Source organism: Ammodytes marinus (assembly GCF_949987685.1).
Source record: "Ammodytes marinus genome assembly, chromosome: 4".
In the NCBI taxonomy this organism is placed as follows: domain Eukaryota; kingdom Metazoa; phylum Chordata; class Actinopteri; order Uranoscopiformes; family Ammodytidae; genus Ammodytes; species Ammodytes marinus.
The window spans coordinates 34,847,425-35,072,087 of NC_137233.1; the positions used below are offsets into that span (position 1 = coordinate 34,847,425).

Consider the following 224,663-nt stretch of genomic DNA (forward strand, 5'->3'; position numbering starts at 1 on the left):
ATCATCAAGTGTCTTTACTCAACAAAAAGAATGATACATGTTTTAAACAATGTACCAAAGCCCCTGCCTAGTGTGATTTTATTTGACCTTGTATTTCCTTCTTCATTTAAAAATATCTTTGTATTTTTATACACAACACAGGCAACTCTTTGAATGCCAGATGCATCAATGTCTCTGCCTACATATTTGACCCTTGCGTGGTCTTGTTAGCTTCAAAGGCTCCTTTTGCCCGTGTGCTTTGTTTTATAGCGCGGCGAAGCCTTAACTCACAGCGGTCCGTCTACCCACAGCTCGTCCCTCTCCACTCAACCCATTCTCACAGGACAGTTTCCTGGGTCAGATTGCATGGTACGGCTGCCTCGTTCACAGATGATAGGCTTCAGTCAAGCAGGAAGGCGGTAATAGAACACTGAAAGAGAGAAAGACAGGGAAAGACATTCCTCTGTTCCACCACACCTCCCACTGCAACCAAAGGATTTACCTCACCCTTGTGCAGAGCATATCAGTATCCATGTTCAAAGAGAGTCTGCAGAGAGTGTCATGTCATTAAGTGTTACCTACAGCACTGGCACAACAGGAGCATTTTTCTTTTTGTAACCATATAAAAGGATCCCTGAAGGGACTGGGTAGATGATTATCAGACTGAAACACATCTAAAGAAGGGAATATCTCGACAACTACTGTAGATGGCACTTGAACTTTCTGGCATCCTTTTGGGAAAACTGCAATATTCAGTGGTGCCCTGCACACTGGAAAATGCCCAGAGCCGGAGTCAAACCCAGGTGTGCTGAGATAAGGACTGAGCCTCAATGCTACCCACTACACCACAGGAGCAAGCCCACAACGTGTTGTTTTCATTGACTGATTTGATCAGATTCACTATTCATTATGAATTGATAATTAATTCACAATTCACTAGATTCATTATTTTTATTACACAGTAAACTGAGTATAGTGCAACTAAACGTAGGTGGGTCAATCAGAGTGCAAACAGCTGTGATATATATATATATATATACAGTCATATGAAAAAGTTTGGGAACCCCTCTCAGCCGGCATTATAATTGACTCTGCTTTCACAAAAAAAATATAAAAGTGGTATGTCTTTAATTTACCAGGAACAGCTAAGTACTGGGATGTTTTCCAAACAAAGATTTTTTGAAAAGCAGTATTTGGTTGTATGAAATAAAATAGAATGTGAAAAACTGGCTGTGCAAAAATATGGGAACCCTTGTGGTTTTGTTGATTTTAATGCCTGTAACAGCATGTAAAACTGATGATTTTAAACACAAAGTTGGTTGGATTATGTTGTTAAGCCTTGAACCTCATAGAATTGTCTGTTTAATCATGAGAAAATGTATTTTAGGTGCCTAAATGCAAGTTGCACTTCTCTTTGACTCTCTGCTGAAGTGAGACAGAATGGGATCATCTCCCAAAAGATCTTAAAAACAAAGATTATTCGTTGTCATGGTTTAGGGGAAGGCTACAAGAAGCTTTCCCAAAGGTTTCAATTGTAAATTTCCACTGTAAGGAACGTTGTCAGGGAATGGAAGGACACAGGCACAGTTGCAGTTAAACCCAGGTCTAGCAGACCAAGAAAAGTACAAGAGCGGCATATGCGGCGGATTGTGAGAATGGTTGCACACAACCCAAAGATCCCCTCCAAAGACCTGCAAGAACATCTGGCTGCAGATTGTGTATCTGTACATGGTTCAACAATTCAGTGCAATTTGCACCAAAACATCTGTATGGCCGGGTGATGAGAAGGAAGCCCTTTCTGCGCCCACGCCACAGATACAGTTGCATGGAGTATGCAAAAGCTCATTTAGACAAGCCAGCTTCATATTGGAAGAAAATGCTTTGGACTGATGAGACAAAAATTAAGTTATTTGGTCTTTATAAAAAGCAGATGTTTTGGTGCAAATTGCGCTGAATTGTTGAACGATGTACCGATACACAACCTGCAGCCAGATGTTCTTGCAGGTCTTTGGAGGTGATCTGTGGGTTGTGTGCAACCATTCTCACAATCCTCCACCTATGCCGCTCCTGTTTTTTTCTTGGTCTGCCATGCCTGGGTTTAACTGCCACTATGCCTGTGTCCTTCCATTTCCTGACAACGTTCCCTACAGTCGAAATTGACAATTGAAACCTTTGGGAAAGCTTCTTGTAGCCTTCCCCTAAACCATGACAATGAACAATCTTTGTTTTTCAGATCTTTTGGGAGCTATTTTGATGATCCCATTCTGTCTCACTTCAGCAGAGAGTCAAAGAGAAGTGCAACTTGCATTTAGGCACCTAAAATACATTTTCTCATGATTGAACAGACAATTATATGAGGTTCAAGGCTTAACAACATAATCCAACCAACTTTGTGTTTAAAGTCATCAGTTTTACATGCTGTTACAGGCATTAAAATCAACAAAACCACAAGGGTACCCATATTTTTGCACAGCCAGTTTTTCACATTTTATTTTATTTCATACAACCAAATACTGCTTTTCAAAAAATCTTTGTTTGGAAAACATCCCAGTATTTAACTGTTCCTGGTAAATTAAAGACATACCACTTTTATATTTTTTTTGTGAAAGCAGAGTCAATTATAATGCCGGCTGAGAGGGGTTCCCAAACTTTTTCATATGACTGTATATATATAACAATACAATTTAGCTCTAATAAGGAAAAACATTGTGTGTGTGTGTGTGTGTGTGTGTGTGTGTGTGCGTGTGTGTGTGTGTGTGTGTGTGTGTGTGTGTGTGTGTGTGTGTGTGTGTGTGTGTGTGTGTGTGCGTGTGTGTGTGTGCGTGTGTGATGTATGCACTTTGGTGTATATTGTTGAGATAGGCAAGAATATTGCAACTTTTCATTGCACATATCTTGTTCTTAGGAGAATGTGAAATGTATATTTCTTGTTTTCATAGGGAAAAGTATGATATTTTTAATAAGACAGGCAAGGTAACAAGTGACCTTTAATATTAAGGTAGAATCACTAAAAGTGTTGTATTCAAGTTTTTATCCTGAAACATATACATAATTGTGAATTCCTAAGGCCTCTCTGAAAAGGCATGCCTGGGCTTGTCCTGGGACAGGTCAGGGGTGAGAGAGACAAGGGGGGCAGTGGGTCCTTGAGCTGGACACACACACACCCTCATCTTCCCCCCACCCTCTCCCCTCCTAATACACACACCCACTCTCTCTGTCTTCAGACTATTTAAGGCCAGGGTTTTGAGCAAGAGAGTAGGGTTTTTGGGGAAGTCTTGACTGTTCCACTTTTTTGTTCTTTTAGCATGGACGAAAGACTTAGAAGAAAAACTCGAAAGAAACACTCTGAATCTTTTTGAGTGCAAAATACTTAGAAAAATTGAGGGGTATTGGTATTAGTTATTTTTTCTTTTCAAGAAGGGGAAGAGGCTCGGAACCAATTCTTCCTTTTCTATTCTGAGAAGTTTGGTAAGGGACCATTTGGGTGATTGATAATAACTAATTGATGAACCAGGTTGTAAAATAGCATGGAGTTGAGGTTGTAAAACTGTTGAACCAACTTTTCCTGACTGTTGTGTCGCAAAATCAAACTTGTCATAGCATTTGAAGATATTCAAATATATATGACATGATTGAAAGTTCGGCCAACACCCAGAACTATTGAAGTTGTGTAGACAGTGGACAAACTTTTACTCCTGATCTCTTGTGGATCAACCAAATAAACTGTTGAACCAACTTTTCCTGATTGTTGTGTCGCAAAATCAAGCTTGTCATAGCATTTGAAGATATTCAAATATATATGACATGATTGAAAGTTCGGCCAACACCCAGAACTATTGAAGTTGTGTAGACAGTAGAGCTTTAAAAAACCTGAAGATGAGAATACTCCTGATCTCTCGTGGATTGAAAATGGGAGAACTCATGAACTAAATTCAATGTGAACAAAAGACATACAACACATAAGTTAAGTCTTATACTTCTCTACATATATTAACCACATTAATGGGAGTGTAGGTACTTATTTTCCTTCCTTTCATTTTATTTTATCTTTTCTTTCTATATTATGAACGTATAATCTTTTTATATTGGTTAAATAAAATTTCTTGAAAACGCTATAAATCTTTGGTCTGAATTTTTAGTTTAGTGTTGGGAACAAGGACCTAATTAGGGTTTTTCTTTAAAGAGATCGCGGCGCCTCTGAGGTAAGCAATTCAAACCTACACTACGGCTACACTACTGATAACAAAGAATACACATCCCATAAACACACTCCTTGAATTAGGAGGGAATTGCATTTATCTATTGGCCTAAGCTCATCCAGGTGTATGAACTTAGTGAGGACTTAACGGTAGTCTTTTGAAGCTAGGGGTAAATGTGAGGTATTCATCCACCAGAATAATTAAAAACCTATTATCTAATCTCCTCCTTTCTAAAAACTTATCAAGGATAAAGGTCTGAAATATGGACTTAACCTAGGATAAAATTAGAAGAGACAATTATAAGGGTCATTAGGGGATCAACACAGGGGGAGATCTGGAGATAGGCAGGGGTCAAAGGGTAACATGCTTTAAAACCAGAGCCTTTAAGGTAATATATGGTGTGAAGGTTTTTGGTGAAAAGTAAAACCTTTTGGGAATTGTGTAAATCGGCTTTTGGTCTTTTTTTGCCATATAAAAGTGCAGGGGTCGATGAACACATAAACTTTATAGTGGAACAGGTTTAAACAAGGAACAAATGAACTTGGCAGGCTATATATACACACAAACGTCCTGATATTAATTTAGGGGTGTTTAAATCTGGTGAAGGGAATACCGGCATAATCATTAATATGTGTATTGGTGGGACGTTGATTGCCCATCATTTTTCTGTGTGTGTTTGTGTCTGATGTATGCACTTTGGTGACTATGTGAAGTTGTTGGGGCATTTATTTCCCATTAGTATGTGTTAATAATATCCCTGAAGAGCATGGTGTAAGTCTGACATTCACATATTTAAGAGAGCTTGATTCTTACAATTAATATGTCAACCTTTCAATATTTACTATCTCCACCTTGCTTGTACATTTATTATGTATGGGTCGTCATGTGGGTAACTCCCATTCATTTACAATACGCCAAGGAGCTCTATGACAAAAACTCCATTGTTGAATATGACGCACATTTTTTTCCTTCTGGCCACCAGTTTTTTTCAGTTCTCATCCATGCGTGGCATGTTAGGCTACATTTCAACTTTATGTCCGTCTAGCTGAAAGTCAAGTCAATACCGCTTAAGGTAAGTGTTCACCATTTCATTGGGCTGGTTTTGAGGGGGCTTAAACAAATGAAATAAATAAGCTAATTATGTTTAGTGTAGCCCACAGAGTTCATGTGAGCAGTTCAGGCCAGGATCTCAGTTATATATGACTTTGCTGTCAGATATCCCTCGAACCACAGACCTGAAGAGATACTATAAGTCAGCATGTGCTAGGAGGTAGCAGCAGCTCAGACAGATACTCTCCATACAATCCAATATCATTAGCATAAGGCATCCAAGAAACCCACCATATCCAATCCGATACAAATGCACACACCCACACAATTGCTGTAATTGCACCTTTATTAGCCTCCCAATTCACACTTTTTACAACCTGGCGCAAAGAGCAGGTTGCCCCTCTCTGGAAAATGGCCTCTAAAAGTGCAGGCGGCTATAAACAAGACCCTTCAGTGCCATTAGATGGAGTGGCTGGGGGAAATAAAGTCAATTAGTGTACTTCATTAGAGTGCAGTAAACATTCAGAAAGGCCATGACCTGATGAATACAGGTAATGCTTCTTATTTTGATATGAACATAAAAGAGATTTACATTTAGTCTCTGCAGGGATAAAAACGTAACTCATCTTCTGGAGTATAATGCAGGAATATTACACTGTTACTTCAGCTGTCAGAAAACAATAACTAGCGTATGTTAAAACTATTGTTATTCTATGTATATTGTCACCATTACCAGAAGGGGATCACAATACAATTTAGAGATAACGTGATGCTTCAAAAATAATGTCCAATCGATTTTGATGATGACATTTAACTGGAAAAGTGAAAAATGTGACCCACTGGTGACATGAGAGGAAAAGTCAGCCAATTACCAAAGTCATTCTGATTCATCTCATGGGCTCCATGGCTATGTATTAAACATTTCATGACAGTTCATCCACTGAGTGTGGGGACATTTGGTTTGGACCAAAGTGATGCATCAATATAACGCCATGCGGCTGAAACATACGTATCTAGCTCTGTAAATGAGCATGTAAACAAAGAACAAAGGGGGCCCACCGTAGCAACATGTCAGTTTACAGAGTCTATAGGCTGTGTATTAACACAGTTTCTTTTCTAGTGTGGATAGTGAAGAGATATTCACTGATTTTGACAACCATTATTCTCCAGAATCCCTGACACCACCATGACTAAAATATTTACTTCTTGCCTTTAAAGCCCCACATGACCTGTCTCCTCCAACCTGCAGATATTTGACAGAAATCTGCTGTCATCTTGCATCTGGTTGTTCCGAGGGGTTATTCTTAACGTAGGTGAAGATGATTTTGTTTTATGGTCCTAGCTGTTGGAATACCTTGTCAGTATATCTGTGTGTGACTGCATTTCTTAAAATCGCGCTACACACTACGCCACGGAGAGCCCCCCTTCGCACTTTTTATCTTTTTTTAACACTGACCATATTTCCCTGGCCAGGCTTACAGCTGGCAGTGTGTTGCCCACTATGGACGTCACCACTTTATATAATGTGTCATGTCTTAAAACTTCCAAACTTGGCATTTTTGACAGGTCTGGAAGCTGATATGAAAGAGCGAGCTGATGGGCGATGACACAAATAGACAGACGGAATCAAAGCAGTCTACCATTTAGGCTACCGTCTCTCCATCTCTCTCTCTCTCTTTGTGTGTGTGTGTTTGTGTGTGTGATGATGATGCCATTCTGACAGAGAAGTGTAAATTAAAATAGCAGCCACCCCCCCACACCAAGCGGCAGCATTTAAATCCACTCCCCAAACCCAATGGAACCTGGACATCAGTATAATTCAATGTCCGCCATTTCCACTGACCACTTCAGAACACTGGCTAGTATTTCTCACTGTCCTCTCTTTGCTAAGCGCTGCTTTGAAGCCTGTCCGGAGGGCCTCCTGTGGTGGCTCCATTTTGAGACGTTGTTTGTGTTCTTAAAGTGGGGGTGGGGGAAATAAATGTTTTTCTCACAGACTCCTCAAGTCTGCCAGCACACTGAAAAGCGTCCCACCACCCACTGCATTTTGTCAGAGTAGTTCATAATGTTTGACCGTGCTGTGGGCCAAATAATGGAACTTGACATCGACTCCAACAAACCCCCCAGCCATACCACTGACTAGATCCTGGGACCTTGTGCCCGCTAACAGACCTAGGCAATGTAGATATCGTTTCCCCGCCCTTGTTTGTTTTTATCAGACAAAGTGGTGTGACTTAGAATTGACCACATGATGAGAAGCTAGTATTAACAAGCAGCAGTACTGTAGATGGGGCTGATAAATAACTTATTTTTTTTCCTCCCGTGAGAAACAAGAAATGTTGGAGTCGATCTTAAGTCTGTGGTTTTTTGGGAGAGGCGTGATGGATGTGTCACACGTTACAGAAAGATAACCAACACTATCTGGCACTTTGACAATTATTAAGAAAAAAAGGTGGCTGTGTCATCTCATATTCATTATTGTATTAGTCTGTCAGAGAAGCCACATTTGACAGGGTTCATGATGGGGACAGTGCCAAAGTATATGTTTGTGCTTTTTCAGGCGATTCAAGGCAGTGTTATCAGGAGAAGAGCATGCCTAACTGGCTGTCACTGGCTGTCTCTGCATTCACATTTTTAGGGGCAGGCTAAGCATGGTTGGTCTGGCTTGGAAAACTAAACAGTACCCTCTATTGGATAGCACAGAGATTGCATGTGCATTCCATCACCTCACCTCCTCAGAGAGAGGACACTCGACTTGTGTGGGAAAGAGGCAGCCACCTCTGTGACCTCTCCATAGGCATATAGGTTCCGTTTTAACATGGGGAGACAGACACATTAAAGCTTTAGTGGGTAACTTTTTTAAATATAAAATGAATGTCAGTTAGTCAGTTACCAGTTGTAATTACTCAGAATTCCTCCTTTTGGGGCAACAGAAGTTACGCACTATAGCTTTAAGCAAGGGGTCTCCGGTCTCCTGAAAATGTTGTGTCAAACACTTAATTTCCTGCATTGAGGTGAATTTTCCTGCACCAATTTGTGCCTTTTCTTCATCAATTTATGGTGGAAATGTATTTACTATGTTCTTCAGTTGAACTGTGCAATAGAATGTTTACTTTAAAATAAACGGCAATCAAGATGTGTTTGAAATTTCAAAACACATTCTCATGTTAGGTGACTGGTTAGATTTTTACATATGACTTATGAAATATTATCAAAATAATATAAATCTGTCTGAGCTGACACAGATCTGAAGGAGTTGACAAGTATATCTTAAGGATTTGACATATCTGACAGTGGTGACAAAAACCCAGATGTAGTCATTTTAACCATCAATAATCAATAACAGTGATTTTATAACAGCATATTATTGGCTGAGCGTTAATTCAAGATTCACATTACAGTCTTTCAATCAGACTAGCTCTAACAGACTCATATCAAATCGCCTTTTGTATATCATCCTGTACTTTTTTTTTTTTTTTTTTTAAGATATTTTTTGGGCATTTTTATGCTTTATTGATAGTGCAGAGAGACAGAGGTGAAATGGGGCAGAGAGGGGAGTGACATGCAGAGAACGACCGCGGGTGGGAATCGAACCCGGGTCTGCTGCTGGGCCCGGCCCGGGAGGGGGACGCCCTACCAACTGAGCTAAAGGCGCCCCCATCATCCTGTACTTTTTAAAGAATCATCCATGACAAAGGAAGATTGTGAGAGTTTCCATAAATACAGTATTAGAAAAACTAAACCCTATTTCTATATTTAATATAATTATAATAACTTGAAAACCACCAAAATATGATGCCTTCACATTGAATGTCAACTCCGTCATTGGCCTGTCACCACCGTCAGACAGGAAATCTGACGGAGTTGACATCTGACGGTGTTGACATATTTAACGTTTCTTAAACATAACAAATGGAGTTTATCTTGTAGCCATTTGGTTTTTCTGTTGATGATTGGTGCTAGTATGAACTGCTTCAGGAAAATAAAATTATCGAAACATTTCAAATAACTTCTTCAGAAATTGTAAGTCGGTGTTGACATACAGTATCATGGATGTGACGCAGGACTTTCAAGATTTGAAATGTAAAATATTCTAAAACTACAACACTCATCAGAGCCTGTCTGACTCTAATGTACTCTGCAGAGGTAGAATGTGACAAGAGGTCCTTCATAGTGACAGCTGCCCCTTATATTGGCTGATTTTATTACATTTTAATGGATTGTCTGACGGTGGTGACAAAAAGTGTCCCACCACTTAGAAACCTTATAAAACATGAATGTGTTGTAGAAAAACAGTTTTTATTGATATGAGAGATTATTTAATACTATTTAATCATTCAAGTACATTTTAATAGGTTTTATTGCATATGAATGATTGAACCCTTCTCTGTGGACACACTGTTTTGGACGTCGTGAGAAGATAACAAGTAGGGGAGAACGGGGTAATTTGTCACATGGGTTGGATGTCACATTCGTTATATCTCGCCACCAGAGCGCGCTAGCTCTGAAATGTTGATATAAAAAAGGTCCAGAATTGGGATCAGAGGTCACATACATAGACTTCCTTTGAGGAAGACAGCTGCATTTCAGGTGAGAGGATGTTTTGTGTTTTTCATGTCAAATTCCAAATATTTTGCTTCTCAGTATTTTTCTTCTAGGCTTTTACACAATGGGTTTATAACAAAACACTTGTTACCCTCAGAAAGTGTGAAGGGTAAAGTATAGTTTAGATTGTGCTTAGCAAGCTAATTAGTTGTCAGATGGTTGTTGGCCTTGATGCTAGCAAGAAATTCAAGTTGGGGTTGGTCGTCAAATTTTTTGGGGGGTTGGTTGTCACATGTTATCTCAAGGCTGCAGCCAGAAAAGGAACCCAATAACGAAAGAAATTGTCAAGCTGTATCCTCACTGACACCCCAGAGAAGGAAAGAATAGAGCAGGAAAAGGCAGCTAGCAAGCAAAAGAAAAAAGGGCAACAAAATCAAAACAACCCAGTGCATCCCAAACTAGACCAGCTGCCAAGGCTACAGAACGTTATGTATGCCTATTTGTCAACTTGACAATGCAATTAAACTTTCAAATTTAGTTCTACTTTCTTGCCTTCTTTTTAAGATTTTTCCCATTAAGATAACATTGTGACAAACAACCCCATAGTGTGTGACAACCGACCCCTTGATGGGGTTGGTTGTCACAATGTGTCAGAGTGTCTTTGATGGTAAATGACTTCTTCATTACAATAAGTTGGAAAAAAAGAGAGACACACATTTCTAGCCAACACCTTAAGCTTCAATTTAATGTAGGAATGGCTATTGACAGATGTTTTGGTGATGAGCAATTCTCACTAGAGTAAAAAGTGTGCCTACTTACCCCGTTCTCCCCTATCATATATTTGACATAATAATGATAAAATTTAATTTAAGGGATAATTGTGCTCCAGACATTTTATTGTTAATCCCTAATAACATCTACAATTTTAAATATTTTTACTTTTTAACATAACAGCAGTTAATATTGGAAGACGGCCTTTTCGTCCCGCTTCTCAAGAATCATTGATATATCTCCTTTGTTTTTTTAGGGGGACAAATTTACCTCTTCTTCTTTTTTTTTAAATTCTTTTTTTTAAGATATTTTTATGCTTTATTTGATAGTGCAGAGAGACAGAGGTGAAATGGGGCAGAGAGGGGAGTGACATGCAGAGTACGACCGCGGGTGGGAATCGAACCCGGGTCTGCTGCTGGGCCCGGCCCGGGAGGGGGACGCCTTACCAACTGAGCTAAAGGCGCCTCCAAATTTACCTCTTCTTAATATTGAGGTGGGCTGGGCATAATCCCCTGAATCCCCCGAAATCTTAAAAGACCTTCGTAAGACTTGAATTTGAATTTCTTCTTTTAATCCAAACGATGTCACCAAGTGTTTCAGACACTTGTTCAACATGATGACTCCAGACAATTACTTAGATTTGGTATGCACTGCTAGCCTGCTACTGACCACAGAAAGTGGGTCTCTTGAGGAAGGCAGTGAAGCATGAAACTGAAATCTAACTCCATGCAGCAGCCCAGTAGGGTTAATATAAGTGAGGGGCACACAGGGCCCCAGGCTCCATCATTTCATAGTTATTAACACTGACTTGTTTGATCGTATACTTCCTTTATACTCACAGCAGCTAACACTTTCATAACTACAGGGGTTTTAACCTTCAGTGCATCCTTAAAAATAAATCACACTTGTATAAAAGGCTTTGACTTTTTACTCCGGGAATTAAGTTTGTGACAATAAACTGGATGACAATATCGAGTAAAGTGAAATAAACTGCTGTTTTCTCTTAATTGATCTAGCCCTTCTTCATTACCTCTAAAACAACACTACTTCGTCACATTTATGGTCCTTTAGGATTGCTAGGAATAAACAAAATAATAAGAATATAAATAAAATAATTGTATTGATTTTAACCCTTTAAATGCCAGCTGGTTTACATGACGTGTAAATTAAAAAACACATTTAATTAAAAAAAATACTTGGTGCAAATTTAATTTTTTTTGAGGGGGATTTTTTAATGATTTTCCAGATGTGTCATGAATTGTATCCTTGCCTACTAGTAACAATAAAATATTGATCACATTTTCCTCGTTTCCACTAGGGTATCTTCGCTCTTCAGGCCTATTAGGATGAAATTCACCAGACATCTGTAAAATAGTAAACATTTAAAATGTCAAGGTATAAGAGGCTGAAAAACACAAAAAATTTAACATTTCAAGACATTAGTGCAAGGAAATAAACAAACAAAAAAAATCTTGTTCTATCATCTATTGGCAGCGGGGTCAAAAAGTGTTGTTATAATGGAAGTCAATGGGACCAAAAATGAGCGAAGGAAGCAGAGTGTAAGATAAATGAATATACAGTGCATTATAGTGTTACTATATAGACTGAGGTTATATTCATACATTGGTCAGAAAAAAAGGCCTTCATCAAATATGAAGCCATTACCATGAACACAGCCTCAACAGTTGTAATATGAAAACCCCAAATGACCATACATGATCCCGGGGTGCACAGAGAGATAGTTGTGTGAGTAAAAATAACATCCATTGTTTCTTTGACATTTTTGGAATAATTCTAAAAAAGAAAGGAATGTAAGGAAAAGGGATAATGCCCTAAATGTGTTTTCTTTATTTTTCAAAGGTAGAGTCAGTGATTCTGGAGAACGCTTGTAGTCAAAATTAAAACCACGTTTTGTCAAAATCATAGAATATCTCCTCATGATCTGCTACCTGTCCGTACTGTGTGTGCCCTGAATAAAATCTGGTACACAGTATAGACTCTGTAAAATAGTAATCAAAGGGGGCCCACCGTAGCTAGAAATACAGTGCATATGGAAAGTATTCAAGCGCTTCCCTTTTTCCACATTTCGTTATGTGGAATAAGGCAGGATTCATTTTTTTTTCGTCTTAAAATTCTACACATAATACCCCATGATGACAACATGAAACAAGTTTATTTGGGATTTTTGCAAATGTATTAAAAATAAAGAACGAACATATAATACAGTATGCCTCTTTACAGAGCCTAGGCTGTGTATCAACACTAGATTTTTTTCAGCACACAAACAGTACAGACGGGTAGTGGATCATGAGGCTATATTCAAGGATTTTGACAAATGGTGACTTTGACAAGAATTATTCCCCAGAATCAGCTGGCTCTACTTTTAAGTTAATTAGATTTTTCAACTTTTTGTACTTTGGACTTCTTAAGGCAGCTTTTCTCATTGTGAATTTGACAACAGCCTGGTGTATTTACCTTGCTGAAAATGTGATCCCCTGTTAACAGAGTAGGCCTACCATTCCACATTGGCTTCACACAAAGACGACAAGCAAATATATAACTTGGGTCTCAAATGTGCTGTGAGGGCATTATCGACATGGGAGTAAGATACAGACTATAAACTGCAAGTGTGATGATGAATCAACGACGGGACATTTTTGCAGGCTGCTGGTGTCTCAAAGTGTGTGAAACCTTCAAGCAGCCAACCTGTCCTCCACATCATGTGCCGTTCTTAAAGTGAGGGCTCACATTAAAAATAATTTGGTGTGGAGCTGCTTTGTAATATTCCTCCTGACCTGGATCTGTAGACAACAATGCTTAACCACAATTTAGCTGGAAAAATGTGACTGTTTTTTTGGACTCAAGCGCAAAAGATGAATTATTCCAATCAGACCACCTGCTGGAGGTCCTACGGGAATGCATTTGCCAATCACTTTCACATCTGGAATTGCCATTCTGTGGCTCTATTTTGGAGAAGTGTCCTATTTAAATTTCAAAATAAAGTATCTGGGAGATTTGGAAGGACTTTGCTTAGCCAAGTGTTATAAATACCTGGGTTTTGTTGGTGGCATGCACCAGGAAATGGCTAAAGAAAGACACACCAACCATTAAAGAGTGGATTGACTTGGTCTACAATATATTTACAATGGAGAAAATCATGTTTAATCACTTCATCAAACATATTTTCATTTATTTCACTTTTTTTCTGTATTCCTTGTCTGTGTATGTGAGGGAGGGGGGAGGGGAGAGGGGGCTGGGTGTTGTGTATACTGTATGTGTTTACTTATTCTGTTTTTTTTTGTCCATATGTAAAAAAACATAAAACCACTCAAATAAAAGTTAAAAAAAAAAATATATATTTTTTCGATGAAAATTGGTCAAAATGGCTTTTGTGTCAACTTTACGGTTGGATTTTACACATCCTAACAATACAGTATGACGTATCTTTCAGTTAAACATAATGTTCCTGTCAAAGAGCAGGGTTATTTTATGGTTACATCTAGGATACAAATACGTGTGTTATACAGTATCTCACAAAAGTGAGTACACCCCTCATATTTCTTCAAATATTTCATTATATCTTTCCATGGGACAACACTGAAGAAATTACACTTTGATATAATGTAAAGTAGTCAGTGTACAGCTTATATAACAGTGTAAATTTACTGTCGCCTCAAAATAACTCGACACACAACCATTAATGTCTAAACTGAAGGCAACAAAAGTGAGTACACCCCTAAGAAAAAAATTCCAAATTGGGCCCAAAGTGTCAATATTTTGTGTGGCCACCATTATTTTCCAGCACTACCTTAACCCTCTTGGGCATGGAGTTCACCAGAGCTTCACAGGTTCCCACTGGAATCCTCTTGCACTCATTCATGACAACATCACGGAGCTGGTCGATATTAGAGACCTTGCGCTCCTCCATCTCCCGTTTTAAGAACCCCCAAAGATGCTCGATAGGGTTTAGGTCTGGGGACATGCTTGGCCAGTCCATCACCTTTACCCTCAGCTTCTTTAGCAAGCCACTGGTCGTCTTGGAGGTGTGTTTGGGGTCGTTATCATGTTGCAATACTGCCCTGCAGCCCAGTTTAAGAAGGTTGAGTGCACGTTTTCAGCGTCATACCAAGAGGTTGGCTTTGGAAAATTGACGTATGAGTGCTGCCAGCATTGCTGCAGGGCTTGAAGGGGTGGGGGGTCAACCTGTCAGTGCTCAGACCATACGCCACACTCTGCATCATACTGGTCTGCATGGCTGTCGTCCGAGAAGGAAGCCTCTTCTAAAGATGATGCAAAATAAAGCCCACAAATAGTTTGCTGAAGACAAGCAGACTACGGACATGGATCACTGCAACCATGTCCTGTGGTCTGATGAGACCAAGATAAACTTATTTGGTTCAGATGGTGTTAAGAGTGTGTGGTAGCAACCAGGTGAGGAGTACAAAGACAAGTGTGTATTGCCTATAGTCAAGCATGGTGGTTGGAGTGTCATGGTCTGGGGCTGCATGAGTGCTGCCAGCACTGGGGAGCTACAGTTCATTGAATACCAACATGTACTGTGCCATACTGAAGCAGAGCATGATCCCCTCCCTTCGTAAACTGGGCCGCAGGGCAGTACTGCAACATGATAACGACCCCAAACACACCTCCTAACGACCACTGGCTTGCTAAAGAAGCTGAGGGTAAAGGTTATGGACTGGCCAAGCATGTCCCCAGACCTAAACCCTATTGAGCATCTTTGGGGCTTCTTAAAACAGGAGATGGAGGAGCGCAAGGTCTCCAGTATCCACCAGCTCCGTGATGTTGTCATGAATGAGGGGAAGAGGATTCCAGTGGCAACCTGTGAAGCTCTGGTGAACACCATGCCCATGAGGGTTAAGGTAGTGCTGGAAAATAATGGTGGCCACACAAAATATTGACACTTTGGGCCCAATTTGGACATTTTAACTCAGGGGTGTACTCACTTTTGTAACCGGCAGTTTAGACATTAATGGCTGTGTGTCGAGTTATTTTGAGGGGACAGTAAATTTACACTGTTATATAAGCTGTACACACGCTACTTTACATTGTATCAAAGTGTCATTTATTCAGTGTTGTCCCATGAAAAGATATAATGAAATATTTGAAGAAATGTGAGGGGTGTACTCACTTTTGTGAGATACTGTATGTATGGTTGTTAAGGGAAATATACAGTATGCATGAGTAAGTATGTACAAGAACGGCCATTTGTACTTATGTGTGTATACTGTGTGAATATAAGCGTAACAAATGTCTTCCCGACTTTTGCTTTGGGTTGGAAATGGGTCCTCTCCCTAATGTTTATTTATTTTAGTTGGTTTTGATGTCTTACGGACATATGTATCACTTTTTTAATGTTATGTAAAAGAAAGCTCAATAAAAATTAGATGACAAAATAAAAGATATCCCTCCTGACCTGGCATTTGTTTCCCTGGAGACTTGTCTTCAAAGCCGAGTGTTGAGACAACACCGCATGGATAAAGGCAGCCCACTTTTTGATTTCCTCAGAGAGCCTGGGTATATTTCAGACAGCAGAGATAGCATGTGTTGTGAATTGGCCCATCGGACGTATCAGAGCTTAGCTGAAAAAATGTACATGAAGTCTTTATTTAACTGCCAACGGTCGGTCCTCAGTTTATTTTATGAGAAGAGCCTCTACAGAAGACAATTAAAATGATCCTACAATATCCTTTACAAAGTCAAATGGGGCTGCCTTCATCATTTTTACCTAGAGCTGCTAGGTGTAAACATTTTCTTTATTGGGTTGTTGAATGCTGGCTAAATAGCCAAATGGCTTGGCTTACTGAGATTTTAAAGCAGCTCCGAGTAACATTTAAATATCTTTTAAACAGCCTCATGCTTCCTCACATAATCATAAATTACCTTTAACAGCAAACGAGACCATCAGTGCAAAGAAAGACGTTTTTATATAGTTTTTATTACTGCATTTGGTCTGGTCGCACACCCAGTCCGATTTTTGGTTCGCTCGTGCAGGCTCTATGGTCACATATCCGTATTGGTCGCATATTTCAGTGTGGCGCAGCAACAACGCGATTTGAGAAGCCTATCCCTCCAGGTGAGGGAAGGGGAGCGGGAGCCTTGTTTGAGACAGTCGTCATAATGACTGATAACGGGGCTGAACCATCAAAGAAAAAAAAGAAAATGCAATGAAGAAAAGCTAAAAGGGAGAGATAGGCGGGCGGGAGGGCATTGCCAAGCAACGTATACACAATTTCACGGGAGCGAACTAGACTCCTAAATGAATGAGCGTTAGCCTACTAAAACAAAGTTTACTTTGCCTCACCAGCATCATCAGATGACCATTATTCACAACATAAACACATTACCTCATCGTGATCCATACTAACTGCCGTCTCTCGTTCATTCGCTTTCTGTGAGGACACGTAATCTTTCAGCTCCGTGAGGTGACACTGCATCAACTCATTGCAATCAGGTGTGTGTAGCACTGACTGGCATTATTTGATGCTGTGTCACTAACCACTCTTACGGAGTCGAAAAGAGTCCGGTGCCCTCACACTTTCAACACACGGACATGCACTATATTGCTTCCTGATCATTTGAATCTCGCACGCCCGGCAAGAGCTAGAAAACAGCTTCACGACAGCTGGCGTCGTAAAAATACTACCGCTTTGGCCCAAAGGGGACGCCAACGTGCCATGTTACTCGTAGTGGCTTTAAATGGGCATGAGCCATCGATAATGATATTAGTTAGACCTTTGCTCCAGGCATAATGTCTGTGAGAAACAGCTTCCTCTGCCAGATACCCAACGGCCAGATAATCAAACACCAATATACACTTAGGTTGCGTTCCGAATCGCATACTTTCTACTATATAGTATGTAGAAAAAAGATTTAGGATGTCCCGATTCTTGTGGCCAGATTTAGGATGGTTAGAAGTACCCGGATGTCCTACTTCATGCGGCCAAGATTGTTAGTGTTGAAAAGTGCATCCTATTTGGGCGATTCTGACCCACAATCCAGTGCGCACGTGAAGTGACGTAACATCGACGAAGCCTCCATATGAAAACAAACGGGGATGCGACGGATATAAAAGCAAGAGGCAAGATCAAGGCGCAATGTTATGATGAAAGTATGTCCCAATAGTATGCCTACTGCATCCTAACTAGATTCTTTTTATCGTCGGATGTAGTATGTAGAATAGAAAAAAGAAAAGAGTATGCGATTCGGAACGCAACCCTAATATAGCCTGGCTCTGCCCGCCCACCTACTTCTGCCCAAATTTAATTTTCCCTTCAGTAGTCTGTCTGGGGATGGGGCGTATTAGTGGGATTTTGCTCTAACAAATTTCTGAGTGTCCAATCAGCGAACAGAGGAAGTGGCTGAGAACGATGACGTCGAAGTCGCGCTCCAGTTTCAGTTGAATGCTGCGTTCCTTTATACTTGGAACTCGGAAATTTCCGACTTGGTAGTTCCGAGTTCCGACCTGTTTGTGTTCCAGTGCATGTGCTCGGGAAAGTATGGATGCCTACAACCTTTCTCATCCAAATAACCCAAGTTATTGCCAGGTACCAGTAGATCCATAGACGGAAGTCGGAAATCTCCGAGTTCCCTGTACAACTGGAACGCACCGTCAGAAGCCGACCAAACGTTATGCGATTGGTTGGCTGATCCAGAGTGGCACTGAGCAGATCCAATAGTTTGAAACTTCAACAGACACCCGCCTCCAAGTGAGTGAACGTTTGCCAATTACAGCAGTTCCAGACCTTCTGTACAAATGAAATTAAGTACGATGGTCTGGTAGCACCAGGCTACACCTAATATGGAATTAACCGCAAATAACAAACACTGGAGTCTGGATGTCTCTATTTGATACCACATAACATACTAAACAGGGTTGTTAGTGGGTATTGTGTCATGGAAAAACACACTCCAGAAGTCAGTGCATACAAAACAACACTGTAAAAAGTCAAGTGGTTGAACCCGTTCTCCTGTTTTTTCAAAAAATTCAAAATGTCTCCTGTGAAAAGGGTCTGTTGGTTGGACCACTTCATCCAGAACGTTTGCAGGGGAACATCACATACAGCAGTAATGCACAGTGAAGAGAACACATGGAAATGCTGTGTCAAAGTAAAGCAAGACCACCACGCATAAAAATGTTAACATTTATTGCTGTTTCTGAATACCGCAATGAACGCAAATGCATTCAGAGTATACACAGAAATGATACAATAATATATGGTTTCACAAAGGCAGTGAACACATACCGTATTACAATCTACAAAAATCTACTTTACAGAAATTTAAAATTCTAAATATCAAAAAGTACAGCTGCAGAAACAGGTGTAGAACTGGAACCAGAGACTGTTTCTGGATATCGGTCGGTCGGTTGAGACAACATGGTGACATCACGATACAAAGAAAAGCGGAAGTCATCTTTGTACTTACAGCTGGTTTTGGAGACTACAACTGGCAGACGAAAAAAAACAAAAACATACTCAGAAATAACCAATTGAATTGAAATGATCATATAAATTATGGTGGGTTTTTATGCATCCAAAATATATCATTTTACGCCTCTCTACAAAAGGTAGCATGACATTGTTCAGTGGGATTGGTAGTGTATCATTTCAAAAAATATGGTTAAGATAATATAAGGACACAATGGAACAAAAAAAATGGTCTCCAATCTCACAAGGATGGAGACATTTTTATTTTAAAACAATTAATGTTCTCAATAGCCTGGTGTAACTTGGTAGACATAGTGGTGGTGGGGGTGTTACTTCCAGGTCATTGCTTGACTAAAGAGCAATTTGACACAAGCTTTCAGTCAGGAACAGAAACGGTGGTGCCAGCCAGTATATCATGAACATTTCATAAACAACGGGGCTGGTATGGCTCTGTTCTGACCCTGGTAGTAGGGTACACTGGGGCTTTTAAAGGGCACAACACAATAGACTATCAATCTTGTCGCAATGTCCAAATGGCTGAAGTGAGTGGCATGAGAAAAGAACCAAAACACCCCAGCCTACAAACACAAAAAATTTAAATAATTCAGCCAATAAATTCAAGGCAGCTGAAATCAAGGGAAAGGGGGGTTGATAAAATATCCCTGTAAAAAAAAAAAAAAAAAATTATTTGTATGCCCACATCGATGCCAGGTAGCCATTTTGGTGAGTGTCCAAAAAAGCGGGACGAGGTGGTTTCGTCTTGTGTGTACGAGGTGCAGTTCTCCTCAGTCCCAAGTGACAAGTCAAGCTGGATTTTCAAAAGGACAAGCTGGTTTTAATGGTCACACAAGGCTGCTGCTGAGGGGCGGCCTTCAGCTTCAGTCTAGTCCTGCTCCATTGGCTCCTCAGTGGTGGTCCCAGTGTTCAAGGTGGTGGCACTTTCCATGGCGGCGCCCTCTGTAGGAGGTTCCGTTGTACTGCTGGAGGGAGCGAGAGAGATGTCGTCTCTGGATGCGTCTGCACTGCTCTCCTCTATGCTACAGCTGCTATTACCACTGCTGCTGCTGCTGCTGCTGCTGCTGCTGACTGGGTCACTAGTGCTCTCCTGGCTGCTGTCCCTGCTGGACTTGGGGCTCTGCAGGGCCCCCGTGGGGGTCTGCTGCTCCGTCTGGTCCATGTCGCTGCCTTCCTCCTGGGATCCACGCGGGACCTCCCTCTCAGCCTGCTCCGCCTCCTGACCTGAGCCTGGCCCCGCACACACCTCCGTGTGCTGCGTGCTGCTGGTTGGTTCTATAGTAGAAAGAGTGGAAAAAAGCATTAAAATACGGAAGGTGTTTTGTGTTTTAGCACCTCTTCAGACTGAAATGACCCAAATCTTTCTGTGTCATTTGGCAAATACCATTCTCCAGGCTTGGGAATACTTGTTGGGTTTATCCGAGCGAGTATCCGAATACTACCTTGGTAAAACTGCTTTTAGCCACAGTGCCCCTGACTCCTGGAACAGCCTACAACATCAAATTAAAATAAATACACTCATAACTGTTAACCAATTTAAAGTTATTATTTTGAATCAGCCCCACTCCACTTGTAACTGTTTTAATTAGGCTATTGTTCTGTTTTATTCAATTGATCTGAATGTTTTAATTGTTGTCTCTTTGTAAGCTTGTTGTGTATTCTCATTGTATATTGTGTATCTGTCTCGATGTCATTGTAAAAGAGGGTAACCCTCAATTGATCTTTCGAGAATAAATAAAGGAAAATGAAATGAATGACTAAAATCCGAATACTAAAAAAACACATCAATCAAAACCAACATTAACTAGAACTGCAAGCAGTTATGACCGGGGGCTAAGCCTCTGACGCAACTCGGGACCCAAGCGTCGCAGACCGCTGCGCCGGCCGCTCACTTCACAGAATCCGGGGGTGTAAAGTTTTCCGATGTGGGATGTTCGGTTTGGGAGTTATAGACCAAAACGCAAAAAAAAAAAATCGCATAGAAATAGGCTAAAGTGGATGAGGAGATATATACTTTTTGTGTTTTTGGTGCCCCCTTATGGCGACATTTTCAGATTTCTTTTTTTAATGAACGTTACTAAGGATAGCACCAACATATGTCAAAATTGGACTTGATACGATGTACGGTTTTATGAATATTTACGAACAAGGTAGTACAAGTTAGCTAATTTTCATATATTCAAAGCGCTACCGTTTCGTCATCGATGGTCGTATCGAAATTCTTTTTAATATTTTTTTCCGTGTGCCTCGGTAGATGTTCTGTGCATGTACTGGACCAGGAGTTCATCAGTGGCAAAAAGTGGAAGGTTTTAGACTGGCAAAGTCAATCTCCAGACTTAAACCCTATAGAGCATGCATGTTACCTGCTAAAAAGGAGACCGAAGGGAGTAACCCCCCAAAACAAACAGCAACTGAATGAGGCTGCGGTGAAAGCCTGGAAAAGCATCACAAAAGAAGAATGCAAAAGTTTGGTGATGTCCATGGTATCTGCCAATTTTTAAAGTTCAAATTTAAAGACATTTAAGACCTTTTTAAGACCTCTAAAATGAAAAAATAATACCAATACCGCGGTAACAGAAATCGACAAACTACACTATACTCCGTAAAGGGTTACATTAAATCTGACTACCAAATATTCAATGCACTTTAGCTAACAACTGCTGTCTAATTACAGAAAATAAAAAACGAAAAGGTCCAACTAGCTGATCTTTTGAGGGAACTATTAGTATCTTTAAAGATGAGCTAGTTGGACCTTTTCGGGTTGAAGATGGCCTCAAAATCAACTCCCAAACCTACTGCCAGTTTCTAGAAGATACTTTCTTCTTGGTACAGTAAAAGGTCTGCATCTTTCAAGAAGACCATGATTTTTATGCAGGACAATGCTCGATCACATGCATCGAAGTACTCAACTGCATGGCTAGCCAGTAAAGGCCTTAAGGATGAAAAAATAATGACATGACCCCCTTCCTCTCCTGACCTAAACCCTATTGAGAACCTGTGGGCCCTGCTTAAACGGGATATTTACAGTGAAGGAAATCAGTACACCTCTCGGAACAGTGTCTGGGAGGCTGTGGTTGCTGCTGCACAAAAAGTTGATCGTCAACAGATCAAGAAACTGACAGACTCCATGAATGGAAGGCTTGTGACAGTTATTGAAAAGAAGGGTGGCTATATTGGTCACTGATTTTTTTTTTTTGACATGTCGGACATTTTTATTTGTAAATGTTGAGTTGTTTTATTATTCTCACTTTAACAGATGAAAATAAACAAGTGAGATGGGAACATTTTCGTTTTTTAATTTAGTTGCAGAATAATTCTGCACACTAATAGTTACCTAATAATAGCAAAACATATATATATTCTCGTAAGAAAGACAAAACCTCACCTTTACTTTCGTAAACATTCAGGTTTAGGTTCTTTAACATTTTGGATTGACCGAGAGCACTGTAGTTGTTCAATAATAAAATGAATCCTCAAAAATACAACTTGCCTAAAAAATTTGCACACACAGTGTAAGAGATCACTGTAAAGGCAACCTGAAAACCCATCATTACCACCTTTTCAACCAATTACAGAACTGTATCAATTGGTTTACATTTTCTGATTAATCGAGTAACAAGAACAGTTTAATCAATTTAGAAAATATGTGTTAGGTGCAGCATACAATATTTTAATTAGGCTAAATTAAAAATGGGATATTTTTGGGAGAAGAATAATCCGAATGTTCTTCATATTTTAATTCCTTATTCAATAAATAACAAACTTAGTCCATTAACTTTATTTTTCAGAACTTATGGCAGAAACTATTTAAAAATTGGTTCCACAGGTCAAGGGAGGTTTTTGCAATTTCAAAATCGTATGTATGTTGGCCCACTGTAGATTTACATCCATGCTCACGAGACCTGCGGTAATTTGCGCAAAGTAATTTTTTCTTCATACAGTATTGTTGCAGGCGTTCAGGTTAAAGGCCTACTTCACCGGTTTGAATATGAAGGTGTATTGAATTCTGAGATCCTATGTAGTATAAATGTGCGAACATTTTTTAAATCGGTTCATCCTAGCCTGAGAAAAGGCAGAAAGAGTGTTTTTTTTAACCCTATATTTCTCTTTCTCGTGACATCACAGAAAGAGAAATATAGGGTTAAAAAAAACTTACTTTGTAAATATTACTGTGATATCTTTTACTGTGACATCACAGTAATATTTACAAAGTACATTTTTTTTAACCCTATATTTCTCTTTCTGTGATGTCACGAGAAAGAGAAATATAGGGTTAAAAAAAACACTCTTTCTGCCTTTTCTCAGGCTAGGATGAACCGATTTCAATTTTTTTTGCACATTTATACTACATAGGATCTCAGAATTCAATACACCTTCATATACAAACCGGTGAAGTAGGCCTTTAATAAACCGCGGGTATTAGAGTTGTACCGATTGGCAAAGGAAACGTAGGCTACTATCTGCGATTGATGGGAGGATCGGCAATAGTTTTTATCTAGCTGTCAGAAAGGGAGTGCAGTGTGGAGAGAAAGAAAGTGACAGAAAGAGACCCGCGTCTCACTCCATGAGCTCACGCCAAGTCAACGCGACCTGAATGAGCTGAATGAACGTCTGATGAGCAGCTATTTATAAATATAGATACATAAACATTGTTTACTAAACACAATCAACGTGTTGTGTGATTTGCGACAGTAGCCTACCTATATCATCAGCGGACGGGTGGTTGCGCACCTACAAGCAGCGGCAGTGTGTGGTCGCGGTCGCGGGGTGAAAAAAGCCAGCCAGTCGTCCTCCCTCCACCTCTCACTGAATGTATAATAGCTGCGCATGCATTTCGCTGGGTCGTTCTCTCCTTTTTTGCTCTACCGCGGCCGACTTCAAATTCGAAAGCAGGGAACACACATTCTTCTTCTACGTTTTAAATGCGGTACTCAGCCTCACACGGCCGTACTGCCTCTAGCGTAGGTGTCGGACTTGCCGGATATCTTTGAAGTATATAAAACACCGATAAAATAAAAACATAGAAATCTAACAATTAAACTAGAAAACTAGAATGAAACAAATAAGGCAAGCTCATTAATTCTGCCCCCGAGTAAATTTAATGCCGCCCACCCAATAATTCCAGACTTTTTAAGACATTTAAGGCCTTGAATATCGAAACTTAAATTTAATGACTTTTAATGCTTTTCAAGATCCGCGGCAACCCTGGTGATGTCAATGGGTCACAGGCTTGATGCGGTTATTACAAGCAAAGTATTTGCGACAAAATATTACGGTTTATTCACTTTAATTTATTTTAAGTGCATCTGTTCCAATACTTTTGCTTGCCTAAAAATTTGGCGTTCCTTTTAAAAAAATGCTATCTTCTAAGTTGTGTATCAGATCCAGATGTTAATACCTGGAAATGAAAGCTGAAATGTTGAGCTATTGTCTCATATTCATCGTTTGGTGTCAAACCCAAATGTTTCCAGTGTACAGCAAAAATAAAGGAATTGGCCTCACCGTTCCAATACTATTGGAGGGGACTGTATATAGTTGAACAGTATCGCACAAAAGTGAGTACACCCCTCACATTTCTTCATATATTTCATTACATCTTTTCATGGGACAACACTGAAGAAATGACACTTTAATACAAAGTAAGGTCGTCAGTGTAAAGCGTACATAACAGTGTAAATTTACTGTCCCCTCAAAATAACTCAACACACAGCCATTAATGTCTAAAGTGCTGGCAACAAAAGTTGCCAAAAGTGAAAATTTTCAAATTGGGCCCAACGCGTCAATATTTTGTGTGACCACCATTATTTTCCAGCACTGCCTTAACCCTTTAGGCGACAAAGTCGCAAAATTGACGCTTTACTGAATCAAACAGCAGTTTTCTCTAAATAGAGTGTTATATTTTGTTCAAACTCCCCTCCACTAGTTGGCAGACATCCCATACCTAGACCTTAGCTCAGAAAAACGTCATCCTTCAATGCAAAATATTCGCGGAAATCCGGAAATCCCATCAAAAAAAAAAAAAAAAATCCCATCAAAACTTTTTTTTTCATATCCTCCTAGCAATTTTTTCTGGTTTTATTGAAAACTTTTGTGGTGTTTGGAGACTCTGACGTGAAAGGACGTTTCACTCTGCAGTTACTGTGCTCATTGCTCAACGAGCAGCGGGTGTTGCCGAGAGCCCCTCCCCGTCTCAAAGCACTACGAGGCGGTCAGTCTCGGAGCAGCCCCTCGGAGCGAGTCCCAGCCTGCTGGCAGAGCAGAGGAGAAACATCTCCGCGTCAGGGCTGTACAGTGCGACAGTTTTGATCGCATTTGCTACTGAAATTGATCACGTGCGATGATGAATACGAATCCATTCGCAACTCGTGCGACAGGTTGATAATGAGGAGAGGCTGTCTTTGAAACACAGAGGAGCGCTGCACAACACTGCTTAGAGGGCTCTACATTAACACTGCGGGTAAATGAGTCTTAGGCAAGTAAGTTACTGAGTCCACCCTCCACTTTGGCTGGCGAAAGATATGTGCTCGGGATACCGCAGTTAAGTTAGCGAGTCTACAAACAGAGCATTTCCTGTGCGCCTTCACATTAAAAGCCTGTTAGTAGCCAAACGTGAGTTGACTTTTATTTTGAAGCCGGTAAGAACAGGAAGTTAGCGCTTTTTTCTAGCTTGAAAGGCAACTCCTTCAGCTGCAGAGAGCAGTCAACAGTAGTCTATTTAAACAAAGTTTTAAATAAGCCACTGAAAAGCTACTCCCAACACATTCACAACAACCTATTTAATTTATCCTAAATTGTACCAATATGTATACTTATTTATTTAATAGGCTATGTTTAATGTTTTAAAGTTTGGTTTTAATTAACAGAAGGACATTATAATAATAATTCTGAATCAGCAAAAAATTGCAATTGGCAGGTTAGATTCTTTTTTCTAAATTACAATCAGTGCAACCCTATTCATGTTTCTACAATTATTACTGCACACACTAGGATATCATATTAATTGTGAATCTCAAATGAGACCAGGATGACATGCTCAAATGTAATTAGAGCAAAATGCAAGGGTTAAGGTTATGCAAGTTTTCAATCATAGCCTACTTTGTGTGCTACCAAATTTATTTTTGTGCTACTGAATTTTTTTGCTTGCTAGCACCAGTGCTACCACCTAAAAAAATAAGCGTACAGCCCTGCTCCGCGTCCAGGCTGCAAATGAATCGCGCTGTTGTTAGGTGCGAAATCGGAGATAGTGTGCCACGAAGCTATTTATGCTGCAGCTGTATTGCTGGATTTAGGAATTATTGAGAGATATGGCAAGCAAAAAGTTGACGAGTAGGGAGTTTAGTGTTCACTCTTTCTACGGCCCCGGTGCGTCCATGCGCAGCAGTGGTGCAGCCATGCGACGCAGCATTATATATATATATATCAATATTATCATATTATAATGATAATAATAATAATCATCATCATAATAATAATGAAGAATAGTAGAAAAAAGGAAATAAAAATGGTGGTGGGTAATAAAAAAAAAATCATAAATAACGCCTACTGTTTACATGAGTTTTGTGGTGTAGTTCTAGTTCTAGTTTACAACTGTTGGCTTACAACAAAGTGGACATCATTACAAATGGATGGAGGGGTGAATCTGATTAAATAAATTCAACTCTCTTTCAAAATATCAGGTATTTCATGGAAATTACATAATCCAACATGGCCGCCACCATATGACGTCATAATATGCTAATTAGATCAGAAAATGTACTCCCCAGATATACTTCAGGTCATTCTCAATATTTGTCTCATTTACACTGTCTCTATCTCAAACCACTTTCAATCCAGAGCCTTCTGAAATTTAAGTGTCAAAAAGGGTTAACCCTTAACAGGTTTGAAGTAATGTTCAGTTTGACGCGGCAATTACAAATGTGTCTTTTTTTTATCCGATTCATCGATTAATGAAAACAATTATCGACCGATTAATCGATTATTAAAATAATCGTTAGTTGCAGCCCTAATAATTATAGGCAATTAAAGCAATAATACCAGTTCAGTGTTTCCCCTAGAATTTTTTTTAGGCCCGGTGGTAAGAGCTGATAAAGAGTTCTAGGAGAAATTGACCAAAACGAACCCCATTTGGGATGAGCCTCTTTTGACAGCCCGTTAAAAATGAGGGCATAGGGTTATACTTTCACATTCATCAGTACGTTTGTACATGTGGTGTTTCTCACAGGATTTAGATCAGGATAGATGCTGCTGGGTGAGAATGGACCTTCTAGGAGGGTCTGGGGGCATCCCCCTACAGAAGAAACCTTATCCTTTTAAAGTTAAATACATCAATCTGGTGCACTTTGAAAGGCGAAATCTGTTTAATTCTGTGCTCTGTATACAACTGCCTATAACTATTTTCTGTAATAATTTGGAGACACAAGCCACGTAAACTATTGAAGAAAAACACGTGGATTTCAATAAAGAAAACAATAAACGCTAAGATCTAATATAGACAGGTCCTGTCTAGTACTCATTTCTGGAATAATCTGAATCACCTCACCTTGAAGCTAGCCTACTGAAAAAAATGTTTTATTTATTTTTTATGCAAATAGCCTTGTTGAAAATTTATTAATTAACATAGGCTACACACCATGATTAGCCTATCAACATGTGTGCTACATAAGGCAACTTCCCTATTCCGACCATTATATTTCATCTAGCCTATTTCTCAATTTAAAACATAAAAATAAAGTAGGCCTAGCATTGAAAATACAAAGAAATAAAGCTTGTAGGCCTACTATGGCCTGCTGTTCAAGATAACAGTTAAAACAATAAATAAATTAATATTTCCCCTGAAAATAAATGAATGCTTTTCTGAGAATGCCAAAGGCAGTAGCAGTGAGGCACTTCTGTAAACTTACTGAAACGAGTGCATGCCGTTTTTTTCAGCGCTGTCTCTGCTGTTGATACAGATTGGTTGTGTTGCCACGGCGACGTAGCGATTTTAACTTTCTAAGTTTTGCTCAGCACTTTTTCCTGTTCAACGTCCCTGTTACTGAGTCCTTAATATCTCCATAGAGCAGGCGCTGGTTTTATTTTCGCCACTAGTTCTACGTTTGCTTGCTAGTCATGCTCCTGCTCATTGGCTTCCGTGTCTAAGGCTGTTACATACTCCGCGAGAAGAAAGAACAAAGTTATTGGTGACAGAGCTGCGAGAAGTTCTTTCTGGTCTGACATTACATACTTCACGAGAACTCAACTGCCGAACTCCTCACCGCGGCGCATTGTTACCATAATTTACTCAGTAGCGCCAGCTGATTTCACTTGGCTTTCCTCATCGACTTCAGACTGACCAATCACACAATAGTTCTCGGACAAGCTGAGAGTAGAAAGTTCGGCCCGGGTGATGTGTCGAGAACAAGCTGCGAGAACAGCTAAACAAGAGCTGAGAGAAGAAAATGACGTCATTTTCTTCTCGCAGCTCTGTCACCGAGAACTTTGTTCTTTCTTCTCGCGGAGTAAGTGCGCACCGAATGCACACGCGCATCGCGCCACGCGCAGAACACACACACACACGCAGATCACCTGATGGGATGATCAAACGAGAGGTTGTAAAGACAGGCGCACACGAGGGGTAGACCGACAGTGCCGCGCAGACGCTCGCAAATGATTATTACGGAATCAATGATTCCGTAATAATCAGGCCAACGTATAATGGTAGGGGAAACACTGCAGTTGTCTTTCAACAAAATAATAGAAAAGTATCGATAGTGGTATCGATGAAGACTCGGATCGTTAAGGAGACTTGATAAATGGTATCAATATCAGGGATAACAATCCCCATCCCTAACTATCACTGACTATTACATTTGATTTTAATTATTTTTTGTATTTATTTTTTGAAATAATGAAATACGGATTTTATCTACCTGAGCGGGTCTATATCTACCTGGTGGGGCCACCCAAGTTGAGCCTATGTGTGGGAAACACTGGTGTGACCTATAATAGAATAGATACACTTAGATCAGGGGTTCTCAAACTTTTGATAGCTGAGGGCCAATTTAGGAACCCAACATTGGACCGAGGGCCGCCAAAGGAAAAAAAATTATAAAACTGAAATAATTTCAATGGCCAGCGTCTTTGCGTCTTTACATGTATTGGTCAGCATCCAATACTGTGTAATTAACACATTTAAAGTAATAAATGAAGGGCTAGGTCTCATTTCAACATTGGGGAACACACATTAAAAGCGGGGGTCTGGGGGTTGTCCCCCAGAAAAATTTGAGGTTCGAACACTTCATTTTGTGCATTTTGGTTAATTTTTATGCAGTAATTTGTGTCTTCTGTATTTATTTATGGTGGAAATGTTAAGGAAAAGACAACTAGCTCCCATTGACACACATCTAATGGAATATAAATCAGTAAGGCACTGAGGCATTCTGTATTGCATGAAAATATTTATTCAACTTTATTGTTCAAAACTTTCTACACATTGAAAACGTATCACCTTTTGGAGTGTTTTTTTGTAGGACTCACTACTCATGATGCAGCAGCAGTGTTAACTATTATGACACTATACATTGGAAATAAACAGGGTGGGCTATCAGCAGTCAACTAGGCAGATAGTTCCATGGCTATCAGCAGCTAGCTAACGTTAGTTTGTTAGCTAAACTTTAGGCAAAAGAGTTAGAAACCAGATAATGTTAGCATCCATCCTTAGACACTTGACCTAATCTAATTCACCTTGAATGTGAGAAAGTGCATCGTATTGGGCTTAACAAGCTCACTATCTAACAACTTACATTGGGACCACTACACTGCCTGCTGCACTGCGGGAGGCTGACCAGCCGTCTGCAACGAGAGGCAGAGGCCAGCCGAACGTCGCAAGTTTAATAAGTGGGGAATGAATACAAACAATTAGGAGGGATATTTAAGTGTTTCGACCCCTGTACTGTTTTTACTGTTACGGGGGACGCATCCCCTCCGTGCGTTTCAATAAAAAATAAATAAATAAATAAAATAAATATAGGGGAAGGTGGGGTGATTTGTGCAACTTTTTACTCAAAGTGATTTTAAAGTGAGGCCTTGACAGTTATGTCTCCAACTCAAATATGTACATATATTTCAGGATGTTGTGCATCCCTGGCAATAAAAACTTTGGATCTGGAATAAACTGTTTAAGAAATATAGCTTTCGGAAAAAAAGTTGTACGTGGGGTGATTTGTGCGTCATTGTGTCACAATGACAAAGTCACCATCATCATCTTTCTGGCCATCTGAACTCTCATCAGTGGTGTCGTTAAGTGGAATTGAGATGTCACTCTCTTCTGAGCTACTGTAGACAATCACTTTCTTTTGGTGACCAGCGTATACAGCCATGCCACTGGCACAACTCTCAGAAATGTACTTTGCACTAGTTGCTCCGTGCTTGTGGAACCAACTGCCACCTGACAAATGTGATTCCCCCTACATTTCTGCCTTTAAATCAAGGCTCAAAACCCATCTGTACACCCTGGTGTTTCCTCCCCATTAACCTCTGCACTACTTACTTACCTCTGCACTACTATCTGTGTTTATGTGGATGTATGGGCTTTACGTCTTTTATTTTGGTTATTGTTATTTTACCTTCATTGTTTACCTACTGAATGCACTATGTACAGCACTTTGGACAGTGCAAACTGTCATAAATGTGCTTTTATAAATACATTTTACTTACTTACTTACTTATAACTCACCCAGGCCCTTGCGCACAAATCACCCCATCCCAGAATTTTGGATAATAGGCATGATGCAGCAATTTAGGGTTGACATTGTGCTAACTATATAGACTCAAAGTGTAGCATACCAAAGCACTAAAACATGTGTCAAATGTTTTCAAACGTGTCTATAATTGTTCAGACACAATAATCAAAAAACCTTGATCATGGAAATTTTACTTTGAAAGGCAAAACACAGTTTTTTGAGCTTAAATGTGCTTATATCTTATTCCTTGTGTCTCCCTTCTTTACAGGATGAGTCAAATGGATGGCTCTTCTTAAATATGTGGTCACATTTCCAATTTCTTCCACGGTTTTCTAGAAACAAGGGGTTTTGCAACTTCAAAATGCACAAATCACCCACCTTCCCTATATATATTTATATATATTTTTTTTAATAATTCATAATTCAATGCGGGCCGCGGGCCGCCAGATATGCTTCCGCGGGCCGCCATTGGCCCGCGGGCCGCACTTTGAGAACCACTGACTTAGATGAAACTTATGCTTAAAAAAAAACCCTACCTTGATCTTCAGAGACAGCAGCACTGCTGGAGGCTTCATTCTCCTTCTCCTCTTCCTCATGGTGGTCCTCTTGCACCATGGCTTCTGCCTCTTTAGACTGACAGCTGGCGTGTAAAGGCCTCATAGTGTCCACCTCCTGCTCTTCCTCCTCACTTTCATCATCCTCATCTTCATCGTCGTCCTTGCTGAACTTAAGTCTCTTCACCTCCTGCTCGGCCTCCATGTCCTCCTCTTCGTCTGGGTGTTTGTTTTTCACTGAGCTGCCCAAGCAACCTTCTGACGCTGAAACCTCACTGACAAGCAAAGAAGTAGCAAGATTTGTGTTTAAAGCTATAGTACGTTCCTTTTTTTGTATGAATTAATGTAGGTTACATTCGAGCCATCGCCAAACGAGTTGACAGTTTGATTAAGCCTATCAGCTCCACACAACTCTCTCTGTATTTCAGTAGCCTATGGCAAGGTTTACAAATAGGTGTTTCCCCCCCAGACACTGCTCAGAGGAGCCCAATAAATGTTTAAGTTGTTAATTCTACTGCTTATAAAAAACCTGGACGTACAGCAGAAGGTATAAAATCCCTTTGCGATCACCAAAGGCTTACCTAATGTTGACGCAATAAACAGTGTTGTTGCAATTACTCAGGATTTCTCATGGGGGGACAGAAGTTACACAATATGGCTTTACCTGTGTGTCTGAGCTTCTACATACCTAGAGTCTTTGTCTTCTTCATGCTCTGTGTTGAGGTCTTTGTTGTCTGTGCTATCTGGCAAGCCGTTAGCTGCTAGGGAGTGGGCCAGAGACAGCTTCGGTCGGTTCAGCGGGCGGGGAGTTCCGGGACCGTTTACTTTCCTAATAAAACACGACAAAGGGAACGAAAAAAGCCTTTTAACAATTCAGAAAAAATAAATGCTGTTTTTTTATATGTTTAAGCCGAGAGAGAGAGAGAGAGAGAGAGAGAGAGAGAGAGAGAGAGAGAGAGAGAGAGAGAGAGAGAGAGAGAGAGAGAGAGAGAGAGAGAGAGAGAGAGAGAGAGAGAGAGAGAGAGAGAGAGAGAGAGAGAGAGAGAGAGAGAGAGAGAGGAGAGAGAGAGAGAGAGAGAGAGAGAGATCAATCAGTCAAAACACAACCTCTCTGTAAACGCAGATGTGTTCCCAGGAAGCATCACTCCATTCATTCTATTGATGGCACTGCATCCATTTTTCCTGCATAGGCAAGTTCAGAAAAACACAAATCTCAATCCAGTGAATAAAAAAACAAAACTGTTCCCAAATCTTCATATTGGGATTATATTTTAGTTATTCTAAAGTTTTCTCATTTCGATGTGACGCTTACTCTGAGGTTGGGTGAACACAGCTTACCACCATTACATTCTAGAGGGAAACAAGAATTACTGAATGAGTGAAAGCAGGTAAACCACTTAAAGTATAAAATAAAATAAATGCCCACGCAGCACAGAACGTACCTTCTCCACCCCCCGAAGAAACTTATCTGTTCCTGTATAGTTCCTCTTAGGTTCTGTGAGCAGCTCGCACAAGCGCTGGATCGTAAATGGAATTCTAAAATTAAGGAGAAAAGGCAAAGGACTTGAAAAACATTGTGGCATTATGGTGGTCTTCAATAAAAATGTGCACTGAAATTCGGTTTAATTTATTTCCTTTATTTAGAGCTTTGGTATGCCTTTAACATTACACCCAAAGATTTCTGTTACTTAATGCCACTACGAGTAACTTTGTCCGTTGGCGGCCCCTTTAAGGCAAGGACACACCGGTCCGACTACCGACCGTCGCCCGAAAATGGAGAATGCCGTTTCAGGCGGCGCTAATCTGTATCGTGGCCCAAAAAAATAAGGAAACCGGAAATGATGGGACAGCTCTCTAGACCATAAACATAGATATAAATACGTATTTATATATATGTACCATAAAGAGCACCATTTTTAGCAGAGAGTGTCGAGCATGGTGTCGAGCAGTCAACAAGGGTTGATGCATGCGAGTACTCGCTGAACGAAACAAACAAACACATTAAAACAATGGCTAGCGACGCGATACTGTCGTCAGCTGTTTGTGCTACCCGCCTCACTTCCGGGCTTCACTGATTCGCTAGCCCTCCACCAATCAAATCCGACTGAAAGACTGCCCGACGCCGAAAAGAAGCCCGATGACATCTACGGCGCAATATAGTGCATGTCCGTGTTGAAAGCCGTGAGGGCACGGACTCTTTTCGGCTCTGTGATAGTGGTTAGTGACACTGCATCAACTAATGCCAGTCAGTGCCACACACACCTGATTGCAATGAGTTGATGCAGCAGTGTCACCTAACTGGCTACTCTCACGGAGCTGAAAGATTACGTGTCCTCACAGAAAGCGAGAGACGGCAGTTAGTATGGATCACGATGAGGTAATGTGTTTATGTTGTAAATAATGACTATTTCAGATGAATAATGGTCATCTGATGATGCTGGTGAGGCAAAGTAAACTTTGTTTTAGTAGGCTACCGCTCATTCATTTAGGAGTAAATGCTGCAGTCTTCACTCCTGTGAAATTATGTACACAACGTTGCTTGGCAACGCCCTCGCCTTCTCCCGCCCGTCTATCACTCTCCCTTTTAGCTTTTCTTCATTGCATTTTCTTTTTTTTTTCCTTTGATGGTTCAGCCCCGTTATCAGTCATTATGACGACAAATAACGGTCTCAAACAAGGCTCCCGCTCCCCTTCCCTCACCTGGAGGGATAGGCTTCTCAAATTGCGTTGCAGCGCTACACTGAAATCTGCAACCAATACGGATATGTGACCATAGAGCCTGCATGAGCGAACCGAAAATCGGACTGGGTGTGCGACCAGACCAAACGCAGTAATAAAAACTATATAAAAAAAGTATTTCTTTGCACTGATGGTCTCGTTTTCTGTTAAAGGTAATTTATGATTATCAGAGGAAACATGAGGATGTTTAAAATATATTTAAATGTTACTCGTAGCTGCTTTAATGCCTTGTTTCCACTGAACAGCACAGTTCGGTTCGGCATGCTAACCCTAGATCTGGTTTGCGTTTCCTATGCCGACAGCACCCTAACTTGGTAGGAAAGTTTTATGCCGGACGGCAATAGCCGAGTTTATTCAGTGTATGGGTCAGAGAACCAGTGTGACCAAATGTAGGACACGTAATCTTTCAGCTCCGTGAGAGTAGTTAGGTGACACTGCATCAACTCATTGCAATCAGGTGTGTGTGGCACTGACTGGCATTAGTTGATGCCTTGTCACTAACCACTCTCACGGAGCCGAAAAGAGTCCGTGCCCTCACGGCTTTCAACACACGACATGCACTACAGGTCCTTCTCATATAATTAGCATATTGTGATAAAGTTCAATATTTTCTGTAATGTACTGATAAACATTAGACTTTCATATATTTTAGATTCATTACACACAACTGAAGTAGTTCAAGCCTTTTATTGTTTTAATATTGATGATTTTGGCAAAAAAAATTAAGAAAAACCAAAAATCCCTATCTCAAAAAATTAGCATGTTTCATCCGACCAATAAAAGAAAAGTGTTTTTAATACAAAAAAGTCAACCTTCAAATAATTATGTTCAGTTATGCACTCAATACTTGGTCGGGAATCCTTTCACAGAAATGACTGCTTCAATGCGGCGTGGAATGGAGGCAATCAGCCTGTGGCACTGCTGAGGTGTTATGGAGGCCCAGGATGCTTCGATAGCGGCCTTAAGCTCATCCACAGTGTTGGGTCTGGTGTCTCTCAACTTCCTCTTCACAATATCCCACAGATTCTCTATGGGGTTCAGGTCAGGAGAGTTGGCAGGCCAATTGAGCACAGTAATATGATGGTCAATAAACCATTTACCAGTGGTTTTGGCACTGTGAGCAGGTACCAGGTCTTGTTGAAAAATTAAATCTTCATCTCCATAAAGCTTTTCAGCAGATGGAAGCATGAAGTGCTCCAAAATCTCCTAGCTAGCTGCATTGACCCTGCCTTTGATAAAACACAGTAGACCAACACCAGCAGCTGACATGGCACCCCAGACCATCACTGACTGTGGGTACTTGACACTGGACTTCAGGCATTTTGGCATTTCTTTCTCCCCAGTCTTCCTCCAGACTCTGGCACCTTGATTTCCGAAAGACATGCAACATTTGCTTTCATCCGAAAAAAGTACTTTGGACCACTGAGCAACAGTCCAGTGCTGCTTCTCTGTAGCCCAGGTCAGGCGCTTCTGCCGTTGTTTCTGGTTCAAAAGTGGCTTGACCTGGGGAATGCGGCACCTGTAGCCCATTTCCTGCACACGCCTGTGCACGGTGGCTCTGGATGTTTCTACTCCAGACTCAGTCCACTGCTTCCGCAGGTCCCCCAAGGTCTGGAATCGGCCCTTCTCCACAATCCTCCTCAGGGTCCGGTCACCTCTTTATGGTTGTGCAGCGTTTTCTGCCACACTTTTTCCTTCCTACAGACTTCCCACTGAGGTGCCTTGATACAGCACTCTGGGAACAGCCTATTCGCTCAGAAATGTCTTTCTGTGTCTTACCCTCTTGCTTGAGGGTGTCAATGATGGCCTTCTGGACAGCAGTCAGGTCGGCAGTCTTACCCATGATTGCGGTTTTGAGTAATGAACCAGGCTGGGAGTTTTTAAAAGCCTGAGGAATCTTTTGCAGGTGTTTAGAGTTAATTAGTTGATTCAGATGATTAGGTTAAGAGCTTGTTTAGAGTACCTTTTCATGATATGCTAATTTTTTGAGATAGGAATTTGGGGTTTTCATGAGCTGTATGCCAAAATCAACAGTATTAAAACAACAAAAGACCTGAAATATTTCAGTTGGTGTGCAATGAATCTAAAATATATGAAAGATCAATTATTATCATTACATTGTGGAAAATAATCAACTTTATCACAATATGCTAATTATATGAGAAGGACCTGTATATTGCGCCCTAACCATTTGACACTCGCACGCCCGGCACGAGCTAGAAAACAGCTTTACGACAGCGGGCGTTGTAAAAATACTACCGCTTTTGTCCAAAGGGGCCGCCAACGGACAAAGTTACTCGTAGTGGCTTTAAGGCTCACTAAAGTGAACCCTGCAGGTCAGACATGCCAAAAGGGAAAGAAAATCTCAGAGGATCTCAGGAATAGAGTTGTGATGTTGCACACCTGTCTGGGGACATCTATACATTTATTTTAAAAAAGGTTAAGTTCCATCGGTCCACCGTGAGGCAAATCATCTACAAATGGAGAGCTCTAAGAGTGACTGAACATCTGCCTAGAAGTGGACTTCCTTCAAAAATATCCACAAGCGCCACAAGAAAAGTGATTTTTCAGGTAAAAGCCATACCAAACATTACATCTGGAGATTTGCAGACCATTTGCCACCACCATTACTTACTTGGGAGAAGGTTCTTTTGGTGGTAGGCAAGAGTTGCGTTTTCGCCCAAACATGGCGGTTTTGATTATCATCAAACAGTTCAATTTTGGACTAATCTGTCCACAGAATAGACTTCCAGAAGACTTCAGGCATCTCCAGGTGCTCTCTGATAAAGTAGTGACAAGCAGTTCTTTTTTGAGAGCAGAGGCTTCTTCAACAACCCTCCCATGAAAGCCATGTTGACTGAGTTTCCTTCTTATTGTGGAACCATGCACATCTGTCCCAGATGCTGCAAGAGAGGTCTGCAAACCCTAGATGTAAGGTTTGAGTTGGCTTTTAACTGAAAAATCACTTTTCTTTTGGCGCTTGTGGATATTTTTGAAGGAAGTCCACTTCTAGGCAGATGTTCAGTCACTCTTAGAGCTCTCTATTTGTAGATAATTTGCCTCATGGTGAACCCATGGAACTCAAACTTTTTTAAATTAATTTATAGCTGTCCCCAGACAATTTGCTTTCCTTTTGGCATGTGTGGCCTGTATGGGTTCACTTTGGTGAGCCTAAACCGACCTGGTTTGATCTCTGTTTTATCTAGTGCGGCCCAATTTCTAGGGGTGGGAAAAAAAAATCGATTTCCCGATTAATCGCGATTCTCCCTCGAACGATTCCGAATCGATTCATACATTTTCTTTTCTTTTACTAGTATTTAATATTAGTATTTCCTGCGCCACTGCGCATGCACACCACACAAGTGCGAGTTGTTAAAAGTGGCGACAAAAGGGCAGAGAGCAGCAAACCCATATGACCTGCACTGGCTTGGTGTCTGTTTACGTTTTTGTATGAGAGCTGAATTTCCAAGCCATACTTTTTGCACAATGTGTTGAAATGACATAGAAAATAATAGAATAGAAATCCTATAGAAACATGATTCACAAGAGTAGAAAGAAAATTAAACTGAATCGGTTTAGTTTTTACATACTCCCATATTGTGTTGAAAGCTGCATTGATTATTGCACTGGTCATAGAAAGTCATATCTGTGACAAGAAAAGGTTTTTCTCTAATACAATATTAGAGAAGGTAATTCATCTGTTGATTGTATTTAATGATCATCACACAAGTAGGAAGTGATTAGCAAACTCTGAGGAGCAAACTCAGATGTGTATATAAATATGTTTTTGAAAATCACACATAGGTATGTACGTAAAAAAAAAATGCATTGAGATGCATTGAGAATCGATTTTGAATCGAATCGTTGACCTCGGAATCGAAATCGTGAGGTGCCAAGAGATTCCCACCCCTACCAATTTCTTCCCTAAAGATATCTCATAACATTGTTCCATTTTATCACTCAATTTGGCCCACCTGATTGTGTTTAACTGCTCGATTTAAGCAATGCAGCTCAGGGTTCACTTACTTTTGCACATAAGAAAGTTGGCAAATAATTTGTTTTATTTGAGTCTTTTGACTACACAATTGATTTCCGAAAAAGATTTTTTTTTAATTGATAAACAAACACATGTTATTTAATATAAAAAATACTGGTATTGATAAAAATGAAATACAATTCCAAAAGGTTCAAGGGGTTCACATACTTTCAAGCAGGACTGTACATCACTGAAAATTCACATCAGGTCCAAGAAAACATTTCTACTTTACACCTCCTATTATAGGCCACAAAGTAAGCTACATCACTGTCAAGGTACATTATCACCACCTTACTAGCATCTTATTGTACACATGGGACTTAAATACACTCACTCTTTTTTTAAAGTTAGTGAGATGCCTGACACTGCATGGAGTCCACCATAGTGGTGTTTGCTGGAGTGTATGCACTCAGGTTCACTCTAATACAGTCATTTAAATGTTAATCTGTCAATCTTGTTCTGAATTTCGATTGAATGACATTCATGTCAGAAAAAGCAGCTTCACAAAGGTATGTCGAGCCAAATTAATCAGACATTTTTAGTGCTGCTTGGTGAATGTTCTTATAGTTGTCTGGGTCTACAAGGCGCCAGAAATGTTGCTGAGACTTAAACTGAACATGATTCTGGAGATTTGTAACCTCCATCTCCGTCTCCACAGGAGTGACTGACTCCCGCTGTCGGCTTGGGCTGAAAAACTAAACTGAAACTTAACTATCCTGACCTGTATCCCGAGCAAAATGAATGAATAAATATGGTTACTTAAGACAATTAATGTGTTGTGCGATTTGCGTCAGTAGCCTACAGTAGCCCAGTTATTTCGCTCTGCTCGGCACTAACTGTTCCGTATGTGCCGATCACAGCCTTTTTTTTAAATAATGGAATACAGGTTTTATCTACCTGGGCGGGCCGCCCAAGTAGAGCATATGTGTGGGAAACACTGACTTCAGCACGCCACCTACCCATTGTATCCTGTCACAATCTTCAGGATTCTCTCCTTCATATCTTCAAATGGAATTGACTCCACGTTGGGATTAGCAACCCCTCTTTGGTCAGGTGCCGAGGCTCTGAAGTCATCCATCACCGTCTCCAATTTAAACAGGAAGTAGTTCTTAAATTGAGACCACTGAACCCTAGAGGGGAAACATGAAGCAGAATGGCCATGTTTACACGACACTGGTCTTGCTAAAAACGGAAACATTTTCCTTTACGTTTTCAAAAATGTAACACGTTCAGACGCAATGTTTTGAAAACTTCAACCCTTCCTGTCCCTTTCAGATTTAAGATAAAAGTCCAGTGTTTCCCCCAGCGCTTTATAGCTAAGGCGGCCGCCTTAGCAACGCCAGCCCCCCGCCTTGACTACCAACCGACCAAAAAAAAATATATATATATAGGGGAGAATGGCCTAAGTTGTGCATTTTGGAAGTTGTGCCACCCCTTGTTTCTAGAAAACCGTGGAAGAAATTGGAAATGTGACCACATATTTAAGAAGAGCCATCCATTTGACTCATCTTGTAAAGGGAGACACAAGGAATAAGATATAAGCACATTTAAGCTCAAAAAACTGTTTTTTGCCTTTCAAAGTAAAATTTCCATGATCAAGGTTTTTTGATTATTGTGTCTGAACAATTATAGAGAAGTTTGAAAACATATGACACATGTTTTAGTGCTTTGGTATGCTACACTTTGAGTCTATATAGTTAGCACGATGTCAGCCCTAAATTGCTGCATCATGCCTATTATCCAAATGTCTGGGGATGGGGTGATTTGTGCAAAAGGGCCTAGGTGAGTTATAAGTAAGTAAGTAAGTAAGTAAAATGTATTTATAAAAGCACATTTATGACAGTTTGCACTGTCCAAAGTGCTGTACATAGTGCATTCAGTAGATAAACAATGAAGTAGGGCTGGGCGATATATCGAATATATTCGATGTATCGCGAGATGTGCTCCAGGGGATGTATAAAATTACCCTATCGCGACCATCGAATACAAATTGGCACGTAATGTGTTTTTTTTAGCCGCCGCCGCCACCGGCAAACTCGCTGGTGTTCGCTTCTCTCGCTCTTTCCTGTGGCTCTCTGCCTCAGACTACATGCATTGGCAACTCACTCACTCACTCACTCACCCCTCCCAACCAGAGTCTCCTGGGCGTGCACCTGTGACGTAGTCTGTGCCTTGTGAGTGTTTACTTTAATCGCCATGTGAAAACAACGACGAGAGGGGGAGAAAAAAAGACGAGGGCTCTTGTGCTCTTATGACAGCCGAACGAGCGGGTGGAGGGGGCGCGAAAGACGGCGATGGTGGCCGTCGTTCATAGCATGGACCTTTTTTGTAGGTCCATGCTTTATGAGAAGAAGCACACAGGCGAACGACAGGGGGAGGCGGGCGCAGATGACAGCATTAGCGGCCGCTGTACACAGCACAGCCTGCCCTGGTCCTTATGAGAGGAAGGCTAGTGGCTACACTTTATATACTATCTATGGTGGCTACTAGGGGTGTGAACGTTTACAAAAATGCCTAACCGTGTACACGATGAATTTTTTTTCATGTACACGGTTAACCGTAACGTCATTGTCCTCGTGCCCCCGCCGTCTTGTAGGCGCGCGCAGCGCGCGCACACACACGCGCGCGCGTTCGTTCGCCTGTAAACACACAATTGACATGAACTACGCTCGTTTACACACCTCTTATAATAGGTCCATGGTGTGTACACACACACACACACACACACACACTCGCCGTCATAATCGCGCTTCATTCATTTCCTGATTAATATAGCCTATCGCTTTCTACATGTCCACGTTAAATGCATGTTGAACAGGTGTTATAAAGTTCGGGCTACTTACGAGCGTAGTTCACGTCAACCGGGTAACTTTAATCTTTAGGTTATCTTTCATCACTCTTCCATGGCTGTGAGTCGAGTCCCAGCACGGCGACTCCCCGTGTGTGTGTGTGCGCCGATACACACACTCACTCACTCACACACACTCGCCGAGGGACAGACAGATTCTCGGCAGACTAGCTTTTATCCTCCCCAATTAGTTTATTAGTGATGTAAAATCAATAAACGCGTGTCTCCAGAACATATTTAAAAACTTTGAAATTTGAATTAAAAAATAAATAAAATAAAACGGTTTTCGTTTATTGATTTTTCCTAAACGGTTATGATTTACTAAACGGTTACACGTGTACACGTGCACACCCCTAGTGGCTACACATGCGAAAGAACGGGGGAGGCGGCCGCTTGACAGCATAAGCGGCCGCTGTACAGCCTGGTCCTTATGAGAGGAAGGTGAACGAGCGCCGGGGGGCGGATTACTCCGACTTCACAGAGTTTTTGGTCCAACGTCAAACGGCATCACATTTATTACGGGCAGCCTCTTATAATAGGTCCATGTCAGCACCAAGGGAGGTGCACACCGTTTATTAACTAAAAGTCTATGTAAAGTAGGCTACATTTGCGAGTATTTTTTATAAACAAAACATAGTGTTTTAGTGAAAATGCAGGAGGGCTAATTAAACAAAAAGGCAGGTAACAGAGGGACGATGAGCCACCAGCTGGTGGGCGCTCGCATGAATGTCTCTCTCGGACTAACAGGCAGAAAACGAAACTTAACTTATACACTACAGACTGGGAGCAACTGCTCTTAAAGCGACAGTAACCATTATAAATGTCAGAGCCTTTTATACACATAGACTAGGCCTACTATTATGGAGCAAAACCTGTTCTACATTTAAAGTGTGGCTGCTATCTTCAGCGGGTTAGTGGTGATAAACAATTAGAAAGTGGTTGTAATGAGTCATAATTAGTGTTCTCAGTTTACAGATTAACAGAAAATGGAAAAAACAGTTTCCAAATAAAATAATGCTGGATCCATTGTATGGGAGTGGAAGGATGTGGAATAATCAATACAATGTGCAAACTCTTTGCCATGTGCAAGTTTCAAATTGTTCCAATAGAAAGCACTAAAGAATATAAACATGTTTAATGTAGCCTAATGCATTGTTAGTGCAGACACATTTTGCAGGGACTATTTAAATCATATTACTGGTGTGATGTTATGCAAAAAATTAATTTAATTGAGCATTTAGGATGTGCTCTAGAGGAGATTTGAAATATATCGAGATATATATCGTGTATCGAGATATGGTAAAAAAATATCGAGATATTGATTTTTGCCCATATCGCCCAGCCCTACAATGAAGGTAAAATAACAATACAGGGTTTTTCCTGCATTCAAAAAATGTTGGCGCCCGCCAAAGGAATTTTAGCACCCGCCAAAGGAAAATCCTCAGCGCCAAAGTGTTTTTTTTTTATATATAGATAAATAAATAAAAATCTACTTAAAACGGCTCCAAATGTGTTTCCATTTCCGCGCCATTCCAGTCATATTACTTGCAATCTCAGTTGTAAAAAAATAAATCAGGTCGGGGATAATCGTTATTAAACTATCATTGTTCCGCTCGCCGGGGCATGCAGGCTTATAAATGCAGCGCACCCTTTCAGCCGTGAGCTCCGCTCGGCCCCTCCCTCACCTGATAGTTTCGCTAACGGCTAGTCCAGAGAGTAGCTACGAGGGAGATGTTGCGCATTGCCGGGTGTTTTGAAAAACTTCTAGATGACGAGAATAAAGGTAAAACTAATTGTGTTGTCTGAAAACACTTCAGACTCACAACAAACTAAAATAATGTGCAAGATTTGTCACGCGCGGACACGCGAGAAACATGACATACGCGACCGAGAGACAGAGAGAGAGAGAAAGAAAAGTGATATACGACCTGATCTGCACCTTTAAACATCCCGACCAATTTGTTTATTCACTTTAAGTCGAGTCATAGTGGTCTATGACCAAGCAATCAATGAATAAAAACACAGGAAGTTTAAAGCTCCTTAACTCCTGCCACCACAACTGTCAACACTACAATGCAACTGCCTATCCAGCCAGCTCCATGACATAAATAAATCATGCCCTTACATTTAATGCTAGCAAAAGACGTGCCCTATCAACACCATTTACAACTGGTTATTTTCATTTTGACATTTTTATTAAATTATTAAAAATATGTTTCACTTATTTAGCCTATTTCTATTCTCCCTGTTTTCAGTTCAATTAGGCCTTTGTTTAAAGTCCAAAGTCATGGTGTTTTTAGAAAAAAACCTTGTTAAAAGTAAAATAAATGCATAATGTTCTTAAATCAATGATTAACTGTCTTTAATAATCGTGATAACACAATGTGATTACTCAAAATAATCATGATTATGATTTTTTCGTAATTGAGCAGCCCTACCTTCTTCCATGGTTTAGATCAATTAGAAACAATTAAAGTATTAAACAGTTAGGCCTAGTCATTATTAGTATTTTGACTTCATATCTACAGGTTGTTTATTGTGATTTCATAAGCGTCAGTGAGCTCCATGGTAACGCAGTGATTGAACAGGCTGACTGAAATGCTCTTGAGCTGGACAGAAACTCCCCTCTTCCAACCCAACACCCCTCTTAAAATACACAAACCGTTTGCCTTTACTGTCGCGATCCCAAAAAAAATCGGTCGCGTACTGACCCCCCAAAGGCCCATTCTGAGCCAGGAAAAACCCTGCAATAACCAAAAAAAAGACGTAAAGCCCATACATCCACATAAACAAAGATAGTAGTGCAGAGGTAAGATAGTTAATGGGGAGGAAACACCAGGGTGTACATATGGGTTTTGAGCCTTGATTTAAAGGCAGAAATGTAGGGGGAATCACATTTGTCAGGTGGCAGTTGGTTCCACAAGCACGGAGCAACTAGTGCAAAGTTCTGAGAGTTGTGCCAGTGGCATGGCTGTATACGCTGGTCACCAAAAGAAAGTGATTGTCTACAGTAGCTCAGAAGAGAGTGACATCTCAATTCCACTTAACGACACCACTGATGAGAGTTCAGATGGCCAGAAAGATGATGATGGTGACTTTGTCATTGTGAGCTTTGCAGGCATAACCACCTAGATCTGCTAGGCCTTGTTTGGCTCTTTGTCAACTATTTACTTTAAATACACCTTAAATAAGTAATTGTCTAATGGATTTGTCTTGCATTACAGTTTATGAGATATATATCAGTGTTTCCCCCAGTGCTTTATAGTTAAGGCGGCCGCCTTAGCAAAACCAGCCCCCCGCCTTGACTGCTGACCGACCAAAAAAATAAACATTTAAAAATTAAATCTTTAATTTTTTTATTTTTAGTGCTGCACAATTAATGTACTAGCAAGCGCGATGTGTGATTTTTCATGGTCAGAAATGCGCGAAAGGCCGTGATTTACGGTAAATAAATGTGCACGTCTCCAAGCGTTTCTCTCTGCTCAGACTATCAGCTGCTCTGTGTCGGGGGCTCTGCGCGCGCGACCGTGCCGCGCTGCGCGTGACTACGGCATGTACGCGGGAGAGTAAACGAGCAGCAGCAAACCGACATTTAACCGGTGGCGATAATAAACGCAGTGCAGTTCTATGGGGATATTTAGCTGAACAGAAAGAAGTCCTCTGCAAAGCTAGACTAGTTTAAGACTCCACATCACCGTGGCAATAGGGATGGGCATCGGAACCGGTGCTAAATTTAGAACCGGTTCCAAACTTCCAATTCCACAGGAATTGTTAAGGAATGAAAATTTCGATTCTTTTGATCGATTCCTGCGCATGCGCAAAAGGACGTGCCCACGTCATGCGACGTCACCGCGCAGGCATGTCTGTGTTTTGATTAGAGCTAACGGTTAGCATACAATAGCATTGCTGTCATGGACCTATTCAGAAAGATTGCTGTAACCTGAGCGAATTAAATGGTCAAAGCAGGCGACCAGGGATAAATCTTGCTACTTTTACTGGTCATTTGAGGAATAACTGTTTCCGCAAAAGCATCTCACATATCAAGTCGCGCGGTCGCATTACAACCGAGCGCCTGAGAGCCGAGTAGCGAGCGCTGCCGTGCCGTCTCCTTCTCCTCACACTAGAGCTGCAGGGCTCATAACCTAAGCAGTGCACAGCGGCACAGCAACGCGACTTACTACACTGGCCCATAGACTGTATATAAAGCACAAGCAACGTCTGTATCGCGGCTGGTGCTGTCGGGAGTAGGCTACTCTCACACGGCCAGAAGCAGCCCCCAGCCTGCTGCTGCAGAAAGCAGACAGAACGCACCGTGATCACTGCCTCGTGAGCTGCCTCAGTTTGTAAATATAGCAGGCTACGTGAATAGTTATAGAATAATAGAAAGAAGAAACGAAGCCACTATGTTGATTTCAGGTAGAATATATCAGAGATTCCCCTTCTGATTATCTAAAATATGACTTATTAAAGAGCCTGATTAAAGACAATATTTCCCATTGGTTATGTTTCCAAAAGCTCTGAGAGGAGTTGTGATTGTGGGTTTCATTTATTTTATGTAGCCTGTTTATAAGAACAAGATTGAGAGAGAAAAAAAAAACATAAATAGATGTTTTTTACATAAACATTTGATTTCTTTTATCTTATTGGAATCGGAATTGGGAACCGTTAAGAACCGGAATCGATAGTCAGAATCGGAATTGGAACCGGAATTGGTCAAAACTCAAACGATACCCATCCCTACGTGGCAACACAACTTATCGGCTCATACAGCGCAGAGAAAAGTCTGATACATGCATGAGAGTGATGGCCCAGGCACCTTTCAGTAAGTTTACAGAAGTGCACACTGTAACTGTCTTTGAAATGCATTAGTCATTTTAAGGGGAAAATACATTGTATTATTTCAATAATTGAATTATTTTTCAAACAGCATGCTTGTGTAGGCCGACAAGATTAATTTTTCTGAATTTTAAATGCTGCTTTATTTTTATGTTTTAAATTTGGAAATACATGTTCCAAAACAACCAATAACCTCTGTATTTAAAAAGAAATCAAGCAAGTAGGCTAATAATAACCATATATGAATTAATCGCATCACAGTATGCCCATTGTCCACAATAATCTCACAACAGCCCCCCATCCAAAAAGGAACTTTAAAAAGCACTTTGATGTGCATACACATGTTAAGTGTATGGTCCATTATTTTTATTTAGTGTGTCTGCATGGTATTGCACCAAAACAGTAGAATTTCTTTAATTGTATTTTTTTTGTCTGCATGTTTGCACAAAATGTGCACATAGCAAACAAAATTGCACAACTGTAAGGTCAGTGTCATTCAAATAAACAGAACTATTTATTTAGTGCGCATTGGCATCTTTGAGCAAAATACCCCCAAAATTTTCGCCTCCTGTACGGCTAGACAGTGACCACCTCGACTAAGACATTTCCTGGGGGAAACACTGTATATCAATGGCACAATTCACCCCATGGTATTCTCTCCAACCGCACAACTTACACCACACCGGGGGCAAGTTGTGCATCAAGACAACTTTTTTTCCGAAAGCTATAATTCTTCTACAGTTTATTCCAGATCCAAAGTTTTTATTGCCACCCTGAAATATATGTAAATATTTGAGTTGGAGACTGTACTGTCAAGGCCTTACTTTAAAGTCGGCCAAGAAGATTTATTTTGAGAATTTTCAATGCTGCTTTATTTTTATGTTTTAAATTGGGAAATACATGTTCCATAACGACCAATAACCTCTGTATTTAAAAAGAAATCAAGCAAGTAGGCTCAAAATAACCATTAATGAATTATAGGCTATCGCATCACAGTAGGCCTATTGTCCACAATAATCGCACAACAGCCCCCATCCAAAAAGAAACTTTAAAAAGTTGAATTCTCACTTTGATGTGCATACACATGTTAAGAGTATGGTCCATTATTTGTATTTAGTGTGTCTGCATAGTATTGCACAAAAACAGTAGAAGTGTTCTTTAATTGTGCTTTGTACTGTCTGCATGTTTGCACATCATTTGTACCTGCACATAGCAAACAAAATTGCACAACTGTAAGGTCAGTGTCTGCTGTATTTTTGGATTCAAATTAACAGTTGTTTATTTATTTACTGCGCGTTGGCATCTTTGAGCAAAATACTCCCCAAATTTTCCCCGGGGCAGTGACCACTTTGACTAAGACATTTTCTGGGGGAAACACTGAAGTCAATTAACGTTTGGCTAGTGAAATGCTTTTCATTCAAAGCCTCAGCAGGCAATGCTCTGCATTCACAGTAACTGCTACGCGCTGATCTATAGATAGTGTTTTTTTAATGTAGAAAGCTGTGTCCCTGGCATTACCGGTGGTGACATGAGTTTATTAGTCCCTAGAAAAGCTGGCAGAGCACAAATCTTTCACCAGCCAAAGTGGCGGGTGGTGTCAATATTAACTTACTACTCACTTAGACTAAATGTACCTGCATTTGGCGAGTATTATATTTGAGCCCTGCACAAGACTCTCCGCTGATCACACTCAGTGCGTTTACATGCAGACTCATAATCGGGTAACTAAACGAATAACACTTCAACAGGACTTTTAAACTGCATGTAAACACCTTTATTCGATTTACTTCGTACACAAATCGGCACAATAACGGACAAGAGAAGTCGGATAAGAACACCTAGATAACTCGTTCATTGTCGGCATTCTCTCTGCATGTATACAGGGATCGGATATCGCATATCGGACTTCTCGTTCTGTGCTTGTGTGCCTGCGCGTTATAGGCTACACCATGGGTTATTGCCGGAAGGGAACCGGACGTGGCTCTTTTACCACTTGTTGAAAGCATGGTTGAAAGGGCTACAGCGCCACTTAGCTTAGTGGAGACAGCCATGCATCGGACATTTATCCGATTCCTGAAAGGCCATGTATACTCAGACAAGTGACACGGACCGTTCGAGTGTCTAGTTCGATATATGTCTTAATCCATTCTAGTTGTGCCATGGAAACGCACTGAGTGATGGTGCAGCGGAGACACAGTGCATGTTGTCTTCTAACTTCTAAATCTTGTGTAGCTATTTGACAGCAAATGTAACAGACCTCTGCATGAGCGGAGTGGAGCCGTGACATCATCGTTATCACAGGGAACGTCATTGCTATTCACATGGTGACGCTGGAGTTGAGTTTTGATAAAAGATTCCACTCTGGAACCTGGTTTCAAAAGTTTACGTTTTCAAGACTGCGTTTGCTGTTATGTAAACGATTGGCCGCAAACGTAAACATACTTTTGCGTTTGTGTCATAATTGTTTGGTATAAACATGCCCTAAGGCTAACCACATTTGGTGTAACACACAAGAATACAGTCAGCAATGTTACATTTGGACAAAAACAAAAAGTTAAAATACAGTGACACTGATATAATTGTACAACACAATCTGTATAAATGCTATTCCTGGGGATGGGACACCTACAAAAGGTATAACACATTTAGAAGTCCTAAACGTTATCAGTGTGTGTGTGTGTGTGTGTGTGTGTGTGTGTGTGTGTGTGTGTGTGTGTGTGTGTGTGTGTGTGTGTAGGTGTGTAGGTGTGTAGGTGTGTAGGTGTGTGTGTGTGTGTGTGTGTGTGTGTGTGTGTAAAGAGGGGTTGATTTATCAGGCGTGCAATGTTCACTTACATGGTCTCTCCAGTCTTGGCAATGTGACATAGAAACTGTTCCAGAAGAGGACAGGCCTCTTTCTTTGCATTCTTATCGAAATCTGAAGTGACAAAATAAAACACACTGACATTACGTTGTGCATTAGCCTGATCAGAGATGTACGGGCTTTGATTTAGCCTAGCTTAACCTACAGCTCTGATAACTCTGTTGCAACGAATGGAGTAATTATCTAACTTGGCAAACTCAGCGAACCTCGTAAGTCTCTGCCGACACTTTGTCTTAATAACTTTAGCTAATGACATAACGTAGCGAGCTAGTGGATGCTATCTGTCTAGTTAGCACGCCAGCTAGCCACGAATAGCTTAAGTTTAGCGCACTGGCTAACATGTTAAGTTAGCTGCAGCAGCGTAGCCGGCAAACAGTAGAATACAATGTCCAGTTACATCATGTCAACCACAAAAACATGTGTACAAATAGGCAAATATCTAGTTAAATTCATGTTAGTTTGGAAGTAAAGATAGAGAAAATCATCATATTTTGGTAAGCTTTATTGACTGGCTAATGAATAAGACAGACAGCTAACCATTTCCGTGAGGGCGCTTGTAATGTTAGCGTAAGCTAGTCTACAGCAGCAGCTAGTTAGCCAATTTAGCTCGTGAGCTACAACCCGTTTATATTGTATAACACAACCATTACGCGGGCAGCCGTATAGCACATCGTCTCAATCAACACAACACCTAGCGTAATAAAGTGAAGTGACCTCTGAGCGCCTCTTGAAGCGAGTCAATTTCCATCACGTCGTTGCCCTCTGTCAGTCTTGTGGGTGAAAAAAAGAGAAGCAGACTGGAGGCTAGCTGCTGCTGCTAAAGCTACGATCTCACAGCAGGCAGAGAGGAGGGAGCATTTTAATATGGCGCCGTGAGGTCACTGCACGCTCACAGATAGCCAGGAAGAGCCATGTTGAAGAAGAATTGCTTATGAAATATTAGAAAATAATAACCAAATAAAATAAAATACACCATAATGTAGAAACACATTAAGAGGTATGATGAAATGCTGTGCTCCTACCACGTCTGGCTGATATCGAGAAAATACACACAAACACACACACTCAAACTTTAAGAACATTTATACAATCACACATCTTTAAGTAGCCTAATTCAGGTGACATACTTTAAAACAGGACTAATTGTATTGTCTCAGTAGTTTTGAAACATTGTCAATTAACTATACAGGCTAGCCTATTATAGCCTGCTGTATTATCTTAGATGACATTTTTCATAAAAACAAAAGCACTACAAACGTAGCCTACTAATTTAATTAAACAAAAGATAACCTTTTGAAAATGACTGCAACTCAACAAATGTGCTGTGACAACATTGCCTGATGCTGTGTGTGACCTAAACCTTAAGAGAGATAATCAGAAACTGTTATTTTTGAAGGACTACATGTGTTTGAAAGTTGGAGAGAATCCCTAACATGTTATCACTTTCCTTAAACATTAACATTTCTAAAATAGGCTACTTGAAAGGAAAAAAACACTACCAGGCTTGCGATTGTTGAAACACATGCAATGGTCATTTCAGTTAAATCTCAGCGTCAAAACAACTAGAATTTTATTTTATAAAATTAAGGGTGGAGTCAGTGATTCTAGAGAATGCTTGTATGTTGACAAAATGACTTTTTGTGAAAATCATTGAATATCTTCTCACGATCCACTACCTCCTGTACTGATGCGCGCAGAAAAAAAATCTGGTGTGAATATACACAGCCTAGGGCTCTGTAAACCGGTATACAAAAGGTATGTAAACAAAGGGGAGCCACCGTAACTAGCAACATGCCCATTGACAGAGTCTAGGCTGTGTATTAACACTCACCCCCACCCCCCAAGCGTACCCATAGTACGGACACGTATCGGATCCAGAGGAAATATTCAGGGATTTTGACAACAAACATTCTCCACCATTAAGTGTCAAACCAAACTTAAAAATATATAGGGGAGAGTGGGGTGAGATGTGCCACTTTTTACTCAAAGTGACTTTAAAGTGAGGCCTTCCTTGACAGTAAAGTCTCCAACTCAAATATATACATATATTTCAGGGTGTTGTGCATACCCGCCAACAATAATTTTGGATCTGAAATAAACTGTTTAAGAAATATAGCTTTCGGGAAAAAAGTTGTCTTGTGGCGCAACTTGCCCCCGGTGCGGTGTAAATTGTGCCTTTTGAGAGAATACCATGGGGTAAATTGTGCCATTGATATATCTCATAAACTGTAATGCAAGACAAATCCATTAGACAGTCACTTATTAAAGGTTTATTTAAAGTAAATAAAGTAAATATTTTACAAAGATTGAAGGACACTTTTCTTAAACAAGGCCTAGCAGATCTAGTGGTTTTACCTGCAAAGCTCACAATGACATATTCACCATCATCATCTTTCTGGCCATCTGAACTCTCATCAGTGGTGTCGTTAAGTGGAATGGAGATGTCACTCTCTTCTGAGCTACTGTAGACCATAACTTTCTTTTGGTGACCAGCGTATACAGCCATACCAATGGCACAACTCTCAGAAATTTACTTTGCAGTAGCTGCTCCGCCCTTGTAGAACCAACTGCCACCTGGCATATGCGATTCCCCCCTCCATTTCTGCCTTTAAATCAAGGCACAAAACCCAGCTGTACACCCTGGTTTTTCCTCCCCATTAATCTTACCTCTGCACTACTATCTTTGTTTATATGTGGATGTCTGAGGCCTGTTTCAGGTAGCTGGTTTTACATACTCTGAGTTAAATCCTGTGCTCTGAGTTGGTCAACTCAGAGCGCAGGGTTGATGAGCAACTCTGGGTTTTCGGTTTCAGAACAGTGGATCAGCGTTGGGTCAATCAACTCTGAGCGTGTTCACTCTGGGTGGAGCATGTGTGTAAAAGCCATCGTCAATGGATCGATGATAACATGATTCACCATGGAAACAGAAGAAACAAATTATTGATCCTCCCACTTCTCCACTTCTCAAAAAAGAAAAGACTCGCTCTTTTCGCTGATTGGACGACTGTAGATTCTCCGGAGAATCTGGGAAATGCGCTGTACACCCAGACTGACTACTGAAGGGAAAATGAAATTTGGCCGGAAGTAGGCGGGCGGGCGGAGCCAGGCTAAACGAGACCATCAGTGCAAAGAAAGACGTTTTTATATAGTTTTTATTACTGCATTTGGTCTGGTCGTACACCCAGTCCGATTTTCGGTTCGCTCGTGCATGCTCTATGGTCACATATCCGTATTGGTCGCAGATTTCAGTGAGGCGCAGCAACGCGATTTGAGAAGCCTATCATTCCAGGTGAGGGAAGGGGAGCGGGAGCCTTGTTTGATACAGTTATTTGTCGTCATAATGACTGATAACGGGGCTGAACCATCAAAGAAAAAAAAGAGAATGCAATGAAGAAAAGCTAAAAGGGAGAGTGATATACTGTCTACGGGCGGGACGAGGGCGTTACCAAGCAACGTGTATACAATTTCACGAGAGCAAACTAGACTGCAGTGTTTACTCCTAAATGAATGAGCGGTTGGTACTAACACAACATTTGCTTTGCTTCACCATCATCAGATAACCATTATCTGAAATAGTCATTATTTACATCAACAACACAAACACATTACCTCATCGTGATCCATACTAACTGCCGTCTCTCGTTCATTCGCTTTCTGTGAGGACACGTAATCTTTCAGCTCCGTGAGAGAGAGTAGTTAGGTGACACTGCTGCATCAACTCATTGCAATCAGGTGTGTGTAGCACTGACTGGCATTAGTTGATGCAGTGTCAAAACCACTCTCACAGAGCCGAAAAGAGTCCTCACACTTTCAACACACGGACATGCACTATATTGCGCCCTTCTCAGTTCACACTTGCACGCCTGGCACGAGCTAGAAAACAGCTTTGCGACAGCGGGCGTCGTAAAAATACTACCGCTTTTGTCCAAAGGGGCCGCCAACGTGCAATGTTACTCGTAGTGGCTTTAAATACAGAAATGTCGGCCCTCTAGAAATTATAATCATGCATATGTACTAAGTACTTGGTTTGGGCCCCTTTTGCATGAATTCTTGCCTCAATGCGGCGTGGCATGGATGCTATCATTCTGTGGCACTGCTGAGGTGTTATGGAAGCCCATGTTGCTTTGATAGAGGCCTTCAGCTCGTCTGTATTGTTGGGTCTGGTGTGTATCATCTTCCTCTTGACAATAGTCCATAGTTTCTCTATGGAGTTCAGGTCAGGGGAGTTGTCTGGCCATTCATGCACAGTAATACCATGGTCAGTCAACCAGTTACCAGTGGTTTATGGTACTGTGGGCAGGTGCCAAGTCTAGCTGGAAATGGAAATTGTCATCACCATAAAGCTTGTCAACAGACAGAAGCATGAAGTGCTCTAAAATCTTCTGGTATATGGCTGTGGTCACTTTGGACTTGATAACACAGTGGACTAACAGCAGCAGATGACATGATACCTCAAATCATCACTGATCCAAATTAAATGTTGCGTTTCATTTGGAAATCAAGGTTGAAATTCAAAAAACTGTATAATAGCACACCCCGTGGGGTGGGGACGCACGTTGTGTGAAATTTTTGCGTTTCTACGTGCAACGGTGTGGGAGGAGAAGCAGCTAGAAATTTGAGGCAGAATAAAAAGAAGAAGACTAGAAATCCCGCGGAGATTTTGAAAGTACGGGCCGCCCGCGTAAATCGGGGAAGGAAAAAAATCACGGCCGACCCCTGCGATCCGAGAGACTTTACCGTAGAGCGACGTGAGCCGTACATGTCTGACAAATGATAAGTCGATCGGAGTCAGGGGGAAAGGGGCGTGGCCTGGCAAACATTGCATTTTTGAATGACGTTTTTCGCATTTGTGGCGCCCCCTATGGGTTAACCCCGACAAGCTTAGAGGGCCACGCTAGCACATGTCTTCTGCACATATCCTGCAAGTTTCATGATGATAGGACCTACGGTCAACGAGTTAAGGCCAATTTGTAATTAAGCCCCGCCCCTGCGTAAACATTTTAGTCAATGGCGGCCATGTTTTCCAAGCTATCCTACTGATATTTTTCGGAGACGTGCGTCATAGTCCCCCGGGGCTTCGTGAGACATTTGGTGTTGATAGAGTAAAACTTGAAAAAGTTGTGGTTAAAATCCTGTTTTTCAGTTTATGCTAATTAGCCGAAAATATTTCCAGGTTAACTTTTATGGTCCAAGAGGCTTTTTTGTAGAGCACCCTATCATACAGCTGTGTGAGAAATGTCAAGTCAATCGGACTTACGGTGTGCGGGGCGCGGCCTCTCAAACTTTCTTCAGTCTGGGTTTAATTATAGCGCCCCCTAGCGGAAATTTAAAAAAAATTCTGAGAGGCTATATTGTAGAGCACCATGAGCTGTACAAGTGTAATCAATTTCAAGTGAATCGGAGTCGGGTGACATTTGTGGCGCCCCCTATGGGTTAATCTCGATAAGCTTAGAGGGACATGCTACCACATGACTTCTGCACATACCCAGCAAGTTTGATGATGATAGGACCTATGGTTAAGGAGTTATGGCCAATTTGTGTATAGGCCCCGCCCCTTCGTAAACTTTTTGGGCAATGGCGGCGAAAAAAATAATCATGGCTGACCCCTATTGTCCGAGAGGCTATATTGTAGAGCACCATGAGCTGTACAAGTGTAATCAATTTCAAGTCAATCGGAGTCGGGTGACATTTGTGGCGCCCCCTATGGGTTAACCTCGATAAGCTTCTATGGACATGCTACCACATGACTTCCGCACATACCCAGCAAGTTTGATGATGATAGGACCTATGGTTAAGGAGTTATGGCCAACGTGTTATTAAGCCCCGCCCCTGCGTAAACTTTTTGGTCAATGGCGGCCATGTTTTTCAAGTTGTCCTACTAATCTTTTACGGGTATGTTTATTGTAGTCCCCCGGGGCTTCACGAGAAATTTGGTGTTGATACAGTCAAATTGCAGAAAGTTGTGGATAACACGCTGTTTTTCACTTTATGCTAATTAGCGGGAAATATTCCCTGAAGAAATTTTATGGTTCTGCACATACCCAGCAAGTTTGATGATGATAGGACCTATGGTTAAGGAGTTATGGCCAATTTGCTAATAAGCCCCGCCCCTGTGTGTAAACGTTTTGGTCAATGGCTTTCTTACTAATCTTTTACGGGCATGTGTGTCATAGTCCCCCGAGGCTCCATGAGAAATTTGGTGTTGATAAAGAAAAATTTGAGAAAGTTGTGGTTAAAACCATGTTTTTCAGTTTACGCTAATTAGCGGAAAATATTCCCAGGCGGATTTATATGGTCCCAGAGGCTTTTTTGTAGAGCACCCTAACATACACCTGTGTGAGAAATTTCAAGTGAATCAGATTTACGGTGTGAGGGGCGTGGCCTCTCAAACTTTCTTCAGTTGGGGCTTAATAACAGCGCCCCCTAGCGGAAATTCCAAAAAACTGTCCGAGAGGCTATATTGTAGAGTACCATGAGCTGTACAAGTGTAATACAGGGCAATCAGAGTCAGGGGGCATTTGTGGCGCCCCCTATGGGTTAATCTCGATAAGCTTCGAGGGACATGCTACCACATGACTTCTGCACATACCCAGCAAGTTTGATGATGATGAGGATCTATGGTTAAGGAGTTATGGCCAATTTGATAATAAGCCCCGCCCCTGCGTAAACATTTTGGGCAATGGCGGCGAAAAAAATAATCATGGCTGACCCCTATGGTCCGAGAGGCTATAAAGGTAAAGGGGAGGAGCCTAACGCGGTAAAGGGGAGGAGCTTAGGGAGGAGCCTAACACTGTAAAGGGGAGGAGCCTAATGTGGTAAGGGGGGGAGCCTAACACTGCAAGGGGAGGAGCCTAATGCTGTAAAGAGGAGGAGCCTAACGGGGTAAGGGGAGGAGTATAACGGGGTAAATGGGAGGAGCCTAATGATGTAAAGGGGAGGAGTCTAACGTGGTAAAGGGGAGGAGCCTAACGGGGTAAGGGGAGGAGTCTAACGGGGTAAATGGGAGGAGCCTAATGATGTAAAGGGGAGGAGCCTAAAGTGGTAAAGGGGAGGAGTCAAATTATGTAAAGGGGAGGAGCCTAATGTGGTAAAGGGGAGGAGCCTAATGATGTAAAGGGGAGGAGTCTAATGTGGTAAAGGGGCGGAGCCTAACATTGTAAAGGGGAGGAGTCTAACGGGGTAAATGGGAGGAGCCTAATGATGTAGAGGGGAGGAGCCTAAAGTGGTAAAGGGGAGGAGTCAAATGATGTAAAGGGGAGGAGCCTAATGATGTAAAGGGGAGGAGCCTAACGTGGTAAATGGGAGGAGCCTAACACGGTAAAGGGGAGGAGTCTAACTGGGTAAATGGGAGGAGCCAAATTATGTAAAGGGGAGGGGCCTAATGATGTAAAGGGGAGGAGTCAAATGATGTAAAGGGGAGGAGCCTGACACGGTAAAGGGGAGGAGTCAAATGATGTAAAGGGGAGGAGTCTAATGTGGTAAAGGGGCGGAGCCTAACGTGGTAAAGGGGAGGAGCCTAACAGGGTAATGGGAGGAGCCTAGTTATGTAAAGGGGAGGAGTCTAACATGGTGAAGGGGCGGGGTCTGACGGGGTGAATGGGAGGAGCCTAATTATGTAAAGGGGAGGAGCCTAAAGTGGTAAAGGGGAGGAGTCACATGATGTAAAGGGGAGGAGCCTAATTATGTTAAGGGGAGGAGCCTAATGATGTGAAGGGGAGGAGTCTAACATGGCAAAGGGGCGGAGCCTAACGGGGTAAATGGGAGGAGCCTAATGATGTAAAGGGGAGGAGTCTAACATGGTAAAGGGGCGGAGCCTAATGATGTAAAGGGGAGGAGCCTAAAGTGGTAAAGGGGAGGGGCCTAACGTGGTAAATGGGAGGAGCCTAAGGGGATAAGGGGAGGAGTCTAAATGGGGAAAATGGGAGGGCCCAATGATGTAAAGAGGAGGGGCCTAAATTGGTAAAGGGGAGGAGTCAAATGATGTAAAGGGGAGGAGCCTAACGTGGTGAAGGGGAGGAGTCTAACGCGGTGAATGGGAGGAGCCTAACGTGGTAAAGGGGAGGAGCCTAACACGGTAAAGGGGAGGAGTCTAATGCTGTAACGGGGAGGGGCCTAACGTGGTAAAGGGGAGGAGCCTAACGGGGTAAGGGGAGGAGTCTAACGGGGTAAATGGGAGGAGCCTAACGGGGTAAAGGGGAGGAGCCTAACGTGGTAAAGGGGGGGAGTCTAACGGGATAAATGGGAGGAGCCTAATGATGTAAAGGGGAGGAGTCTAACGTGGTAAAGGGGAGGAGCATAATGCGGTAAAGGGGAGGCGCCTATTGTGGTAAATGGGAGGAGCCTAATGTGGTAAAGGGGAGGAGCCTAATGGTGTAAAGGGGAGGAGCCTAATGTTGTAAAGGGGAGGAGTCTAACGTGGTAAAGGGGATAACACCCTGTTTTTCAGTTTATGCTAATTAGCGGGAAATATTCCCTGGCGGACTTATATGCTCCCAGAGGCTTTTTTGTAGAGCACCCTAACATACACCTGTGTGAGAAATTTCAAGTCAATCGGAGTTACGGTGTGAGGGGCGTGGCCTCTCAAACTTTCTTCAGTCGGGGCTTAATAACAGCTCCCCCTAGCGGAAATTCAAAAAACTGTATAATAGCACACCATTCGGGGTAGGGACGGACGTTCTGTGAAATTTTTGCGTTTCTAAGTGAAACGGTGTGGGAGGAGTAGCAGCTCGAAATTTGCGGCAGAAGTAAGAAGAATAAGTATGGTGGAGAGTAATAACTAGAAATCCCGCGGAGATTTTGAAAGTACGGGCCGCCCTGCGCAGGCCGCCAATCCCCGCGTCGGCGGCGCCCCGCCCGTCGGCCGGGCCCGAAAGCTTCTACGAACCTCCGGTGTGCGGGGCGTGGCCTCTTAAACTTTCTTCAGTCGGGGCTTAATAACAGCGGCCCCTAGCGGAAATTAAAAAAACTGTCCGGGAGGCTATATTGTAGAGCACCATGAGCTGTACAAGTGTAATCAATTTCAAGTCAATCGGAGTCGGGTGACTTTTGTGGCGCCCCCTATGGGTTAATCGCGATAAGCTTCGAGGGACATGCTACCACATGACTTCTGCACATACCCAGAAAGTTTGATGATGATAGGACCTATGGTTAAGGAGTTATGGCCAATTTGTTAATAAGCCCCGCCCCTGCGTAAACGTTTTGGGCAATGGCGGCGAAAAAAAAAAATCATGGCTGACCCCTATGGTCCGAGAGGCTATATTGTAGAGCACCATGAGCTGTACATGTGTAAGAAATTTGAAGTCTATCGGAGTCAGGGTGCATTTGTGGCGCCCCCTATGGGTTAATCTCGATAAGCTACCATGTTTTTCAGTTTTTGCTAATTATCGGGAAATATTCCCTAAAGAATTTTTATGGTCCCAGAGGCTTTTTTGTAGAGCACCCTATCATACAGCTGTGTGAGAAATTTCAAGTCAATCGGAGTTACGGTGTGCGGGGCGTGGCCTCTCAAAGTTCTTTCAGTCGGGACTTCATAACAGCAGTTATGAGAGTTTATGCATAAATACTTAGCTCAAATTATGTTATTGACTGTGACATAATTAAACAGTATTTACCTGAGGATAATGTCAGGGAAATCAGAAATCTTGATGCCATTTTCACAGTTTTCAGCTCAGACTCCTGTCTGAACAGGTTCAGTTGTACATCTTTTAGTTTAGAACTGGTTAGTGTGCCGATATTTGTGGTAGAAATGAAGCTAAACATGTTTACATTGGTCTCCATGCTGCATTGGCCAAAAGTAAACAAAACTGACAGCTGGGCGTGTGCCATGCCCATGTAGGTAGGTATAGATTAAATGAGCAGGGCGGTGCATGCACGCCCATGTAGATCTGACCAGTCAGAGCAGACTAGTATTTTTGCGAAGGGGGGTAAGATGTCAAAACCAACCTTTTGAGATAGAGGGCAGAGAAGGCTGGAAAAGGCGATGAAGAAATAGGAAATGGTAGAAAACTATTGGGTTTTTTGAACAATAAACCATGAAAACCTTTTCTAGTAGACCTTGGAAATACACCTTTAAAACCGAGATTTAGCATATGTCCCCTTTAAATATGTGGTCAAATTTCCAATTTCTTCTATGGTTTTCTAGAAACAAGGGGTGGCACAACTTCCCCACTGGCACAACTCATCCCACTCTCCCCTATGTAGATTCTAATGATAACACCATTTTTTAGTGTTGAGATGAAAGAGTTGCCCATAGGTCAGGCATCCACAGAGGATACCTTAAACATGGCTTACCTCACTGCGTCATTTTCATACATCTCCTGAGAAGAATGCATTTCATCCATTGGTATTGCTTTGTTTTATGTCAATCCCCATAGCACAAATATGTAAAGGACACCCATTGCATTGCATTGATTTATTTAGAAACACATGTCGACTATACAGCCATTTTCAGTTTAAATGATATATATATATATATATATATATATATATATATATATATATATATATATATATCTACCCCCAAGCTATCAGGTATCTAAATGGCACTGATTAAAGCACTTTGAGCGACTGCACTTATATATATATTTATATACATATATATATATTTATTTAAGTACCCCAACCCCCCCCCCCCCCCCGCTCTTTAGACTTTGTGCAATAACCCTCTGACATATTGAATGTATTAACTGTTTTGTTATGTTTGTTTATGCGTATATTTAGCATGGAGCCGACTGTGTACATTTCACTGTGCATTTGTGTATGCGACAAATAAAATCTGAATCTGAATATATTTAGATCATTATGCCACATTGAAAGTAATGCTGCTACCTTCAATTCTCATGGTCTGTGTAGCTTCTAGCGTGGCCATGTGGTGTACACACAACCATTCAACACTGATATCATTCTAAAAGTGCATTTCTTAACATTCTGTGTGTAACGTCAAAAGTCCACACTTCCTCTGCTGTGCTGTATTTTAATACTGTCAGTGGCATTTGGCAAGTGCACAACAGGCTGCCAACTGGCCACTATTCGCGGAGTTATTTGCTGGTAAAACATTCACATGATTTCGGAGGAGTGGTTTATGGCTGTACTACCGGTACTTCAAGTAGTAAAACCTTTTCTAGTCCAAAAAGTCCAAAGTTGCCTTTCACTTTAGTGTAAATATCATATCCACAAAGCAAAATAAAAAAGTTACATACTGACACATAAAAATGCCTTAAACGCAGCTTTAAGCCTACACTTGAGATGAAGAGCTGATACTTTCATAATTCTTAACAAAACATTTTTTTTTTTGCATGTCTTCTGTTTTTCACTGTAGCATTCCCACACTTTCACACATTTGATCACCAAACAGAACAGCGGGGGTGTAAAGTTTCAGACGGCAACAAGGCAATGCCTATCCTTAGGCATCACAGACTAGCACTGTTTGCTTCTCTGTATTACATTATTTTTACCCATCCCATCACTACAGGATGGTAATGTTCATAAGTCCATTCCAGGAACAGAGCCGACGGTTCAGCCTGGGAGATGCTGGTGCGACAATCTTTCCACAGCAAGAAGGCGGTTCTTGGTTTCAGCAGATAAAACTGCAGTCACTTTCCGCGATAGTTATTTGTGGGGCCTGATGTGCCGGACTACTTTGTCCTCAAAAACCTTCTTCATGGTCTTTTCTATCTGCTTGAGGAAGACTTGAGGAATGCGACCACACAGCGTGTTGACCGTGTCCAGGAACTTGGTCTGGATGGGGTAGAACAGCGACTGGAACATGTTGTCCTCAAAGGGGTACTGCAGGAAACAAGAAACACAAATATTCTGATTAAGGTCCATGCTCAGGTTAAGACAATAATCCATATAAGGTGTTTCCATATGCAGCAGCTAGTCCTGTTTACAAGTCCATCAGCAAATTCTGAATGAAGCAGTGACTTGGTAGAAGCTGCATTGTGTCAGCGTGTTCTTTATTGAGAATAATTCCCGTCCCATCCAAGGAAAATGAACACTCTTTATATCATTATCGTTGTCATGCATCGTTGTTTTGTCAGCTCAAAGGAGGTTAACACCATGGTTTACACACTTAGGTTTAACAGGAGTAAACCATGGCATGCGTTGCAACCTGCCGGAAAATGCAGGGCATACTCTGGTGGGATTATTTAGTTCGATTTAGGTGTTAACATGCCACAATAATGTGATTAAGATCGGAATAGTCCAGTTGTCTTAAAGCGACATTGACTACGTTTACTGTACATGCACAGCATATTCTGATTAGGGTCCAAATGCCAGTTAAGACAATATTCCAAACAAGGCTCCTTGAAAGAAGCTGTGTCATTTTTGGCTGACAAAACAATGCAGGACAACGATAATGACATAAAGAATGTTCATTTTCCTTGGATAGGACGAGAAGTTTTACCGGACTGTGTTTTGCTGACGTCAGACATCATGACGTTTCTACCACAGAATATTCAGAATATGCTGATTGACATGTAAACAGGAATACCCCCGTAGCTGCTGAACATGTAAACACCTTATTTGGAATATTGTCTTAACTGAAGTATGGACCTTAATCAGAATATGCTGTGCATGTAAGCGTAGTCTACGGCTAATCCCCAAATATGACCTTACTCTGATTAAGGCGAGCACAAACCGCTGTTTACATGACATGTCTTAGTCAGAATATGATCTTAACCAGGTTAACATCAGAGTATTGGTGTGCGTGTAAACGTGGTCATTCTCCTGTGTCAGCTCTGATCCCAAAGCAATTTCCCTTTGAACACATCACAGTGTACTAAGTGGTATTCACAAATTTCATCAGCATGTGTTGGGTGGGTTGGGGTTGGGGGTGCTCTGTATTAATCATAAATTATGACCCGGCTCGTCTTTAAGAGGCTTATCTCAGCAGAGCAGGGGGAAACCGTCTCTGCCCCCGGAGAAAAAAACTAATTCTACATTTAAAAACTGACCCAGATTGTTAAATGCAAAAATAAAATAAAAATAAAAATAAAAAAAGCTAAAAGCTGCTCTTTTCTGCGTTGAAGTATCTATAGGAACAGTCCAAAAATCTTTGGAAAAAATATGCTTCTTTGCAGATGAAAGGCTTATTATTGACAGCTTTTCAGTTGTTCAGTATCGTGTTGGTTTTTGATAGGGTTAGGCTAGAATGATCTCCCTTGTCTCCAGTCTTTTTGCTAAGCTAGGCTATATGTGTCAGACTTTATAAGGAAGCACAGAGCTGGAATTTATATTCAGCTTTTTACCTGACTGGTTAAAAAAGGTGTAATCACAGGGTTGTGTATTTTCTCCTCCACAATACACAACCTTGGTAGACCAAGTTCATGGCTGAATTTGATATGTTGATGTGCCATAACAGGAAAAGAACAGGCTGTCATGCCTAAATAGAATGCAGCTATTGTTAGTATGGCGAGATACACCATTGTTTTAAAAACTTTTTTATCCCACTTGTATCTTTATGTAGGCCAGGGGTGTCCAAACATTTTTCACTGAAAAATCTACGAAGGGCCGGGCCACTTGGCAAAAATAACAATTTTTTATCCATATGAAATAGGGCCGGGCGATATAGGCTAAAACTATATCTCGAATTGTATTTGAAACTTGCACATGGCAAAGAGTTTGCGCATTTTATTGATTATTCCACATCCTTCACCACTCCCATACAATGGATCCAGCACTATTTTAATCGGAACAAATTTGTCTTTTTCCATCTTCTGTTAAAGCCACTACGAGTAACTTGTCAGTTGGCGGCCCCTTTGGACAAAAGCGGTAGCTGTCGTAAAGCTGTTTTCTAGCGCGTGCCGGCCGGACTGCACTAAAAACAGACTGTAACTCGCTCAATTCTGAACCGATTTTCATTAAATTTAGTTTGTTATGAAGATAGAACAATTAATCATGCTACTGATTACGTGTTGGAATTAAATTCAGTTACGGGGGCGCTGACCCACGGAATTTGTGTGAGTGTGTTTGTGCTCACGGGGAACTTTAGGAGGGGGCGGGGGTGAGGACGCTGACGTGCGTTGCCTAGGCGACTGCGGGCTTTCCAAGATGGCGGCCGTTCTGCGCCTGCGGTCCTCATATCGTGCAGGCTCCTCAGATCGTGTAGTGACAAGGCTCCTTCATATGCGGCTGAGAAATGCAGCCTTCGTTTCACGGTTTTGAAGGCTGCAACAGATGGATTCTTCGCGGCCCAACATATCCCAAGATTCATTGCGTTTTTTTTCCAAAATAAAATAAAAAATAACAAAACAGCAACGTGTTGCTCCATCTTCTTAACTTTTATCTTCCTTCCTTTCTTTTTTTCTAGTTCTTTTTTTTTCTTTTCGTCTGGTAGGCAACTTCTTTTTCTTTTTTCCTCCGTTGACAAGGCAATTTCCGTTGGCAGCAATCAGGGTTGCTAAGGCAGCACAGGAGCGGCGAGTCGTCACGCAAGGTAACGGCTTGTTACGCAAACCGGAAACGCTCGTAAACGGAGACCTGCGGAGACCGTCTCGTTTAACAACGCTCGATCGGCCTTCGAATCGGCCTTCACAGGCTATAGCCTTCATAGACCGCGTAGACCGCGTCCTTCCAAGGATGCGGTCTCTGTAATGGGATACAGTGAGTGAGGCAAAGAGGAAAGAGCGAGAGAAGCGAACACCAGCGAGTTTGCCGGTGGTGGCGGCAAAAAGAAACACATTACGTGCCAATTTGTATTCGATGATCGCGATAGGGTCATTTAAAATACATCAATCAATCAGGTTTGACACCCTGCACTAGTGGGTTAACTAAGAAATGCAATAAAGTCAAGCAAAAAATTTAAATTAAAAAAATTTAAAAGTTAAATATTACATTATTTTAAATGTACCGCGGGCCAATCAAAAGTGGGCCGCAGTTGGCCCGTGGGCCGTAGTTTGGACACCCCTGATGTAGGCCTACACGTAGCTTTTTGCTGTATAAAATACAAACAGTGTCATATGGTTTATGACTTAATGACTTAATGTACTAATTTAAAAGAACCGGTATGTATTGTGACCAGGGAACATAGGACCCCTTTTGGGAAAAACTAGGAACATAGGACCCGGGGAACATAGGGATGACCCCCGAAAAAGGGGATTGATTCACCGCAGCCTCTGTCAGTTGCTGTTTGTTTTGGGGGGTTACTCTCTTCAGGCTCCCCTTTAGCAGGTAAAATGCCTGCTCTATAGGGTTTAAGTCTGGAGATTGACTTGGCCCGTCTAAAACCTTCCATTTCTTGCCCCTGAATAACTCCTTTGTTGTTTTTGCAGTGTGTTTTGGGTCATTATCTTGCTGCAAGATGAAGGATCTTCCAATCAGTTTGGTTGCATCTTTCTTTACATTGGCAGACAAAATGTTTCTGTAGACTTCTGAGTTCATTTTGATATTGCCATCATGTGTTACATCATCAATGCCCATCCGAGAAGAAGCCAAGCAAGACAAAGCCATGACATTGCCTCCACCGTGTTTCACAGATGAGCTTGTATGTTTGGGCTCATGAGCAGATAATTTATTTCTCCAAACTTTAGCCTTTCCTTCACATGATAGCAGAATGGAGGAGACTGAAGAGAGTAACCCCCCAAAACAAACAGCAACTGAAAGAGGCTGCGGTGAAAGCCTGGAAAAGCATCACAAAAGAAGAATGCAAAAGTTTGGTGATGTCAATCGGTTACAGGCTTGATGCAGTTATTGCGAGCGAAGGATTTGCAACAAAATATTAAGTCTTATTCACTTTAATATTTTAAGTCTATCTGTTACAATATTTATGCTCACCTAAAAATGTGGTGTTGCTTTTCAAATAATGCTATCTTCTCTGTTGTGTATCAGATCCAGATGTTTCCAGTCTACAGCAAAAACAAAGGAATTGGCCCTATGGTTCCAATACTTTTGGAGGGCACTGTAGCTTGCATTTGAAAACACGTATCCTGAAACAAGCACTTAATAGTAAACTTTGTGATGCCCGTGTTTACGTGCATAGGTTCAAGGTTCAAGGTATCTTTATTATCCCCGAGGGGCAATTTGTTGTACAGCCAGCAGTAGAGAAAGATGGCAAACATATAACATATAAGACAACAAATAACACAAACAGATCACATATTTACATGTGGTCATTGACCAGACTGATGGCAGCAGGCATAAATGATTTGTACGTGATGCATCCCTACAGCTGACTGAGTGGCAGAGTCACACATCGGGACACCAATCCTCCCTTTTAATGGCCCGTCACAATATTCTTCTACTTCTTTTGGCAAACAGATAGGGGGGTAATTCCCTAAACATTTTCCATCCGTATTTTTGGCAGCAAACTGCTCGTAATTTCTGCTTTGCTACTTGGCTCTGGAAGAAAACAATGGACAAGAGTCGGCTTTCTGCCCCTTTGTATGACGACCCCGCCCACGTTCATGAGGTACTATTTGCAGTGAAAAACGACCGTGTCTGCAACCTAAACCGAGTTGAGCTGAGTCGAGTCGAGCTACTGTGCGATGGAAAAGCACCATATGAGACCTAGCCATGGACTGTAAATAAAGGTCCCAGCTAGCGCTAGCTAGCCCGCTAAAGCTACAGGCAGCCAAATGGCGTTGCATTGTCCTGCATTGAGCAGCATCTCAAATGGGCGCTTTTGGAATGAGTCCACAGTGAAGTCTGAATAAGCTGTGGTGGAACAACTACTCCCAAAACATTGACAACAACCTATTTAATTTAGCCTAAGTTGTACAAATACTTATAGGCTACTAAATATAAAAGGTAATTTGATTTTTACGATATGTTTTAGATAGTATGATTTTCAATAAAAAAAATAAAAGTTCCAATATGTTTCTATGCCAATTGTAGTGATGGACAAGATTAACTGTATTATAGGCTATGCTGTGTAAAATGGATATAGGCTACACATGTTGTGTAATAAATCAATACCAGCTCATTATACTTTACATGATGCCCATCATCTTCAAAAACAGAACTGATCAGGTATTATGATTTTAACCATTCCAAAAATGGAACTTGCAATATTTCTCTTTTTACCTCTAACAAAGTAAAGAAACATTATATCATCAAACAGCATGAGTTTACCATGCAAACACTGTGCAACAATTCAATGTCAAACTAAAAGCATGCCAATAATATACAACATAGTAAGCCCAAATAATTAAATGCACTTTATAAACAAGCCCGAAGTTGTTTGTAAAAAAATCTGACATGGTAACACTGGCAGGCACTGCCCAAGTTGATGCCCTTTTTGCATTTCAACTTGAGCAGTGCCCAAGTTGAAATGCAAAGCAGCCCTAACTAGGGGGTTTAGTTACCCTTTAAAACAAATGATATACCTTCAACAGAGGGCGCTAAGCATCGATACCATATTATGTCCATTCCATTATACTTACATCACATATTGCATCATAGATTACTTTGAATGCTGGCTGCTTGTCGTCATGGTACACTCCGCGGTTGCCATGGAGGATGGACACTCCCTCCTCTTCAGCCCCTTTACAGTTGCTCCCGTACATGCAGTGATCTGGCCTGTAGTTCCACTGGCAGGGAAAGATGAAGAGACACTCTAGGGGAACAAACACACACACACACACACACACACGATTATGACCCTATTCTTAATGTAGGCGGGGTTTATGACCCATCCTTTAGGTAGGCGGGGTTTATGATCCTATCCTTTAGATAGGCAGGGTTTAGGCTGGACGGCGATAGCTGCCGCCAGAATATGGGTGTTAAGTATCGGGTCGTGGAACGACTGCAGTCAAGCCAGTGGTCTCTCGTTTTTGCTTGGTCAAACCAGCCGCTTCTTTATTTATTCCCCCCGTGTTGTGAGCGTATTTACGCCGGTAAATTCACAGAGACGGCTCGCGGCGAGCCGACAGAGACAGTGAGCAAACAGCGCTGGCTGCGGCAGCTACGTCACTATGGCAACATCGTAGCAGGGGGACATAGTGTAGCCCACTGATTGATTTAATGAAGAGAAAAACACCACACAATAAGCAGAGTGCTGCGCCGACATTGTTTGCTAAATACAAGACTCTCTTCACTCCAAGTCCTGCCTGGTCCTGCAGAGGTGACTACACACGGCGGTTTAATGCAAAAATTATTCTTTCGACCAATCAATGGACAGCAGTGTGTAGCTCCACCTTTTCGGCACCCTTTCCGGCGGCCGGTACCCTAACGGAGGAATATCAAAAATAGGAGTGGCTCGAGCTGCTCAGCTCGCTTATTTTGGGACCCTACCCAACTTTTGGCAATGGAAACGTCAAAATAAGCGAACTGAGCCACACAGAACCAAGCTGCTCTGCTTGCTGGAAACGAGGCAATCGACAGCAGAGAGCTCAGAGCTGTACCATGTCAAATGAACACTTCGTTGGCTTGTGTTTTCAGGCAAACACCAGCGATTTCGCTCTTGTTGCTATTGTTGGCGCTCGGAGCAATGTATGCCCACATCTGTCAGCTGCAGCTGGAACTCTGTGGGCTGCTGAAGCCTGCTGTTGCCTACAGCCACAGCCTCATGTGTTCACTGATGCAGTTTCATAATGTAGACTGGTTTATACACAGTGAAATAAGACACTATTGATGCCATGTTGATAGTGTGAATCTGCCCTAGTGAAAGTGTGCAGACTAGGGGTGTGAACGTTTACAAACATTTCTAAACGGTTACACGGCTGCAAATGTTTTGTGTACACGTTTAACCATTTGATATGGGGGGTGGGGGGGGGCATTTTTTTTGCCGATGCTGTTGGAGTGACAGTGTGCAGTGAGAAAGACAGATAGGCAGAGAGGCCATTATTTCATAATTTTGCTTTTTGACTTCGAAGTGATCATAGTGATCATCTGTCATTAGACTGACTGCCGCTGTCGGGGCCGTTGTCGGCTCGCGAGCCGACCAGCTGATCAGACCAGCTGTTTGAGACGGAGATGAAAAGGAAAGTGAAACTGAAGGTGGAGTAGTTAAATAGTTCAATGAATAAATATTGTAACCAAACACAATAATGTGTTGTGTTATCTGCTTTAGTAGCCTACAGTAGCTCACATCGCCAACCACTCCTTGAAAAAATTATAATTTTCCAAACTTATAAAAAAAATAAAAAATAAACGGTTTTCGTTTATTGATTTTTCCTAAACGGTTATGATTTACCAAACGGTTACACGTGTATAGACTAGGAAAAAAAATGTGTGGACCTCGGGATAGCATTTTAAAGCCTCTCTCTGTGTCGTGGCACTGACAATCAGCTCGTCTAGTTCAGATGAGAGTTGGCAATTAAATACCAGATGACACAATGTTCGAATTCCCTTAATTAGATCTTTATTGTTTGCAAACAAGAATCAGCGTCTACGTTCTCTGAAAGAGCAGAAACTGACTGAAGAGAGAGATGCAGCCTCTTCAGCCGTATATAGAAATCATTATCATACAAACATCATTCTCTGGTGCCACCTTAGTCAAAACATACATACTCTGACGCAGTCTTAGTATCTCAATCCATAACAACCTTCACAATGACATGGGTCAGAACTCTTTATCAATTCGATTACTTGTATTTAGATTCACAATGACTTCTGGCTACATAAACAAATATACATGATTATTATATTATGATTATTATATTCATTTACATAACAGTACATCATGTGTTTTCAGTGTGATAATGATGATATAAGCACACCGGTTAAATGGACTGTACCTGGGTTGAAGTGGAAAATAATGTTGAGCAGGTCCTGGTCTCCCCAAGTGATGTGGTTCTTGTACTTCTGATAGAGCGGATGTAGAAGATCCTCCCATGAAAGGCCAGTGGGGATTATACTGTTCTGCAAATAACAACAACATTTTCACTTGCAAACAGCTCAATAGCAGCCTATTTTCTTTTTTCCCCCTTAATATTCTTTTCCCAAGAACACATCTTAAAAGGAGGAGCACATTAACATTACAACTCCCATTTGCAATTTGCTGGCAGTGATAAAAGCTGGAGCTGCTGAATTGAGATTTGAGGGCAGGGGGGTCTGTGTTATGATGCTAGTGTGATAATCAAAGCGCCTCAATCACGGCCCACTCAAAGCACTTGAGTGGGCACAGTTTGCAAAAGAGAAATCAGTGCCCACTACTGATGGCAGCATGGTAGTTCTGACGAAACAGAAACGTCTGTTGTTTTATTTACTGCAATATTTGTTTTATTTCGTTATGTGGCAAATCTCACTCTTTATGACAAACTATACATGAAGCTCGCAGTTAAGTTACTGTTCATTCAAACTGAACATTTCCTACAGGTTAGCGTTACATTAAAAGCATTTAACTGGCGAAACGTGAGCAATGAAAGTCAACTTTGACTTTAAGCCATGGAGGAACAATCACAAAACATTCACAACAACAAGTTTCATTTAGCCTAAGTTGTACAAATACTTCCTACCAAACACTAATTTGTATTATATATGTTTTATAGTTTGGTTTTAGATAAAAAAGGAAGTTCAAATTATTTTTGTGTAGCCTATGCTGTTCTCGGGTGCGGGGCATCTAGATTTCGGGCTATATGCACTGAATTGGAAATTATGATATTTTAGAAAAGATACAATGAATTACAAGGGTGAAGAGAACAGTGCGCTAATGCAGACTAACATACTATGGTTGTAATTAGGCCTACATTATTTAATTGGTTGGTCATGAATTAAAGTGAGCATTTTCTATTTTTTTGCATGCTTGAAAATGTTCAAAATGTTATAAGAGAGAGGCCTTTCCATGTGTCATTTATATGAAATATTCATTAATTGAATTTACAGAAAATATGCTATATCGTCAAATGTTTCGTTAAATTAAATGACCTATATCGGGATATGAGATTTAGGTCATTTCGCCCAGCCCGAGATTAGATACTCACTTTCAAAAGTATCGATACCTACAGTGCTGTCTTCGCCTTGTCGAGTTGACACACAACTTCACAGCACACAGCAAATAGACAGATACAGAGGCGACCTACCCTACCAACTCCACTTCATCAGCAACAAAAATATGTCACAGGTGTAGTTCAATTTTGCACTACGTTCTAAACACCCCCTTTCCCCCTGCGTGCGCACGGTATCAAAAATGGTTTTGAGTATCAAGTTTTGGTATTGGTTTGGAGTATTGGTATCGAGTTTGAAATGTTAGTGTGTGAGTGAGTTAATATGGCTCTGTTCTGACCTTGAACACCGTGCTGCGTATCCTAGTGAGATTCATCAGCATGACACCAGAGTTGACCCCCGTCAAGCCGTAGAATGGGTGGCGTGCGAAGCGGCTGTACCACCCAATCTTTGGGACCTCGTGCTCGGGGGCCATCGCTGCCAGCTGGGTGCTGTTAAAAGACTTCAGCAGACTCCAGATGTCGTCCATGGGCCGCAGGAACAGCACGTCAGTGTCTACGTACAGCAACGAGTCTACGTCTTTCAGGATAACCTAGGAGGACACAATCCTCATCATTAGAATATTAAGGACCGTGATCTTTCATAGAGACAAGTACAATGGGCATGATTGCACCACGTCAATAGGAAAATCAATTATTGTTATGGATTCGATGATGGAATTTCAGCCGATAATTACGTCTGATAATAAGCACGAAACCCACTCAGAGCCGGGTGTCTAGTACAGACAGACAGACAGACAGACACAATGGAGATCAGAGGAGATGAAGAATGATGCCCCCCTAACTTGACAAATGACTCTCTCTTTCTCTCTCTGTCTCTCTTCAAAGTTTGTGAGCTTTCAATGATATTAAATTGATATTGAGTTATATAATGGGGGAAAACTCCAGGCGTGGGTGAGTGGGTTGTGTACTTATATAATATTTTGTAATAAAAAAAAAACAGTTCTGAAGGAGCTCTAGATTTTTCGACAAGGGCTGCTTTATCACAAACATTTGAACCATATAAACCTGTGATCTGTGTGTAACAGCCGGCATGTGTGGATGTGAAGCAGATGATAGAACATTGATCACCATCAAATCCTCACCCATTGTCTTAATGAAGAATCTATATGGATATAAAAACTGTCTCTGATTTTGAAATATGAGATCTGAATATTTTGCCTCTGAATATAACTCTTAACATTTTCAACAACTAATTTTAAACTTTATTTTCCAATGTTCACAAATTCAGAATCAAATGTCAAATTAAAAAAAAATTAAAAATACAAATTAAAGCTGCAAAATTCAATGTATAAAATTCAACAACTATATTTTCAACGTCCACTAATTCAACAGGCCAAATTCAGCTGCAAAAATCAATGTATAAGAATTCAGTGTTAACATCCACTGACCCAAGGAAGATCCTAGATTCTAGATTGGGAGTGTGCGGTCAAGCGAGGAGAGCGAGCAGGAGTAGTAATGTATTGGAGTGAGAGCGGCTGTGTGTGGAAGAACCATAGAGGAACAGAGAAGAGAAAAGAGATAGCAGAAGTTAGGCCTGGGCGATTGATTCTAACTTAACTCAATATATATATATATATATATATATATATATATATATATATAGGAACTTTTTATTATTTATTTTTTACCATATATATATATATATGGTAAAAAATAAATAATAAAAAGTTCCTAAATAAATTAATTAATTGAGTGAAAAACTTGCTGACACTTTTTGTAAAATAAATAAAGGTGCATGAGTGCCTCTTGGGGGGAAAAAAGTATTTGCATCCCTGAAGAAAACACTTCACCTCCAGTGAATGAACCCAGCCTTCTGTATAGGGCACAATGTCTTTGGCAATATAAATCACCACCGCATCTGTAATGTATTTCCACTTGGATGCTTTCCTGTGTATGGGATACTGTGTGAGAATTAAGTGCTAACGTTACCTGCTATGTAGTTGGTGTGTCTGTGCAGCAGCAGCTGACAGTGCATCACACTTCCTGACTAGTGGGTGTGTCAGAGATGGAAAGCGAGTAGGGGAGGGGACGAGAGCCTGGAGCAGAGGAGCAAGAGACAACTGCGGTCATGTAAGCCAACCGCATCTAGATATTTATTGCGCATTTTATTACGGTAAGTTTGAGGCTCACTTGACCGCAGTGAGAGCAAGTTCCGTATTTACCCTAGTTAAAAGGGAAAATCGATTTTCGGGATTTTAATAAAAAAAAAAATCCAAACAAATTAATCGATTGATCTTCCTTGGGTGTGTGGATGTTAACACTGAATTTTATACATTGAATTTTGCTGTTGAATTTGTGGACGTTAAAAATATATTTGTTGAATTTTATACATTGAATTTTGGAGCTTAAAGATCCATATTATGCTATTTTTTTTGGTTCAGATTTTTATTTTGTGGTTTTAATAATGTAGTGTGTCCAAAAACCTTTTTATGTCACATGTTGTACACGTTACACAATCCAGGAAGCCACGGACGGATTCTGAATTTTTGAACATTGAAAAATAAAGTTGAAAATTTGTTGTAGAAAATGTTAAGAGTTTAATTCGGAGGCAAATTTTCAGATACGTTATTTCAATGCATAAATATTCAGTGCTAGAAATTAAATGGCTTTTTAATTTCAAATCCGATGAGACAGATTTACTTCCATACATCCACAGCTCAGTGTGAAAAAGCAAACGGGCCGCCTTGAACACTGGCAAATATGCTTACTCACTTAAACACACAAAAGGTGGAAATAGGATCAGCTGCCAAACTTGCAAAGTGCCTGCATGTAAGTACAAATTATTTTGTGAATAAAGTTTTAAAAATGGGGCACATTCCGGGTGCTATTTATCCTCAAATCATGGAGATATTAGTAGGCCACAATCCATTCTTTGTGGATCTGGCCCTAATGTTGAGTACTTCAACATTAAACACATTTCCCATGTTCCAGGATTTCAGAAAAAGTCTGTATGGACTCCCCTCTACAGTGGGAGAAGAAACTTGCATGGCAGACACATTACAGGACGAGTTCAGCTAAGAGATAAGATTTGGGCTTTTTACTCTTCAGCAACAGCCAGACATCTACACTCAGAAGCTTTACAAGTTTAAACTATATCTCAGTAAAGCCAAAGTGACTTCCCAGAACAAAGTTTCAGGACAGAGTATGTAATGGATAACTCCACTGCTTAACACATGCTGTCACAGAGTGTTACTTGTTCCACTGCCAGCAACAGTATACATCACAGATGGACAGAGGTTCCGGAGTTACAACACTGCTGACTGGTGATAAAGCCTAATGCTGGGCTTACACTAGAGGACTTTTAAAAGACTTTGAAAAGACTGAAACCCTCTCACATCTAAAGACAATCAACTCACACCTGAAGACAATTAGTCATTAGTTTTCAGTCACAGACTGAGATTGCGTTCCGAATCGCATACTCTTTCTTTTTTCTATTCTACATACTACATCTGACGATAAAAAGAATCTAGTTAGGATGCAGTAGGCATACTATTGGGACATACTTTTCTCTCTTATTTCATCATAACATTGCGCCTTGATCTTGCCTCTTGCTTTTATATCCGTCGCATCCCCGTTTGTTTTCATATGGAGGCTTCGTCGATGTTACGTCACTTCACGTGCGCACTGGATTGTGGGTCAGAATCACCCAAATAGGATGCACTTTTCAACACTAACAATCTTGGCCGCATGAAGTAGGACATCCGGGTACTTCTAACCATCCTAAATCTGGCCACAAGAATCGGGACATCCTAAATCTTTTTTCTACAGTAGAAAGTATGCAATTCGGAACGCAACCTGAGATTTTGAAAAGACAGGGGGTCTCATATGGCAAGACTACAACTAGATTCCTTTTGAAATTAATATTATTTCCAATCCTGCTACCGGGGATTAAAAGTGATTTCAGTCAAATAAAAGTTTTTTTTAGCAGGTAAAATGGACTGGGTGTATAAACAACTATATGCCCTTATCACATAGGCTATATGTCTTTGTGATTATATTTAATACAAAAAAAGTTAATTCAATATCCCGAGCGGGGGACATCCTGTAGTTATTTGACCAAATGTATTTGCTGATCTCGTCCCCAAATAACTCTCACTCCTAACCCTGTATTTATATATATATATATATATATATATATATTTATATATATATATATATATATATATATATATATATATATATCAAATTCAAATTATTTACAAGGCTTCAAAAAAAAGCCTTCCTAACAGTTTACAAGTAATGTTAGACGAAAGAGGAGTCTCACTAGCCTGGCATTCCCAGACCTGCCACTAGGCGCTGGCAAATTAAATTTGCTGCGCGTGTTGGTCTGGACACGCTCCGTTGAAGCTTTATCAAGAAGACCAGAAATCTGGGCTCACGTTTCAATTGGTTCTATCTAATATGGGCGCGCCAGAGCCCTTTATATGGTGCTCTGGGGAGGACGTAACCGGATGACGACAGTGACGTGCATGCGACGTCGAAGCCGTGATAGTAAACATCAAATATGGCTGCGGATATGTTGTGTGAGTTTGAGACTGCTTTGGCCTCGACCCTTTACGATTTGGAAGACGGCACTCAAATCTTTCATTAGCAAGTAAGTGGAATGTTCTATTTTGCCGACCGACAACGGCAAACGTTTAATTTAACAGTTTAACAGCTGTTCGCTAAACGAAAGGGGCTTACGTCACCTTGTGCATCGCTCTGATTGGTTGTAGTGCTATCCAACTGCGTGCAGTGGCATTTGAAATGCACGAGTAGGAGCCGCCCCTTGAGTTGGAAATTACTAATGATCGTGGCCAGACCCTCTATCGTTCAAGATATCAGGGTCTGGATTTCCAGGCTAGAGTTTCACATGATTTAAGAAGAAAAGGAAAATTCACTGAGAAAAATATACGGACCACACTTTTCGATTTCTGTAAAGGGTATTAAGCTGTGGAATGAACTTGATGAAGATGTCAAAGGGAGTTGCAGTTTGCGCAATTTCAAAACAAATTATGTTTCAAAATTGAAAATTACAGACTAATAAGCTGAGCACAATGTGAATGTCACTATCATAACAATATTGTAACGAATAATAGAGGCCAGCAGACAGACTTGTATGTTTTTGAATACTTTTGCAGATGTGTTTAGACTGCCAGATAAGAAATTGAACAGGACACATACAAGGCCACTTCACACTTTGCATTGACACAGACAAACTGAACTGAGCTGAGAACTGCTAAGTTGGTCTCTAAATGCCATTGACCGCATGTTTTCAACACGCGTCTGTTTGTTTGTTTTTTTCTTATTTTTTTTATTGTTTGTTTTATTTTTTATTTTTATAATTTTCTGAAACAATAACTGTGTATCTGTGTATCTAAATCCGAATCTGATGAAAATGGGGGCGGGACCTGATAAGCCTTTGGCCGTGTCTGAACTGCCATACTAGCGTCCTACATCCTACATACTCACCATCTATATACTGCATACTCTCTACTCAAAGATCGATTGTGTATGCGAGCTGCGTCTAAAACGTTCTCAGTTGAAGTATACTCAAGCAATGAAGAATTTCTTCTTCTTCTTATAAGATTCAGGCAGTTTAGACACTGTTAAGCTTATAACCGCCCTCTACAGGTTAGATATTGAACTAGATTTTTACAGTCCTGTGTTCATCATCTGTGTTTTAGACCTCTTGTTTTATAATAATGATGTTTTGAGGCGGAGGATCCCTCCGACGCTCTCTGTCCGGCTCATCAGCACTCAGCTGTCTGTGAGTTGAGCTGGACGAGCCGCGGTGTGTGGGACAGCGATCTGTTCTGATCTCTCTCCACTATCAGACTCACAACACTCATTTCACTTAGTGACTCTAATGTTGTTAGGTATTTATCTTCATCTCTTATCTATTGTAAGAGTGTATGAATGACTGCACGTACAGTTGTCAGATCGCGGAACCCCAAACAATGTTGTTGCCTAGCAACTTGCTCGAAAATATTTCATTTTCCTGGGACCCAGTGCATTGTGGGGCGGTTGAGTAGGAAAAGTATACGATCGATTCATACCCAAAATCTTCCCGGAAGTTAGTACTCATCCGGGAATTTCTCACATACCCAAACTCGCATACCCAACCGTCACATACTCAAATTGAAGTCAAAATGAGTATGAGTAGGACGTTAGTATGGCAGTTCAGACACGGCCTTTGGCTTCTTCCGTCACCCTTCGGACAACACAAAGTAAGATTTATGAAGATATGAAAGAGAAAATTGTGTATTGGTGGAATTGTCCGAAAGAAAGAAAGAAAGAAAGAAAGAAAGAAAGAAAGAAAGAAAGAAAGAAAGAAAGAAAGAAAGAAAGAAAGAAAGAAAGAAAGAAAAATAAATTAATAAATCAATATATATATATATATATATATACAGTATCTCACAAAAGTGAGTACACCCCTCACATTTCTTCACATTTTTCTTTATATCTTTCCATGGGACAACACTGAAGACATGACACTTTGATACAATGTAAAGTAGTCAGTGTACAGCTTATATAACAGTGTAAATTTACTGTCGCCTCAAAATAAATCGACACACAGCCATTAATGTCTAAACCGAAGGCAACAAAAGTGAGTACACCCCTAAGAAAAAATGTCCAAATTGGGCCCGAAGTGTCAATATTTTGTGTGGCCACCATTATTTTCCAGCACTACCTTAACCCTCTAGGGCATGGAGTTCACCAGAGCTTCACAGGTTCCCACTGGAATCCTCTTCCACTCATTCATGACAACATCACGGAGCTGGTCGATATTAGAGACCTTGCGCTCCTCCATCTCCCGTTTTAAGAAGCCCCAAAGATGCTCAATAGGGTTTAGGTCTGGAGACATGCTTGGCCAGTCCATCACCTTTACCCTCAGCTTCTTTAGCAAGGCAGTGATCGTTAGGAGGTGTGTTTGGGGTCGTTATCATGTTGCAATACTGCCCTGCAGCCCAGTTTAAGAAGGTTGAGTGCACGTTTTCAGCGTCATACACAGAGGTTGGCTTTGGAAAATAGACGTATGAGTGCTGCCAGCATTGCTGAAGGGCTTGAAGGGGTGTGGGGTCAACATGTCAGTGCTCAGACCATACGCCGCACTCTGCATCATACTGGTCTGCATGGCTGTCATCCCAGAAGGAAACCTATTCTAAAGATGATGCACAAGAAACCCCACAAACAGTTTGCTGAAGACAAGCAGACTACGGACATGGATCACTGCAACCATGTCCTGTGGTCTGATGAGACCAAAATACATTTATTTGGTTCAGATGGTGTTAAGAGTGTGGAGCGGCAACCAGGTGAGGAGTACAAAGACAAGTGTGTATTGCCTATAGTCAAGCATGGTGGTTGGAGTGTCATGGTCTGGGGCTGCATGAGTGCTGCCAGCACTGGGGATCTACAGTTCATTGAATTCTAACATGTACTGTGACATACTGAAGCAGAGCATGATCCCCTCCCTTCATAAACTGGGCCGCAGGGCAGTACTGCAACATGATAACGACCCCAAACAAACCTCCTAACGACCAGTGGCTTGCTAAAGAAGCTGAGGGTAAAGGTTATGGACTGGCCAAGCATGTCCCCAGACCTAAACCCTATTGAGCATCTTTGGGGCTTCTTAAAACAGGAGATGGAGAAGCGCAAGGTCTCCAGTATCCACCAGCTCCGTGATGTTGTCATGAATGAGTGGAAGAGGATTCCAGTGGCAACCTGTGAAGCTCTGGTGAACTCCATGCCCTAGAGGGTTAAGGTAGTGCTGGAAAATAATGGTGGCCACACAAAATATTGACACTTTGGGCCCAATTTGGACATTTTAACTCAGGGGTGTACTCACTTTTGTAACCGGCAGTTTAGACATTAATGGCTGTGTGTCGAGTTATTTTGAGGGGACAGTAAATTTACACTGTTATATAAGCTGTACACACGCTACTTTACATTGTATCAAAGTGTCATTTATTCAGTGTTGTCCCATGAAAAGATATAATGAAATATTTGAAGAAATGTGAGGGGTGTACTCACTTTTGTGAGATACTGTATATATATATATATTAGAGGTGGGCATAGATTAATTTTTTTAATCTAGATTAATCTAGATTAATTTTGGAATTAATCTAGATTAATCTAGATTAAAATGGCTCATTTGAATTCATTCATAATATGTGTGTGCTGCTGTGCTCCCTAAATAATGACTCAAAGTAAGTCTCTGAGAACGTGTTTCTCAAGCCAGGTGGCGCATCAGACCAGGGGCTCATCTGCTTGAGGAAGCTGTTCTACTATGATAATTGGTGATGAAAATAAATAATGTTCAACAAGATGTTACTTAGTAACGCGTTACCGGCATCGGACCTCTTTTTTCAGTAACGAGTAATCTAACGCGTTACTATCTCCAAACCAGTAATCAGATTAAAGTTACTCATCAAAGTCACTGTGCGTTACTTTTTCTGTAATTTTCCTTAGTGAAACATTTTACATAACTGCACAAATGACTGCGATTGCGATTTTATGTAAATAAATGTGCACGCATGTGTCTCTAAACGCTCCAACTGCTCCAACCGCTCCTCTCGTCTTTTTGGTAGCGCCCCTCTCTGACATGCAGCGTGTGTGTGTGCGCCTGTGTCTGTGTCTGTGTGTGTGTGTGTGCAGCAGCATTACGGCCGAACTGTGGCGCAAAACAAAGTTTTCCCCCCGATGAAATATAGCGTCTGCTAAGGGGATATTTAGGATTCGGGTACGGTGACGTTGAAGAGATGGAAGTGTTTAAAACTTGGAAACTTATAGTCACGTGGCGACCGGTGGCCACACACACCCACCCTGCGTTCCAATACCCGATTGTGTCGTGGGCAAGTGATGGAGAGAGAGAGCGGCGGGTGTGTGAGAGAATAAAGGCTCCTCAAGTGTCAACAACGGCCCCCGGCTATTATTATCTCCCCTGAGCCGAACAGGAGGTGGAATAAGAGATTAACGGCGATATTTTTTTTATCGCCGATAAGAGTCTTGCGTTAACGCAGCACGTTAACGCCGATAACGGCCCACCACTAATATATATATATATATATATATATATATAAATTGACTGGCTCCTGATTTGGGGTGGGGGCGTCCGGGCATCTGGGCCTATCATGCGTTACATTTTTTAAATGTTTTAAATAAAGGCCTATGAAGATCAGGGGCCTGTATTGAGCCAAACAAATTAATAAAAAAAAGAAGACTTCAAAGAAAGAAGGATTTTTCTTTCTGCTTTTTGGTGTCTCCAAATTAGTCCAGAAAATAGAACTAAATAGCTCACATAGGACACAATTGATTTACCAGATTGATGAATTTAACTTTAAAAAGGTAACATTTTTCTTCCGGGGGAGCATTCCCCCAGACCCCCCTAGAAGGTCCAGAGTCCCCAACCCAGTTTGCAAAATTCTTGTGAGAAAAACTGTTATATGTGTGTTTGGTTATTAGAAGTCATTAGACCATGGGGGTTTTGTAAATGTACAGTTAAACCTTAAAACCATTAGGTCATCCATCAATAGAAATATTGTGTTATTTGGCTCAGAGATTCCCAATTGCCTGCAGAAAAAGTAGCCTTTTGACTTGTTGTTATGCTGCACAAAATGCCCTTATTTTGCACTGAGCACCTGCCCCCCAAAATGTCTGTGCACGCCACTGATACCTCTCATAAGGTCCATACTGTATACGGCTGCCAGCCGCTATCGCCGTCATGTCCGCCCCCCCCTCCCCCGCTCGTTCGCCTGTCATAAGAGGCTGTCTTGTCTTTTTTTTCCCTTCTCGTTGTTTTCACATAGCAGTAAAGGTAAACACACATACAGCGCGCACTGCATACTACATCACACTCGCTCGCCCGAACCTTCTAGGAAATGTACTTAAACCAGTGTAGTCTCTAACACAATCTAAAGTTTACATGGATGAATAAATAACAAGGCAGGAAGAGAATTCTCAATCTGTACATATTCTGAATAGTGAAGCACTCGATAGCAGGGCTTTTGAATGTAACACACCACTTTATAAACAGGCCTATTTGTGTTTCTTCAGCATTAACTGCCAACACACCTGAATTATGACCCTTAAATAATTCAGATTATTGCATAGGCAGAAAGACTCCTATGAGGTGCTTAACAGCTATAACTAATATAATCAATATGTCCACCTTTTGCCTTGCAGCAATAGAGAGCCCCTATGGATGTGTCTGATAAGCAATATGTTCATTACATGCTAACTAAGCTGCCTGTTATTTCAATGAAGAGGAAAAATCAATAGCCGAGCACAGCCTCCTTCACTTGATGATATTACTGGATCGGGTCTCTAGAGAACTGCTTATTTCAGTCAGTGCTGCAGAAAAGGTGTGAAATCATCACTAAGCACGCAATCAGCAGTTATTCATTAAACAATGCAGTGAAATGAAATAATGGGTTGGAAAATGCTGTCTAAGTAGAAATGAAATCGATGAATGACTTTGTTTCTTAACAGAGTTTAAAGGTGCACTATGTAACTTTAGGCGTGTCAGAGAAGTGAACATTTTCTAAGGTACTGTACATTTTCTAAGGTACTGTATATTCTCATATCTTAATAAACAAACTCCCCTCGCAAGAAAATGTGATCCCTGGAACACTGTTTGAAGTTAGAAAGCTTCCTGAAAAGTTACTGTTTCACTGTTGTTGTTTACAGCAGCAGGGCCCACAGCTTTGTCTACAAATACAGTGCCTTGAAAAAGTATTCATACCACATGTTGTCACGTTACAACCACACAGGTCAATTAAATAAATGTATCATAAATAAAAAAAATTAAAAGTGTGGTGTGCAAAAGTATTCAGCCGCCTGAATCAATACTTTGTAGAACCATCTATCGCTGCAATTACAGCTGCAAGTCTTTTGGGGTATGTCTCAACCAGCTTTGCACATCTAGAGTATGATATTTTTGCCCATTCTTCTTTGCAAAATAGCTCAAGCTTCAGATTCAGCATCAGATTGGATGGAGAGCGTCTGTGAACAGCAATTTTCAAGTCTTTCCAGAGATTCTCAATTGTATTTAGGACTGAACTTTGACTAGGCCATTCTAACACATGACTATGCTTTGATCTAAACCATTCCATTGTATATACAGTCCCCTCCAATAGTATTGGAACGGTGAGGCCAATTCCTTTATTTTTGCTGTAGACTGGAAACATTTGGGTTTGAAACCAAAAGATGAATATGAGACAATAGCTCAACATTTCAGCTTTCATTTCCAGGTATTAACATCTGGATCCGATACACAACTTAGAAGATAGCATTTTTTGAAAAGGAAGGCAACATTTTTAGGCAAGCAAAATTATTGGAACAGATAGACTTTAAATAAATTAAAGTGAATAAACCGTAATATTTTGTCGCAAATACTTAGCTTGCAATAACCGCATCAAGCCTGTGACACATTGACATCACCAAACTTTTGCATTCTTCTTTTGTGATGCTTTTCCAGGCTTTCACCGCAGCCTCATTCAGTTGCTGTTTGTTTTGGGGGGTTACTCCCTTCGGTCTCCTTTTTAGCAGGTAACATGCATGCTCTATTGGGTTTAAGTCTGGAGATTGACTTGGCCCGTCTAAAACCTTCCAGTTCTTGCCCCTGATGAACTCCTTTGTTGTTTTTGCAGTTTTTTTGGATCATTATCTTGCTGCATGATGAAGGATCTTCCAATCAGTTTGGTTGCACCTTTCTTTAAATTGGCAGACAAAATGTTCCTGTAGACTTCTGAGTTCATTTAGCTGTTGCCATCATGTGTTACTGTGTTGTTGTCAAGATGCACCTTTACCAAAGTGATGGAAAGGCTAAAGTTTAGAGAAAGAAAGAATCTGCTCATGATCCCAAACATACAAGCTCATCTGTGAAACACGGTGGAGGCAATGTCATGGCTTGGGCTTGCATGGCTTCTTCTGGGACGGGCTCATTAATCTTCATTGATGATGTAACATGATGGCAACAGCTAAATTAACTCTAAGTCTACAGAAACATTTTGTCTGCCAATTTAAGGAAAGATGCAACCAAACTGATTGGAAGGTCCTTCATCATGCAGCAAGATAATGACCCAAAACACAACAAAGGAGTTAATTAGGGGCAGAAGTGGAAGGTTATAGACTGGCCAAGTCAATCTCCAGACTTAAACCCTATAGAGCAGGGGTTTTCAAAGTTTGAGAGAGTGAGCCCCCCCTCAGAGAACAATTTTCAGCGGAGCCCCCCCCCAAAAAAAAGTATTTTAATTATTTTACAAATGTAAACATATTTTTTAAAACATTCTAAACATTTTTGTGCGTTTTTAAACACATATTTTAATATATTTTAACATCTTTATCTAAGTAGGGGAAGGTGGGGTGATTTGTGCATTTTGGAAGTTGCAAAACCCCTTGTTTCTAGAAAACCGTGGAAGAAATTGGAAATGTGACCACATATTTAAGAAGAGCCATCCATTTGACTCATCCTGTAAAGAAGGGAGACACAAGGAATAAGATATAAGCACATTTAAGCTCAAAAAACTGTGTTTTGCCTTTCAAAGTAAAATTTCCATGATCAAGGTTTTTTGATTATTGTGTCTGAACAATTATAGACACGTTTGAAAACATTTGACACATGTTTTAGTGCTTTGGTATGCTACACTTTGAGTCTATATAGTTAGCACAATGTCAACCCTAAATTGCTGCATCATGCCTATTATCCAAAATTCTGGGGATGGGGTGATTTGTGCGCAAGGGCCTGGGTGAGTTATAAGTAAGTAAGTAAGTAAAATGTATTTAGAAAAGCACATTTATGACAGTTTGCACTGTCCAAAGTGCTGTACATAGTGCATTCAGTAGGTAAACAATGAAGGTACAATAACAATAACCAAAATAAAAGACGTAAAGCCCATACATCCACATAAACACAGATAGTAGTGCAGAGGTAAGATAGTTAATGGGGAGGAAAAGCCAGGGTGTACATATGGGTTTTGAGCCTTGATTTAAAGGCAGAAATGTAGGGGGAATCACATTTGTCAGGTGGCAGTTGGTTCCACAAGCACGGAGCAACTAGTGCAAAGTACATTTCTGAGAGTTGTGCCAGTGGCATGGCTGTATACGCTGGTCACCAAAAGAAAGTGATTGTCTACAGTAGCTCAGAAGAGAGTGACATCTCAACTCCACTTAACGACACCACTGATGAGAGTTCAGATGGCCAGAAAGATGATGATGGTGACTACGTGGGGTGATTTGTGCGACAAGACAACTTTTTTTCCGAAAGCTATATTTCTTAAACAGTTTATTCCAGATCCAAAGTTTTTATTGCCAGGGATGCACAACATCCTGAAATATATGTACATATTTGAGTTGGAGACATAACTGTCAAGGCCTCACTTTAAAATCACTTTGAGTAAAAAGTTGCACAAATCACCCCACCTTCCCCTATGTTTTTGTTTATTTTTTTTAAATACATTTGAACATCTTAACCCAGTGTTTTAATCCTGCTTCCTTTAAGCATGGACTGAGTGTGCAAATGTCAATGTCATTCACACACCCAGGGCCAATCCGAATAGTCCAATCTCCTAACCTATAAGCCTCCTTTCCTATACCTTAACCCTTAAACGTCATAGGGGTTAAGGAGAGATGAAAGGTGCTTCCTATCGAACATAGGAAAAGACAGCACTGTTTCAAATGAATTCGACTCCACTTTTCCTAACCGACGTCATTGCGCGACGGCGAGTATTGCTGACGTGAGTCACTAGCGTGAAACTACACTATAGCCTATTCTCCGAAAATTGACTACAACAAGCGCTCGTTTGATCCATGCGTTCTTTTCATATTGATTTTAATCAGGTTGTCGCCAACAGAGTGAGAATCACTTAGATCGGACTTGGCCAAGGGGAATATTTAAGGCCACTTGAATCCCAATTCACATGTGGAATAAAAAGAGGCTACACTTATGTTGATGTTGAAATGAACTGCCCCCAGTAACTTCATTAAATGTGAAGTTGGTATTTTATTTTCTTATGGTGTAAATTATGTGCTACGAAAATAACAAAATTATGTTGGTCTTTTATGAATTATTTATCATCTTTGGGGGGAGGTATTTTGTTTTAGCCGAGTTAAATCTTCCTCTCTTCTCCTCTCCTCTCTTTTGTTTTACCTCTCGTTCATATTCGTGTAGAGTCGGTAAACTCCGTCGGTGGCCTGTTGCTTTAAATCTTGCCGCTGTAAAGGATTATTGGATACCACTATCTCCTTTCCTTTCGCATAGGTTGGTCCGGAGTAACCTATGCTAAAGGAGGGTTAAAGGACGAATCGAGACTCCTTTCCTATGCCTTTCCTAAGCATTTTGAGAATTCGAATCACCTATCCACCGAGTACTTCCGGTTCATCTCGATTTTCCTATGCAAAAAAGACTATTCGGATTGGCCCCCAGTGTTTTTTCGCTAGTGCCTCTTATGTCCTGCTGGGGGAAAATAGTAGCCAGCGGAGAACCAGACCCTCCTAGGGGGGTCCGGGGGTATGACCCCCCGGGAGATTTTCTTTCGCCATTTTAAAGTGAAATGCATGAATCTGGTGCACTTTGAGAGGACAATTAAGAGGCTTAACATGAGGAATCTTGTGTGAACAAATAATTTGGAGACACTGGGTCGGACGAATTAGAAGCTATTGAAGAAAGACACATGGATTTTCCATAAAAATATTAATTTAAAATAAAAAAAATTATGCAGGGTCCTCTGGGTTGGGCTTGGTGCTCTTTTTCTTTAACGAGACCTATTTCTCTGTAATATAGTGAATGCATTTAAAGCTCCCATATTATACACTTTTCGGTACTATTATACACCATATTATATGGTCTTAGTGGTCCGTAATACGTTTTTCTTTAATTGTTTGCTGAAAAAAACTTTCAGATCATTTATTGTACTATGCTGATGTTCAGCTAATCTCACAATGGCCTATTTTTTAAAAAGAGCTGCAGCTCCCCTCGTAAATATACAATCTTTGAGCTCCCCCCCGCCCCCTGTCCGGAAGCGAAGCCAGATACGCCTCGCCCTCTGTCTGTCAGGGCCGTGGACCATTAAGAAATAGGGGTGTGGGCTGCACAGTGGAAGCTTCTGGCTTTCCAGTTTTTGAGGTCAGAAAAGGGGAGAATTCTGACCGGAGTATATTGGGGGGGAGGGGTGGGGGTTTCAGAAAGGGGGAGAGTGAGAAAAGGAGAGATTGTTATTTTTTTTTATATTTTGGCAGTCTCTACACAGCAAATACGTCGGTGTTAAATGGTGGGTGTTGGTGTTAAATATAGAGTGTTGGTGTTGTATTAACACCGCTGGGGGACAAAATGACACTGCTTGTAATTTTTTTGAGAAGATTAAGTTGTCAAATCTGGGTGTTGTTTACATCGTCGTTAAATTTGGTCATGACGTAGATACTAGCCACGCCTACAAATTATTCTCCTTGCAACCGCCATTTTCTTTCATATCTGGAGCTGACATTGGAAGATAACTTTGAGAAAGTAAGTAGATTTTTCACTATTGTACAGTTTTATGTGGGTACATTGTTCTTGTGATCAGTTACTTGCTTATGTGTTCGAGTTTTAGAACTCTATTTTGCATTGAATTATTTAACATTAGACCTCGCCACCGAAGACGGTTGACCATGCGGTTGACCATGCGGTAGACTAGCCAAATCATAGACTCAGAAATAGAGGATTGTACACAAGTATACATGATTTTACCCATGTGTGCTGTTCATTATCGTCAAAATGAAATTATTTTTATTAATTTATACTTGTATGATGAAGCCATTATCGAGTATGCGTGTTATGTATGCTAAATTCACTGCTGAGAAAGTTAACCTCGATTGCCAGGCAGTGCTAGCTTCTGCGAAAACGCGGCTAAGTGTTCTCAAAGAAAAGCACCTGACAGGGGCAAAGTAATTATGTTGTCTAAGCTGGTATTGTCCTTCTCTCCAAAGAAATGCTGGTTCAAGCGGATTATAAGGGAGTCCGCAAATGGGTCCGAGTTCCCACAATTGATGACACCTACGATTTCTTGAAATTTATTGAAGAAGGTAAGTGATACAGCAACCTATCTAAGCGTTGATGGTCCCGCATATGCCTACTAGCCATGTATTTTTAGAATTACGTGATGATGATGATGATGTATGTGTAACCCAGGTGTATTTTCTGTCAGCTAATGTTTTTTCGTATTATCACTGAATGGTGCGTTTCTCTAAGTGTTGCGACCACTTCTAAGTTACGGTAGCTTTACGACTGCTGTTTTACGGTTCATTTATCGTCCTCCTTTGGGATTGTGTAGCGGGAAGCTTTCTTGGATGTAGATGAGCAATATGTCGCCACGCTGATATTCTTCCGGTGTTTATTTTGGAGTTAACTTGTAAAATAAGTATTTTAAGTGTAGTATTTGCCGCACAAAGTACTCGGTTTGTTTTGATAGTAAACCGGAAGCCGGTTGGCAAAGTTAATCTTAACAAGACCGCAAGAACGAAACTCAGCCGAGTTTATCCACGTTGCTGAAAGAAGCTGCCGCTGTTTCCCGACTGTTTTCCAGTGCTTAGTGGGCGTGAGGAGCCGTCACGTCTTCTGAACTTCCTTTAAAATTATAGGCAAAACACCTCACACTTATAGAGCTCTATAAACATTGTTTTGCTGGCCAGCACTGTACTATTTTTTTTATTCGAAATACAATACAAAGACACTCGAAGACTTTTTTTCTTGAAGACCGCCCGGTAGTTTTTTTCCGTTGCGTGTTCTCAGATATTGAGAGCGTGGAGACAGTCCTCTCTCTATATAGCCTATATATTTTTTTCGGACAAAGTAGAGACATTTAAAATAATGGACGGGATAGATATACAGTCCCTTGTTGTTGTTTTTTCAGTCCTTGTTGGACTAATTCATATTTGGTTTAACTCTTGAGCGGGAAATATTGTTTTGTTTATTGCAATATTCATATTAGTCAGATCGAACTGAAACTTCTGCCAGGCAGCAACGGCTCGTAATAATGTGTCCATGCTGTCTGGTATATGGCTCGTGCCCTCCTGTGGAGACTGTGGTATGCAAATTTTGTTGTGGGAACCTTGCTGGCAGGGTGGCTGCTGGCGATCTGTTCGTGATATGCTGAAATATCTCTCGAAAGTTGAAATGAAATTATATTGATAGAGATGCACGAGTTATGTTGATAGTTTAACCTATTATGGTTTAAATCATACAATATTTTGAATTTCTTAAAATAAATGTATGAGCCAGTAGTTGGGATTTGCAATTGTTTGTCAATGCCATGGCAACACTGCCGTCCTCCCTTAGCTACTACGTGATGGGCTGTAACAGCAAGTGTGTTGTGATGGAGTCTATTATAGCTCCATCTAAAGGCCAGGACACACCAGCCCGATAATCGCCGTCGTCAAAAAAAAAGACGAATCTGTTTGGTGTGTGCCGTGACGTCGGCCGACGTAGAGGTCGTCGGGCTTGTTTTGAGCCTGTCGGCCGCCGATTGAACATGTTCAATCGGCGGCCGACCGTCTTTCATTTGGAGCAATTTGATTGGTGGAGGGCTAGCGAATCAGTGAAGCCCGGAAGTGAGGCGGGTAGCACAAACAGCTAACAACAGCTAGCCATCGTTTTAATGTGTTTGTTCGTTTCGTTTTGAGAGTACTCACATGCATCAACCCTTGTTGACTGCTCGACACCATGCTCGACACTCTCTGCTAAAAATTGTGCTCTTATGGTCCATAAATATAAATACGTATTTCTATCTATGTTTATGCTCTAGAGAGATGTCCAATCATTTCCGGCTTTCGTATTTTTTCGGGCCACAATACAGATTAGCGCCGCCTGCTGTTGTGGAGACATTACGTCCCGCGAGCGTACGGAAAATAAACAGTCGTCTCGGTGTGTTCTTTAGCAGCGACGGGAAGCTGGAGCTTCCTGAAACGGCCGACTCCATTTTTTTTGACGACGGCGACTATCGGGCTGGTGTGTCCTGGCCTTAAGACAATTACACTACAGACAAGGCTTCTCCTATTTTTATTTGGGTTTATATGTGCCATAAGTAAGCTCCTCTGAGTCCTGTTCACTTAATATTTTCAAATTGATTTCTGCGTTTAAAGCAGGTAGCTAGATATTTAATTTCATTCATGATTCTGACAAATAACCTCAATGTGTTAGTTTAATTGATGTTTTGAAACTGAAAAGATGTGTGGTTTTAGGACCTGATAAGATGTTTTGTCTTTCAGTTTCCACCAAGTTCAGTTTGCCAGATGGAACTGATGTGAACCTGAAAGACTCTGCGGGGGTTGATGTATCTGCTGATATATTCGATGAACTACTAAGAGCTTCTACAGTGTCATTCAAAGTGTTTACTGAGCACTCTGGTATGTAAAAGAAGAACATATTTTACTGCGTTTAGTTCAGCATCCACTGCACATCAGAATCTATTATACATACAGTAGACCTAAAGATAAGTTGAAGGTTTGTTTATTTTCTACAATTAAAAGCAATGATATACTCCACAACTGTTGGAATCCTCTATGAGAATATACCCACAAACAGTTAACCCCCATTAGAAGGTCCTTTCCTTTTCAAACCGTTATGAGGAACATGGTAGATTTAGTACTGTGGGTCTATTTAGCATCCTTAGGAATGGTGCTTTTGAAAAATGGATAATTTGTCTGAACTTGATTAAGTACGCTCTGTTTCCGTAGCTGAGAATGAGCTCTCGGAGGTCTCCATCTGCTCGGTTGAGGAACAATGCTCTCCACTCTATTCTACAATCTCCTGCTCATCAGTTGAGTCTTCAAGCTCTACAGCAAGCTCATCCTCCACTGTAATTTTAGAGAGTACCAAAGCACGAAGAAGGCAGCTGGTTGATGGACCACCTGACAGTAAAGTGGCAAAAGATGTGAGTTTTAAAGTTGTTATTGTACTTAAGCCAAACTTTTCCAATGCGTTTTTTTTTGACACATGTTTTTTGTCCCAGTTGGTTTTTGTGGCCCTTCATCAAAAGCCTGGTGGCCAGGATGTGATCAAAGAGTATGAAAGGACCAAATCGCTCTCTGATCTTACCAGAAAGAAGCTTGTCAACATCTTGGTGGCAGACATGATTGAAAGCCATGGGTAAGTAATTCTGCTGTCATGGCACTTTTGTTTGTCTTGTGATGTCGTGCCATGGTCAACATGGTTAAGTAATTACTATTTTTAATTTTGTAAATTATGTCTACAACTCACTTAATTTAGGAGGATTCCACCTGTCAATACCCGTACTACTTATGCCCTTGGAATAGTCACCCTATTTCCTAATCTAAAAGACACTTCCTCACCAACTGGCTATGTAAGTACTCTGTAACATGCATATTTCATGCAAATTTTGATTGTGTACAACACAAGAGAGAAGCCTAACTTGGAGATCCAGACGAGGTCCTCTTCTATATGAGATTGGTGTATGTTGTCTATTTCGTTGTCAGGAACATTTCTACGACTCTCACAGTGGGCAAGGATACTTGGCCTATCGATTGAAGACAGTCCAGCGCAACCTTGCAAGTGACTCAAAGAGAAGCCCCAAGCCTGTTCATCACAGTAGCCCAAAGACTTTCCGTGAGGCCACACCAGCTCAACAGCTATCAGGTAGTGAATGCAGAGAAGCAATGTCGACGATGAAACACTCGTCAGACAAGACAATTGTGAAGGACAAAATGAGGGCAACATTCAAGCACAGACAGAAAATTATCCACGATCCAAACCAGACATCTCTTATCCTTGATGAATTCCCTCGCTTCTTGGACACACCAGGCTTGGTAAGAAATAGCTTGACTATTAATAGTGTAATTTAGTTCTTTTATGCACTTTCAGGGCTTAAAGTTTTCAGGCACCATGCCTGAATTCAGGCATGTGGTGTGAAATAAATAAATACAGGGGTTGTGTCCCCCCTAAACAATACCCCTTGATACAAAAATGTTCTGGCTCCTTAGGATGCAATCACAGTGTGTCACATTATGTTTTTCTTGTGAAAACAAATTCTGATGATGCATTCTTCTATTATTTTGTATATTTTAGATTGGCCAAGATTTCACAATGCTCTTCGGTGAGGACATCTCTGGCAAGTTCACTGCAAGATGGCCAACATTTTACAAATCTAGAGTAATTGCCCTCTGCAAAGACCTTCGCCCTAGCACTCATCTGGATGACCTTCTGTCTGCTGTGGAGGAATCCAGTGACTATGGTTGGTAAACATGAATTTATTCTTGATTTTACAGGATAATTATTATTTTCCTGAATGTCTTTCGTTATTGATAGATTGTTGCATTTCCTTTCCCCACTACACAATTAACATTACACTATATTGGGGCTAAGGTGTACAATGGGCATATTACATTCCATGCACAGCAACATGAATGTTTAGTCCCTTGGCTGTCCACCACCTTGATTGACTTTTGGCTGTTGGCCCTCTGCCTCAATTGACTTTTGGCCCTTCATTGAAAAGTATTGGACGGCCCATGCATTATTCTGTGGTCCATGCCTTTATTCTCATGGAGTTCATGTCATCTTAATCCAATAGACATGGATACATTCTTGCATTACTGTATACTATTGTCCATACCTGCATTCTCATAAAGTTTGTGTACTATTGTAACCCACTAGGATGGGACAGTGACTTGGCAGCCATCCTCCTGCTCATTCATCTTCTACCTCCGACGGCAAAAGGAAAAAAACATGGAAAGATCAGTGCCTCCGAAGCTGCCGAGCATGCGGTGAAGTTCATTAAGGTATGTGATTTAGTGCTTTGATTCTTAACAACGGTTAGCTGATGTTTTTACATATTTAAGTACATCCACAACATGAAGCCTTATTAGGAAATTAAGAGTGACGACATTAGATGTTGTTACTGTATATCCATCTAATGAATAATGGGTTTATCTGTTATTTGCCCCCCCCCTCCCCGCTCCCCATTTCTCCAATCTATCTCAGGTGGGGACAAGCATGGCGACTTTCCTTGAGAAAGTTGGACCAACCCAGCCTTTGCTCCTCTGCGTTGGAGAAAGTAGGAGAAGCATACAGAAGTTCTACATCGCCCTGGACCAAAAGGCCATGCCCTGTTTGGCGCAGACAGCAGTGGCCGCCTTCGACAAACTTTTTAAGTCACACTTTGTGTTCGCTGTGTCCTATGATGAGGCGCTGTTCAACTTCTACACATTACTGCAGACAACAGTGTATGACATTGATGCAGCAACTGCAAAGGAAAGTCCAAGGATCAAAGAAATCAGAGTGAGAATTAACAACATTTAAGCATGAAAATGTTTACTTGTTTTATCTGCAAGGTACAACATAGTAATTGTTCGGCTCTTTTTCAGCATTTGAAATTTTGTCATGCTTTGTACCCAGGGCGTTTGCTGCGTTTGAGATGTGTAGAGCATGGTTGTTCGTGTGCTTTCAATACTTACTCTGGATTTAAGAAACATTTACTAAGACATCATTCGGCACCCTCTAGTTCTGCTGATAGTTTGGAGAGTGTTAGGGTGTATTCACACTGGGAAAGTCCGCTAGTGCACTTGCTTTGGTCCAGACCAAATAGAGTTTTGATTTTTTTTGTTTGGTGTGGTCCACTTTCATATTGCCCCTTTTGCAAGTGAACCAGCATTACGAAGCAAAACCACACGTGATCTGAGGTCATTCATTCATTGGACAGACATTCTGGGGTGGAGAGAAACAGGAAGCACGAAGTTTAAACTGCGAAATATATATCATTGATATAATATGGGGCTAAAAATAATAAAAGGGCCTACATCTAACCTATAAATAAAGAGGAAAAACATCAAATTATTGTTGTTTCATATGGTCATAATGTGTAGCCTTATGTCAATGCCACGTTATGTGGCTTGTAGCCTACGATGTGAAACATAATTTTTACTGTATTTTTGGTGCTGGATGCGCGTCACGCGAGAAGAATAGGCTCAAGCTGACACTCAGCTGATTAAGCTGTGTATCAGCTTGGTCGGCGCAGTTCAGCTCCAAACTGACACGGAGATAGTATTGACGGTCCCGTACATGGGAAGCAAAATAAAAACACACACTTCTTGCGCAGCGTGAACCTGTTGGCACTGTGCGAGAGACGCCCCTCTCCTTCATCTGATCGCTGATCGCTGAACACATTCAGCATTTATATTGTTCTGGACTCCCGGTCAAACCACAACTAATCTTCCTAACAATGGCGACAACAACACTTTCCCATAATGTGAAGCTGACGGTTATTTATTAAAAAAGAAAAGAAAGAAAAGGCACAGTGCCTCCTGCATTTGGGTCGGATCGAGTCCGAACAAATTCACACCACAAACAAACTGCAGCAGAGTGCGTTTGGAAACGCATCGAGACTACCTCTTCAGCTGGGTCTCGGAGCGTTTGTTTGGTCCGCACCCGAGTGCGATTGCTGTATTCACACCTGCCTGAAAGATGCGCACCGAAGGCAGAAGTGCATCTGAGTTCGTTTCAACCGAACTAAACACGGCATGTGTGAATACACCCTTAGTGTTTTTGATACTGGTTCACTGCCAGTAGAAACTGTTCCTGTTATGTGCTCTTCCGACCCTAAGCACAGGCCACTTGTAGATATGTGTAGTTCAATTATCGCACAAGTACAGGCATCAGGTGTTCCAGAAAGCACTGTCCAGTCTTTAGTTGTTTCAATGGAAGAATTGGTGAATGATGTCCATATCCAAGCAAAGGAGGCTGTTTTAGAATGTGTTTCGAGTGAAGTATCTGAACAAGTTCACAGCAAAGTCACAGAATGTCTTGATCAGCTAGAAAATCCATTTTCACTTCTCAATACTGAAACAAAGAGGCAAAAGCATTTTGAAAAAAAATGGAAAATTGTTGAGCCTGTAGAACATGTTCTCGGGATACGCTATGATGTGCGTAGAGACAAAACTACTGGTCTTTACAGTCAGGTTCCGGTGAATGACAAGTTTGTTTATGTACCCATTTTAGGAACTCTTGAGTCAATGTTTTCAAATCAGGAACTTAGTAGTTGTTTTCAGCAAGTAAAACTTCATAAGGAAGGAATTCTCAGAGATATTAATGATGGTTCATTCTTTAAAAATCATGCATTATTCTCTCAACAACAACCTGCCATCCAAATCCAACTTTACTACGATGACTTCGAAACAGCCAATCCGCTTGGGTCTAAAAAGGGTATACACAAACTCGGGTGTATTTACTTCATTCTGAAAAATCTTCCAACCAAGCTTAACTCGGTTTTGATGAATATTCATCTTGTTTCACTTTTTCATTCAGAGGATTTAAAGAAGTACGGATTTAGTCCTGTTCTAAAGCCACTCATTGATGACTTAAACATTCTTGAAACAGATGGAATTCATGTGCCGTTTTCAGATACACCATTAAAAGGGACAGTTATTCAGGTTACTGGAGATAATTTAGCTATACATGGCCTTTTCGGAATGGTTGAGTCATTCAGTGCAACCTATTGTTGCCGGTTTTGTTTAGTTGACAAAGTTCATTTGCAATCTGTATTCAGTGAAGATGACCCAGATGTAACTCTCCGCACAAAAGAGCTCTATGCAGAACATGTCCGTATGGTAGCACAAAATCCTGGTCTTGTCCACTCATTTGGTGTTAAAAGAGCCTGCCCCCTAAATTCACTAAGGTTTTTTCATTGCTCAGAAAATTATGCCGTGGATATCATGCATGATTTGCTTGAGGGGGTCGTACAATATGAGCTCAAACTTCTATTTCAGTGCCTGATCAAGGAATCCACTCTACGTGTGAGGGATCTTTCAGAAAGAATTCAGAGTTTTAACTATGGCTACAGTGAGAGAAAAAACAAACCCAGTGGAATCAAACTTGATGATGACAGTAATAGCCTTGGTCTAAATGCCATTCAGTCATGGTGCCTCATACGCAATACGCCCTTAATGTTTGGTGATCTGGTTGAAAGTGACAACAAGTATTGGCATGTAATCTTACTTTTGATCCAAATTTTAAACATTGTCTTTTCACCGATCATAACTGATGGTATGACATATTACTTAAAACATCTCATTGCGGACCATCACAGACTCTTCATATCAGTTTTTTCAGATAAAAGGCTCATCCCTAAGCATCATCTAATGATTCACTATCCCCGGTGTATTAGAAAAGTAGGCCCCCTAATACACATGTGGTGTATGCGTTTTGAGGGGAAACATAATTTCTTTAAAAGGTCGGTCAAAAATTTAAAAAATATTACCAAATCGTTAGTTAAGAAGCATCAGAATCAATTGGCATTTCATTGGGAGAATTTTAATTTCAAAAGGTTTCAGTTTGGTCCCATTAAACAAGTTCCACCAAGTCATTTCGAAGGCAGTGATGTGTTGAGGTCTAATCAGACATTGAGTGTACTTTCCCTTGTGTCCACAACATCTTGGGTGAAAAACTATGGAACTGAATATCATATTGGAATGATCATTTGTATTGACACTGAACATGAAATGCCTGTTTTCAGAAAGATTGTCAATGTTATTATCAACGATGATAATGCGTTTCTGTTAACTTCAGAAGTTACTACATTATCTTTTGATGACCACCTTAATGGTTTTATAATCGAGGAAGTTGATGATTTGTTTTCCATCATTTGTCTCTCTGACTTGGTTTATTATCGACCATTTGATAGGCAATGGTCACTTATTGATAACCATTTAACATATATTGTGCCCTACTGTTGTTTTGTACGAGATGTGCGTTGATTTATGTCTGATTTGATTGTGAATATGGATTCAATACAAAGGCCATTGTATACAACATTTCTGCATTGATGTCTTTATTATGTAGGTAACCTACTGTGTCAGGAAATACAGTAGTGATAGCCCGCGTAACAACACCCAGTAGTTATGAAAATGACACCCTACAAGTGTAATTTTTTTGTGCATTCAACACTACTTTGGTGTTCATATGTAATAAAAGCTGGTGTTATTTTAACACCAGAATAATGCTAAATTAACACCCAACTGTAATTGAATTGTATTGACTTTTAACGATGAGAAGTGTTAATTCAACAAACAATGAGTGTTACCTTTAACACTGAAATCTAACACCAACACCACAATAATGTTAAATTAACCCTGAAAAGTGTGGAACAGTGTTGAATTTTAACAATGAGGAGTGTTAGATTAACAAAAAATGAGTGTTACCTGTTTAACATTTTTAAAAGTGTTACTTTAACACTGTTGAGTGTGGACACATATAGACACTTTGCTGGTGTTAAATTTGACACCCTGGGTGTTAAATTAACACTCACGAATTTGCTGTGTAGGCACACCTTGGACCCATGGATATGTTAGAACACATTTAAAAAGTGCATTTAGCATAATATGTGACCTTTAAATGCAGTGAGAGGAACGAAGCAGAAGAACTCTTGTCCAGCTATGCAGTGATGTTAATATAAAAAACATTATTTTTATTACATTTTTTTTTTTTTCACATATTCATCCGCGCCCCCCCCCCTGCCATAACCCCGAGCCCCCCACAGTTTGAAAACCACTGCTATAGAGCATGGATTTTACCTGCCAAAGAGGATACTTAAAGGGAAAATTCGCCACTTTTCATGTGAATGGTATATCAGGGCCGAGTATATTATTCTTTATATGCCTCGCAAAAATTCTAGAATCACTTATTAATAATCAGTTAAAAACATTTCTAACTAGTGCTTCCATTTTGAGCCCATTCCAATCTGGTTTTAGGGCAGGCCACAGTACTGTCTCTGCTGTGACTTTGGTTGTAGACAACATTGTTACAGCATTAGACAAGAAAAAGCACTGTGCAGCACTTTTTATTGACCTTTGATACTGTTGACCACCATTTGCTTTTACAGAGGCTGCATGACATTGGCTTTGATCATTCTGCATGTAGCTGGTTTAGGGATTATCTCTCTGATAGACAGCAGTCAGTTAAACTGGGAAGATACCAATCTGAGTTTTTAAAGAGGACCTATTATACTACTTTTCTGGTCTTAATTTCTTGTTTTACACTGCTATAGAGCAACCTGACACGAATCACATCACAAAAAACTATGTAGATTTTCGGGAAGCTCTTTCTCTTATTTTGGCGATACAGCACGTCCTGTCAACACTTGAGTGTGTGTGCTTCGGCAATCTCCGCTCCCTCCGCCTGTGATCGGCCTTCTCCGCTCCCCTCCCCCCTCCTGCAAACCCCACTCCGTTGTGATTGGTTACCTTCCTTCCGGAACACTTTCAGTGGCGGGAAGCGCGAGCATGGACCTATAAGGGCGCGAGGCAGACGCGAACAGGGAAGTGACAGCATTACCATACATGGAAACATCCGCGTGGTGACTTCACAAAGTTACATGCGACGTCACAAAGTTACGGAAGGGTAGACCGCTTTGAACACGTGACTTCTTGACTGGCTAGAATAGTGTTTAGTGCTCTGCACGGACACCCCAGACGGTCAGCAGGGAATACGTCGAAATGCATGTAAGTCATTATTTGATAATTTAGTATGGTTAAGCATGACTATGAATCATCATAACAACGTTTATAGGTCATAAAAGTCAAAAAGCATCATAGGTCCGCTTTAACTGTTACAAATGGTGTCCCATAGGGCTCAATTTTAGGTCCAGTTCTTTTCACAATTTATAAATAACATTGTTTCATCGCTAAAAAACTGTCACGCCCATCTATACCCTGACGACACAGTACTGTATTGTATTTCCGATTCGGTGCACCAATCTATTCAGAACCTACAAAGCTCTTTTAAAACCCTGCAGGACTGTCTAGTGGACCTCAGGCTTGTTCTTAATACAGACAAAAACCAAATATATGTGTTTCTCCAGAGCAAGAACTACAACTTTTAATGATTTTAAAATGTTTACAAAGAATGGATTTTTAACTGAAAGAGTCACAGAATATAAATATCTCGGCATCTGGTTAGATGATAAACTCACTTTTAATTTTCATATAAAAAATCTTGTTTGTCGACTACGACACAAAATTGTCTATTTTTATAGGAACAAAACCACCTTCCCTTTATTTAGTAGGAAAAGGATTATTGAGGCAGTTTTCATGTCTGTCCTTGATTACGGTGATGTGGTTTACCGGCATGCATCACATTCATGTCTTAAACTCCTGGACTCTGTTTTTCACTCTGCTTTAAGGTTCATCACAGGAGATGCTTATGACACACACCATTGTCTTTTATATGAAAAGGTTGGGTGGTCCTCCCTTAAAGAGAGACGTGACGCACATTGGCACATTTTTATTTACAAAGCCTTGACCGTGAAGCTTCCTCGTTATTTAACAGAAATGCTGCAAATTTCAGATGGGCTTTATCAGACCCGCTCCACTGACATGCTTTATGTCCCACAAGCCCGGTCTGAGCTGGGAAAGACAGCTTTTAGCTTCAGTGCCCCCGACTCCTGGAACAACTTACAGCAACAAATTAAAATAAATACCTTCATATCCTTTAACCAATTTAAACAAACTATCTTAAATCTGACAAACTCTACCTGTAACTGTTTTAATTAGGCTATATTGTACTTTCACCCATTTAATTTTAATTGCTGCCACTCTTCACCACTATGTAAATGTTTCAATTGTTTTTTTTCTCTTCACCTGTTTTTGCATTGAATATTGTTTATGTATTGTTGTTTTTCCTTTGAATTTGTTTTGAACTCGACGTCATTGTAAATGAGGGTCACCCCTCAATTGGTCTCTCGAGGATAAATAAAAGTTAAATGAAAAAATGAAAAAATATTAGTAGTCTAATGAAAAAAGCCCCCCAAAAATTGATCCGAATTGGCAGAGAGCACAATAGAGCTGTTAAGCGGAAGTGGCGGAATTACGGGGCATGGGACCTCTCGGCTGAAAAAAAATGAATGGGAGTCTATGGAAAGTAATCTACTATTTTCTGGTCTCAGTCATTAAATGCCTTGGATTACATATATGTTTTGTATGGGTCTAAATGATAATTTTTCATGTGAAGAGTTTGACGGTATGTTGTATAATTATTCGTCTAACAGCTTTTGAAAAAATGTTACGAGAACAACTACAAGTCTTGTCGCCTCTGTGACGTCACCTCAACACATTCCCTCCACTTCTCGACTGACAGTGCTAATGCTAATGCTAATGGCTGGACAACGCCAACAATCTCCCCACTCGAGAAATTGAAACTCTCCACATGTCCACTTGTGTAGTGTTTTTCGCCACGCTGAAGACTTTTGTCTTGTCATTGAAAGAAGGCGGTAAAGTGATTAAAGACACAGCCATGTTTCTAAGCTAAGCTGGTGCGAGTGGTGGTGACGTATATCATAAGTGTCAAGAGCAGCGAAGAGCTGTAGTCCACAAAAGCGCTCTGCACAAAACGATAGTTACGTATGTAACTACGGTTCTATGAGTTCCGGATGACCGCCAGAGGCGGTGCTTACAGCACTGGATGTTCCATCGTGCGCATGCGCAGGTCGAGATCTTTATACCAACAAAGTCACCTGTGACACCTGGGTGACTCCGGGAATGTATATATTCCGGAAGTCACCAGAGGTTCTGTTCCAACTGGATCTTCTCGCGGTGTCTGAGAAGTCTGAGTGACAGAGAACTCTGGCGGTCATCCGGAACTCATTGAACCGTAGTTACATACGTAACTATCGTTCTATTTCGTTCCTACTGACCGCCAGAGGCGGTGCTTACAGCACTGGATGACTTATACCAAAAAGGTCACGAAGAGTACTCATCAATTAAGGGCTTGCAGCCATCAACAAGACAGCTGTCATCCCACCGAATGAGGTGCAGCAACATTTACTCTGTAGAGCCGCGCAACGTACATGATGAAGACCATGTAGCTGTGGCGCAAATGTCCTGCCGTGAAATCCGCTTCAAGGCAGCCCCTGATGTAGCCATACTCCTGGTAGAGTGGCACTCAACGGCCACGGCCTGGGGAGCCCCTGTGCTCTATATGCATTCAAGACCACCTCCACAAGTCAGTGGGAGTGTCTCTGTTTGGACAGGGCAGCCCCCTTCCTGCAGCTCCCATAGCAGACAAAGAGGTATTTGTCTTACGCAAGCTGGTTGTTGCCACAACCTATGCCCTAAGCGCCCGCACCGGGCACAGTGGGTCTGACGTTCTTTCTGCACCCCCTGGTGAGCCCAGGGGATTGAAAGCAGCCAACTCGATCGATTGGTTTACATGGTGGGGAGACAATCGTTTGGATAGGAAGGATGGATTTGGCGAGAGCACCACTCCTGACCCTTCTGCATGCCAGAGCAAGCACGCCTGGCTCACTGCCGAGGCATGGAGTTCACCGACCGATTGCAGTCGCAATGGCAAGGAGGAATGCCGTCTTCATAGACAGCCGCGTCAGGTCTGCCTGACTCAGCGGCCCAAATGGGGGTAGACCTAAGGCCCTCAGGACTACTTGTAAGTCCCATGATGGTGCTCATGGTGGCTGAATGAAGCCTCTGGCCTGACTAGGTAGTGGGACCCTACCGTCTGGTTGTCCACCCCTGCATGTGCGGCCGATATCGCAGCCACATAGACGCACAGGGTGGAAGCAGCTGTCCTGCTGCCCAACACAGACTGCAGAAAGTGTAGTATCACTATCACTGAACAAGTCCATGGGACTTCGCCATGTGCCATGCACCACTGTGAAAACAACTTCCACCTGTCTGCATAGCGCAATGTAGTGGCGAGTGCCCCTGAAGTTAAAACGGTATGGACCTCTGACTGGTCGCAATACGTCAACAGTGGGTCCTGGCTACCAGGAGCCCCACGCACAGCTGCAGGCGCCCCGAGTTCGGGTGCCACATGTGTCCGCCTACCTGAGACAGAAGGTCCTGTCTCCCTGGAAGGCACCAAGGCTCTCCATGAGGAGTTTAGTAACGCTGGGATCCATGGCCTTCCTGGCCAATGTGGAGCCACCAAACGTAGGCTGTAACTGCAATGCTGGACCCCATCCAGTGTTGTCAGTAACAAAAGCTACACACATAGTGTGTGGCACGGCTCATCCACTGGCAAGCAATAAGTAAGCTATGCACGCAAGGCTTAGGTGAGAGCCCACGCTGGTGGGACACAGCTCAATACACAGTGAAAGCGACTTCTGACCCGAAGCCGCCCACTTGACGAGCAAATTAGTAGCCTATGCAACCGCTCTAGGCGACAATGCTACAAATACTGTGGCGGTGGCTTGGCTCTACCCCAAGCCACTCGCTGTCGATTAAATCAAAGTAAGCAACCGGTCTAGGCGAACTTAGCACCCGATCAACAGTGCAACAATGCTAGAAAGACAATACATTCGAGCATACAATTAGCAACCGGGCTTTTAGTGAAAAACACACAAGCAACGGTGCGAAGGAAATGCACAAAGCAGGATGACTGGCCAAGCATTAGCCAGAGCATCCTGCCTTAGGGGACTGGTCCTCTCCATCTAGGAGAACCCAGGGGGACAGTGGGTCATCTCTTCGGAAGCAAAGAGATATGCCACTGCCCTGCCATACTTGTCCCAATCATGCCCACCACCTCCGGATGGAGTCTCCACTCCCCGGGGGTGGCCCTTTTCTATCGCTGTGTTCCGGACACCTGGAACTTGGACAGCTTGGATAATGATAATTAGATTATGCTGAGGTCAGCCTACTTATCAGTCGAAGGAAGAGGCTGTACTCCAGCAGCCTCCATTGCATGGAGTGCTGTAGTAGCTGCTGAACGGTAGCTACGCGCTATGGAGAAAGGCAGGCTCGCATGGCCGCCGACTCGAGCACCAGCTGAGCTGTAATGGTGGCAGGGATGCTGCCACACACTGTTTAATATCCGCAGAGCCAGGGACGGCCCAAACGGAGGAACCCTGAACTGGTACACCCTGCCCAGAAATGCAAAGGGGAGGACCACCTGTGACATTGGGCAGTAGGGACTTGAAAGTAGCATCTTTCAGGGCTATGACACAACCCAGTCCGCCTGAGCGATAGACTGGAGGACCCCTGCAACACGCAGCATGGGGAAAGGAAGAATCGTGAGGCACTGATTCCGCCGTCTTAGTCCAGAACGGGGCGACCCCGCCCCACCTCCTGGTACCTGAACTTCGGTTGAGTAGAACCTACCGAGCATCGAGTAGCACCCCCAAGGACTCTAGGGGAGGGCGGAGGCTGGACGCCGACCTCCTGGCGCCTGAAATGCAGCTGTAGCGCAGTGTTACGGCGCTGTAATGTGCTGAGAAGCACTGGCCCCTTGATTGTCCACCTGAACGTGGTCGAAGCTATTGGCACGGGGTACCACAGAGGTTCCCGGCCTGGAATCAGGCAGAGGTGCACGTCGCAGCGTGTAACTACTGTCTAGCCTGGTCAACCTGAACACTTCGCACCGGGCCTGAAGAGCAGCTGGCCGAACGCCTGGCCTGGGATCACTGGAAGAGAACGGAGGGTCTGTCGACACACCTCCGACTGGGACGACTGCGCCAGCCAACCCCGGCGGCGCGCCACGTCACAGTTGACATCAACCTGCCTAGCCCTTTTCCTTGTGAAGCGACCTTGGGACCTTGAAAGGCGCTATATAAATTCAAATTATTCTTATTATTAGCTCCCTAAGTCATAATGCAAAGTCTGTAGTGAAGCATCACTGAGGGTCCATGCTGAGTGACCAGCACCTGACCCCTGTATGGTTTGCGACCGAGCCAGGACTGTGTGAGAAAGCAAATTCCCAGATGGCCCACACAGGCAGCAATGTCGTAACTCCTAGTAAGGAGGTCGCCTGAAGTCCGGCACTGGTGCCAAGGGCAGCGCACATCGGCTCTCAGAGCCTCGTCTGGAGAGACAACCAGGGATGCTATAGCAGGCTCAATCGGAGCTAACCAGTCCGAGCCCTAACTATCAGCATTGTGCATGGCTGCCAGAGCTCTGCTGTCACAGTGTGATGGGAGAGAGCCCTTAAATCTGGCCAGCATCTACGGAGCTCAGCGGAATAAGGCTCAGAGGGAGGCACATAGAAACGGAGGATTGAGGGCCTGCCGCTGGTTGGAGGCTAGTAGAAGAGCCTCTACCTAGCAACCTAAGTGCCTGAGACATGAAACTACAGTTCATGCATGGGCTATCTGACAGCGCTTCCCTCAGGTACTCAACCCTGAGACCTGCAGGGCACTTGTCATGGCCATTCCCCACTGTATGGAGGTCATGAAGGCGTAAGCTGCCCACTGTCGAGCCAACTAAATATGCATCTGACTAAGGTATGCAACCGGGCTCCAGGCAAGAACAACCGAGCCGCGGCGCGACACCGCCAGAATAATACATCGGCGGTGCAAAACTATAGCGCCCACTGGCGAGCAAATTACAGTAGCCTGCACAGACACGACAACCGTGTGACAGCTAAAATAACACAGTGAAGGCGACTCTTGGAAACCCAAGACGCTCCCTGGCGAGCAACCAACGTATGCAACCGGGCTTTAGGCGAGAGCACCAAGCCTCGGTGCGACACCCATGGACATATAAGAAGGGCGATACCGCTAGAATAATACAGTGGCGGCGTAAAACTACGCCCACTGGTGAGCAAGTTACAGTAAAACATGCTAGAATTTAGCCAAAAGTCGAGCCAGCTAAAATATGCATCCGACTAAGGCATGCAACCGGGCCTCAGTCGAGAGCAACCGAGCCACGGTGCGACACCGCTAGAATAGTACATTGGCAGTGTAACCATGCCGCCCACTGGCGAGCAAGTTACAGTAGACTAGGCAATCGAGCCCTAGGCGAGAGCACACCCAAGCTACAACGCGACCTGTCAAGCCAATTAAAATATGAAATCCGAATAAGGTATGCAACCGGGCTTCAAGCGAGAGCAACCGAGCCACGGTGCGACACCGCTAGAATAATACAGTGGCAGCGCAAAACTATGCCGCCCACTTGCGAGCAAATACAGTAGCCTGCGCAGACACGACAACTGTGTGACAGCTACAATAACACAGTGAAGGCGACCTTTCAAAACATAAGACGCTCACTGGCTAGCAACTAATGTATGCAACCGGGCTTTAGGCGAGAGCAACCGAGCCTCGGTGCGACACCGCTAGAATAATACAGTGGTGGTGTAAAACTATGCCGCCCACTGGCGAGCAAGTTACAGTAGGCTAGGCAATCGAGCTCTAGGCGAGAGCACACCCAAGCCGAGAGCGCACCCACACAGTTCAAATGAATTCAGTTTACTTAAGAAGGGGACAGTGCAAATCAATAAACCACATGATCATACATGGGTTAAAAAAATGCTAGAATTAGCCAATTAAGCTATTCTCTATCTGTAGTCCCCTGGCAGTGTCAGCGGCTCTTGGTAACCCCAGCCGCCCACTGGAGAGCAATCAACGAAGGCTATAGGCACTGTGGACAGCATGTCATTGAGCCTTAGGCGAGAGCCCAAGCAATAATGCGCCTTAATAACACAGTGACGGCCGCATGAGCTACCGTGCAACGGTGCGACACGGCTATAATAACACAGCGGTGTGAAACTAAGCTGCCAACTGGCGCCACACTACAGCAGCCTACACACGAGCAACAGTGTGACACGGCAAAATAACACGGTGAAGGCGATTTAGGAAACTAATTCGTCCACCGGCGAGCAATACAGCAGCATACAGTGTATACAACAGCATACTAGTGTGTGGCACGGCTCACCCACTGGCAAGCAATAAAGTAAGCTATGCAACGCAAGGCTTAGGTGAGAGCACACGATTGGTGCGACACAGCTCAAATACAACAGTGAAAGAGACTTCTGACCCGAAGCCGCCCACCTGACGAGCAAATTAAGTAGCCTATGCAACCGCTCTAGGCTACTCACAGCGACAATGCTACAAAGTAGGCTACTGTGGCGGCGGCTTGGAGCCCAAGCCGCTCGCTGTCGATTAAATCAAAGTAAGCAACCGGTCTAGGCGAACTTATCACCCGATCAACAGCGCAACAATGCTAGAAAGACAATAGCCTACATTCGAGCATACAATTAGCAACCGGGCTTAGCGGAAAACACGCAAGCAACGGCGAACAAAAGAATAACACGCCGACTGTGAACCCAGCCGCCGCCTGATCATAATCAAGCAAGGTGGAAAGGTGATAGTAGCTTCCGCGGTAGCCTCGGGCTACGCGTAGCCTTCACACTTTACTCACCCCTTACCGGCCGCAGCCAAGTCGAACGAATTGCAAGTCGCAGCCCTTGGTGGTCGAAGTCAAATCGAAGCACCAACCCTTAGGTACGAGCTACTTGCGACAAGCTAATGGTATATTATCACACGACAATGTGTGAGACCTGCTAGTCCGCGAGAAAATAGAAGGAACAGAACCTCTGGTGACTTCCGGAATATATACATTCCCGGAGTCAGCCTCTGGCGGTCAGTAGGAACGAAATAGAACCTGACCGTATCCAGCTTCTACTCGCTAAATTGTTCCATTCTTTGCACGAAAAAATACCATCTAAATCCATACAAAACATATGTGTAATTGAAGGCATTTCATGACTGGGACCAGAAAATAATACATTTATTTCCATTGACTACCGTTGTAATTTTTCGAGCCGAGAAGTCCCATGTCCCGGAAGTAAGACACTTCCGCTTAACAGCTCTATGATTTCGGATTTAAACTGATGACGCGGGGCTGACGTAGCCGTTTTTGCAGTTCCTACAGGCCCCAGGATGCATTGCGCGGGGGCTACGCTCTACAGCCCGCCCAGATTCAGAGCTGCTCGCGTTACCATGGTGACATACACACAGACACAGCACGCACCCAACCCGTGTAAGCTGTACAGCAGGGGTCCCCAAACTTTTTTCACTGAGGGCCACATACAGAAAAATCTACGAAGGGCCGGGCCACTTTGCAAAAATAACACATTTATCAGGACATGTAGCTGCTCTGATGTTTAGTTTCATAGTGTCTTCGTAAATTGTAATCCTTCTTCACGGCAACACTTTCCTTGCACATTAAACTGACACATTTCCCCTCTTGTTTATATGCCAATGATACACCCAGTGTTCTCTGCCTTTGCGTCCAATGTCCAGCAGGGTGAAAATAGTATCCAGCCGAGGTCCCGACCCTCCTAGGGGGACCGGGGGTATGCCCCCCCGGGAGATTTTTTAAAGTTTCTAAAGCGAAATGCATGAATCTGGTGCACTTTGAGAGGGAAATTATGAGGCTAAATCTGAAGAATTTTGTATGAAAAAAAAATGGAGACACTGTCAGATAAATTAGAAGCTATTGGAGAAGGACGCATAGATTTTCCATAATAATATTAATTTAAAATAAAATATTATGCAGGGTCCTCTGGGATGGGCTTGTTGCTCATTTTCTTTTATGGGACATATTTCTCTGTAATATAATGAGTGCATTTAAATTATTTAAAAATTAAAAGCGCCATATTACATTATATTTTTTAAATGTGCCACGGGCCAATCAATCAGTGTTTGACACCCCTGCACTAGTGGGTTAACTACTGTAGGTTAGCCTACTGTAGTTAGTATCAGTGTTTCCCCTACATTAATATTGTGCTGCCCACACCGCTGTTGAATATTGTGTCCCGGTGTAAGAATGATTGATGGGGCAAGGAGGAATCAGTCTACCGGTTGTAGCTGTAGCCAAGTTACCTTAGCCGCTAAGCTACAGTTAGAAGTGAACTCGTGAGGGGAACAGTAGGCCCCTCTGTTAGGCCTTTCACACCGCCGCAAAATCGGAGCTAGTTCTGGGCTTGTTCGGGGTTAGAGCCAGTGTTTTGGTTTCACACCGCCAGAGAGCCTGCTCCGGGCCGTAAAAACCGGGGGAACTCATACCCCAGGATTGAGCAGGGTTTGATAAGAACTGCTTGCGCGAACGGTTGGGGGAGGGATTATCCTGACCAACCAGAGCAACTCAAACCTCATGCCCGCCATATTTAAAAACACCGCTACTACGAGACGTAAACATAACATAATTACCGAACGTAGCGATCAAATTGACCGGCGAGAATACGCTGTATGGGTCCTGTTTGCTTAAGAAAGCAAAGCGAGAGCCAACAAGTGTAAAAATAAGACGTATTCGCCGCTGTTGTTGTGCTTAAAGCTAGCGGTAGCTTTAGCGTTAGCCACAAGAGCAGCGGCGTCGGGTGACGTACACACACGTTTACAGTGACGTCATGACGTTGCTCTCTTGCCGGCTCCATGGCTGTCTCCGGTCGATGTGAAACCAACCGGTTCATAACTGGGATAAGGCTGTAACCAGTTTTGAACTGACCCCAACACCAGCCTGGAACTGACTCTTGGTTCATTTTGGTGTGAAAGGCCTATGTGTAACCTTGAGGAAGATTTAGTTGCATTTGCAAGACTGTTTGTGTGTGACTGTGTGTTTGTTTTCCATGTGCATGGTTATTAGCGATGTTGTTAAAATGATCAGCTTTCCAAAACCATAAACAATTGCTATGCTGATGGAGATAACTGGGTGATTAGCACTGATGTCCCTAGCCTTGTGTCGTCTTGGCTCTTCCTATACAAATGCATAGCCACACCCTGGCATATGCTTGGCTGCTAATATAAACATGATGTCTTCTTAGACAAAAGACTACTGTTGTGTTAGTGCACTAACTGACTGACCTATCTATGGTTACATATTGGTTTGTCTGTTTTATATATTTATTGCAACAGCAACATTATCTTACAGTATAACACATTGATTTTTCTTTTGTCATCTCTTCATTGCTGATACAATCATAATTTGTCATTTCAGGTGAGGTCCAAAGGAAGATGGTGTATTGTCCGAGGACCACGCAATCGGTTGTGAAGACTGTTTACATCCCACACGCACCACTTCAGAGCATCCCTCGTAGAACTCGTCATCACATGAAGAAGAGACTGCTGCCTGCAAAGTGCTGACATCATCACTACAGCTCCCTCAGCCTGCCCTCCTCACAACATGTCGAAAACCAACTACAGAAGAAGCTGCTGCTAAACATCACTCAATATTTCAACAGTAACTTGACGAAGGAAGCATTATGCTCCAATTGTTTTTCCCAACACACTGGAAACTCAAAGCTTTTGAAAATGTTATTTTTCTTTTTTACATTTGTATATGTACATACTTTACAGTTGTGTGTAGAATAATGCACATCGTTTTACTTGCTTGTTATATTAAACTCTATCTATGCCTTATAAAGTGTTTGATTCTCTGAAACTATTTCACTTTTAGTTGATAAGTCAAACCTATGTATTAAAATGGTTACCTATGCTATGACAAAAAACAATCATGTTTATACAAAATTATTTTTATTTGTAAATACAGTCAAGGAGAATTGACACATTTTCACATGATTAAATCTCAATCAGTGTCCATAGTTAGCAGCAGTATTTACAGGTCAAAATATTTGATCATAGCTCATCCGTAGCTTCTACATAGCGTCTTCTTCAGCATGTCCCCTGTAGTGACCATTTGGAGATGGATATTTGGCTCTGATGCGCTGTATGACACAATCAGGTAAGAAGATGTGGTCCCCTTGCCACGTCTCTCCCCTTTGGAGCACCCACTCAATAAAGAACCAACGTGCGACAAGTCGATTATGTCTAAAGAAAGTAAACACAAAACAAGTGGTTACTCTCCACAAAGCTATAATGTAACAATAGCAGGCAATGTAAGAACAAAAAACTGGTCATTTTATTTGACCTGTTGTAAAGGGTTCCTCTGGAAAGTGCTATAGACATGCTACGAAGTGCAACATCAGTGCAATGGCTCAGACAACACAATTTGACAAAGATAACGTTACAACATGCTAGAAAAAAATAATGTTACTCACTCAATGATCATCTGCCCTCCCGGTCTTGCTGGTATTTGTTGTCTTTTTCAAATTATTTTTGGGATATTGAAAATGCCCCTCGGTTTCTAATGGTGGTCCAGTTGTATTGTCTTACAAGGCTAAGGCTAACCAAGGCTAAAACAGCTGCAGCCTCGGCCTCTCTGCATAGGCTACTGCATTTCCTCCTGGATTCACAGGGAGGGGGGTTGGTGAACTGGGCTCCGAGAGGCTGTAGTCTGCACGAGCTCTTCCTTGAACCAGAAACGTCACCGGTGAATGGATTTTTGAAGCTCGGTCCCTGCGAAACGGACCATGTTGAAAAAATACACGGGATATATTGCGACCCAAAGGATATTATGGTAGATGAGTTAAGGTTGAAAATCGGCGAATTTTCCCTTTAAGAGAGTAACCCCCTAACACAAACAGCAACTGAATGAGGCTGCGTTGAAAGCCTGGAAAAGCATCACAAAAGAAGAATGCAAAAGTTTGGTGATGTCAATGGGTCACAGGCTTGATGCGGTTATTGCAAGCAAAGGATTTGCGACAAAATATTATGTTTTATTCACTTCAATTTATTTAAAGTCTATCTGTTCCAATACTTGTGCTCGCCTAAAAATGTGGTGTTCCTTTTCAAAAAATGCTATCTTCTAAGTTGTGTATCGGATCCAGATGTTAATAGCTGGAAATGAAAGCTGAAATGTCGAGCTATTGTCTCATATTCATCTTTTGGTGTCAAACCCAAATGTTTCCAGTCTACAGCAAAATTAAAGGAATTGGCCTCACCGTTCCAATACTATTGGAGGGGACTGTATGTCTGTATGTTTAGGGTAGTTGTCCTGCTGGAAGGTGAACCTCAGTATTCAGTCTTTTGCAGACTCTAACAGGTGTTGTGCCCTGTATTTGGCTCCATCCATCTTCCCATCAACTCTGACCAGCTTCCCTGTCCCTACTCAAGCGCTCTGAGTGAGAGAAAAGCGCTATGTTATATTACTGAAGAAAAGCAACTCCACATCATGATGCTGCCACCGCCATGTTTAACGGTAGGGACGGTGCGTTCAGGGTGATGTGCAAAGTTAGTTTTCCACCACACATTGCGTTTTGCATTCAGATCAAAAACTATAAATTTGGTCTCATCTGACCAGAGCACCTTCCTCCAACCCTTGCCACAAGCCATGCTGGGGACACAGCATATGAGACTAAACTTGAAGTGTCGTGCCTCAAAATCATTTTGTATTGATTTGATTGCAGAATTATTCAATCCTAAGAATAACATCTAGAGAAAATATGTTTTGTAAACTAATTGCTGTCTGAATATGTAAACAAATCCCCCTCCCCTAAAACTGCATAGTGCCCCTTTAATGCAATTATGCATAGTGAGGATTTGAAAGGAGATAAGTGCCTTAAGCCGCCTTACAGGGAGGAAGAGCCTCTGAGCAGCACAGGGCTTGAAGAGCTTCTTCCACTCGTCAGCGTTGCCCACAGAGAAGGTGATGGGGTAGATCCTGTACTGGAACTTGGTGGAGACGGAGCGCGGCCACTGGTTCAGCTAGAAAAGTAGATTGACACATCGTCATTGAAACGTCATACAAACTGAGAAAGTGTGTGTCTAATGGACCTCTATAAAAAAATGGCTGAGCAAGTATGTGAGGAAAGGAGCTGCCGTTAACAATCATCCTGGAAGCTAATCTCTCTCTCAGAGTGGCTCATAAAGACGGCCATTTAAAACAATGACGTCATGTCTGCTCCGTTCTGTGCGGAACACACATGCAGCTGCCAGCTGTTGTTTTATTAAGAAAGAGTCTAGAGTCTAAACAAGGAAGGGGACCCTCACTTTTAAGCCCAGAGTGTATCGCCGATGCTTGGGTTATCCCAACTGTTAGGCGCCCAGTCTCTCCCTAATCATCATAGAACACTTTGACCCTGAGAAGAGTGACAGCACTGCAGGCAATCTGCAAATAGTTTGGGCTGACGAGGACAAGTATGGTAACCAAAAGGAAACCCAACTTTTTTGTGGAGTTTTTCCATATCTAAATCTGTCAAAGAACATAAGTGTGTCATATGCAGTAAATATTGTAAAGCCCCCTGAAGCAAATTCTTATTTGTGATACTGAGTAGGGCTGCACGATTCTTGCTGAAAAATTAATCACAATTTTTCTCCTATAGAATTGAGATCACAATTATCTCATACGTGAGAGTATTGATTGCACTCTTAGGGCGTATTCACACCTGCCGTGTTTAATTTAGGTTTAAACAAACTCAGGTATGCTTCCGCACTCGGTGCGCATCTTTCAGGTAGGTGTGAATACAGCGATCGCACCCGGGGGCGGACCAAACAAGTGCACCGAGACCCAGCTGAAGAGGTGGTCTTGGTGCGCTTCCAAACGAACTCTGCTGCAGTTCGTTTGTGGTGTGACTTTGGCCGGACTCGATCCGACCCAAATGCAGGAAGCTTCACATTATGGGAAAGTGTTGTTGTCACCATTGCTAAGAAGATTAGCTGTGGTTTGACCGGGAACCCCGATTATTATTTTTTTTAATCCCCAAAATATATATTGAAATAAATTTACTTTTTTAAACCTTAAATATATATAAATACTTGTTACTGTCGATAGGTGTACAGCAGTGTTTTTTAGGCCCGGCGGTAAGAGCTGATAAAGAGTATGCGCGCCACGTGTACCAAATTTTTTCAAAAAATATTTTAAAAAAAATGTTTTGCAAAGGTAGCTCAAACTGCAGTATATTTTGTCAGCAAATAATATTTGGATACACAAGTTATAAAACAATTGTAAAATACAAATTAGACATTCATTTAAAATATATTATCGAATTATTTGAACTTTGACCTAGTTGGCCGCTGACCTTTCAAAGCACAACCGGTGATATCAGCTGTAGTAGGCTGCGTGATGTTACCAGAGTGAGGCAAACTAAAAGCGGCACCAAGCGCAGGAGGGAGAGAGAGATGGAGGAAAAATAGATTGTGTTCCTAATAACTCTATAGGCTACCACAACATTAGCACGATTTCGGAAGGAAATGTAATGCTTGACGTAATGCTAACGTTAGCTTAGCTCAGCTGTTTGTTTACATTCAGCGCTGCTATTGCCCATCATCAACAGTGACTTACTTGCTTCATGGGAATAGGCGGTCAATAATGGATATAATATGTTCACAAAAGACTATCAATATTGGATCTTTGTATGGATTTATAAATCGCCGAAAAGATGCACGTTCCTGGATGAATTGATAAGCTCCTGTACGGGTTACGATGGCGCGGAGGACAGCTGATTTGGAACGGAACAATCAGCTGTTCGCCTCCACGGGGAAAAAGTAAGGAACTCCGACTTTACTACCGTTCGAAAGTTATTAAAGCATCAACAAACTACGCAGCTTGCTTATACTTTGTTATATAAAAATAAATTGACTTGAATTTTCTATCTCTCTCAACACACAGAAACACAGTGTCTCATATTGCTGTGTCTGGCCGGTGACTTGACATTTTCTGGTCTGTCAGATTTTGCTCCCTAGTGGTTCTGCGCATGCGCATTCCGAAAATAACAATCCTGCGTGAGCAACCGTCAGATTCTGCTACCTTTTTTTGCTACCGAGTATTTTCTTCAAAACATGTTTTTAACTGCGTAATTATGCTACACATATGTTTACATTGTGCCTTTTGACCTGTGAGCATGTAGACACTGGCTTTGCTGCTGAATATAGAAATAAAATTATAGGCTTTTCTATGTGTTAATTTTACCAGACTCGGAGTGGAGAAAGTTTTCGCCGGTGTTCTGACATTTTCTGCTCCCTCGTCAGATTTTGCTACCTATCAGAAAATGCTACCCTACGTCATGGTAGCGTATAGACAATTACCTCATCAAACGATGCATCCACTACAGAATCACGTTATTTTACACCACTACTCACCCTATGTAGGCCTACACACAGTGTAGCCTACACTGTAGGAATATGGGGAGCATATTTTGATGCTGTTAGTGTTTAATAGCCTATATCAAATTATGCTACCCTATCAGAAAATGCTACCTCACGTAATTGGTAGCGTATTTGATCTGTAGACCCATTAACTATCAAATAATGCTCCCACTACAGAATCACGTTACTTACAACACCACTACTCACCCCATGTAGCCTACACTGAAAGCTGTATATTTTTATGCTACTTTATAACGTTATTATAGATTTAGTAGGGTATAATGTGAGATCAATTGTCTCTATCAAATAATGCTCCCGCTACAGAATCACGTTATTTTACACCACTACGTACACCCCCCTCCCACCACCACCACCGGCGAAAACTTTCTCCACTCCGAGTCTGGTAAAGTTAACACATAGAAAAGCCTATAATTTTATTTCTATATTCAGCAGCAAAGCCAGTGTCTACATGCTCACAGGTCAAAAGGCACAATTTAAACATATATGTAGCATAATCACGCAGTTAAAAACATGTTTTGAAGAAAATACTCGGTAGCAAAAAAAGGTAGCAGAATCTGACGGCTGCTCACGCAGGATTGTTATTTTCGGAATGCGCATGCGCAGAACCACTAGGGAGCAAAATCTGACGGGTAGCAGAAAATGTCAAGTCACCGGTGGTGGGAGGGGGGGTGGGGTGTACATAGGTAGTGGTGTAAAATAACGTGATTCTGTAGTGGGAGCATTATTTGATAGAGACAATTGATCTCACATTATACCCTACTAAATCTATAATAACGTTATAAAGTAGCATAAAAATATACAGCTTTCAGTGTAGGCTACATGGGGTGAGTAGTGGTGTTGTAAGTAACGTGATTCTGTAGTGGGAGCATTATTTGATAGTTAATGGGTCTACAGATCAAATACGCTACCAATTACGTGAGGTAGCATTTTCTGATAGGGTAGCATAATTTGATATAGGCTATTACACTAACAGCATCAAAATATGCTCCCCATATTCCTACAGTGTAGGCTACACTGTGTGTAGGCCTACATAGGGTGAGTAGTGGTGTAAAATAACGTGATTCTGTAGCGGATGCATCGTTTGATGAGGTAATTGTCTATACGCTACCATGACGTAGGGTAGCATTTTCTGATAGGTAGCAAAATCTGACGAGGGAGCAGAAAATGTCAGAACACCGGCTGCTATACATACACAGCACATGTGCCCTAGATCTTTTTAACACATGGCAATGATTCACCACACACATGAAGGCAAGCTCACCGGTTTTAGGGTTTTGGATTTAAAGCTGTGTAGGTTGCTTTTCGGTACTGTTCAAGGTTCATTAGCTGAAGTCATGTTAATAGACTGTTAGGTAGAACTTCAGTGGAACTGATTAAAATCATGCCAGGCAGCTCTCTGTAAAGGTGACTTTGAAGTGATAGGTGGAACTGAGAGAAATAGCAGGGTGCCTCTGTGATATATTACGCCCTAAGCCTTGAGATAAAAAGGGTTAGGTGTGTACACTGGAGCGAGTCAGAGAGGCAGACCGCTCTGCTCTTGATATCATCTGTCACAAAGAGAAGGGGGAATGTTTAACATACCCTGGGTTAAATCAGAGGACTCACTCAGAAAGGGTAGACCATTTTGGTTTATTTATTCATTAGTATAATTGTTTTTTTCTCTTCAGTTTCTTTTTTCCATTTCTTATTTATCTTTGAATGCTTGTTGGTTAATTAATGATTTGCGGTTAGGTATGTATGTCATGTATTGGATCTGTTGTTTGGTATTGTGTTAGTGGGGGGGGAGTGCTAGAAAAAAATGTGCACCATATAAATTTAGGCATCAGGCCAGCGAAGGGTTCCTTACCCTGTTTTCAAACTGTGGGGCCAAAGGGTCCTCAGCAAAAATGTGAAAGGTAATCTTCTTGAGGCTGAAGAGGAGGGCCGATTTGACCATGGCCAGGGTCTCGTCCAGACGATTCCCACAGGCCACCACAGCCAGCTGCATGACGTCCTCTGAACGCCGGCTCACCGGCCGGCCCGCCTTAGTACGCGCTTTACTAAAGAAGAAAAAGAAAAGATAGGGGATGAAAAGTGTACCAAACTGCTAATAGATAAGTACAAGAAAACCAAAGAGAATACAATTCAATGTTTAAACTAAGCAAAGGTAGATGGGTACAGTATATTTTCAATGCAATATAACACTAAGACAGAGAGATACAAAATTAAGCTTAATAAAGCTTCTCTTGTCAGATGTAAATGGGCCAGGGCCAAGTGCAGAAGAAATAGAGGGGGTCTGGACTGGTTTACTTTACACTGGTTACCCAAACCTTGGTTCACTCACTCGTCACCTTTGAATTGGCTGCTGTGCATACACAAGCAACATGAAGGAACTGAAAGACAAACGTTTGACCACTATGGAATTCTTAAGGTTTATACCCAATTAATCTGGTTTGATATTGCCCATGAAAATTTTCTACAAAAATACCCAATATGATACAGCAAACCATCATTTTCCCTATACTTCAACACCTACAGTATACTTTAAGGAATACTTCATCCATACGGAACCGGCCTTCTATCATTATAAAATTGCTATTATAATATAATGAATGAGGTTTTTCTTCCCTCAGTTTTTCCTCAGTCTTTCCTTGGCCCAGCTGTGCTGTTAATCCTTACCCTGCATTTTCCCATGTGTGATGTCACACATGATAAAATGTAGGGTTAGACAGTGAGACCATAAAACACTCTTTCTGCCTTTTCTCAGGCTAGGATGAACCGATTTCTAAACATTTTGCAAATTTATACTACATAGGATCTCAGAGTTCAATACACCTTCATATTCCCACCGGAGAAGTAGCTCTTTAACTCCATTGGGGTAATTATTAACGTCTTGCTCCTTAAAATTCACCTTAAAATTCTCATTAGCTTTAGGCCCATCAAGGGACAGGTGTTGCATATAAGCTTAGGCTATAATTGCTGTGATGTGTGCAGTGTGCCACATTGGTTTATGCTACATAGTTGTCCCTTTGCATAACGAATGTTTAATAAATAAAAATGCACTGTATCCATCCTATCAGAACACAGATTGGGGAATATCATGTCCATATATGGGGCAAATAAAGCTATCTTTCCTCTGTATCCCAATGTGTCAGAGAAGCACAGAAGCACAGCTGAGTCCAACCTGTCAACATGTCACCATAGAACATGTCAGCAAACCAGAAATCCATTTTGGACTTCAGGAGAATCATGACAAGAAAATAGCACATCACCATGTCATCCTCCTGTCAGATAGACAAGGTGTCAAGCTAGGAATGTTTCACCCAAATACATGACATCTGTGTGCCATGGTAATGTTGTTCAACACTACACACACACACAATCACATGTATTTAATATGTAGCTCTTTTCCCACATTGTCCCCCCATGCTCAAAGGCAAGGTTTACACCATTTATCTGGTGTTAAAATGGGCACTCTTTAGAGATAAAATACACTCAGCAGCAGGGCAGAGCATCTCCAACTACGATAAGGAAACATTTGCACAATGGGGGTGACTGAAGCCAAGGCCAACATCATATGTCCTCCATACACACACACACACACACACACACACACACACACACACAAACACACAGGGCTGGTTGTAATAACATGTCCGACATACTGTAAAGGTTGTCATAGCTTAGCAGTAGGGGGAGAAGACTGACACACACTACACACACACACACACAGAAGAGAACAGAGAGCCTTTTCTTCAGAGTGTAAAGCGTCATTTGGGAGAACAGTGGAAGGCAAATAGCTTTTCCCAACTAAAGACAGCATATCCCCAAAAGGCACAGATCTCCTCTGAGCCTTGAGGAAGCAAAATTGTCTGGTAGAAACGGACTGGAATTGGGAGGAGAAGATTGAAATTTGACAGGTGGGTTTGCGGGGCCAGTCTGGGAGCGTGACACCTCGTTTTCTGCATGGCAGAGGGACAATGATGGAACGGCAAGATGAGGATGAATGAGAAAGCGGTCCGCCTCGCTTCAAAAAGGCTGATGCTCTGTCAATCCATATCTCCTACACGAGTGCAATTACATCCCACTTTAGTCATGCAAAATAAATGCCCCTGGAATTGTTTGCATAAAATAAGTGAACAAAGCAAGACAAATAAAGAGAGAAGAAGAAATGTCTTTGTTGCATTAGGCATTTGGCTGCACTGCACACATGATGTTTTATGTCATGGCGCTGTTCCCCCACATCTGAAAGCAGTCAAATACTAGAACAGGAGAGGCACAAAAGGATTGAAATCATTTACTGTCAGCAGTGTGAGCATAAGAAGAGCCCTCTGCCTACACAGCACTACACAGCCGACCCCTTTGAACTTGTGCAAGGAGAGGGAAAAAAGAAGCAGTACCTTCAAAAGACTGTGAAAAGAAAAATGTATGTGCACAAAAAGAAGAAGCTAAAGTTAAAAACACCTTGAAGGCACTTCATTAATCATAACTGGGTCATTTGGTGGGCTTTTATTACACTATGTTCACTTTGGTTCCAACCAATGGATATCAAAGCAATGCAACTTAACATGTTCTCTTCGTGCCCTTGGAAACATGCTTAAAAAATGTTGGCCCACGTGACAATAAAAACTACAGATATACTGCCTGGATTCATGGCTTGCACCTTATTCCACAAGTTGCCAAATTGGGATAGCGAGGCCATATCAGAACCGCCAGCTAATCTGCTGCACACATTTGTGTTGATGCAGCCGCAGATTCAGACTAAAATGAGAACCACGTCATCCGTTTCTTTCCTTCTTTCGCAATCGGTTGGGAGGTCTAGCTGTGTGTGCTGCATTGCCTTAAAGGTCACATATTATGCTAAATGCACTTTTTAAATGTGTTCTAACATATCCATGGGTCCACGGTGTGCCTAGAGACTGCCAAAATATTTTAAAAAATAACAATCTCTCCTTTTCTCACTCTCCCCCTTTCTGAAACCCCCACCCCTCCCCCCCCCAATATACTCCAGTCAGAATTCTCCTCGTTTCTGACCTCAAAAACTGGAAAGCCAGAAGCTTCCACTGTGCAGCCCACACCCCTATTTCTTATTGGTCCACGGCCCTGACAGACAGAGGGCGAGGCGTATCCGGCTTCGCTTCCGGACAGGGGGCGGGAGCAGCTCAAAGATTGTATATTTACGAGGGGAGCTGCAGCTCTTTTTAGAAAAATAGGCCATTGTGAGATTAGCTGAACATCAGCATAGTACAATAAATTATCTGAAAGTTTTTTTCAGCAAACAATTAAAGAAAAACGTATTACGGACCACTAAGACCATATAATATGGTGTATAATAGTACCGAAAAGTGTATAATATGGGAGCTTTAAAACATATATGAGACAATACAGTATGTGTCAGTCCAACTCTTTATTCATCCAAGTTCTGCTCAAGGGACATTTTATAATGCACATTGTAAAAGGAAGTTCAATGGAAAATCTCATGGTATATCATGAAAGTGAACCACAGTCAAACGATCATGTATGATATTCTGACGGTATGATAACCTTAAGCAAAAATATCCCGGTTTCACGGTATTGCGTTTACAGCTCTGAAATGTGTTTTTTTTAAATGTCTGGGTAAAAAAAACACAAGCCTGAACACAATCTTTTTATTTTTCAAACGACATATAGAATATTCGGAACATTAATAAACTTGCATGATAACAATAATTGAATTATTCTCAATGCAATTTAAATAAAAAGCTGTCCTTTAAGTGGGCAGCTCAACAAGGTTTTTAGAGACATGTGGTTATGACCCTGTTTCCACCTGGCATTAACATCTGACTTTTTGAATCTGGTTACAAGTGGACAGCTCTCAGTCCGTGTGTTCCCACTTGTATTTTCAAATGTGACTTCTGTGTCTACTTGTGATCGGATTCCATTTACCCGCGCTGTATTTAAATCAACACGTACATCATTTCTGTTTGCATTGGTGTTTTTAACCGGTGGGGTTCAAACAAGTAAACATACAGTGCCACAGTTTTAATCGCATTTGCTATTAAAATGCATTACATGCTAAGATAATGACCAGTCTAGGTTGACGAGATATGCTACTGTCTCATTTGGACAAGGAGGCGCGATGCACAACACTGCTTAGAGGGCTCTCGCAAAATGCGGGAAATATCATAGATAGTAGCCTATATAAAAGTAAAAACTCTTAGGCGAGTAAGTTATTACGCCTCTTTGGCTGGTGAAAGATGTGTGTTTGCCGGGCGGCTTTTCTAACGTTTGATACGCTCTTGTCACCACCACCAGTAGGCTACACGGGCGGCTTTCTGTATGCAGTTAAGATAGGCTACTGTATATGCGAACAGAATATTTCCTGTGCGCCTTCACATTAAAAGCATGTTACTAGCCAAACGCGAGTTGACTTTTATTCTTAAGCAGATAAGAACAGGAAGTAGTTGCCTTGCAGCTCTCCAGTCAATAGCAGCGATTTCCGTGTTTTCAGATTTACGCAGTGAAATGAAAACAGAGGAGTAAGCTTGTCATTTGCAACTCGTTCATGAGGCTTCTATAAAAGCTGCATGAACGCCAGTGATGCATTTTCAACGTATTTCCTCCCAGGCAGGGGGCAGCAGTTGAGTAGGAGGTCCCTAATGTGGACACAAACCACATTCGTGTTTCCACTACCAAATGAATGCGAACACAAGCGACACAAGCGACGTAAACCATCTCCGAATGTGGTTTTTGTGATCCGATCTCAATGCGTCTTGAGAGTGTTTTCACCTGTAGTTTGGGCTGTATTCATGTGATCGGATCACAAAAACCACATGTTAATGCCAGGTGGAAACGGGGTCTATGATGCAGGAACATTCTGAACGTTAATAAAGTTGTATGTTAACATCCTGTGTGTTCTAGTTACTTAGAACGGTATGACAGAAATAATGGCGGTTTTGAAACCTTGACTTTTTCATACCTCTCTATACATTGAAACCGGTAATCGTCCCATGCCTAGTGATCATCAGGATGCCTAATGCAACTGAATTAAAGCTGGGGTGGAGGATTTGGGGAGAAAATGGCAGTTGGGATAGAGATTCGAATCCAAATACCTCAACCGCTCCACTTGTTCTCTTTGGTCCCTCCCTGACACGCTCTACACCAACAAAGTCGTGCCAAAGTGAATGGACAGTCCCAACAGCCAATAAGAACAGAGAATCGGAGCCTCGCTCTGGTTGGTCAAAGTGTCAGCTCATGTTAACTTTGACCAATCAGAAATCATATACCCCAGCTTTAAGTCTTCATCTTCCACAAGCTAAAAGTGTGTGACTTCCACCTAGAAAACTTGGTGGTGATACAGACTTTCTGTTGAGAAATCGTTATCTTTGTCCTAAGAAATAAAGGGTTTTACCCAATGAATCTTTTTAGTTTTCTAGTTTCTCCTTCCAGAACCTCTAAGGCCAATTCATACTTCTGGCATGCTGACTTAGAAATCGTCATCCGCCCACACACCCATGGACCCCTTAGAGTAGGCGGTCAAGCGTGCAGCCCAACATTTGTAACCGTGTGGTGTGGAAAGCGTGCAGTGATGTAGTATATATCCCTTGCTCCACAATCCTGTCCAGTTGATGGGATTTGCCGAGAAGAATATCAAGAAGGAAAACTGTTGGACAAAGCATTTTTGTACAGACATGGATCAAGAGTCACATATTGCACGTTCTGCTTGTTCATTCTCATACACTCTGATGTATTCACAAGCAATCACAATTAAGAAAAAGTGAGTTAACCGGTCTAACAAACAGATTGATATACCCCTGATGAGGCTCGCAAGAGGTTCCCTTCCAACCCCTTTGGGCTACACAGGCTAGGAGGGAGATCTCCAACCAGTCCCAGGGAGCAGAGGGAGAACGGATGCAGGATGACAGTTTTACAGCTATGCATAAAAGAGAGAGAGAGATGGACTTCTTGTCTGCAAGGAACGCAGCTTAACTATATTTGCAGTAACAGAGGGGAGACGGATTTGAGTATCAGCGTCAATCTAATCCTGCATTGGCTGGCCTTAATATGTATAAAAAAAATTAAAAAGCAGATAGCGGTTATGTCTGTTTTATTGTGCATCTGAACCGGAAACAGAATGATTGACAGGTGTGAAAAGGGCTTTAAGCCACAGGTTTCATTCAGTACCAATATTAGTTTTGATCAATCCATTGATATTGGGAGTGTAGAAATGTTTGGAAGTAGTGACAAATGTACATCAGAATTCATAGTGCCTGAGGAGACATTTTCAAAATAATTTTGTCCGAAAAGTCCCAATCCACCAATATACTGTATATCTAATTTAAACGATAAAAACTATCTGGAAATGTTTTGGGTTTTTACTTGATAAATAAATGATGATACATGGATGTACGTCCACACACATACGGTATATGTATACGTGTGGTGTCTAGTCCATGGGGACAGCCGGAGCTCTCTATTTTTGGCCACAGGAAGTAGTGTGTGATGTGTCAAGAGGAAATTATACGATTAGGAAAAACAAGGGATGTTTGTCTATTTAGCACGCTGCACAGGAAATCTGGCCGCCGCTCACATTTAGGGACGAATAACAGCAACAAAAAAAACCCTGAAAGGGCAGCTTGTGAGAAGATACACACACCTATATTGTAACATTTCTTTTTAAAGGTAACATATCATGCTCATTTTCAGGTTCAATATTATCATTTGGGTTTCTACTAGAAACTGTTTTCATGGTGAAGTGTCCAAAACACCATTAATATTTCTCACAGTGCCATTGCTGAATCTTCTCTATTCATTTATCTGCCCTTATGACATCATAAGGGGAGAGAAATCTGACTGGGGTTTTTGAACACAGGTTTTCAGAAAGGTGGAGGGGGTGGAGAAAAAGGGAGAGTGTTGTATTTTCTCATACTTGGGGAGTCTCTTGTGAGTTGTTGTGACACCATGAAAAATTGCATTTGCATTAAAGGTTACTACTGCTTAATAAACAGGAATTATTATTATATAGACGGAGGATAGTCGACAGGCTTAGCACATTAAGTATGTCCTGCCTTTAATCAATGATTAAGCCCTCTGATCCACCTTAAAAGAGCATTTGTACACTTTTGCCAAGGCTTGTAACTTGAAAACTACACCCTATTGCTCACAGTCTTTTATTCTCTCAAGCAAACATCCAATCGATTAGCTCAGGCAATTAAATAGTGGACATTTTTGGGGTGGCTTTTCCCAGATGCTCAGTGTGTTTTCCCCCATAATCGCAGCAGTCAGCCTGGAGAGCTTTTCTCCAATCCTGTTCAGCGTTCTTTTTTTCTTGTTTACAGCCAGCAGTGACCCCTTCCACCCCATCTCCCTTATCAGTGCGGAGCACACGTGGAGGACTGTGGTTCTCTGGGGCGTACGCAAAGGTCCTTTTCTCGCCTTGACGGCTTTTATCTAGCCAACAGTGTCCCCTCCCCCCCCCAGTCTGGGCTTTGGAGAAGAATACATATTAGTGCCTAGCAGTATCTCCAAAGCTACGTCGCAAGGCTATTATGCCTCGTTACTTTCCACCAAGTAGAGCGGGTCGGGCGGGTTTAGGCTGGACTGCGATAGCCGGCACCAGAATATGGGTAAAAATATCGGGCTTAGGAACAACTGTGGTCAAGCCAGCGGTCTCTCGTTTTTGCTTGGTCAAACCAGCCGCTTTTTTATTTATTACCCCGTGTTGTGAGCGTATTCCGATGGGAAAATGCAAAGAGACGGCTCGATGCATGCCGACAGAGACAGTGAGCGAACAGCGCTGGCTGCGGCAGCTACGTGACATCGTAGCAGTGGGACACAGTGTAGCCCACTGATTAATTTAATGACGAGGAAAAACACCACACAATAAACAGTGCTGCGCTCACATTTTTCGCCAAAACACAAGACTCTCTTCACTCTTGCCGAGGTGACTACACACGGCGTAAAACATTATTTCGACCAATCAACGGACGGGAGTGTGTAGCTCCATCTTTTCGGCACCCTTTCAGGCGGCTGGTACCCATACGGATGAGTACCGAAAATGGGAGCGGCTTAGAGCGGTTAGGCACGCTTATATCCGTACCCTACCCAACTTTTGGCAAATGGAAAGCCAAAATAACCGGAACCGCTCCAACCGACCCGCTCTACTCGGTGGAAACGAGGCATTAAGGCATCACTGGCTTGGTAATCAACTCCAGGTTGAGGAAGCTGCAAAGGGAAAGACGTTGAGGCTGAAATTAGAAAGTGTTTGATGCGCAATAAAAAAATCCGCCCATCCTTTAGAACAGAAATAGCAAACTGTGGCTTTTGTCTTAATATGACAGGCTTCCTGAAGAGATGGTGATTGAATCAGATCATCAGCAGCTCCTCTTCAAGCACAGATCACACCTGACATGCTTTCCCACCCCACGTAGATTGATTTTGCAGAAACGGAGACATGGAGAGAGAAGGTTAACAGTTATGGGTTTTCCAACTTCTGTAAGTGTTGTCCACTTCACGGGTTATCTAAGTCAGTGGTTCTCAACCGGTGGGGCGCGGACACTCTACCGGGGGGGCGCGAGGGGGATGAAAAAAAAATAAATAAAAATCTTAATCTTAATCTTAATTTTTTTTTTTTTTTTTTTTTGTAATTTAAATTTTTTTCCTGATATGTAGCCTAGTTCAGAGATGATATGTATTTTTTTTCTTTCTTAACTTTTTTTGATAGGTAGTTGCCAAGTTCATCACACAAACACTCCAATCCACTGATATGAGATCAGTTTGCAATTTTCAAGTACTGAATTAATGGTAGGACTGTGGCCACTAGAACTGGTCTCTGGTCAGCAAAGGTCTTGAAAACAGCATAAGTGTGCTTGTGACATGCGTGCCACCCATGCATGTGTATGGGCACGTGTCCCAGCAGATTTTTGAAATCTGAATAAAAAAATGTAAGTTTGTAGTTAGCAAGTGTAACATGTTCTTAGGGCAGAATTTCATAAATAAAGGTTGATTTTTTTAGCAAGATATTTGGTCAAAAGCTAGTTGTCATCCGTCCCTCTGTCCAGTTGTTAGGCATCTGGCTGCTAGCAAGTTATGTTGTCTTGCTAATTTTACTATTCATCTGAACTGAAATGAATATTGACTTTTTCCTTTATTATCTTCGCCAGAATGCACCAGAATGCTTAGATTACATGTTAAAAACACAAAAAAATATTCTGGGGGGGATGCCCCCAGACCCCCCTTCAGGGGTTTAGTTTTCTGACAAACATTACAATGGATACTAACATGATTTGGGCATTTGGGATTATAAATCATCTTTGAATTGGTTGTACAGCATATCACATGCTATTCATTCAGGGGTGTGATGGCCACCCCACTCTAGCTCTGTGGCCCACCTTGGCCACCCCCAGTCAAAATTTCCTGGAATCGCCACTGAGACACACACAACTCCGCGTTCAGGCTGCACAGCACATTAATCGCAGGTAGCATTTTGAGCTAAATCTGGCCACTTTCCAAATCCAAGACTCAATAGTTGAAACATTCTCTGAACTGGGTTGTCAGACAGCAGTGTTTCCCATTGATCATAGACTTTGTTTTGTGAAGCTTTTTCATAACAGGTATACCTATTGTAGAATTTATTCTGTGTATGTTCTATTTAGGCTACTATTTTCTTCTCTTCTAAGGAGATTTAAAAAAAAAAACATTTCCTCAGTGTCACATAAAAGTGCACCAGAATTTAACGTTAAATTATAAGAAATTTCCGGACCCCAACCCTAAACCCAATGTTCAACTCAAAGGTGCGCCACTGGCCTAGCCCTTGTGATAATAACAATAATAGAGTATCTATCTGTCTATCTATCTATCTATCTATCTGTGTAGGGTGGTGTGTGTGTGTGTGGGGGGGGGGGGGTGTCAGGGTCGGTGGGGGGGGCCCAACTGCAATGACCCAGCTTTGGGGGGGCCCAGCTTGCAGAAGGTTGAGAACCCCTGATCTAAGTCATTCCGAGCTCATTTGCATTCCTTATTAATTCCAATTGATGTCTCTCAAGGGGACCTTTGCCCTTTTAAAGCTAAGGAGAAGTGAATTAAAGGTAAGATTCTGGAGAATACCTGTTGTCAAAATCACAATTTGTCAAAATCAGTGAAAGTCTCCTCACGATCAACGTATAGTTGATTGTGAGGAGCTGGAATTTTTTTGGGGTGTTACTACACTTTGTGAACTGGCATGTTGCTATTAAGGTGGGCCCCCTTTGTGTACATACCCTCTGTTTTACACACCCGTTTACTAGATGTTTTTGCGGCGACACAGTACGAACAGGTAGCAGACTGTAAGGACATCATTGATTTTGACATAAGTGATTTTGACCACAAGCGTTCTCCAGAATCATTGACTCCACCTTTAATTAAAGGCCTAAAAAAAGTACTGATTTATTATTCTGCTGATGTCCTACTGCCAACATTTCGAAATAATCACATTAGCCATGCTCTCTCTCTACTCACATTTTAGCAAGATACTTGAGCAACCTCATTGATTGCAACAGCGTGAATGATTTCACAGTGCATTAAATGAGGAAATTATTAAAAAAAAAAAATCACAATAATAATGGACATTAAACGCATGAGCCAAGCAGATGTCAATGTGCCAGTTGAGGGTCCTCTGACAGATCAGGCTATTGTGGTGCCACGCAGCGTCCTTGAGCACAATGTACCGGGCTTTTTGAGGTCCACTTCAAGGCATGATTAAACGCCAATACGCTCGCTTACTAAACAACTTCCTAAATATGAGATCGAGCAATACCCAAGCAGCTTATGGTGCTTATTTTCGTGTGTGCACAAACGGAAACGGGCCCGCAGGGTAAAAGGGCTCAACAAGGCTGCAAAGAAACCAAACTCACCTCTCTGCATTCACGCCGGTAGCCCCTCTGTTGGCCGCCTTCCCCTGTCTACGTCCCCCGGGAGGAGGCTCCTCCGCACCCGCACGCACACCGACCCCGGCCGGTCCTTTCTTCTTCTTTTTCGCAAACTTCTTCGCTTTGACATCGCGCCCGTGGAGCTCGGAGGTAACCCTTTCTTTATGGCTCCATGAGGTAACCAGGGCAGAGCTGCTGTCCTCCCCCGGCTCTTCCCTCTCATGCTCCACTACAACTTCTTTAAAAAGCGGGTCCGGCTCGTCCGCGGCGTTGCTCCCCAGAAAGTACAAAAGTAAGAAAACTCCGAGACACACGGCGATCAGAACTACCTTGCAGTGGATCCGCATGGTGAGCGCGACTTGTTGCGAGTGGACGAGGCAGATGGGGCTCCGCTCATGTCTGCGAGTGAGGAGGGAGAGCCGCGGCCCGAGTTGACATTTTTACTTACCGCTCCCCGCTCGCATTTTCCCGCAGATGATGGAGAGCGGAGAGGAGCTGCTCATCGCATGGCTCATCGTCCACGGAGATGATCACACTAGCGGAGGCGCGGCTTTGCCTGCGTTACCGTAATGACTGCAGTAGGCCTACTATCGCGCTATTATATTGTTATTACCGTGAGGTACTTGAGTTACCATGACTGTAGCCTTTATATAAAGTAAGCTTGTTATAGTTAAAGCTATAGTGCGTAACTTTTTCATATTAATAAATGAGGTTATATACATTCAAGCCATTACCAAATGAGTTGACACAAAGTTGATTAATATCAGCTCCACAAAACTCTCTCTGTATTTATAAGAGAATTTTGTGGAGTATGACAGTCTTTACAAACTGGTGTCATATTCTATAAACTCATATCATGGTACATTTTGTTTTCATTTCATTTTCATTTAACTTTTATTTATCCTCGAGAGACCAATTGAGGGGTGACCCTCATTTTCAATGGTGTCGAGTTCAAACAAATTCCAAGGAAAAACAACAATGCATACACAATATTCAATGCAAATACATCAAATACACAACAACAGGTGAAGAGAAGAAAAAAAAAAAAAAAACAATTGAAACATTTACATAGTGGTGAAGAGTGGCAGCAATTAAAATGAAATTAAATGGGTGAAAGTACAATATAGCCTAATTAAAACAGTTACAGGTAGAGTTTGGCAGATTTAAGATAGTTTGTTTAAATTGATTAAAGGATATGAAGGTATTTAGTTTAATTTGTTGCTGTAAGTTGTTCCAGGAGTCGGGGGCACTGAAGCTAAAAGCTGTCTTTCCCAGCTCAGACCGGGCTTGTGGGACATAAAGCATGAGCATGTCAGTGGAGCGGGTCTGATAAAGCCCATCTGAAATTTGCAACATTTCTGTTAAATAACGAGGAAGCTTCCCGGTTTGTAAACAATATAATAATTAAATCACTGTCAGGCTATATTTAAAAGAGTTAAAACTATAATAAAAAAATTAAATGGGTTATATAGTACTGTATATTAGTATATGGTTAGTCGACGACACTAACCTACAACTTTTTGTCGGGATATTTTACTGCCAGTTTCCACCATATACTACGGTAAAACATGGTTGCTACATCCAAAAGCTGCCGGTGAAGCTTGTTGGGATAACTCTCATCTGTTTTTCTGTGGTGAGTGTGTGTTGTTGTTAACCTTAAATGTGCTGTATTCTAGTGACTGCTCCTCCGGTGAGTTAAACCGTCCATTTCCCCCGCTGGCATGGTCATAAAAGTAATATGAGTTAGCCTAGCTGTAGCATGCTGTCAGCTAGCACTGCTCATCTGCTATACATGTAGGTTCACGTTAGCCAAAGTACGAGGAGCCCAGGTCCATGGAGGAGCCCAATCATGTGTTAGCTCAGTTTACAGTTTATTTTATGTATGTGGTTTACAGGCTACCATACCACACCAACTGTCTTTTTAAAGAACCGATAGAAATCAATGTGACATGTAGTTCATCAACCAATTCGGTCGACTCATATCTTTTTAATGTCTTGATTTTAAGGTTCAGTTTGGTGTGCACATGTAGGCCATTAATAATCAAACACAATCTAGACTGGGAGTTTTGAATACAAGCCCGCTGATCGCTGTAATATTGTAAGATAACTAGCACTTTTATTTTAAGTAATACAATTTTGGTAGGTAAGGGTTCAGCAGTATACTTAAATACCATTGTGTATAGGAAAATGGGCTAAGCAATGTTTTGAAAGGTACACACGTTGTTCTATGAGGAAGACTCTTAAATGTTCAGATTTTCTAATGTGCGTATACTCTATCGTCATCTTGAGAGAACAGAGGGAACTGGTTGCGAGATGGTAACCTATCGAGCCGAAGTTAAAACAGCCTTAGTAACTGTCTCATTATGTTTTTGACAGTGCCACGTGGGTTACTGCTGCTGGTGGAGCCGTGAGAACATAACAATATTTCATGGAGTCAAACCACAAGGTGGCACGCTACAGTCAACTGGGCCATCATTCACTAATAGAGCACCTGGGAACCCTTTGAGTAAAAGTACAGAAGCACATGATTTTAAAAGTATTGAAGTATCACAGTATTAAGATGGTACTATGTCATGCTCAAGAAGCACTAGCAGTGGTGGACGCATTATTCAGATTAGTAGGCTACAAATACTAAACTGTAAAAATACTCTGGCACAAGTAAACGTTCTGCATTGAAAACTAAGTAGTAGTATGCAAGTATAATTAGAAAAAGTAACATTAATAATTAGGACATTATTTTGTCATATCTGCATTACAAATTACTTTAAACAAAAAAATAATTAGCCAATTTTTTTATTTTTTTTTAAGATATTTTTTGGGCATTTTTATGCTTTATTGATAGTGCAGAGAGACATAGGTGAAATGGGGCAGAGAGGGGAGTGACATGCAGATAACGACCGCGGGCGGGAATCGAACCCGGGTCTGCTGCTGGGCCCGGCCCGGGGGGGATGCCCTACCAACTGAGCTAAGGGCGCCCCTAGCCAATTAGTTTTTGACAGTGTCAGAGAAATAGCCTACACTATTTGATATACTCGTCATATGTTTCTTGTGCTAAAATCTTAATTCATGAAGTAATTCACTGAAGTTATCAACTTAATATAGTGGAGTAAAATGTAGAATATTTCTGACTAAATTGTATTGGAGTAGAAGTATACAATAGCATGAAAAGGAAATCTTCAAGTAAAGTACAAGTGCCTTAAACTTGTACTGAAGTACAGTAATTGAGAAAATGTATTTTGTTAAATTTGTGTAATTTACACCTTTGGTGTTAAAGCTGGGGTTTATGATTTGCGAGAAAATAGCAGTTGGGATAGAGATTCGAATCCAAATACCTCAACCGCTCCACTTGTGTTCTCTCTGGTCCCTCTCTGACACGCTCTACCTGCTGTAGCTCCTCCCTCCCAACGACAGTTATGTGCGTTCATGTCTTTTCAACTAGTGTCTTTCCTGGTCTTTCCTCGTATCCTTGCTGTCTTAGTGGTGTAAGCAGTTGTTGTTATACGGGAAATATGACATTTAACAGATTGTAGACATTGCTGTTTGTTGGCTGCTGTAGTGCCAAACTGTCAGACTGCTCGGGTCGTGAACGCTCACGCAACTGATGCAACAACGTCGGTGCCAAAGAGAATGGACAGTCCCAACAGCCAATAAGAACGGAGAATCGGAGCCTCGCTCTGATTGGTCAAAGTGTACATGAGCGGTGGCAATTTTTGCGGGCGGCACACAGAGGCAGGGGAGAGCAAAGTGATGAGTAGATATTCTCAGACCACTTCACCTACATATAGCTGAACGGCTAATATGACATTTCTGCCAAATATTACAGTGAAAAAGTTACCCACCCCAGCTTTAACTGGTGTTAAAGGTCACATATTATGCTAAATGCACTTTTTAAATGTGTTCTAACATATCCATGGGTCCACGGTGTGCCTAGAGACTGCCAAAATATTTAAAAAAATAACACTCTCCTTTTCTCACTCTCCCCCTTTCTGAAACCACCACCCCTCCCCCACCCAATATACTCCAGTCAGAATTCTCCCCTTTTCTGACCTCACAAACTGGAAAGCCAGAAGCTTCCACTGTGCAGCCCACACCCCTATTTCTTATTGGTCCACGGCCCTGACAGACAGAGGGCGAGGCATATCTGGCTTCGCTTCCGGACAGGGGGCGGGGGGAGCTCAAAGATTGTATATTTACGAGGGGAGCTGCAACTCTTTTTAAAAAATAGGCCATTGTGAGATTAGCTGAAGATCAGCATAGTACAATAAATTACCTGAAAGTTTTTTTCAGCAAACAATTAAAGAAAAACGTATTAGGGACCACTAAGACCATATAATATGGTGTATAATAGAACCGAAAAGTGTATAATATGGGAGCTTTAATTCATTCCTGATGCTACAGGTCTGTTCCACATCACCTATCACAATGATAACTCCTGCCTTTGACCTGAGCCAAGACCCCGGGTACCTGATCCTCAGCATCCGCGTGCCCTACACCAGAACATCAGAGTTTGACCTCTACATCGATGGAACAGACTTCAAGTTCTATGCCAAGCCCTACTTTCTCAGGTGAGTCCACCCATACACATCAAACAAATGTTTTTTTATTTGTCTTTGCTTTATGCTTTATCTGTGTGTGTGTGTGTGTGTGTGTGTGTGTGTGTGTGTGTGTGTGTGTGTGTGTGTGTGTGTGTGTGTGTGTGTGTGTGTGTGTGTGTGTGTGTGTGTGTGTGTGTGTGTGTGTGTGTGTGTGTGTGTGTGTGTGTGTGTGTGTGTGTGTGTGTGTGTGTGTGTGTGTGTGTGTGTGTGTGTGTGTGTGTGTGTGTGTGTTGTTTTCAGATTATCTCTCCCTGGAAGAATAGTGGAAGATGGGAGAGAAGAGGCCAAATTTGACTTAGATACAGGTAGGTCACATAATTATTATTATTAGAATGATAACACATACAATGGCGGTAAAGAAGCTTTGCGAGTGTCAGTTGCACGGGGATGTTGCATAACAAGACGCCTGCACTCGAGCCATCTTTTCCTTATTTGGATTCATGCAATGCATTATCTGAAAATGAAAAAAAAAAATATATATATAAAATAATATATATTTAACATTTTTTAATTTGTTTTTTTAAACGTCAACATAATAGTTCTCTATCATAGATGTTAAATCTTTATGCTGTGTTTCATGTTGTTGCCATTTCTCTCAGCATAGCATCTCCCCTTCAGTCGCCCTCCACCCCGAGTCAATCCACGTGCATGTAGGCGCACACAGGGGGCTGGTTGCACCAGCTGTATATATGCCCGGGCGTAGGACTAGGCTGGACGTAAAATGCACCTTAAGCCCTACGTAGAATTTATACCTGTTGCACCATCTGGACGTAGTACTACGTCTACTAAATATTACGCCTAGTAAGAGGTAGGTGTAAAGTGATAAGTTCTGACTAGTTTCCAAGGTGACAATAAAAAAGTTGATAAACAGCACGAGATTGGGGGGAAAATGGCCCATATAAAATGCAACAGGATCAGCAGGCTTTCAGCCGTGAAATAATAATGAGAGCAACAATCCTCTGTATTTATAAATGGAGAATCAATTGAGCGGTTTCGTTTCAGCAGCGCTTGGTTGAATTAACTACAGTACGTTACAAATTATTATGCAAATGATATTTTTCTCAGGTTTTCCTAAATAGTCGATGCAAATGACAGTCAGTAAAATGTTCAAGTCATCAACCGTTAAAGTATAATTCAAAACTAGAAAATCCGGGCAGCCCTGCGCAGGCCGCCAATCCCCGCTTCGGCGGCGCCCCGCCCGTCGGCCGGGCCAGAACGCTTCTACGAACCGCCGCCGCGGGCTTTCCGAACTCCAGTCCCGAGTTGTGGCCGGCCCCTGATGCTGTGTATACAATTTGGTGATGATAGGTTGGAAATCCACAGAGTGAATGTGACTTCACTGTATTTCAGGTCATGTAAGGTAGGGAAGAAAGAAAATAATGGCTGACCCCTATGGTCCAAGAGGCTTTATTGTAGAGCACCATGAGCTGTACATGTGTAAGAAATGTCAAGTCAATCAGATTCAGGGGGCGAGGGGCGTGGCCTGTCAAACATTGCATTTTTGAATGATGGTTTTCGCATTTGTGGGGGCCCCTATGGGTTAATCTCGACAAGCTTAGAGGGCCATGCTACCACATGTCTTCTGCACATATCCTGCAAGTTTCATGATGATTGGACCTATGGTCAATTAGTTATGGCCAATTTGTTATTAAGCCCTGCCCCTGCATAAACGTTTTAGTCAATGGCGGCCAAGCTATCCTACTAATATTTTTCGGAGTCGTAGTCCCATAGTCCCCCGGGGCTTCGTGAGACATTTGGTGTTGATAAAGTAAAACTTGACAAAGTTGTGGATAAAACCCTGTTTTTCAGTTTATGCTAATTAGCCGAAAATATTTCCAGGTTGACCTTAATGATCCAAGAGGCTTTTTTGTAGAGCACCCTAAAATACACCTGTGGGAGAAATTTCAAGTCAATCGGACTTACGGTGTGTGGGGCGTGGCCTCTCAAACTTTCTTCAGTCGGGGCTTAATAACAGTGCCCCCTAGCGGAAATTCAAAAAACTGTCCGAGAGGCTATATTGTAGAGCACCATGAGCTGTACAAGTGTAATACAGGTCAATCAGAGTCAGGGGGCATTTGTGGCGCCCCCAATGGGTTAATCTCGATAAGCTTTGTGGGACATGCTACCACATGACTTCTGCACATACCCAGCAAGTTTGATGATGATAGGACCTATGGTTAAGGAGTTATGGCCAATTTGTTAATAAGCCCCGCCCCTGCGTAAACATTTTGGGCAATGGCTGCGAAAAAAATATAGCCTCTCTGACCCCTATGGTCCGAGAGGCTATAAAGGTAAAGGGGAGGAGCCTAACGTGGTAAAGGGGAGGAGCTTAATGTGGTAAGGGGAGGAGCGTAATGCTGCAAAGGGGAGGAGCCTAATGGTGTAAAGGGGAGGAACCTAATGCTGCAAAGGGGAGGAGTCTAATGTGGTAAAGGGGAGGAGCCTAATGTGGTAAAGGGGAGGAGCCTAATGTGGTAAAGGGGAGGGGCCTAATGTGGTAAAGGGGAGGAGCCTAACATTGTAAAGGGGAGGAGCATAACCCTGTAAAGGGGAGGAGCCTAATGTGGTAAAGGGGAGGAGCCTAACGTGGTAAAGGGGAGGAGTCTAACATGGTAAAGGGGAGGAGCCTAACATGGTAAAGGGGAGGAGCCTAATGTGGTAAATGGGAGGAGCCTAACAATGTGGTAAAGGGGAGGAGTCTAACGTGGTAAAGGGGAGGAGTCTAACATGGTAAAGGGGAGGAGCCTAACATGGTAAAGGGGAGGAGTCTAATGTGGTAAAGGGGAGGAGCCTAACATTGTAAAGGGGAGGAGCATAACCCTGTAAAGGGGAGGAGCCTAATGTGGTAAAGGGGAGGAGCCTAACATGGTAAAGGGGAGGAGCCTAACGTGATAAAGGGGAGGAGCCTAACGGTGTAAAGGGGAGGAGCCTAATGTGGTAAATGGGAGGAGCCTAACAATGTGGTAAAGGGGAGGAGTCTAACGTGGTAAAGGGGAGGAGTCTAACATGGTAAAGGGGAGGAGCCTAACATGGTAAAGGGGAGGAGTCTAATGTGGTAAAGGGGAGGAGCCTAACATTGTAAAGGGGAGGAGCATAACCCTGTAAAGGGGAGGAGCCTAATGTGGTAAAGGGGAGGAGCATAACCCTGTAAAGGGGAGGAGCCTAATGTGGTAAAGGGGAGGAGCCTAACGGTGTAAAGGGGAGGAGCCTAATGTGGTAAATGGGAGGAGCCTAATGTGGTAAAGGGGAGGAGCCTAACATGGTAAAGGGGAGGAGCCTAATGTTGTAAAGGGGAGGAGCCTAACAATGTGGTGAAGGGGAGGAGCCTAATGTGGTAAAGGGGAGGGGCCTAATGTGGTAAAGGGGAGGAGCCTAACAATGTGGTAAAGGGGAGGAGCCTAACATGGTAAAGGGGAGGAGTCTAACCCTGTAAAGGGGAGGAGTCTAACCCTGTAAAGGGGAGGAGTCTAACCCTGTAAAGGGGAGGAGTCTAACCCTGTAAAGGGGAGGAGCCTAATGTGGTAAAGGGGAGGAGCCAAATGTGGTAAAGGGGAGGAGCATAACCCTGTAAAGAGGAGGAGCCTAATGTGGTAAAGGGGAGGAGCCTAACGTGGTAAAGGGGAGGAGCCTAATGTGGTAAAGGGGAGGAGCCTAATGTGGTGAAGGGGAGGAGCCTAATGTGGTAAAGGGGAGGAGCCCAATGTGGTAAATGGGAGGAGCCCAATGTGGTAAAGGGGAGGGGCCTAATGTGGTAAAGGGGAGGAGCCTTACAATGTGGTAAAGGGGAGGAGCCTTACAATGTGGTAAAGGGGAGGAGTCTAACCCGGTAAAGGGGAGGAGTCTAACCCTGTAAAGGGGAGGAGCCTAACCCGGTAAAGGGGAGGAGCCTAACCCTGTAAAGGGGAGGAGCCTAATGTGGTAAAGGGGAGGAGCATAACCCTGTAAAGAGGAGGAGCCTAATGTTGTAAAGGGGAGGAGCCTAACGTGGTAAAGGGGAGGAGCCTAACGTGGTAAAGGGGAGGAGCCTAATGTGGTGAAGGGGAGGAGCCTAATGTGGTAAAGGGGAGGAGCCTAACATGGTAAAGGGGAGGAGCCCAATGTGGTAAATGGGAGGAGCCTAACAATGTGGTAAAGCTTAAACACGGTGTAATGAGTTATCACTGTAGTTGCAACCTTAAAAGAGGCAAACATGTAATGGAACGGAGCGCTGATTTTACAGTCACTGATGTGGTGAACGTAAGAGAAGGATGTGCAACGCTAAGTCAGCCGTGGCTGCGCCCGGTCGTAATTTTTAGATGGTGCAACCGCTGTAATCATTTATCACTAGGCTGGACGTAGGTAGGTCCTACATAGGGCTTGCACCCATTTTTTTGATTGGCGTGATTTTCGGCAAACCACCCAACTTTTGGGTGGTCACGTGGTCTTAAAAAATCAACAAACCCCACCTCATGTGTATTTGAACCAATGACGGTGCATTTTATGTTGCCACGCCATGAAAATTTTATAAAGTAAGAATGCTACGCAGCATCAGGCAGGAGATACAATGTGGCATCGCGCAGCAGCCGTCATCAATGGGTTAATGTATTTATAATAATTAAAATGTAATTTAAATATTTTAAAGGTAAAATTAATATCTGAAATAACTTGCTGGGTTGCAAGCAATGCCTATCCATTTATTTTCTGATATTTTTGTTTGAATGAATTCCCATGTATAAAATGTTAAAAGTAATATGAATTATCACCCTTAATCACAGTATAATAAATGACAAATGATCACATGTGGTTGATTTACTGTAATTGAATTGGTTAATTGTTTAATTGTTTCAGCACTAGATATTATGCATCGCAGTGCACTAAATAATGGCTGTCAGTATTGTGTGTGGAGTGATATTCAGTGGCTGGAAAACAGCCCAAACTTCATGTCCTGTGTGTGTCTCACTATAGGTCTCTTCACTCTGCGGGTCCCTAAGGAGACACCTGGAGAGCACTTTGAAGGACTTCAGATGCTGACAAGTCTGCTCGCCCCAAAAGGCTCCCGCTCTGCTAAACCACTGGTGGAGGACTTAAGCACAGGTGGGTGGGTCAATTCATATATCAGTCCAACTTGCTTACCAACTGAAAATGAATCATTTAGTACGGATTGATAAAACACTGGATGCGGCAGCATTATTCTAGCTTACCAGAACTTAACTTAAAGGTCACCTATTATGTAGTCTGGGAAAGCCAGACCAAACTACAGCAAGTAGTATGGTCTGGATCCACTCTATTTAGAGCCGTCTATCCGGTGGGGAACTGGGCTGGCCTGTTTTTATTTCTTTAAACAAATCACAATCATCTAGGGCGGGGCTGAGCCCGGGAAGCAGCAGCGGTGTCTGTGCAAATTAGTGCCGGGGGGAAATATGCGTGCGTGCGTGCGTGCGTGCGTGGGAGTGCTACCCTGACAGTCAGACACACACAGGTTGGCTGTGAGCGAATTGTTTCCGAGTTTGATGGGGAGCACAATACGGGAAAGCCAGCAACAGGAAGGGGGGGAGTTACGTTGGTAGCCGACGGACGCGCTGATATACGCTGGCAAAACCAGAGAAGCCAGACTACCTATTATGCAAAATACACATGTTTTTCAACATTCATATGGTTCCTGGTGTGTCTAGAGCAGGGGTGGCCACTGTTTTTCAGCTTGTGAGCTACTTTTAAAATGACCAAGTCAAAGTGAGCTACCACCTACTATTAGGGGTCAAAAGTCACGGTTCGGTACGTACCTCGGTTTTTAAGTCACGGTTCTGTTCTGTACGGTACGGTTCTCAGTTAAGAGGAAAAATGTGTGCAGAATTGCAGCCTAAAGGTATTTTCCAGTATAGAAAAGAAAAAACTGCTGCATACAACCAAAGTCTCCAATAAATAAAATACTTCTTAAATAAAAGTGAAAGTTCTGCACCGCAAACCAAACAAGCCTGTACATATTTATTTAAACATATTGAAAATGAATGTACAATATAAGTTGGTGTACCTTGCATAACTGCATGAACCTAGGGATGCACCGATCCACTATTTTTAGTTCCGATCCGATTCCGATATCTGGGTTTTGGATATCGGCCGATACCGATACTGTCCGATACGATATCATAATTATTCTACATTTTTTTGTTGGTGGTGATGTTATGTATTAGGCTAGGAAGGCTTAAGCAATTCTAATTTAAAAGAGCAATAAATATACACAAATGTATAGGTTTATCTTAAAGGCAGAATTATAGAGTCATACAAAAAAAATCCTTCTCAATGATCACTTCTGTCCCACTAGAATATGTGGTGGTCTGTTTGTCTGAACAGTCTTCCTCTCTCTGGCTGTATTTTACATTGTAGAATTTGTCACAGTGCAGAAGCCTCTCCACTTCCTTGACTTGGATTAGCTTTGGTTTGCTCACTGGCTAACAAACTGATATGTACTGTATGTCAAATTAGAAAGTGGTGTCCTCTCTCCCTCCACCGAACGTCGGCGCATGCTCGCACGGCTCGTTCGCTCTTTCATAGCAAAAAATAAATAAAAAATAAAAAATGTAATTAAATAATTTTTTTTTTTTTTTTTTTTTTTTTAAGAATGCCACGCGATCGACCCACACTACCCTCGCGATCGACCGGTCGATCGACCTAGTGGCCACCCCTGGTCTAGAGACTCCCAAAGCAGGATAAAAACACCCTCTCTTTTTCTCCACATCCACCTTTCTGAGAACCTGAAATCCAAAACCTCAGTCACATTTCACTCCCCTAACAATGTCATAAGGGGAGAAGCCGAGCCCCCTCATTACCAACCTTACTTAGCACTACCTCCACCCGTGATAAGCACACCGCCAGATTCCCCTGAATCTAACCGGCATTTAGATTCAAACCAAGGGCTTAGAGACACAGAAACTAAAACGTGTGTTTCAGACAGAGGCTGAAAAGAGGCGATTGTGAGAAATGTGAAAACAAAATGGGACACTACACCACGAAAACAACTTCTAGTAGAATCCAAATTACAATTTTGAACCTGAAAATGGAGCATAATATGTGACCTTTAACACAGGATACAGTGATAGCGCTGGGGACAACGAAGAGGAAGATGAAAACGAAGATGAATTTGACTGGGAGGTTGAGCAGGAGGTGTACAAGGAAAGGTCTGAGGAGCAACTGAGAACCCTGCAGAAATATGGCTTTGGCAATCAAAGGTCCGAGGTGTTTGCAAGACTACAGGTGATGATGTGTTTTTCTATTGTATCTATCTCCCCATCCGTGAAATATGCTATGATCAGGCTGAATTAAACTTTTTGATTCCATTAAATAAAGTCAAAATAACATGTCCTAATAGGAGGAACTGAGCGACGTGACCGACGTGCAGAACCCAGAGGGAACCAGTGCAGCAGAGAGGAGGCAGGCACGGCTGGCTGCTGAGGTCTCTGCCTTTTCTCCTGACCATTACCTGTGAGTTTATCAAAGTAAAAAAACAAACTGACGGACTTCTGGTTATGGCAGCCACGTAGGAAGACGTGTTTCACAGTGCTCTGCTTTTGCTACTATAATTTCTACTGAAAACTCTCATTTGCAACAAAATTTTATCAAACGGTGTTGGAGTGGATTCTGCAATGCCGAGGGTTGAACAAGGCGATAAATCGGGTAAATTATTAGCATGGCAGATTAGCAATCGAACCTCTAGCAATAGCGGTACATTCACACCATCAATTTTGTGGAATAAGACTAGGGCCGATAGAACACCGAATTTCAGTGTATTGTGATGATGTAATTTTATTCATGTCCAAACTAAATCAAACCATTCCGGCCTTGTCACAGCTAATTAAAACCTTTGGTGATATTTCGGGATATAAAGTGAATAATACAAAATCTTCTATATTACTACTTAATGAACAGGACAGAAGAAACCCAACTTCTGAGGTAAAGCCCCTATCTCACTGGGCTGCGACAGTGTGCGACAAGTTGGAGACACAAAATTGCGACAAAATATGCAAATTAGCGACAATTTTCACTTGCAGTCTCACTGAGTTGGTTCCTCACGACACGTTTGCGAATGTCCTGCCCAACACTTGCCAGGAGGTCACATTTATGTCTCGCGAACGTCTGGCGAGCGTCCACGGCCGTCTCATTTTTGTCTCAAATCAGTCGCAATTTAGTTTCATAAGTCGCCAACCCCTCGCAAAGTTGTCTCACATTGCTCGCACTTTCTGACTCGCGGAAACTAAATTGAGAAGGGTTTGCGACGCGTTGGAGACACCTGCGACCACTCTGAGACTGTTTTGAGACAGATTTGTCGCACACTTTTTTTGAACATGTTCAAAATTCATGCGACAGGACTGCGCGACTCATGCGAGGAAATTGAGACCTCCGCGAACGTTTGGAGACAGTTTAGAGACTTGTTTGCGAATGAAGTCTCCAACTTGTCGCAAACAGTCGCAGCCCAGTGAGATAGGGGCTTAACCCAATTTAATAGTGTAGAAAAGTTTAAATATTTAGGAGTACAGATATTGCCTAGACTAGAACATGTTGTTAATGCAAATTATGAACCGTTAATGATTGAAATTAGTGAGTTGATTAAGAGATGGACGCTACCAGTTTCTATAATTGGGAGAATTAATATTTAAAAAATTACAATATTGCCGAAATTCCTTTATGTATTCCAAAATATTCCTCTGCCACCACCTTCAGACTTGTTCTCAAAAATAAAAAAAATATTTGTAGGATTTATATGGAGCAATAGAAGGGCAAGACTTTGTTTGTCTTTGTTGTATTTACCATTTGATCGAGGGGGATTAAAATGTCCAAATTTACTATGGTACTACTGGGCTGTGCAGCTGAGGTCTATTATGTTCTATTTCTCAACAAGTGATACCCCTCATTGGAGCGAAATGGAATCCGAAGGTCTTAAAGTACCTCTTCCCTTAAACATATACTCAGATACAGAAAAAAAAAATACAGAAAAAAACTAAAAATCCAATTGTAAAACATATGATAAAGATATGGTATAATGTAAAAAAAATACTTAAAAGAACCACAATCATTGTCATTATATAGTCCAATATGGGGTAACCAGTTCTTTATACCAGGTAGAGCTGATGCAACGTTTAAATTATGGAACTCTAAGGGACTCAAAATGATTAAAGATCTTTATTTGACTGATTCAGGTGTCATGATGTCTTTTGAGGAGTTGAGGTCTACATTTAATCTTGATAGGAAACACTTTTTCAAGTTCCTACAACTAACAAGCTTTGTTAAAGTAAATCAAGACAATGCTCTTACTAGACCTCTACACTCGGATTTGGAAAAAATTATGACAAAAGACAGTTTGAAAAAGGGTATTATATCAGAGTATTACAAATTGATGACATCTTACTCTCCTGAAAGTTCACAGTATAACTTGAATGCCTGGAGGGGAAATTTGCATCTTTCCGATCAAGATTGGAATGTAGCTTGTGCTGGTGCTCATACTAAGTCTATAAATGTACGCCTTAAACTGATACAGTATAAATGGTTAATGAGGACATATGTGACACCTGTTGATTTAAATCGATACAACAAAAACATCCCTGACATTTGCACAAAATGTCTGGAATTTGAGGGAACATTGTTTCATTGTACAGGTCCTTCTCATATAATTAGCATATTGTGATAAAGTTCAATATTTTCTATAATGTACTGATAAACATTAGACTTTCATATATTTTAGATTCATTACACACAACTGAAGTAGTTCAAGCCTTTTATTGTTTTAATATTGATGATTTTGGCAAAAAAGTAAAGAAAAACCAAAAATCCCTATCTCATCCGACCAATAAAAGAAAAGTGTTTTTAATACAAAAAAGTCAACCTTCAAATAATTATGTTCAGTTATGCACTCAATACTTGGTCGGGAATCCTTTCGCAGAAATGACTGCTTCAATGCGGCGTGGCATGGAGGCAATCAGCCTGTGGCACTGCTGAGGTGTTATGGAGGCCCAGGTTGCTTCGATAGCGGCCTTAAGCTCATCCACAGTGTTGGGTCTGGTGTCTCTCAACTTCCTCTTCACAATATCCCACAGATTCTCTATGGGGTTCAGGTCAGGAGAGTTGGCAGGCCAATTGAGCACAGTAATACCATGGTCAGTAAACCATTTACCAGTGGTTTTGGCACTGTGAGCAGGTGCCAGGTCTTGTTGAAAAATTAAATCTTAATCTCCATAAAGCTTTTCAGCAGATGGAAGCATGAAGTGCTCCAAAATCTCCTGATAGCTAGCTGCATTGACCCTGCCTTTGATAAAACACAGTGGACCAACACCAGCAGCTGACATGGCACCCCAGACCATCACTGACTGTGGGTACTTGACACTGGACTTCAGGCATTTTGGCATTTCCTTCTCCCCAGTCTTCCTCCAGACTCTGGCACCTTGGTTTCCGAATGACATGCAAAATTTGCTTTCATCCGAAAAAAGTACTTTGGACCACTGAGCAACAGTCCAGTGCTGCTTTTCTGTAGCCCAGGTCAGGCGCTTCTGCCGCTGTTTCTGGTTCAAAAGTGGCTTGACCTGGGGAATGCGGCACCTGTAGCCCATTTCCTGCACACGCCTGTGCACGGTGGCTCTGGATGTTTCTACTCCAGACTCAGTCCACTGCTTCCGCAGGTCCCCCAAGGTCTGGAATCGGCCCTTCTCCACAATCCTCCTCAGGGTCCGGTCACCTCTTCTGGTTGTGCAGCGTTTTCTGCCACACTTTTTCCTTCCCACAGACTTCCCACTGAGGTGCCTTGATACAGCACTCTGGGAACAGCCTATTCGCTCAGAAATTTCTTTCTGTGTCTTACCCTCTTGCTTGAGGGTGTCAATGATGGCCTTCTGGACAGCAGTCAGGTCGGCAGTCTTACCCATGATTGCGGTTTTGAGTAATGAACCAGGCTGGGAGTTTTAAAAGCCTCAGGAATCTTTTGCAGGTTGTTACTAGAATCATTTACCCAAGTATTTGAATAATTGAAACTGAGTCAAGCTTTCTTGAAAAGCAGGTGAAATTTACTTGCAAACAGCATACAAGGGAATCAACAATGTATCTGGATTGGTACATGGTTGAATACAAAGAAATGAACAGTGTACATGGGATTATATGCAAGAGAAGGTGGTGTGTGCGCAAACACATACTAGGTTTGGTGTGTCCAGCCCTTGTTTTGCTGGCGAAAGCAGAAATGTTTTTAATTAGGCAGATATTCCCAGAAATTCATCTCAGCTGGTGTTATCTTTCATACAATGTCTGATAACAGAAAATGGGAGTCATTCCTCCTCAACTACTGTGCACATGAATGCGTCATACCTCTGTATGTGCCAAAATCTTATTAGGCAGTTTCTTCTTCAAGGCTAAACAGCAACTTTTGTCTTAGCAAAACACTTTGGGGTTCTTTAAAGGTAACATATTATGCACTTTGCTGTCAATTTTATATGGTCCAAGTAGTCCCTAATACTTATTTTTTTAGATGTTTGCTGAAAAACCCGTTCGGATCATTTATTGTAGCAAGCCTCTATACCCTGATTGTCCTGGATGAGCTGTATTTCTGCGATCTGGCTGGCCCCTCCCACCTCTCTGCCGGGCTTTCTTTATATGGCCATGGAGCTCTCCCACCGTCTCTGCCGTGCTCTCGCGATACTAGAGAGACACTGCGTGAGTCGTGACTGCGAACACAGTGTTGTTACCCAGAGGCTCTGGGCTAAGAGAACAGTTTGACATGACCTGACATGATTAAAACCAGTGAAAACAGTAGCTTCAAACAGTAGCTTGATTTCTACAGGAATATCTTCCCATCCTTTGTCATGTTAAAAACGAGTAATTTTCAGACTGCTGTGGGGAGTATAAACGGCGTGTTATGAGCAAAACTTGGTGCTAAATCAGAAGCTACATGGGCGCTAACGCTAAAAATAAGACTCAGACGATAAAATAAACTAAAAGTACCACACAAATCAGTGAAAAAAATATATTTAAAATTGACTTCCACACTATTAAGTTACAATCCTTTGTCCTATTAAAAACGAGTCATTTTCAAACTGCTGTGGGGAGTATAAACAGCGTGTTATGAGCAAAACTTGGTGCTACATCAGAAGCTACATGGGCGCTAACGCTAAAAATAAGACTCAGACGATAAAATAAACTAAAAGTACTGCACAAATCAGTTCCACTTCCACACTATTAAGTTACAATCCTTTGTCCTGTTAAAAACGAGGCATTTCCAGACTGGTTTGGGTAATAGAATTATGTTTTTATGAGCAAAAGCTGAATGCTTGTCCCAAAGCTAAATAGCTATACACCAGTCAGGCAAAAATACCAATAAAAACATTCCTTTCAGTTTCACTGTTTGCAAAAACCCACAAGTAGCTTCCTATCCGTTGTGTTATTAAAAACGAGGCATAGACTGCTGTGGATAAGATAAATTAGTGGAGTATGAGCAAAAGCATTCTGTGTTGGTGTATGTAACATTCAGGCTGTAGGCTACTATGGGCATTCTTGTCGCTTAGGGGGAAAGCAACATGGCTGTCGCTCAGAAAATTTTCCAGGGGAAAATCTCGTGGAATCTCATGGGATCTCGGCCACGGGATCTCGGGCCGTGGACCAATAAGAAATGGGGTGGTGGGGTTATCATAGACTTTTTTTTTTTTTTTTTTTTTTATCATAGACTACTGCACGGTGGAAATTTCTGGTTACTAATGTGGGGGGGAAGCATCGGAAGCATGGACATATATAGAAAATATGGGGATGTGGCTGTGCCGGCTGTGACGACATAGCCGGCGAGAATTCTGACTGGAGTAAATTGGGGGGGAGGGGTGGGGGTTTCAGAAAGGGGGAGAGTGAGAAAAGGAGAGATTGTTATTTTTTTTGATATTTTGGCAGTCTCTAGGCACACCGTGGCCCCATGGATATGTTAGAACACATTTAAAAAGTGCATTTAGCATAATATGAGACCTTTAAGTTTACTGGGACAAAGTTCAACAGGCAGATAGCATGTATTGAGCATTAAAATATTATACAATCATAAGGCAGATTAAATTTCGTTAACACAGGTGTTTAGAGTTAATTAGTTGATTCAGATGATTAGGTTAAGAGCTCGTTTAGAGTACCTTTTCATGATATGCTAATTTTTTGAGATAGAAATTTGGGGTTTTCATGAGCTGAATGCCAAAATCATCAGTATTAAAACAACAAAAGACCTGAAATATTTCAGTTGGTGTGCAATGAATCTAAAATATATGAAAGTTCAATTATTATCATTACATTATGGAAAATAATCAACTTCATCACAATATGCTAATTATATGAGAAAGACCTGTATATGGCAATGCAGAAAAATGTAAACGTTCTGGGAAGAGGTACGAGATATACTTGAGAAGATCATTTCAAAACTAATTTTACTTGACCCTAAGCTTTTTCTGTTAGGTGTATTCCCAGAAAAACACAACTATAGTCAAAGTGAAAGAGCATTCATAGACCTCGGCTTGCTGTATGCCAAAACATATATTGCAATGTTATGGAAAAAGTTTAATAAACCTAACACAACTCAATGGATCAGACGGATGTTGTCATGCCTCCCTTTAGAAAGGATAACTTACATATTGAAAGCTAAACAGCAACACTTTGAAAATATCTGGAGACCTTTCATGAACTATGTTAAAGATTTAGATTTAACAGAGGATCAAGAAAATTAATAATTGTGAAAATATGGCTAATGTAGTTTCTAGGCTAGCAGATTTAAATTTGTTTTAAAGAATGTTGTATTTTTGGGGGCACCCTTAGCTCAGCTGGTAGGCCGTCCCCCGTTCTCTGCATGTCACTCCCGTCTCTACACTATCAATAAAGCATAAAAATGGCAACAAAAAAAATCTAAAAAAAACAATGCTGTATTTTACGTGTACAGTATTGAGATATATTTACTCAACCTTGTAAAGATTACAATTTATTTCTAAACAGAAGAAGCACTTTTTTTTTTTTTTATTATTTCTTTTTTTGTTGTGTTACGTCATTGCAGTAATGTAAGGTTGTACTTCATTCTATATGACTGTGACGGACTGTATTGTAAATTGTTTAAACTGTAATAAAAATATTTCTGAAAAAAATAAAATAAAATGACACCCTTAAATATGCCCCGTACCCTTCCTGGGCTGTCCCTTGTCCAATAACGTCCTTGTGTCTTTGCAGGGCTGATCTGTTTGAGGACGATGAGATTAAGAGGCTGCTGAAGTTCAGGCCGTGGTGGACAAACCTGAGTCATTCCACAGAGCAGGAGGGAGAAGCTGGTGAGTTCTCAATAATCCCGTCATAACCTGTAAAAATGTAATCTATAGGATTTTTTATCTGAAATGTGTTGTTCGGGTTAATGTATATTTTTTGGCTGCTGCTACAAAAAACAATTATGTGAATTTGAAGTTGTTTTATTAATCTTTTCCTGTGAACACACACACAATTACAATTAATCAACACAGTAGTGACTGAAACTGCTACCAGAAGGTGGAATTAAGTTTCAATCATTTTGAGAGCAATCATGCTTTGATTTTTACTATATTATTGGCCAAATACAATTACTCTTGTTAACCATTTTACTATCCCCAGTAGCACGATTCTAAAACATCACCAAATGAATAGTATTGTGACTTAAAGTGCTGTATATGCAGTTCCAAACAGGGATGTATGCCTGCTAAGCAAGGAAATTGTTTTCTGTAAGTTTAAAACTATTGGATCTGCCCAGTGCCACTCTGGAACTGCCAACCAATCGCATAACGTTTGGTCGTGACGTATGTCATGTGCCGGCTTCTGACCACAATTGAAACTGGCGCACGTCATTGTTCTCAGCCACTCCCTCTGTTCACTGATTGGACAGGTAAAACATCTGCTGGAGAAAACCCATGAATATACCGCAGACCCAGACTGACTACTGAAGGGAAATTAAAATTGAGCGGAAGTAGGTAGGCGGGCGGTGCCAGGCTAGTTATAGGGCTGGTTATTTGCAAGAATCTGGCGATACGATACATATCCAGTTACAGGGGTGACGATACGATATATTGCGATATATTGTGTCTAAGTTCAAAATGCACCTTAGGTGCAATTGGGAAAATACATTAAAATTATTGTTTAAAACATTAATAATTTTGAATGGAGTTTATATTCTTTGAGAGTCACTAGGTCCTAGTGTTGTCTACTAATCGTTGATAGTGTTGATACAAATCGATATTAAAAACGTGTATCAGATTAGATACTCATTTGCAGTAGTATCAATACCAACATTGCTGTCTTCTCCTCCCGCTGACACACATTTAGCGCATTGCAAACAACTTAAAGCTGCATACCGCAACCTACTGTACAGGAGTGTGAAGCACAGAAAATGGACAGGACTGTAGCCGAATCTTTTATATACAGTCTATGCTGAACACACATGCTTGGAAATTGCAAAGGAAATTCAGGGCACTGACGCCACCAGTCATACACCTAAGTGAACATGTGTAGCTAAGTGTTTCACTATGTTCTGAAAAAGTAAAAATTGTTTATTATTAATAGTTGCTGCTATGTATATTATTCTGGTTTTTATATACTATAATAAAGAAAAAGCCTCTTAATTTTTGGTCGCCCCCCCTCGTATCGAGTATCGAATATTTTTCTGAGAATCGGTATCGAGTTTGAAATTCTACTAGGTCATGAAGTTTGAGCTCCTTCTGCAGGTTATTCCTGGAAGAGGGGGGAAAAAACTTGAAGGCCTTTTATCCAGCTCTGTCCTAGCATGTGGAACAGTCATAAGCACAATGCCCTTAAACCATAATCCATGGCAGGGACACATTTTCTTGACACATACAATGACAAATAGGGTTGCAAAGGGGTGGAAAGTTTCCGGTAAATTTCCGTAAACTTTCCACGGGAACTTTCGCAAGGGAATTTTGGGAATATTAAAAATTGGAAATTATAGGAATTAACTAAATGGCGGTAATTTAAATGATTTTTTTTTCATATCCAAACATAAATCTAAACATTTAAACACTATGTTTGGTTATAGGCAGACATCCATGCAAAATTAAAAAACATTACATTTGAACAGATTTATTTGCTGTGTTGGGCAAGTTACTTCAAAAGCGTAATGCATTATTTATTACTTGTTACTGTCATTTCAAAGTAGTTAGTTACATTACAATATTACTGTCTTTGAATTGTAAGGCATTACACTACTTTTACATTACTTTTGCATTACTTTCACCAAAATAACTGGAAATATGAATGTTCTCAATAGATCTTCTTGTGTTCAATGCAGCTCATTACACAGCAGGAGGTGACATGGTATGGCATAATGACTGAGCTAGGCTTAAGGCTAACAAAGGTATATAATATAGGCTAATGGTCACAGTTATGGCTCATGGTGCAATACATTTTATAATAGAAATACTGTATCTTTAGGTATTTATATTAATATCAATAGAGCTAGAGCCTACTACTGTAGATTGTAAAAAAAATAATGAGCCTCAAAGACTTGTTTCTTGCGTTCTGGCGACTTTAAAGCACAAACAAGTTGTTCACATCATCATCAACTGTTGCCTTTTTTAGTTGTTCCAAAGAATCTGCCTTATCATCTTGCCATCTAATCTAAATGATAACTGACCATATGTTTGTTTATCGTCTCTCTTGCGTGACATTTTATAATAACAATAGTTGCCTGAATATATATCTCCTTTGCTGTGCGCTTGGGAGAAACAGACACGCTGGCAACTTTTCTGGTATCAAATTGGTGATTGCGGGATGATTTGGATGCAGCAGCCTATTTGAATGACATGCTGTCGGGCGGACTCCGCCCGGCGGAGCTGATTGACTCTCGGCTGGGTGCGAGGCAAAAATAAATAAATAAAAGGACTCGGCGCGTCACTAGGCTACATAATAGCCTAGGCTGGCCTGATGTGAAACTTCTCTAACATATAGGCTACTTACTCAGGCTCGCCAACATAAAACAGAGGCGCATATAGCCGCGGGAACTACATAGACTGAAACTAACGAGGGGGCGGCTGCTTCACTGTACAGTTCTATAGTTACGCATTCAGTTTTGGCGACATGTCTCTGTGTATCAGGGCTCGGGACTCGGAACATGCAATCGGATCGCAGAAGCTGCTCCTCCGTTGGAAGGGAGCGGCACTCCGTTGGAAGGAGGGAAGTGATGTGGTCTCTTCTGGTTTCCTCTTTGCTTTTACCCAGCGCAGCTTAAACTTGGGCAGTGAGATGGAAGCCAGTAGCGCATCTTAAATTGTTCTCCTCTTAGCAGTAAGACGAAGTTAACATTAGCGCGGGTTTTTTTCTCTTCTGCGAATCTCGCAGTGTTGGCCAATTTGTATTAAAACAACAAACCAGTCAATTTCGGGCTTAAAATACATTGTAACGCGCCAGGGTTCAACATAACTTTTTTTCCCTACTGGCCCGCAGGGCCAGTGGATCCGAGTTTTACTGGCCCCTTGTATATTTTCACTGGCCCTGCACACACTTTTTTTTTCTTCATAATTTAGTGTCAATAATTATAATACATGTATTAGAAAAATAAAGAAAAATAACCAAATCTAAAGGGAATATCTATACTGTAACAGTATAGATATTCCCTTTAGATTTGGTTATTTTTCTTTTAGTTAATGATATGAAATATTGATATTGCTCATACACATAATATTTTTCATTTTCATTTTTCATTTAACTTTTATTTATCCTCGCGAGACCAATTGAGGGGTGACCCTCATTTTCAATGACGTCGTGTTCAAAACAAATTCAAAGGAAAAACAACAATACATAAACAATATTCAATGCAAAAACATCAAATACACAACAACAGGTGAAGAGAAAAAAAACAATTGAAACATTTACATAGTGGTGAAGAGTGGCAGCAATTAAAATTAAATGGGTGAAAGTACAATATAGCCTAATTAAAACAGTTACAGGTAGAGTTTGGCAGATTTAAGATAGTTTGTTTAAATTGGTTAAAGGATATGAAGGTATTTAGTTTAATTTGTTGCTGTAAGTTGTTCCAGGAGTCGGGGGCACTGAAGCTAAAAGCTGTCTTTCCCAGCTCAGACCGGGCTTGTGGGACATAAAGCATAAGCATGTCAGTGGAGCGGGTCTGATAAAGCCCATCTGAAATTTGCAGCATTTCTGTTAAATAACGAGGAAGCTTCCCGGTCAAGGCTTTGTAAATAAAAATGTGCCAATGTGCGTCACGTCTCTCTTTAAGAGAGGACCACCCAACCTTTTCATATAAAAGACAATGGTGTTTGTCATAAGCATCTCCTGTGATGAACCTTAAAGCAGAGTGAAAAACAGAGTCCAGGAATTTAAGACATGAATGTGATGCATGCCGGTAAACCACATCACCGTAATCAAGGACAGACATGAAAACTGCCTCAATAATCCTTTTCCTACTAAATAAAGGGAAGGTGGTTTTGTTCCTATAAAAATAGCCAATTTTTTGTCGTAGTCGACAAACAAGATTTTTTATATGAAAATTAAAAGTGAGTTTATCATCTAACCCAGGGGTGTCCAAACTACGGCCCGCGGGCCAACTGCGGCCCGCGGCCCGCTTTTTATTGGCCCGCGGCCGATTTTAAAAATATAATGCAATATGGCCCTTTGAAAAAAGAAAAAAAAAAAAAATTTTTTTTTTTTTTTTTTTTTTTTGCATTTCTTAGTTAACCCACTAGTGCAAGGGTGTCAAAACTGACTGATTGGCCCTTGGCACATTTTAATTTTTAAATAATCTAAATGCACTCATTATATTACAGAGAAATATGTCCCATAAAAGAAAAAGAGCACCAAGGCCATCCCAGAGGACCCTGCATAATATTTTAATTTAAATTAATATTATTATGGAAAATCCATGTGTCCTTCTCCAATAGCTTCTAATTCATCTGACACAGTGTTTACATTTTTTTCATACAAATTTCTTCAGCTTTAGCCTCTTAATTTCCCTCTCAAAGTGCACCAGATTCATGCATTTCACTTTAAAAACTTAAAAAAATCTCCCGGGGGGGCATACCCCGGACCCCCCTTGGAGGGGCGGGATCTCGGCTGGCTACTATTTTCACCAAGCTGGACATTAGACGTAAAAGCAGAAAACACTGGGTGTAATAATGGCATTTCACAAGAGGGGGGATGTATCTTTTTAATGTGCAAGTAAAGTGTTGCCGTGAAGAAGGATTACAATTTACGAAGACACTATGAAACTAAACATCAGAGCAGCTACATGTCCTGATAAATGTGTTATTTTTGCAAAGTGGCCCGGCCCTTCGTAGATTTTTCTGGATGTGGCCCTCAGTGAAAAAAGTTTGGACACCCCTGATCTAACCAGATGCCGAGATATTTGTACTCTGTGACTCTTTCAGTTAAAAATCCATTCTTTGTAAAAATATTAAAATCATTAAAAGTTGTAGTTCTTGCTCTGGAGAAACACATATATTTGGTTTTGTCTGTATTTAGAACCAGCCTGAGGTCCACTAGACAGTCCTGCAGGGTGTTAAAAGAGCTTTGTAGGTTCTGAATAGATTGGTGCACCGAATCGGAAATGCAATACAGTAATATAAAACCAGGCAAACATATTGAATTTGAAGCCTACAACTGAAAGTATGTTGAAGGGGTCGGCCAGTATTTTAAAGTCCAATAGTTTGATGATTGTTTTTATTCTTGAATTTGGGCAGTTTAATGAATAGTTCACCTGCAGAAGTCATGTTCAAACATAAAAAAAATAAATAAGAGATGAAGGTCTGATCATTCTTTGTGGTGTGGTAGGCTGTTTTTATTACTTTCTCTATATGCATTAGGGATGTGAATGTGTCGACCGAATGACCGGTTTTCCACTTGCGCTCAAGTTGACTTTAAAAATAGAATAGAAATCCGAAAATCAGGGGGTTATGCCGTTTTTTTAATGGGAGATTTCACCGTGTATGCGAGTTCACGTCTGGTCGTGAGCGCGCTGCAGGAGCGTCACTTCAGCATGAAGTGTCAGCTTCACATAAGAGTCCGGTGTGGGACCATTTTTCAAACTATTGATAAAAAACAATGCAGTGCAAAATATGCAGCAAAAGTTAAACGCTCGTCTGAGACTATGACGTTAAATCACCTTAGAAACACACAATGCCTTCGTCCGAGCATAGCAGCGTTTCACCGTGAGATCTCACCAGTGAGTGAGCCGTCGCGCTGATGAACTGTGGTTTGTGGCTAAAATAATAACCGGGGATATTCCCCCCGTTAGCGATTTCAATGGGAAAGACTTCTGCGATCTGATTGTATGTCTCGAGCCTGAAAACACAGTGCCATGTCGGCAGACAAACTGCGCAACTATAGGAACTGTCCAGTGAGCCGAGTCCCTCCGTTGGTTTCTGTCTACAACCGACACTATCACCGGAGACGCATTCACAGCGTTTAAATAAAGCCTCTCATTTGTATTACCATTGGGGCTTGCATGCAAATACTGTAACATTACGGCGGCAGCTAAAGGAAAAGCGCAGTTTTCACTTCATTTTCTGCACCTCAACCTCTGCTGTGGGAAGAAAGAAAGGGGGCAGAGTAAGTCGATTGAATTGTCGACTCGCAGGCGGACGGTAGGCAGCTCTGCCAACGGAGCGAGAGTGCGCCCGCTTGTTGCTCCGCCTGTCAAAACGCCCACGCATCGTTTGTCCAATGGCCTTTCATTGAAAAATATATTTTATATTAGGTTTATTATATTGAGTCTTAAATAAACACTGCTTTCTTTACGACTCTCAACGCGCATTTCAATGAACCATGATGTAGTCTACAAAAAGATACTGAACTGTGATTGGCCGTTACTGGCCCGGGCGGGACAGTGACTGGCCAATCAACTTGCCCTGCATATGATTTTACTGGCCCCGGGCCTACGGGCCATGCGTTATGTCGAACCCTGCGTGCGTTACTGAGATTCGTACCGAGTTACATATTACCATTTTATGTTGTTGTAATGCCTTACATTAGCACGTTACAGCAAAACGTAATGCATTACAGTAATGCATTACTTTATGTAACGCGTTACTCCCAACACTGTTTATTTGTAAGAAGAACTTTATCAATTTTTCTTTTTTTTTTTTTTTAAGATATTTTTTTGGCATTTTTATGCTTTATTGATAGTGTAGAGACAGAGTTGAAATGGGGCAGAGAGGGGAGTGACATGCAGAGAATGACCGCGGGCTGGAATCGAACCCGGGTCCGCTGCTGGCCGAGGCCCATGGGGGGGACGCCCTACCAACTGAGCTAAGGGCGCCCCCTACTTTATCAAGTTTTGATAATTTCACTGAACAACAAAAAGATGAATGTTGAGTAAAATATAACTCATCTGTCTGACCCCACCCATTCAATTAATAAAGTAAAATGCTCCACCATGTGATGGAGGAATGCACAGTGCATGTAGGGGGCGTGGCCTCAGTACCCCTGCATTAAAGGCCTACTTCACCGGTGGGAATATCACAGTAAGAGAAATGTAGGGTTAGACAGTGAGACCATAAAACACTCTATCTGCCTTTTCTCAGGCTAGGATGAACCTATTAAATTTTTTTTTGCACATTTATACTACATAGGATCTCAGAATTCAATACACCTTCATATTCCCACCGGTGAAGTAGGCCTTTAAGCAGTGTGCTATGTGCAATTTGCCAAGTGTACTTGCATAAAATCTGGTTGTTTTAGTCAAGATTATGCTAAAATATATTTTTACCAACTATATTTAAAATCACAGTTTAAGCCTCTGTAAACCTGGTCTAGTAAAAATAAATATATGATATCAAGTTGGGTGTCTAAATAAACTTTAAAAAAAATCTGATTTGAAATTAAATGTTAAGAAATATAATTAAAAAAACTGCTTTTTACTGTCTAGAACGTTTGCCAGGACTGAAATAACATAGTTAGGAGAATTTAGTGCATTTGGGTTGCTTTAAATTTAGTAAATTCCCGTTTATTCCCAAAATTCCCGTTAATTCCCATAAATTCCCTTTAATTCCCATGGAAAGTTTCCAACTTTGAAAATTCCCGGAATTTTGCAACCCTAATGACAAATAACAGGGCAGTTTACCTAAAATCACCTTGTAGATAAAAACATCCCAGTGACTAAGTTTGCCCGCTTGCTGACGAGCAGCCGTCAGTCAGCATCCCAAAGACCATTAGTTTAGCCTCTGAAGGACATTAGCATTCCCTGTTAGCAGCGGCCGGCTCGCTTGCCTCACTCTGCATTCTAAGACTGAGTGCCTCAGTCTAGGAGCCTGGGTGTAGATAAATGGGACAAAATTAAACTTAATGGCTTGATTGACAGCTCCAATCGCATTAGCCCCAGTTGAGTGTGAAGAATGGCCGTCGGTCAGGACATTTAATTGCCGTCAAATCTTGAAAGCATGTTCGTAATTTTTAACCGTTTGTCATATATTGGACATAGCAGCTGGTATTTTTTCAGGCTTCCCCCCACCCCTTTGCTTGTGCTCAGTCTGATATATATGTCACCTGACAGGTGGCTGTGAACACAAGTGCTAATGAAGTAGAAACTGGCCCCCTTTGTGCTCTCTGGTGTCAGGACCGGCACACTGACAGGCCCCAGATGTCCACTGGAGGCATGTGTTCACACACTGGCCCGGGCTAAACGCTACTGACAGCTCGGCCTCTTGTTACCTTGCTGCACTTTGTAATGGCTGGGTGTAGAAATCTGACCACTACTACACTACCCTAGTTTACAGAGCAGACAGTGTCATCAATAAGTCTCCCTCTGATTTGACGCTTGATTAGATCACAGTATGGGTGCAGGCAGAAAATAAACTATATCTACCATGATCCAAGGTCACATTCTGAACTGGTTAAATTTGTGAAATCCTGGACCCTCTTCCAATCCTCAGCGGTGTTTTGACAAAGCATATTTTACTCCATGCAATCAGGCCATCTGGACCTGTAGACAGCAGAAGAGCCAAGGATGCCGTTCCAATTGAAGGAATTAGGTCAGAAATGTATTTGCAATCAACATACACTGTGTGCAGTGTTGGGAATAACGCCGTTTAAAATAACGGCGTTAGGTAACGCCGTTATATTTTCAGTAACGGGGTAATCTAACTAATTACTTTTTCCGTCGTTACAACGCCGTTATCGTTACTGAACGTTAAATGCGGTGCGTTACTGTGAATTGATTGAATAAACTGTGTAATCCGAAAGCACCCCTGGCTCCATACTACACAACCACCAACCAACTACCACAAACTGCTAGTGAGGAGACCAGGTGGGTTAACAACGAGATAAGCGATTGTTATTTCTTATAGTGTTTTAAGTTGTGTTTTATTCAGTGTGGATGACATTATAACTGTCAGTTAGCGCCGTCACCTCAGTCAGCCGCGGAGCACTGTTTATTGAAGTTTCTTTTTCTCTCTCTCTGTTGTGTGAGCGTGCACGTTGCCGCAGTAACCACCTATCAATCCACGGTTGAAACGTGCTCTCCCTGAGTTCTTTTGCATCGCCCTGTGAGTAAGTGCATGGAGTTTCCCGATCTCTATAAATTATAATTTATGCACGTTACTAAACGGCCGCGATTCGCCGGTTGCAACAGCTGTTTAGCGTGTCATCACGAGCCGAATATTGCTATTGTTCTTTTCCTGGGATCTGTATGCTGCTGTGCATGTTAAAGAAGGAAATAAACATAGGATAAATCCTTACTCCTCCTCTCATCGTCTCATGCTTCACAGTCTGACGTTTTTGGCCTTAAGTGGTGTTTTAGCCGACACCCCTGAAGTGAATCCAGTGATATAGCAGATCAGCACGGTAGATTCAGCAGTTTCCTCTACTACTTTTGTTGAGAACAAAATACTAGGCTACTGGAAGTGCAGGATAAAAAAATACTTGAAGTGCAGGATAAACCTCTTGCTGTCTGTTGATGTGCAATACATATTGAAGGTTATAGCCTACAAGTAGGCCTACCTGTCTGTTAAACTCATGTCAACTGACTTGTGAAAACTGCTCAGAAAGATCAAATTTTTTGGACATATAGCAACTTTTTTTTTTTTTACAGTAGGCTAACGCAAATAGTTACTTTCCCTGGTAACGAGTTACTTCTATTATAAAGTAATTCAGTTACTAACTCAGTTACTTTTTGGAACAAGTAGTGAGTAACTATAACTAATTACTTTGTTAAAGTAACGTTCCCAACACTGACTGTGTGTGCTTATGCCCATTACAAGAGATTGGCTGCTTAGCTGGGGTGAAGGAATTTGGTGTTGGGTAAATCTATCACGTCCGCTGACACCTCTGGGATAGTTTTTGTGTGAATGATGATCCACATTTACAGTGGAGGAAATAAGTATTTGATCCCTCACCGATTTTGTAAGTTTCCCATTTACAATGAAATGAGCGGTCTATAATTTTAATGCTAGGTTTATTTTAACAGTGATAGACAGAATATCAAAAAGAAAATCCAGAAAATCACATTAAAAAAAAGATAGAAATTATTTTGCATTTCATTGAGTGAAATAAGTATTTGATCCCCTACCAACCATAAATAATTCTGGCTCCCACAGATTAATCCTTGTGCTTTAAAAAAGCATTCCTTATTTCAACTAGTTTCCTGTATAAAATACACCTGTCTCAACTTGTTACCTGTATAAAATACACCTGTCCACAGAGTCAATCAATCAAACTCCAACATCTCCATCATGGGCAAGACCAAAGAGCTGTCTAAGGACATCAGGGACTAGATTGTAAACCTGCTCAAGGCCGGAATAGACTACAAGATCATTGGCGAGAAGCTGGGTGAGAAGGAGACAACTGTTGGTGCGATTATTTGAAAATGAAAGAAATACAAAATGACCATCAATCTCCCTCGGTCTGGGGCTCCATGCAAGATCTCACCTTGTGGGGTATCAATGATCATGAGAAAGGTGAGGGATCAGCCCAGATCTACACGGGAGGAGCTTGTTTATGATCCCAAGGCAGCTGGGACCACAGTCACCAAGAAAACCATTGGTAACACACTATGCCGTAATGGATTGAAATCCTGTAGTGCCCGTAAGGTCCCCCTGCTCAAGAAGGGACATGTACAGAACCGTCTGAAGTTTGCCAATGAACACCTGAACGACTCAGAGAATGCTTGGGAGAAGATGATGTGGTCAAATTAGAACAAAATCAAGTTCTTTAGTATCATAGTTACTCGCCATGCTTGGAGGAAGAGGAATTCTGACTATGACCCCAAGAACACCATCCCCACAGTCAAGCAGGGAGGTTGAAGCATTATGCTTTGGGGGTGTTTCTCTTCTAAGGGGACAGGTGGACTTCACTGCATAGAGGGAACTATGGATGGGGCCATGTACCATGAAATACTGGGTGACAACCTCTTTCTCTCAGCCAGGTTCGTAAAAATGGGTCGTGGATGGGTCTTCCAGCATGTCAATGACCCTAAAAATACAGCAAAGGCAACAAAGGAGTGGCTCAAGAAGAAGCACATTAAGGTCATGGAGTGGCATAGCCAGTCTCCGGACCTTAATCCAATAGATCTGTGGATGGAACTGAAGCTCAAGCTACAGCCTCGAAACCTTAAAGATTAGGAGAGGATCTGCAAAGAGGAGTGGTCCAAATATCCTCCTGAGATGTGTGCAAACCTGGCCATCAACTACAAGACACGTCTGACCTCTGTACTTGCCAACAAGGGTTTCTCCACCAAGTACTAAGCAATGTTTTGATAGGGGATCAAATACTTATTTCACTCAATGAAATGCAAAATAATTTCTATCTTTTTTTATGTGATTTTCTGGATTTTCTTTTTGATATTCTGTCTATCACTGTTAAAATAAACCTAGCATTAAAATTATAGACCGCTCATTTCATTGTAAGTGGGCAAACTTACAAAATCAGTGAGGGATCGAATACTTATTTCCTCCACTGTATATACTCTATAAATAAAGCTTACTTACTTACTTACTTACTTACTTACTTACTTACTTACTTACTTACTTACTTACTGTAACTGGATACAACTTATTTTTTATTCCTGCCTGGGCATCCTGGCATTTGTATAATTGTATCGGAGACTATTTAAAGCAAAAAACAACTTAACGTATCTCAGTAAGGTGTTGTGCCACCTTGTGCTACCAGAACAGCATCAATGTGTCTTTTTTTTTAAACAAAAAAAATACACATTTTTATGCTTTTATTGATAGTGTAGAGACAGAGGAGTGACATGCAGAGAACGACCGCGGGCTGGAATCGAACCCGGGTCCGCTGCTGGCCGAGGCCCATGGGGGAGACGCCCTACCAACTGAGCTAAGGGCGCCCCCCTAACAGCATCAATGTGTCTTGACATGAATTCTGCAAGTCTCAGGGACAAATTTGGTGTTTTGATGACAGTGGTGGAGAACGCTCTCTCACACATCCTAATAGGTGTTCAATTGGGTTGAGATCTAGAGACTGTGATGGTCACATCATATCTTTTCATACTCATCCAACCATACTGTGGGGGCATTGTCATCCTGGAAGAGAGCATTCCCATCAGGATACATTAGTTATTATGGGATAGAGGTAAAAAATAACATTGCATCGATATGCAGTGACCCTTCCCCCTTAGAATATACTATGCCAGTAATATGACCCCACAGCATAACAGAGCCACATGGCATTCAGAAATGTAACATTCTCTTGGTGTTGCCATACATGCACTCACCCACACTTGTGGGGGACACGGTGAAAGATGGCTCATTTGACCTTCAGTGTTTCCCCCAGAAAATGTCTTAGTCAAGGTGGTCACTGCCCCGGCTCATAGGGTATTTTGCTCAAAGATGCCAATGCGCAGTAAAGAAATAAACAACTGTTAATTTGAATACAAAAATACAACAGACACTTACTTTACAGTTGTGCAATTTTGTTTGCTATGTGCAGGTACAAATGATGTGCAAACATGCAGACAGTTCAAAGCACAATTAAAGAAAACCTATACTATTTTGGTGCAATACTATACAGACACATTAATACAAATACTGGACCATACTCTTAACATGTGTAGGCACATCAAAGTGCTCATTTCCTTTTTGGATGGGGGCTGTTGTGTGATTATTGTGGACAATAGGCCTACTGTGATGCGCCTATAATGTATTAATGGTTATTTTGAGCCTACTTGCTTGATTTCTTTTTAAATTATTGGTCGTTTTGGAACATGTATTTCCCAATTTAAAACATAAAAATAAAGCAGCATTGAAAATTCAGAAAATAAATCTTCTTGGCCTACACTAGCATGCTGTTTGAAAAATAACTCAATAGTTGAAATAATAAATACAATGTGTTTTCCCCTTAAAATGTCTAAATGCATTTCAAAGACAGTAACAGTGTGGCACTTCTGTAAACTTACTGAAACTTGGCTGGGCCATCACTCTCATGCATTCATCAAACTTTTCTCTGCCATGTCTGAGCTGATAGATAGGTTGTGTTGCCACTGTGATGTGGAGTCTTAAACTGTTCTAGCTTAGCAGAGCACTTCTTTCTGTTCAGCTAAATATCCCCATAGAACTGCACTGCGTTTATTATCGCCACCAGTTAAATGTCGGTTTGCTTCTGCTCGTTTAACTCTCCCGTGTGCATGCCGTAGTCGCGCGCGCAAAGCCACAGACACAGAGCAGCTGATAGAGAAACGCTTGGAGACACATGCTTTTTACCGCAAATCGCGCAGTTATGACCATGCACAAGCACACATCGTGCTTGCTAGTACATTAATTGTGCAGCACTATAAAAAAATAAATAAAAATTTTGGGGGGGTGGTTGGTAGTCAAGGCGGGGGGCAGGCGTTGCTAAGGCGGCCGCCTTAGTTATAAAGCGCTGGGGGAAACACTGACCTTTTTCCACATGTCCGAAGATGTTTCTATATCACTGAACTCAGTGATATAGATCATTCATCTTTCTAATGAACACTGCATCTTTCTTATAATATCCATCTCTATGTTATTGTGGATGGATGGTCTGATCATGTACTTCACCGACATTTCTCAATCACCTGAACAAGAGCTGCTCTTCTGTTTTCCCTTACATATCGCACTAATGCACTAGCGTCACGGTCACCAAATGTGCACTGTTGACTACACTTCCTGACCCTATTTACTGACCTCTTTCTCATAGATCTAAATGCAGATATCACTTTAGGCATTGTCCTATTGAAACATCAGCTTGCTGAGCATTCTGTGTGACTGAAGCTTCTGCCATCTGTGCCCCAACAATCAATCCTCTTTCAAAGTCATTCAGATCTTTTCCCTCTTGTTATCTTGATACAAACATCAGAATGAACTGGTCCTGATGAGCATGTGTATGTATGCCACAGAGCATGATTTGATGGTAATTGTGTAATTGTACCATGCAGTTTTTGTTTCTCCACCCATTTACCCACCCAGTGCATATCTGTTCATTGTTTCCCCCTAGTGTATTCATTTTACAGTGGGGCTGCCCGGCTGCTGATTTGTGCGCCCTACTGTTAGGCTGATTGATTGATTGATTGATTGTTTGATTGATTGATTTTTGTGAGAAAAGAGAAGAGTGTCCAGTGCACAGTACTTTTATCTAGACTATTTTGTCACACGTGTCAGTAAAGCATCTTAACCTTGAAGGTGACGCTTATATCCTACATTTTAGGCTATGTATTTATGTTCCATTAAACAGAATTATTTCTTAATATGGAGTATTATGACCACATTTAGGTTCCTTTCCTTTTTGTTATTATTTTGTGTACTACAGCTGATTGTTGACATGCTGTAGCTTTGCGTATGAGTGCTGTGTCAGTGACTACACTTCCCAGCACCTCAGCGCCAGGAGGTGACGTCATGCGGAAATTACGGACTGCTACTTGAGTGACACAGCTGAAGCCCAATTGTTTGACAAGACACCTGCAGACTACACGCGAAGAGCATCGGAGCTTGAGAAGCTAGCTCGCGTCAATGAACAGTCTCTTGGTTTGAAGTTTTCAAAGCTTCACAGGAGTTTTCTTCCCATCACACTACTGACGCAACGTCATATGGAGCGGACTGGCAGCTCAGGAGAGCTGAACACGGGCCTTTTCACATTCAGCGGACTTGTGAGCATAGCTGCATTAGCCTCTGTCATAATCAGCTCTCAGTCGCCTTTTTGTTTGGTGCTTAATGCAGTTGCTTATACCGAACAGCCGGTGTAGATTGGGTTTATGACAGGAGAAAGCTTGATATGTATGCTAGTCAGGTATTTTCCCCTGTAAATTGCTGTGCAAAAGTAGTTTGTACCTCAAGAGCCACTGGCAGATAGACACACACTTTTGAATTGGGGCACATGTTGTGAATGTTCAAAACATCCTTTCTCCCCCAAATGCCCCACTGCTACATCTCAATCCTAGGGGAAACTCTGCCAGTTAGTATGTTGGATTCCTATCCATCACAATGGTTTTGTCTTTGTAATTGTTTAAAGTAGAGCATGTGCAGACGTGGGCCCATGAGCTCTTGTAAGTCTTTGTGTCTGCCTGTGTGTCGGCTGTGCTCTCCGGCTCCCGAGTGTTGAAGGAGTCAGGTAGCAAAAGCCTGCCTGGAGCAAAGAAGTACCGACGTAATGCACCAGGAATCTACTTCCTCAGCCAGGCCAAGGTCCCACTGCAGCCAGAGAGAGCTCTCATGTGCTACATGTGTGTGTATTTATGTGCTCTCCAGCCAATACACACCAGCTCTCTCTCTCACATAGGGAGAGGAATTGCTTTCAGCTGTGTCATAAGCTGCTGGGAGAAAGAAAAAAGAAAAACCAGTAGAGTTACAGCACGCTCCTGCAGACATTCAGCGCCCCTTTTCAACACTGAACGCTGTAGATAGCTTAAATGGGATTGAAGTGTGTTTGTGCCGCTCCGTTAGGCTTGCCCACAGATCCCTGTTAAGCAGATGCCTATTTTCAAAAGACAAGTTAGTGAATTTGCAGTGAGAAGGAAGCAAAAGGTTATGAGTTATTATCTCACAACAGTCTTTGGAGGGTTCAGTTTTGGGAATTAAATCACTGGCTTATGTGGAGCGAAGAGCAAAACTGAGAGAAAATGATTTGAAATCAGATTGAGCCGGTTTAGCGTGGACATAATCTCAAGGATTTAGGACCTTAAACCCACTTTACCAAACTGTTTGAGCGCAGCAGTGTCAACATAAAGCATTGTGCTTATGCGTATTACGTGATGGTTTCGTTTTGTTTTTTATTTGAACATTGTTGCTTTGTGTTGCCGACGAGCGACTGAACACAATGTGGAAAGCGAGAGGCTAACTCAAGCTAATACTGGCATGAGACATACCGTAATTTTCGGACTGTAAGCCACGCCTTTTTCCCCATTTTTCGACCCTGTTATTACACAGCACAATATGTGTTCTGTAGCTAGCTACTATTGCACTAAATGGTAACACTTGAATACGTTATGCAAATATGCAACTTGTTTGTTGAAATGTTAATAAATGGGAGCTTCCTCAAGCAGCCATCTCTTTCCCGACAATCCCCTCTGTGCACAAACTCTTACATATGGTAATTAAACATTAAAACACCTGCGGTTTATAGTCCAGTGTGGCTTATAGTGTGGAAAATACGGTACTTTATAGCTGTAATGAATGAAGTCAAGTATTGAGAGCAACAAAATGTATTCTACTGAATTGAAGGTAAAAAGGTTTAATATTGATTTGATTCTGATAGGTCAAATCTTACCCTGTGATGACAAAACAAATTTTCTGGCTTGAAGCTCAGTTCATTATTTAAATTTCAATTTGAGTTATTTTTTATTTGAAGCAATGTTGATCTCAGTTGTATTGTAATGAACGGAGATCAGGTTCTACGGATGCCTATTTGAACTTTTGAGTTCAATAAAGTGAGACAGAAACAACAAAAACTAGTAGGATTATAATGCAACTCCTCCCTCCAGCTAACCACCACGACATTCACTTTTCATACCACCCTTCCTATGCAGGTGGGTCACCGGGCAATTCTTTTGAATATGTACTGTATACCTGATACTTGGTGCTGAATGGAAGTCAAATGAAAACCTGTTCTTGTGTAGCTGTATCGTTCAGCGACGACGAGAAGGAGCAGCTGAGGAAATTCACCAACCGCTCCTACCTGCTGGACAAGACTGCTCGCTGCCAAGTGTGGCTCAGCCTCGTGGACGTCCTGCTGGCTTACTCCTATGAACTGCGCTCTACAGAGGGAGAGCACAATGTGAGTGTGTGAGTGTGTGTGTGTGTGTGTGTGTGAGAGAAGAGGCAACTCACCCTTATAGCAGCACTTAGCCTTGTATGACATAGCCTTCTATCCTCAAAATCCTTTAGACCCCCTTCCATTTAATTCTGAGCCTTAAGAGATTTCCGGCAGATCCTACAGCTCAGTCCAGGTCCTCTTTGTGTCAGTCCTCCTAAGGTAGCTGCAGACAGGCAAGGTGTGCGGGGCTGACTCATTATTAAACACAGTTCAGAGCATGGCTGAATGAAATACTAAAGCTCAGTTATGGAAATAAATTCCATCATATATGAACATTTCAATTTCCATTTCGGTATATTATTTTATGGAAAGATTTGCTCATTCATTTCAAATTGTTTGTAGCCACTTTTTGTGGCTTTTCTCTTAGAGTAATTGAATTATGAGCATAAAGTACATGTTCTTATAGTATTATTGTTGTTCTTCCTTGCAGGTAGAGTCACCGTGGACTATCAGAAAACTCAGCGGGACCCTCTGCTGGCTGGAGGTGAGTCAGTCATTGCAAACAGGAAAACAAAGCTGAAACGAATGAGTTACCCACAATTACATTTTTATTACTAATTTCCTTAAAGGGGAATTACCCAGTTTGACACATTCATTCTGTTTACAAGACTTCATAGAACTCCTGCATGGCAAACATAGTTTAATTGTAATATTTATTTGTGTAATCGTGGGTTGGGGCTGTACACTACAAATGTGAAAATGTTGTCCGCCTTAACTATAATGTGCTGCAGGAAACACTGGGGTTAGCGCTGTTAGCACAGTTACGTAGCTCCCGCGGCCATAAACCCCTCCTACCAACTAAGGGTACTGTCTGCAATGGAAACGCAAGGCAGTTCTAGTGTTACTGTGCCATGCCAAACCATTTGTTGACGCCAGTCATAAACATTTGTTGACACCATAAGTCCCACAGACTGAATTCCTTTGCTCTTTATCGTATCTTAATCTTTTACTCTTCATGTGTATGTTGGTTAGGAACTGCCTATGAAACACGGTTAAATAAAGTATACATTGGAGAGTAATATGAATGTCAACATGAATAAGACTTGACATGAAAGCAGTGGTTTAGCTCCTCAAGTAATCCTGCCATTGAGCCAACTTGTTTTGACTGGATGTGTTAGAGAAGGATTAGAGAGGTGAATAACAGTGTATCAACGTGTCTTTGTCTTTCACACATACACACATGTTTGCACTCTGTCTAAATATGTGACAGTTGCAACAATGTTTGAAAACACATTGAGGACTGATGATGTTTCCAGAACACTCCATCACTGCTATTTGCTCTGAACGTAGAAGGCCCAGGTCCATGCTCTATCCATGTCCCTGTCATGGGCCTTGAATGTGAACCACACATTGGACTTGGCACATTACCAGAGTCCTGTACAAGCGCAGCAACAGGTGGTCTAAATTGGAATAGCAAATAATAGTGTTTGTGTGGTCTTTCTGCCACTAAACAATCGCTTCATTGTGCAGCATGTGTTGAATGCCATCAAATGATAAGAATGTGCTGATGTCTTCTAACATCTTAACCCAAGTCCAACAATCGGAGGAAACATTTTTAAAATGTTTTTTTCGTGTTAAAACTAGTTGTACCATTCACACTGGTGTTCTCAGGTTGCTTCCTTTTTTTACTCTTCTCCATTATCACTTATTTCAGTATCTCTGTTTTGTCAAACACAATTCAGGTTTGTCCATGGTTACTTTTTTTCTTTTTTCACCCCTTCTGTTTGACGACTACACACACATATAATACAGAAATAAAAAAATTCTGTTCTTCTATGGTTTTCTACACACAGCCGTTCTCACTCCAATATGTTAGTACTCCCTCTCGCTCTCCTTGCTTGACCGCACACTCCCGATCTAGAATCTAGGATTGATTGCCTGAATTTTGCCTGTTGAATTTGTGGACATTGAAAAAATGTTTGTTGAATTTTATTCAAGCGATTAAAAAAAAAAATCTAATTAATTACAGGCTCTGTGATTGATTAATCTAAATTAATGGCATACTTATATGACACTTTTTTGCCTGTTTATAAACAGCTGTATCTCTCTCTCTCTCTCTCTCTCTCTCTCTCTCTCTCTCTCTCTCTCTCTCTCTCTCTCTCTCTCTCTCTCTCTCTCTCTCTCTCTCTCTCACACGTAACTCTGTCTCCTCTCCTTAGCCAGGTTTCGGGGCGAATTTTCTAGTTAAAAGTCGACTCATTCACCATCGGACTACTCATAGCCAAAAATATTGACACACACGGACACACACACACACACACGCGCAGATAGCAAACGAAAGTGAGACACGGAGGAAGATTGAGAGATAGGCTACATAGAGTTTTGAACATATTGTTGGCGCCCACTAAATGAACAATGCACAGACACTGCGGAGAATAAAATAAACTGTCTTCTTACCTTCATGCTTATTTGCCCGAAACATCCCATAACACATCCATAGATACCTCGGCTTCTTTCCCCTGCTTCTTTCTTTACTCTTTAATCCCGTGCGGGCCGCGTCCGCTACAGGTGCAGCTGCACTCTCGTCGAACCCCTTTTGCACCGGGTCAAAGGGCAATATAGAAGTGCGATTAATCTGCTTTAATTTTTTTAATTGCGTTAATTTTTCTGTGATAAATTAATCGATATTAACGCGTTAATTTGACAGCCCTAAATTTTATACATTGATTTTGCAGCTGAATTTTGATTTTTTTAACGTTGAATATTTGATTCTGAATTTGTAAACAATGAAATGTAAGGTTGACCATTTTAGTTCACAGGCAAACAATTCATATATCTTATTTCAATGCATAAATATTCAGTGCTAGAAATTTAATGGCTTTTTCATTTCAAAATCCGATGAGACAGATTTACTTCCATACATCCCAGCTGATTCAAATCCTAAACTGGTTATTTAGACCCCTGAAGCTGCTTGATAACGAGCTGATCATTAGAATTAGCTGTTGGGGCAGTGAACGGTCTATAATGTACAGGACGAGTGGGCAGAGGGGATTGAGGAACACTGCTCTAGTAAGACTGGTGCAGAGGGGGGGCGCCCTTAGCTCAGTTGGTAGGGCTTCCCCCCTTGGGCCGGGCCCAGCAGCTGACCCGGGTTCGATTCCCGCCTGCGGTCGTTCTCTTTCACCTCTGTCTCTTTAAACTATCAATAAAGCATGAAAAAAAAAAAAAAAAAAAAAAGACTGGTGCAGAGTTTTGTTTAAATGGAATCTACTCAGCAAGGAGCTTAATACACACCGTCACAACACCGACGAGTGAGTGTAGCGCGACGCACAGACACGAGTGGAAACTACGTACAGGTCAGTTTTTTACATGTGCATAGCATCTGAAGTTCAGCTTACCTTCAGCAGTTTCCATGGTGTGGTATGGCTGCAGCTGCTGGTATTTAGGAGGTTACCTGCAGTGGCTTAGTGTTTTGTGTGTGTGTGCGTGCGTGCGTGCGTGTGTGTGTTTTGGCATTCCTGCTGAACGTGACTGGGGGGTTGGTAAAATTGTACCGTCTTCTACTTTGATGGTTGATATTGTGACGTCATTTCGATGGATTTCGACCTATAATGGTGACACCCCTACATGGTACCGGCTCCACCCTACTCTCCTGGACTTTGGGTATTGCATACTTTTCTGGAGTTTGATTTGGAGATGGTACCCATTATAGTACCGCCTCTGTGTAGCTGTCCAGCGACCACGGTGTGGTTGTCCAGGTTGCTTTCTTAAAAGAAAGTTAAAAAACATCTCAAAAACTGCGAGAACTTGTCTGTTTTGTTGTGCAGAACAGTGTGTCGCCCACTCATAACTCTTACTAATCGGCCCACCGATGAATAGGCCTATCTCTAGTTTGGTTGTGATAAGACCTTGACCACAGTTTGAAAGAGGTACCGGTAGTAGTTTTTTTCTGAGTAGAGTACATAGAGTAAAGAACAGTCTCCACCTACTATACAGTTCTTTACTACTTGTCAGTCCCTAAGCAGAGCTGTCAAGCCCCCAGCCAACTACCTTCCTCCTCCTCCTCTTTCCTTCACTCTTCACTACCATAGATTCCTGATGACTTTCTGTCTCTGCCTGCCTGCCTGTCTGTGTGTGTCACCGCTGTTTCTTCACTCCACTCTGCTATCTCTCTTTCTCTGCTATTCTCACATTCAGTCTTTCTCGCCCCTCTGATTCCTAATATTCCCCCCTCCCCCCATCCCCTCGTCCTCTCCTCTCCTCCCTCCATCTGCCGCATGTTTACTTGTCCTCAGTTGACTGCGCTGGTGAGCCCCCTTCCTCCCCTGCAGCAGCGCAGTAGACCTTATTTACACTCTTGCTAAACAAGCCCAAGGGAGAGCATGATCCCCAATGACACACACACACTAGCAAAACATCCTTAACAAGCCACAGAGAAAAGAAGAGAGGGAGAGAGCTACGCGACCCTTTTCTGTCTCCAGGCTGTGTTGTTCATTAGCGCAGCAAAAAAAATCAGAGAGCAAAAGTCAGTGATTAAAGACGAGCAGCATATTAACAGGGCCGCTGCTGCAGAGGTGTTTAAGAGTTGTGAGCCTCTATTTTGCCAGCTCTATAAATGAGAAGCTTTTAGGAGTAATTAGAGCACCAGTGACTTGCAGTGCACTTGGTGCATCGACATGACGTAAACCTTCTATGGTTTGGCGATCGGGTCTACTTTCAGATTGTCCAATCATGTTCAGTATGGATCGCCAATAGACGATTCAATCTTACTCCTACACTTAGTCACGTGAATAAATATATATAAAAGTGTGTGTACCCTTACAGTTTTACTCTGCGATTGAGTTATAGCAGCGGGGCATTTGGGGGGTGAATGGATGTTTTGGAGTTTTTCCAAAAGCGCCCTGTCTGAACGCTTCATATTAGGGGTGTTAACGTTTACAATAATGTCTAAACGGTGTAGTGAGAAAATGAGATCACAAGGCTGTAATAATCAAGCAAAGAGTATTTAATCAAACAACAGAGGCTTCATGTTCTTTAAAGCCACTACGAGTAGTTTGGTCCCTTGGCGGCCCCTTTGGACAAAAGTGGTAGTATTTTTACGACGCCAGCTGTTGTGAAGCTGTTTTCTAGCTCTTACCGGGCGTGCAAGATTCAAATAATCAGGAAGCAATATAGTGCATGTCCGTGTGTTGAGAGTGTGAGGGCACCGGACTCTTTTCGGTTCCGTGAGAGTGGTTAGTGACACAGCATCAACTAATGCCAGTCAGTGCTACACACACCTGATTGCAATGAGTTGATGCAGTGTCACCGAAGTACTCTCACGGAGCTGAAAGAGTCCGTGTCCTCACAGAAAGCGAATGAACGAGAGACGGCAGTTAGTATGGATCTGACAAAGAGGTAATGTGTTTATGTTGTTGTAAATAATGACTATTTCAGATGAATAATGGTCGACTCATCTGATGATGGTGAGGCAAAGTAAACTTTGTTTTAGTAGGCTATCGCTCATTCATTTAGGAGTAAACACTGCAGTCTAGTTCGCATTGTGTATACGTTGCTTGGCAACGCCCTCCCGCTCGTCTACCACTCTCCCTTTTAGCTTTTCTTCATTGCATTTTCTTTTTTTCTTTGATGGTTCAGCCCCGTTATCAGTCATTATGACGACAAATAACTGTCTCAAACAAGGCTCCCGCTCCCCTTCCCTCACCTGGAGGGATAGGCTTCTCAAATCGCATTGTTGCGCCACACTGAAATCTGCGACCAATACGGATATGTGACCAAAGAGCCTGCATGAGCGAACCGAAAATCGGACTGGGTGTGCGACCAGACCAAACGCAGTAATAAAAACTATATAAAAACGTCTTTTCACTGATGGTCTCGTTAAAGGTAATTTATGATTATCAGAGGAAACATGAGGCTGTTTAAAAGATATTTAAATGTTACTCGGAGCTGCTTTAAGTCCAAAAAGGTGAGCAGGCATTTGCCTTGTAAATCTTGTTGATTTATGTGTAGCAAATGAGGCTTAGCAATAGCTATAATGGGTGTGTGCCGTTTCTTACCAACATGGGGACAAAATGTGGCTCAAATATTGCATTGTATTTGTAGAGGCTCTGCTCTTCTGCTGGAGAGAGCAGCGGAAGCGAACACGATGCCGCATGAAACCACAGCAAATTCATCTGAAAGGAATCACAACCTGGCAAAACAAGTGAAATCATGTCAACCAGCCCCGAAGGCCGGCCCCTGTTAGCGTGTGGCTTTCCCAGCCATAGGTAAAAGACTTTGCAATGTTTTCCCCAACTGCAAGTGGGCACTAGGCCCCGTGCACAAAATATATTTATCGAAACAAGATAGCAGTTTCTTGATGCTCTAAAACTGAGGAATCTAATCTTGGACATACAGGAGTAATACAAGATAAATACAATGTTTCTTATTGCAGATATAAGCATTCTAACATTTGGGTCCAGTAATACAGCTGAAACTCGAAAAATTAGAATATCGTGCAAAAGTTCATTTATTTCAGTAATTCAACCTAAATGGTGAAACTAATATATTATATAGACTCATTACATTCAAAGTGAGATATTTCAAGCCTTTATTTGTTATAATTGTGATTATTATGGCTTACAGCTTATGAAAACCCCAAATTCAAAATCTCAGAAAATTAGAATATTCAATAAAAAAAGGATTTTAAATACAGAAATGTCGGCCCTCTATAAAGTATAATCATGCATACTAAGTACTTGGTTTGGGCCCCTTTTGCACAAATTATTGCCTAAATGCGGTGTGGCATGGATGCTATCAGTCTGTGGCACTGCTGAGGTGTTATGGAAGCCCAGGTTGCTTTGATAGTGGCCTTCAGCTCGTCTGTATTGTTGGGTCTGGTGTGTATCATCTTCCTCTTGACAATAGTCCATAGTTTCTCTATTGGGTTCAGGTCAGGAGAGGTGTCTGGCCAATCAACACAGTAATACCATGGTCAGTCAACCAGTTACTTGTGGTTTTGGCACTGTGGACAGGTGTCAAGTCTTGCTGGAAATGGAATATTGAAAATATATTGAAATACATATTGCATATGATATACAGGTTTCACCTGTATATCATATGCAATATTTGCCATTACAACGGTTACACAATGGAAATCTTTTCATGTACACAGTTAACCATGATGTCATTATCGTCGTTCGCTCCCCCCCCCCCCCCGTCGGAAGCACCTGTCTTCTAGGCCACACACACACACACACACACACACACACACACACACACACACACACACACACACACAGACAGACGTTTGCCTTTACACACACACACAGTTGATGTGAAGTACGCCCATACACAGGCACACACACATGTTTGTTTGCCTGTCATTTGTTCGCCGTCATTATCGCCTTCATTCACTTCCAGATTAATAGGCCTATAGCCTGCGGCTTTCTACATGTCCAAGTTTAAGCAGGTTGAACAGGTGTAATACAGTTCAGACTTTTTACTTTTTAAGAGTTTATTGCACTGAGGCGACAAATTAGTTCACGCCAACTGGGAAACTTTAACCGTCAGGTTATCTTTGAACACTCTTCCGTGGCTGTGACTGGAACCCGACGCAGACTCTCTGTGTGTATTTGTGCGAGCGCATGTGTGTCTGTGGCGCGTATGCAGTGCTGGCTGATACACACACACACACACACTGAGATGGACAGACAGATTCTGCAGACTAGCTTTTATCATATTTTTCATAAATTAAAGCTTTAATTCACTTGTCAAACTACTATTTGACGACACTGCGCCAAGGAGACATCCATTAGCTCAATGTAGGCTATAAATGCATGATAACTTTTATATAACATCTTATGATAGTAAGTTAATTAAAGGTGACTTCATAGGCTTAAAAACAATCATTATCCATCCATTCAATCGCTTATTAACGATCTGATCGCCAATCGGAACAAGCCTAATACCTTCAGTAATCACACATGAACTTTTTATCTTCTGCTGTACGTCCAGGTTTTTTCTTAGCAGTAGAATCAACAACTGAAACATTTCTTGGGCTCTTCTAGGGATTTTTTTCTGACCTTCTGCGCCAGAGTCAGTGGTTGACACCAGTTTGTAAACGCTGCCATACGGAGAAATACAGAGAGATTTGTGCAGCCAATGGGCTTAATCGACTTTGACTTGTGTGGCGAAGGCTTGAATGTAACTGACATTAATTTACATGAAAAAATTACGCACTATAGCTTTAGGAAAACATGGTCAGTTTTTGTACCGGATAGCTTTTTGAATTTTCTGCTCTCCATTTTGCAGACTTACAGCTCCTTGCAAGAAGTGCTGGTGTCGTTTGGACGGAGGGTTTTGTGCTACCCGCTCTACAGACACTTTGCCATGGTCTCTGAGGCAGTCCGTGACACAACGAAGATTCTACAGTCAGGTGAGTGTAAGCTGTAAAAGAAAAAAAACTGTCTGATGGTCAGCACACTTTCATGGTCCGTTGCCAGACAGACGCAGAGCTTGGTGGAAAGTGGTTGATAAGCATACTGCAGTGCGCGTTTGAAAGTAATATTTGTGCCGACTCCCACCTCTGGGAGCGAAGTGTGGATTAGTGGAGAACAGACTGTTGACTTTGATATCGCAAAGCCCAGAGTAATCTTTAAATCAAAAGCCCCCGCGGACAGATGAAACTCTGCAGTGTAAACACAGTCAGGATGTGTGAGGGCTAAGATTATCCAGCTTGTGATGATTTTAACACGGGTAAATGACAGCAAATTAAAAGGCTTTTTAAGCTCCGGTTTAGCATGTCCACGCCTCATTAAGTAGGGAGACCAGGGAAACTGCAGAAGGGCTCATTCTTTCTCCTTCTTTAACCTTACTAGATCCCTCATCAAGCCTGGCAAATGTTCCAGCGCTTTCTGGGAGCTCGGACAAGATAATTATCTGGTTCATCTTTGTACCAAAACGGCCTTTAATACATTTCTGTTAAGGATTCATAATATTCCCTCATGACTCATTGCTTTCATTGTTTGCAAGCATTATGGAAGTCTGATCAAAAGGGCTTTTTTCATTACTGAACTGTAACACTATAGAATTTCGATCAGGCATGTGTCTGAAGGGTGGGTGTCACATTAATCAATTTGTCAGGATAAAAAAAAGCATATTTGAGGCACTTCTTTTTAGTGGCTGCGAAAAGCAAACATTCATCGGTATTAGCAAAACAAACCCATTAATGGCAGCGCACAGGTCAAGGCCTCTCGAAGAAATGTTATCCGGGGGGTAAATATTTGAACAAGCCCCTCTGGCAGTGTGGCCAGTATTCTCAAGGAGCTCCTTCACCTGAGTGGCTGTAACTCATGAGCTACCGGACAGGGACACACAAGAGGAAGAGGGCTCTGGCCTGGAGCTAGGAAGTGTGGATGGAGGAAAACCTCTGGGTCATGCTGCTGTTGTGACTGGTCTGACCAGACAAGACAAGAAATCTCCGATGTGGCCCCCTGTAACAAATATCTCTCCTGCTATTAATTCAGGCATTGGTCACAGAATTTACTCTGGAATGCTGGGAGGGCAGGGAAAGTTTGGGAATCTAATCTGTGGAAGTCAATGTTAGGTCAAATAAGCTCTTTGACCTAGTTGTGGAAATTCATGGAAGAGTAATGACATTTTACTACCAGGGTGGGCTGTGAACACTGATCATTTTTACTGGATGATATTTATGGATTCATTTCATTCTGTGTGTTTTCTTGAGTGACAGAGGAAAACAAGGTAAAAAATAAATTGGGAAAGTAAGTATGAAAAAATGTGCTGATATTGAATGCCAAAATATGTGTGTTAATATTTTTTTTAAACCGGATGTATAATACTGGTTGAGCTAGATTGTGATGGCAGTGCTGTTATTACTGATGGTACATTGCTACATTAGATGTGACATTGCATGAAGATGTGCCTCACAAACACAGCATCCATCAGACAAATGCAGAACTCTGAAAGCTGTCTCTGTTCTTGCTCCACAAACTGAAACGTGAGAAGAGAATATAATATGATTAAAAAAATTGAGAAATGTTGTTCATCATGAGGGGTGTACTCACTTTTGTGAGATACTGTATGGGTGATGCTGGAACGAGCCACAGTACTCCAATAGTTTCTTATTTTAAATATCTCAGGAGATAAACATCTGTTCCTCTTTGAGTAGGGAGCATTATAAATTCTTCCTAAAACAGATTTTTACAGTTTTCTTTGTCCTCTCCACCTACACATTAGGAGAGCATTTAAATAGAATAATCTAAATCTTTCATTTCATATGGAAGTGCAACAATCCCAAATTAAAAACCTCAAGAAAGAGAGTGGATTTTGCCGTTCCTGATATGCCACGCTTCATTTGTGTATCTTTTATTTTTATTTTTTATCAGATAATTTTTTGGCATTTTTCATGCTTTATTTGACAGTATGAAGAGACAGAGGTGAAATGGGGCAGAGAGGGGAGTGACGTGCAGAGAGCGACCGCGGGCGGGAATCAAACCCGGGGGGGGGGGGGGGGGGTGCCCTACCTACTGAGCTAAGGACGCCCCACACCTGTGTATCGTTTACATGATTCAGATTCCAAACTGGATTAACTCATGTTTACATGCTACTCTGATTTTTCATGTATCGATCTTTGCGTATTATATAATTTCTGATACCAAAGATAGTACCTACATCAATGTGTTGGCGTTTAAGGCGTGGAAAGGAGAAAAAACGCTTATTTTGTAATTTTCCCATTGCTGCCTCTGATGTTCTGTTGGAATCTCTACATTCTTGTACAGACGACACAGCAGGCTTTGTTTTTGGATTCAATTCACACCCACCACTACATCTATGAAAAGCTGCATGAAGTAATGGCTGTTGCACAGTTGGAGTGCTTATTCTTCCCCACTCATTGGAGAACCAACTCTCTCCTAATGAACACACCTCAATCACTTCTCTCCAAGAATATCAATGAAGTGCTGCAGAGAGCCACATCTCCTCAGATTTTCTACAACAACTAGTGAATCTTCCCTGTGGAAAAGAAGAAGTCATATCTTGGAAGCAAGTACTTTTTCGCTTACTTCCAACTCCTGGATTCGAGGGCAGAGTTCCCTGCGTACGATCACATTCTTTAAGGAGAACCAAATGTTTGTTCAAGGTTTTCCTCACCGCGAGTTGCGCTGTTTATTTTGATTGGGCTGGAATGTTTCTGGACAATGCCAAGCAGCCCTGCGGAGGATTTTCACTTGCCCTCAGTGGGTTGCTGGCCACATCATGAGGCTATTTATATGCCTGATTGGAGGGAGAAGGGCTGTGGCATTTTAGCTTGTTGTCTACTAAAGGAAAGTAATTTGTCAGAATACAAAATGGAGATTCTGTTTGTTTCATTCGTGTTATTGAATGCTGCTGTATGCTTGCTAAAATGGTCTCAAACATATTGCCATTGTGCAGGTATCAAACACAAAGCATGTCATATACATCTTAAAGGCCTACTTCACCGGTCTGAATATGAAGGTGTATTGAATTCTGAGATCTTCTGTAGTATAAATGTGCGAAAATTTAAATCGGTTCATCCTAGCCTGAGAAAAGGCAGAAAGAGTGTTTTTTTAACCCTATATTTCTCTTTCTCGTGACATCACAGAAAGAGAAATATAGGGTTAAAAAAAAACGTACTTTGTAAATATTACTGTGATGTCTTTTACTGTGACATCACAGTAATATTTACAAAGTACACATTTATACTACATAGGATCTCAGAATTCAATACACCTTCATATTCAAACCGGTGAAGTAGGCCTTTAACTAAAGGTTCCTACCATTTAACAGACGCAAATGTTTATTGGTTGGTTACATTAGCTGGCAGACAAATTATTTTAATCATGATTAAGCTCCGATGTTCTCAAATGAATTGCCTATGCAGTGTTTCCCCTATCATAGCGCCAAATAAAAACAGAGGTCATCTATCTACGGGAGATAACTTTTTTTTAAACCGTGCTCACCAGAGCCTCCTGCAGCAGCCAGCAGACAGACAGCACCGTGTCCGCTCTGTGCCAGAGCTGCCAGGTGATGTTTGTAAATAGTTGTATAGGTCCACATTCTATAGGCCACTGCATATCTATAAAAAAGCTAACCTTATAGTTATATGGCAACAAAGAAAGATTGTAAAGGGAGTTTGTAAATACGTTAATAGGCCTAGTTAATTTGTTGACCACTTGGTCAGCTTTTTCTATTCATTTTGCCTCTTTCAGAATTGCATATTATGCAAATTAGTTGAGTCATCTAGCTACTTCTAGTTACATTTGAGAGAGCCAATAACTGCTTTCCTCACGGAGGAGTCAGCAGTAATAGAGGAGGAAAAATAAAAGAGCTCAGATGTAGAAGGGCTTGTGGCGATGGGAGCCGGCCAGTGTCAGGCCAACCTTTCATATTGGCTATCCGTTCAAAGAGTGTAAAAAAAGTGTCTGGATCCTTCTCTTCGGACCTTGGTATCAGACGCAAATTACGAACCACATCAAACCCTTTTACTTGTGCTGTAGTGGGTGCTCCACACCATTCTGAATCCTCAGCATTAACCACAGTAATACCCACTTTAATAAGCTCTAATCGCTACTGCTGCAACCCCAAAGACCGCTCTTTATCCATATTCGATTTATCTCTTTCCATCTGTAACAGCAACAGCTCCTTTTGCTGCTCAAATGTTAGGACTACAGTAGGAGAAAAAAACTCAACCACAGTATTACTTTGCGCAGTAATAAATTAGTCAAAGGTTTATCAACTATAACACTGAACTAATCACGATGAGCTCTCTCTGCCGAATTGTCCATTACCATGTAAAGTGACCTAATTATAAGAGGGATGTCAGTGTGCTGTCCTTTTTTGACATGTTCTTTATTTGACAAATTAAGAGCACATCACTCTCAGGAGTTCTGTTATCCGTCAGCTTCTTGCCCCGAACTGTAGTTAGGAGCAAGCTGGTCTCTCTAAGCAAGTGTCCTTGTTTTGGCTAGGCTAAGCTAACTAGCTTTAGCTGCTCATCAAACGCAGAGGAATTAGGATGACATGGTGGTGGCTTTAATGTCTTTTACTTTGATCCGACTGTACTCTTAAACTGGGTGCATGAGACACTTAAACGCCAACTAACAACAAACACACCTGTAGCATGGGATGCGCACATGGCTGTACCACGCTAACACACACTGACCGATACATTTGATTTACTTTTTAAATATTTTTTATAATGGAATATGGATTTTATCTACCTGGGTGGGTCTCAATCTACCTGGGCAGGCCGCCCAAATAGAGTCTATGGTTGCGTTCCGAATCGCATACTCTTTCTTTTTTCTATTCTACATACTACATCCGACGATAAAAAGAATCTAGTTAGGATGCAGTAGACATACTATTGGGACATACTTTTCTCTCTTATTTCATCATAACATTGCGCCTTGATCTTGCCTCTTGCTTTTATATCCGTCGCATCCCCGTTTGTTTTCATAACATGGACCTATAGGCTTCGTCGATGTTACGTCACTTCACGTGCGCACTGGATTGTGGGTCAGAATCGCCCAAATAGGATGCACTTTTCAACACTAACAATCTTGGCCGCATGAAGTAGACCATCCGGGTATTCTAACCATCCTAAATCTGGCCACAAGAATCGGGACATCCTAAATCTTTTTTCTACATACTATATAGTAGAAAGTATGCGATTCGGAACGCAACCTATATGTGGGAAAAAATATTGGATTATGTGCTAGTTGAGAAAAGCACTAGTTTTTCAGTTTGTTACGATGCTGGATTGAATTATTGATGTCTTTAAAGAGGACCTATGATGCTTTTTGACTTTTATGACCTATAAACGTTGTTATGATGATTCATAGTCATGCTTAACCATACTAAATTATCAAATAATGACTTACATGCATTTCGACGTATTCCCTGCTGACTGTCTGGGGTGTCTGTGCAGAGCACTAGACACTATTCTAGCCAGTCGAGAAGTCACGTGTTCAGAGCGGTCTAACCCTTTGTAACCCTGTGACGTCGCATGTAACCCTGGGACGTCACCTCGCGGATGTTTCCATGTATGGTAATGCTGTCACTTCCCTGTTCGCGTCTGCCTCGCGTCTGCCTCGCGCCCTTATAGGTCCATGCTCGCGCTTCCCGCCACTGAAAGTGTTCCGGAAGGAAGGTAACCAATCACAACGGAGTGGGGTTTGCAGGAGGGGGGAGGGTAGCGGAGATGGCCGATGCACAGGCGGAGGGAACGGAGATTGCCGAAGCACACACACTCAAGTGTTGACAGGACGTGCTGGATTGCCAAAATAAGAGAAAGAGCTTCCCGAAAATCTACATAGTTTTTTGTGATGTGATTCGTGTCAGGTTGCTCTATAGCAGTGTAAAACAAGAAATTAAGACCAGAAAAGTAGTATAATAGGTCCTCTTTAAAGAAATTCAAATCACACGTTCATGATTGTCAGATCACAAGCAAAATGGATTCAAATTGAGACCACAATGCTGCTGCATAAAAGCTCAATGGGCAGACTTGAACGGCTGTCAAGTGGGAAGCCCTCAAAAATGTTAGTGCTATTTTTGACACATCAAGGCACAGCCACCATTAAATTGTCAGAATGAGAACCGAAAAATGTATTTTTTTTTCTTTGTCTCTTTTGTCTCTGATGCACCAATTCTTAAACCAGGAACCCGTCTTAAACCGTATGTATCAAATTAGCCTGCAGCTCTCTGGGATTTTCCTCTCATCCTGTACCTTGGCTTTTATGTATGGAACAATGACTGCAAGCCTTTAGATGCATGCTGCGTCTGCCAGCAGCTGGAGTGCATTGTCATCCTTAATACCGAGAGCTTGAATAACACTGTTTTTCCATTTGCCTGCCATGGTGTGTTCTCTCTGCCCAGGGAAAGCATGTGTCCTGAAATGCCTGCTGGATATCCACAAGGTCTTCCGAGAGAACGAGCCGGCCTACATTCTGAACGATCTGTACATCACAGACTACTGCGTCTGGATCCAGAGGGTAAAGTAAGTTTGCACACACACCGACACACACACACAAACACACACTTAAAAACCTGTGCTCACTCACTTCCGGGACCCTCATCATCACAGAATTACCTTGAGAGGTAAAGGTGTGTTAAAGGAGAGGATTGGGCGACACATTCATCACAGCAGGGGCCAATTGAATAACCAAGTCGAAGCGATGCAGTCTCCCTGGTCTACATTATCTTGTGTCAAAAGTACCAACAGTGAGACTTAAGAGAGCCTGCTGCACTCAGCAGATTCATCCTGCATGAAACTTTAAAGGGCTCACGCGTGTGTGTGAGTGCGTGCGTGCGTGCGTGCGTGTGTGGGTGGATGGGTGCGTGCGTGTGGGTGCGTGCGTGCGTGAGCGTGCGCGCTTGGCGGCTGCACACTCATCGGGCCTTCACAGGTCTTCCGTGGGTGTAACGTTCCACCAGCGTAGCATGCCAAATCATCATTTTTTTCCTGCAAATGATACAGGTTCCGATGGCTTCGTCCTCCTCATCCATATTTTACAATTACTTACACATTTCAAAATGTGAGCCTGCAAGCACATTACTCAGTAATGAGCTCGGTTTTACTATTGGCCGGGGTTCAGCCAAGTGGTGTGCTTGTCTGGAAAAAGCCCAGTTGAAAAATGCCTGATGTTGTAGGCTCGGTGCCCAGATGCAGACACGATAAAGGGTCTGCAGGGATTTAGTGCTCCCCCCCTTCCTCTCTCCTCCTCCTCACATTCTCATTTCTAAATTTTTCCAGTAAAAGTCTTGAGTTCTACTCTTAAAAATACCTGGGATGCTTGTTGGAAAAAAGAAATGGCTGAGTTTAGGCTCTTTTTTTTCTTGGCATATTTATGCTTTTATTGACAGTTTGGAGAGACAGAGAGGAAATGGGGTACAGAGGGGAATGACATGCCGAGAACGACCCGGAATCGAACCCGTGGTCTGCTGCTTCTGAGGACTGAGCCTCTATTGGCGGGTGCTCTAACCAATACACCACGATGAAATCTCTTAATAAGAGACTGGAGGGAAATTACACTATACTTTTAAAGGCCCTTGATCTTACCGTGTTAAAAACTTCTACATCTTCGTCAAATCACTGAAATACTCAATCAGTACCTTCTTAGCTGAAGGGTATCAGAGCACTGCATGCTCCTCTCTTTTGCTCTGCTGTACATTGGAACCAAATGTTAGCTTTACCTAACATGCTGCGTGCTACTACACCCTCCGTCCATCATTTAATAGATTAGCTTGTGCTCTCGTAGCATTGAACTGTGATTGAACTGTTAGATTTCCCTTCACAGTTTTTTGGCCCCATATACCTTTTCTTGGGCTTTGAAGCTTCATTGCGAACTACCTGCGATTAATCAAAGCTTAATGTAATGCAAATAATAAGACGCCATCGAATACTGCCCAATTGTCGTCAATTGCCATGGCAACAAACCAAGCTTCAAAAAGCATGCCTTATGTACAAGCCAGTTGTACTGGCTCACACCCAATAGAAATTCCCCATAGTCTTTACTTGTGGTTTGTGGAGCTATGTTCCCATGTTTGGTGTAATACATCTGAAATGCCCTGCAGTCAGAAAGCAAAGCAGCACAGAAGAGCCAGGACTGTTCTCCGAGGTTTGGAACGGTCGCGTTTTTCTGCAGATCATGCATGCTGTTTGCTGTGGCAGCCCCTTGTTGTGTCGTGTGACAGCTTCTATGACAGATTGTGTGGGCATTGTTTTCTTCAGTGTGAGATATTCCCCTTGGTGGGATTTGTCATCCTCTCCCGCTAAGTGAGTTGTCTCTGGGAGCCTGAGCGGTAAGATGAGATGTAATCTATAGCCCCGGTGCATTCCTTTGTATCTTGTCACTTCTTCGCAGAGGCGATCAGCAGCGCGTGTTGGACATGGCGATTAATGGATGTTTGACTGGCTGGACGGTTGATTTATTCAATCTCGGCGCTGTCCCACATACATTTCTACTCCTAAAGTTCCTCTGACTGCCGAGACATCCCTCTCGAATTTACAACCTCGTAAAGATTTCAACGTGATTTAAGGCCCCAGGACAGACGCTCTCCTTTGCTCTAACACACAGACGGAGCAGAACTCTGCGCATTGAAATCAAGTGTGCAACATCTGAACACATTATGATGTGGAACTTCTTTTTTGGCGCCAATGTGTTCACTTTCTCTTCAGGAACTGTTTGAACTTCCCCCTCACACACACATCCAAACTAATTATCTCAGAATTCTTAGCAAGCGAGTATTATTCCAAATGGAGCAGCAGCCTCTCCAGTCCAATAGTTTCAGGGTATGCTTTTGAAGGTGCTCCGCAGAGCCGCTGCACTGCAAAGAAAAAGTAGTTTCTCTCTCTTTGTCGTTCTTCCCTTTATCAGAAAGTCTGGAGAGCGGCCAATGTAGATTAACAGCAGCTAGCACAGACAAAGCCTTTAAGCCAGGTGTTTTGTCACAGTCCCTCAGATAAATCATAAGGGCTACGACTTCCTTTTTCGCTGCTGGTTAACTCAACAGCCACCCATTCACTCTTATTCATTTGGTCATCTAGATTCGAGAATTTGTAGGACTGGCAGCATTCAAGTGATGTACTCAAGGGTTCTTCTGAGAGGAAGGGAGGTAAGATTCTTGTTTCCATATAGTCATTAGTGGAAAGGAAAACTGGTTCTATAAGTTTATTCTTCTCTGATATGTTGTGAGATGTTTAAATTGGTCAATCACACATTGTTCCCCAGACTGAAAATGTGGCAAGAAATGCTTTATGGATAAACATGCCTCCCATTACAGTTGGTATTGAATGCTGCTGTATGCTTGCTAAAATGGTCTCAAACATATTGCCATTGTGCAGGTATCAAACACAAAGCATGTCATATACATCTTAACTAAAGGTTCCTACCATTTAACAGATGCAAATGTTTATTGGTTGGTTACATTAGCTGGCAGACAAATTATTTTAATCATGATTAAGCTCCGATGTTCTCAAATGAATTGCCTATGCAGTGTTTCCCCTATCATAGCGCCAAATAAAAACAGAGGTCATCTATCTACGGGAGATAACTTTTTTTTAAACCGTGCTCACCAGAGCCTCCTGCAGCAGCCAGCAGACAGACAGCACCGTGTCCGCTCTGTGCCAGAGCTGCCAGGTGATGTTTGTAAATAGTTGTATAGGTCCACATTCTATAGGCCACTGCATATCTATAAAAAAGCTAACCTTATAGTTATATGGCAACAAAGAAAGATTGTAAAGGGAGTTTGTAAATACGTTAATAGGCCTAGTTAGTTTGTTGACCACTTGGTCAGCTTTTTCTATTCATTTTGCCTCTTTCAGAATTGCATATTATGCAAATTAGTTGAGTCATCTAGCTACTTCTAGTTACATTTGAGAGAGCCAATAACTGCTTTCCTCACGGAGGAGTCAGCAGTAATAGAGGAGGAAAAATAAAAGAGCTCAGATGTAGAAGGGCTTGTGGCGATGGGAGCCGGCCAGTGTCAGGCCAACCTTTCATATTGGCTATCCGTTCAAAGAGTGTAAAAAAAGTGTCTGGATCCTTCTCTTCGGACCTTGGTATCAGACGCAAATTACGAACCACATTTTACAGCTGAATGCAATCAAATAATTGTGAATAGTAGGTGTGACGTGAGAGAAACATAGGTGTTGTTTTTACTGAATAAAGGTGCCAAAAAAGAAATTGTAGATTTTCCTTTTTCCTCCTTTTATTTTTGGAGGATCAACTCCATACACTCTTCCTGCCTCTTCTCATTGGTCCTCTGCATTGTGTGCATGACAAAGGCCATTGGGGAGAGTTGGTCAGCTCTGACAGCAGCAGCTCCCCCGCAGGGAGAAGCATCTGGAACCTCCAACAACTGGGGGCAACAAAGTCAAGCGTGGGGGTCAACATGTCGGCTAAAGACCTGCAGTCTCTCCCCCCGCCGAGCACGGCTGGTCACTTCACCTCAGAAGACCTTTATGTCTGCACAAGGCACGTATTACAGAGTTTTCCAAACAGCCACTTAGCGTGATGCGTGTGTAAATTGTACTTGTGCTCAGGGGCTTTCCCTGGAGAATTAAAATAAGTTATACCATGTTCTTGGTGAATAATCAATTCTTATTGGCTGGAGTCCATTCGTTAGGTGGCCATTAACTTTATATGTATGGACACCTATGGAACTCCTCAAGTAGTTCCGGTTAAACAGTTAACAGTTAATGCGCTGCAGCCGGTATCTAAGATGAGTAACCATAACAAAAGAACACAGACAGATCCTCCGTTGGCATGATCCTGTTAATACAAAGCTTGCAATACATCTAGTCTTCCATGTTCCTATCCACCTTATTCTCAGGGGTATGATATAGAAATTATTACAGAAGGATAGATATAGTGTAGGCTTTGCATTAACACTTTGTGATTAGCCAGCAATGCCAGGTTTCACTTTCAAACTGAGCTTACTGGTATCAAGTGACGATCAGTCACTGTTGTTCAGCCCTCTAACGTTATTTAAAGCTGCAGCCGATATAATATAAATAGCAGACAGTCATTTTATCTGTGTCGGAGCTTTACGCCTTCAAGTCGTCCATTCATTCCTGATTATGGACACCTTGTCGGGCATTATCCCTATCATACTGAAGACTGTTTCTGTGGTGTGATGCTCCCTGTGTGGAAGACAATGGGGAATGGTCTTGTAGCCAAGCCTGGCAGTTTCCTCTGTGTGTCCCCTCAAGCAAACAGCTGATGTGACAACCAGATGTTTGGCTAGGAAGGACTTCACTGGTAGCTCCAGGCAGCATAACACAACTGTCAATGTCTGTCCTGAGGGCTTTGAAAGAGATAATGGAGCTGCTCTATCAGCACTGAAGGGCGTCATAGAGGCCCCGCTGGGGAGAACAAAGACACAAATGTCTCCCTGCTTCCAGGGATAAGTAGTACAGATTTCCTCCCAGCATGAGGCCACTCTAGCTTCCTGTCTTGAGTACACAGCCTCATCTTAAACACAGACTTACATACTGTGTTTGAATAATATCCCTCTATCCATGCTTGAAGTGCCCACTCAAGTTAATACAATGGATCATATTGTGGGGATTTTTTTTTTGTCTCTGCAGCGTCAAAGTCATGTCATGCGCATCTTCATCATCAAACAACTGCATCGTATTTTCTGTCCATTTTAGAGATACAAACAAGGGATGTTAACAGTTGAATACAACACATAGTTGTAGTTCTAGCGATAGTTGAGATCTGGGAACGTGGCGACAATCCTTTAACAAAGGCCATGAGTTAGACAAACCTAACTATTCAAACCAGTAATGTCTAGGTGATAACTATGTGCTTGTACAAGAACTGTTAACTGTACAGTAAGTCAAATTCAACTCCAGAAGTCTGCAAAATCCAATGGATATTTACAGCAAACTATTTGAATAGTTGCCCATGTAAAACAGGGGATTTCTGTACAACCTTTACACCATCCCCCCATCCCTTCCCTTCACACACACACACAGGAGCTATGACGTCATAGCGAGAGAAATTCTGAACGGAGTTATTGGGGAGGTTTTCAGAAAGGGGGAGAAAAGAAGAGTTTTTTTTTATACTTTGGCAGTCTCTAGACACCGTGGACCCATATTTACGTTAAAAAAACCATTGTGAAAGTGCATTTTGCATAATATGGGACCTTTAAAATCGCTTTGCCCTCAGATATCAGCAGTAAAGCTGCTGAGTTTCCATTTATCATAATTGATAGGAATGAAATAAAAAGACAGATTGCTAAAACAGTGTCACTTAACTTCTGACAGTCAACAGGCATTGATGATGTATCGGTGTTTTGACTATACAGTCTCTTATAGGCAGCTCTGAGCCTGAAGTCCAATGTGCCTCGTTGAATAAATACATCTGCGTTTCTCATGTCTCTATTGGAAGTGGCATCCAATGCCTCGCACCGTTCCAGCACAGCGACGGATCACATCTCGTAGCGTTGGCTTTTATACCCCGCAGCCAGTGAATGACGCATTTTGCCACGTACACGAATATCCGAGTATTCGTTTGTTAAATTAGTATTCGGAGCTCAATTCCGTATTCGGAATATTATTATTATTTTTTTTTTTTGCAAAAGTAGCTCAAACTGCAACATATTTTGTCAGCAAATAATATTTATATACACAAATTATACAACAATTGTGAAATACAAATTAAACGCTCAATTAAAATATACTATTGAATTATTTGAACTTTGACCTAGTTGGCCGCTGCCCTTTCAAAGCGCAACCGGTGATATCAGCTGTAGTAGGCTACGTGATGTTACCAGAGTGAGGCAAACTAAAAGCGGCACCAAGCGCAGGAGGGAGAGAAAGATGGAGGAAGAATAGATTGTGTGTTCCTCTTAACTCTATACCACAACATTAGCGCGATTTCGTAAGGAAAAGTAATGCTTGGCGTAATGCTAACGTTAGATTAGCTGTTTGTGTAGGCTACGTTCTCAATGCAGCGCTGCTATTGCCCATCATCAACAGTGACTGGCTTGCATCCTCATGGAAATACGCGGTCAATAATGGATATAATATGGACATCATATTAATATTGGATCTTTCTTTGTATGGATTTATAAGTCCCCAAAAAGATGCACATTCCTTGATGAAATAATAAGCTCCTGACAGCTGATTTGGAACAGAACAACAGCTGTTCGCTTCCATGGGAAAAAGTAAGGAACTAGAGTTATTAAATCATCAACAAAATAAGTGCCACACACTCTGTTTCAGTGATTACATTGGGATTATTACTCTTGGTTTTGATGGTTTGTTTTTTTAAAACAAGTATTCCAATACTCGCTCGGAAAATCCAATGAGTATTGGAAGCCTGTTAAATGGTATTCGGGACAACCCTACACACAACATACACAAACACGTGTGCTCTCTTCCCATTCTCATGGAAAGCCTTTGGCAGATGGGGGTACCTTTGTCTCGCCAGAAGTTTTCCAACCTTGAAAAAGCTGCCCCTCCTCAGTTTAATGAAGGCGAGCCAGAACAGCAGTGTAGTAATGATTGGGATTGTGTACAACATTATCCCTCGTCCTCCTGGACAGAGCCTTTGTATTCACCACAGGCCCGAGCTTCACCCACCGCAGAGCAGAGAAAACAAGCGTGCCTCCCCAACGCAAACTCAATAATGACTTCCCACGGGGGAAGAGAATACGGGGCAGTGTTTGAAGTGGTTGTGCTGCAGGAGGCTCCTCTGCCCAAAATGCTCTCCACAGGAAACTCTTGGTTGGGTTTTGAAGAGCCTGGAACCTAAATGGGCTCTATACAGCCAGCACACATGCATCACCATCAGAAGATGTTACATTCATGCCTTAATATCTTGTCTTTGCTAGAAAATGCGATTTGTGTGTGTGAATGAATGATACCTGGAACCCTGTAAATCGCTTCGAGTGTGAGAAAAGGGCTATATAAATCCAATCCATTATCATTATCTATTCATTGTTAGGGCCGAGCAGCAAAGCTGGAAGACACCTATTGTTCCTCCCAGTATTATTATTATTATTCATATTCTTCTTCCTAAGAAATCCTGTTCCTGTGCGGGAAAACTCACCAAACTTTGCACAAAAGTCCAGTCCTGTGCAAAACCTAAAAAGTCAAATCTGTATACCAATAGTCCTGATGGTGGCACTACAGCAAACCAACTAAAATCCCAAACTTTAAAAATTCATAAGAAATCAACCATACATGCTACAGCACACCAGTACAGCATTTCACAATTTGCAGTCCTACCCATTGTCTACTCCAGTGCTTCCCCCAGGAAATGTCTTCGTCAAGGTGGTTGCTGCCTAGGGGCAAAGGAGGGTATTTTGCTCAAAGATGCAAATACGGACTTCCGGCTTGGCGAAACAACATGTAGGTCGCGTCGTCTTGAGCTCCTGCAGATTTATTTATTTTTTCAATTTCAAGGCACTTTTATCACCCCCACTACGGTCCAGCAGTTTTAGTTTTTAGTGTTTGAACTGAGCAACTGGAGGACTGCTCCAAACAAAATTTTGTTGTCTTGTACAATGACAATAAAGTTCTATTCTATTCTAGTGAACTTTTATTTAACACATTTGGTTTATTTTGTACTACTTTCATGTCACCCAAGGCGAAAAAAGGGAAAAACAGCATTACCCCTCACCTGCGGCCTGTTGCGCGGCCTCGATCCCCCACCTCTCCTGAGTCTCCTCCCCCGCGGAGTCTACCGCCGGAAACTATGGACGTAGCCTCGCTCAAAGATGAGCTTTTGTCGGCTCTTCGTCTTGATGTCGCGGCAATGTTTAAAGCCGAGCTCCGGGAAGCCTTGGCTGAGACCCTCAGTTCAATTAAGCTGCTAGCCTTTAAAACTGAGCTTTCCTCCAGTCTGTCCGCTGTCCGGCAGGATGTTGCTAGCTTGAAGAGCACCGTAGCTGAAGTTGAACTGTCCCTCTCTACCTGCACTGATGACATATTGGCCCTCCGGGCTAAAGTGGAGCACTTGACACAGGAAGCGGCTAAAATGGAGGATAAGTGTGATGACTTGGAGTCCCGATCGCGCCGCCAGAACATCCGTATCATCGGTATCCCGGAGGACGACCCTAACTCGGCATCAGCGGCTAACATTTCCAAACTACTGATGGAGGCTTTCTCACTCGGGAAGAAGCCGCTGATCGACAGATCACACCGCGCTCTGGCGCCAAAGCCCGCACCGGGCAACCGCCCCCGCGCCATTGTCGCAAGGCTGCACTACTATACTGACTGCAACGAGATCCTCAGAAAGGCGAGAGAGTTACAACGGATTACTCTGCGCAACATGTCCATCTCCGTGTTCCCGGACTACACCCACAAGACGGCCCGGGCTCGCGCAGCCTTCACCGAGGTTCGGCACCTCCTACGAGGCATCGATGGAGTCAGGTTTGGCATCCTCTTTCCTGCACGGCTTCGCATCACCTATGCAGGTGTACAGCGCGACTTCACTTCCCCAGAGGAGGCAAAGACATTTATTAAAACACTGAATAAATAGAGTCGCGTATCGTGCTGTCCTTTGCTCTGGTCCTCCTTTTCCAGTTCTGGTGAGTTGTAAAATGACTTTTTCCTTATAACTATTTTTAGCCTCCAGCTGTCACCTAATATTTTTGTTTATATTGGACGACTTTGATATTTTTCCAACTCCACTCATGGACAATTAAGTATGTTTGGTGACTTTTGTAGCTGTACTGTTTAAATATTTTTACCTAGATCTGATTGAAGTTGGTAACAATAGCCTACCTAGGTTTGTGTGCCAATATGTTCTCCCTAAAAAAAAATATAAATCACATGGTGAGTGTGTGTAAATGCATGTATAAACGTTTCCTAGATGTATAGTCTGTGAGAACATGCATATTTTTATTTATTACTTTATTTTATTTAATTTTTGTACAATATTTTTGTTTATTGGATGACTTTGATATTTGTCCAACTCCACTTATGGACAATTAAGTACATTTTGTGACTTTTGTAGCTGTACTTTATGTTTTTTTTTGTTTATATTTTAACTGGATCTGATTGGAGTTGGTAAAAACAGTCTACTTAAGCTTGTGTCCCAATATGTTCTCCCTAGGGGTGTGTATCACATGCCACTAGCCTTGTTATTTTTGTTGTGTTCTTTTCCATTACAGAAACTAGTGGGTGTGTGTAAATGCATGCATACACGTTTCCCAGATGTATCGTTTGTGGGAACATGCATATTTTTATTTATTATTTTATTTTTGTACAATCTAATTTTCAGTTCTGCTGTGCCAATGCACCATAGTTATTTCAAGTGCCTTATATTTAATATTCAATGTTTAGAGTTAATGCTCTGCAGAGTTCTATTTGTTAGTTCTAGCTTATAAGTCGAAAGCTTCATTTTGAAGATGGCTCCTGTCGGAGTCTGCACTGCGACTCCCATCGTTTGGGGATGGGGTCAATTGATGTGCGGGAGGGTCAGATCAATGGTGGGATAAGGCTGTGCATAGTATACGTTCATCCTCTCCTTGTGCCAAGCTGCAGCTTATACAGTTTAAAGTGTTACATAGAGTCCATTTCACCAAAGCAAAACTATCTGAAATTTACCCAAATGTTGTGGACCAATGTGACCGATGCCATGCCTCCTCGTGTAACTCGAGCCATATGGTTTTTTTTTGTCCTAGACTACAGAGATTCTGGAATGACTTTTTTATAATCATGACAAAAGTTCTAGGAACCCAAATAAAAACAGACCCCCTCATTGCAATATTCGGAACCCCCTCTAAACAACCCCATATTACAGCCTAAAGGCCTTTGCACACCGGGCGCGTTTTATTCGTGCGATTAATCCGTTAATTAACGAATGTATACAGAGTCAATACAAGCTTCCACACCAGCGCCGTCATTTCGCATTGCGAATTTGCGTTTTTCGAACTGAGTTCGATTTTTCTGGGACGTCGCTTCTAAAGTGAGACGCGACAAAATTCACATTTCAAAACATTCGCTTTTACGTTGCGTTTATTCGCGTCGCGCCCGGTGTGCAAAGGCCTTTACAATCAGAAACATTAGCCTTCACTTCCCTTCTGGCAAGACGATGTATTTTACTTATGTGGGAATCCCCTAACACCCCTTCTATTCCAATCTGGCTCAAAGATGTAATGTTCTTTTTAAAATGAGAAAAAATTAAATTAACAGTGAAAGGCAGCACTAATAAATTTGGCAAAAAATGGGATTCTTTTATAGCTTATTTTAATTCATTACCAACCCTGGCCCAGGACTAAACCCTTCTCCCCCCCTAACTTTATTTAGTCGCTACTTTTTTTTTATTTTTTTTTATGTATATGTATATATATATATATATATATATTTTTTTTTTTTTTTTTTCATGTGTATTTGTACTGTATCCTATTATGTTTTGTATGACACATTTTGATATTTTTCATACCCGGAGACACCTGTTCTTTATGTGTGTTTGTTGTTTAAAAAAATGAAAAACCCAATAAATAAAAAAAATTAAAAAAAAGATGCAAATACGCACTCATGAAATAAACAACTGTTTATTTGAATACAAAAATACAACAGACACTGACCTTACAGTTGTGCAATGTTGTTTGCTATGTGCAGGTACAAATTTGTTCAAACATGCATACAGTACAAAATACAATTAAAGAAAAGTGCAACTTCTACTGTGTTGGTGCAATAATATGCAGACACACTTAATACAAATAATGGACCATACACCTAACATGTATGCACATCAAAATGCAAATTCAACTTTTTACAGATCCTTTTTGGATGGGGGTGTTGTGTACAATAGGCCTACTGTGATGCGATAGCCTATAATTAATCAATGGTTATTATTAGCCTTCTTGTTTGATTTATTTTTAAATACAGAGGTTATTGGTCGTTTTGGAACATGTATTTCCCAATTTAAAACATAAAAATAAAGCAGCATTGAAAATTTTAAAAATAAATATTGTTGGCCTACACTAGCATGCTGTTTTCAAAATAACTTAATAGTTGAAATAATAAATACAAAGTGTTTTCCCCTTGAAAATAACTAAATGTATTTCTCCAAAAGTCAAAGACTTAATATTGTTAAGTCACCCTGTACTTCTTAAAAGAGCCGTAGCTCAACAAGGTTGACACTGGCTTTCAGAGTGAGGGGTTGGGAGTTATCCCATACACAACACTCACCAACACTCACTAAACATTTTGCCTGTGCCTTGGACGTACTCAACCTGATGTCACGAATGTCTCAGTTTGGCATTCTTTGGCATCTGCTGACAGAATTTTGAGTCTCTTCCTGGAATTTGATGACTATGACCACATTTGTCTTTTTTTGTGTGTGTTCTGTGTGTTTTATTGGATAAGATTTACAGATTTTGAACTTGAAAAATTCCATGCACTCAGATGCACACTGCCATAACACGTTTGGATTTAGCTGCACGTAAGAAAGGCCATCCTGAGTTTTTCTTAGTGCACAGCAGAAAATGTTCATCCATGATACAGCACAACTATAAGATCTGTTTACACAGTCCCTCCTGAGGTCTTGAATGAATGTGCTGCCCCTACACGCTGCTTCCATAAACACCCTTCTCGCCAGAAGAGCCAGCTCATTAGGACTGCACAGTAATAAGCAGCCATGCTGCTGCTCAGCAGTGGGTTAACTGGGCCAGGGAGGGCACTGGGAGCCCAGTGTGAAAATGTGAATGGAAGCGGAAGAGAGTAGCCCCTCCACACACACAGACACACCAGCACAGCTCACGCACTTTCCCACCCTGAAGGATTCTTCATGTCAGTGACCCACAGAGGTCACCTTGTAATCACCATGACAATGGGGGCGGTACACACGCCCTGCCCGCTCCAGGGGGGAGGAATAGCAACCACTTAAGGTTCTGGCAGCATGGCACGACATTCCAGGCGTTAATAATGTGCAGGCCAGGGCCTTTCCAACAATCTGATGGCTTTACACAAATGGTGCCTCATAGTAATCTCACACAAGCTTGACTTGAAGTGGAAGGCCAGCTGGCGTGCGTTGTGCAGCATTCAACAAACGCTATGTAATTTAAAAAGAAAAGAGTCCATGCTACAATACATTCATCAGTAATGAAACACCTTCTCTGTCTTCAGGAGTCTGGTTTGTCTTATGTGGGGACACAACTATAAAACTGAAGCTACGGCCCGGGAACATAAAGTATCCACTTTAATACTCCAGTCTCAGTGATATCTTTTTCTCTTGAACAAATCACCCTCTGAAGAACTGCTGGAAGCTATTGAAATCATAAAGAAAAAGCACAAATACTACAGGTGGACATTTTTCGATCATAAGATGCATCGCGAAGCGGATATGGAAGATTCTGCATCGATGCAGAGAGATGGCATAATCGAGCCAACATACTGCCAACACAAAACAATAGACTAACGTACTACTAACATTGATTATTTGGTCTCCGCTGTAGGGACAATAAAGATAAGACAGCAAGCAATGGGACGTTCTTGCATTAAATTGTGGGCGAACCATAGAATGTATACAAAGGTGTAAAGTAGGAAGCTGTGGCTAATGCAGGCAGCGAGTAGCAAATGCTAAAGGATGCACTCGGTGTTTGAGGCGGTAATTTCTCCCATTGCTATCTGATCACGCGCTGATAGAATCCCACCCTCACAGGCCTAAACCAACTGTTGATGAATTCATTGTTGCACTCTGGTGGTCTAGCCTCGGGGTTGTAAACGGAACTGAAGCTCTGCCAGGTTTCTGTCGGGAACATGACAGAAACCATCATTCATTTCGCCATGAATTTTGTCAAAATGACCTTAACTCAAACTTTGATACTTTTTATACTTTAAAAACTCCTTCCCTTTCAGAAGTAGTCATGCACACTGTGCAGTAATATGGAAAAATAAGGATGTTGCAGATGCATCAAGAAATGTTTTGGAATGTAACAGTTCAATTGAATCAGGAAGCCCTTGAAGATTCAGACCTAACAAACACAGCCTTTTCAAATATTAAAATTAAAACTTGTGTAGTGTGAAAGGTTCCTCTGCCTGCTCTCGTCTTCGGCACGTGTTTGATTGTTACCAATAGCAGATACCTCTCTCCTCATGCTCTGTTTGCAGCCCCTAACCGTTGGCTTAGCCTCTGAGAATGCGTAAGTGAAAGTGTGTGCGTGTGTGTGCTTACCCTCTGCGTGTATGTCTGTGTTTGCGAGCGTCTCGGCTAAGCCTCTGTGTGTGTGTGTGAGCATGTAATGGGGTGGCAGAGAAGGAGGAGGGGTGTGCCTCTCTGTAATCCCTTTCAGCCTCTTATCACTCCGCACAGGGAGAGCAGCAGGGGAGGGGGAGGAGACCCGGAGCTCTGTGTATCAGTCCTACTCATCTCTCTACATGATTAAACATCCATGTTTCCATATTTCATTGAGCCCACCAGCGCCTCAGCAAATGGCGCTCTACTTAACATTGGGATGAGAATGGGATATGGTTAATGGGTATTAGATTTTCTAGATGGTTATCCCGTGGCTATGTCTTTAGTACGCAGAGCTGGTCCATCAGTCAGACGTTGTGCCTCTTTCATTCTTTCTCTCAGGAACCACTGATGAAGTTGTATTTAGAAGTCTCTTTTTTTCCACCTATTTGTCTAGTCATACAAATGCTTTATGTAGGAACCTTTTTTATGCTTTTCTTATAGGGCTGTGCAATTATCGAATAATAATTGCAACAATAACCCAGATAAGATTAGATTATCAACTTTTTATAAGATAATGTTTTTCCACTAAATAAATGAAATAAATACATGATTTTACCACTAAATGTTCAATAATCCAGATCTGAAATAGCAACCAAAATAGTCGTGATCATGATTTGCAGCCTTATCTTCTGACTTGTCCTCCTCTCTCTTTTTTCTTCACAGGTCCAAGAAGATGACAGCGTTAGCCGCCACGTTACAAAATGCCTCCCTGAAGAAAAAACACTTGGAATTTGAACTCGAAGAGCTAGAAAATGCAGCCACAATGGTAGCAGAGGAAGAAGAAGAAGAAGAGGAATTGCACAGTACTTCCATGAGCGCTCAGGTATCCCATAGTGACACTAGCACTAGCAGCAGTGACTCGTCTGGTGAGAGTGAGGATTCTGAATCATCTGAAGGGCAGAGCAGCACTGTATCCAAGCAGGGAGGAGGAGACATATGTAAGGACAACCCACCACAGCCCATCCCCCAGCAGCTGCCCTCTCTCACAGCAGCCCTCTTCCCAGCTCCCTCACAGGGCTCCAGACAGCTGATCCAGGAGCTGGGGGAGCGGGTGGCAGAGGAGTTGAACATCTCCCATGATGACAGAGACGGTTCACTGGCCAAGGCAGAAGGAACATCTGGGACAAGCAGCGATGGGACTTTGTTAACAGCAAGTCCTCGCAGGAACCCTCTGCTCATCGTCCAAACACAGGGAGATGACAGAGATTTTATCTGCTGACAGAAAAATATGCCGTTGAACCTTTTTAAGATTTCATATTTAGGTTTTTGATTTTTTTTGCGATACCAAGCTATGCTTTTTTTAGCCATCTTTTAAAGGACTTCATTTTACTTAAAGAATATTTTCTTAATTAATGAAGTTGCTAAGAATCAATAAAATCTTTGTTCATACTTGGGTTTTATTAAGCCTCTGCTTTGTCTCCAAGCTGCCTACATGCTCTACAAATGGATTTTACTTTCTGAGTATACTCTAATAAAATTGTAATATTTTTTAATTATTGAAAGTAATTCTTTCAAAGGTTTTTTTATTCAATAAAAGATTAGCAAAGCAATTACAGTACAATGATTAAGTTTTTTCCCCTTTTTTCTTCCCCCGAACACACCCTTCCCATATCCCACCCCCACACCCAACCACAAACAATCCTGCATCAAAAAATCAGCACAAAAAACAATACACAATGTTAAAAATGACAGAAACAAAATACACGCTACAAGAAACAAAAATAAACAATCAATATGAAAAAAAACAAAAAAAAAACATAAAGAAATAAAATTAAATCAAATAAAAGGGCAGGAGGTAGCTACTCTTCTATTGTTGTTGTTGGTTTTTTAAAATAATTTAGGAAGGGGCGCCAAATTCTGTCAAATTTATTCTCGGATCCCTGGGTAGTATAACGTATTTTCTCTAAATTCATACATGACATAATGTCTCTAATCCAATGTGAGTGGGAAGGAGGAGCAGGATCTTTCCATTTAAGTAAGATAGCCCTACGAGCAAGTAATGAGGTAAAGGCCAGTACCTTCAGCTTCACTTTAAGTAAGCCCGGATTTGGAGCAATGCCAAAAATTGCAGTAAAAGGGTTCGGCTCAATTTGATGCTGAAGTACTTCAGACATTTTTTGAAAAACTGATGTCCAGAACTCAGTCAAGGTGGGACACAACCAGTACATGTGAAAGAGTGATGCCGGTGCGCTCTTACAGCTATCACAGGTCGGGTCTACATCGGGGAACATACGAGCTAATTTAGTTTTAGATATGTGGATACGATGTACTACTTTAAATTGCACAAGAGCATGTCGGGCGCACATGGAGGTAGAGTGTATCCGATCCAGGACTGAATCCCACATGTGATCTGTGAAGGCAGAACCTAGGTCCTGCTCCCACAGGGTTCTTATAGCTGCTAATGAGGGGTTATGCAACTTCGAAATAAGGTTGAAAAACACAGAAATTGAGCCTTTTAATGTGGGGTTTACAGAAAGAAACAAATCGACATGATTGGCTGGCGGTTTATAAGGGAATTGGGGAATTAACTTCTGCGTAAAATGCCTGATTTGCAGAAATCGGAAAAAATGTGTCTTTTCGATACCAAAATGTTTTGTCAATTGAGAAAAACTAGCAAATAGATCATTAATAAATAAATCACCGATGCATTTTAAGCCTTTTTTATGCCAGATCTTGAATGCACCATCCACCGTCGAGGGAGTAAACAAATGATTAGCTGCAATTGGGCTGAAAAGTGAAAAATTCTGCATTCCAAAATTCTTCCTAAATTGGGTCCAGATTCGAAGGGAGTGCTTAATCACGGGACTACTGTTGGGAATAGCCGAAGAGAGTGGAAGTGCGGCGCTTAATAGGGCAGATAGAGACAATGGGCTAACAGCGCTGGACTCCATTGTTACCCAGACTGGGGCTGAGTCGTCAAGGTGAAAATGCACCCAATACACTAAAGAACGGATATTAGCAGCCCAGTAATAGTATTGGAAATTAGGTAGGGCCATTCCACCTGTTTGTTTGGGTCTTTGAAGAAAAGCTTTCCGTAACCGAGGGTGTTTACCATTCCAAATATAATTTATCATTAAAGAGTCAAGGGCCTGAAAAAAGGATTTGGGGAGAAAGATGGGGAGACATTGGAATAGATATAGGAACTTTGGGAGTAATGTCATTTTAATTGAATTTATTCTACCTATGAGAGAGAAAGCCAGAGGAGACCACTTCGATAATATTTGCTTCGCCTGATCCAATAATTTGATGAAGTTCGATTTAAATAGGTTTTTAAAATTTCTGGTAAAACATACCCCAAGGTAACTCAGATGATCTGTCACCACTTTGAGTGGGAGAGCTGTATAATCAAGTTTAAGAGCTTCTTTATTAATCGGAAAGAGTTCGCTCTTACTCAAGTTAAGTTTATAGCCAGAAAACTGACTAAAGACCTCCAACACAGAAAGTGCCTCCGGTAAAGAGATGGCTGGCTTGGCGACAAACAAAAGTAAGTCATCGGCGTATAATGATACCTTATGTTCAATTCCTCCTCTCCATATCCCCTGAATCTGTTTGTTACCTCTGATGGCAATCGCAAGTGGTTCGATTGCAATAGCAAAAAGGAGTGGGCTCAAAGGACAACCCTGCCGGGTCCCACGGTGCAGATCAAAACTACTTGAGTAACGGCTGTTTGTTAATACTGAGGCAGAAGGGCATGCATATAATAATTTAACCCAAGAAGTGAAAACAGGACCCAAACCGAATTTTTCAAGGGTGAAAAACAAATAATTCCATTCTACTCTATCAAATGCTTTTTCAGCATCCATAGAAGCGAGGCATTCTGATTCAATATTTCTGGGGGAATATAAAATGTTCATTAGCCGGCGGATATTATAAAATGATTGGCGTCCCTTTATAAACCCAGTTTGGTCGGGGGATATGATAGAGGGGAGAACATCCTCCAATCTGTGGGCGAGAATTTTAGCAAGTATCTTCACATCTGTATTTAATAGTGAAATTGGTCGGTATGATGCACAATCTAGAGGATCTTTATCCTTTTTTAACAACAGGGAAATACAGGCCTGGTAGAACGAAGGCGGGAGTTTACCTGAGTCAAATGAGTCTGAGAATACTGAACATAAAAAAGGCGACAATTCTGCTGAAAATTTCTTTAAAAAGTCAGAAGGAAGTCCGTCTGGACCAGGGGCCTCATTTATAAAGCTTGCTGCGCACAAAAACCTTGCGTAGACAGGCAGAATGTGCGGTGAAATGTGCGTTGGCAAACCGGTGGTATTTATAAAATAATTATTTGCGGAGAAGTGTGCGTATTCCCACGCCAACTTTTGACCATGCGTAGAGCTTCCGCAAGGTTTTCCTGACTCGGGGAATCTGCGACACTCAATGGCAACACCACGAAATAAAGCTCTGTCATCGGAAAAACATACATATCCTTGGCACCCAATATATTTCATCAATTATATGTGCATACCTATTGTTGCGAATATAGGCTACTGTTGTCTATGGCATGCAGTAATGATGTAGGTTGATTTACTTATCAAGTAGGTCTATACATATTTTGGTTATACTTTTAAATTGAATCTTATAGTTCTACTCTATAATAATATCATATACGTCGGGAGGTGTGTCCCTGAGTGGCCAGCGGGAGAGCAAATAGTCTATATTTTAGGCTGTGTGTAAAAAGTAGTTTTGTACAAAGTTAAGGCCAAACATATTAATTAAAACTATATATTTCGTTAGATAAAATCATGTTATGAATTTAGCAAATTATTTTATGCATCTCTTTCCCATAACAACTAACCCTCGAAGTTTAAACTATAATCTGACGTTGTTGGAAATGTGTTGATCTCATGGAAGGGAAACAATGCTTTGGAATATACTATAGGCTAATGCATTATTTCACTTCTCACAACACATTTTATATAGGCCTACATATAGGCTTGTCCTACAGGTTTGCTAATACGTGATATTTCATACAGTACAAAGTTGGGCAAAACAGCTTAACAAAGACTATAACGACTGTGCCAATCATGATATGTGATCAGCGCGCGCGTGTGTGTTTGTGTTTGTGAGGCAGTTACAGCGACGCATGGCACAGGCTTTCTTCCTTCCCAGTCGCTTTCTTTGTGGCCGGTTGCCTCCCTTTTTTCCTCGTGTCAGTCAAAATGCTGTGCTTATTAAGTGCGTTATCATATTCAGGAGCTATTTAGCATTCGCCATGTATGGTAGAATGTGGGATGAAACTGGGAGGTGAAGTGGGATGACACCGGGCGGAGATCGTCCGCGCACAATTCACTGCAGGTGGGTATTTATAAAGGGAAGATTGTGTGCAATTGTGCGCAGCACAGTTTTATAAATCTCAACTTTTTTTTTGCGCAGCACATTCTTGGCTTTGTGCGAACGCAATGTTTTGGGAAGGTTTCTACGCACACCGTTATAAACGAGGCCCCAGGAGATTTGCCTGATTGCATAGATGTTATTGCTGCAATAATTTCCTTCTGAGTATTAGGTGCCTCAAGGCTATGTCTCAGGTCTTGAGAAAGGGAAGCAGGGCTGTACAGTGCGACAGTTTTGATCGCATTTGCTACTGAAATTGATCACGTGCGATGATGAATACAAGTCCAGTCGCACCAGTGCTAGTCTCGCAAAGCCAGACCAAACTACAGCACGTAGTATGGTCTGGAAGCACTCTGTTTAGAGCCGTCTATTCGGGTGGGGAAACCGGGGGAAACTGGACTAGCCTGTTTGTATTTGTTTAAACCAATCACAATCATCTAGGGCGGGGCTAACCCCGGGAAGCAGCAGCGGTGTCCTGCAAAATAGTGCCGGGGGGGGACTTATTTTGATGGAACGTCTTCACGTCCAGAGACTGTCAGAGAAATGGCTAAACCCGCAAACGCCACACAAAAACTATTAAAGACAAAAGGAATATACATAGTGTGTTGCTTTCTAACCAGCATGTCAAGACACCATACACTTTAGCCCCCGAGGAGCTCACGGGATAACTTAACCGGAGTTAACTAGCCACGTAGTGTTATCTCTGGTAACATTATCATCGGCGGTTGAGAGGACGGCTACGGCGGTCAAGTAGAATTTTTAGCATTCGAGAACTTATGTCACCACCTCCTATCGCTGTAGTCAGAGCCGTAGTCCGTCTGTTTACAGGCAGAACAGGGTTTTGACGTTGTGAGCGCTACACCAACTGCAGCAAGTAGCCGTAAGAGTTGCTAGGTGATAGTGGAAGCCGTTGGAATCTTTCCCCGTCGCTAAAACACCGCTGCTTAGTCCCTAATTCACCAAAGAAAGGGAACGGCGGATCTTAATCTAGCTGGTTATAAGGTCCGGTGCTCAATTCAAACCCCCACGCTTCATTTTCCAGAGTTTATGAGGGTATTTCTGCCCGGGGGTAGTTGTACAATGAAGTTGGACAGCTAGGCTAGGCTAAGCTAGGCTGCGTCCCGGACCGCCGCCGCCAATATTATTATCCCGAAGTATAGCCACACTTTATTTCCGTCTACAGTAATGTGACTTCTCACACCCTGTGTGTGTATGTGTGTGTGTGTGTGTGTGTGTGTGTGTGTGTGTGTGTGTGTGTGTGTGTGTGTGTGTGTGTGTGTGTGTGTGTGTGTGTGTGTGTGTGTGAGAGAGAGCGCTGCACATAAGCACACGGGTTGACTGTGAGCGAATTGTTTCCGAATTTGAGGGGGATCACAATAGGGGAAAGCCAGCAACCGGAAAAGGAGGGGGCTACGTCAGGGCTGCGTTGCTTTTCGACGCAAGCGAATAGACGCTGGCGGAAGTGGTCATGCCAGACTACACCAGTGCTAATGAGCAGATGCTGTCTGTTTGAGACACAGAGGAGCTATGCACAATACTGCTTAGAGGGCTCTACATTAACACTCTCCAAATGCGGGTGAATGTAGTCTTAGGCGAGTAAGTTATTAAGTCTACCCTCCACTTTGGCTGGTGAAAGATGTGTGCTCGGGATCTGTGCTTGTGCGGCGAGTATAGTGTCTAACTTCACCAACGGTTAAAAACAGGAAGGAGACGGCTCTCTTTACATTAACGCAGTCAAGTTAGCGCGTGTGCAAACAGAACATTTCCTGTGTGCCTTCACAATAAAAGTTGGTTACTAGCCAAATGCGAGTTGACTCTTATTTTGAAGCAGGTAAGAACAGGAAGTTAGCGCTTCACAGCCCTGCAGTCAACCATGGACCTATAAAGAAAGCAGTCAACAGCAGTAACTATCTATGATTTAAACAAAGATTGACACAACCTAACTTGGCCTAAATTGTATAACTATGTTTATTAATTTATTTAATAGGCTATATGTTCAATGTTTTAAAGTATGGTTTTCATTAAAAGAATGAAATGTTCTAAAAATGTGTGTTATTATTAGCCTAATATAATAATGATATGTTTATAAAAATATATAGGTATAGACATTATTTTTATAGTTCTATGGGGGGGAAATAATTCTGAATCAGCAAAAAAATTGCCATTGGTAGGTTAGACTCTTTTTTCTAAATTGCAATCAGTGCACCCCTATTCATTTTTCTACAATTATTACTGCACACTAGGATATCATATTCATTGAGAATCTCAAATAAAACCAAGATGACATGCTCAAAGGTAATTAGAGCTAAATGCAAGGGTTAGGGTCATGCAAGTTTTCGATCATACTTTGTGTGCTACCAAATTTATTTTTGTGCTACTGAATTTTTTTGCTTGCTAGCACCAGTGCTACCACTTTAAAAAATAAGCGTACAGCCCTGGGAAGGCATGTTTAGGTTACTGAAAAAGGTTTCCATCACCGCTGCGTCTACTGTACAATCAGAACTATACAAATTTGAATAGAATGTTTTGAACTTTTCGTTTATCAATTTCTGATCTGATGTTGTACACCCACTGTCTGTCCGTATTCCAGGGATGAGTTGCTTCGCTCTAAATCCGCGCAGTTGATTGGCCAGGAGTTTACCAATCTTGTCACCATGCTCGTAAAAAGTACTTCTGCTCCTAAGCAACTGGTCAGCAACTTGACGAGAGGAAAGAAGGTTGAATTCTGTCTGAAGTTTTAAACGTTCTTTGTAAAGTTCAGATGAAGGTGAATTAGCATATTGTCTGTCTATGTTCAGAATCTGATCAGCAATTTCAGTTTGTTTCTGTTTTGTACACTTATTTTTGTATGCTGCAGATGATATAATTTCACCTCTCAAATAGGCTTTCAGAGCTTCCCAAATTGTTGCATTGGACACATCTGGTGTTTAATTTATACTCAAAAAAGTTTTAATATGTGTAGAGATGTGTAGTCTCGCAAAGCCAGACCAAACTACAGCAAGTAGTATGGTCTGGAAGCACTCCGTTTAGAGCCGTCTATTCGGGGGGAAACTGGGCTGGCCTGTTTTTATTTCTTTAAACCAATCACAATCATCTACGGCGGGGCTAACCCCGGGAAGCAGCCAATGGAGGCGTGGCGTTGTTTGCCGACGCCAGCGCTTAATAGACGCTGGCGGAAGTGGTCAAGCCAGACTAAGAGATGTGTGAAAGAAAACTCTCATCTGTGAGCAACAATGGATCCAGTCTCCACTGCCTTCTTGTATACTCAACGTCAGAGAAAGCCAGTTGAAGGAGCAGAGGAGCATGATCTGAGATCACAATACTTTCATAACTGCATGACTTTAGGTCTGACATCAATGAATTATCAACAAAAAAATAATCAATTCAGGTGTAAGTGTGGTGGACATCCTGTGGGTATAAAAACCTATATGGATCAGAGAGGCTATAATCAGCAAGGAATGATTTGATATAACCTGCAGATCTGCTAAGAGTGGCAGGTTTGGGGGAAGAGCGATCTAAGACTGGATCTAGATAACAATTAAAATCCCCACCAAGAATAAGAGAATGGGAATTGAGAACGGGGAGTTGAGAAAAAAATCTCTTAAATAATTCTACATCATCGACGTTAGGCACGTAGACGTTGGCCAAGATGACTGACTTATTGTAAAGTTTGCCTGAAACAATAATAAACCGTCCATTTTTATCTGATATAATGTTTGAGGACTCAAAAGGAATATTACTATCAATGAGAATAGCTGTACCCCAAGCCTTACCCCTGAAATTAGAATTAAAAAATTGTCCACGCCAGCATTTATATTGAAAGTAATTCAATTGTGAACAGGATTTGGTTCACTGGCCTCTGCTAATAGTGTACAACTTCTCCACCTTCACTACCTGTGTATATTTCGATACTTACCTTATATTAAAACATGAAATCTGTGCATCCACATTGAAAAACAAAGCAAGTTGACTAGCATTTGTAATTGTTGCATATCACTGAGCCACTTGATTAAAGTGGAGATGGCTCTGTCTGCGCTAAACAGAGGGCTGCGCCGCACGCTGGAGTGATTGGTTCATCCGGCATGAATGGAGGGAGCGCCGTCAACACAGCTCAATAATAGTGGCCCGCGTCTAGCTAGGCCAGAGACAACAAACAAGGAAGCACATGTCAGGGCTGAGAGCAACACTGTGGCTCACGGACCATTTGTTTGAGAGATAAGACCACCCGGGGTTACTCTCTAGCCAGCTCAGGCGTGGAGTCAGATGTCCACAACTGGCAGTGGCAGCAGCAATATCCATCCACCCTGGCTGCAATGAAATACATTTTGATTTGTGTCACCCTGAGTGGACTTGATAGCTTGATTACTTTTATTGAAGGAGAAAAAAAGAGAGGTACAGAAAATGACCCAAATTTGTCAAGCTTTTGATCAGGCACAGCCTGAGTGTTGCAACTCCATTTTCCAAGGCGAATTTCATCCCGTTTGAATGAAAGGTAGCTCAGGACCCAACGGTGGGGATGATGATGGCTCCTTAGGTAGAGCGTTTGGTGTCTGCACTATTGTGTTACCAAGATGGATGGCGTTGTAAAACAACCCTCCCAAGAAGTAGAGTCAGACAACCCTCCTTGCACCACACCCCCTCTGGGAGCACAGGGGCCATCATCATCTGTGTGTGTCTGTGGCTGACATGAGTTACGCCTATGTGTGTGAAAGTCCTTGCGGGCCCATTTAAAAGCCCCTTTATTCTGGTTGACATGAGCACAGGGACTGTGCGCTGCCACCACCCCTGCAGGCGATGGCTCTCTCTCTCTCTCTCTCCCCCCGGGGGTTCCACACATTGATTAAGTGACAGCAGGCTCTGTTGCCGTTTTTCATTTTAAAGTGGCCTCCATATTCCAACCATTAGTGCATCCTGACCGGGGGAGAAACCAAGCCGGCCAAGCATGCCACTTCAAGTCACTTCTTCTGCAATTAATACTCCCTGCCTGATGGACATTTTTCAAGAGACTTTAGGCCGTGTTTTAATGAACACAGTTGATGAATTATACAAGACCGTAATTAATGTGATGTATATGCTCTGTTTTGACACACATGTAGTAAGCGTGACCTTTTGACCCTCAAGGTTCTAAGAAAGTGGAATGTGTGCTAATTAGCCCATTAGCAGCAGCACATGTCCGTTAAGGCAAGTCTTCTAAGGCTCGTGATATACAGTATTTGCATGAACAAACGGTTGCAACACCTGCAGCAATGTTCACTTGCTACCCTGCGTTCTTCTGTTGCTATGAAAAAGAAAGATCGCTAGGGGACAGATCATGGCCAAATCATCTCCAGAAGCTCAAGAATATATTTCTGAGATTTTTTTATCAAAATGCACAATTGAAGCCAAAGTCAGCATGGCATGCGGGAGCTCATTCTTGACCATGGAAATAGTAGTCTGACAAATTGAATGGAATAATTTTTGTTATACTGTAAGCTAATTTGCTTTCGTACTGAGAGCTAGATGAGAAGATCAATAGTAATTACACTCAACAAAAATATAAACGCAACACTTTTGTTTTTGCTCCCATTTTTCATGAGATGGACTTAAAGATCTAAAATTCATTCCAGATACACAATTGTACCATTTCTCTCAAACATTGTTCACAAATCTGTCTAAATGTGTGATAGTGAGCACTTCTGCTTTGCTGAGATAATCCATCCCACCTCACAGGTGTGCCACATCAAGATGCTGATCTGACATCATGATTAGTGCACAGGTGTGCCTTAGACTGTCCACAATAAAAGGCCACTCTGAAATGTGCATTTATTTGCTTTATTGGGGGTCTGGGGACTCAGAACCAGTCAGTATCTGGTGTGACCACCATTTGCCTCATGCAGTGCAACACATCTTCTTCGCATAGAGCTTATCAGATTGTCAATTGTGGCCTGTGGAATGATGGTCCACTCCTCCTCAATGGCTGTGTGAAGTTGCTGGAGACGGCTTATGGTGGAGAAATGAACATTCAATGCACGAGCAACAGATCTGGTTGACATTCCTGCTGTCAGCATGCCAATTGCACGCTCCCTCAATGCTTGTGGCATCTGTGGCATTTTGCTGTGAGACAAAACTGCACATTTCAGGGTGGCCTTTTATTGTGGACAGTCTAAGGCACACCTGTGCACTAATCATGATGTCAGATCAGCATCTTGATGTGGCACACCTGTGAGGTGGGATGGATTATCTCAGCAAAGCAGAAGTGCTCACTATCACACATTTAGACAGATTTGTGAACAATGTTTGAGAGAAATGGTACAATTGTGTATCTAGAATGAATTTTAGATCTTTAAGTCCATCTCATGAAAAATGGGAGCAAAAACAAAAGTGTTGCATTTATATTTTTGTTGAGTGTAGTATAAAATTGCAACTACTGGAGTAGGAGTGGAGTACATGACCCTCAGAAACATTTCATTTCTATGCTTCATTTTATGTACTGATCAAACAAACTAGATATTACATTATTAGTGAGATTTTGTCGAGCTGGTAGTTTTAAATTTTTCTTATTGATTTATGATGACTTATGGTAGCCTAGCCTATTGATCTTTCCATATAGGTCTCAGCAGGAAAGAGAGCAAATGAGCTTTCAAAGTAGTGATGCCTTTCACTCAAGGTCCACTTACAAGTTTCTTTCAGGAGTTTTCCACCATCTCCAACATGTGTAATGATCTCAAGTATGGTGCCTCCCTGAAGCAGCACCATCCTACACTCACCGGCCACTTTATTAGGTACACCGGTATACAGTGCATACGAAAAGTATTCACAGCGCTTCACTTTTTCCACATTTCGTTATGTTACAGCCTGGAATAACGCTGGATTCAATTCATTTTTTTTCCTCAACATTTTAGACATAATACCACATAATGACAACATGACATTTCTTTTTGCAAATTTAGTAGAAATAAAGAACGAAAATAAAATAAATGTACATAAGTATTCACAGCCTTTGATCAATACTTTGTTGTGGCACCAGGATAAAGCATGTCTGAATCATCTGAAACTGGTTTCTCTAAGATGACAATGAGTTGACTGTACTCCAAAGGCCAACACAGTCACCAGGGGCCGTATTCACAAAACATTTTATCTTAGCGCTAAGAGTACTCCTAAGGAGCACTAAAAGTTCTTAGTAAGGAGTAATTTCTTAAAACCTATTCACAAAGCTGATAAGACTAACTTTTACTAAGGAATGGGAGGCACTCCTAAGCTAAGACTAGAGGGCGGGGTTGACCCTGTTGCTATGGATGATGTCATGTTCATACCTTCTATGCCCACAGTGATTGGCTGAGAGGGAATGAGAGCTAAGAGTGAATTTATGATAGAAACACTATGCGTTTACATGCAGACTCATAATCGGGTAACTAAACGAATAAGACTTCAACAGGACTTTTAAACTGCATGTAAACACCTTTATCCGATCTACTTCGCACACAAATCGGCACAATAACGGACAAGAGAAGTCGGATAAGAACACCTAGATAACTTGTTCATAGTCGGCATTCTTTGCTCTTGATATTGCCATTTGTCTGCTGAGTCATGTTCATTTCAGAAACGAACATTGCTAACCATTATGCACAAGGAATGCATAGCTAAAAGTAAATATATGGGCTTAAGACTTCAAATGCCATCTGTTCTGTTTGCAGAGAAGAATTTGACCATTAGACCTAACACATGCACTCGTTTGAAATCATCCAATGTCTTTTTGTGTGAAAATGAAGGCGAAACACTGCAGATGAATACGGTCCAATTTTGAACTTTAAGATATTTTTAAACTTTGCCAGTTGATAGCTTAAATTTTTTTTTTTCGTATTACAATGTTTCTAAAAAAAATGTCATACATATGCAAATTACCAATATCTTATGCATACATTTACATATCTTTGAAAATCTAGAGGTTGGATAATGCCGGCGTTATAATTTGAGATAATGGCCGTTAAAAAGACGGTTGTATAGGAGAAATATACAGACTGAAATAGAGGTTTAACCCCCGCCCCCCAGTGCTTAAAAAACAATGTTTTTGCCTGCAGGGTCTCACCTTAAGAACCATTTGGCCCTTATTAGCTCTATAACAGCAGTGTGTCAACCATGACATTGAGTGCCCTATACTGTGTATAGAATGTTTAAATGATCTCAATGAGGTGATAATGCAGTCTCTCTCCCTTGTTTCTTTCTTCTGTTTTTGTTTTTAATTGGGAAAGGCAGCATCAAGGTGAGTATGGTCCCTGCCCCCTTTCCCTAAAGGCCAGGACACACTGGCCCGATAATCGCCGTCGTAGAGTTTCGAGGGGACGAAGACACAAATCTGTTTGGTGTGTGCCGTGAAATCGGTCGTAGTTGATGTCGTCGGGCTTCTTTTGAGCCGATTGAACATGTTCAATCGGCGGCGGACAGTCTTTCAGTTTGAGCAATTTGATTTGTGGAGGGCTAGCGAATCAGTGAAGCCCGGAAGTGAGGCGGGTAGCACAAACAGCTAACAACAGTTAGCCATCGTTTTAATGTGTTTGTTTGTTTCGTTCAGCGAGTACTCACATGCATCAACCCTTGTTGACTGCTCGACACCATGCTCGACACTCTTTGCTAAAAATGGTGCTCTTTATGGTCCATAAATATAAATACGTATTTCTATCTATGTTTATAGACTAGAGAGCCGTCCCATCATTTCCGGCTTCCGTATTTTTTCGGGCCACAATACAGATTAGCGCCGCCTACTGTTATGGAGACATTACGTCCCGCGCAAGCGCAGAGCGTACGGAAAGGCAACAGTCGGTTTGGTGTGTTCTTTGCACTTTTTCGGCAGCGACGGGAAGACTGGAGCTCCCTGAATCGGCAGTCACCATTTTCGGGTAGTCGGACTGGTGTGTCCTGGCCTTAACACACACACACTCTCTGTGTGTTGATTGTAACAAAACTCAATCTCCTCCCCCGTTCCTGAGAGGCAAAGTGATTCTGGTGCTTGAAAAGATGAATAGCCCTCAAGAAGAAATGAATCAGGGGCTCTCCAGGGCCTGACCCCCTTCTGATGGGCGTGCAAATAAAAATGTTTTTGTGCCCCTCTTCCCTTTTTATTAATTTTTTACACTTTATTGTAGGATCAAAAATTAATCTGACATCCTACGTGTGTGTGTGTGTGTAATGCATTATCATATATGCATTATTTTACTAGCATGTTGATTTTTTTTTTATTCCAGTCAATATTTAATTTTATGCCAATTCAGGTGGTTATTGGCTTCAGAATGACATGGGAACATTGATGATGGTATATGGGACAGATTAGAGTCCACCCAGTCCCTTTCTACCTGCTGAAATACCTTATTTATTTGACTAAAATCATTTTTTGGCACCAGATCGGCGCTCACTCAAAGGCAGATGGCTGTTCTCTTTAGCTCATCCTTCAAGGCTTTGTAGGCGTATGTATGGTGATGAGGAAAGGAGTGCATGATGCGACGTGTCGCTGTCTCTCCGGCTGACAGGGAGGGATTATCTAAATGAGTTGTTTTCATGCTCTTATTCACATAAGAAAGAGTAAAATACCTCCCTTTCCGCTTTGTTTGTGTGTGTGTGTGTGTGTGTGTGTGTGTGTGTGTGTGTGTGTGTGTGAGTGTGTGTGTGTGTGTGTGTGTGTGTGTGTGTGTGTGTGTGTGTGTGTGTGTGTGTGTGTGTGTGTGTGTGTGTGTGTGTGAGAGTGAGAGAGAGAGTGTTCTGTGCAGTGCTGACAGCGCAGGCATCCACCGCTTCTCGTCTGTAGCGCTGCCTGGGCGATTCCCTCTAATTGGTGTGAGCAATGTCCGTTAAATCACTTAATAACTCTCAGTGGACACATGCTATCAGGCAGATTAATGTTGCAAATTGACCCTGCCTTGCTACAGCCCCAGTGTGTGTGGTTCTTCATAAAACCTTGTTAAGTGTGTTAGGGTTGCAGGTAAGTGTCAGAGGAGAGTCACCTGGAAGAGTGACCTTGACTAACCTGTTTATATCTTAATGTATAGCTTTGGTATGGTTATCTTGTTTTCATTAGTTACATTTATCTCGTGATTAGGGGGCAGCAAAGCTGGTTAACTCCTTATCGAGAAAAAATGGTGTTACCTTGAGATAGCGTGATAATTAACTCGTAATCTCGAGATAGCGGCCTATAATATTATAAGTAATGAGTGGAAAAGAGCTTTGTTATCTTGGGATCACAAATTTGAAAAACTCTGTGCTTGGCCGCTCTTGGCTTCCATACATTATGACAGCTGAGATGCTTATGAAGCGCCTCAAAATTTCACACCGGTAAACGACAACTATTTCTAAACTCGTATCTATTTTACTGTCTGGAGCCTGCTCTCCCTTATAGTATGGAACACTTGTCAATTGTCTTCTGTGCTTTTACAAAACTGTTTTGCTTTCACAGACATTAAAGTCCAATAAACTCTTCCATATTATAGTCCATCGCGGTTGTTCCTTATTATGTGAGCCAGTCCACACTTGAGCGCACGTCTCTTGTCGCCTTCCCAAAAAAGGATCCGGATCTTGTGTTTGTTTTCATAGCTAAAACAGCTGTCTAACACGATTAATATTTCAGTGAGATGACTGCGCTGGAGGGAACCGCTGAGAGCTAGGGGAGTTGGAAACAACAAACCAGCACTGTTGCTTCCTGGCGTTCTCCCTCCCTCCCTCGCTCTCTCTCGGCTGCGTGTGCTGTGTACACACTCGCCTCCTTCCCAGGGTGCCCGCCCAATCAAAAATATATATATTTTTTTTTGGTGGAAGTCCAGACCCACTATCGGACGGACCTGTTCATTTGCTGTCCAAGAAAATGTCAAATAAAATTCAGACAATTAATTAATACTAAAGAATATACCATTACCATGCATTGCTTCTAATTGTATTATTGGGTGGGCAGGACAGCCTGCCTCCAAGTTACCCACCCGCTTATAGTGGTCACTGGTCAGCAGAGCCAGCTCGAGGCATAAGCAAAATGAGCGGTTGCTTAGGGTCACGACAGCCAGGGGTGTGTGTTTGATATCAACATCATATTATGTAAATGTAAAATATGTAGTATGTAATCACTGAATTTAAATGAATTCATCATATTACAGAAAAATATGTCCCGAAAAAGAAAAAGAGCACCAAGCCCATCCCAGAGGACCCTGCATAATATTTTATTTCAAATTTATATTTCTATGGAAAATCCATGTGTCTTTCTTCAATAGCTTCTAATTCATCAGACCCAGTGTCTCCAAATTATTTGTTCACACAGAATTCCTCAGATTTAGCCTCTTAATTTTCCTCTCAAAGTGCACCAGATTCATGCATTTCACTTTAAAAAGGTAAAAATAAATCTTCCGGGGGGGCATACCCCCGGACCCCCCTAGCAGGGTTGTGACCTCGGCTGGCTACTATTTTCACCCAGCTGGACATCGGAGGCAATACTGGAAAGACTATATATCTATATAGTGTGTATAGTATATAGCTCTGGACTACCACCATCCAGGTCAGGCTGCCTACAGTTAATACTGCGATAAAAAAAGATACATTATGTTGTATAAAATGTATATTATATGTTATTCATAAACATTTTGGAAAAAAAACATGCAAGAATCAAAATTCCCACACAGCAACACTCAAAGTCTATTTGCATATTGTGTTCTACACAATATGCGCGCGCTTGCATCTTCGGTCTCTCTGCCCAGTGTGCCCACCTAAAATTTCTACAGGCCCACCCTAATCTAACTGTCTAGAACCGGGCCTGCTCCCTCCCCGGTCGGCTTTCACAGAACTCAGCGGCTCTTTGGTGACTCCCAAAACGAAGCAGCAGCGGCATGGAAATTGAAATTAACTAGGTAAAACTCTCTCTGGGTTGGTATCAACAAAGTTGCTGGTGTATAATTTAATTTCAGTTTGAGGTGCATTGAACAATAACAATGCAGGCTCTTTGATATTCCTTTTTTTGAGTCAAGCAGATCAGAGCTTCGTGAGGGGGTAACCTGTGTTTGCTCTGCCCTATATCCACGGGACGTTGCCCTTTAGCCCCCTTGTGAAGTCCACATTTTTTTGCCCCTCTTGGCTGGCTCAGAGCGGAGTTGGACTGAGCTTCAGACTAATGATGCCTCCCGGATGTTGGTATGTTGCGAGCAAGACTGCGAACAAAGGTTTCTCATGCTCCCCTGACATTACAAACAAGAGGATCTTGAAGCAGATAAAAAAGTGTCTGCTGGCGTGTAAACACAGAGACGCACCCCCTCTTCTGCTCTCCTGAGTTTTGCTTGGCATTGTCAGTCTGTTGACATGAGCTAAACAAATACACACAGACTGCGTAGCCGCTGGAGCAAAACACCACTTCGTCCTGTTTCCATCCATGTTTCATCCATGGCTCTCTTCCCAGTTGGTCCAGCACTTTTGCTCTTTCTATGTCATGCTCTGTCTCTCACACTAACTCTCCTTGCCCTCTCTCACTCGTGGCTTTATTCTTTAACTCCACAAAGCTTAAATTCACTTTCTTTCCAGATCTCTTCAAAGTGTTGTTAGCCAGCCTGTGTGCGTCCCACCCAGGCCCCCTCTATGATCAGCACCAGCTTCCAATGCAACCATGGGCAAGATTGTACATGCACATAAAAGCCTTTGCACAGTGGACGCGTTTATTTTGTGAGATTAATTTGCGCGTTAATAATAATTAGTGAACGTATATAGAGTCAATACAAGCTTTCATATCAGCGATGTAATTTCCATTTGCGTCAGCTCGCGTTCACGGCCATGATAAAGAACACACTGCTTGTGCTCTATGGGTCCCATTACCAGGAAATATATGCTTCAAACTAGCACCATCCACCACTGATCAGCTTTCCATAGAAAATGATAGGACGCCGTTTTTTAAATTGGTGTCCTTCTTTTATAAGGTTCACGGTCCCACCCAGGCAGTTGTGCAGCATTTGGAGAACATGCCCCCCCTACACACATCACCAGAGTTGGCCTCAGACCATATCCCCCTAACCCCATCCCTATTGGGATGTGTTTCATGAAAGCAGATACCCACACATGTGTCGCCATGTCGATCCTGTCAGCATGTTACAGATCGCTGCTTCTCTGGCACAGAGAGGTGTGGATTACGTCTGCATGCCGTAGTGCCGTGCCTCCCAGCTGACACACAGAATCAACTTTGAGTGTACAAAAATGGGGGTTCAAGAGGGGCAGTAAGATATGAGAGGAAGGTAAAAGAGGGGTAGAAGGCGGACGGCGCTGTCCTTGTGGCACACTTTCAAGAAGGTGGCTGTCTGAACTTCCAGCTCCCACTCTCCTTCATAGTTCATTGGAAAGTCTTCTGCTACTTCTCATCAAAGAAACCAGACTTGAGGCTAATGAAACATCCAGCGAGCATGTTAACAAGGAGTAAAAAGCAGAAAAATACTTCAGTTTACAGAATAGAGGAGAGGGGAGGGGGGGCTCGGCACTGCCATAGACATCTGCCGCAACGTGATTGGCAGCTCTGTGGGTTTTTCCTGACATCAGAGCAACGGCGTACGCATGTTATATGGTAATGCTGTGTCAAGCTGTGGGAACAGTGTCAGATCAGATACCAAGCAATACTGTGGAATAAAACTGTCTGCAGGCTGGCTGCTTGAGCTGAGAGAGGGACTCTGCACTTTAAAAGAGAAAGGGAGTTAGTTGATAAGGTTGGTGGATCCATTTACTTGTACACAAGCACGCTGTTGCCCTCTGAACCCTGGTAGAGTGGCTGCTTGAACTGACCTTTAGCTGCTCCAAATGGCAGGGGGAGGATTACAGAATATCGGCACGTGCTGAGTGGGGATTTTGATCTGACTGATGTTTATTTGAAGTTGTTTGCACAGGTTTTTTGGAAGTCTGAAATAAGAGGAAATATTATATTATACGTTATTATACATTTCTTCTATAGAGGCATACTTGACTTAGGTCATGTATCTCTTGATGTGAATAAAGCTGAGGCTGCCGACATGATTAATCAATTGAATGTACTGTAAAGGCGTCAGTATGCTTCAAGCTAAGTGCTAATCCCCCCACGCCTTGCCAGGCATGCAGAGGTGAGAAAATAGAACAGGATTTGAACGTCTTTCACAAGCACTCGTTCTCATTCTTCACACAACAACTGCTGTCATGTTTCATGTCTACAAAGTGCTACACTGGGAACGTGTTTGGGGAGAGACTGTATGAAAGGGTGTGACGTTATCCCCATTTCAACAATTGTGTTTCTGCTTCTCTCACTGCCTTTGATAATAGAACAGATAGAATCACTTTTCCCTTGAGAGTACTTTGTACCCACAAGGGTGATTTAAGAATACTAAACCACAGTCCATACAGACTCACTCTGCCTCATTGGTCAGCATTGCACACATTGCCACCCTCTGTCATGACTCACGGCTAGGCAGTCTATTCTCCTTCCCCTCTATATGTTTTCCCTTGTCTGTCTCTCCTTGTTGTGTTCTATGTGTCTACCTCCCTGTTGGCATGTGGATCGTTGGGCTAATCTGGGCAGGCTGTTTCCAGGTGTGGATCGTTGGGCTAATCAGGGCTCCCTATTTAAACCTGTGGACTCCAGTCATTCAGCGCCAGAGTCTACTACGTACCAGAGCGGTAACTACCCGTGACCCGAGATTAGGTTTGTTGTTTTCTTTCTGCCTCAGTTGGAGTTCGAACTAACTCTGCTTCTCTTTCCTTCCGTGCCAGTTGTCTCCGCTGTTCGCCTTTCCTGCCCGCCGGCCGGCGGGTTCCCGGATGTCCACTTGCCTCTGCTCGCCACGCCAATCTGTCGCCCTGTGCCCAGCCAGCCAAAAATAAACATTGTTCTTTATTGACAACCTGAAGTCTGTTCTGCTTTTGGGTCCGACCTGTGTGCTATCATAACACCCTCCCTCCTAAAAAGTCCCAGTCCAACTTCAAGTGTATTGTCGTGTTCTGTCTCTCATCATCTTGTTTTCCCTTAAAGACTTTTGTGCCAGTCGTATGACATACTCTACCTCCACATGTTTCCAAAGGGTTTTTACAGTATCAAGTGCCAATATCTTGAAACAAAGCAGAAATCGGATGATCATCCAACTAAAGAAATGAAGCTGGATTCAAGAAATCATGGGCAACAGCTGTGGGGAACATTGAGTGTAAGAAAGTCAAGGAGGCCATTCACATCCTCCACTGCCAAACGACCCGATTAACAGAGATGATGTACCAGCAGTATATAGGACCACTTGCTGAATAAAGACCACAAGGCGAAAGCTCCAAAAGGTATTTGGTGAATGTTTGAGTATTTTCTTACATATTGTTTCCCAAGGTCAAGAATGAACTTGGATTAGAAACATGTGAGTTTATTTTTAACCCAGATTTTCTCACTCAAATAACATCACTGTTCCTTATAAAAGACTTGTATTCATATGTGTTTGGTAATACAGGTCCTTCTCATATAATTAGCATATTGTGATAAAGTTGATTATTTTCCATAATGTAATGATAATAATTGAACTTTCATATATTTTAGATTCATTGCACACCAACTGAAATATTTCAGGTCTTTTGTTGTTTTAATACTGATGATTTTGGCATACAGCTCATGAAAACCCCAAATTCCTATCTCAAAAAATTAGCATATCATGAAAAGGTACTCTAAACGAGCTCTTAACCTAATCATCTGAATCAACTAATTAACTCTAAACACCTGCAAAAGATTCCTGAGGCTTTTAAAAACTCCCACCCTGGTTCATTACTCAAAACCGCAATCATGGGTAAGACTGCCGACCTGACTGCTGTCCAGAAGGCCATCATTGACACCCTCAAGCAAGAGGGTAAGACACAGAAAGAAATTTCTGAGTGAATAGGCTGTTCCCAGAGTGCTGTATCAAGGCACCTCAGTGGGAAGTCTGTGGGAAGGAAAAAGTGTGGCAGAAAACGCTACACAACCAGAAGAGGTGACCAGACCCTGAGGAGGATTGTGGAGAAGGGCCGATTCCAGACCTTGGGGGACCTGCGGAAGCAGTGGACTGAGTCTGGAGTAGAAACATCCAGAGCCACCGTGCACAGGCGTGTGCAGGAAATGGGCTACAGGTGCCGCATTCCCCAGGTCAAGCCACTTTTGAACCAGAAACAGCGGCAGAAGCACCTGACCTGGGCTACAGAGAAGCAGCACTGGACTGTTGCTCAGTGGTCCAAAGTACTTTTTTCGGATGAAAGCAAATTTTGCATGTCATTCGGAAATCAAGGTGCCAGAGTCTGGAGGAAGACTGGGGAGAAGGAAATGCCAAAATGCCTGAAGTCCAGTGTCAAGTACCCACAGTCAGTGATGGTCTGGGGTGCCATGTCAGCTGCTGGTGTTGGTCCACTGTGTTTTATCAAAGGCAGGGTCAATGCAGCTAGCTATCAGGAGATTTTGGAGCACTTCATGCTTCCATCTGCTGAAAAGCTTTATGGAGATGAAGATTTCATTTTTCAACAAGACCTGGCACATGCTCACAGTGCCAAAACCACTGGTAAATGGTTTACTGACCATGGTATTACTGTGCTCAATTGGCCTGCCAACTCTCCTGACCTGAACCCCATAGAGAATATGTGGGATATTGTGAAGAGGAAGTTGAGAGACACCAGACCCAACACTGTGGATGAGCTTAAGGCCGCTATCGAAGCATCCTGGGCCTCCATAACACCTCAGCAGTGCCACAGGCTGATTGCCTCCATGCCACGCCGCATTGAAGCAGTCATTTCTGCGAAAGGATTCCCGACCAAGTATTGAGTGCATAACTGAACATAATTATTTGAAGGTTGACTTTTTTGTATTAAAAACACTTTTCTTTTATTGGTCGGATGAAATATGCTAATTTTTTGAGATAGGGATTTTTGGTTTTTCTTTACTTTTTTGCCAAAATCATCAATATTAAAACAATAAAAGGCTAGAACTACTTCAGTTGTGTGTAATGAATCTAAAATATATGAAAGTCTAATGTTTATCAGTACATTACAGAAAATATTGAACTTTATCACAATTTGCTAATTATATGAGAAGGACCTGTATACATCAGTGTGGTCAGGCCAGCCCTCTGATCTCAAGGGGATGGGGGATTTGCAGTCAGGCTAAAAGTGTATGTTCCTCTTTAACCCTCTGGGCCTGTTGGTCCATTTTACGGACATTTAATTTTTCTTTTTTTGGATAATTTTGGCTGTTTTCATGCAAATGGCATGAAATCTGGTAAGGAAGTGTATTTTTACATGATGTTACTTCCAGCTCAGCTCTTACAGTAAGGCTAAAATACACTGTATACAAACAAGAGTTACATTCAGACTGCTAAGGTCCATAAAACGTCCATTAACACCCATTCAAACAGCCTTTTTTCAACTCACTGCCATTAAAGCATAAGTGATGCATTTTCTTATATCTGGGTGTCAATCTGGGCTTCTACCTTGAAATTTATCATTTTTACTACTCCCCACCATATTACGTCATTATGACCATATTTGGCATATGGAGAAAAAGCATGCTATTTACATTAGATGGCACTGTCACAATTCCCCCTCCCTCTCCCTTTAGCTTTAACCCAGAGGAGTGTGTGCGTGTGTGTGTGTGTGTGTGTGTGTGTGTGTGTGTGTGTGTGTGTGTCCATGACCTATGACATTATGAGCAAAAGGCTAGTGGTTTTCAACTGGCACTGTTTTCATTCACTCTGTTCCATGTGTATTTTTTCACCCAGAAGTTCTAAATCCCTCTAAAGATGACTTTGTATAAATGCACAGCACACACACCTACCTGAGGTCCATACACACAAGCATGCACTGCTTCAAATAAATGAAAACATGGGTCATCTTCAATCACATCAAAGGTGCAGCCGTCAGAGACACATAACAAATTGTTGAGCTGTTTACACAGCTGCCATTGAAGCCAGAAGTTATACAAAGCAACCTGTGGACTAGTTATTTCTTACCTGGCAATATGGAGGGAGCCTTTACACAAGAAGTGCATGAAGCTTTGGAAGCAGTGATGGAGTCTGATTCTGATAGCGAGCAATAGGAATCTGACACAGACACTGCAGGAGAGGAAAACCTTCCTGTGTCTGAATCCTCCTTGGAGAGCTAGGATGTGTCCTCTGACTTTCAGCAGTGGAGAATTCACTGGGCCCTACCAACACCCATACAGAGATATACTCCTGCTGCCACTGGAATAGGAGGGACCCACCTGTTTCGCATTAATGGAACTTCTGCATGAAAAACTACACATGGAACATAGTGAATGAAAACCGTGCCACTTGAAAACCACTAGCCTTCTGCTCATAATGTCATAATGTCATGGACATACAAACATATATACACCCCCCCCCCCCCCCAGCACACACACACACACACACACACACACACACACACACACACACACACACACACACACACACACACACACACACACACACACACACACACACACACACACGCACAGTCTCTCTCTCATACACACTTTTTTTTTGTTGATTTTCCTGTTTCACTGTTCCTGGCTGGTTCACTATTCACTGTTCAAAAAAAGAGTGGCAAATGTAGATGGACTGCAGATGAGGTTATTTTCCTAACACAGAAACTCAATTTATGATTAGTACTGATGTTGGTTTAAAAATTAAGCCTAAAATGTTGGAAAAATATTGACGTATAATATTTTTTATAGCTACCTCTTTGAAAGTCCATTTTACGTATAGCGGTTTGAGTGTCAGTTTATTACACTGTACAACAAATAATAATACCTGAAAATCAGTGTTGCTGCTAATGATTGACATATCCCAGGCCTAATAATTCAACAACAAAAAAAATTAGTTTGCATGTAGTATATTGAAAAGAATTAATTTTTTCAGTTTTTTTCATCTAAAATACGATGACATCATGACCAAAACCTGGCATTTAAAGGGTTAAAATCTTTAAAAATGTATAAGTATCTTATATCAATAGTTAGGTCAGATGTAGGGGAAAATAATTGGCAAAAGAAACAAGGTAAAAATATAATGTATAATATTTTTTATAGCTATATAAATGAAATGTCCATTTTACGGACCTTAGCGGTACCAGTGTGAGTATTTGACATTGCACACAAAATAATAATGCCTAAAAATCAGTTTTGCTGCTAATTATTGACATATCCCAGGTCTAATAATTCAACAAAAAAAATAGTTTGCAAGTGGTAGCTATATTGAAAATAATTGATTTTTTCAGGTTTTTTTCATCTAAAATACGATGGCTTCATCACCAAAACCTGGCATTTAAAGGGTTAAAATATTTAAAAATGTATAAGTATTTTATATCAATAGTTAGGTCAGATGTAGGGGAAAATAATTGGCAAAAAAAAGTAAAAATATAATGTATAATATTTTTTATATATTACATATACCTTATACCTTAGCGGTACAAGTGTGCCTAATATTATAACAGGCCCAGAGGGTATATCCCAACCCAAGTGCATAACCCTAACATGCACTAATCTCTCCAACAGAACAATCAATGAAATCTTATTGTGGCCCTAAGTGAAAAATAAGGCGATCTCCAGTAGGATTAATCTTGTGGGGACCATCGATGTGGTACCAAGGCACTCCACCATCAAGGTCTGTATTTAATATTTCATAGCAAACCATCGAACAGATGTTGAGCTACTTTGGTCTGAACCCAACTGGTGAATGGACCGACAAACTTACAAATACAGTAAACGTCATCCCCAGAGCCACCGTTTTAAATTCACCCTCATGCATTGTTGAAATATCACATCCAACAATATGATCATCGTATCTAAGGCCTTCGACAAACTTTTTTAACTGTGTAAGAAATCTGAAGCCAAAGGCGACATATCATTCTATTTGAAATACTTTTCTTTTCACACTAACCTAATATTTGTTCATACTGTAGAACACTGGAAGCTTTGGGGACACCCACAGACTCACAGATTCTCAATCTTATCCTGATCATATCATATAGTTTCAGAGAAGTGGAAATATCCCCCTCTCGCTCTTGTAAGCCGTGGAGCCTTATTTGGCTTAGTCAGGATCAGTTTACAGGACAGCCATCCTGCTCTCCAGGAAACCCGAGTGGACAGACCATAATCCTCACCTTAATGAACCCTAACCTGATCTGAACCCCAGCTCCAACATGTCTTGAGCTTAATTGCTTGGGAGATTTCCAAGACACCTTCTTGCCCTCTAAAAGTAAAAACAACAGTGTTGTCAGAGGCTCTAAAACGATCCCCCGTATACTTCTCATGTTATGACGGCCTTTAATTATGCAGCTTTACTCCGTGGTGACAGCGTCATCCGTCTTCCGTTGGACGAGTCAAAATTCATGCGTTCAACACGGACCATGACAGACTGTTGCATTTGTCCCTGTTCCGCTGCGTTCACCGAGATTACAACTCGGCTGCTATACACAAGCCTCCATGTGCAACGCTAACATTACTCCTGAGGCAGAGAAGCAAAAGCACCGTGTAGTATTTAGTATGTAACATGGACGAGTGCAGCACACATAACCTGCCCTGGGCCTGTTTTTACGCTGTGCAAACACTGGCTTCAGTGGACAGGGACAAGCCTTCTCTAACAAGCTGAGACTGTGCACAAGTCTGATCTGACACAGCTGCTTGACTCTTAATGGTGTGTTTCTCCTCACTTGACAGCCCCTTCCCGCAGCGTTATGGCCCAGGATTTAGCTGGAAGTGCTACTTCGACCTCTCAGCTGAAGATATGTGTGAGTCGCTTATTGCTTATTATTCTCTGTTTTAAAGCAATAGGAGGAGCCACTGCAGGAATATTGTTTTTTCTTTTTTACATGAATAACACAAAACAAATATAAGCATTCTTCAATTCCTGAAGGACGGATAAGAGCACGCAGCCTCAGGCAGGGATTAATGTGCCACGATCCCCTGTGGACTCTGAATATGCCTTATTGATTTGTTTTGCCGCTTGGTTCATTTATGATGTTGATCTTATTAACATGCTTGTTTAACTAAAGTGCAAAGTGTTATCAGCATCCTCTTAATTGAATCAAAATGCATGGCGCTGACGTGGTGCACTCTCGTCTAACTCTCTCCCCCCTGGAAGACAGCAAAGGGCAAAACTGTCACCCTGGGCAAAGGAAATCAGGTGTATTAACAACTCAATGAGAAATTCATGTGTGTATAATTTCACAGTGAGCACAGCTGACCTTTGTTAATGATGCCACTCAAAGCTGCAGGTGGTGTTTCTCAAATGAACTCCCAGGGGAGCGGTGTGTGTGGTTGCTGCGCTGAAGTGGCTCATTCCTCCTGACTGGGGCCGGAAAAGGAAGGAAGAAAATAACACACTCAATCATAGGTAGAAAGTGGAAATAAAAAAAAACTGTCTGGATCGCTTTGCGTCAAAACTCGACAGGTGCTGGCTTTGTGTTGTCGCTGAGTCATAATTTTTTTCTGTTGACCCTTCACTATGGCCACTGTCTTCTGTGCATGCTCTATTTCCCTTCTCACAATCCAGTGGAGTAACGGCCTCCACACACATCCTACCTCTACTGCGCGTCTACCTCGCGTCTGCGTCTGACTTTTTGTCACTGATCGTATAATCAACCTAGAGTGGGCACACATCCAACCTCAGACGCACTGCTGATGCACGTCGGAGGCACGTCTGCAGCGACGCTCCCCTTTGCCTCAGGAGGCTCGCCTATTTTTTTCTGAGAGCCGCGCGTCTCTCTCGGGTCTCTCTGCTTTAACTGATAGAGAAATACTCTGTTGAGAGTCATATTGACTTCATACTGGCAGCTTTCGCTGTAGTTTCACCATTTCCTGGTGTGTCCCTTTCAAAATAAAACTTCAAACAAGCGAAAATGTGACAAAAAAAAAGGCAATGGGGCGCACGGATTACTGTCCAGACTCAATATTAGACTCAATATAAATCATATGCATCATAAATGACACGAAAAAACTTCATTTTTATTGGGAATTATCTATGAAAACTCTATGTAGAAAGATAGGGCTTTTAGAAGCAGCGCTGCAGCAGCAGCAGCTGCTGAGACGTTCCATGTGAGTCCGAGAAAAGTCAGAGAGACGCAGCAGTAAGGTAAGGTGACGCGCTCCAGAGGTAGACGCAGGAAGTGTGCAGAGGCCGTAAAGGAGGTGGAGGGGAAGCGCAAATTCTCTTCTCCAGCAGCAGCAGCACCAGGCTTTAAACCTGAAAGAGGCTTTAATTCTAGTCTGACAAGACAATCCTGATGTCGTGCAAGCTTCATAATTTTTCTCCCAAGTCTTGCCTTTCTCAAATCTCTTTGGGGACGAGCTGCATTGTTCAAAAATTACTGGGCCAATCAGGACCCTAACATTAACCTGTATAGTGGAAGACAGCCCCTGAACCAATCAGGATCTGTCTTCCACTAATGGACGGCGGGGCTGGGCTCTTCCCCACGGAGATTGGAAAAGGCTAGACTGCTGGAGAGAAATGAATGTGAAGCTTGTGCGAGATCAGACTGGTCTTGCCGGGCTAGAATGTAAGCATCAGTCAGGGTTCAAACCTGGAGCTGCTGCTGGAGAAGGAAGTTCTTTCCTTTCCCCACCAAGCTACTTAAATTCACTCATGCGGTGCCGCTGTGATCGATCAATCTAGAGGGGTTTTTTTCCTCTCTGAAAATGAGCGTTTATTGTTTCACCTCTTCGAGAGGACTGTTGGTTTTTTGAGTCAGAACTCCGAGGGCCTGAGAAAGTCCTCGAAAAGCAATCTATCCTCTTCCATCCACACAGCCCACTGCCCCGTTCCTTCGATACCTGCTCGCTCTTCCAGCTATTTTCAGCCATCTCATCTTCTCATCTCCTGGAGCCCTCGTACTCCATTTTAATTTGACCTCTGGGCTTTTATCACCTGCTGACTCACCCTCCCTCTTTCGCCTGCACCCTCCCTGGCCCCGCTCCCCACCATATCACACACTTATCACATCTTGTATCGCAAGGAATCAAATGTGAAGGCCGTCCGACGTGCTTCTGCCCCTGCTTAAATCTCCTCATAATGGAGCCCAAGGGTATGTGAAATTGAGTGTGAAGACTGCATCAAGGTCATTCACTCCAGCCCACAGGATAGTGATGGATGTCTTGTCTGATTGCTGGTTTTGGCTGCCCTACTTGAGGAGAGGGGGGTGGGGGGCCTATCCCATTGCACTGTCTGAGTGATTGGAGTGTGTTGCTGTTGTGGGATGGCCAGAAAGTAATTCCTAGTAGTTGAGAAAAGGTGGATAAGGGAAGGGAGGATGTGTAATAGTAGGGTGGAGATATATTGTAAAACATCCACTGGAGCCTGGGGAGAGAAAGACATTCTGAGTCCAGATTTCCTGAGTACACATTGTGAAGGGATTAAAATAAAATGTATTGATTGCTGGATGGATTGCGGGCGAGCCATCTGTCAATACGCTAATCTGCCAAATTGAGTGCACCTCTTGGAGCATTGTGCGGCTCCAAACAGCTGGATTCACTCATAGAAAACCATAAACATCCAGCCGTAGTCAGCTCAAACCTTTCCCAAGTGCCCGTGATTTATAATCCCCTGTATTGTATGTGTGCACTTGTGGGAATTACTATAGGCTGTGGTTGGACATGCAGGACTCTGCCCATGCAATTGCGTTGAAGTGGTGAAAAAGGCTCTAACGTTTAGAAAAGTTTGTTCTGAAGTGGACTTAATTGTTTGTGTGTGTCTCTCTTAGAAGCAGCGTTGTGAAGAGGAAATTGGTGACCCATGGCGACCCCTTTTGTCCAATCTCATTTGTCACGTCTCTAAATGCGTGACTATAAAGATAAGTGTCATTATCTCATTTGATTCGCTGTAATAACATGTGTAATTAAGTATAATGTCGTAAAGAGGACAAGGCTTAGGTCTATGCCATTATATTTGTGTCATAGTTCTGAGCGTTCGGGACACAGTCGTGGGCTCTGTAACTAGGACATAATGGATCGATCCCTACTGAGCAAAAAAATGAAAAAGATAAATGTGTAGAGCACAGAATCTATTTATATTTTTCTGAATTATTAATTATTTGCTTGATACCTATTTCTCTGCAAATGAAAAACAAATCTTTTTCCAATCTTAAATGTACGATGGGTTAAGAGTATAGGGACAAAAAAGCAACTTTGTCTAAAGTGCACTTTGAGAAGATGTGGGAGCGCAGTCATCATTAGACTTTAGAACTTATTGTCCCCAAGGGGAAATAATTTTTCACTTCACAGTACATTTATGGGCCACACGCTGACAGGCAATAAACAGATGGACAACAAACACAACAAGATAACATGCAGACAGAATATATGAAACACAGTGGGACTGGTGTCTATTTTAATCTTGGCCTATACGGCGTGGGGTCTTCTAAGAGTCTGAGGCGGTGAACTGTCAGATTTGGAATCAACAGGCATGTTATTGTCAGGTGAGGCATGACTGTCTTAGTCTTTCTCCTGTGTTATGTTTGAGAGTTAACAAAGCGTGAGATTGGGCCGTGCCTCTACGCTGCACATTCTCAGCTTGCAGGCCTTTTGTTCCGCAGCCCTTTGTGGAGGCTGCCCTGGATTCATTGAGACTCTTCTCTTTTAGAGAGAGAGCTGAAGGAGCTGCTTTTCTTGTCACTGCTCCACACACACACACACACACACACACACACACACACACACACACACACACACACACACACACACACACACACACACGTTAGTACGGCTATATTTCTGAGGACTTTAATTGACATAATGGATTCCCTAACCCCTTACACTAAGACTTACCATCAGTACTAATTGCCAAACCCCAACCCTTACACTAACCCTAATCTAAACCTAATTAATACCTTAACCTCAAAACCTAGTGTACTTCCTGAGGAGGCTGAGGAAGTTTGGCATGTCGCCTGAGATCCTCAGAAACTTCTACAGCTGCTCTGTTGAGAACATCTTGACCGGCTGTATCACCGCTCTGGTACGGCAGCACTTCTGCTCTGGACCGCAGACGACTACAGAGAGGGGTAAAGACAGAGAGGGGTAAATACTACAGAGAGGGGTAAAGACAGAGAGGGGTAAATACTAGGGGTGTAACGGTACACTAAAGTCACGGTTCGGTACGTACCTCGGTTTTGAAGTCACGGTACGGTACGGTACGGTACGGTTCATAGTTAAGGGAGAATGAACAGTTTTAGCTGTCAGTAACTAGCTGACAGTATGTAACATACAAATAAAATGCATAGGCCTAACAAATCTAAAAAGTATACTGATGCAATTCTCCAATAAATAAAATTCTTATTAAATACTAGTGAATGTGCAGCATAAACTAAAATTGCAGTGAAAAATAAAGCCAGTGTTAATGCTCATCAGGCTCTGTAAGCTGGTATGTAAAAAAAGGGTATGTCTTCTTTAAAGAGGACCTATGATACTTTTTGACTTTTATGACCTATAAACGTTGTTATAATGATTTATAGTCATGTTTAACCATACTAGAGTATCAAATAATTACGTACATGCATTTCGACGTATTCCCTGCTGACCGTCTGGGGTGGCTATGCAGAGCACTAAAAACTATGGCAACCGGTCGAGCCAAACTTATTCAAATCTCCGGGTTTTCTCTGTCACGCTCGGGTCGTTTCTGTCATGTTTCCATGAATGGTAATGCTGCCGCTCAGGCAAGCTCCGGCTGCATGCCCCCACCTTCCTGGAAATTTCCTGAAATTTCCCGCTACTGGAAGGAAGGTAACCAATCACAACGGAGTGGGGTTTGCACCGGGGGGGGGGAGGGGCGGAGAAGCTCAAAGCAGTGTGTAGAGAGAGACTGCTGTGCTGGCTAGGGTAAGAGGAAGAGTGTCCCGAAAATCTACATAGTTTTTTGTGATGTGATTCGTGTCAGGTTGCTCTATAGCAGTTTTTAACAAGAAATTAAGACCAGAAAAGTAGTATAATAGGATCTCTTTAAGGTATTTTTGACTTCAGCTCTCTGAAGTGCTTTTATAAATATAAGAATTATCAAATAAAAGTGCAACTGCAGCATTGATTAAATGACAGCTTATGTATTTTCAGTATAAAAAAGAAAATACTGTCTGTGTTTGCACAGCTCGATTTTTCTTCACAGTAAAGGCTCATTTATGCTCTACGTTACATACGCATATGGATACGGATGGAGCCTTCTGTCCGTACTCTGCGTACATTACGTCCGTATTTCTGCACGTATCCTGCAAGCTTGCGGATGCGTACCAAACGGACAGAACGGAGCATTACTACCGAAGATCACGGGGGGCATAGCCAACAGTTCACTTTCACTTACTGTACATTGGTTTACAAACATGAACGAAAGACATAATACTTTAGAAAATGTCTTAACTTTTGAGGAGAGGTTTTTGTGAGTTGGTACGAAATTACATACACATTTATCTATCTATGTTGTAGTTACACGGCCGGGGCACAGGGACAGACAACTACAACAGAGCAGCATGAGCGGGGATCGCACGGGGAAGAATGTCAGCTAGACGGCAGGATGACGGCAGCAATAGAGAAGTGCCGGAGGTCCGTGCAAGACTAGTTTGTTGACATGTCGTGATTAATGTCCTCACAGACCCCCGCTGTCTATAATACAGCCTCTAGTCTTCCATCGCTACGGTAGTAGGCCTATATCGCTAAAGCTGTTTCTTCCATGGATCTATTATAAAATATTTAATCCAGTTAATTCACTGTTTGACTCTTCTTCTTCCTATTTGAGTAACTTCTTACTCTGAGCGGCGCTGCTGCCCACTAATGGTTGATTTGCTTAATGTCGATTCCAACATAAAGGACGCATGGAAGTATGAGGGCAGTGACGGATATAACGTTGTAAACGTACGTCTCTATTTACGCTCGGAATTGGAGCATAACTGAGCCTTAACGGTGATAGTATGACCTGGATGGTGCCTTTTCAAATGCGTATGCATGTTCGACGTGTTGGCTCCTACATAGGCGATCGCGGTGAAACAATAACCTGTGTGCCGACATTGTTCCACACGTTTATCACTGTTTTCATAATTCTACTGGAATCCGAAGTTATCCCTCAAGCGGGATTTGAATAACAGGGGGACGCCTGCGAGCTCCGGTTTCCTGTTGTCTTTCGCCATGCAGTTCGCTCTCTGTTCGATAGCACTGTATAACATTTTTATTTGCACTACTCATAGACTGTAGAAGAGGGGGGGAACGCTGCTACAACTGCTAATAGTGACGCAAACGGAACACTTGATCGGAGAGGTGTATCTCCTGCTCTGACCGTAGCTGGGAGGGACTGCTGCGAGAGGACTCGGCCGCCAGTCAGTGCTCTGGGAGGGGGCAGCAGCCTGAGGAGGCAGCCGCTGCTCGTTTAGAAGTAAAGAGCGATACATGCTTTAGCAACAGAGTCTCCAAAAGTCACCAATAACACCAGAAAAAGTAGCTAGATTTGTCGTTAGTCACTTTTTTGAAAAAAAGTCGCCAAAGGGGTCTGAAAAGTTGCTAAGTTAGCAACACTGCACCCTCATGCTGTGCTCACCATGGAGATAACAGACTCTAAATCGCTGGCCGCTACTGTGCATGTGCGAGCGAGCCGGAGGCTAAATGGTCCGGGGGGAACTCCGACGACAAGTTTTAAGTTCCACACCGCAAAACAAGCCTGTACATTCGCCATATTAACGCTATGTACGCCACAAAGGGACCGCGGTCCACCTCTGTAACACCAAATACGTGCCTGTACCGTCACGGTACGGTACAAATACGTGTATCGTTACACCCCTAGTAAAGACTACAGAGAGGGGTAAAGACTACAGAGACTGTACACACTAAAGAACTCTTTCTTCCCCACTGCCCTCTGACTCCTAAACAACTGATAGGAGTCTGTTGTTATTGTTATTATTCTACCTCAGGACTGCCGCCACTGTTTAATTTTTTTTTTACATTTTGGTTATGCACAACGGCACACTTTCTTGGATTTGCACCATTCCGTTTTATTTTATTCTAACTTAAATGTGTTGTTTTATAGTTGCTGCTGTTCTATTTGCCTTGTTAATTGTATATTCAGTATTGTTGTACAACCAGACTAAAGAACTCTTTATTCCCCACTGCCCTCTGACTCCTAAACAACAGATAGGAGTCTGATGTTACTGTTGTTATTGTTATTATTCTACCTCAGGACTGCCACCACTGTTTACATTTTTACATTTTGGTTATGCACAACGGCACACTTTTTGCACTATTCCGTTTTATTTTATCTTAACTTAAATGTGTTGTTTTACCTAGTTGCTGCTCTTCTATTTGTCTTGTAAATTGTATATTCGGTATTGTTGCTGCTTTTTTCTATTTTACTTGTATATTGCATATTTTCTTGGCATTCAGTCTGTGGAAAACAAAGGAAGACTTTCATTGTATGACTGAGAACATGTTTCTTATTGTATGACTGAGAACATGTTTCTTATTGTGCATATGACAATAAACTCTTTGAATCTTTGAATCCAAAAGGTTGGTGGGAACTGTCTGAAATGTCCTCACTTTCCAAAAATGTCCTCTAACTGTGAACTAATTGGTTCTCACAAAAATAGTTGTACAAGTACACAGACACACACTCTCACTCAAAAACACACACACACGCACACACACACACACACACACACACACACACACACACACAGACACACACACACACACACACTCGCACACAGACACACACACAGACACAGGGACATGCATTTTGTGGGATAATTTACCTTCCTGAAGGTTTTGCTAAAGCCCCCTTTCCCTCCCTCCCTCCCTTCCCACCACAACCCCACTTCTCCCCCTCCTCCTCCCTCCCTCCCTATTCCATCCTCTCTCTCCTCCTTATCGGCCCCAGCGCGAGCAGCATGTGGTTTCCTGCCAACTCCTGGGAGCCGTGAGCAGCCTCTCCAAACAGGAACACGCAACCAAGAAACATTCCACCGCTGAAGGAAACGGGTGTCCTCAACCGCCCTCCCCATATTCTTCTTCTTCCCCCAATCCCCCTCACCCCCCAACCCCTGAGACCCAGCCATCTACACATCCCACAGCACAGCTCCGCCGGGGCTTGACCATCGCTCGCACACACACACACACACACACACACACACACACACACACACACACACACACACACACACACACACACACACACACACACACACACACAAAGAACACAGCAACAGCACAGACACAAGAGCCGGGTGCTGACTGCAGCCATTCAGCACAGCCATGGACATGGAAATGAAGATGAAGATGAGGTGAGGGTTTGAGAAAGACGAAGGCAAACAGAAATAGTGGTAGAAAGTGTGTGTGTGTGTGTGTGTGTGTGTGTGTGTGTGTGTGTGTGTGTGTGTGTGTGTGTGTGTGTGTGTGTGTGTGTGTGTGTGTGTGTGTGTGTGTGTGTGTGTGTGTGTGTGTGTGTGTGTGTGTGTGTGTGTGTGTGTTGTGTATGTGTGTGCACGTGTGAGAGAGTGAGATATTAGAGCGGGTTAGAAAATTATTGAGGGCTTGAAAATTAATTTAGCAAAAAGAAATCTATCATCAGCATATTCCAGCTCATTTATCACCACGTGCCGTCATATTAAAAATGTGGTTTTCGGTGCGGCAGTCTTGACTCTGTGTGCTTATTCTCCACACTTGTCCATATGTTGTTGGAGCGATTATTCCACTGTACTTTACTTTTTATTGGAAATCCGTGAAAGCTTTAGTTGAAACGCAAACATAAATCTACAAAAAGAAACCATGGCTGCTCTTTCGATTTTTGGCAAAAAAAGGCTGTTCATCATTTAAAATCCTACTTAAAAGCGCTGTGGCATGCGAGTTCATCGATTGGGGAATATAATTGGGGAATTCTTTGAGAGATGATTAGTCTTAACTCACCCTTCCGCGCATATTTATCCGATCTCCATATCATTGCCAGAGAGAGAGAGAAAGAGGATTTGTCCTCAATCTACCGCCCCGTTGCCTTTTTAGCAGCCAATTCTTCCACTCTTTCCCCAGATCTCTCCATTTTATCTCCACTCCTCTCTTTTATAAAAATCTTTTGGAGATGGCCCAGAGAAGAGGAACAGATTTCCTTCCTCCTGGCCTGGCCTTGGTGGATGTGCACAGGCAGGAGACGTGGCACAGCGTTTTCTTGTGTGTGCCCACATACATGATTCAGTGGCATATTGAAATTACAGAGGGTGTGGGCTCTTCTGGTAAAGTTGAAGAGGAGTTCTGAGATTCAGGTCAACATTTTAGATGCGCTATACAAACTGAAGTAGTTGAGGCTAGAAGACTTGTGTCTAAGTTAAGAATTCCCAAAATCAATCTATCTATCTATCTATCTATCTATCTATCTATCTATCTATCTATCTATCTATCTATCTATCTATCTATCTATCTATCTATCTATCTATCTATCTATCTATCTATCTATCTATCTATCTATCTATCTATCTACAATCATATGAAAAAGTTTGGGAACCCCTCTCAGCCGGCATTATAATTGACTCTGCTTTCACAAAAAAAATATAAAAGTGGCATGTCTTTAATTTACCAGGAACAGCTAAGTACTGGGATGTTTTCCAAACAAAGATTTTTTGAAAAGCAGTATTTGGTTGTATGAAATAAAATAAAATGTGAAAAACTGGCTGTGCAAAAATATGGGTACCCTTGTGGTTTTGTTGATTTTAATGCCTGTAACAGCATGTAAAGCTGATGAATTTAAACACAAAGTTGGTTGGATTATGTTGTTAAGCCTTGAACCTCATAGAAATGTCTGTTTAATCATGAGAAAATGTATTTTAGGTGCCTAAATGCAAGTTGCACTTCTCTTTGACTCTCTGCTGAAGTGAGACAGAATGGGATCATCAAAACT

General features: G+C 41.9%; 3 protein-coding genes across 6 annotated transcripts; 1 reads left to right on the top strand and 2 right to left on the bottom strand.

Annotated features, from left to right (window-relative positions):
- Positions 1 to 18,754: 18,754 nt before the first annotated feature.
- Positions 18,755 to 49,453, bottom strand: ppp4r2b (protein phosphatase 4, regulatory subunit 2b). Its single transcript, XM_080026006.1, has 9 exons — positions 49,317 to 49,453; positions 48,575 to 48,656; positions 39,015 to 39,185; positions 32,723 to 32,816; positions 32,593 to 32,630; positions 32,388 to 32,462; positions 31,969 to 32,109; positions 31,263 to 31,555; positions 18,755 to 20,281 (listed from the first exon to the last, which is right to left on the bottom strand). The coding sequence occupies exons 1-9, from the start codon at positions 49,348 to 49,350 to the stop codon at positions 19,875 to 19,877; spliced, it is 1,335 nt and encodes a 444-aa protein (XP_079882132.1). The 5' UTR covers positions 49,351 to 49,453; the 3' UTR covers positions 18,755 to 19,874.
- Positions 49,454 to 59,255: 9,802 nt separating this feature from the next.
- On the bottom strand, positions 59,256 to 124,496 carry gxylt2 (glucoside xylosyltransferase 2). The gene is made up of 7 exons (XM_080025657.1): positions 124,014 to 124,496; positions 113,012 to 113,204; positions 108,634 to 108,765; positions 69,763 to 70,014; positions 68,276 to 68,399; positions 65,981 to 66,153; positions 59,256 to 60,386 (listed from the first exon to the last, which is right to left on the bottom strand). The coding sequence occupies exons 1-7, from the start codon at positions 124,373 to 124,375 to the stop codon at positions 60,210 to 60,212; spliced, it is 1,413 nt and encodes a 470-aa protein (XP_079881783.1). The 5' UTR covers positions 124,376 to 124,496; the 3' UTR covers positions 59,256 to 60,209.
- Positions 124,497 to 125,597: 1,101 nt separating this feature from the next.
- shq1 (SHQ1, H/ACA ribonucleoprotein assembly factor) lies at positions 125,598 to 189,959 on the top strand. 4 transcript variants are annotated; one of them, XM_080025543.1, is made up of 12 exons: positions 125,598 to 125,661; positions 128,427 to 128,593; positions 128,864 to 128,928; positions 133,568 to 133,696; positions 135,684 to 135,850; positions 135,966 to 136,078; positions 142,808 to 142,905; positions 159,648 to 159,805; positions 160,275 to 160,328; positions 168,077 to 168,200; positions 174,677 to 174,797; positions 189,169 to 189,959. In XM_080025543.1, exons 2-12 carry the CDS (start codon positions 128,451 to 128,453, stop codon positions 189,722 to 189,724), a joined length of 1,728 nt encoding a protein of 575 aa, XP_079881669.1. In that variant the 5' UTR covers positions 125,598 to 125,661; positions 128,427 to 128,450; the 3' UTR covers positions 189,725 to 189,959. The 4 variants fall into 4 exon arrangements, with proteins under 4 accessions (XP_079881669.1, XP_079881671.1, XP_079881670.1 ...); XM_080025545.1 differs by lacking the exon at positions 125,598 to 125,661 and adding an exon at positions 125,699 to 125,718; XM_080025544.1 differs by lacking the exon at positions 125,598 to 125,661 and adding an exon at positions 126,436 to 126,540.
- Positions 189,960 to 224,663: the final 34,704 nt, after the last annotated feature.

Excerpts from the sequence above, each read along its gene's own strand:
- ppp4r2b (XM_080026006.1), bottom strand. The coding sequence starts at position 49,350 with ATGGAAATTGACTCGCTTCAAGAGGCGCTCAGAG. Across the intron at positions 48,657-49,316 it reads GCTTCAAGAGGCGCTCAGAG|ATTTCGATAAGAATGCAAAG; the intron begins GTCACTTCACTT and ends TTGTCACTTCAG. Across the intron at positions 31,556-31,968 it reads GAAGAAGACAAAGACTCTAG|TGAGGTTTCAGCGTCAGAAG; the intron begins GTATGTAGAAGC and ends TTTGCTTGTCAG.
- gxylt2 (XM_080025657.1), bottom strand. The coding sequence starts at position 124,375 with ATGCGGATCCACTGCAAGGTAGTTCTGATCGCCGTGTGTCTCGGAGTT. Across the intron at positions 108,766-113,011 it reads CCCCACAGTTTGAAAACAGG|CTGAACCAGTGGCCGCGCTC; the intron begins GTAAGGAACCCT and ends CTACTTTTCTAG. Across the intron at positions 70,015-108,633 it reads CTCAGAGGCTCTTCCTCCCT|GTTATCCTGAAAGACGTAGA; the intron begins GTAAGGCGGCTT and ends GTGTCCTCCTAG.
- shq1 (XM_080025543.1), top strand. The coding sequence starts at position 128,451 with ATGATAACTCCTGCCTTTGACCTGAGCCAAGACCCCGGGTACCTGATC. Across the intron at positions 128,594-128,863 it reads GCCAAGCCCTACTTTCTCAG|ATTATCTCTCCCTGGAAGAA; the intron begins GTGAGTCCACCC and ends TGTTGTTTTCAG. Across the intron at positions 128,929-133,567 it reads CAAATTTGACTTAGATACAG|GTCTCTTCACTCTGCGGGTC; the intron begins GTAGGTCACATA and ends GTCTCACTATAG.